Source organism: Anas acuta, chromosome 2, assembly GCF_963932015.1.
Source record: "Anas acuta chromosome 2, bAnaAcu1.1, whole genome shotgun sequence".
Classification (NCBI taxonomy): domain Eukaryota; kingdom Metazoa; phylum Chordata; class Aves; order Anseriformes; family Anatidae; genus Anas; species Anas acuta.
Genome location: NC_088980.1, coordinates 17,964,240 through 18,252,597, shown reverse-complemented (window position 1 = coordinate 18,252,597; position 288,358 = coordinate 17,964,240). Strand labels below are relative to the sequence as shown.

The 288,358-nt window shown below is 40.4% G+C and overlaps 3 protein-coding genes across 12 annotated transcripts; 2 read left to right on the top strand and 1 right to left on the bottom strand.

The window, feature by feature from the left end:
- Positions 1-3,632: 3,632 nt before the first annotated feature.
- Positions 3,633-18,326, bottom strand: ENKUR (enkurin, TRPC channel interacting protein). Its single transcript, XM_068673702.1, has 5 exons — positions 18,095-18,326; positions 14,898-15,043; positions 11,463-11,689; positions 9,186-9,332; positions 3,633-5,182 (listed from the first exon to the last, which is right to left on the bottom strand). The coding sequence occupies exons 1-5, from the start codon at positions 18,160-18,162 to the stop codon at positions 5,009-5,011; spliced, it is 762 nt and encodes a 253-aa protein (XP_068529803.1). The 5' UTR covers positions 18,163-18,326; the 3' UTR covers positions 3,633-5,008.
- THNSL1 (threonine synthase like 1) lies at positions 18,294-24,800 on the top strand. Of its 9 annotated transcripts, none has more exons than XM_068673693.1 (5): positions 18,294-18,316; positions 18,533-18,677; positions 20,116-20,204; positions 21,456-21,535; positions 22,011-24,800. In XM_068673693.1, exons 3-5 carry the CDS (start codon positions 20,117-20,119, stop codon positions 24,276-24,278), a joined length of 2,436 nt encoding a protein of 811 aa, XP_068529794.1. In that variant the 5' UTR covers positions 18,294-18,316; positions 18,533-18,677; position 20,116; the 3' UTR covers positions 24,279-24,800. The 9 variants fall into 9 exon arrangements, with proteins under 9 accessions (XP_068529794.1, XP_068529793.1, XP_068529795.1 ...); XM_068673692.1 differs by lacking the exon at positions 18,294-18,316 and adding an exon at positions 18,364-18,384; XM_068673694.1 differs by lacking the exon at positions 18,294-18,316 and adding an exon at positions 18,389-18,409.
- A 54,848-nt stretch (positions 24,801-79,648) lies between these two features.
- Positions 79,649-274,300, top strand: GPR158 (G protein-coupled receptor 158). 2 transcript variants are annotated; one of them, XM_068673690.1, is made up of 12 exons: positions 80,008-81,018; positions 94,086-94,191; positions 160,211-160,313; positions 167,207-167,424; positions 189,549-189,617; positions 219,307-219,416; positions 250,246-250,484; positions 261,936-262,074; positions 265,611-265,716; positions 267,714-267,860; positions 268,624-269,446; positions 269,573-274,300. In XM_068673690.1, the coding sequence occupies exons 1-12, from the start codon at positions 80,147-80,149 to the stop codon at positions 270,070-270,072; spliced, it is 3,432 nt and encodes a 1,143-aa protein (XP_068529791.1). In that variant the 5' UTR covers positions 80,008-80,146; the 3' UTR covers positions 270,073-274,300. The 2 variants fall into 2 exon arrangements, with proteins under 2 accessions (XP_068529790.1, XP_068529791.1); XM_068673689.1 differs by having other exon boundaries at positions 79,649-81,018; positions 268,624-274,300.
- The last annotated feature ends 14,058 nt before the right edge of the window (positions 274,301-288,358 follow it).

Here is a 288,358-nt window from a genome sequence, read left to right as displayed (position 1 = left end):
ATACATATCCTGTATGTAAAACATGCGGACTCTAATTGCAGCACTTGGGAACCCCAAAAATGCAGAAATGCATTGTTAATGGCTACCAGTGAAAAAGCCAGGTATAAGTAATTTGCCGTTGCATTTCAAATAATTTCTATGACAAAGACGCAACTAAGCCACATTGCTCCAGGGAATAACTTAAGTGCCTTCAGTTTTTCTTCCTAGAACTCCTACTTTCCGATTGCTGAAACAAACGAGATGAGAGTTCTTGGAAAACAGATCCTTTTGGTAAACAATTTGAATCCGTTCCCTTTATTGCGTGGTCTTGATTCATCCCTAGATGATCGTATTTATTGTCATTATAAGCACCTAGGAGCCCTACTATGGACAAATATTCTACTGTGTCAGACACTCTGCAAAGAGAGAAGAAGATTATCCACTCCACAGATAACTTTCAGTCTAAGCAGAAGAGAACAAAAGGCTACAGAGTGCCAGAGGAGTTAAAGGAAACTGCACTGGGCAACACGATAAAACTAATCTCAGTTTACCAGCAGCTCAGCTGTTGTTAAATTCTTGGTAGGCATCACTGGAAAGAAACATTTGAGGAAGGAATTGAAGACAAAGCTACCCTGGTGTTTGTGTGAACTTCTCCATGCTGTAGAGTCAATGTGGAGAAGTAATGGAATAATGATTTAACAACACGGGCTGGTACTGTGATCGAACGAAAGTTTGTCATCACAGGAGCATCCAGATCAGCCTGTGTGAATGTAAACCACTGTTTGGCTATGCTCACTCATCTTACAACCATTTGTTGGAGGTACACTGTAGGAAAAAAATAGGTATATTTTTCATAACTCGGTGAAACAGCAGTCAGGTTTACCTCAGGACCCTTTAAACAGCAAAGAGCACAAACAAGAAACCCAACTCACCTTGTGTTCATCCCATAATGCCACTGCTTAGCCTGAAGGATGAAAACCCTGAATTTACTCACACTCTGTTTACATAACATTACATAACAAAAAAGAGCTGGAGCAAGATCAAGGCAGAAAGAAAAAAACAAAACACAACCTAGGAATTCAGTGGTTGAGTATAAATGACTACCTCTGATACCCACTCGCAGGGAGCAATGACCAGTCCTCGTGACTTTGGTCGGGCTCAATATACCTCTAGTTACGGAGGAGAATGATCGCAATCAGCTGCTGGACTCAGCAGCTGGCTTCCCTGACTATGGGAAATCTCAGGGAACCTTAATAATAGGTTTTGCCATCAGGCTCTCCTGTAATTATATTCTCAATATTATAAGCACCATAAAACCGAGGATGAAAGCATTGACTGGGACTAGTATTTATCTAGACCTCCCATTAATCTGCATATAGGTGAAGTTTTCTTATCTGAACAATGTCTGGCTTCATTAGTGTTGAAATTGCCAGATACGTTGTTTTCCCTGAAACATATGGCAGCGGAAGGACTAGATTTCAGCTTTGTGGCAGACTGATCACAACAGCAGTTTGTGATGCCAAATTTTTTTTTTACAAAAATATACAAAAGGCCAGAATGTGCCCTCCTATAAAAACAAATCAAAATAAAACTCATAGAGACTGAGGAAAATAAAATTATTGAGGAATTTCTCCCATATTATTTCTCCCATAGAATTTCACCCTTACGATTTCACGAGGGGAATAAGGTTACCCCTCTGCTAGGAAGGTTTTGAAGAAGTACCCTCAGACTTAGTGGCTAAGCATGCATGCAGATCCTGAGAAAACAGTGCCTTGAGACCAGCCACATGGAGCCCATCTGCTTCTACCAGCTCTGATGCTTGCTCGAGGCAGCTCTATCAGAGCCGTGCAATCAGGAACTCCCTGTGTTTGTGATGATGCCGTATCTGATTCCTTACTTCCTGAATATAAATGGTTTCATTCTGAAAAACAGCCAGTCAGATATTTATCATAATTTCATGTTGCTATATTTAAAAAATGGATGCACAGTTTGTCATACACAACTTTCAACAGGAAATATTTTCAGTTTGTGGCACCATAACTCTTACTGACCAACGGAGAATTGATACCCTCTTTAGTGTGAGTTTTATGGTGGCTATCCAATATAGTACTGGCTATTTAAAAATACCAGGTTGAAAAGATGACTATTAAACATTATACGTATTTTGATTATGTTCTTTCTCATTATTTAATTGTCAATAATTGACTGGTGAATTTAGAGAATGTTTCAACCAGTAATACTATTTTTGCCTATGAACAGAACTCCCATAACGGTGGCTGGTTTTTCAGAATGAAGTTAAAACTGTATTACAGAAAGGTACAAGTCCCACAGCTTCTGTGATTTAGTTCTGTTTTACTGGTAGCTGATAATAAACAATTCTGCTGAAATTTCACTTTTATATTTGCAAGAATTTATTGAATTTCTGAAGACTAAACCTGTTCTAGTCAGGACTGGTATCATTCTACAGACCATCTGTGAGGGTGAAACACCTAGAAATTATGATCTGGAAAGGCAAAGTGTAGTAAAATAAAATAAAGTAAAATTAAACAAAATAAAATAAATCATCCATTCTAAGTACAGTTGTTTGTAGGAGAGCATTTGATCTATCTTGAGTCTGCTTTAGTTTCCCATCAATTTTTTTTTAATCATGTGCCAACTGTCACAGTCAGTAGAAAGGTTACCATTGGCAGCAGTAAGTTTGAATTACATACTTAACACATTTGCTTAGTTACACAACTTGCCTTCTCAGCAAGTGCTCAGAATATATTGAAAACCTCAGAAAAAACCTCCAGCAGCTTGTGTCACTATAAAAATGCCACACAGTCAAGTTGGGGGAGGTTGGAAGCTCCTGCTGAAGAAAATCTATTGAACTGTAAATAAAATCAAAGTTATAAGAAGCATTTTAATGTTGAAATGTTAAGGAATGTCTGAGATGACATGCTTTCATACACTAGTCTTTTGTTTTATTTTGTTTTTAAAACAAGAAGACAGTGTAGGATGTTTTGTAACTAAAGAACATTATAATTTCCCTTAGTTTATAAATACCACAGTAAAAGTTCTGCTCTCAGGTCTGCACACCGGGTCTCAACCTGAGCTACTTCTAGGGAGTTCCTCAGAATACCATAGCGAGGACCTACAGTTCTGAAGATATAGGTTGGAGAAAGGCTGCCCTGTAAGACTAGTTGAAGAGTTGCTTATGTTATTATTTATTATCTTTTATGAAGGAACAAATCTATCAGAATAATTGAGTTTATTCATGATTTTTCTTTAGTTATAACGACAAGCACACGTTAGTTGACTCACAAACATTACACCTTCAATTACTGGCATTTCTTGACCGTATAAATACAGATTCTGTAAATTTATTTTACCAGAGCTAAAGGGAAAGAACATTATCCTTCCCTGTGTACTTTAAAAGGTTTTCATTTTAATACATTTTTCCATAATCATTAATGTTGATATAGGGTCTCATAGAATACACATCAAAATAAGTGTGGCCTAGTTGCTTGTCCTAACTTTTGGAATACACAATCACCAACTTTGCATTTTCATAAAGTTAGCACTGATGAAAGGGAAGATCCAAATCCAGATCCTCAGCAGAACTCAGCCAAATGGTCTAAAAAAAGATGAGACTGAGGCAGTGGGAATGCATGCTGTTTTCAAGTCAAAAGCTGCCTTTTTATTTTAAGCCACAAAAAACATCCATGTTTGGTTATATTGCATTTCTTAAGAAATCTTCTTGTACTTCATTAGCAGATAATGTGGCATGTTATTAAGTGATTATAGTCAGCGTGGCTTTGTTAAAATATACAGTATGATTTTTTTTGAGTAAACAGTAAAGGAATTTCATATTTTTCGAAACCACAGTTTTCTTTCAGCTTATTTTATACCTTTCAAAAATAGACATTACTGCTTTACTGCAAGTTAGAAACAACAAAATACACATTCCTGCTCACCCCAAGCTTTCTGAGTGCATGTCATAGACAAGTTTAAGATGCACAAGAAATATAACTTAGAACCACTGTGAAGTCTTCAAGGTCCTTTCCGGGCAGATTTATGAAATTAACTAACGCACATGAAAATCTGGCTTTTAATAGTTTATTTAAAATGCTTGACACCATCCTCTTCTGCTGTCAGATATTATGAAGTCACAACAGCTGCTGGTGGAAATAATTGAAATAATACAGAAAAAGCTGTGTTCTGAAGTAAAGGTTAAGCAGTAAGAAAGAAAAGCATATTTTCTTTTTATGGAAATAATTGCTGTACACTATGTCAATATCATTTCTGCCTAGGTCATGACTCACACAGTAATATATTGTTTTCATTCTAACTTTACACATATAAAAGCAATCAAAACACATTTTTGTACTTTAGTTGTAGATTTAATATAGTATTATGGTGTTATTTTTTACATCAGAATACCAAGCTACATGTGGTATCCATATTGCTTGAGTTCCTATATTATTATAGGCTTCTGCTACAAAATTTGTATTTAGTAACAAAAAATGAATACACAAAATGTTATGTAGAAGCCAAGCCATTTAGAAATACAATCGTTCAAGCTTTTAAGTAAAGCACAACAGCTCTTTAATAACTAGACCAGAAGCCATCCCACCCTGAAGTTGTATTTACCAAGCTGTCTTCAGCAGCCAATTATTCCACTTAGTTTTTGCTACGAGGGAAAGAAGTGCTCCAAACATACAAAACAGTATTTCTTATGCTTTTTGTATGATATTTATAGACATTTTAGTAGTTGATAAAAATTACAAAGAAAAATAGATTAATATCATGTTCATATATTTGAAGTCATATTAAACATTCTATTTGAAAAACTTGTGGATTACACAGATGAGAATTAGCTATATGTAACAATTTTTATAAGAAGCTACATCTTTATGTTAGTTGAATATTACCTTCTTCTGAATAGTTGAAACTTTCAATTTCTTTTTTCAGCTTTGTGCTTTTTTTTTTTTTCTTGGAAGGACAGGGGTATAGAAGGAGAAAAGCGGCAATATCTGAAAAACAGTCCTTACTTATTTGCAATGTAGATAACTTTATGCTTCTCAATTACATCTATGTCATGCTCCAGTTGTTTCATCTGTGATTCCAGCTTTGCTTTATGCAACTTCTTGGGTATGGTGTCTATTTCTACCGAAAGACACTGAAATTCATGATGCACTTCCTCCCAGTTCTTTTTCAGCCCCTAGTGCCATCAGAAGAAAAGGAAATACATGAGAAAAATATATTTCATTAAGAATAGTATGCACATTGCATAAGAATAATATGCAAATTGCATTTTTTTTAATTACCTTTGATTGTCACAGCAATGTTAAAACAATAGATAAATATATGAATAGTGTTTAATCATCTTAAATAGTTGGACTAAATCAATTAAATGCTTAAAAGTCAGGGTAGCTGCAACAGAAATAATTTTGATTCATTTTGATATAAGGAATGATCTTCAAAAAACCCTGTGCTTTGGAGAGAAAAAATTAGTCTTTAAGAGGCAATAACCAAGTAATCATCAAACTAGCCAATGAAGGAGGAGCTACAAAAATTAGAAACCGACAAAAGTATGTCAGTGTGACTAAGAGTCAGCTCCACAGCCTACCAGGAACTCAAGGAAGACTCTACACTTCGTTTCCAGTCCTGTGTATCTTCAAGAAAAAAAATGTATAAAGTTAATAAAGAGTGAAGCTTCCTTATGCTATGTAAGAGACTTTCTATGCTGTTAATAATGTACAGGTAGGCAACTTTAAATGATCTATTGTATTTAAATCTAGTATGCTCACTGAGGAACTTCTAGGGTTCATAAAAGCTCCTCCAAAACTCATGTCACTCCAATTACTACTTTTCTCCAAAAAGCAACAGGAATTATTTTACAAACCTCACCACAGAAACCACTTCCCTCATAAACAGCAACCTTGCTGCTGCAGATACCACTGCATCGCACATGGTCCTACTGACCTTAAGAGATCACAAGAATACCAGTGCTTGGAAATCCAGCCCAAACTCAATGGCATTCTCACTCAGTTTGCCTCACCACCAGCTTCTATTCCAGCAACTGAGACCTTCTTCAGACCATGGGCACCTAACTGATCTCACAGTATTTTAACTGTTATGAGCTATTTTAAAGAAATTCTAAATAATTGCATTCCTTCCCTAATCTACATCTACAATAACATACACATGCAACTTCTTTATCATTTGGACTAAGAAATGTAGCTGTCACTGACCCTATCACCAAAAATTTAAACAACTGCCACCTTTCTGGAGTGAGGCTACACAAAGAACTACTAAAGTACCTGCCACATATAAAAACCCAGGACTAAAACCCTGCCTCAAACAGACAAACAAAAAGCAATAATCTGAAACATAATAAAATTTAAAACTTTCCTTTACATCCTCACAATTAGTGCAACACATGCTCTTACTTTCTCTCCTAAAGAGGATGACCAAAATCTGCACATCCTGTATATTGCCTATACCACAGGAGTGTAGGTTACTCAATGCACAAATGTCCTCATGAAAACTCTGTGCGTGTACTTAATAATCACACCTACTATAAGGAATTCATGCAGCAGTCAGCAAGCAATACAATATGGCTCTTGGTGAGAGAACACTTTTCCAAAACAACTTAATTTTTTTGGCTCTCAGTTTTGTTTCCTTAAGGGATATCACAAAATATCTTCAGAAATGAAGAACTGAGGTTAATCTCCCAGGAACTCCATTTTCAGCTCTCCTCTGTGATTCAGCTGATACACTGATTTCATGGCACACTGTGATTTCCAAATTCAGGTCCTTCTTCTCCACTAGTCATCTTTTCTCCCAGACTTGATTATTACCTTTCTGAAGTTCAATTTACAAGAATTATTCTTAATCCTAGCTTTGAATCTGTTGCTTCCGTTTTAGATCTCAAGGACTGCTGTTCCTAAAAACTTGTCTGATTTGGTCCACTGTATGAATGGATTTAACAGGAAAAATGCCCTTTCCCTGCAAATGCCTACTAAGCATAACATACATTTTAATATGAACTAATATTTGACTAATTCAAAGCAGTGTATTTGTTGCACAGAAATTCATATTTTTTTGTATATTCATACCAGGCATTGACTTGGTGTTCCCTACAAAGGTTATTCCAACATTCTTTATGTACAAATGCCTACATAAATTTAAAAACCGTCTCAACACATGAAAGAAGACCAATGTGCAAGGCTGTTTATTTACTGTCTTGTAATGCTACTTGTCTTTTAATCTAAGGCTGTAAAGCATTTATATAAGGCTTCTAGTCTACCAGGCATAAGGTATACTTTACAGATATATCATCATGAAAATAAATACAGCATTTCTGATATTTTGAAAGAAAAGTCATTCATAACTTTTTGAATAATTCTACTTTCTCTACATTAGTAAAAACTGGTTTGGAAATCGTTGAAAACAGTGGGGTTAAAAACACATTAAAACATCCACTCATCACAACTTACTCTATCCCTGTAGAGTGAAGAGATCAAAAGCAGTTCAAGACTCCCTGTGTAAAAATCTCCCTCACAGCTCCTCCAACAGCAATGTAATATGCTGACCACTATTGCTCTGGGCTAGACCACAAACTGAAGATCTAACTCTATATAAGGAATTCGAATACATGCTGGATCAGTGAGAAATATGTACTGCATTTATCAACATTCTCTTTTATTCTCATGAAAAGTTCAACCAAAGTAAGCATAATGGATATGTAGTTCAAAAATGTTGGCACAAATTACTTCCATTTATTTTTGTAGGTTTATAAGGCTTGATTTTGTTCTCAGACATCTATTGCCACATATTCTTTCAAATCAGATAGTGCACATGTGTTCAATAGCAATGTCAATTATTTTAAAAGACCAGATTTCCCATATGTCTACAGCTGAGCACTGGGTAGGAGTCTCATACCCTGAGGACACTAATTCCTCCTGGAGATATATCTGTGTGAGTCATCTGGCCCATGGCTGAGCACATTTTTGAAAACTTTAAACAAAAATACTGATTTAACAAAAATAGTCTCTCCCTTTTTTTAATTAAAAAAAAAAAAAAAAAAAAAAAAAAGATTTCTGCTCACTCTTGTATTTTAATAATAAAGAACATAATTTTAATCAAACAAAATCAGAACTGTGAGCATCTGAACTGACATGCCTTCTTTCACACATATTTTGGCTGCACAGCCAACTTGCTGGACCATCATATTGTCCCATGCCTTCCTCACCGTAACAGTATCTTCATCTTCCCCCTTGCTGTTATATTCCTTATACTGTGGCCAATGTGATACCCTCACTTCTCTACCAGCTAACCTTTGTAAGTTAGACACTGGGTTTTGTCTCTAGTTATTCTGCTGATTATTTTTTTTTTTTGTGGGAATTTAGCATCTTGGAGATGTCAATCCACCTGCTAATTTGCTTCAGATGCCTGCCAAGATCCAAAGACATTAAGGAACAGACTGACAAACAGATACCATAGTAATGTAAGCCTAATTTTCATAGGAAATTTGGCTAAAAGTGGTTATGAGAAATTTCATTTTAAAAATTGGATATAATTTTAAAATGTTTATTTTCTCTTTTTGTCTTCCTTTTTTTTAACTTCTCTATATCTTTTATGGCATTATTTCATTTTAGAAAGACTTCTACAATAAAAACTTTCTGAAAGACAGTATACAAAAGAGCTTGACAAAATAGAATTTTGCAGTCATTGTTCCACATATATATTGCAGTTTAATTCTGTTTGCTGATTTTGCCACATTTAAAAGCATGGCCTTATATTTTACCCAGTGAGGTTACAAGATGAAGACAGAAACTGCCAATAAATGTAGCAATGATGATATACATCAGGAAAAAAAAATCGTGATTTATATTTTCTATGATTCACAAGTAGAGAGTCAGAACTGTCTCCAGACCCATATAGGTTGTTTTCTGCATTTCTTTAAGTTTCACTGAAATTGCAAGTAATTAAAGAGGACATGAATCTAACAGAATTTAAGTACCTGTAAAACAAGACTAAAACTATAGATAGATAGCTCCTTTCAGCTCAATTTGCAACTGTTCTATAGCTCCATCTAGTGAAAAAGTAGGTAACTCGTTTGCCTTGCTTAAAGATCTAATTTTATTATTCATATTGATTTACATTACCACATTAATCTTATATACATGTTACTAATTACACTAAGTCAAAATATGTACCTGTAGAAGATTTTCCCTTTCTTCATCAGATAACTGCTTCATGGCTTTTTTCTTGAGACACTCCAAGACCTGGGTCTCATAATCTTTCTGAGCTTTCTTTGTTTCTTCAGTTCTCTGTGTCACATATTTTGGTGTAATGCCATAATCCTAGAAGTTCAAGAAGAAGCATCTTACATGTGCTTTAAAGAAGCTTTAAAGAAGAAAACTTGCTTTAAAGAAGAAAACAAAGACATATCCGTGACCTATACTTTTACAAAGACAGCTTGAAATGGAATTTTGTTCCACTGAGCATAAGATTTTAAATCACTATGTTTTTAGAAATATGAAATGTAATTCTCTTCATAGTCTGAGAAAGACATATAAAGAATTCCCTTCTTTATTTTTTTTCAAAACTTCATAAGAGAATCCAGAAACCAAAACATGTATTTATTCAAACTGATGCTTGAGTGAGGAGTTTGAAATTTGTTAATGACAGAAAGCTAGTTTACATTTTACGTGGTGCCAAGTCCTACTGTCTGGAATGCACATTCCTTGGATACTTTCTTTGAAACGTCTTCCAGTATCCTGTTTTTTGCTGAAACATTGCATGCCACAAAAGATACTGAACAATGTTAACAAGATAGGAATGACAGACTATCTCATAATGGATATGGCAGATTTGTGTCTCTGGGAGGAACAATAATTTCTGAATATCCCAGATGCACTTGGGGTACAACTCTGTTTTGACTTATCCTTTATTGAATGTAGACTATCTAGCTCTCTCAGAAGGCACAAGAATCTACCTTGTTTCCACCAAATGCTAAATGATTCACAAATCTTTTAGTGTAGGGTAGCACTTTAGGTTAGCCAAACAAAGGTATCACAAGGACTGCCTGTTCACGTTTTTGCATCTGCTGTTATAAGCTATGTCATATGTCATGTCTTTTTTTGCATAACACTCAGTCATGAATGGACTGTTGAGCTTGGAGACAACTGACATTGAAGACATGCCAGTTCTCTCAACTCTTTTTTTCTTTTTAGTGTTTTCTCCCATGGGGTCCTGCTTCCTAGTTCCCTGAGGAAGCTGATGTCTGCTCTCCTGAAGTACAGGGTCTGTACACTATCACCTGTCTCCCTGAGGAAGAGTGGATCTTAAACTACTTAACGGCTTTACAACCAAGTTTACCACTGATTATCACACCACTGACCAGTTCTTCCTGATTTGCAAGTAGCAGAATTAGAAGAGCATGGTCAATAGTTGGCTCATTCACCATCTGTGTTAAGGAGCTGTTGCTGACATGCTCCAGGAACCTTTGCATTGCTTTCATCCCATTGTGTTGGTCTTTCAGCAGATATCAAGGAGGGTGAAGTCTTCTATGAGAACGTCTGCTTGTGATCTGAAGATTCCCTCAGGTTGTTTAAAGACATTCCATCCAGTTCCTCACCTGACTAGATGGTTTGGAACAACCACGCCTGTGATGCTTACTGGCCCTTCCTCTGATTCTGACCCATGAGCTCAACCAGCCTGTTGCCAATTCCATAGAAGAGATCCATAAATTTGAACCACTCCTGCAGCCAACAGGCAACCACTTCTCTTCTTATTCATAAAGAGTTAGCACGCATGCATCCATCCACAAGACTCCAGGCAGAAGAGCTTCCCACTACGTCTCCATTATTCTGATGATGTTAACTCTGAACCTGCACACAGAGCTCTAGCTTCTTCTGTTGCTTTCTCAGATTGTGTACAACTGACACGTGAGGTGAGCCCTCTTCCAAAGAGTTTGATCTGTCCTTCCCACCTTCTCACTCCTACTACCCTGCCCTACGTACTTATCACCCTGACCCCTGTTCCTTGATTGAACTGTAAGCTTTTAATACCACCTCCAGTTAAAAGCTCTTCTAACGAGGTTAGCAAAGATGTTGTCAACAACATCCTCACCCCGCTTTGTCCAGTGGGTCCTATCTCTTTGCCAGCATCTCTGAAAGACTGCTGAGTGAGTAGAAGTTGAAGAAATCGAGTCCAACTCTTTGTGCCCCTATTAGTTACTCCCCGGGTTCCCAGTGCAACACATCTGTTATTGCTTTAGCAGCATCGTTCTGCAAAATTTTTGCTGAGAGCATAGGCAAGTCACAACTCTAGTGCCAGTGATTTCTCCTTGGTGAATTTCAAAGGTCTACCACAAACAGCAGTGGTATTTAAACATCTAATAGAAAACCATAAACATTTCATAGGAGAATGCAAGAATCTAAGAATAGGCATTGATACTTGTATTTTCACTATAATTTCATAAAACTTACCTTTTTCTTAATATATTTTGGAACAAGTCCTGAAGTTTCAAGCAGATATTTGTCTCCTTGTCTTCTATCAACATAAATAGGTTGAGGCTTTTTAGGCAATCCTGTGATAGCAGCAACTGCATTTGTATTTATAAAATTCTTTTTACTCTGAATTCCCATAACTGGGTGATCTGTCCTCCGTGGGACTGATAATGCAGGCAATTTCTTACTATCCTGTTCTTTTTTTCCTGTGAATTAGGCATGTAAACATTCTCAGTGATAACCTTAGAGAGCTTTGCAGTATAATGTTACTACATTTTTGAAGAGAGAAAATTTATGTGCAAAATTACATAAAAACAGAAAGCAACTGTATCTACACTGAGAGGATTGATGGGGAATGTACTATAATGGAAACTAGTATGCTTGTTGGGAATAAGAGAAGTTACATAGCTTAGGAAATACTGTGCTGTTTTGTAGATGAGTTTTCATAGACTATGCCACTCATTACCTCTTAACTGCAGTAGTATGAGACTTATTTAAAATGTAAGTAGAACTACTTCTACCAGAGATGCTCATTATCAAGACCCTGAGAGCACTAGGAGACCCTAACCAGTCCCACCTGGTGCATCCACCCCACAGCCATAGGCCCAGGAGATCCATTTCAGCTCAGCCCTGGGCTGTCAGTCTGTGGCTTAGCTACCTCGCAGGTGTGCCTGCCCTTAGCCCTGCTCCTGAAGAGCTGTGTGGTATCAGAGGGTGGACCTGGCCTGCTACCCCACCTTGCTTAGGCCATTGATAAGACCCATTTTCATCACCACCCTGCTCTGCTTGCACGCCTCTGCTGTGCTGGGTCTGCTGCTGTAGGTGAGATCACTGCCCAGCCGGGGCTGTAGTCACTCTTAATTCCTGGCTCACCTTCCCTTAGGGAGTAGCCCTGTTCTCACTCTTCCATAACACTCATAAACAACTTCTTGCAATGCTTTCTCCAGAGAACACAAGAACCCTTACCTTTTCAGCGTAATCTTTTCTTCAACAGACCAACAGAAGGTCAACAGCCTCCTGAGTTGTCTCACTTCAGGTAAATGATAAAAGACAATTCATTCCCCACCTTATTTCCCAACAGATATAGCCCTAACTTACGGTCGTTATCAGAGGGAACTCAGAAGAATCTACAATAGTTTGACTCACATTGTCTGAGTTCGTGTTCTTCTTTGACAGAAAGCAAGTCTGTAATATCACATGTGACAGCTCGTTCCTGCAACAGCTGGCTTCCTGATACTGGCCCTAAGAACCAGCACTTTTCTGGGGTTTTTACAACCTGGTAGCTTGTCATAATTTAGTACTGCAGGACACAGACTTAAATCTGTTTCTCAATGATGTTATTTTGGAAAACAGCATCTCAGTGAACACCTGCTCACCCTTACCTGCAGAACACTTGCTTTGGGAGCCCCTGCTTCTTCTAGAGCCAGAAACAGAGTTTGCTTAAAATGAATGTCAGGGCCCAGTAATAAAACAAGATTCAGCTGAAGATTAGGAAACATAGTTTTTGTAGGGAATTGCTGAATAATCAAACTCTAAAGGAATGACATTCTCCCAGACTTTAGGGAAAAAAAAATCAATCTTTCAGCTTTGTCCTTGCAACCTACTTTTTAACTAGATGGATCAAACTCAGTCTTCAAGGTGGCACAGCTATCATAAACAAAACACCATAATCCCACATAGATAACTGGATAGGTTCAAAAGTCTCATGCTTTGAAAGAGCTCATTAAGCAATGTAACTTTTCTGACTAAAGTATGAGACTCCATCCAACAAAGGTATAAGAACTTTCTGAGTTAATGATGCAGTTCCTTCTCAAGATCTCTTAGGATCTAATCGTAGTTATGAAATTACTAGTTTGGATGGAAGCTGTGATGTGTCATAGTCATTTTGAGGTTCTGGTACATTGACTCCAAATGCAAACACCCAAGCGCATATTGCTATTATGAAGTTCTGAGTCAGCAAGTTGAAACAGAAATATTGTGAGCTGCTTTTCTGAGAAAAATGGGTCAGAATGCTCAATCTCAAAACATAGCCAGTTCGTAGTAAACATAATTTTACAATAGAAATACTTGAAAGGAACCTTATGGACTGCTGCAAGTTACAGGTGAACTGGTTAGATTTCCTGTGCTCATCTAAAACACTAGTGTAGTAATTTAACTTCTTGAGCTTGGAAACATTAATGCTCAGATGCCATTAGGTATTACATTCCGTAGAGTGAATGCTGTTCAACTTTCCTGAAAAAGTGACGACCTAAGTAGAAACCACTCAGGATGCCTACAGGACCTAAGGGAACAAAGCTTACCTTAAGGTTCTGGTAATCTGTATTGTCTGAGGCATTAAGCCTCCAAGGCCTCCTGCGATAGTCTGTATTTTCAGTGCTAAAGTCATTTGTAAGTACCATGCAAATTTGGGTGCTGACTCACACATTCTCTTAGACAGCATTTTTTAATAGAGTACTTCAAGTTCTTCTGTTTTTTTTTTTTCCTTTTTTTTTTTTTCCTTTTTTTTTTTCCAACCTAAAAACAATTTCAAGCTAAAACTTCCTGATTCAGTTACAAGTTCTGACAGCAATGTACTTACAACTCTAGCAGTACTAAGGAGGTCATTCCACCCTTGCAGAGTTGGCCATGATGCTGAACATAAGAACTGCCAACTCCTCATACCCAGAATTATGGTTTGTGCCTGAAAATAGGATGGTGGAAAACTGGTTCTTTGCAATAAAATATTCCATTTTTTTATTTCTCTAACAAGCAGCTCTGAAAAAAAAAAAAAGTTCTGTGCTCTGAACACTGCCAATTTAATGGTACAAGATTAAGAACCAACAGTGAATACTGAAGAGTAAAAGCTCTATGTTGGTGATAACATCAAGACAGACACACATACCTACTTCATGTCTTCAAGCTCTAGAAACAATTAGTTCTCTTTTAATATGCCTGTTAATATTATATACTTTATTATTAATGATCAGTTGCAGGAAAGAATGACATATGAATCTAAATTACATAATTGTAAATTGAAACATCAGCAGGATAGAATATACCATCAACAAATCTTCAATATTTAAATAGCTGCAGGCAAAAGAGAGATAATTTTTCTTTATATTTCATCCAGCTTTGTACCATGACAGAAAATGCTCACTGTATTTACTAATCACATATGTAATCTCCTTTTTGCTTCTTTTAGTGTTTTACGCAATAAATAAGAGAGAAACATTTTTGTGAAATAGCAAATTAATTTCAGCATCATAGAGGCTATAAATGGAACAATGGAAACCAACCCAGCTTACAAAAATCATTTAAAATTAAATAAATTAAACAAAACAGATCCTCTATAACTATTATTTTCAATATTAATATTAAGAATTCCAATATAATAAAAAATGCATTGCCTTTCACATATTTAAGGTATGCACTTACTCGCTGGTAGCTTGGGTTCCTTTGAATGTTTCTTCAGAAAGTTTTTTGGAGACGGCACCGCAACTTTTGCTGGCCCCATAGTTTTCCACTGAGCTTTACTTTTCTCTATTTCTTGTTTCACAGACGGTCTAAATGTTGATATATACCTTTGATGTTAAACAATAGGCATAAAGAAGTTGAAGGTCAGAAAATTATTAAAAATACCTCTTCAAAGATTATACATTTTTGCATTAGTTCATGCCAGAAGACTGAGCTATTTTGTTTTGTACTCTCCCAAACAAAGGCCATCATCATTCATATAACCTCTATCTTAAAACTATGCTCAGCACCACACTGATAAGTTGTACTTCTGATTCTGAAGCTAGCTTGCTTCTTCCTCCTCCTCTTGTGTCTCCAAGGCCAGTATTATCACAATTTGGCAAACAGTTCCTGTATCATATAAATACTGAACACAGACATTCTGAAGCTCAGCACTGCTTTGAATGTTGCTTACTAAGTCTGACAAAAACATGAATTCTTTATTTTTATTAGGTTATATGTTACACACTTTGGTCTTTGATTTTAAACTACATTTTGAAAAAAATATTAATTTACATGGCTTTTTGTTTTGTTCAAAAATGCATCCTAAATATGTAGCTGTTGTGCATCTACATGAAAATATTAATCATGAGCCTACTTTGTTGGATTTTGTACATTTGAAAATCTGTAGTCTGAGGGAGATGCAAACACCAACGTATCTCATGTTTCAGAACCTGCAGTTGCAGTAGGACCTTGCGTAACAGTAATTAAACATAACAGAGGAAAAAGCTCAGTTGGCTTGAAAAGATACGAGATCTGTATTGATAATGAGAACATTCAATGTTTCACTCTGTGGAATGAAACGGATTTTAGAGGTACATAAAACCTCATGCTTCAGGAAACACTTCAAACATTGTTGAGAGCTGGACAGAATGTCCTTGAACATCACCTTATCTTATTAATGTCCAGCCACTGCATCACTGTCTCAGTGCTCCTGTTGAACCATTTGTTATATGTTATTAAAAGAAACTTGATACACAGCAAACTCTGTAGTTCTTAAATGGCACAGACCTGAACCACGATCCTGAACTATTGTCATCTGTCATGGTTTTGGCATTGACTTAGAAGGCTAACATGAAAATTACAGCAGCTCAGACATGAAAAAACGTATGCACACACTACTGTTTTGGTGTCGTGTTGCATATGGAACTGAATTTACCACTTTAATCAAAAGTTTGTAAACATGCTGCAAAAGAAGCCAAATACTGATCATTAGCTGATCAGCAGTGATTTGCCACCATCTGAAACATTGCTTGCATGGACACTTTCCTGAAGAAGCAGAACTCATGAAGTTAAGGCTACCTCAGTACATTCTAAAATCTAGTCATCTTTAGGAAACATGTCATTTTAACTACATACATAAGATTATATATAGTTCAAGAAATACCCTATAGTTATATGGAAGGATTTTTGTGTGTGTGTGTGAGAAATTCTTGGCAAACAGCCATATTTTTAGGCATGAACCTACCACATTCAGAAACTACTGTCTACCTCACCGTTTGGATATGTATCCACATGTTAGATAAAGGTAGTGACTTTATGATGATTTACTTATTTTGAGAAGTTTGACCTATTAGCATGCACACTGTCTTGAAAAGGGAAAGATAACAAGAAGGTATTGAGCTTATTCCATACTGGCATAAAGTTTAAAGCTGTCTTTTTACAATGCCATTTGAATACAGCTATAGACATCCTCTTTGGACAAAGAGTTGTGACTGTTACATGTTTTGATGACTGACATATGGCCAAAACAGTAACTAAATGGTGTCATACAGCAACAGTAGATGGTTAGAGAGGGCTGCAAGTAAGAAAACATGGTTATGGGGGACTTCAGAATCTTAATCCATTCAGCATTTGATAAGGGGAGAAAAGACAATATATTTATGAAAAGACAGTTAGTTCTTTAAGCCTCCCCTTGGGATATCAGAGTTGGAGAAAATGAAGATGCTTGCCCTGATTTCATGAACAGTACCCAGCCAGGTGAGAATGAAATAGATACGATCTCATTTTTAAAAAGACCCCAGATTTTGTATGCATTAAAAAAAAATGTTCAAGTCATGCTATTAACCAGTTCTGACACTGTTGTTACCAGCTGGGTACATGGCACATTGCAAACATGCCAAAAAGCAGGAGGCGAGGTGACAAAATGGAAATCAGTGAGATGGGAAGGGGATTTAGTCTGACTGTGTACAACCCAAAGAATCCTTTGCCCATATTGAACCTAATGGACTATGGTCATACAGTATCCAAATCCTTGAGTGGAATTGTAGAGGACCTGGTGTGCTGCTTGCCTTCCATAATGTTGTTTCACTGCACTCTGCCCACCAGAGGCATCCTTCATTCACAGGGGAAATCAAAAAGGGCGTACCATGTATTTTTTATATGGCATATCAAAGTTCAGAACTAGAAATCTGGCAAGTCTGAACACTTTTACCTGAAAACCATTCAGATGTTGTGCCTTTGTTCTAACAAATGCCACAGATATTGCTATTCATTTTACAGCTACTGAGTTATAGCCTGGGTTAACATTTCACTGAAAGTGCTACGTCTAATGGTGTTCTTCCATAGAAATAGCATGAACCTGAAAATACAACATGTACATCAAATATGAGCTTTACAAAAACCCTCGGAGGATTAATACTAGGCGGGCAGAAGGCATTTTAATGCTTTTAAGGTAAGGGGTGAGAAGGAAGCGAAAGAAATGATGTCAGAAGATGCACCTGACGCATGAGAATGCAGGTGTGACACAGAAAAAAAATAAAAAAAAGAAAAAGAGCTTTTCAGCTGCTCACTGAAAAATCATTAAAAGCTGAAACAACAAAGATGTCACGCAATTCCTGTGCGTGGGACAGATGGCTTCGCAGCTTCCTTGTCATCAGGCGAGGTGGCACCAAACTGAATCATCAGCGGGCTGCAAACCCCCAGCTGCCAGCTGGTGACTCACCAAGAGGCTCGATAACACCGCAAAAAAATCCATTTTTTTTAAAGTTACCTTCAAAAAACTTCAAATTTTTAAAATTCCCTGCAAAAAACTCACTGTATTGTTATTATTTTTTAATTACCCGCAAAATACAGCGATACAGCGCCTGGCCCGAGCCGAAGCTCTCGACCCCACGTACCTGGGAGGCCTGGCGGGCGGCTCCTGCAGGCGGGGCAGGAGGTTATAGATGCTCTCCGGGGCCGCCATCTTGTGGCGCGGCGTCGCGGCCGCGGTTGCCCGGGAAACGCGTTGCTAGGCGACAGCGCACCGAGGGGGCGGGGCTACGCCATCGCTTCCCCCGCCCTCCCCTCGGCGGGTTGCGCATGCGCGCTTGGCGGAGGTGAAGCTAAGAGCGGCGCGCGTACGCCCGGACTGAGGGCGGGCAGGCGGGGTGCTGAGGGGAGAGCGGGGTGGCCGCGCATGCGCGGTGTGAGCGTGGAGGGGTGGGGGGGCGGTACGTGAGGGGCCTGGCGGCGGGCGGGGGGGGGGTTCGTGAGGGAGGGGGGTGGCGGCTGTGGCGGGGGGTCCTCGTCGCGGCCCGCCGGGGCTGCCTTGTCTTTTTTTTTCTCTTTTCCAGACCTCGCAGCGCCCAGAAGCGGGCGTGGCCCCTCCGTGCCGGCGGACAGGACTCCTAAAGCTGCCGCAGTGCCCTGAGATAATGTTTTGGAAGCCTCCCGTGGGTGGGAGTGCCCCACGGAGCGGGAGCTCCCGTGGGGGTTAAGGTCTGTCCCCAGCACGCGCTTTGTGCCGCCTCAGTGAGCATTTATTGCCGTGATCGGGGGGGTGTGAGCCACCCTGCCACCTCCAGGGGCTCTGAGGGTTTTGTGTGTGGTGACCTATGGGCTTCTTCACCCGTGGGTGGCTTTCCTTGGGGAAACGAGGTGGAGTGTGTGAACGCAGGTGACTTATTTTTAGCATTTTGGTCTGTGGGAGGGTTGAGGTTGTTTACTTTAGGAGTTTTTTACTCTACATAAAAATTCCGAGGAAAGTAAAAGGATATTTTTTCTGTGTTAACATTTTTGAAGCATGGTTATTACTTATCTTGACCTGCCTTGAGGTCTTCAACAGCTGCCAACCACCTCTCCCTTCCTTGGGCTCCGCAGTTTAACCGTACCTCATGTCTCTGCAAACTTTGTGTCCATACCAATAACTATGACAATTTTCACTTGAATTCTTGTCATTGGTTGTGGCTGTTAAAATTTTGGTTATCTGCTAGTGATACATAGATGCCCTCAGCAGTCTGAGTGGAGGGTTGAGGTGTATTGTCAAAACTTCATTGGAGGTATGGGTATAAGCACTGCTTCAATAAAAATAAATAAATAAATAAAGCAACACAAAAACCTGTTGGTAGAAGTAGCTGTAACTAAGGGTGGTTGGTTTGGTGCTGTAAGCCGGTAAACTCTCCTAGACATGAAGTCTGATTCAAGATGTTGATATGTTACAGCATAGCTTTGCCACTGGAATAAGAGTGGTTGCGAGCGTGTTTGCATGTATACTTCATGTGGGTGCAAAATTGGATTAAACTGCAGTAGGTTAAACTTTCTGAGCAGCTGTAGGTTAAACTTTCTGAGCAGCTGAATAAAATTCCCTGCAAATTTCTGCACCAAACTAACTGAGTTGATTTCAAACAGTCCTTTAGGCTGCTTGTAAGTTTATGTAAACATGGCAAGCATGTAACCAGAGAAATCTGTTTCTAGTTCCTTTCTTGTCTACAGCTCTCATGTTGGGTGTTTTAAGTTCCTATGTTGTAGATTGATAAAGCAGTCCAGATGTTACATCCTGCAGCTGTATAGCATGTACTGTACCTGAAAGGGAATCTGTAGTGCATCTAGACACGTAGACAGGTTGCTATGTTTGGCATGATTTGTATGCCCATAGTTCATAAATAAGGTTTGAAGTGATTTCTAGGTTGAAGAAATAAAATCACTAAAATACTGCCTCTAAGTCTTTTTTGAATCCTGAACGTATTTACATCTGGAAGTTTAAATACCTCTTTCTGGCCCTGTAGCTCTGTATGTTTGTACTCACTGTAGTGCATTATGATTACGGTATGGCTTTATAATGATGCTGATTGTCACAACTACTCTTCACAGATTTTTTTCTTCTGCATCTACACGTTCTGTGGCCATCTTTACTCTGATTTACACCTTGTAATTACAGCATGCTTACTGTGTCACAGCGCAGGGTGCAAACACAGAATACAGTGATGTTTCAGGCACTGGTTTGCAAGCTCATCTCTCCATGCAGAAGTGAGTGAGTGGAAAGATTTAGCTGATTGGAAGTGCTTTGACTTTGTAACATAAGCTAATAGATCAGTAAGACTAAAAGACAGATCTAGGAACGTAGAGCAGGGAACATCTGGAAGCAAAGACTTTTTGTGGTTTTCTCTTACAAAACCTGAGCTTCTATCATTTTTGGAGTTGGAGTGACCTGTGTCTCTGGAGTCATTTGATATTGCCCACTGTGATAGGGAACAGCAGGGTTCAAGGACTCTGGTAACTGTAAATGTAGTTTAACCCTGAGTAGGTCTTTGGAAGATGGTAGGTTTCCCACTTTGGTGCTCACCTGCCTTCTGCAACTGTAGGCCTGCTTCTGCTCTGAGCAGTGCTAAAGCACTGTTGGACTGGAGGCCGTCTAGAGAAATGGCTCTGAATGGCTGAAAGATTTGTAAGTTTATAGTGAATTCCTTCATTTGTTCTATTTAGTCTGTCCTGATTAACACAGAAAAACACTTCATCATTAAAAATTATTTTTCTGGACAGAGTAGCTGGTATATAAACAAAAAACAAACAAACAAAATCCACCAACCATTGTGAAGCAAGTAGCTGGGGTGCTTGCAGTTATATTGAGCCTTTAAAATATAGGTACTAGAAATTGCTGATTGCAATTTTAGTTATGTGTTATGGTATCAGGAGGGAATAAAAAGTGCAACTTGAAGCTTAGTCAAGTATTTCTGTCATGCATATTGTAACGGCTATCCACTAATGCAGTCTTAAATAAGTAAAAGCATTGTTTTTACGTATGTTACATTTTAAAAGAATTGATGAATAACCCAAGAGGTGAAATTTTACATCTAAAATGATATTAATTTCCTTAAAGAATGTTCTATGTTGTTTTTCTTTAAACATTTTGTTCATGAACAGTGAAGACATAATAATAACAAATTTGTTTGCCTACCTACACTTGAAAAATGACTCGGGAGCAATTTTCTGTGCAAATGCATGTGGATTTTTTCCCTGAGCCCTCCTCTCCTATTGAGATCTTGAGTCCTTCACCCTTTGGCTCTAAATATCACACACTTACCATGTTCTGCAACTCCAGTTGATACTGGCATTGATTTCTGTAAGCAAACAAAGCAATGTATTGAGAGTGTCTTGCTTAATCTGTGTTGAGGATGCTGCTTTCCTAGTGATTTTTTTTGATAGTAGAGTGTCTTCATGATGTTGTCTGTTTCTCTCTCCAACTTTACACCAAATACACCTGACAAAATTCCATTATAGGATTTCTTGACAATTCACTTGGTCTGTCATCCCATCAGAAGAGAACTGGATGGAATTCTTCCAGCCTTGCTGTTGCCCAAGTGTGTGAGTTTTCATTGCATTTAAGAGGGTATTGCAATTTTTTAATTCCTTTTTTAGAAAGGAAATAAGACATCTTGGAGGTAGGAAAAGGCAGTATTCACAATTTTCTGATTACACAAGAGTAATTAACCTTTGTTATTTGTGAATGTGTACTTCTAAATAAGTCTACTAGCAGAAAAGCTAATTGATTTTGAATTCCTATGAACAATATTATTTGCAGAGAGTATTGTAGTGTTAGGTTTGGATATCTTTATTTAACCTGACAATATGGACTGCTTGAAGGTGGATTTGTCAGTGGAGGTGAGCTGGAGCTACACAGGAGGGGGGAAAGAATGGTCTTATGTACAGCCCTGGCACTGAAAAAATCCTAACTGGATTTGTGTTTTCATTCTTGTTCTGAATTTTATATCCTTTAAGGTTTTTTGTAGATGTTTGCTGAAGGACTAATTGATATATTTTTTTTTCTTTTTGAAGCAATTAAGTGGATTGTCAAGTTGGCTTGAAAAAAGAAAAAAGCAGAAGATGTTTCATGTTAAGTATCAGCCTTTGAGACTGATAGCCCAAAGCAGTCTTTCTGGCATGTGTTTAAAACTGATGTTTTCAAGACCTGTAGCGTTTGCACAGATATGGAAGTCGTGGTTCTCAAGCCATTCTCTTGTTGGAAACAAAAATATTATCCTGATGGGGCCTCCGGGTGCTGGGAAAACAACAGTTGGGAGAATAGTAGGTCAGAAACTGGATTGCCCTGTCATAGATATAGATGATGATGTCCTTGAAACAACCTGGAATATGAGCGTGTCGGAAAAGCTGCAGGATGTTGGTAACAAGCAGTTTTTAGAGGAGGAAGGAAAAGCCCTGTTGAAGTTTTCAGCATCTGGAAGTGTCATTTCCCTTACTGGGTCCAATCCGATGCATGCTGCCAGCATGCAGCATGTGAAGCAAAATGGAATCGTTGTGTATCTGGACGTGCCCACGGCGGTCATTATGAGCAGGCTGAAGTCGATGAAGGTGGATCGCATTGTGGGCCAGGGTCCTGACACTTCTCTCAAGGACATCCTTCAGTTCAGGAAGCAGTTCTACAAAAGGTGGTACGACGTCCGCGTGCTTTGTGGAGGGGATGTGGCAGCAGAGGTCGTGGCAGAAAAGGTACTTGATGCTGTGAAGAGATACCAAAACTCAGAACTGGAAACTTACATTTCAACTAGGTCTAGTAGGTCTGGAAGGAGCACACAAAAAGACACTCACAAGTATTTCAGTGATGTTGTTATTGAGGGCTTAGCCCCCGATGGAGGACTCTTTGTACCTGAGAGAGGACTTCCAAAATTCACTGCTGAAGAGTGGCAAAGCCTGATAGAAGCAACGTATGCTGAAAGAGCCCAGGTGGTACTCGAGAGATGCATACACCCTGCTGATATCCCTGCATCGAAACTGCGAGAAATTATTGGCATTGCTTACGGAGAAAACTTCTCTTGTTCTAAAATCGCCCCAGTTAGGCATTTGACAGGCAATCAGTTTCTCCTGGAGTTATTTCATGGACCAACAGCTTCATTTAAAGATTTTGCCTTACAGATGATGCCGCATATGTTTGCATACTGCATTCCCAGGAGCTGCAATTACTTGGTTCTGGTAGCTACTTCTGGGGACACAGGGAGTGCTGTCCTGGATGGCTTCAGTCGTCTCCATGACATTGACAAACAGAGAATTGCTGTCATGAGTTTTTTTCCTGAGGATGGAGTAAGCCCCATTCAAAAATCACAGATGATTGGCTGTCAGAAGGAAAACGCCTGGTCCATAGGTGTCAAATCTGATTTTGATTTTTGCCAGACTGCTATAAAACAAATCTTCACCAATTCTGATTACACTGGCTTTCTTACAGTAGAATATGGCACAGCTTTAGCAGCAGCAAACTCCATAAACTGGGCACGCCTGCTTCCTCAGATAGTTTATCATGCCTCTGCATACCTTGATCTTGTTCAGCAAGGTATTATCACCTTTGGAAGTCCTGTAGATGTTTGCATTCCTACAGGGAACTTTGGCAACATATTAGCTGCTTTGTATGCTAAAATTATGGGAATCCCTATTAGAAAATGCATTTGTGCTTCCAACCAAAACAATGTTTTGACTGACTTCATACAGACGGGTAGCTATGATTTGAGGGGAAGAAAGTTAGTTCCCACTTCCTCACCAGCAGTAGATATTCTGAAGTCCTCCAATCTCGAGCGGTACTTGCACTTGATTGCCGATGGGGACGGACAACTGGTGACACAACTGTACAGCCAGCTGGAAAATCAGGGCCACTTTCAGCTGCAGAAAGATCTACTCGAAAAGCTTCAGCAGGACTTGGTGGCTGGCTGGTGCTCTGAGGACGACTGCCTCGCTGCCATTCACTCTGTGTACAGCACCACGGGATATATTTTGGATACACACACAGCTGTTGCTAAAGTAGTTGCAGATCGATTGCAAGACAGAACTTGCCCAATTATTATTTCATCTACAGCTCATTATTCGAAGTTTGCACCTGCTATCTTGAGGGCCTTGAGGATTGTGGAAATCAAACAGAACCCATTAAGTCAGCTTCACTTGCTGAGTTCTTACAGCCCTCTGCCTCCAGTCCACTGGGGCCTGTTAGAGACGCTGAAAAAGAATGAGAATGAGCATCACCAGGTCTGTGCTGCTGATCTGAGCGTGCTGATGTCCCAGATAGAGACCTTAATTCAAAATCATTTTATGAAAGCTTTCTGAGCAACCGGTCAGACATCCACTGTGTCAATCGTGTGCTTTAGCCAACTGCATGAATCACAGAATCATAGAATTAAAGTCACCATCCATCTGGCCTGTGTCCAGGCCACAGCGTAACATCTGCAGGGTTACATTCAATTGTCTTCAGCGGTGTTTTTAAGTAATGCATGTGAGGTTTGTAGCAGTGCTGAAGGGTTTTGTATTGAGAGGGCAGAAGCCTGGAGTACTCCTGTGCAGGCCACACGTACTAGAGACAGCAGCTGTGCAGGCTTCCCTTGGCAGTGCTGTCCCCTTCACAAGCCTGGAGCATTCTCCCCTGAAGGCGGAAGGTAATGAAGTCTGACCTTTCTGAAACAAGTAGCTGTCGTTTTGTTGTGGGAATGATGTGATCACTTGCCAGGGGGTGATTGGTTAAACTCTCACTTCGCTTAGGGCACCGGAACATAATATGATAGTGATGATGCTCAAATGTTGCTAATGAGGGTTGATTTCGCTGTGAAGATTAAAGTATACTTGTATTATTAATCCCTGAACCATGCAATTTGACTATATGTTATCTTATATGGTGTTTTTGTGTGTGTGTTGTGTGGCCAACATTTATGCAAAAAGTCGGATTATTTGGGTTTTCAGATAGCGTGGTGGGTTTACCCCTGGCTAAACCCCCACGCTGTGTTTAGCCAGGCAGCTAAACACAACTGCTCTCTCACTCCCCCTCCTTAGATGAGGAGGGGAAGAAGTAAAGGAAAGAACAACTCACAGGTTGAAATAAGGATATTTTAATTAAAGGAAAAAAAATTATTAAGGAAAGATTATTATTAATGAAACAATTTAACTTAAGGGAAAAAAAGGGAAAAGGGAGGGGGAAGGGGAAAAAACAAAACAAATAAAGGCTATGTGGAAGTGCAGAGGAAAGAAATTACTCTCTACTTCCCACAAATGAGTGATGCTTGACCACGTCCTTGAAGCAGGGCCTCAATGCACGTAGCCGGTGTTCGGGAGGAGGACCGATGTTTTCACGAGAGCCCACCCCTCCCCTCTTCTTCCTGTTTCCACCTTCTATTGCCGGGTGTGATATGATGTGGTATGGAATATCCCTTCGGTTGGGTTAGGTCAGCTGCCCTGGTGATGTTTCTCTTCTCACTTTTTTGGCCACCCCCTAGGAGGGTTAGAGAGAGACCTGATGCTGTGCCAGCACTGCTCAGCAACAGACACAACACTGGGGCGATACCACTGCTGTTGCAGCTACAAGTGCAGAGCACAGCACTGTATGGGCTGCTGCATAGAAAGTTAACATCCCATCCAGACCCAGTGCAGATAGTACCCCCCCCCCCCCCAATATTCTCCTCTATAAAATAGAATCCTTCCTTCAATATTAATAATTTTTGAGATGTGACTCTTCCTCCAATGTACTGTGATCTTTCCTAGATCTCTTCTATTTCAATTTTCAACTTCTGAATACTCTTTTAATGTTATTTTTTTTTCTTAGCATTAGCAGCAGTCTCCTTAAATAAGATTCAAACAAGTATTTATTTACATTTGTTTCTTGTACTCTTTTTTTATCTTAGAGGTCATGTAGCTTTCTTATTCTAATTACCTCTGTTACCATATTTTTCTTAGAGTAATTTCATTGGCATTCAATTCATGCAAAGCATGAATTATGTCATGAAGGAAGCTTCTCAGTTCTTGATATCTCATCGAGGAAAAGTGGAGGATGAATTTCAGTATCTGGAAAATGTGATAGCATCAGAGGTATTCATTGATAGCACAGATCTATTTCAGGTTAAACAATCTGTTTTTGCTAATGATGGGCTCTTTATTTATTTATCAGAAAACATAGAGCAGGTTGATTTAGGAGATCATGTGGTTATGGGCAAACTTAATCTGTTAACTGTAGATTATATTTCACAAAGGTTTAAAATACAACTAGATTTCACAGTATGAGAAATGATAAAATGATGTGTTGGCAAGTTTTGAATGTTATCCAGTTACAGGTAAGAAGGTAAGAGCTCTGAGGTGTGAGGATGTACAGCTATGGGAGGCTGTGGCTCCCACCGAGATGCATAAAGGGAGAGGTATTGGCAAGAGAGTTGGTAATTGGTAACGTTTTTGCCTCTGAGAGTCAACATCTCATAGATGTCAAAACTCATTAGCAGCTTTGATCAGTTGCCAAAATACAGAGACAAGATAATGCTAATAGAATCATTCCACCTCCTTCCCTTGTGTGCCTGCTTGTACTTCTTGTCACATTAGAGGTGGAGAAAGCACCATCCAACAGACTACTTGAAAACATTCTCAGTTTATGTGAAGTGTTCCAGCGTAAGCTAAAAGACCCAAGCATGATTCTACGATGTGCATTTGCCCCAGTGAATATGTTCTGTAATAAAGTCACATGTAGCTGATAAAGGTGTGACACAATAGCTCTTCAGATTCTGCCATTCTTGGATGCTTTTTTGAGGATCTTTCTTGTGACTTTCTATGTTCAGACCTTGTTTCTTATTTCTGCAATAACTTTGGAAAATCATTTTTGTAACATAAGAATGACTTTTTTAAAAAAAACAAAAAAACAAAAAAACAACAAACCACAAAACTGTAAGGAAAATGTTGCATAAATATGTTGCCAAAATAAAAGAATTGTGCAGGTAATTAGTGCTCATCCACCTTTCATTTCTGAATGTATCAATTTGATTCTTGTATTAGTCCCAAGTGGAAAAAAAAAGTTCTCTATATGCTCAGTACAAAGCATGAATTCTAAATTGAAAAAAATAAATAAAATTCTTCCTGGAATGGGAATTGGTTTCATCTCGAAACTGGAAATTCTGTAGGACCTGGTTTCATGGGGTTTGGTACCATTTTTCATAGAGCAATTTCTCATGCACAGTTACAGTACATTCTAGAAATACCTACAAAGAAGAGCTTATTTTCGTGGAAAATACCTAAAAGAGAAAAGTTGAGATTTTAAACAAGATTGGGCTAGGAGTCTATGACCTACCTTGAATTAGTTGATTATTAGATAAATCAGGAAGAACTAAACTACATGTCTAACAACAGATTTATTTTGGCGCGACTCAAGCAATTGATATTTCAAAGTTCATGGCTGTAACTCAAGCTTGGTTTGAAGGAAAAAGTGAAATTCCTAGCTAATATTTTCATACCATGCGAACCACTGTAACAGGTGATATGGTTACTTGACTCAAGTAAGTACAGAAATGAGCAGTTGTACTTAAGGGTTTTTAATGTGAAAGTAAGTAAAGATAGTGATTGAGGAGCATGTACGGTCTTAGTACATTTCTCAGAATGTCTAAACTCATTAACAGTACAATACTTGATTAATTGTTTAAAAAAATAAGAATTGGGCTTTGTCATTTGTCATACCTTAAATGAACTATTTTTGTGTGCCACATCTGCTTGTGGATCCTATTAATGGGTGCTATCAAAATACCTCAGTAGTGTCACAATCCCAAATCTACGTGGTATTTGTGACTAGGTGCTGATGCTGTGTTGTGGTAGCTGCAACGTACAGTACTCTCTCTTGCTTTGACCTGCTGGGCCTGGAGGAGTGAGAAAGGAGAAAAAATTTCCTCTGTGCTCACTGCTGTGACTGGCTGTGGGGTATAGGATAGGACAGTAAGGGAAGCAATCTTTGCCCTTTCCCAGCCCAGCTTCTCTAAATGTCATTCAGCAAAATACCGTAGTTCAACAAACATTGTGCAGGTTTTTTTCTCACTGTGTTACAAAAGATTCAAAGGTCATTAACTGTTCAGAGTGAACACAAGTACTGTTTTTTGTCATTTGCAGACATTGTACACCTTGAATTTTGTCACATAAGAAAAAAATGGTGTACTAATGATGCACCAAAGCAAACCTACATTCTAATGGTTAGTAGGATTGTCAGAGGTGTTTGGGCTTGATGTACACAGTTTGCTCCTATTTGCCTAAAGATGGGATTTTGCAGTCTAAATCAATGTCAGCCAGGTTTACAGAGAGTGGGAACATGTATATATACACGTTTTTACTGGCTTTGTTGGCCTGGAGTGATAGCATAGCTTTAGTTAAGCTATTTTCTGTATAAATAAATCTTCGTTGAACACTGATGCCACATGAAAAATCTTAAAGGCAAATGTAACGAGGAACAGTTTGTAACACCTATATTTACACTTTCCATTATAAAAGTATTTATATGGAAAATACTTTGTATTTCTTGCAGACCTACCAGCTGCTCATTACTTGCCTTTATAGAATCACTACAGTTGGAAAAGGCCTCCAAGATCATCTGGTCCAACCATCCCCCTACCACCATCACCCACTAAACCATGTCCCCAAGCACCAGGTCCAAACTTTCCTTAAACACCCCCAGGGATGGTGACTCCACCACCTCCCTGGGCAACCAGTCCCAGTGCCTGGCTGCTCTTTCTGAGCAGAAATGTCTCCTCATTTCCGACCTGAACCTCCCCTGGCACAACTTGAGGCCATTCCCTTGTGAGAAGAGGCCGACCCCCAGCTCCCCACAGCTTCCTTCCAGGGAGCTGTAGAGAACAATGAGGTCTCCACTGAGCCTCCTCTTCTCCAGACCAAACACCCCCAATTCCCTCAGCCACTTTTCACAGGATTTGTGCTCCAGGCCCTTGACCAGCTTTGTAGCCCTTCTCTGGACACGCTCCAGGGCCTCGATGTCCTTGTAGCGAGGGGCCCAAAGCTGAACGCAGCACTCGAGGTGCGGCCTGGTCCCACTCATCATGGTGACAGTGATTTTTGGTGAAATGTCAACAGAGCAGTGAGGCTTGATTTCAGAAGAGAATTCTGTTTTCTTAGTGTGAATTTAAAAAGAATTGCTAGTTATGTTTTTGAGTCGATGGGATATTTTAGCAGATGGAACTCTGAATGTGGAAGAGCCTTGTTTTTCAACACATCAACTGTGCTCTTCGAAGACATCAAGAATGCACATTGTTATTAAGTATATTATGTTTTCATGCCTCAAGTATGTGTGTAGTTGTTTGTTTTTACTGCATTCCTTCTAAATAAACACAGCGGGATCCATGATGTAGCATTTCTTTGCAGATATGGTCTTATCAGTTTGATACAAAGGAAATCCTCTGAGAGAGGTAGTTTTAGAATTTTGTATTCTTAAATCTCAAAAAAAAAAAATAATAGTGTGTTCCTTTATGGATTTACCTGAATGCTAGGTATATGGTAATCGATCTAGTGATTTCCCTCTGCTGAGAGTGGCAGATGTGAGATATTTCACAGCATCCTGGAAGGAAAGTATGTAAAAAAAAACAAAAAAAAAAAAAAACAAAAAAAAAACACACACACATACAAACAAACAAACACACAAAGAACAACAAGAAACATGAAAAAAAAAAAGACACAAAAACAGCAAATGTCTAAACACTTTATTTAGTTTGCACCAAAGATTTAACTGGTGTTGTGTGGAAAGTCTGTCCTCTGCAGAATTTTTATTGAAAATGAAATATATTCCAGTTACATCTTTCTCTTATTCATACTTAGTTCAATGGAGGTGATAAACTGGTTGTCTGGTGACAGTTGGCTTAGAGAGAAGTGCTTTGGTTTACTTGGAGTGTGATTTCAAGGTTCTGCGTATGTAAACCATACTTTTGAATGCCTGAAATACTAATACAACGAGCTTTGAATTTCAGTAAATTAACAGGAACAGATAATTCAAAATGTATGTTAGCACTTTGAGAAAGAAGTAAATGTTACTGTGTTTTTTCATAATACTTAATAAAACGTGTGCAGCATGCTCATCAAAAGCGGGGAGCTGTTGCTTCAGCAAGATCTTTCAGAAGGCAGCAGGCTAAAAGGTATCAGTCACAGTCTTGCTCTCCAGCTTAGGTATTTTAACTGTTGAGGATCTTCAGGTGCATTGGTGGATCTAAACAGTTTTTGCCTTTTATTCCAGAAGACTTTATTCTTTGATGGCTCTTAAAGGTGATCTTCGGATACTTCCATGACTGGTGTAATAAAATGGATGCAAGGTTCGGAACAAGCACAGGGTAGGAGGCTAATGCATAGGAAATACAGTGGTAAGTGATTGACAAAATTAAGAAAGCACCTGATTTACTTGTTTATGTACAATTTAACTAGGTGGAGGAACCACAGTATTTCCCCATGTGCTACAAAAGAAAGCATTTTTTTTTTTTTCATAGAAAGTGTATCACAAGCTTTACAAAATCAGTTACATAGCAGAGACATTTTTGCTCTAATATTTAGATTTTTCATTACTGCTACTTGGAATACCCTTAGATTTTCAAATCTAGAGTCAAATCTTAAATTTTCTTTTATTTTAAATTACTTACTGCTATAGGAACATGTAAATTATTAGCATCCAATTTAAAATTCATCATGACGCTAATTGAGATCTGAAAATGTAATTCTGAAAGGACAGCTGTGACTGCACAGATTTGTTACATGAGTTCACTCAGGTTTTGGTTATTAATCATCAGTTTGTTGAGAACACAAAGGAAGGTTTAACAATGAGTGCTCAAGTCTGTGGATGCCACAAAATTTAAATACCGAGGAGCCACTTAAACAGAGTAGGATGAATTATTTAGTAGGGAGCTGTGAAAAATCTGCATTTTACTGTGGCCTAAAGTAGAACAGTGTCTCTAGGAGCAGAGGCTTGAGGTCATACTTACCAAATAGACCACTGTGTTGTAGGGAATGCTGACTTTGAAGAGTGCCTGGAGGTGGGGTGCATGCTCAGCTGAACTTGAATTGTCAGCATGCCTTGTGGCCAAACGGACCAGTGAGATTTTCAGGTCTAGAAATGGGAATGTTGACAGGGATGTAATGCTGCTGTCTGTATTTCACTTTGATACAACCTTTTCCAAGAATGCTGTGCCTAACTTTTCCAGTAATACTGGAAAATTGGACAGAAAAGAGTTGTAAGAGCAATAAAAAGATTAAAAAGGTAATGTCATGACAGTCTTGGTAAATAGAATCTGCTTAAGTTTAATGAAAGGAAAGTTAGCATAGAAGAAAATTATTGAAGCAAAAGCCTATAAATAAAATAAAGGTCTCTTCAGTCTAGCAGAGGAGAAGTGATCAAGTGATTGTAAATACAGCTAGACACATTGCAAGAAGTAAAGGCAGTTAACAGATTGGTAAAGGTTTCTCTAGTCTGGAAGTACTAGATGGTTTTCTGAACAGATGTGATTTGATAGAGGAGAAATTCAGGCGAGCCAGATCCATGTTATGCAAGAGGTCAAGCTAAATAATCACAGCAGTCCTTTTTGGCTGCCCCAGGAGTAACTTACATGCTAACAGAAGTATGAACAATATTTCACAGAGGCCTGCCTGAGCGTTAAAGATTGCAAACTCATTTCAGTTCTGCTCTACTGTTACCAGTACAAAGAACAAGCTGTGCTCTAAATGGGCTACTGGATATGTTTAGCCTTGTTCTTTCTGCCACTAGAGAATTGCAAATGGTCTACTAATGCACATCCTGACTTGACTCATGGCTATTAGGATATGGCTCATTAGTTTTAAATTTCATTATACAATATGTGTTGTGATGGTTTGTGTAATGCATACTTTCATTATGAAAATTATGTGAACGTAAGTAGTAGGGAATTGCCTATGAAAATGTCAGCTGTATTGAATGTAGCTATTGATTATTTGTTTTTCTCAGCTTTTAAAAATTAGACGTCTCTTAGAGATTATTAGATGCTTTTGGACCCCTTCTTTCTATTGTTTACCTGGCATTTCTCTGTGCTTTAGTGAGCAATTTGTGATCCAACAGCCATTTTCAATTCATTTTCAGCTCACGATAAGATCTATTTAAGACAAATTGAAACATCCAGTGTTTCCTTTTTATAGTTCAACTTGACCTTTTGTATAGCAACCAGAGATGTTCCATAAAGCTTAGCAGAGGTAGTATGTGCAAAAGGGTTCTTTTCTAGAAATGTTTTGAGAAAAATGCTCATATTTTCTTACATTTGAAACTAATCCACTAAATTATATCTAAATAAAGTAGGCATTAAGCGGGCTTTTAAAATTATTTATTTATTTATTTGTTGCTAAATGCATGTGCAATCTGTTTCTGTTTAAAATGCTAATAAATGCATACCATCTCCTAATGAAAGTTGTGCTCCCTGCATAATTAATTAGCATTGTATACAGATGAGGAAGGGAAATCCATATTCACGGACATTTTCATCCAGAATGGTTAGTAAATGAATAGCGTAGATTTTGAAGGGTCATATACGAGTACCTAATTTCTGTATAAACGATATTTAGCAGGTAAAAATTTAGCTAAGTTTACCTGGAGTCGTGGTTATATACAGTTTTAACCACAAGATGGCATTCCTAACAGAAATTTGCTAGACAGTTTTCTGTAGTTTTTGAAGGCTATCAAATTAAAGGCTGTCATAAGCACTTGTGATGTTATACAAGCCTTTTATGTTTTCATTTTTTAGAAAACCTAATTAATAGAAATTTGACTAAAACTCTATTGTAAGAAACCTTCGTGTTCATTGATAAGTGGGATATATAGAATTATACATGTATGATGGTTCCAGGTCAAAGAAACACATTAATTCATAGCATTGTATACTGTTAAAGACTTTTCAACTGTAAATCTTGAATCAATTTTGATTTAATACAAGCAAATAAACTCAATTCTTTAATATTTAAATCAAGAGCACAAGTAATGCCATTATCTTACATGCAAACCCCATTTCTTTGGGCTTTAGAATATGATGTAGGATATGGGGCTTGTATTGAGTTTTGGGATAAGAAAGAGCAGATAACTGTATTCGAAGAAAACCACGGTATAAATACTGTGTCCTGCTGTGCAGGGGAGGATTATTCATAGCTTAATGTTGAAATGACCAACCAATGTATTTTCAAATACTCGTCATTCAGACTTGATAACAGAGCCCACTGGCAGCTCTGCTTTCTTTCAGGCTTTACCTTTTTTAGTTTATTATTATCTTTGCGTGCTAAAAGCCAATACTCTGTTTTTCTTTTTCCTTAAATTAAATGCAAGCATGAACAGAGCAAAATACAACCTACTAAACCAATACAAATACACCAGGGACATGCTTATTATACTTACATTTCTTTTTCTGTGGTTAAAGTCCTCATTTTACCTTGCTTATTTTTGCTGACTCTGTAAGATCAGACGTGAGCTAAGTAATCATTTATATTTCCATTCTAGCTAGTGCCCTAGTTGCTTTGGTTTGGAAAAAAAACATTACCTGAAGTTCATACTTAAACTAGAATCAAATGCAGTTTGGGTAATTTTTTTATCAAGTCTATTTCAAGTCAACAGAGAGAGCTATAATAGACTAAATTTCTTTGTCTTGGTAGTTTTAGATTTGTGGTACAGAAACTTTTGTGGCCTTAGAATATCTTCTCTAATGCTTGTGTACGTTTCTTACTAATCCTTCTGCTCCATGAGCCACTCGCGCTGATGCATCAGCCCCTCTGGTTTTGGTTCCTGTTGTTTACCACAGCTGAGTGGACAGAGAAGTGGCTGCCTCTGTTCCTGACACTAATGACAATCTTCGCCGAGTGAGCGGGTACTGCTTTGACATTCAGCAGCTGTTCTTTTCCTTAACATGCTGTTATACCTGTATCATCTCTCCGAGGTGGCTGTGCAAAACAAAATATGAAATACTGTCTGCTGAATACAATTGTCAGAACAAAAAACAAACGTGTTCTTGTAGTTATCAGGTTGGTAGAAACTACCTACCGGTAGGACATGGCACAAGGACTGCAGAGGCAGACCTTGTGAGTTAATAGTATCTGGAGCTGACTACCAGTAAATTTTTAAGGTCTGAACGTTTCCTACATGCTGCAAATTTTCAAGAAGTATGATGAAATGGAAACGACTATTTCAAGGATGTGGAAAAGGCACTAGGAAGAAACTTATACATAATAATTATGAAATCAATGTTGATAAGAAAGTAAATGATTTGTAATACTGATTTGTTGCCGTTACTTTTCAAGTTAAATTACACACAGAATTTTTTTTTTTTGTAATTTGGCATGGCACTAGGTGAGTAGATGTGGACAGGTTCCCACAGAGAAGAGCAAGAAGCATGTCCTACAGAGGAGGTTTTTAAAAAGGAAAGCCCCAAATACTAAGGAAAGCAACATCCTCTGCTCTCGAAGGCTGATGGTTGGCACGTGGAAAGGACTTATCCTGGAGAACAGTCAGTAAGCAGTACACACAACTTAACAGGCGAAATGAGTTAATCAAGGCAAAAGCACAGTTTAGGGTCCCCAGAAATGCTGTAATGAACAGGATGTGATGGACACAAACAGTGGAAATCAGTGAACTCAGCCAGTGCTCGTGCTGCTTCTGGGACATCTTATGATGTCAGATCAGATGGGTATGTACTCCTGCTCCCAGAAAACGGGAAATAATGAAACCAAACTTGTGCTTTTGCCTGAGGATCTCTCAGTTAGGTGACAGCCACGGAGAGATCATATAACCAAGCCCTTGCATATAATGCTGTCAGAAAAAAATGGCCATAATGGCTGCTGTCAAATAGTAGGACTAATATTTCATAAAGGATCTGCAAATTGCTTTGCTGGTACAAAGCACGTCAGGGGCTAATTTAATGCAGCTTATTGTTTGTGAGAGGTTGATTATGAATGTTTGGATTGCATCTTATATAACTGCTGCTGGATAAGCATTGCTATGAATAAGTGTGAACTGGGAAAGAAAAATGTGATATTGGGAATAGTAACCACAAGCATTATTGCTTCCCGTATGTAACAAACATGCCTAGGGCAAGCAAGCACAATTACCGATAGAAGCTGTGTTTGTTCATGCAAGTGATTTTATTGTTCTGAGTGATTTATCACTCTGGGTTACGTTTTTGATGAAAGATTTCTCTGGAATAATCGTACTGCTAATGAAATCTTCAGTAAGTGACCAGGATTGCCTACTGGAAGGAAGTTGGGTTTATGAAGTTCTTCCATGAGGTTTTTAAGAAGGCAGGGTGCAAAGGGTCATGGTGCAACACGAGTTGCTTTCACAACCTGGTAACATCATGTCTTCCACTCTCTTTTTGACATCCTCAGTGTTGGAAATCTAGAAGTATGTGTTTTTGAAAGTAGTCAGTTACTGTCATATAATCCCAAACTATGCTTTGTGCAAGCACTCACACCATTGTATTTTAGCACTAGTATCAAAGCACTATGTTGGAGTCTCTGAATTTACACTGGGTGCTGAAGATATGACTACTGAAAACAGAAAGGCAACCCTCATGTTCCTTTATGAAAAGCAAAGAGATGTTACATTTTTGAGCTGTTACAACTACTTTTCAAATCTGGATTGCAGGATGTGTGCAGCACCTGAATCGCCAGCACCCCTATTCCTCGGGCCCCTTGATTGCTGGTGGTAAAGCTCCTACTGATTTCTTTATGTTGTGAAAAGAGATGGTTGTAAGCACTGGTCTCTTCCCTCTCTACAGCACCTGAATAGAAAACAGGCACAATTATCTGCTGTATTACACTGGCAGTGGAATTACTTTACTAAAGATGTCATACACGGTCAACCTCTTTTACAAACGCAGAGTGGCAAAACTGAGCCAGAAGATCCTGAGTGCCAAGTGAACTTTCCTGCTCTGCACAGAACCGCTGTGAAAGCTAGATGGAAACTACTTCACAAACTACTAAGATCTCTCTAGTGCCCGGCATCATAAATTGTTACTCATTTCCGCAAGGCACAGCTGACAGCTGACAGCGGGAAATGAAGAAATAAAAACTACATTTTTTTTTTTTTTTATTCCATCCAAAATGAAATTTGCCTTCTGTGAGCACTTAGCTTGTTGTGCCAAGCTTAGGAGGTGAAGAGTGGGTCTGCTACCTCCTGGTGGGGGCTGGTTCTTGGTAATTTTCAGTCGGTTCAGGGGCAGCAGAAGCCACATCTCTAGTGATGAGTTTTTGTTCCTTGTATTAATTGCATGATCTGCTTCACTGATCAAATTGTGTATAAATGGAACAGCCTAAAAGTAATTGTACAGCTGAGAAGCTGACAAGTTATTGTGCCTTATGGCTACTGCAGCCATGTGGTAAGGACCAACAAGGCAAAAATTGGTATCTTTAACCTCCCGTATCCCCTAACTTTCCCCTATGAACTGCCTATCACCTTCATTTGTCATTTTGATCAATTTATGAAAGCAACTTTTTAATGTGGTGGCCTCCAATTTCCCAGAGACAACTGCCCAGTCCATCCCATGTTCCTGATTTCCCTGCTGTTGGTGCTGTATTTCCTTTCCTTCCCCTCTCCATTTTCACATCTGATGTTGGTAGTGATGGTGTGGTTTGTAGGTCTGTTTTTCCAGGGTAGGGAGATGAATATGGAGAAGAAATAAGCAACATAACAGCAATGTTTGGAGTGTCATTCAGACCGTCTTGATAATTTTTTTTTTTGCTTGCAAAGCAGATGTCTGTAACACACTCAGACTCTTCACCGTCGCATATTATCATGAAGCTATTTTAGCATAATCATTTTTAATTTATGTATTTCCTCTCCACAGAATAATTTAAAATTAGTCTTTGTAGAGTAAATTTAGCTCTCTCTTACAACTTAAAGTACCAGAATAGCATTGTTTAAAAAGAAAACAAACACAAATACATGTCTTGCAATAGGAATTTTGTGGTTAATACAATAAAGTTTCTTTCAGGCTGCTTGCTTGGACTGCAAGTCAAGAGTTTTATTTCCCTTCTGTTATCAGGTATCCCTTGAAATGTTCACACCTAAATTCTGAGAACTGCATTGTTGTTAACTCTGCTTTTGATGGCTATCAGCAGGATTTTACCACTTCTGAACAGAAGGAAAGGTGCACGTACGCAACAATTTTCAGCGAAAAGGAAAACCGGAAGACATTACTTTGTCACCGTAACTTGACCCAAGAGCAGAAGAGGCAAATATGTGTGAGTGCGCTGATATTTGATAAGCTGGTATCTTTCTCAGAAAGCTTGAAAGTGGTAATTTTTGCAGCTCTTCCTTTTGTTCAGATTGATTAGGGTATGCTTTATTCTTTTCCTGCTTTCCTCCTCCCCAAATTTATAAGTAAATGACACAAAAGAGAAGTCTGATTTAAAATCAGACTTCAATATATTGAAGGCAAGTAGGTGGGGAAAGCAGCAAAAATCAGATCTAGTGAATAGGAAGAAGATGGACACAGTTCGACCAAGTACTTGTGAATAAAAGCCCAAAATTGGAAGTCTGACCCGTTGAACAATTCATTTAAACAGGGCCATGGTGATAACACAGGCCACCTCCATCTTTAAAATCACACTAAAAAAGTGGACCTACAGTTTTCTTGAGAGACTTGTGTAAATTCCTGCTGTGACTAAGCCAGATACCAGGGAAACAGCTTGCTTATTTATTTATTTATTTATTTATTTATTTATTTATTTATTTATTTATTCCCCACACACACACTTTGGCAATAATTCTAAGATAAAGAAATCTTTGAAAAAAAAATTAAACTCAGAAATTGTTTTTTAATATGGGATGAGCATTGGTACTTTATCAGTCTGTTTAACTGGTGCTGTGTGACTTCTTCCTGATTGTGGATGTTCTCAGGTTGTCTTGTTCAGTTTGTTCTGTGTTTTGAGAGACAGAAAATGTGAGAAAATGAATACGTAGGCACAAAAAAATGAAAGTATACGTGTATAGGTGATACATATTTCAGTATGCACAGAATATCATGTCCATTGTGAATGTCATCATGCGTGATGCATCTCAGAAGCCGTGCCGAAGGAAGCGTGCATCCCCGTGGGCACCAGGCTGCCGCATCTGCGGTCTCAGGTGGGATGAGGCAGTCGGCCCCAGGGACACCACGCTTGATGACAGGGCTCGAAACAGCAGCTGCACAAGTGACGAGAGCATCACTGCACAGGTCTGACACTCCCTGTGGCTCCCCTGCATGCACCGTGCCCGATTGCTTCTCATTTTGGTTACCTCAGCATGTGCAGCACTGCTCTGCTAGGCAGTACAGCTCCCGGTGTTTGCCAGAGCCTCCTCGCTGGATGACAGCTCTTGAAGTCATCCAAACCCTGCCTCTGGCCTCCACAGTGCCCTGCTGCATGGGTAGAAGGGGCTGCAGCTTTGGTTCCTCACCTGCTTGACATCTTATGTGAACACTTGCTACCACCTATTGATTTTTATGCACCTTGACAGACATGTGTTGCTCAGATAAGACAACCTGTGAGGACTTGTGCTGATGTTCTTGGTTGTTTTGACAGCACTGAGATACTTTCCTTAAGGAATATAAAAGCTGTGCTGCTAATAAGAAGCAACAGAAACCACATTGCGTGCTTTTCTCTCTCTCCCCTCCCTTTTCCACATTTTTTCTGCACTTTTCCTCACCTCATTTGCTCCCTCTTGAACTGTCTGAGCGATGCTTCTCCAATCAGCCCCTCATCAAACCGAAGCGCCTCTTGATGCCCTTCACCCCTTGCTCCCACTTCCCATGGCCAAGTAACGTGGATCCTGTCAGCTCACCTGCCCCGGGTGTCCCTTCTCAAACCAGGTGAGTCAGGCCAGGGGGAAGGACATGGGACTAAGAGAGACTGCCTGGATAATTTGGGCTGGACTGGAAGTATAAATTGGTTCCCTCTACTTTCATTTTGATTTTTCATTTTGATTTTTGCTTTTAAATGAAGGTGCAAACACAAAATGGATGGCAATTTAGCTGCTCCCGAGTCAGTTCTGAGGACCCGGTTTAAATTGGGGTTTATCTCTGCTTTTGCTGAGGGCATCCATTCTGGCATGTACTCCAAGTTACATTTTATTCACTAGAAACAATCAGACAAATCCTGCTACGTTTTTATCATAGGATATAATGACACTGTGTGGATTTCAGCTGTAACTTCAGATGCAGGAACAATCCTTGCTGCTTGCCAACTGTTATTCAAAGGAAAACCTTAATGGTTGGAAAAAATAAACGTTCAGGGAGATTAGAGATATGAATTTGTAATTGGAGTGATTAAGAAATTCCTTCAGCGTGTTCTTAACAAAAGAGAGGAATAAACAAGTGATGGAAAACCAACCCAGAGGCAGGCGCAAAAGACAGGAAAGCGATCGTATGCTAGGAAGAAAGGTCATAACTTGTTAATGTAGTGAGCTTGTTTGAGGATATTAATGTTACGGTGTACAAGGGGAGTGCAATAGCTTTTGAGAGCATTTGGCAAAACTTCAGATCAGAGTACAATGTTCGTGATGCAGAGTAATGGAGTAAGTGGAAAGTTGGCTCCTGAGGTACAAAGCAGGAAATAAAAAGTAGGTGTAAAAAGGAGTTGGTATTCCCTCCCCCCCCCCCTTTTTTTTTTTAATCTGGAAAGAAATTAGGCAGTTGTGCTGGAAAGCTCATTATTACAGAGAGATACGACCTCAGCTTGGGCTACAGACTTAGTTCTTGGGTGATTTTCCCTCTGCAGCTGTACAACAACAGCCCACGAATGCCAAGTGCAAGGCATCAGTGCGACATGATGGGGAGAGGTCTCTGAAACCGCAATGTGTGAACTAGACTTAGGCAAAAGACTGGGGAAGACGTCCTGGGAACTGCCCTGCCAGCTCGATTAAATCTCTCAGGAGCCTGGAGAAGTGTGGCTTCGTGCAGAAGACAGAGACAAAGGCTTCCTAGTCCTGCTGTGAGCTCCTTCTCTGCAGCAGCTGCTGCTGCCCGGGCTCCTCTAAGCCACTTGGTTTGTGTTTGGTGTAAGCTGAAGCCAGAGGTTGTTGCACGGTCATACTAGTGTTTATTATTCTGTGTTTGCTGAGTAGGTAGGCAAAAGGCATGTTTTGAAGGAAGGGCCTTGTAGCAGTCTGGCAACTGGAAAACAAATGAGCCTCTTCTGCAGCCCACTGCGTGACACCCTGCTGTCCTTAGCTGCCTCCTCTGAACTTGTATTTGCTAAATTCCCCAGCCATGTCTGGGCTTGGGGAACACATTATGAAGCACAAAGGAGAGCAGGTGGGCCTGCACAGTCCTGTTTGTGCTCAGCCTGGTCCAAGAGATTGGCTTGGGGGGTGGCAGAGATCTGCGGGCGTACACACAATCCATCACCGGTGCTTCTGACGGACGGCGAGGAGCTGCTCCAGCTGCTGCTTGGCTTCAGATGGGCTTTGAAATATAGGCGGGTTGAAGGACATATGAGTTTTTCTTTCATGATAACAAAAATCAGCATTTTGTTCTCCTATCTGAACATTAAAGGCAATTTCCTACAAGCGGTGATAATTCCAGAGCAGTTTCTGCCTTGTGATTGATACATAAATGAGGTGATTATTTTTGGCAATGCTGCTTGATTTTATTATTATAACAGAGAAAATCGCAGCTAATTCTCTGTTTGCTGAGGTTTTTAATGCATCCTCTACACTAAAACACCTTGAGTCACCAGACAAAGGGGAAATAACACATTGCTGTGAGACAAAACCAGCGGTCCCCACTGGAGCAGACCATCCAGAGATCTGCCTCTTGCTCTCAGTAGCAGCCCTTATGCAACAAATAAATAAATAAATAAAATAAAATAAAAATAGCTCACAGGCTATGATGGAAGATGCAGCAGAGATGCACTCTCAGTGTTTGCCAGGCACTTTTAGAGAAAACTGTGAAGATTTACTCCTAATTGATCAAGGCTCTTGCAAACCTGTAAATGCCGAGGCTGACTTGGAAGATGTGGTCCTGGAGAGGCCAGATGCTGCCCATAGTGGCTGTTGCAGCCTCAGAAATAGGGTTGCCCCCCCCCAAAGCATCACCTGCACGGGATCTGGGGTCTCACATGGCAGCTGCACTGAGCGTGGGGCTGAGCCCTGCTCCCCAGCACTGCCCTGTCCCATCCCATCCCCCTTGTCATGGTACTGTGTCCTCTCCCTGTGGTGCACAGTTTTGCCTACACTGCCGAGAGCCCTTGAGCCAGCCTGGGTATTTAGGGAAGAAAATAGCAGAAAACAGGTAATAGATAAGGCAATATTTTATTTTGTAATAAATATTTGGAATACAGTTTCCAAACTTCATTTAAAAGTATATTGCAAGGAGAATCTGAACGTCCCTTGTAAATAATAAAGATGATGTTTTCCATTGGAAATACAATCTGTAGCTTCTTTGAAGTTCGTTTCTTTAAGCATGATACGAATTATTCATTTCTTGCCCATTGCCTGACCACCTGGGTTACTCTGTAGCATCAGCGTCTGCATCTGTACAATGGGAGTAGCACTGTTGTGCATCTTTGGAGAAGAAACTGGGGTTTCAGAGTAAAGGGGTGATTTAAATGCTGGATTTTACTTCACGTGATAGATCTGCAATCTGATTAAAGTGAGTTGTGAGACTACCATGGAACGCAGTGGAGCAATATTGGATTATTGCAAAATGCAGACTAGAAATTAATTACATATTTATTACCTTTAAAATAATTATCTATGACATTCTCTGTTAACCCTTTCATTGTTGTCTCACACAGGCCAAAAGCCAGATACCCAACAAGTGACTCCGCATAAATTTGAACACGGACAGGACATGCTCATCTTTCTTTTCAAAGCAATTAAAATTCTCATTCACTCTTTCCATCTCTCTCATTCTTGCCACGTGTAATGAAGCAGAAAGACAACAAGGGACACGGTCACTGGGGATGCTTGTCAAGTCTGTGACAAGCCGCAGAAGTTCCCTATTAATATCACTTGTGAAAACTTCCACAAAGAAATGCTGTGGTTCCAAGGTCAAGTGTTCAGCTGTGAGGAAATAACCGTGTCATAACTTCCCCGGCCACCTCAGCTCAGTTTCACCATATATAGCCTTTATAATATTTAATTACGTTATCACAGATAATAACCTCTTCAAGGTCTAACCGATACTATCAGAGGAGTTTATCCTCAATATGAACAATTTCAGCCAGAAATGTATCAATTTATGTCTCAAAACTCTAAGAAAATTAAAATAAGGCATTGCATTTATAAACTTGACACCAAGGAGTGATTTATTTTTGTTTATCCTGTGTTTCCCTATGGTTTTACTCTCTACAAAAGCCTCTTTTTTCTCTCTCTCTCTTTTTTTTTTTTCTCTTCTATTTCACCCTGCTTCTTTTGCTTCTGTTTTGTTTTTTGTTTTTTTTTTTTTTTTTTTGCTTTTTTTTTTTTTTGTTCCTTCCCCACTTCAGTGTGTTCTCTGTGGCAGCCGAAAAACTGTGATTTGGGCACACTTCACCAGGAAGACATTTCAGGAGGAAAATCACATTAACCAGGCTATTTTATAGTGGTAAAAACGTTGTAGTGCTATTAAAGCACAGCAGCTGCACAAAACTTCTGGTAATCATAGGTCTGAGTTAAGCCATCTGAGGCCTAGAGGGAAGTCCCCATCCCATTTTGGGAACAATTTCACCACAGAAAATGGCAGTGGCTGCAGAAGTTTCAGCCAGAGAGCTGGAAGATGTACCCTGAGCATACTTATATATATGTAGGCCTGGGTCATCTTCTGAGGACACATCATACAGGGGTTTTTATTAGCACCCACCAAGGAAAGATTTGAGGTAAATTCCTGCTTGCCTTAAGTTTCAAAGGTGAACTCAACTTGGCATGGCAGACCCGTGGTCAGGATAACCCATGGAGGAGAGCAGGGAGTCCTGTCTCTGCTCATCCCCTACGTTTCACTGGAAATGCAGTGACCAAGGTGACCTTCCAGAGAACCCCCAGGCACACCACTTCACCACTTGCTGGCAAGCCAGCAAGCCCCTTATCCAGCTGTGAGGGCTTATCCTTGCCAGCTTGCTAGCAGAGGCCTGCGTGAAAGCCAGTGGAGATGCCTTGCCATGAAACAGCCAGTCCCAGTCCTGTCTACATGGAAAAGCACAAATAAATAACAGAAACAGTCTACATAGCAAAGTTGCACTTGTTTGATTTTTGAGTGGAAAAGCTGAAGGAAGACACTGATGTGGAAAATCATGAGGATTTCTGAATCTTCCCCAGGGAAGAGGAGAAAATCCAATAGTTTAAAAACTCATTCTGGAAAAGATTTACCTTATATTTTCAAAAGCAATGAGGCCTTCTCTGAACAGGTACGAAGATGTCACTATTCACAAGTTTGTGTGGGAAAAAGGAGTTTGTATATCTTTCCTTTCACAGATTTAATTGGTTTCAAGAACTCCGGTTCCTATTTTGAAAAGAGACTTTGAAAGGATGACGGTGTGTGTCCAACATCCAGGGGATGCTGCTGCTGGCTAAGGGCTGCTGCAGACCTACATCTGGAGCCATGTGAGAAGCAGAGAGGTGGCACACTGGGCATCAGACAGAGCCAGGTTTTTCTTTATCTGAATATGAGCACCATGCGTGCCTTGATTGCCACTGTGGTCAATTTGGGGGTTTCTTGCAGGGTACTGGTTTACAAAAGGCTGGTTAGAGATAATGAAAATGATCGCATGAAAACAAGCAGCACCACGGTGGAAAATCAGTCCTTTTAACTAACTGTAGCAGTAACAGATGAAGCAAAGCAGCCCTCTCTGGCTCAGCAGCTTGGCTGAGGAATTACTCTCACTAGGGGGCCGAGTGCACGTTGTGCAGCGCTACAACGCCTCAAAAAAGAGAAAATGCAGATTTTCTGGGGGGCTTGCATGGTGTGGCACAGCTCGGAGCTTGGGAAGTGATGTGCACATTGCTCTTCCAGCCATGTGGTGGTAGAGGAAGGCTTTTATGAGTTTTGCCAGCTGACCATGCTCTACTCTTGTAGCCTAAGTGATGCCGAAGGAGCCCACGAGCTGTCCTGGCCCTGCTGGGGGAACGGAGACCCTCAGGTGCTGCTGCTGCCGGGTGTGATGGGGCTCAGGAGGGAGCATCCAGAGATGAGACGAGCCCTGGGGCATGCTCTTATTCCTGTTTTTCCCAGCTGAAAACCATCCCCAGCAGCCATCTGCCACCACCCAGCTGGGTGCAGTGGCTTTGGGGGAAGCACCTGGCTCCCTTGCCCCAGGCTAATGGTACATTGTGGGTGCTTTGGGGAAGGCAGCTGGGATTCTTGATGCCCCCGGATGCATGAAGAGCACTCTGATTATTTTGCCCTCGCTGCTCATGTTGGTTCATCTGCTGTGTTTTTTGGGGAAAACTTGCCACCCCACGTGGTACTGCTGTACATCTGCCCCATTTGAGAGAGCTGAGGTGCTGGTCTTTCTGAAGGCATCAGAGAATAGGCTTTTAAGTGGATACCACTGGTTACATGAGTTATTTTTTTCCTGAGAATGTGCAATGTGCTATAGATGCTCATAAAAAATTGGGTTAATGCCTTAAAATCAGTTAACATTATTCTCCTCTCCTCTCCTCTCCTCTCCTCTCCTCTCCTCTCCTCTCCTCTCCTCTCCTCTCCTCTCCTCTCCTCTCCTCTCCTCTCCTCTCCTCTCCTCTCCTCTCCTCTCCTCTCCTCTCCTCTCCTCTCCTCTCCTCTCCTCTCCTCTCCTCTCCTCTCCTCTCCTCTCCTCTCCTCTCCTCTCCTCTCCTCTCCTCTCCTCTCCTCTCCTCTCCTCTCCTCTCCTCTCCTCTCCTCTCCTCTCCTCTCCTCTCCTCTCCTCTCCTCTCCTCTCCTCTCCTCTCCTCTCCTCTCCTCTCCTCTCCTCTCCTCTCCTCTCCTCTCCTCTCCTCTCCTCTCCTCTCCTCTCCTCTCCTCTCCTCTCCTCCTTGCTGTTTTTAATCCTACAGAGCTTGTACATACACGCGTTAATATTAGTATGTCAGGATCAAAGACAGAAAGAAAGAAACTCTGCCATGGTCTCTTTTTCAACCTCCCTTCAGGATGCTGCGACCTAGTCTCTACTCTGGAGGGCACAGCTTTTTGGTATCAATGGGGAGGATGCCAGGTGCTTTTTTATAGCATGTGTGAGACTGAAATTGCTCATTAAAATTCCTTCCCACCTTGGTGCCCAGAGTTTGCTGTGGGCTGCACTGAAATTTGAGTGTCTGTGTCAATAGCGTCTGGCTGCTCAGCATCTCCAGCCTGGGAGGGCCCTGTTATCCTTTTTTGACCCTGCCTCTGAATACTTGCAGGACTGTATTGGGATGCTTTCCAAGTTTCAGCATCTTCACTTTATGAATTTAATGGCCTCACCAGTTTTATCTGCTTCAGTTTCTCTCTCTCTCTCTCTCTTTTTTTTTTTTTCATCTCATTTATCTTAGTTACATTTAGTTAATTGAGACTAATGTTTTGTTGAAAAATCTCTCTCCGAGTCCCCAAGCTGAGCTTTTGAAGTGAATAGATTTGGGTAAAAATTTGCAAATGAGCTATTAATATTGCCACAGCAAAGATACTCACTTCACCCATCATTTCCACATCAGCCTGGAGGGGATTCCCTTTTCTGAACTGATAGTCAAGCAGTTGCCAGCATCGCTTTCTTCTTTCCGTACAGCTGGGGCTTTACATCTGTGTATTGGGTTTATGTGGCAAGGTTTTGGTGGTGGGGGGCTGCAGGGGTGGCCTCTGTGAGAAGGATCTAGAAGCTGCCCCTTGTTAGATAAGGGCCAGTTTCAGCTGGCTCCAGTGGGACCTGCTGCTTGCCAAAGCCAAGCCAAAAAGCTCTCTAAGCACCTCTGTGAGAGCAGATTTAAGACAGGGGATAAAAAAAAAAGCAAACAACAACAACCAAACTGCTGCACAACAGCAGCTGGGAGAGAGGAGTGAGCACCAGCCCTGCAGCCCCCAAGGTGAGTGCAGCAGCAGGGCAGGAGGTGCTCCAGGCACGCAGCACAAGTTCTCCTGCAGCCTGTGGAGAGGCCCCTGGTGGAGCAGGCTGTCCCCCTGCAGCCCATGGGTCCCACACGGAGCAGATCTCCATGCTGCAGCACCCCCATGGGTGGAGGAGCCCCCGGTGGAGCAGGTGGCTGTGGCCTGGAGGAGGCTGCGGCCCATGGAGAGCCCCCGCAGGAGCAGACCCCAGGCCGGAGCTGCAGCCCGTGGAGAGGAGCCCACGCAGGAGCAGGGGGTCTGGGGGGAGCTGCCACCCGTGGGGGACCCGTGCTGGAGCAGTTTGCTCCTGGGGGATGGACCCCGTGGGACGGAGCCGTGTGGGAGCAGTGCTTGAGGAGCTGCTGCCTGTGGGCAGCCCCCGCAGGCTGTTTGGGAAGGACGGCATCCCATGGGAGGGACCCCATGGGGAGCAGGGGCAGAGAGGGACCGTGAGAGAGCAGTGGGGACAAAGCGTCAGGGACTGACCGCAGCCCCCATGCCCTGTCCCCCAGTGACACTTGGGGGGAGGAGGGAGAAGCGGGTGGATGAGGGGAAGGTGTTTTCAGTTTGCTTTTTAGTTTCTCACTGTTCGTCTGCTAGTGACAGGTAATAAATTTTATTAATCTCCCTATGCCGAGTCTGTTTTGCCTGTGACAATAATCACTGAGCGATCTCCCTGTCCTTATCTCAACCCTTGAGCCCCTTCCATCACATTTTCTCCTCCTTTTCCTTTGAGGAGAGGGAGTGAGCATGGTTGTGGTGGAGCTCGGCTGCCCAGCTGAGTAAAACCACGACAGTCTGTAAGCCTGGTCTGATCGTGGCCGCTGTTCTGGAGCAATCTTACCTCTGAAAATGAGTTTCTCTTGTATTGGGATTTATCTCAAAAGAGGAGAAAATGTATCTTTTACCTCTGGCTTCTTAATGCCGTTTTATAAATGAATGGATCCTTATTTGGCTCTTCAGTTTGAGTATCACCCGATACAGTTTGGGAAGAGGAGAGAGTAGCTAATCTGTAGCGACTCTGTAGTTAATCTGGAGCTGGAGAAATGCCACTGGCACCAGCTGAAGGTCTTCCTCAGATCTTTAGGGGCCATACCTAGTGCAGCTCCTGCCTGTTTTCATTTCCTGAATCAAGTGTGAGTGCGCAATTAGATAAAAGAAGCAAGACATTTGTACAAAATTGGATCCACACAGAGGGAAGAAAGATGTCAAAATGTTTGCTCTTGCATTTGACTGGGTAACCAATTGGTCCAATCGACAAGAGTTAGGGCTGACGCTGAAAATCTAATCGCCTGAAATTGGAAGAGAACCTGAAGGACACAGCTCCATCTTAAAATAAAAAGTCGTTTTATCTAGGGAGAACCAGGAGACAGACCCCGTCCAGCCAGAGGACATGGCTGTGGGATGTGGTTCCTCATTGAGAGTGGACACCTGGGGCAAGATCCAGCTGGGAAGCAGGGCTGGCAGATGGCCATGCTGCTGTCCTGTGGTGGGCAGCATTTTTGATGCTTGGTGGAGACGGGAACATCACATCTCCTATGAAGAAGGGCTGAGAGAGCTGAGGATGTTCAGTGGGAAGAAGAGAGGAATGGCTTTAAACTAAAAGAAAGGAGATTTAGAGCAGATGTTAGGAGGAAATTCTTCACTCAGAAGGTGGTGAGGCCCTGGCCCAGGCTGCCCAGAGAAGCTGTGGATGCCCCATCCCTGGAGGTGCTCAAGGCCAGGCTGGATGGGGCTTTGGGCAACCTGGGCTGGTGGGAGGTGTCCCTGCCCATGGCAGGGGGTTGGGACTGGGTGGGCTTTAAGGTCCCTTCTGACCCAAACCATTCTGTTATTCTGCGATTCTGTGATGTCCAGATTCCCAGGCTGTGTCTCAGTAGACTGCAGAGCACTCCTTGCTGCCAGCTGGATGCTGTAAATGTGTCTTTAGGCAATGGGATGTCTCATCCGGGAAAAAAAAAGTCTTATGCCTCTGCTTCTAATATCATTCAAGATTAGTTCTGTTCGTGCTGCAGGGTGATATCATCCATGTAACCCCCTTGCTGGTCTCCCCAGGTGACACCTTTGCTCTGCAGAGGGGCTGGGGTTGGTACCAGGCCCCAGGACAGGGGTCCAAGCAGTGTCAGTGGGAGTTCACTGCGCAGAGCAGGCTTCTTTCCTGGCAAGGCACGGGAAGTTATGTGAGCAGCCAGACCGGAGGTGAGGTTTGGTTGCTGTTCCTTGTGCTTATTTCCTCTGCTGGCACACATTAGCTGGCAAACTGTGAGGCATTGCTAATATGTCCAACTCAAAGCATTCTACTTCTGTCATGACTTTTGATCATGGCTGTTTCCTGTAGGATATTCCCAGCCTCAAAAAGAGGGAAACCTCCCTGAATCCTGGCATCTCCAAAAGCAAAAGATTTGCTTTAAGCCAGGAAATTGACTTTGTGTTGCTATAAGGAGGTGTTGAATGAATAGGATGTGATAAGTAGGTTGGTATTGATGTGTATTAGTATGGTATTTACCAAGTAATATTACATTATATTAGGACTAAGGAAGCTCAGGTCACTACTCCCTGGTCTCATCCTCATACTGATGGAACCAGGCAATGCCATGAAATGACACATGAAGGAAAATAATTCTCAATATTTTCAGAATCGTGCTCTGAAATATGTGTACTTTTTGATACCCCAAATTAAATAACTCAGAGGGACAGGGTGTTTTTTTTTTTAGAAATTGATTATGTACCCGGTTCTGAACATAAAGCTCCTAGCAATTCAGATATGGTGAGTATGTACCGCTCTATATTTAGGTATCTGGATGTGAAATCCCTGGCCATGATCTCCAAACCGACTTCATAAAAACACACAGCTCATCCTTGCTTTTATTTATTTATTTATTTAGCTCTGTAGATATATTTTTGCTGATGAAGGAAAACAGCCCTATCTTATAGGAATCTCAGGAATGAAATGGAATTTTTTGAATAGTTGTTTATTATTATTATTGTTATTTAAAGCTCAACAGAGCACTGAAGCTTTTGGCCTCCAGAAATACAATAAAGTGCTTAAACACTGAAACAGTTTTACTCTTTGCTCATGGCTTTGGGCTTTCAACATTGTGTTTGGAGAGGAGCTATTTATGGGCTATCAAACAAGGTGCTGGAAGAAAGGAATTTAAAGCATGTCCTTGGGCACTTCGGAGGAGCTTTGCAGATTGGGAACAAGAACTCGTGTCCACCCTCGTGCCTCCCCATGAGGATGCCAAGGAAGGAAGCCTGCTTTGCCCCTGCCTGCATGCCACCGTGTGTTCGTCCCCTGGCTGCAGTGACATGGGGACATGCAGGGAAAGGGAGCCTCTGCTTCATGTTAAAGATGTCTCACTTCTTCACCTCGGTGCTGTTCTCTAGGGAAAGGAAGAGCTTTACACCATGATTTGAATTGAGATGCTTCCTACAGAGGAGGACGTGAGTGTGCGTTCCACAAGGGAAAAGCCCGATCAAAACAGAACCATGCCGTTATTTCATCATACTGGGGAAATGTGCAGTGATGTTCAAAGCAGGTTAAGGCAGTATTTATATGAACCTTTTCTAAACACAGACTGATTTGTAGATGAGAATGGTGCAGCTGGAAAGGGGCTGTCAGAGCCCTGCACGGCTGCAGGATGAGTGCAGTGAACCGCTGTCACAGCCCGCCCATAGGGAAACACGGGGGAAGAAGGGACCCTGCTGTTGAAAGGATGGCACCAGCCCACAAAACAGCACATGCAGAGGATCTGAAGTGTATTAAATCAGAAAGTTCCTGCACAGAGGAACTGGGTCCTCTGAAGCTGAGGTTGTGCTCTAAGCCCTCTGAGCTATTCACAGAGCAAACTCTTTGCTATTTAGCCAAGGTCGGGAGGCTGGTGGCTGGAGGGGATGGCACGATCTGGGCTGTGTGACAGCAGAGGACAGGACTTAGTGACCCGGCTTTCTCCTCTGGGTCTCTGCTCTTCTCTGCTCTCAAGGAGAGCTTCCCCTTCCACCCCAATAACACATTTCCAAATACTCAGCGTTTCTAAACTTGCTTGTCCTCAACGAGTGTAAATCCTAAGCTGCCTGTTTAATAGACAAAGGCACCATCCTTATCAAAACCAAATAAATCAGGATCTCACTGCAGCACAGCAACATGACTCTCAGACAGTTGGTATTTATGCTGTGTTGTCCTGGTGTTGTGTAGCTCAGTGGGAATTGGTTGCAGCATTAAGATGCTTCTATTGAGGTCAGGCTCTCCTTTGAAGATGCTCCAGGGTGCCTCAGGGGCTTGCTTCCACCTCAAGCTACTTCATGTCCCAGATGATCACTTGGAAAAATGGTGGCTGAGAACAGAAATTGGCTCTCCAGACCCCAAAGTCCTGCTGTGGAGCTGAGGGAGGGGGGGAAAGGGCTCTGCTGAGAGCACTGCGTATGGCACAGGTCACCTACCAAGGCCTACAGCGGGAGCTGACCTTTTGCCTTCTCCTGCCCAGCCAAAGGCTGACCCAAGGAAGGACCATGAATCCAGCACCTGAATCTGAGTTTGTTTTGCCATTCATAGCAGCTTTTCCTTTCTGAGGAGGATCTGAGGAACTAGGAAAAGGCTTTGAGCTCCGGCGGGTTTCCCATGAACCAAGGAGATGTCCTGGGGTTATTCGATGTCCAGAAATCCTGTCAGGCGGAGGAGTTATCTGTGCTGCTTTTTCAAGGGCAGAAGATCAGTGGCTGAAAGAACACATCTCCTGACATTGCAGGGATGACATTTGCTGTATGACATTACACAAATTTAAAATAATTAGGTGTGAGGTCTCTGCTTGGATCGTGTGCTTCCACAGGGCAGCAATTGCTCCCGCTGGGCAGCAGCAGCATCGCCCAGGTCCTCACCGTGCGCTTGCTGCTGACAAAATTCATAAGAGTCTTCCAGATTTCCTGCCTCACACTAATTGAACTAACTGAATTTATCACCTGCCAAACCGAGCAGCGAAATCTAGTTTTTTATCTGTCACGGATCAGATGAGGGTGGAAAAAAAGGCTCATTGCTTTCTCCCCAGGACCGCAGGAGCTCTCTGCGTTTCACCCTCTGACCGCTGACCGACAGGCTGCTCGCTCTGTCTTCATAGTTGTCCAGCGCTGTTCCAGGCGCTGTCTCATCAGTGATCAATCACATCAAGAGGAGGGAGGATGTGGTTTCGAAACCTTGAACGCCCTTCGTTCTCAGGCTGCTTTTCCCTTCTGCCATGCAGCGTGGGCTCTCCAGTTGCCTCCTGGATGAAACGATCTCATTAGGTGATTTCAAAGAGCGGGATGGAGCACAGCCACCTGCTTTCTCAGAAAGGGAGCCTCATCAGCTTTCCCAGAATTGGCAGAGCACATGCAGGAGGGATGTCTGCATCCCTGAAAACCTTACTTTAAAGATGTAGCAGCAAGATTTCTTTGCTTGGACAGGAGTGAAACAGAGCATCCCTTTGCCTCCTGCTCCTTCTCCCTCCTTCCCTGTATTTCCCCTTTTCCTGGGCTTTTTTATCTCTGATATACTTCCAGACTAGGGCCATTCATCCCTTACCAACATGTTTATTGCAGCATTTGTAAGCCCATGTGGATGAATGGGTATAAATCCCAATGGGGAGACTCTGCCTCTGGAGTAACAGGAGCTTTTTGCTTTCTGGTGCACAGTGGTGTAGTTAAGGAAAGTCCTTGATCCTGGGATCCGACTGCTCCTGGGGGAGTTTTACTGATGCAGCTGCAGTGGTTTGCAGGGCCAGGTTGGCACACAGACTCTTGGAGGTTTTGTGTTTCAGTGCTGTCCTCCACCCCTCCTTCTGCTCCATAAAACAAGCACTGCTAGAGCCACAGCTGTACCACGTCCTGTAGGGTGCCTAGTATCTTTTTAATCAACATTGAAGCATATTTGCTTGGCTTACAGAAAAGTTTTTTTCAATGTAGAGGTTGCAAACAGAACCTGTGGGTTTGAAAGCCAGGCTACTTTTCTGCAGCATGCACCCATCGGTAGCAGAGAGGCAGAAGACAGCATTTGGTTTCTCTGATGGTGCAAAGGGCAGATGGAGTCCTCTGCCCCTCTCTTGTGGTATTGACTATGTGGGGCTGGAAAATATCTATATTTTATATTTATATATATGGAAATGTGGCTGGGTAAAACAGGAGAGAGCACACACTTGCAGGAAGAAAATGCCATTTCATGAGTTTGTTATCTCAATACATTTATTTTTTAAACTGCTGTTGGTTTAATCCTTGATACTGCTTTCACTTGGGAGCTGAAGAGTTGCTGGACAGATTATGTAAAGCATGCGGTCTCACAAGACAGCTTTTTCAAACATTCCCAGAGCTATTACATAAACTATCCTTTTCTCACAGCATCCTAAGTTTAGTCTTTGTTGTCTCCTCCTGTGATCTTCAGGACAGTTACTGTTTAATTATTGATACTGACAGCGTGTCAGCAGTTACGTGCTGCTGCAGTTCTGCAGGTAATCTTTGTACACCTATACTCAGGGAGGAAAATATTTGCATGATGATGAGTTGTAAAATGATGTAAAATGCTGTTTCCCTTTGCAGATCTGCTGGGAAGGCTGTGCTGGCTCATTTCTTTTTGTGCCCAGATCATTACAGCCGAGGCCCCGAGCTGCACGTGAGCAGCAGTACCAGCCTGCCTTCCCTTTCAGGAGCTTCCCTTCTTCCAGCTGAGTCCCGCAAGTGGCAGCTTCAGCTTCTGGTGAAAACGTGGTTGAGGTGCCTGGCGAAACAGTCTCACATTAGGGCTCAGCCAGCCTGGTGGTCTTTCTTGCAAGCAGGTTTTGTTGGGTTGGGATTTTACACAGGTGGATGGGTGGGGAACCATTCCCTAAAAGTGTCCCATCGCTGCACACCAGCTCACACATCATAAAAATGGGCTTCCAAACAGAGCCCCAGTGACCTCCACTGGCAGACTGCTTTGGAAACTGGCTGACGACGTTAACTGACTCACTTCGGGCCACCAGCTTTCTCCCAGGACACGTTATTTTCCTCAGTCAGACTCGACTAATGGTAAGCCTTTGAGAATGGCACTTCCAAAAACAAAGGGCCTGCTGAGCGAGCTGTTACTCATCCCTATCCAGGAGGGAAGGGATGGCTGCTCTCACAGCTCCTTCATCTCCGCAGTGCCCTGCTCTCTGGGGACGGGGCTGTGGGGAGGCTGTGCTGAACCCGGCCTCTCCTCTTCCTCTGCCTCTTTCTCTTCAAGGAGAGCCAAGGGCAGGTCTGCATGTTTCTGAAGTGCCAGCTCTCCGCTCTCTCCACTGAAAAAGAATGGTTTTGTTTTTAAAAGCTGTTCATTTTCAAAAAGTAATGACTAATAAGCCCCCCTGCATTTTTCTAATGATGTCTGACACGTTTTATTTTGGCAAATAGCTGGAGCTCGTTGCTTCCCCTGACGGATGATCTGGCTCCGTGTCTGAGAGAGCTGTGAAGCAGGCTCTGGATGCCTGGCAGGAGCTATCCTCACTCTGCGACAGTGTGGTGCTCCCTGCCTGTGGGCATGAAAAATCCCACAGCACATTTTGGAGAATGTCATGATCAGATTTCACCTCTTCCTTTAAGGTTTTAGTACGGTTTCTCATATTCTTTCCAAATCTGTGGTTGCTTTTCTGTGGCAATGAGGACATCTCCTGAGCAGGTGTTGAACAGGGTACACAAATGTACAATCCAGTGCTGGGAAATGGCTCGGGCTGTACCCAGCTGGTGTATCGTGTGTCCTACACGGGAATGTGAGAGCATCACCCATGGCTTCTCTTTGATCCCAACACACTTGCAGAAAGAAGGAAGCAGCCTTGCTCCAAACACCTCTTCACACAAAGTGCAGCGTCATCTTGCATTTCTGTGCAACTGGTAGCTCTCTTCAATCAAAGTTTTGAGCTCGTTCTGTGGTCCATGGGTTCCTCTGCTGGAATTTCCTATTAATTAGCAAAATACCTGCCCTCCCGAAAAACTGGCAGTCATCTGCCTGTCCGGGGTACCTGAATTTCTGCCAAACTGTCCATCTTGTGCCTTCTTTGCATAATACACTCTATTCCCGTGCATGCTTAATACGGCATCATTGTCTGTGAAATGGCATTTGCCTTTTGCCTTGACAGGCGTTTGACAGTATCTCACCACCTTTCCTATTATTTCCCCGTCACAAGCTTTCCCCATAATGAGGCTGAGGATAGGGGCTGCTTTGCACTTATCACAGAGGTTGTCACAAATAAAACTTCTCCCTGGCTTCTTGGAAAGACCCCCCAGCACCGGGTGGTGCGGCTGTCACTGCTGGCTCTCTCCAGGATCGCGGCGCTCCGATGAGCAGCAGAGTCCTGTGGTGCTGCAGGAGGATGCGTCTCTGCAAAGCAAAGGGGTTTCTGCAGGAGGAACGGCTGCTCTGATATTTTCACTCTCTGTACTATTCGTGCAGGTGTTAATGACTCAGTTTTTGTTCCTAAGCTGTGATTTTCTGTGCTTTTTTTGCTAGAGTCCTTATGTGATGAAAGACCGAACCTCCCAAGTTGGTTAAAATTCTTTTTTTTTTTTTTTTTTTTTTTTTTTGAGAGAGAGACATGTATTAGCTTGCTTACCAAATATGTAGTGTTACTTACCAAAAGTAAAAATAACATTATATTTAATATCTGTCTTGCTTTTAAAACAGTCTAGGCAAATTCTCAGTCATGATCTAATTACAATTTCAGCTTCAGAAATTTTCTGTTTCTTCTTCCATCGACAGAATTGACCTTGTAGGGGACATACAGAGAGGATGATGATGTTGACAGGTGCTGAAATTAGCAGCAGCTTCCCAAGAGCATTTCCTACTCATTTGTTTTTCAGCAAAAGAAAACCAGAAACAAAAAGCATTAAAACCTTTTAGAAGCCAGAATATTTACTCCAACCCCATCAACTGTCTCCTAATTCAGAGCACACCACATAGCTTATTGATTGCACTACAGAGCCTGTAATTTTCTTCAGACTACAAAAAGTTGTGAATAACCGATGGCACAAGAAATCTTGCTTGATGATGTACTGCTGGTTGAAGTCAGATGTGAAACGGCTCTCAGCTTCCTGTTGTCACGTGTAAAACATTGCATAAAGCCTAAGGGAAGACGCATGTTTGCTTTTCTCAGAATTTAGGGTTAAGAAGCTGCTGAAACAATACTTTTTAACTCACACTTGTATATAAATTTAGAGAGATTTCCCTTTTTAATGATAGACCAGATACGTGTCGTCTCGGTGACAGATAGCTAAGGCTCCTGGCTGGTACAATAATGTTTGTCAAATAAATGGCAGCGGAAAATGGCTTGCAGTAGTCTCTCTGCCAACAAAATGTGTTTTGCCAGCCCTGTAGGTGGCTGACGGCCGGCCGCTCCGAATGGGGACAGTTATACAATAATAACTCGGCTCTATCACGGGCGATGCTCGTCTATGCAAATGTCTCTGTAATGAATCCAATTAGGTGTCTCTGCATGCAGAAATAAGCTGAACTAGCTGCATCTAATCTGGCTGGCCAGAGGATGGGGGGGCACGGCTGCTGGGGGGCACACAAAGGTCCCCCCAGCTGGTAGAGCCCAGCCTGGATGCCCCCAGAGCTGGCTAAATAATTATCCATTTTTGTATTTTCAAGCATCTGTTTTTCATTTTTGCTAAGGTCAGGTTATCGCTTTCTCTTGGGACAGGTAATCACAAAAAAACCTCTGTCACTCTTTTTGGGTGTTTCCAGCGAATTTCCCGAGTGCAGCAGAGGGCAGATGCTGCTGCGTGCTGAGGCTGCTTGTGCAGCCGTCGTGAATGAAATGTTTCCGCGCTTAATGAAGGAGGGGGTGTCACTTATTAAGTAAATTTTCCTTTGGGGCCTCCTGAATATTCATGACGCGCCGGTTCCTGCTGATCAATGTTTCTGCTGCCTCGATTAATCAGCTGGCCTTGCCAAGAGGTTAAATGGGCTGCAGCGCTGCCAGCAAGCAGCGGGCAGCAGGGGAAGGGGCGCAGGGCGCTTGCCGTGAGACATGGAGAAGAGAAGAGGACCCATCTGCCATGGCTTTGCCTTGTGTAAAAGCCTTTGTGTCACCTAACCTGATAACCACGCAATTGGGGTTTTAGGCCAGGCAGTGAAAAGTGGGTAAAACCCTGCGGGGATCTGAATAAACACAGGTAAACTCCATTTAGCCACACTGACACCGCTGGCCCTGATTCTCAATGAACAGATTGCCTTAAAAGCATGAGGATTTCTGTGTGATATGTTTGTGTTCAGTTTTGTTTGCCTCCCAAGCTGGGGATTCATCTGATTCATTTGCTAAAAGTAACAATGCATTCCTAGGGCATGCCGGAGTGATTTTGCGGCTCTCCTGCACCCATCAGAGGTTCCTGCACTGCCAAGAGGTCCTCTCGATGTACCCAGCACAGGTACAGATCTGATAGCTACCTGTTGGTCCCCCAGTTGGATTTGTTTCCTTCGCACCATCAGGGCAGCTGAGTTTTCCTTGGCCTGGCTGCATGCTTCCAGAGCACAGCATCTCCACCTCTGATGTTTTGTGGCACATCTCTTCCCAGCTTCTGGGTGGTTTAGCTTGTCTCTGCAAATGTGAAAATGGGGATTCATACCTGGCTGCCAGGGACCAGCTGAGGAGGTAAGAAGCCTTATTTCACAGTCTTGAACATCAAATCCCCCCTCCAAGTCTGACCCTGCTGGGCACCATTGGAACTGCTCAACCACGAGGCATGGCTGGCTGGTGCTGGTCTGCCCTACAGGCAGCTCCCCAGGCCCAAACGTCCCTGCCTTACTTCAGCCTGACACTGAATTTGTTCTGCAGGTTTCATTATTTGGTGTGGATGAAAGCAGACATACCACAGCCTGCTGGTCAGCCACGAGGTGCAGTGGGAATCCAGCAGTCAGAGGCCAGAGACCCGTGATCCCCCTTTATATGGTTAAATTGCTTCCCTATGCATCACACCATATTTTCTCCTATCAGCCTTCCTATTCCCACGATGCAATTTTCTAATGGCTTAATTATTTTATCCATATGCTAAACATGTGCTAAGCAGGATCCTGTCATTAGCAGCTGTTGACCTGTAAACCTGAGATGCAAGGAAGAAAGCCCAGGGAGTGCACTCCAAAGAAATGATGCACTCACTGCTGCAGACTGAAAGGAATTTTACCTTTAATCTTGAACACATGATGAAAGGAGTAGAAAAAGGACAAAGTAATACCACTAAGGCAAAAGACTTTCTATAAGGCTTCAGTAGTAAACTTCTGATAACAGACATGAGAGTGGGAATTATAGCTGAAAGCTCTCAATCCTGCCTTAAAGATCACTCTGTGATAAGGCGGCAAGTTCTCCAGCAGGGGAGAAATCTTGCCTGAAGTTACCTGGGCCCTAAGGAAGCTCCCAAGCCATCTGCAGATAGGAATTTTCCCTTGAACATGAGCTCAGATATGGGTTGAGTTTTTCTTTTACTATCATATCTCCAATGACAAATGATCCTTATCTTTTTAAAGCCAGCAGATATACCTCCTTGCTGTTTGCTTTCCAGCTTCTTTCTGTTCATCCAGCAGACAGAACATCATGGTTTATCTCCCACTTCTGACACGCCAGCCTCCAATGCTTTCCTGTTACTTTTGCTGTTACTACTATATCCTATCAGCCTACACTAATATGGTTGAAGTCGGGAGGAGATTTGTGGTAATATTTATTCATCTTCTATCTCTTTTAGTTTAAATTATTTCAAAATGGTGTTCCACAATTTAACGCACCAGATCACACAATAATAGTTAAGATTATTCATGAAGAGTGTACAACAATATGTACAGCTTGTGTATGTCTTCTAATACCTTATGTAGACATTTCCTAGTGTGCATATCCTGCTCAAGACAGCACCACAGTTGTCTTGTCTAGACCTTTGTCAGCTCTTTGAGGGACAACCGTCAGGCATCACGTCTAACAGCTTCCCTGTCACATTCTCAAGCAAATCACTACTTCATTTGTACAGACACATCAATAAGACTTCACAATTTTAGGACTTTGGAGCATCGCTTTTACCTGTCATGTAACCCTTGATCAATGTTAGCTGCTGTTTAAAGTCTTCCCAACAAGGAGTCACTGTCTACCTTTTTCTACCTGGACACCTTCACTGCGGAAGTTCTCCATTCGAGTGGGAGACACATACCCTGGCATCTAGTCCCTAGAAGAACTGGAAAGACAATGGCAAGAAAGGTAGATCAGCCTCCCCAAATGAAGTTTGCAATTTAATATGCAGTTGCTATTGCATACTGAGTGTTTGTAATAGAAGTCTAATTGGAATTCATAAATTGCTTGCAGACAGCTTCCCAAAAGATTACTTATCATCAATCTGCCAGTATAAATGACTGACCAAGGTACATGGAAAGTTGGTGTAAGATATAAAAATCAATCTTATATCCTTTTCATCAGGCTTGGTGACACAATCTGACAATTTTCCACAGAAAATCAATAGCAATAATAGATGTCTCATTAGCGGCCTTCTCAGTGTTGCTGATTTGGCTTCTTTTGTAGGACAAAATGTTGGCTGGAGTATTTTTTCTTTCACAAAGACTTTCAAGGGATCTGGAAATATCAGAAAATAGCTAATTGTCCAAATTACTGTTAGAAGATTTCTTCAAAAAATGTCCAGCCTGCTTTTACAAGGATCCGGGCTAACCTTTCAGGGCCTAGTTCTGTAGCTCAGTGTCTGCTTTCTTGCAGAAATAATTTTCTGTCCAGAATCTGGCATTGCAATTCTCTTGAGCTTTTTCTAGGAAACTGATGATAAAATGAACAAAATTATTTTCCCTCTTCGGTCTATTAAAGATACACTCAGCCCCATCAGCGGAGGCTTCTTACAAACCAGCAAAGAGCAAACCAACCATTTCTTCTTTCCTCCTGGCAGGGCCAGGCGGGGAAGTTTTCAGGCAGGGCTGTGCACTCTCAGCTTTGCCATCATTGATGATCCTCCAAAGGAGGTTTCCTTCCTCTGGCCTGGTGCTGTGGACACTGTCCTGCCACCGACCTTGGTCAGCACCTCCTTTGCCCTGCTGCACAGTGCCTGTCCTTGGATGGTTGAAACATGAAATGTGTAACTGCACTGAGGAGCTTGTTGCTATCAGATTGAAGAAAGATCTTTGAGGAATGGGCTGATGCTGTTCAGCACTGCTCCGCAACAGACAACACACTGGTGTGATACCAGGGCTGTTCTAGCCACAAGTGCAGAGCACAGCACTGTACGGGCTGCTGTGGGGAAAGCCACCTCCATCCCAGCCCGACCCAGTGCAGGTGACTGGCAGACAGAAGTGTCATCTTGCATAGGAGGTGAGAAGAAAACCACCTGAGATTTTTCAGGATCTTCCCACTGCTCTTTCAGCCTCCCCATGGGATAATAACAAAACAGAAATTTCTCTGCTTTAAGAACTTGTCTTAACTAACTTGTACGTGTTGTCTTGGAAGAACAGCAATTGCTGCACTAAGTTAATTTCAAACAGATGCTGGTTCTTTCCATATTACCCACTGTCCAAAGCTGCTTATGAACAACACATTGACAATAACTCTACCTGCATGAAGAGGAAAACACCCATGTGTCCACTAAAGAATCTCCTTGTTTCTCCAGATACAAATCAGAGCCAGTGATGGGGTCCGCAAGTGCTGTTCAGTGAGGGAATCCTCTCCATCAGCTTTTATTTTTCAGAGAGCCCTTGCTGTATTGGTTATGCACACCGTGCTCAGAGCAGTGCACAAGGGCAGTCTCACCCACTGACCCTGAGCTACAGGGCTGCCCAGTGCTGCAAAGGCTCCACAGCTAGAAAGGGCATTATTTGTATTGTATTGTATTGTATTGTATTGTATTGTACTTTATTCTATGGAGCAGGGCATCCATCTCCCGGATTTCTGAAAACTGGATTGCTCACAGGAAAATGGCTTCTCCCACAGTGGAAAAGGCACGTGCTTTTCTTTGTGTACATCTTTTGAGCCACCCTCTGCACAGGCAATGACAATTGTATTTACTGCACTGATCCTTGGACAGTCTCTTCCATGATTTGGTGAGGAATGACAGAGGTATCATGACGAGTTGCTACGCTTGCTTCCGAGCTAGCATTTGCTGCAAGAAATGGAGGCGTTTGCACCTCTAGTGCTTGGCATACTCAGGTATGGTTACATACACATTGTGTTTTGAAGATCACCTCTGAAAACAACAAAAATAAATTAAGGTTGTTTGGAAAAGGCTCCTTTTCACAATTATAACACAGACTTTGACTCAGGTAGTTTAAAGGCTCCCCAGAAGGTTGCATTGGAGCAAGTGCAGCAGTGAGTGGCTCTGCAGGGAGGGACAGTTGGGTCTTTGCAAAGACCAGCCTTGTATCTATCTGAGGTACAGATACAAGAGGTCAGCACCCTGGCCCGACTGCTTGTCAGTGAGCTCAGTGCTGGGAGAGCGAGGACAAAAATGCACAGATTATTGCCAGTTTATTTTAAGACACCCCTGCCTTTCTCAGTGGCTGTGGTCGCTGCAAGGCACACAGCAGGGCCTCAGCCAAGGTCACTCAGCAGAGCATCACGAGAGGGGAGCAGAGCGGGGGCACAGCACCTCCTCACCTCGCTGTCTGATTGCTGCCTTCACAGGGCTGGAGACCTTCTTGACCTACACAAACTGTCTGAATTTCGAATTTCACTGACAAATTGAACATCCCCACCAACAGCACTTCTGAAGCTCCAAGTCCTCAAATCTTTTTTTCTTTTTCTGCTCGATTATGTGTATGCAGCACTGCACCAGGTGGTGGCTGCCCCCTTTTTAGCTCACGTTGGTGCATATCTGGGATGACCGTGATATTTCCAAAGAATATAAGGCTGTTATATTTTTCCTGCTGGGAATCAAGGGCAGAGCTTCAAGCTACTGGTAAAGAAGGGCTCCCTGAGAGGCCACATTCTCTTGTTCCCCAGCAGCCCTCAGAAGAATAAGCCAAAGAGATTTCCAGGGAAGTGAATGCAGTATCACTCCACTTTCCCTCTCCACAGATATTTTTTAAGGGGGTTGTAATCTGCTGAGGATTCTTGGTGTGCATGCTTCTGCAAGGGCAGTGGAGTCAGAGGAGAGAGGAAGACCCAGGAGCAAGTGTGGAGAAGCAGGGCCCCTCTGTGACTGTCCCATGGTGGCATCGGTCTCCTTTTTCCTTAGTAGATGCTATGGGATGCCAGTGGTGGCTGATTTTCCTACCTTGTCCCTAGGAAGCAAAGAGACCAACACACCTTACCTGGAATAGGAAAAAAGGATAAGGCATTGCAATGGAAAACCTGCTGGCCGCAATGTACTCAATAGGAGAAACCAGAGAAGAAAAGTTACTGCAGTTTACACCTTACAGACCAGGCAGTCATTTGTAAGGCATTTTCATATCCTTCAGTGCAAAGGCATGCATATGCGACACCCAGTCAGGAGTATAAATGGCAAAAATTAGGAAAGTAAGACATGTAGGTTCAGTAACACTATTTAAAAACAATAACAGCCCTGCTTTAAGCCTAAAAGTTCCATGGTCAATCCTGCTATTTTATTTCTAAGCATTCTTGAGAGAGAATTTTAAAAGCTCATTGACTAATTCACTGCCTTCTATTTCAGGAGAGCCTTGAGAGGTGCTGCTAATGAAGACAAATGAAGGAAAAGGAACTTGACCCTGGAGTATGAAATTTTGCTCATTAACTCGTGCTTCCAATTGGCTGATTGATATTATTTTGATGTAGATGGGGTAATTAATGACAGGAAGTAATGCAGCAGGATATGAGTTGTGTGGAATGCACTTCAGTCAATCTACCTTTTATTATGTCTTGGTTTATTTATGTGCACTACATTTGTTATGCCACTGCCCAATGCAGTCACCACCTTCATTCGGAATTTCCTTCACTTAATTGTTTTCTTTGTTCTTTTATGCTATTTTGGGATTTTTTTGTTTATGTTTCTGTATGTAATTTCCTAGCCTGTTTTTAGTAATGTGAGGATGCACTTTCATGGCCATAAGGAACGTGAAACATTTAGCATGTGAAACATTTCTTACAATAGAAATTGCCATTGAAACAAGCTATACTTCCTTCCTACTTCACTGGACAGGCTATTGGTATTGCCAGTAAATTACTTGTCACGAATCTCCTCTGTACTCTCACTTACATTATTTCTTTGTCCCAGAAGGAAATGAGCAAAATCTGAAATTTTTTAAACTTTTATTATTATTATTATTTTTTCCCTTAGTGGGATGCAGGGCAAAAGGCTATGCCAGAACTTTTTAAAAGACACATGCTCCTTGGAAGGAAGTTGTCCTATGGTATGAGCCAAAGGATTTTAAAACAGTAAAATACCACTGTGCTTATGATTTAGCTTCTTGATGTGTGAATAATGCATGTCACCAAAGAAAAAGATGATCTAAAAATACTGAGTGATGTGAAATGACCCTTGGAATGATCCTATAAATGTTTATGCATGTGAATAATTTTACACAAGCTTACTAAAGTGATAAGAGAATAAGCCCAAGAAAAGTTATTGACCTGAATGTTTGTGTGAAGGATCAGGCTGTCGTTACGAATATGTTTACCCAGATCTCTTAAAGAAAACTTGCATGATCACGTTCTGTGTGTCTATCAAACTGTCTTTTGCCTCCCGAACCTTTGGATCCTTTGACATAAATGTGGTACTTACACTTGAGGTCATACAATGAAGCTTCTTATATAGTACATGACTTAAAACATAATAACATTTTAATCAAAGAATAATGTTATTTTATGCAAGAAGCAAAGCAGAACATTGAAGAAAGTGCCAAAAATGTGAGCTTACATCTTGGTGCTACGTGTTAGTTGTCTATGTGTACACCTCTAGATCCAGGGAACTGGGACAGTGCATTTGTGAGTGAGGGAGGGGAAAATGACCTCACATGTCCTGTAAGGAAGAGCCTTCAGGTGAACAATTATCAGACAATAGCTGATGCTCTGGAATTTCCTCTGACAACACCAACTTGTTTGCTTGCATGTTCTCACGGGCATTAAAAGAGAAGCTGGGAGGACCAGGTACTCCGGCCAACTGAGAGTGACAGTGTGGTGCTTCAGGAGCGCGTTGCCTTTAGATCACAAAAGTAACTTTTGCCATTCCAGACAGCCCCATCCTGCTCACATCAACCACAAACATCCTCCAGAGGATGAACATACTCTGGGACATAAAAATGAGATCATAACTCCCGAAGACACCTGGTGTTGGCACCAGGGTGTTGGCACAATACAGTGACTGAGTGACTGCTCGTCACTCTCCTGTACCTAGACATGGCATTCACTTGTTGCCTTAGACCACGACGCAGTGCTTCACCCCAGAACTGTCTCCATCCTTCACTTTTTATAAGTTAAAATATGTTAGGAAGAAAAAAGTGTCACTTTAAAATGATTTAATCCATTGGAATATCCTCAGACTGATTCACGTATAGGCTCAGAAATGGATCGTTAAATTATCTCATTCTTTAGCCTGTTTCAAGGAGCTAATAACTCCTTTAAAGTTCATAATATAATACTCTTATAATGAATATTACTCTGTGTGGGCTATTTTTATGAGATAATAACAACCTGAATGGAAAGTTCATCGTGCTGCAAATATATAATGTAGCTAAGAGAAAGAAAGCTCTCACCCTCTCCAGTGAGAACTGCAGAAAGGATGAAGCAGAGAAGTTTTATCATTCAGCATTTACTGAAAACATGTTGACTGTTTGTTTGAAACGAGAGGAATGGCCAGCCAGCTGGCAGCCTTCGGAAAGCCTGCGTGTCTCTTCGGAGCAGATGGTGCAAGCAGAACCTGAACACAAAGACTTCTTGGTTTGTCTTAGGTGCTCAGAAATGTGCTTCAAGGCACAAATGTGGACTGCTCTGTGACCACCACCCCTGCTGTCAGAGAAATAGTTAGAAATAGGCAGAAAGCATTTTAACATGGGGAAGAGACCATTTCGTACAAAGCATTTTTTTAACTGTTGAAATCTGATTCTGTGATCTCTGTGTCCCAACACGAAACCCAATAAAAAAGTCTACCCCTCTGGTAGACTTTGCCGTCTCTTCCAGCTTCTCCTGTTCCCGTCTACCCTCCCAGAGCACACATCTTTCCCGTTCCCCACAATCCCTGTGCCATGATCTGCCATCATTTATTCTCTGTAACTCAAACTCATCCCATCTCCTTTGAATCAGAACTCTCATTTTACTTTTTCTCCTTTTCTTCTCTAACAATCATTTATGAATTAACTTATGCACATTAGAGCTTATATGAAAATAATAAACCTTCTGGGATAATTACTGCTGTAAACTGTGCTGGTCGTAACCCCCTCAAAAGCGCAGACCGATTGCTGAAACTTTATATTGTACTGGAAACAAGAAGCTCCCATGGCCAACTATTGATCTTGTTAGGTAATCAGTCTGGTGGATGTAAAGGCTGCAGTTAAAATTCTGTGGCATTTCTGACTTTTCCTCAGAAATGCTAAAATCATTGTTGATAATTGGCCACTCTCTTTTAAGAGTGGGATTCACTCTCTGCTATTTCTGTAGTAAGAAAATACCTGTAATCAGGCAGACCTCACTGCTCATAACACCCGCAATCCCGGCATAGCAGCCTGATGTTTAACAGGAAAAACACTGATTTCTCCAGGAACTGAAGCCACTGCTCTGCCAGAGGCATAAATGCTTAAAAACTGGACTAGGTAACAGAGCTCCCCCTAATGTTGTTTTGATATCATACATCCCCCAGGCAGCCCAGGCTGGCGAGGGGGGTATGGATGCTCGGGGTGATGTACCTGGATGAGGAGCCTCTGCTACCAGTCCCAAAGGTGCTGGCTTGGCCCACTCTTAATGCTGGGCGCTATATGAGTTTAATGATCCCCGCTGCTGCTAAAAGACCCCTAGGAAAAGCTCTTCATGGCTACCCAGGTTGCTAACTATAAAACAGGAACAAAGCAGAAGCTGTATTTCTAGCCCACCTCTAAGGATTAAAGGCAAATTGCATTCACTGACATGCCTAGAGGTCTTTCACCACCGAAGGTCCCAGGGTTATGGCTCAGGTAGAATTTTTCAGCTGCTCTGTTAGTCTTTGAGGGCAGCTTTATGTAACGTTTCTTTAATCTGCCTCGAGGATCTCAGGCAGGATGGCTGCTTTTGTTATAACCAGAGAGCCCCATGGCAGATCCTGGGTACTATGTGGTAAAAAGAAGCAAAAAGAAGCCTTTTTTTTTTTTTTTTTTCCTTCTGTTTTTCTTCTTCATATTTCCATTTTAAACTTGCTTCCACAAGAAGATAGGAAAAGGTCATTGTTTATGGGTAATAAAATCCACCATCTTACATGTACTCAAGCACCTGTCTCAAATGCTCAGTGAACAGCTTGGAAGTGCACAATCCTTTGACAGATAAAGGTTATTTAATGGAATACCTCTGTTTCCATGCAAAGGTCCAAAGGCTTACAAGAGCCCAAAAGACAGATGTGGCACAGATTCATTTAAGAAATTTGTGTGTCTTGTGGGGTGGCTGAAATTCTGGGTGGCTTTTGAGGCTGGCTGGGTAAATGATGGGAGTTACACTGCCTGTTGGCAAAGCTTGTTCTGAAATACTGTTGCACGGTGAGAAATACTGCAGAGACTTTTTAAGAAAAGCCCAAAAGAAATGACTCGAGGTAGAAGCACCACACTCCAGCCAAATGTCCCTGTTGTGTCCCACTCAGAGGAGGGCTGCTGTGGGGCTCAGTGTAACACCCCCCCGGGACTAAGCACCCTCAGCTGAAGAAAAAGTTCAATAAATTCTGGATGCTCATCTTAGCACTAATGGCTTGAGTAAATATGACAATATGGGACCTACCAAAAGAAGGAGACCAGACAAGTTTCTAAGAGACTTATCTGACTTTTTGTGACTTGAGAGCAAAACCTGAACTGAAGCTGGAGATGAGGGAATCCTGAGTGAAAGAACTGGTGTTGCTTATTCCCTTGGGTTTATCTGTCATGATAAAAATTGTATGTAAGCATTTATAGTTCTTTCAGATTCATTTCTAAACTGGTTTTGCAAAGTAGAAAAGACTGTCTGGTAAGATTTATAATCAATATCAGGGCAAATGTTCACCTTGTGACTTTAACACCCCCTGTGTGTGTTTATGTGTATGTTTGGAGATGAATACCCACCCTGACAAGTCCTACCTACCACTCAGAGCAAGTTCTCACAAGGGGCTATTCAACTTGCTGTGTTGCCCCTTGGAGCACTCTCATCTCCAGCAGTACTGCCAGGATCCATGAAGTTATTGTAAGGGAATTGCAAGCTTATCATTAGCTGCAACCTTTGTCACAGGAAAAGCTTTGACAGGACTCTTAGAAAAAGCTATCTGATGAGAGAAAGGCATCTGATGACAGAAAAAAATCTGTCCAAATGGGAATTTTTTTATGGAGAGGTTTGAACACTGCAGCCTGAGGAAAGATGCAAAAGGTGTGAACAAATCAAAGGGTAAAATAAGTGCTATAAAATCTTGTCTTGCAAACATTACACCAGGGATCCCCGATATTACATTTCCTTAACACTCGCATTTTTCCTCTGCCAGTGCTTTCAATGTGATCTAATGCTGCACATCCTGAAAGGTCACTGGTCATAGGTGGATTTTTATAGTCCTATATTTCAAATGGAAATACACCCTTGAACTTTGTGTGTTTGCCCCTTTATATGTCTTCAGGAGATTCTGGAAATGAAATACTAATGGGTAAATCAAATCCTCTGTTAGCCCAATCCAGAGAAAGAAAGGCTGAAAGTGGATATGTGCAAAATGTAAATGGTACCTGCAAAGTGAATAGTTCTCCATGTCCACTGTGCTGGCACAAGAAAACCAGGTAGACACTGCAAGGGATAGCAAGGTCAAGGGACAGAGATCAGGCTGCTTGGGAAGGGTGTGGAAGCTCACCCATAAAGGGACTGTGAGAAATGATTTAATCCAGGAACACTAAGTATAAATTCAATGTGCATTTGAGTGACAAAAGCGAGAACAGCAGGGCAAGGATTTAGAGAAATAATGATTTTCAAAACTGACACAGAAGTACAGACATGGAAAAAGATGAACTGAGCACCATAGCCTCAGGGCTAGACAAAATTGACTGGCACTAAACCCAAGGATGAATAAGAAATTCTGGGACATAAATCTCTTTCAATGCTATAACTCACCAGGATCTAGAGAACTGTGCACTAATTTTAACATTGTTTGCAATCTGGTATTCTTTGATGTTGAAAGAAAATTTCCTATGAAACAGAACTAGCTAACGGGGCCCTTTTGCCTCTGGGATAAAAAGGAAGGGAGAAGCAGTATAGAAAAGATTAAAAATGATGTGGGGAAAGCTGTGAAAGGCACCAGGAAGCCCAGCTAAAGACCAGACTATGCAAATGCAGACCAGATGTAAAATGAGAAGCGGTGGCATGGAGGATGACAGGTGTTGCACAGAGATGAATAGCTCCTGGGAAGATTAAGAGTGGCCGCTGCTTATAAAAAAGAAAAAAAAAAAAAAAAAAGCATGCAGGGTGCTGGTGAATTCTAAAGATGTGGGAAATGAATATGAAATGACAGGGAAAGGAAGTCAGTGGAGAAGATAACTAAGAGGAAAAGGGAAAAGGAATGAGGGGAAGAAGAAAGAACTATGAGATTTCAAACCTTTACTATCACAAGTTATCTCTTCACAATAAAAAGTGCCATTACCAGAACCATCAGAAGGAAAGAAAAGAAGGGAGGCAGCAAAGATGGAAAAGCACCAGGAATCTGCAAGACTTGAAGGACACAAGAATTTACAAAAGACTTGAAGGGTTCAGATGGCAAGAAATGGAGGATGGTGAGAGGCGGTGGGCTGGCAAGACTGAATGCAGGAAAGGGATCAAAGAAGAAACATCCAAGAGCTGGCTGCAAATGAGAATGCAGGGAGAGAGAGAGAGCCTGCTTAGAGAAGCATGGCTGAGCTCGAAGTGGCTGAACCTATGGGGTGAGAATGAGAAAGACAGGAACAAAGCCAGAAGACAGCTGTGGGCTAAGTCTACATACTGGAAAGTGTCGCAGGGAGGCTGGCTGCTTGCAGCCATAGTGCTAAATGCTTTCAATGCTTTTCACCCCATCAGGGTGACAAAGTCCTGAAAGCCTGTTGGGAATAGTCTCAGGTTGGCATTAATGCCCAGCAGCCTCCCAGGGCCAGCTCTACCTGCGAGGGCTGGGTGCTGCTGCCCAGGATGTGCCCCTGCCCTGCACAGGCGGCCCCAGCAGGACCAAAGCTCCAAGGGCTGGGGATGTTGGATGGGCTCTGAGAGGACACCACCACCTTCCTCATCCTCACTACAAATAAGGTGGCTTCCAGCAGGATATGGCCTGCTAAGCTGCTGAGCAGGGTTGTGAGTTGAAATCCTCTTCAGGTAAATACAGCATCATCACACCGCTGCCAAAACCAAAGGTAATCATTGCAGCTCATGAGAGGATGCAGAACTGAGTGCAAGTGGCGTAAATGTAAAATATAGGCATAATGCATATTCCTGGGGTAGCAGCAATGGAAACAGACCTTGTATTATTCCAGTTTGCTGAATATGGAGCCTGTCTTCTGTTTGCAATGGGAATCTATCACCTCTGATGGCCCAGAGCAAAGTGACAGGCGAACATCTGCAGCGTGGCAAGCACAGCAGAGCTGGCCAGCAGCTACCCACCTTTACGGAGCTCACTGTGTGCAGAAAAAAATAAAAGCATCACAAGGTTGAGTCAGAAAATGTATCCCGTAACTAAACTGACTTAACCCTTGCCTCTCAGCACTGCAATCTTCGTTACATCCAGCAGGCACTGACCTGGGCATAACGGGAGCGCTGGAGGAGCCTCATCCCAGGCTCCTTCCAAGCTGTGTGAGCCACCTGCATGCTCCTCTTCTGCTCACAGAGGGTTGCTGTGACATTGCCACAGCTCAGCAATTGCTTCTCGTGGATTAAAAATGTATGTGGGACAGGGGGGTTGACTACAAGACAAACATGGCAGGGACAGTGCCATGGGTGCAGAGTGCGTGCCTGTATGTGTGTGCACACAGGAACACATGGAGGTGTGATGGAAGAGAGGAAAGCAGGCAACCAGATCAGTATCAGAGGATCAGAGCTATTAAACAGAATATGAAGATAAGGGAAGAAAAGGGACTTTTTTTTTTTTTTTTTTTCAGTGTTGGATTACTTTTGTAGCATGCAATATTTCAAGAGTTACCTGGTGCGTTTGATGCGTGGCACTCCATTAATACCAAAGCTTTGCCATTCATAACAAAGAAATGGGCAGTAGGAGATACACTAAGCCGTGTCTGTGTCACCTTGTATGGTGTCCCCCCCTCCTTTAACAGTGCCTGGGGCTCAGACAGGTCTTGGTGCACCACACGGTGGGACTGCTGCGAAACGAGCTCCCAAAGACTGGACCCTTCTGGCTGAGCCTGGGGGGGATGGCTCTGGGATGCTGAGAGCCTGCAGAGTGCAGTACGATGGGTTTTGTGCAAGTAATGAGAATTTTACCCAACAGGCATCTAAATGACATGCTATTTTTTTTTCATTCAGACTGAGATTGAGCAAGGAAACTCCTGCTGCCTTAAATCATAGAGGTGGTCGGACAGGAGCCAGCTGCAGGCAGCTGATTTTTATTTTTGTGAGAGCCACCACTGTTTGCATACGCTACAACACTCTGCAGGCTCCGAAGACAACCTTTCTCTTCCCATTTTTAGTGTGATGGAGCCCTAAAGCCATCTTGCCTTCATTCTTCAAACATCATTTGTTGTGATTGTTTCTATATGGCCTTTGTGGAGATTAAAATGCCAAAGTTACAGGGTTTTTTTTAGAGTCAGGGAGAAGGCTAGGAAAGCTGATTTTAGCTTTAGGGAAAGAATGAACTCACCAAGTTTTGCAGCTGAGTTTTACAGAGAAACATTTCTTCACAAACTAATTGAGCATATTTAATTAAAAAAAAAATAAACTCCCTTAAGTACAATATTTCTGCCTTAAATAAAACTACAGAAATTCAGATGGAATGGCTGGAAGAGGAAAAAAAAATATCGAGTCTCATTTGCTTTCCCTTACAGCTTCTTGTTGGCTCACTGAGCACATCCACCTTTTCATCAAGATGGTCACTTGAATTTTGTTCTGCTCTGGTTGTTGCAGAGCATCACAGACCCTGCACACCTCAGGAAAAACCTTTCCTCCCTCCTCCTCCCAAAGTGTTAAACTGCCATCTTGTAAGATGAACTAACCTTGCAATTTGGTATTAAAATAAATCGCTCCGAGTCAGTTTTACAGCAGGAACAAAATATAAGAAATGAGTGCTGATACACCCACACAAATACACATGCATGCACGCACTCCCACGAGCAGCCATCCCGAGCGAAGGCTGAATCCCAGCTTCTGTACAAATCTGATCTGTGTTGTGCTCGGTTCGGATTGGAAATCTGTAGGTTTTGTGGAAAATGCCTCAGAACTGTGTGCAGGGCAGTGATAACACATTCACAGAAGGGCAGTATAAATAGCAGATATGACTGGATAAGATGGCTGATAAGTTCTGGCTTATCCACCAGAAGATGCCTCCCCTCCTGCTTGTGGAAAGAAAAAAAAAAGGATTCTTTGCATATTTTCTAACAGATCCTTGAGATTCGTGAAGAAAAAAAGTAAAATGTTCTGAATTGTCCATGTCTAAGGAGCCCAAGTTTCACTTCCCAAGATGATTTATAACAAAAATGAATCAGTGGTGCAGAGGTTGCTTACACTTGCTGAAAAAATTATCCCCAAATAATTGATACCGCAAGCAAAGCTGAAAGTTATGTAACTTGTAGGCACAGCGGGGTAAAACTAGAAGACATTCTCTTGCAAATAATCAAAAAACACATTGACATGAACCGTCCTCAACACATGTAGGGCACTTATATCCACAGTTCCTGTCCAGCAGCATGGGATGGATGCATCTGAGCTGCCTTTGCAATACTGCCCAGCTGTTGCTTCAATCCATGTAATGTGCACCAAGGGCAGACCAGGTGGGGGACTTAGAACTTACAGTGCTGAGAGCTATCCATCATTTCCATGTTCTTTCAACGTGCATTTGCAAAGGACAACATCAGTCCAGTGCAGAACTTGATAGCATGTCTCTGGTCTGCAAAAGACAGTCTGTGAACATCATGTACACAATACCTGGGTTTTATTCACATCAAAACTAATAATTTGTATCATCAGTTTAAAACTGTATGCCACCAAAATATCTTTGAAGCTATAATTTAACATGCAACTCATATTTTTGGTTTTACTTTATTAGTTGAATTACCTTAGAAAAGGAATTGAGATAATGAATGCAAAAAATGAACCACTGACTATAATATTTTTTAGGGAGACAAGCTGCAGAATGAGGTTATGTTGAGTAGAAAAACTGTTATTCTTTTCTATTTCTGTGAAGTAGCTTTTTTATTTTTTTTTTTCCTCATGGGAAATCATTACTTTTTCTGGAGAAGGTAAATTGAAATGTTCCTCTGAAATAGCTTTCCTCTTGAAAATAATGGCTGAATCCTCCCTCCACCTCATCAACATCAGCTTCCAATCTTGTTGGAAACCAGTGATTTGTGGAAGCAGTGGGGACCAAACACTTTCTCCTGAGTGTCATCCTTGCTCGGTTGAGCCATAGACTCAAGTGTCTCCAATTTTACAGAAATTTGCAGAGATTTTCTTCTGCTCTTCGACTGTTGGTCATTTTGATGAGGATTCTAGGGCAACGAAGGATTGACTGCAAAGATTACTTCATCCACAGAGTTTTTTCTGAGTTCAGAGACCAAAAAAACTCCTTTCCCCACAAGACCTCTTCACCATCCCTATGAAGGACGTAGCTCTCTGCATTGTTAATGACTCCAGGGCACAGAGACCAGTGATCCCCATCAGGAAACACAAACACTAGAGCTGAGAACAATGGGCATTACTGGTGACAGTGGAGATCTTAAACTGTATGCATCTGGTCTGCTCTTACCCAGTATCTGCCATAGCATTTCATGCCTCTCTCTTCAGCACCAGGACTCCTGAGGCTGGATCGGCCCTGCTGAGTTCCCCCCCCACCCCCCAGCACTGCTTGGCAATGGCTGTGAAATATTGCTCCTCCGCTGGCTTTGCTTTATGTGCTTGGTGCAACTACTGAAAACTTTGCCCTAGGGTCACCCAGCTGTGTGCTCCCTTGTCCATTAAAGCAGCTTTCATAAAACACAAAGATAGGTGCTTTGGAGCCTTTTATGTAGGACAAGAAGCTGTATATTTTTCTTATGATTATTTTCACTCTACTGCCCTCCAGCATATTACCTTTCTCTTCCAGACTGTAGTCTGGCTGACATTGAGAGCCTCCCTTTTTACAAATGATTTAAAAAAAAAATAATCCTTAAAACTATTTAAAAACTGTTCAGAACTGGGCATTTCCTTGGCTCTCTTTCTTCTTGTTTCTCTGATATCATCAGTATTTCTCTCTCATTCACTGGTAACAGGAGTCAGAGTATCTACCACATCTCACCTCTGGCTTTACTTCACTGTTGAAGGAAGAGAGAGGGTTATCTGTCTCTTAAAAACCAAGAAGAAAAATGAAAAGCAACATCTTAGAGTTTATTTTGAATTCTTTATCAACATAGGAGCGAGGGCCACCTCGGACGTCGAGGTCCATGATCAGAAGCTTCTGCTATTTATTGCTTATTTCAAGTGGACAGCCAGGGAAAGATGCATCAAACAGCATAGCTGTTAAAAGGCTAATACCCACTTAACAGCACAGCATACAGCAACCATTTCCAAACAGAACTTATTTTGAGATTGTGATTTAGCTCCCAATTAATTCAGATGATTCTTCCCTTTGAAGCTTATTTTCATTAGCTGACATCTGCAGATTCTTAGTACAAAATGTAACAGGATGTAGGTTTTTGAAACATTTTAATAGGAATTCTGGATTTTGCCTTCTGCATGTCAGGCGAGTGGGCAAATACTTATCTATATAAATCCATATAATTTCATTGGCTTCAGTAGAGATATGCAAATCTACATCAGATGACAATTTGTTCTATTTTATGTAGCTGAAAGCGAATGCAAGATGATTTTAGTTTTGGAAAGTATTTGAAAAAAGTAATTGGTTGAATAACTGGGAGGTTGAATAACTGAATCCAGACATACAGTCAAATCCCAAGTAGTTACTGTGCCATCATATGGTGAGTCACACCTGTGAAAGTTCAGAAAAGTGCTGTAAATCCTAAGCAGAGAGAAAAGAAGGAATAAAACAGGAGAGAATTTTATCAGCATTTATCCAGTATCCTGGGTTAGGACAGGAGGATAAGACTTTAGCAGGAGAGTGTGGATTCATGACTTATTGCTTGACAAAATTTCCAATAATATCCCAGTTTTGTTGATATATTATTGGAAATGCTATGGATGTTATGCTTGCCGTAAGAGAACAAAGAAACCCACCTTGTCTGTGCTCTTACCCTGTAGGTTAATTCTTCCCAGTTGCTAGTTCTGAAGGATGCTCATGAAGCTGTTAGAAAGCCCTGTATTGACTAAGATGTCCACTGTAATCCATTGGCTCATTACTGAAGGTAAGGTGCTCATGGGAAACTTCGTTCCTCAATATTACATGTTCTACTGAGATCTTATTTTCCCAATACTTATAATTATTTTAAACTTTGCCTTTTGGGTGATTTTTTCCTTTGCCCCATCTCCGTGCAATTAGCTTTTATTAATTTTTTGCCTGCTCTGCCCTGGCTCTGAGCAGCTGCCAGTCTGTTGCTGGGCTGCCTTCCCGAAGCTGTGCTTGAGGCGCTGAATTCAGCTCTGCATTTTGCTGACAGGCTGGGGATTTAGGCTGGCTCTTAGGTGTAGCACTCTGATTCAAACACCACATTCTCCTTTTGGATACAGTGCTGAGCCTTTTGTCATTACTAGGGGTGTTGCACACTTACTGTCCTTATATTAGCACAACATTTGTACTGGAAATGATCTTTGGGGAAGTGGGATTCATCCTGCGAGGGCAGTTCAGGTACCACTGCTGTCATTTATTCAGTTTTCTGCTTTCTGCCTTCATTGCCAAAGACATTTCTGGTTTTCCTTTATTTTAATTTAAAATAAAAATAATTCATGGAGATGGGCTCAGGGATCTGACTGCTATTGGTATGTGTTCTGAGCTGTGATTTTTCTTTCAGCAGTGTAAGCGCATCACTCTGAGTGCAGCAGACTATGAAGGCACCAGCAGCCCTTAGCATACGTGAACGTTTCCCGACATTAAAGTCACTTCTCTAAGGTACAAGCAGAACAGTTGGTGTTTGCAACCTAACTTCAGCACTCCCTTATCTTTTCCCGACTGTGAGCAAGCTGACAAAGTTTTTGAATAGCATTTATTTAAAATGCAGAGTCTGCATCTGCATATTAGATACATCCGCATATCAGATGCAAGTTCTCCATAAACAATTAGGAGTCAAAGACATGGATTTGTTGTCTGCCAGACAATTTGCTCCTAATCTATAAAAAACATTTTCTGTTAGAGATAAGATGTGATCTTTCAAACATACACTATCACTTTGCATTTCAAGTGTTTGGGAGGAAGACTCTAAAGTTGGAAAAAAATCATATTATATGTTTTAAGAAGAGGGGATTACAAAGTGGGGTTCATAGGATAAATATCTCCAAAAGGACTATTAAACTACTTTATAGTCAGCACCTAAAAATAATTAATTGATTGAAATTAGCTAATGTGGGATTGTCAAGAAAAGTCCATACAAAACAAATTAAGTTTCTTCTTTGACTCATAACTGGCCTCAGAAATAGTGATGAAACAGCAGATGTGCTATGCGTCTGCATCAGTAACATTTATTACACATCTAGAATGAGGTTTTCAGAGGTAAGCTACAAAAATATTGTATAGATAGGTCATGAAGTGGGTATTTGCTTCTAAAGCCACTCTCAAAATGTAAGTAACAGTTGTGTACCATGAAACTGGGAGGAGGTTTCAAGTAGGTTCCTGAAGGGATATGATCTCTACACTCTATTAAATAGGTTAATGAACAAAATTAATAATGAAATAAAGAGTCATAAAATTAGCAGATGACTATGAGAAACAACGAGATAGTTGCATTCCAGAGAAGCATTTTGAGGAACAGGTCTGGAATTAAAGTTAATCTTGAAAAATCCACAAGATGGCCTAAAATCAGCAAGATAAAATTCAACAAAGACAAGTGCAAAGCACTACCCAGAGGAAGGAGAGATCAAATCCTTAAACAAAAACAGACAGCGGATAACAAGGAAGCAAAATATTTTGAAAGGTCATGAGGATTATATTGGATTACAAACTCAAATATTGGTCAATACTGTGGTGAAGGTGAAAAAGCAGGCTGACCTCAATGTGGGGGGTATTGACTGAGATTTTTTTGTAGTCTGCAGAAGATGCATAAGGGGCTTTGTCTGGGGCACCAGGACAGATGACAGTTCTAGGAAGTGTAGTCTGTTAGGAAATTTGATTAATTCAGCCCAGAGGAAAGAAAAAAGAGAACAAGTCAAGGTGGTCTTTTCCAGACAGACACATCCAACGGTGACTGTGCTCTAAGAGGAAGAAAGTAAAGGACCAAAGAACCAAAGAAGATTTGGATTAAATAAGGCAATCCACCCACCCTACACTTGGTGCTAAGGTGATGACAACCTGCAACAAGGTAGTGAGGGTGGCTGTGGGGTCTACCTGACTGGAAGTTCTTTGAGAGAAAGGTAGAAAAGCTCCTGCCAGAGATGGACTTGCTGTATGCAATCCTGCTCCAGTGCAGAAAGGCTGTACTGGGAAACCTTGTTGAGACTCCTTCAAGCCCAGTATTTCTAAGGAAATGCCTGGGGGGTTGAGTTTCTCACTGCAAGTGAGCAGTAGTCAACAGGTAAGCTTTTGCTGCTTTTGCCATAAAGTTCTGGATACCAATGCATGTACTCTGCAGTTTGGCTACTCCTCCCTTCCTCCCTTCCTTCTTTCCTTCCTTTTCCCTGCAATATTCAGGTGGTGGTTTTAGTTCATTTGTGAGTGAAAACAAGATAATTAAGGAAACCTGGTTTCCAATACATTACTATCACTCTTGCCATCCACTACAATAAACTCAGCATCACTCCTAGCCCCCCCACACCCTGCACTGTATATTAAAACCACATGGCACGGTGCCCACCACCACCACCACCAGTACCTCCATCTCTGTCCTGTTATTTTGAGCCCCCACCTCCACCCCCTCTACTGTTTCCTGTCTATTGTGCACTGAGGAAGAGCACATGATCCAGCTGTTTTGGGATATATTGATGTTTATTGGCCAATATGAGTGGTCAAAGAGAACCAAAGACCAAAGAGAACATCTACCTGTGGAATTCACTATGCAGCCTTCCCTTGAGTATGAAAATCAATGTGCGTTTCTTTCTTTGATCCAGCTGTGAATTTCACAATGTTTCTAGAAACTTGGGGAAGCTTTCAGACCTTCACACCTCTGTCAAAGAGCTGAAATCTACTAATGGGATCGGAAGTTATTGGCAGACAGAGGGGATTCGACAGACAGACAAAAATCTGACTGCAAGGGCATTATTTCGTTAGTTAAGCAAAAAGTAAGTATACTTTTGTTAAAAAGAATCTATATTTTATGTTTCTGATTGCACAATCAATGATGCTGATAAACATTTTCTTTCTGTTTTGAGAGAGATACAACATTATTCTGGATATTTCAGCAGTTATTGAGCATGGGCTGTATATCACCTCATTAGCTTAGGACAGAAATTAATAAAGTCTTTATTCTGATTTGTTTAAACAATGCAATACTTTCAACACTTCTAGCATTTCTAATAGTTAGATAAACCAAGATCTTGTGTATAGGCCATATTTGGAAAAAGTAGGTTACAGTTACTGTAGTCTATTAAAAACCACTAACATTTTGCACTGCTATTTTTTCTGCACTGTAATTAGATTCAGGTTGAGCTCATGCAATATCTAAATGTAGACTCCTAGCTCGATAGCTAATAGAATCAATCGAGACCCTTCACATACTGGCATTTTGTTTGCAACAGCCATGGTAGTTGTAACAACTCAGACGAGCAGGACAGCGGTCAGATGCCTCTTGATTCCCCACTGGTGGATGGCCTGAGGCAGCTCTGCTGGCAGAACTGAGACAGAAGCACAGCAAACATTTTTCAGGCACAGTAATTGTGTATCTTGGGGACTCCCAGTCAGGTTTTGTGTTGTACTGGTCACAGCCGAAGAGATTTCTAACACTACCAACACATTACAAATGACAGGCCAGAGCCATTACTGTGTTTTAATACTAAAATAAAAATACAATGATCGAAGTTTCCTATATCTCTTCCAATCCTTTCTAACATGTAATTAAGCATGTAAAAAAAAACATGTACAACTTTTTTTTTATTTACATGCAACGTGAAATAAACATGTAAATAAAACATTTGGTCATTTGCTTCATCTAAGAGGATGCTGTCTTTCCATCCTGCCCGTGCCCTGTATCTGGGTAGGCTTTGAGTCCTGCAACACAGTTTTTACAAAGCTGTAAGTAGATGCATGCTTGCAGTGGCTTAAAAACTGTTTGCATCTCATTTTAGATGTGGCTGTACACGAGCTGTTTGGGAGCTGGTCTGAATGGACGTGTGAGGAGGCCCTGGGGGATGAGAAAGGCTCTTTGACCCCTTTCTGATGCAGCACCAGAACAGCCACCCTCACACCCTTGGCATGAAGGCCCTCCACCTCTCATCTTCTCCCCGTGCCTCATGAGCATGGGCAGCACAAACAGCAACCTGGTGGAACACGAAGGCTGAATGTTTCTGCCTCCAGCTGTCCCCAGGAGAGGAGGAAACAGGCAGCAGCTGGAGTTGTGCCCCCATATGTCTCCTTGCAAACCTGTGTGCTGAGAAGAAGAGCTGCTTGGGGGGGGGGTGTTTGTGAAGGAAAAGGGGGTGTGGGAGTGGTGGGTGCTACTGGAGAAGGGTGTTTGGGAGGACTGTGAGGAGATCGGGAAGTACAAGGAACTTAATATGTTAAGTACATTAAAAGGATACTTGATTATCGCTGGCCGTTTAGCAGGTGCAATTTCGGTAGGTATTAATGGTCAGGCTCCAGGAGGGGAAGTGCACTCCCATCAGGCAGCTGACCTTTAGAGCAGCCTGCGGCAGTGAAGAGAATCAGCACAGGCGCACCGATTAAAAAAAAATAAAAATGCTTGTTTATTTATTTGTCACTGATACCTCACCAAGTAAACGACTCCATGTTAGCTTAGCTCAGTCCTGACTGCTGCTCCTTTCAAAAGCCCCGTTTCTCACCTACCCGCAGCAAATGATGCATCTTCAGGTATTTGTTCAGTGCAGACTCCGAGGCACTGACTCCCTGTGCTGTGCTAAACTGTAAATACCACTTTCTGAGCTGCTCAGCACGTGTGGTTTCTAAATAATCTCATAGGCTATTCACTTGAGGGAAAGTTCATTACACGTAAATTATTCTTTAACAGTGACTATCAACTGCAAAAACACGGACCACAAAATTAATTTACTTTTAGCTGTATTAGAATGAGTACAGTTTCAAATAATTCTAAAATAAGATGATGCTTTAAGGAGCAGATATATCTTGTCAGCGGTTTAAAATTAGACCATATATTCTGCATGACTGAAATCTGCTCCTTATAGGATGTGCATGCACATGTGTGTGTGGGAGAGGGGAAAGAAAAGGATCTTTTTACTACTCTTCTCATCTGCACTCTTCAATTCCGAAAGGGAATTTTAGATTAAACCAGAAGGGAATTAATTGTACTTGTGAGGTTTTGTTGCGGACAGTCTCCTCTGAAATTCACCCTTTGCAAACTGCCTCCTGTCATGAACACCTAAGGTAAAAGATGTTAAGCAGGTGAGTAACTTTGCGTCAAAGAAAATGGAAAGTTAAGCAGGGTTTATTATTTATTTATTTTGGTGCTACATCTGTACTACTGATCATGCCAGCCCTACAGCCGATGGTTTATTTGGAAAGGCCTAACCGCACGTTCAATACTTTCGGGTGCTCCCAGGGACTAACTTTTGGGGCAGCAGGAATACAGTGGGGTGATCAGCCAGCTCTGCCTCTGCTCAAAGCCAGCACCCTTCATGTCAGCCCTGAAAACCAGGGGCCTGCGGGATGCATTTTGAAGGCAGAAGCGGGATTTAGCGCTGCGGAGGAGGATGAAGGGCAGTGCCCGAGCAGGGCTGGGTGACACAAGCGGCATCCCCACACGCGGGGACGGGGCAGCACCTGAGGGAGCCCCCTGCTCCCCTCAGCCCCGCCGCTCCCCCCGGGGAGCCGCGGCCGCTCCTCGCCCGGCCGCCAGGCGTCGCCGCCACCCTCCCCGCGGCGGAGCCCCCGCCCCGAGCCGCCCCGAGCCGCCCTCGCCTCCTCCCGGCGGGCGGCTCCGGCTCCTCCGCCTCCGCCCCGAGCCGAGCCGGGCTGGGCCAGCGGGCGGCAGGTGAGGCGAGCTGCCTCGACGCCTCTCCGCTGCGCCTCCTCCTCCTCCTCCTCCTCCTCCTTCTCCTCCTCCTCCCTCCCGCCCCGCGAATGGCTGCCGGCTGACTGGCAGCCGAGGCGGCCACACGGGGCGGCAGCCGCCCGGCGCACACCTATAAGGACCGGCGGGGAGGGAGGGAAGGGGGCTCCCGGCGGTGAGGGGCTGCGTGTGGCGGAGCTCCGCGCTGGTGGTCGGCGGGGAGAAGCCGAGCGCTGCCAGCAGGTTCCGTGCTCCCGGTGAAGCCGGCAGCGAGGGGGCAGTCCCGCAGCGCACCCCGCACGCCTTCCTCCTCCTCCTCCTCCTCCTCCTCCTCCTGGTCTCCGGCAGCGGCGCCCGAAGGATGCGGAGCGGCGGAGCGCGGGCGGCGGCGGGGCGCCGCGGGGGGACCCGCTGCTGCTGCGCCGGGCGCCGCCGCCCCTGCGCGCTGCGCTGGGCAGCGCCTCAGTGAGCGCCGTGGCCGCGGCCGGCCGGGCTCGCTGCTGCTGCTGCTGCAGCTCCCGTCGCCGGAGGAGCCGCGAGCAGCCCCGCTCCGCTCCGAGCCGGCGGCGGGGGCCGCCACAGGTGCCTCGGGGCCGGGGGCTGCTCCCCTCAAGCCCCGGAGCCCTGCGGAGCGCGGCTTGAGTGAGTCCGCCGCCCCTGCGCTGCCCCCCGGGGCCATGGCTCTGCTCCGGCTGCTGCTGCTCCTGCTGCTGGCCCCGCGGGGGCTCGGCGCCGCGGCCAGCCCCGGGCAGGCGGCGCAGGGCCGGGAGCGGGCGGCCAGAGGCAGGCAGGCTGTTTACAACCACATCAAGAGCCGGGAGCCTCCCCCGGCCCCGCGGAGCCGCTCTCCGGAGAGCACCATCTTGGCGCAGCGGCTGGCCGAGGAGGTGCCCCAGGACGTGGCCTCGTTCCTCTACACGGGCGACTCCCGGGAGCTGCGGCGAGCCAACTGCTCCGGCAGGTACGAGCTGGCCAGCCTGGCCGGCAAGTCGCGCTTCACCTCCCACCCGTCCCTACACGGGGCCCTGGACACCCTCACCCACGCCACCAACTTCCTCAACATGATCCTCCAGAGCAATAAGTCGCGGGAGCAGAACTTGCAGGAGGACCTGGAGTGGTACCGAGCCTTGATCAGGAGCCTCCTGGAGGGGGACCCCAACATCTCCAGGGCAGCTATCACCTTCAGCACAGAGCCTTTCTCCTCCACCCCCCAGGTTTTCCTCCAGGCCAGCCGGCACGAGAGCCAGATCCTCCTGCAGGACTTGTCCTCCTCGGCTCACCGCCTGGCGAACGCCTCCATAGAGACAGAGTGGTTCCACAGCCTGAAGCGCAAGTGGAGGCCCCACCTGCACAGGAAGGTCTTGAACGCAGGCCCCAAAACTTTGGAGAACAGCTGGAAGAGGCGCGAGAGCTTCACGGCGGATAAGAACCACATCAGGTGGTCCTCGCCTTACCTGGAGTGCGAGAATGGGAATTACAAACCCGGCTGGTTAGTGACTCTCTCGGCGGCTTTCTATGGACTGCGACCAAACCTTCTCCCCGAATTCAGGTAGGAGGGGGGCTCCTCTGCTTGCTGTCTGTTCAGAAGGGTGTAAGGTGGGCTTCCCCATCCTGCCCCCTCCTCGGGAAGGTTGTGCCGTGCCTCTGCTGTGTGACCTGAGCAGCCCTTCCCCGGCCGGCTGCTCAGTCACACCGCAGTGCAACCTCAGGCCTTCCTGTTGAGCGTCACCTTCATGTGTCTTAGGGAGCTGTTGCTCAGGAGAATTGCTTCTATCTCAGTCTGTAAAGCTGTGTTTTCTTTAACTGCTCTCACTGAAACAGGTGTGTATGTGGGCTATGTGCAGGGCATGTTTCTGGAGGAGAGGAGATAGCAGGAGCTGCCAGTTGCAGGTTATTTCTTTGCAAACGATCTTTACCGAGCTGTTATTTCTTACTCTGCTGCAGAACTAAAAGTAGCTCAACCCCAGCTGTGTTTTTTTTTTAACCAACTGGGAAACAATGTTGTCACCCTGGTAAACTGCAGTTCCTGGTCTTCAGGGCACATCCACTGTGGGGTGCTCAAGCCTGGTCAGTATGTAGGTGATTGTTTGCCACTGCAGGTTTCTCATAGTGCATGTGGTTACAGCCTAAACCAGCAGTTGGGAAGCTTTCTTTAGGGCACTGTTTGTAGGATCCCCACCCCATTGCAAAACTGTATAGATGAGACCTGGCACATGTGAAGAATTGCTTGTTTTCTACTGCTGTTATCTCTAGGAGTTTGCCACTGGGCTGTGACTAGCAGAGAGGAGGATACGGAAGGGCTCTTCTTATACCTTGTTTTAACAGCAAAAAAAAATGTGTTTAAGGAATGAGAGCAACCTGTGGGGTATGAGATGTCCGGTTTTTGCACTGGCACGTTTGTAGTGGGGATCATGTGTAATTCTGCTGGGGAATGCCCACTCAAAGCAGCTTTAGTGAAGCAGCTTTCCTTTTTCAGGAAGTAAGGGAAGAGCACAGAACTTGCTTTGTGCTGTGATTGAGTGGTGGGTGAAGACATCTAACAACACAGTGGAAATGGAAGAGATTTTGTCACACTCGAGTGCACAGACAACTGTGTGTATGAACAGTGGCTTTCTTGGCTTAGTTTGAAATCTGGTGGGATCAAGTAGGTATGAATGCAGTCATGTATTCTCATCTAAAAAAAAAATAAAATATGTTGAATAAAGAGAGGATGATTATGTATGAAATTACCTTTTGCTCTTCACACTTCTGGGGCTGGTAGGCTTAGGGTAGAATGAGCTCATCTGCAGTCTGTTGCTGAATTCCTTCCTCTCAAGACCAAAAGCCAAGAAAAGCTGTACTGCAGAGCTCTCCTGGACCCCAGCAGGGACTCAGACAAGTTCAGGGAACTTATTGTAGTTTGAAATATTTGAACAAACTTAAGGATGCAGGTGAAAGCTAGCGTAGGCAGAGATTCTCTTGTTGGGGACAGAAGTTCATGTAACCTGAAGAACCTTTAGGCTGGAGGTGGGGTTGCAGCCACCAACTAAGTATCAGAGAAATTAGATCTTGATATGAAATCTAACAAAGCTTTGTTACCTTTAGCTGAAAGAAGAGCAGGTCTCTTCAGCAGCAGAGACCAAGCATCAACTTCAGCTCTGTGCCAAGCTCCTATGATGCCAGGAAGTATCTCGGTGGTGTAGGTTTCTGCTGTGGTAGCTCGTGCACAGGACACACCAGGTCCACTTGGCAGTAACCCTGGCCAACCAAGGCTACCAGTAGGGGTCCTCCTGGGCGCAGTACAGAGCACTGCCAGGTTTCTGATCTTACTGGCCTCCATTTACTGTGTGGGATTCACCTCAGTTAAGGAAACAATCATTTGTTGCAACTCGGATATTTTGGAGGGCATCCTATAGGCCCATTTAAGCTTGGAGAACTGAACTTTCACTTAGGAGATGTTGCAATGGGATATTGTAAGTGTTGCATTACTGTGTTACTGCTGTGAGATTGAAGAGTTTGGACAAAAAGTTATTTTGTATCAAACCCAGAGATGTGTTGATAAACACTTCTAAGAAAATCTCAGGATGTTTTTCTGAGACAACTTGTAACTCCATAAGAAAGCAGGTGAAAGTGTGTGTATGTATATATCTTGGCAAAGTTAAATGATGGTTCCAGTGTTTCTAGTTTGAGATATGTTACATGAAAGATGGCCTCTAATATCATGTGAGATATTGAGGAAATAACTCTGCAGCTACACAGAAAATACTAAAACCAAAATAAACTTCTTCCAAGACTTGTGGGACATCTTGGTAGTTACACAATATTTTTAGTACCTGATAGGCGTGCAGCCTCAGAGTGAGTTCTGAAGAGGATAAACGGTCTGAAATACAAGCACGTAAAATAAAAATGCAAGATCTAATACAGCAATTAGTACTAGTGTTCTAATAACTACAAGGTCCCTCATGAAATAAGCCTTATTTCCCCTCACCATCTGTCTGTGAGTGACACAATGGTTTAACTTTAAATTCCTATTTAAGGCCCATATGGTAAAAAGCAGCATGTATTTTAGTCTCCATTTTTTCAAAAACCACATTGGTTCTCTCAACGAAATATCCCTGAACCATCTGTTAGGAACACTTAATGGCTCAGCTTACATGCTCCTTCCATTTAATAGCCTGGTATGGGATCACTGACAGTACTTTAGTGTGTGCCCCTTTAATGCTCCTCTTACAGTTCATGTACTTTCTTCTTTGCTGACATTAGGTTTATGGTGTGCCATGTTAGAGTAACAGAATCATGAACTTGTTTTCTTCACGGAGAGCATCTTTTCAGGCTGTAGAAGGAAAAGCCATTGCCCCTACCTTTTGGTGTATCTTCTGTCCCAGTAACAGATGGGTACACTGCCCAATACAGTAATGGGAAGAGTTTTATGAAGATGAGCCTAATAACTACTACTGGTTTTGTTCAATACGTGCTACTTCTGCAGTACTGTCATCAATGAGGTTCTGCAAATGCAATTGCAAGCAAAGCATCACTTCTATGTGGTGAAGGGTTGGGCCTGCTGTCAAAGGGTGTGACTGTTACAGGCATGGGGCTCTTGCAAACAGCTTGCTATTGGCCTTTAATTTTGTACTCCCCCATATACTTCTCCCTTCACATGAGATGGAAGCCAAACTGTGAAGTGAAGGCCAAGAAGGAGAATGCCTTTTTAGTTCTCTTGACAAGGTTATTGTAGGCCAACTACTGAGATAAGTGAAGAAACCAAAGACACGTTGATTGTGCTGATGAACGTATCGCAAGCTGTCTGAGGCCAGTGGGACCATATCAGTGGTGCTGCCTTTGCACTGCTTCTTAGCAGTGCTTGCTGGTGTCTCATCTGCTTTCCCTGACCTTTGTTCTGCCCAAAAGGAAGGGAGGCGATGCTCCCGTCTGCTTAGCGAATATAGTGCAGGCTCATTTTGAAGCAGGGAGAGGATTCACAGAGACTGGAAGCAATCTTCTGGTGACAATAACCATTCCTTCTTCATTCCAAAGTCTACGCTGATGCAGTTGACAGCTGGAGATCAACATCTAATGTGTCTAATTGCTCTACAGCTCTCGTGCTGCACAGGGTAGAGCATTGGTAGTGTTTGTTGTTAGTCTGTGACCTTCCTCTGCTACTTTCTGTTGCTCAGTGACACTGAGCCACGTTCTGCAGCCCACGAAGATCCAGCTGGACTCTGCAGCCTTGCTGTGGAAGTAGAAGGGTGTGAAAAGCTTCACCTCATGGCTGTGGTCCATTTGCTAAAAGCACTCACTCGGCCTCTAGAGGGGAAATGGGAGGCTCTCATTGCTTCAGCACTCCAGTGGGTGGGTGGGGAGGATTGCTCCTTGACCTGGAAGGAAAGTGTGCAAGTAGTCTCCTACTAGGAGCATGTGAATTTTTTTTCCTTTTTCTAAAAAAAAAATAAAATAATTATTATAAAAAATTAAAAAAAAAAAAATCCACTCTCCTCAGTTATTGAGCCAAATCTCCTGCTCACCAAAGCCCTCTTAATGTAATCAGTTGATGCAGCTTCATCTTAAAGTAGGTAGCTTTCCCTCTTGGCTTTCCACTTCCCCAGCCTGATGGTTGGGATAGCTGCTTCTGATTTCTGATCTAAATTTATTCAGTTAAATATCCATTTGTTCCTGCTCCAGAACTGCCTTCTGGCTGAAATAGCTGTCTGCAGATGTTTACTGCCCTGACCTATTTATAGGCAGCAGCAGGTCCTTCTCCACCTTTGGTTACTGGGCTAAAGAACCCAGCCTTCTCCAGCCTCCTGTCAGGAGCTCTCTGTTGCCATGGTCCCTATTTTCAAGTCCTGTTCCAGCGTTCCTTGAATATGGTTAGTCAGATTCGTGTGCAATGTTTCAGCCTCGTGTGATGACATCAATTACTCCCAAACTCTGATGTATGAGCTGTTGCTCTTGCAGCTCAGAATGTTCTCGTGTGCTGCTCTCATTTTCTTTACTGTTGTCGTGAAGTATGTCAGCATTTTGGGAAGTGGTCATTGCTCACTTTTTTCATCTAGCAGGCCTTCATCCCTTTAGGGTGAAGGAATGGTTCTGCCTCTCCATGTTCCAGTAAGGTCGTGTTTCACCAAATACAGGGCAGCATTTGCAATCAGTTGCCTCAAGGACTGCTGTGAGGATGCAATGGCATAATGGCTGTTCTGGCAGAAAGGAACATACTCAACAAGCTGAGTAAGGCTTTGGTGTTTTGGTTTTTGAACAATGCTGTGTTCTGCAACAGCTGTGGATACATTCGTTCTGAAGTTTGGCTGAATCAACTGTTGTTTCCTAATATTTTTTCTTCCTGACATTTATTCCTTCTCTCTTAATTATTTGAAAGGTATTCCTTGGTGCAAAGATTAATCTTTATTGCACAGTTCAATTCAGCTATTTTTTTTTTCCCTAAAGGCAGTGTAATGTAATGATTTCCACTGTACTATTAAAAATTACTCAAACCACTCTAGGGTTATCCCATAATGGGGTGCTTAGTTAAGGAAATATTACTGAAGGCAAATTCTACCATAAAGGTAGAACTACCTATGACAAGTAATTTCTTAGGGAATATGCTTCTTCTAAATATTTCACAGGTGTTAAATTGGTAAAATACCCACAAAAATAGACTTTAAAAGAGAGTTTTCAGAACTTGAATCATATTTAAAAGAAAAAAAGTTACAAGTTCTGACTTTAACCACCTCTTTTAAAAAAAAGTTTCCCCATTTCTTTTCAATCTAGTCTTAGTACTGAACTCGGAAAACAAAATTCAGTTTAACTTTTTAAGGAGGGATATTAAGTATTGTGGCATAATGTGTTAGCTGTATAATCTTGAAAATACTTTAAAATGGTGAGGCTGACATCTTCTTCTATACCATGTCCTGGCCCATACAACATGATTGAAGGTGTGGGTGGATTTAGAATGGATTTTGAAAATGAAAAGGAATAATTTATTTCCTCGAACTAAAAGTTTTGGATTTATATTCCTGAAAAGAGGTGAGAACAAAGAAATGTCTACTTAACGTGATTTATTGTTGGTTAAAGAACCCCCTCCCCAGTATTTTTTTTTTTAATGTTCTCTATACAGTCAGTGATGTATGTGCCTTTTATGTATTAGGCCATGGCTGAGAATAAACTAAATGATAATGGAAAAAAAAAAAAAAGGAACAAGGAGTAAGGAATTCTTTTTGGAAGCATGCTTTCGATTTCTTCCCTGTTGGAGAAACAGTGGGGTATTTGAAGAAAGAAGCTAAATATGACCAGGACAGGACTGAAACACGTACTGTGTTTGTGACAACACTTATGTAGCATGTGGTAAGTTGGTATAAAAGGAATGAGCTTTTTAGGTCAAACTGCTACTTCCAATCCTCTGTTCCCTACCCCTATCCTCCTTGGGTAAGGCTTCCAGCACAGCAGGCTATCAAAGGTCTTTTGAAGGGAGTGGGCATGTGACAGTTCTCGCTATCGGAGACGCAGTGCCAAGACTGTCACCTCCTATTCTGTCTATTCATGAACCTGAGCTGAGATTGAGAAATGTTCCCAAAGATAAGAACAAAAGTATTGCGCTGTTAGGTCAGATGAGAGGCTTATCTAGTTCTGTCTCCAAAAGCAGCTTCTGGCAGGCACTTAGGAAGCAATATAAGAAGTGTTTGAGTATCTTGGTTATATTCCATTTACAAATAATAAGCAATACAGAAACTTTGCCTTTCAGACTGCATCTGAAAGGGCATTGATAGTAGGTATGGATTAAACTGATATCCATAATTTAAATGTATTTTTAACCCATTTTTGTCTTCTACAATATAATTTAGCTTTGCTTTCCATAATACAATTGAGCTGTTTAAAGAGCAATTACTTTCTATTTTTAAACTTGCTGTGTGTTAAATTTATTTGGACATCCATGATCCTTGTCTTACAAAAACACTTTTCCAGCATTCTGCATTCAACTTCTCTGGGCCAGTCAGATTTAGTTGTGGTGTATGCTGTATATTTTTTATCACCTGCAAAGTTTGTCAGGGTTCGCCTGTTTTTGATCCCTTTTAAACCTGTTGAGCAAAGCAGGGATAACTGTGGTGCCCAGCTTGTTAGCATCCCTACAGGTGAGAGCTGACCTCCTGTCACACTGATGCTCTCCAGAATGGCTGAGCAGTGGGAGCTTCCTTGGCTCTAAAAGAGTGTAGTGATTAAAACATAGTTTGCTTTCTGTAAAGGCTCTGTCATTTGAGTTCTTTTCAGATCATGATTGTCTACTGGCCTTACGGATTTTATTTTGGGCTGCCTTTTTCTGAGATATTTGACAACTTTTTGGTTGTTTTGGTTAGATTTTATGCTTCTAACATTCTGATCCTATAATATTTCTTATTTTTTGTCTTGCTTGAGTTTATGCTCCTCCAGGTTCTTTTTTCTGAACATTGGCTTCCACTTACTTTTCATTTCTAAAATTCCCCTACTACCTTGTAAATCTTTGGTGTCAGAAGTGCAGCTGTAGTTAGGCTGAGGTCATCTCTCCTGTGTAGGATCCTTCTCATTCAGAGCTCTTCTTGTTCCTAACTTCCTCATATCACTGTCTGTTCTCTCCACCTGTCTTGTTGACCCTATGGCTAGTAATGGGAATATTTGAAAAATGTCTGTTTCTTATTGAACAACCTAAACTTGGTTCCAAGACCTTTTTTCATAAGCAGAATCTAATGCAAGTGGTACTGCGCCCTTCCTAAATGAGGTGGTGCCTGGTCACAGAATTTAGACGCTAGCAGTCCTTAAACACAAATCCTCCAGCAAAAATATCACCACCCCTCAAAGCATCTAGGAAATTCTTTAACTAAAATGCAGGGAAGTCCTCAGGCAGCGCTGCGTGCCATAAATCTGAAGGCTGAATTGAATACGAAATAACTCTGCAGACAACAGAGGAGTCAGCTTTAAGTATTCCACCCTTGTAGTACTCTTCCAAATGGCCTACAGGGATTTTCTTTGCAGGTGAATCCTAATTCGTGTGCCCACACTGCTATACCGCACTCTTCAGTTAAATTTATTTTTAGTGAAAGCTGTTTCTTCTGTGAAAGTGGGCTGAAAACCAGCAGTCATGCTATGGCTAAGGAATCAGGCAAGTCTGTCTGTCCTGACAATAAGAAATTAGTCATAACTGGGTGACCAAATCAAAATCATGTTATATGTAATATCACAGTAGGTTTGTATGAATCTGGTGGCTACATTACAGTGCAAAGGTGGTGATAATTCTAGGGACATTGAGGTGACGTGGAATCCCAAATCTGAACTTTCGAAAATAACTTTGAACACACAGAAGCTGTTTATTACCAGTAAGATCTTTACAGCTGAAGGTCACTTGTGAATTTGACAGCAGGATTTTCTTGGATGGCCAAAGACACTTTGAAGTGGACTCAGATGTCAGGTAGCGTGCAACATTTGAAAACTAATGTTCTTGAATAAGCCAGTTTCCAAAATGAGAAGGCACAGAGGCTTCCAACCTGAAAACCTTTGCTATGCTAATTACAGTATGCATTTATCTAGAGGTGTGTGGATTTGCAGATTTGGGACATCAGTACAGAATTCATTTTTCTCATTTCATTGTTTTTTTTTTTTTTTTTTTTTGGTAAGGAAGACTTCTCAAGGATAACTTGTGGGGTGTGAATGAATATGGTACTAAGAACCTAGGAAGGCATTTAGATTTGAGGGATGATGTCTGCTTTGGCATGGAGTAACCATGCCTGATACCTTAATTGTGGCTGGTGAGGGCCATTTGTTTGCCTCTTTAAACCCACCACAGTGATTTTGTTTTCCCCTGGTTTCTAACGCAACACATTATGAGGAAGTTTACGTTCTACTGAGGCATGCAGGATTCATGCTTAGACAGGATTTGTCATCAGTCAGATGAAATATATATGATATTGTTGGTGCTTTTGAAAGGCTTCGTTATAACTTGGAGAGATTTTTCTCCACAACCTTTAATGTTAAAGGATCTGCTACTGTATCTGGTTCTCTTTACATCTAAATTTCAGAAGGCTTCTCTGATTCTTCAATTAATAGGCTTTAATGCCCTTGATGTTTACTGTTTATTACAGAACTGATTATTGTAAGGATCTTATTCATACATTTAGTATCAGATTCTCCTATTTGCTTGCGATGCTTACAGACACAGCATTAAGTGAACAAACCTAGAAGACAAATTTTGAATGCCTGTTTAGCTGAGCTACGATGACCTCTGTGCCAAAAGCTTCCGAAGATCTACAGGACAAAGACATTGTCACCATTTAAATGCAGGCAGGCTGTTCTGTGCAGCTCTGGCTTGAGCTGGATGGGAGAAAGGGAAGATGTTCCATCTGTTTTTTTTTTTTATGGTGAGACAGTACAGGCAAAAAAATCTTCTGTTCTACAGGTTTTACAACACGTTGTTACAATGAAATATTATAACTACTGAAACTATCAAGATAGCTGGTAGGTTGGGAAAATAAGCTTAAATCAATTTCTGGCACAGATTTTAAGGCAAACAGAGTGCCAACAAACAGTGGTACTGGAAATTAAGACAGACATGAAAGCCTCTTAAATCAAACCTCTGACCTGACAAAATCCTTGATGACATACTTCAATGATTATCTGTTATGTACAATTCAACCAATTCTTCATCTGTAGTTGTCCAAAATGTTAAACACAAACTTTAATCTTTAGTTTGTTTTTTTTTGTGTGTGTAAGGGCTGTAAAATTGTGGCGGAAAACAAATATTTATAGTTATAAGGAGATTAACAAAATATACTTACTTGCCAGATGGTCCACAATTACCAGTAATATTGTTATTAACTTATCACAGTGGCTTGAGTTCAGCCAGGCAGCACTGTCAGCGTGGATGAATGTGTTATGCTGACAAACTGAGTTGACTGTCATACAGTTGACGTTTGTCTTGATCACTTCTATTGAGATAGCAGAGCTGCAATTATTTCCAGTTAGTCCAATAAATGTAACACTTACAGGTAGTTGGTCTGTATACATAATAGGAGGATGTGTTCTTCCATATGTTCCATTTTCCGAATGCTGAACCAAAAATAAGTGAAAATGTGGGTGTCTAGCTGGGCTGTGCCAGCTACTGTATTAATCACAGATGAATTTCAGAAATATAACATCATGTACATATCGGTGTACCCTATGCGTAATGTTGGTGGGGTACGAGTCTGAGACGGTGTTTTCAAATGGCAAAGTGTCCCAAATGAATGCAGTATAAGTCTGTACCATCATGATGCCTTTCGTAAATGCCACATGTACGCTTAAACTTCTTTCCTTTGAAAGTGTTATGTATCATCAAGTAGTTGCAAGAGCCTGGTACTACCTTAGCAGAACTGTGACGTTACCATGAGATGAGCATATTGCAGAGGTACAGTGAAAAAGGGTTAAAATGTGCCGTGAGGGAAGACAGTGGAAAGCTGTAGTATTTTTTAACACTCAGGAGAGATCTTCATAGTCCTGCTTCTGGACTGCACTGTTCTTCCTTCCTGTGGATTTTCACCACAAACTCATAAAGCCCTGGGAAAAGGACAAAGCAGAACAGCAGAACTGTATCAGAAGTTCAGGTTGTGCTACAGAACTGCAGACACATGAGGGTTGAAAGGATAGAAATGTCTGTACCGAGGTCTTGAAGACTGGGCTTTGTGGAAAGGCAAGTGTTCTTGTGAGAAGTTTTAACATGAAAATTCAAATGGAAAATGCATTGTTTAAAATGAAAGTACTCTGTAGTGTTTCTGAATAAAGTGTTGTAGAAATAGTTTGAAAATAGGTAATTGCGGCTGTTCAGCCACATAGGCCTGACAAAAAACTGACAAAACTCAAACATGAAATGGAAGTGCACAAGAGGTGGAAGCAGGCTGAGGTAACCCTACTATGGAGACATTGAGCATGGATGCGGTTAGGGAAACCAAAGCACATCTGGGGTTGGTTCTGACAAGAAACACGAAGGGCAACAAGAAACACTTCTGTAAGCACGTTGTTAGCAAACTTAGGGCAGGGGAAAAGGTGGGCCTGCTGCTGAAGTGGATGCTGGGCCTTGGACAGAGAACATGGAAATGGTCAGTGATACCACATAGCAAATTCTATCTCTGTGTGTGTGCTTTATAACTATTCCCCATACCCCAACAGTGATTAGTTTACCCTTCATTTTCATTTTGTCTCTTTCCAGAAGCCTTTGTAGAAGGAAAGGAGAGTTGCCTTTTTGACCAGTTAAAAAACAAATGCATGCAAGGGAAAAGCTTTCCCTGTAAAGGAACTGAAGGCCTACTTTCCTACTTTTCCCTGGCCTACGCATTAGTATTTATGTTCAGAAAAGTCCAGAAAATACCAGAAACCTACCTGGTGGGGTCTGCGTGTGACCTGTTGAGGAGTTAGTTACATCTGCTTACTCTACGTACTCCAGGAACAGCTGAAGCAGGTGTCTTCTCATGAGGTTAAGATAAGCCTGTAACCCACTAACATACACATTTTAGGGAGCATTAGTGTGTACGGTGTGGCAGCTTTTCCCCTGAGGCCAGTGGTTACCGGGAACCATGGAAAAAGCAATTGGGAGGGGAGGAACTGTAGTTTTAGCAGTCCCTGAGGAGGCTGATGTTCAAAACAAGACTGGAAATAGAGCTATGAATTAAAAATATTTTTGTGTATTCCAAAAGCATGGTGTGTGCTATTTCCAGCTGAATTTGCCAGAACCTATGCTTAGATATTTCAAGAGATTTTAAAGTGTGTCCAGTATCAGATTGTGTAGATTTTAGCAGGAGATAGAGGGAAGGGGATGAAGAGCATCTGTACGAGCTTCTTATTTTGGCACATAGGTTTCTAATGCAGTCTTCCTCTGATTCCTTGTGTTTCTCCAATGGCTACCTAGCATGTACGAGGATAAATGTCCAGATATAGCTAGTGTGGACGCTTTGCTCTTGGTCATACTGCTGTTAGATAGGAGGGAGCAGTATTGTCCTGTTTTGAGCAAGCTCACCCTTACCCATGTTCTGATTTTGTTCACAAGCGACCCCTCAAATGCATGGCTCTGTAGCACTATTATTTATTATTACAATTCTTATATATAGTACTTTAGTTAAAAGAGTCAACATGCTTTGAGGTGAGCAAAGTTGACCATGTCCTTGGTCCTTTAAGATCCCTTGGGAAAAGCTTTTGGTGCATCCCAAGGCCTGAGGAGGAGATCTTTGAAAAGTGTGACTATATGTTGAATCTGACAAAGCTCTGAAAGTGAAGAACCATTTGTACAGTGCCTCTGGAAGACCTACAGAATGGTATTTTAAGAAATGTTTTAAAAGCATTTTGGTACCATTGATGTAGTTGTAACTACGGCTTGTATGTTAGGCTATTTGTTTCTGAAATCTGACATCAGCAAATTAAGAGGTAATGTTGCACCACTTCTGTCTTTGGTGAAGGTGAGGATTAGTAGCTGGGAGGGTAGTCCACTGCCTGAAAGGGGGCTGGTGGTTGTTGTGCCATGCAAGGTCACATGGTGGAAATCAAAGCTTTAGTCTGAAGTGGCTGAAACTGTTGACTTATAAGAAGTGGTACCCTAGACTTAGAAAATCAGTAGAGAGCATTTATCAATTGAGTGAGTCTCTTATGACCTACCAAAATTTGCATGCCAACATTTTTGCCAAGTCCAGAGCAGTCACAGCTCCTTTCACAAGCTGATGCTATAAATGTTCCACATCTAAAGTCATCTTGCAGATGATTTTAGAGAAAATAAGGAAATTGTTGGAGGTTTTTTTAGAAATGCGACTCCAAACTTACAGCTTTTGTTTTCTTGTGGTGATTTCTGAGTTTCTTTTTATAAAATGGAGCACTGGGTTTGAAATTGGTTGTTAGCTCTTCATTCATAAAAAATTAAGGGAAACTTTTGATGAAGAAAACACAAATGTTCTTGGTGTCCAACTAAAATAGTTCAGACAGTCATCAAGGACTTGAGTATGGAGGAACCTTTTTTTTTTTTTTGGCTTTGTAGGCATCAGTGGTCTACTCCTGGACTGTGCTGCCCTTCTGTAGTGGCTTGCATCTCTGTGAGAGGAATTAAATTGCTGATATATCAATGTAGTGGAGGGGATGTGCAGAGAGAGGGGTCTGGGTGTGAATTTTTGCACAATGGTTTTGGCAAACATCATTCCCTGGGGTAAAAGGGAGGATGTTGTCACCTGGCATGGCAGTCACGTATGGTTCTGGGTACTCCCTGGCCCCAGTGCTCAGTGTGCCCTCCGGGTTGGTGGGTGAGGCTGCTGAGGTCTGAGACAGAGCAGGTCACTCATTGTGCTTATTTTAGTTCTTTGCTGCATCATAAAATGTGAAGGGTGTTAAATTATTTGAGTGCGTAACTTATTCATACCTGCCACCTTACATCTATTGAGTGCATGAGACTTGCAGCTTTTGTGCCATAATGCAACTCAGTGAGCTCTAACATATGAATATGTCTCTGCGAGCATGGCTTTGGGAGCACAAAACTCCACGTTTCTCTTCTCAGACATATCAAATTCCATATTTAGAGGACAAATGTAGTTCTGCTTGGCAGGTTATAGCATTGTAAAGAAGTTTGCTGTGTTTCTGTAGTCATCGTGTTCAAGGCTGTTTTCTCTTTTTCAGAGGTGTCGTTAAAGTGGACATAAATCTGCAGAAGGTGGATATCGACCAGTGCTCGACTGAGGGGTGGTTCTCGGGAACACACAGATGTCATCTCAACAACTCTGAGGTATGTTTGTAAGGAACCAAGCTAAACCTCAACAGGGAGTCTTTACAATATGAATAACTTTCTGTAGTATAAGTGCTAGCTGTTCTATAGACTCTAAATGTGGTTTAGAAGGACTGGACAGACCTTCCTGTGCAAGGTGTTATGGTATGCATGAGTTTCAGGAATGTCTGCAGTTTAGGAATATTGGCATTAAAGCAGAAGCTAAGTTACTGTGCAGAAATACTAGCTATAGGAACAAAGAATATCTGCAAAATGATTAATGAAGTTCTTGTGAGTCAATCAAAACCCATTATTTTACATTCAAAGTTAAAATAAACTTTAATGTGAGTATCTCTTTTGAGTGGACAGTCTTATAAAATACAGTAAAAGTGGCGAAAATGCTGGTACTGTTTATTCAGAGAAGTTTGGTCTCTTGCAAGAATGATGCAGAATAACAAAATTGGATGCTATAATTCTTTTTTAATAGAAATGCCAACATTTTGACAGAGCTGACTAAATGTTTCCGTTCAACTCCTTCCTGCTTCCCCTTTCTTCTGAAGGCCTGTGTCTGGCTCCGTCTGTCAATGTATCATAGATCATTCAGCTTGCAAATCACATGTACGCAATGAAACTTAAAACTACAATATATTCAGTGATTTTTTTGATTACATATAATGTTGTTTTCAAAGGTGCACATTTGTTATCTGTGAGACTGTTCTTCATGTACTTCTGTACTTTCAGAAAGCACAAAGCACAGGGGAAATTGAAAGCTGAAAGAAATTTGAAAATTGAATGAAATTTGGAGTTGTTTACCAAACTACTCATAAAATGCTGTTTTATCCAAACCAAATATAAATTTAGGAAAAGTTTGTTTTGAGGAATTCATTGGTTAACATTTTTGAGCAAGAAAAACTCAGAATTGCTGTAAACACCTTTTTTGGTATTTTTCACTTAATTTTTTTCTTAAAATATATACAAAATAAGAAATCAACTGTTGTTTGAGAAATAAAAACTAAATGTAAATATTTCTGCAAATGGGTTTTTTCTTTGTCAATTAGTTTTTGCCTTCTAAATTGAAGGGGATGCTTTTCAATGTCTCATGTTTCCTCCCAGAAGAAAATACTGTTCTGAGATCTGATAAACCTTGTTTTTTAGTATATGCTAGTTATCCTGTACATGACTATGTGTTTTGACAAGTGCTCCTCCTTTTCCTAATGTCTTATGAGTAGAAATGTCAGCAGAGGGGTGGGATGGTAAGTTACGTTTCTTCCTGCAGCGAAGAAAAGGGAGGGGGAAAAGAAATCTTATGAGAAGACCAAGAAAAACACATGTAAAAGTACAATGGAAATAATGAAGAAGGATCACAGGCAAGCCTTAATGCACCTTTGGACTGGTTCAAAGCCCACTCTTAGCTGTAATGGGTTCTGAATCATGCTCTGTATTCTTAACATTAAGCAAAACACAATCCGAGTGAAACCACACTGGAGGTAATTTCAAAACTATATATATATTTTTTCCAAATCTAAGTCCTTAACTGTGTGCCCTGCACGCAGAAGAATGTGAAAAGCTACTCCCTCTTGAAATAAGGTGCAAGGCATGGACTACTAAGGCAGGGATGGTGTCTCCAGAAGATATGAGCCAGGGCTGGGTTCTCTGCAGTCTGGGCTTCACTCTCCTGCTGAGAGCATGGTGGGTGTTTCTTACCTGCTGAGGGAGAGAATAACTTTTTTTTTTAAACATTTTACCTAAGATGTACATTACAGACTAGTTCTTCATGCTGGGATATTGGGCTGATGTTACAAAGGATGCTCTATTTTTCATACTGGAAAGATGCATGGTTTTATTTTAGTAAGCTTACTGCATAAATAAAATATATGTTCTGTTCTGCTTCTGCTCTACTTCTACAAAAGAAAAAAGAATGTCCTTGGCTGCTCTGCCAATTTTACTACCTAGACCTTCATGGTGTATCAAAGCCTCTTAGGCATCTAGTGACACCTAGATGTAGATGCTTAAATGTAGGTGTCTTAACCTCAGATTTGAATCCCTCCTTTCTCTACTAAAGCACAGATAAGCAGTGTTACTCATGGGAACAGGAGTTGTTTAATGAGTGATGCAGTAATATGTGAGCTGGGCTAATGTTCACAGCTTATGGTTTTAATAACGTGGGTAAGGAAATGAATGCCACTGCATGAACAGCTTTTCAACTCGTATGTAGAGCAGAAACCTCTCATCTGCCCTTGACATTTATTAGTGTTAAATCAGCAAGGGTCTCATGGCTGAAAGAAGGTAATGCCAACCTCCCCCAGACCAACATGCAGCTTGTCAGCAGGGAGTGCTTTTCCTTATTGCATCTGAAGATGATGAGACTCCTTGCCTAATAACAGTGACATTGCGGATGGGGAGTTGCTAGGAATAATCTGTGGACCATCTCCTTTTCCTCTGTGGTCGCTTTAGGAGGGGTCTTCTGTTTTTTTTTGTTTTTTTTTTATACGAACGAATCCCATATGCTGCTTTTCACACTTTGTTTAAATAAAATCTGCACTGTAGAGTAAGGGTAGGTTACATAGCTGTGCAGTAATGCGTTCCATACAGCGTGTCTTATAAATGCTACTGAAATGATGTTGCCCATCCTTGCTTTCATCTTCTTAGATGAAGATGCAGAAATACCTGCTGATGCTGGAATGCTTTGTCCCAGGTTACAAAGTCAGTCTTAAGGAGAATAAAGAAAGGGGGCACAGATTTAAGCTTGTTAGACCCTGCTTCATCTTTTTTTTTTTTTTTTTGAATGACTCGAGCATTCAGCAGTGCATTATTTTTCCACAGACCCTTTGGTAAGCCTTTGGCTTAGTGAAGTTCCCAGTTGTCTCTGGAAGTCTGGTTACTGCACTGCCCTTACAGGTACCAGTGCCATTAAGTCTAAGGCATAAAGCTCAATATTTTAGAGAAAGACAAGGAAGAATGGATTTCTAACAGCAAAAAAATATAGCAAGTGACAGAGAAGGGAAAGGGGGTGACTGAGGGAATGGAGAAAAGAAAACAGCTCACAAGTTACTAAGAGGCTTCTTTATTTTTTCTTCAGTTTTGTAGTGGCTAATATTTCCCAGATGCTTCAGGTAAATTTTCCTACTTTCTGTGCTGTCCTAAAATGTTTTTCTTCCACACAAAAATGAGTTTAGAGAGGAGGAGGTGCATTACAGCAAATGTAAACATGCTGGGAGCTGAATAAACCAGAGGTCTTTATGTGCTAAGGCTAAAACAACAAGAACAACAAGAACAACAAAAAAAAAGGATGGTTACTAATGTCTAAGAGAAAACAAAGATATTTCTGCTCAAAATACTGCATTGCCTTTATGCACTCTGGCACAGAATCGTTAGAAAATGATCCTAATTTGTGACACTGTGATTTAGCTTTGGGAGGTCTCAAATCTAACCTGATTGTGTGATGGAATAATTGTAGTGCTCTTCCTTGCTTGAAAGAAAAATAGCGTGTGGTTGGGGAATTGAAGATTATTACTACTCAAATAGAGAAAATGCCTAGACATCCTATTTCTCCTTTAATCACTCTCTCTCCTAGGTGTTCCTTAGGACGTGGAAAGTTGACCCTTAAATACCTTGCTTTATCTATGGTGCACTCAAATTGAATTCTAAAAGCAAACTCTGGGAACAGGGGCTGAAAGCTTAGATTCTACCACTTCTAAATTGGCTACCAAGGTCCCTAGTATACAGTCTTTTTTTTTTTTTTTTTCCCTGACTTGCTCTCTTTTGTGCCCATCCCTGACTTCATAGCAGCCTAGATGAACTGGGAGAACAGTCATTGCTTCCTTCAACCTTCAGATGATGAGGCAGGCAGTTAGGTGAGGCTTTGCATGGTGAAGCCAGACTGTAAAAGTGATAAAAGTCTGCTTCATTTATTTTTTTTTTAACCATATCAGCCAAAAAGGAAGGGGACTGTGGCCAGGTGTTATGTTCTTGGCCTGGGGTAAGAAAGGACAACCCATGGTGAAGCACAGAGCTGCACTCTCCTTTCTGCCTTCTTCCGTGGAAAAAATACACAGGTAATTTGCAGTGGGTGAGGTGGGTAATGTGTGCAAGACAAGAAATAATCAAATGAGTTGGGTAGGGAACAAAATATTAAAGATAATTCTGAAATTAACAGGGAAAAAAAAGTTTCCTAATAACAAACAGAATGTGCTTTCATTGTACAGACAAGGTTGGGTATGAGGGTAAGAAAGCATGCATTTTTAGTGTTTTGAAAGATTTAAAGATTTTTCTCTTAATATACAAGGTTATCTCCCCATACGTACCGTCAGCAACTGCTTCTACTTTTGGTAATGACTTTAGAGTCCTTGTTGGGACACTGACGATAAAATCAAGGCAGAGAAATGTTTGAAGAAATCAGCTGGCATAGCACATCGGGCTTGGCCGAACACTTGCAGCCAGCAGCATCAGCCTGTGAAAACTGCAGTGGCTTCCACGCCGTTCCCCCAGCCTTAATGAGACTGCCAACAGCTTGCACTGTGAGGCAGGCTCAGCTGACATCTCTCTGGGTTGCAACAGTATTCCACAAATGACAGCGTGCAAAAATATCTAGAGGGAATGAGGGAGGCAGAGTAAACAAAAAAAGCTTCTCTGCTGTCTGTATATAGCATGTGTATATTTGTGTTCGTAGGAAGATGCACAGGCCTCCTGTGTATTTATTCTGCACAAACACAACCAATGGAGGAAGGCAACAATATGGGAACAATACAGTCAGGTTTTTTTCCTGTTTAGTAGGCAAAAACACTGGTGACCATTGCATTTTACTACAGTGTACACAGTGCTACAGGCAACCAACAAAAAGGGTTGCGAGGGGTGTGTGTGGTTAAAAATACAAGTGTAATGGGAGTTGGGAGAAAGGAAAAACAAAAGTGCTTTCCAGGTTTTCCAAGCAGATGCCTTTGTCAAAGTGGGAAAAGGCCATTTAATGCACATACTCCATGGGAGGGGAAGCCTGACGAGGTTAAAAGTCATAACCCTGTGGGTCATATCCAGTGACATTGATTTTGATTACTACTTGCATGAATTTTCTGTCCATTAGGAAAAATGCAGTCAGAATGAGATGAATTTAAAAACCAAGGTGTGTTGGCAATGCAATCTGACAGTGAGCAGGGTTTACAGGATATAGTTAACTTTTAATTTGGAAGCAATCATCATCCCTGGAGTTACAGATTGCATTCAAGATACACTCTCTACTCTGGTACTTCTCCTGCTGTATGTGAGGTGATATTTCCCCTTCGAAGAAAACAAGATCTTAAGTAGTAGAATATAACTACTAAATATGGCATCAAATCCTGGGCCGAAGGGGAAATCTAAGGTAGGAAGGGAGCAGCTCAGTTTAGTACACAGGTAAAGAAAAAATAGCCAGCGCTTTTTGCTTTCAGAAGCAGAAAGGAGTGTCTGTCCTGTCATAGATAAAGGTTTGTCAGAGCTTTCAGTGATAAACAAGGTGCTATGAAAACCAGCTTTCAGTGTAAAGAGCAACCAGGTTGCTTAGCTACAGTTATCTTTGCCTTTTCAGAAAAAAAAATCTTAAATGACTCTGTTTTGAAGAGTTCCTCTTGGTTTTCTGTGTTATTCTAAAGAAAACCTTTGTAATGTTTCCTTTCATCTTAGCAGTATTAACGAGCATCTAAATTCGTCCAAGTCAGTTCTATTTGCAGTGCTTTTCCTTTCCCCAGATTAAAAAGTGAAACGCTGTAGATGACTGAGTGCTGTCTGACAAAAATTAAAATAGCAGAGATGTAGCTTTTTTTAGTTGATAGGCAATCATTGCATGGCATCAATTACTGGTAGTTCTTTCACATCTGTTGGTACAGCTTTCAGATCTTTCTCTGCTGGACATATCATCATTACGTGGGACAACACTGATTAGCTGAACCAGTCCTTGCAGGATAAGGTGAACTGTTTTAAGAATAAAGTAAAAAGAAGTTACTCTTGCTGGATTTGCAGAACACTGACATGTCCTCACAGAGGTCTAGGCACTGTATGCTTATTTCGTTTCACGTGGATATGGGAATCGAGTGATCCTTACACTTTCATTCTGGAGAAGCAGCAGTAGCTAGCAATTAGGGTCCCTCAGTCTTTGTCTTCAGATTCTTGTTTTCTTACTGCTGTGTGTGTTTTTTTAATTCTTTGAAGTGAAATGATTAAACTTTGTCACGAAAAAAATGGCAAACTCTATAGGAAGGGGCACTTGTATGAGGCTGAGTGGCTCAAGGGATTGGGGATAGGAGTGTTTCCCACCCCCCTTCCCAATTACAGGTTTTATCTCTATTTTTACAGATGTGCATTGAAGAGAATCTGAGAGAGTGTGAAAAAGCTCGTGTAACAGCAGTAGGTGGGGGAGGAATAAGTTTTCCCCTCGTGTTTGGGAAGGAAAGAGGTGATGGCCCAGGTACCTAGTTAGCTGATGGGACATGGACAGAGTGTGCCTGGTAGAAGCAAAGGAGAAGTCGCAGAGGGAGGATGGGCTCAGGAGCTCATCCTTGGAGAGAGACTGACAAACTAATGTCCTGTGGCTGAGGCATGAAACTGCAGGTCAAGGTCAACCCATGGCCACGGAAAACCTTACAGCAGGAGCTTGGGGACTGTAGCCAGGCTGGATTATTCTCCTTTGGGAAACTGGCTGAGTTACCTTTCCTACATGTGAAGTGATGGTAGCTTTGTCAAATCTAGTATAAATGCAGCAGAACTTCATTCATCCAGGATTTTCATTTGTTACCAGCACATTGAGAGGTCTGTACAATATCTGAAAAATCACAGTTGTAGCATGGCTGAGGTTGGAAGGGGCCTGTGAAGATCATCTAATCCAACCCTCTTACCAAGCAGGATCACCTAAGGCACATTGCACAGGATGGTACCCAGGTGGGTTTTGAATATCTGCAGAGAAGGAGACTCCACAACCTTCCTGGGCAGCCTGTGCCAGTGTCCTGTCACCCTCACAGTAAAGCAGTGCCTGTCCCTAAATAATGAGCGTGATTAGGTAAATGAATGCTAATTTGGTGCCAAAGTGTTTGGTCCCTCCTACGTGAGAATGGATGTGTGTATTTCTGAGGACATGCAAGTGCTCCGGTATCTTCTGAGATAACATAAAGACTGTTACCCCCATTTTACAGCTGGGACGCAGGCAAAATATTCTCTCAACTGATAGACATCCTGCCGACTCAAAGTGATGTGTAACTTCTATTTGTGCAAATTCCTCTCTCCAGTTTGGTTTCTGCACAAACTTATGTAGAGTGTGTGAGTTGAAAGGGAGTCATGTTGCTCTCCAGCCAGGGCCCAGTCTGGTTTGTCTTTGGAGAGGGGTATTGGGGTGTGGATGGCACGCATCCACCCCACGCTCCAGATGCCTACAGGATGAGTAAGCATCCTGATGTATTTTTGTAAACCTGTGTCTGAATGAATGTCTCTTACTGATCTTCTATTCTGACAGAATGGTCAAAAATGAACAAACCACCCCAAATCCTCTTAGCTAAACACGGTACTACCACGTTTCTTGTCATTGCAGAGGGTGCCAACTTCATGTGAACTGCACAGACAGTTCCTAAATTGGATACTTAGCTATACTCAGGCCATATAATGCGGAAGGTTTTGTTGTTTGTAAAAATACAAAAATTCTGCTTGTGCAAGTATTCTACAGCTTATTATTTTTATTGAAAAAACATGGGCTTGAGAGAGTAGATAATGCTCTGACTAAACCAATGGAAAAAGATTGTCTCCCTTATCATAACATTTTTATTAAATGTAGCAACTGCTTCTCCTGCTTTTTTTATACTTCATGATACCTGCATAAGAGACGAGTTTAATTTAGCCTTAAGGAGAAAGTTCGTTCCTTTTTTTCCTGTAACTATTCTACTTTTTCTATAAAATTAGATTGAACGCATATTAAAGATCCCAAGATGAAAAACTAAAGAAAGTAGCTGCTGAATTTTCATATTCAAAGCCATAGCAATAGCTTTAATGGAAACTCATATAGCTTTATTTTTTTGAGCACCCTTTGATAGCTTTTATAGCAGTGGATATTAAAATACTTTTGTTGGTGACTTCTGGTAGAAGGTGAATGGTTTCTTTTCTCAATGTCTTTTTGCAAATGCAGAACTGTTTTTTTTTTTTTTTTTTTTTTTGTCTTTGCTTTTGTTTAGCTGCCAGTAATTCATATCATTTATTCTGGTTTGCATTTTCCAGTACCACAGACTGATGGCTATCAGGTCACCCAATCACTGGGCAGCTGCTAATCTAGAAATTTGGCACTGCATTTGCTAAACTACTTTTTTTTTGGTGCCTCCTCATTGCTTTGTCACCTTATCTTGTTTCAGATCATGAATATATTAAGCACTGTCCCTAATATGGGAACGCAGAGTGTTTGATTCTACTCTTTTTATCTTTTTGAATATTTGTTTTCTTTTTTGTTCTGGCTAGTTTATAATCCATTACTGAGCTTCATCTTATTAATGCCTTTCTTTTTCATTCATCTCATGCAAGGGTTTTACTCTTATTTCTTCAGTGAATAAGTAGAAAAAGAAAAATACTTCTCAATATCTTATGCATGTAAACTATTGAAGATAAATACAATATTTACTGTCTTGGATACTTTCTTTACTCAGAAGAGATGGTGAGGAAAAGTAAATTTTACTGTAGAAACAGATGAGACAGTCTTCTATTTGTAATATTGCGTTGTTTTCTGCTTGTAGCAAGATTAGAATTCCTCTGTGGCTAAACTCAGCCCCTAGATTTGCCACAACTGTTGTTCACAGGGAAATCAATTTCTATTTACTTGCATAAAATAGACAGTGGGGTTTGCTTACCAAGTTCTGCTCCGCCAGAGTACAGGATTTGCTTTCCACCCCCCATTCCATCTAATCACTGTTTATTTTTTCATCTTTCAAATATAGTTATCTGGGACAAAGTAATATTCATGGAGTGGTATAACTCTGCGTTCTGATTTAGGTGAAGAGAGTCCTGTAACTTTCATCCAAAACATTTGAAAATAAAGCTAACACGGTTAGTCTGACCTAAGAAGCAAACTGAGCTTTCACTAGAGCTGAGAAATTGAATTAGTGGCGACTTCTTTGAATAGTTTTTGTGTCTGTATATTCATTTACATCTGTCTATGCGTATGTATACGCATCATATGCATGGGCATGCGTGCATGTGTGTGCAGACATATAGGGAATGTGAACAATTATTGTTTGCACTAGATGGTGACTGCTCCGTGATGAGATGTTACAGAGGCTTGGGAGATGCTGCTCCTGGCCTAGCATGTGGCCCCGTGCTCTGGTACAGGCTCTGGGGGCTAAACAGCTGCTATTTTAGCATAGACCTAACATCTTTCTTCCAAGAAAGGAAGTCGGAGGCACTCCAGAACTTGTAAACTTTTACGAGGCATGATAAAACACACTTATATTTTTAAATGTCCAAGACATAGCACAAGCTGGTTTTATGCATGTCATAAATTGTTACCCTGATGTTAATCATTTTCCCACAAAATGGAATTGTATATACCACAGAAAACATAGGAAAATAAGTTTCTAACACCTTGATTTGTAAAGTCCATGTTTTGAGGAATTATATGTGTTTGTAGATGAAATAAAATCTAGTGACTACATATAAGTTGGTGTTCCAGTACTGGCTGAGTGTTATCTGTGGGCTGGGACCCTGTTATATGAGACATTGCACAAACAGAGCAAGTATTTGCCCTGTAGAGCTTATATTCCTGATTTCATATTGTCTAGAGCTCTGCAAAGTGAATACTGCGTTATGTTACCTGAAGGAAGCGTTTCTTGGTGGTTCACCTACACTGACTTCTTCTGTGGATAGCTAGGAGGACGCTTATTTGAAATGTCTAAATAAAATGCTTCAACCATCTCGATACGGATATTTTGGAAGATTTCTTAAACAAAAAATCCTAGATTTTTTTTTTTTCCTCCTGGTACTAGTGAACTTTAATTCTGAAGTTCGCATTTTCTTGCAGGATGGGACTACATAATGATGATTGCTTTCTAAGGGACCACTTTATTGCTACAGTCTATGTAATTATGAAAAGCGATTTTTATGAAACATTACTTAGCCACTTAAAGAAGAATTATTTTTAGAGGTTTAATGCATTTTTCAGTTATGTTTCTTTTCCACAGGTGATTGAGTTGCCTGTAATTATATATCAGTAGATTATTTTAGCTACTTTCTAACATTATTCAACAGAGATGATGCATTATGTCATTTTTGTTACAAGTGTAACCTAAAAATATTTTCTTTGAGTACGTGATTAAGGAGTCCCATCTTGTATCCTTGTCATGCTATTGCACTGCACCAAATTTTAGAGTATTTTCCCTATTTTTCTATATCTTGATTATCACAGTGCTAGATGATGAATGTTGGAATACATGGAATAGATGATGCACTGACTTTGAAATCAACATCTCGTTAAATTTTCCCTAGCTCTTGCTTAAATTTTCAGTATGTATAGATGTGTATTTCAATATAAAATTTTAAAACAAGAAATGACATTTTCTTCATTTATTCATTTTCAATTGCTTTACTCCTCTCTAGGTTGACTACCTAATAAAATACCCAAATCCAAACGCAGTCCAGTCCGTGCTCTCTGGCTTATGGCTGCAGACCAGGAACCTTTCTGGAAGATGTGTGTTAGTCATTCCCGTGCTCCTGGGCTCAGGGCAGAGGTGTTTCGTTTGAAGCAGTGTGGTCTGTGCTATAGAGTTGATCAGATTATATTATCTAATACTCCCCGTTGGCTTGAAATCTATTCTATAAAGTCACAGAAGTGCTGAATCATTTCATCGTGTGTACCTTTGATCTTGTTACTATTTCAATTGCTGAGGGTTTTTGAAGTATAGTAAATTGTCTCCTCCTCTTTGATGTCTCTTGTAAACTAAATTGGCTGAGAGTCTTCCAAACCCAGACAATTATACAACAGTGCAGTGTGATTTTATTTAGTCTAACCCCATTAGTGAGCTTTCTGCTTCAGAGCTGGTTTCTCATCTGCTTCAGCCACTCGTATTTGTGAAGTTTTTACCAGTAACAACTTGACTAATGCACATGAGAAAAACAAAACTTAAAGACCTTAAAACATTTTACTACTTTGTAATGAATTTCAAGTGAAGATGATTGCTTTGAAACTGCTTGTGGCTCAACTCTACAGCAGAGCTGTGAGCAGTCCAGGGGCTGTGCAGGAATGAGGGGTTTGTATTCACGATGATGTGATCCCTCCCTCTCTGCTGCGAGAGGTAGCAGCATCTGGCTCACTGCATCAGCAACAGCTTGTGTCTATTTCTGAACCAGTTCTGTTCACACGTGAAAACTATTCTTAACACATCAGAACAAAAATAGAGGTGTAGTAGAAGATGCTTTGTTTTTCCTTCATGCGTCTTTACCAGATTTGTTAACTCAGTGGACAGTTAACAGCCTAATTCTTGTTAAGCTTGACTCTGCAGTGAAAGCTGGTGAAGGATGTCCAATGTGCCTTTTGACAATTTTCCTTGTGCCTTCTTAAGCTTTCCTGCTACATTTTGATTACAGAATCAATCTTGTGTATATTTGCCACATTGCATCTTGTAGAGAGACACTAACCAACGCTTTGCAGCCTGCGGAAGTCTGCAAGCTTGGTGGGGAGAAGCGCCGGACGGGTCACATTTCCTTCTTCCCTGAAAACAGCCTGTATGAAGGAAAACAAGGAGAGTTTGGATGCTTGCCTGAGACTGCCTGCTTGGCATTTGGAGGGGAAAAGCTACAGACATGAACTGAGTGAACCTTTTTTTAGAATAGATGTAAGAAGTGTGGAGCCTTATAATAAGAGCCTGAGGCAATCTTTATCCAGAAGACAACAGGTTTTTAGAGAAATAGGCTGAAACAAGCAATTTACAGTTCGCAGATTTACCTCAAAATGTGGTAGCTGGAAAGAAGGTAGAAGGAAAAAGACTAATGATATCTGATATGAACCTGAACTTTAACTTTGTACAAGTAGGGTAAAAAGGAGAAAAAAAAACAACAAAGTAGATTGTCTCTTAGACCACTGCTGACACTGATCTCATGAGACTGAACCCAAGAGGCTGTTCTTTGAGTGAAAGATTGCATGCTGGAGGGATGGTGAGCTCTCAAAACACCTGGAGGTATTTCCAATGTAGATTCCAAAATGAATATTTTTCGACATTTCTTCAAAATTGGATTGTTTTTATCTGCCTTCTCACAAAGAATTATAGTGCTTTTCCTCGTCTCTGTCAAAACGCCATTAACTGCTATTTCAGATCTCATAGTCCAGAATTTAGAGGCAGACATAATCTGATCTTCACGGTAAGGGCCTCTGGAGTAGCTTCTTCAGGAGAGAGGGCAAAGTGGGTAGGTTCTGCAATTGGATACGGAATACCGGAGATGCTCTGGTTCTTCCGAGGACAAGTATTAAGAACTTTTTTTTAAAATCGCTTACACAGGGAAAAATGTGTAATGGGTTCTACATAGCAGATATAAAGACTAATATTGACTTTGCAAAAAATATTGATGTTGCAATCAAGTAGACTATACTCAAGTCAAGGAGAAAGGCTGGGATGATAGGGAAAACATGGCACTTACTGGGAAAAGCACTTGGTTTTCCAGTAATTTTTGTAACAAATCAGATTATCAATAGCAAAGCAAGTTTTTAGGGCAGTAATTAATGATGGGATAGATTTAGACCTGTCTGGGCAATTTTGAATGACCAATTTCCTCTTGTTGGTTTGTAGTCATGGATGCTAGATAGGAAGCTTGGAAATGAAGTGCTCCTTATGGCTTTTAAGAAAATAGTTACAACGATTAAAGCTAACAGTTGTTGAACTCCTTTGTCAATCTCTGTCCATGAAAGTCATGCTGTTAAGTTAGCTGTGTAAGGACAGTAATTTTAAAACTGGGTTGTATTTGTTCCTATACGGTCATGTTTGAAGTGATTAAAGTATTTATGCCCTACTTGTCAGTACACAAGTGAGTTCTGACAGAGGAGCCATGAGCTATGGTCATATTGCCAGTACACCTTGCTGAGTGCTGCTGCTTTGTAAAACACAGCTCAGTGTCTTTTAGATCATGATAATAATAAGATCCTTTCTTATTTTTATTTTTTTTTTCTCCTAGAACTTGAAGATTACAACAGTATTCAATTGATTTAAAAAAAATGCTTTGAGGCACAAGAAGTAATGAAGAAAAGAGATCAGCAGGACTCTTAGCTTAAAAAAAAAAACAGGTGTAATGAAAGATAAATAACAGGAGCTTATTACTTGAGGATATAATTATTTGAGAGAGCATGGTGAGGATATTGACTAAACAAATCAGATGGTGGAAAAAAGACTTTTTATTAAATATCATAGGTAAACAGAAAAATGGAGGCCTGTTAAATTAATTGATTTTATTAGTGGTAAGTGAACCATTTTTATTTGGTGGAGTGCTACGTAGGAAGCATAGTAAGTATTAGCAAGTAAGGTAAGTTAAAGTAAGTTACATTAGCAAGTAAGGTAAGTTACTTCTAATATATTTTAGATTCTAAATTCAGACTGCTCTTGTATATAAACTTCTACCAGGCAGTCTTTCTTTAGAAAAATCACTGTTTAATATTAGTTTTAGATTATTCAGAAAGAAGGTAATGCCAAAGCTGTTCTGTTACAAGACTTTTTTTTTTTTTTTAACCTACTAAGAGAGAGAATAATTCAGCTATTAAAGGAGATGAGGGTTCACGTGAAATCTTTAGAAAACACAGAGCAGAAGCTGTTCCCATAAAGACAATAATGAGCACCTAGTGCTCGTTAACCACTTAAAAAGTTGGTTTGTCCACAGCTGATCTAAAGGCTTTCAAGTACACTGGGGCTGACCTCACCTTAACTTCCTACAAGAGCCATGGTAACAGTTTTGACATGCCAGCCTCTTCAGCTGCAGGTCCAAACCCTCTGAGGGACCTGGTAATGACTTCAGGCATGATTTGAAGGACTGCAGAAATTCAGCAGCTGTTAATGTTGATACATTTTTGGATGAAATGAGGACAAAAAAAAACTGACATGGTTGAAGAGTTGTCTTGTTTTACTATATTCTCATTGATGCTTGGCTGTAAAATTCACACTACTACATCATTTATGAATCTCAGGGTTTGTGGCTGAAGATGTTAGAAGCAAGTAATCAACTGTGTAAGTCTAAAAGAATGCAGAGAACTATTTGTAGTACAGAAACTTGACATTATTGCTGAAAGAATGAGATATTTTGTCATGAGGCACTTTGAATTTGAAATTGGAAACTTTTTTACTGTCAAAATCTTAGCACAGAAATAATCTTAAAAGAAAGTCCCCACAAGTGCAGGGAGCTCAGGAAGAAAATATTGAACTAAGTGCTGGTGGAGAGAAAAAACTGTAATTTCAGGGGAAATTCCTCTTGCCAAATAGGGTCTTTCTGTAATAGAAATGCCTTAGTATTCCTGACAGATTTCTACGTAAATCTTATGTTAGTTTATGTGAAAGTGGAGTAATGTTAGTTGAGAAGCTAATCCCTTCTCCTCTGCAGGAATGTCCTAGGAGAATACTCCTACAGAGTAGCCAGAGAGGAAATGTCTTTTGGTTTTGAGGTCAATGTCAGCCTTTCAAGAGTAGCTTAAAAGATTGGGGGGTAAAAAAAGGTAATCTCTTCCTTGTTTTCGTGGTGTTTGCTTTGATCTTTTTTGGTGTATTAAACAAAATTAGCACATTTTCTTTATCTTGGGATGGTGGTGGAAAGTTGAGATGCTTTGTTTCAGCAAGAAAAGCAGTGTCCCACATCTTCCTTAAGCCCTCCACAGCCCAAAAAAGATTTCAAGTCAATCCAAACAAAATACTTTAGGTTCAGACACCAAAGTGAAAAAGCATCTTCAGAAATCTAATTGCAGGTTCTCCAAGACCTGTACCTCTGAAACCTTTGAGCACTGGTGTAAATTTGCACCAAATCCATACGAGTCAGCAGTGGCGTGTGTACATGGAGAGTTTTGGCTACCACATACCATGTCAAGAGCAGCTGGTCCGATGTAGCCTTCAGAGATGTGCAGCTCTGCTCCTCGCTGGGCAGTGCTGCTATGGCTTTGGTGTTAGGACGAAGCTCCTCACTGTACAGCTCTGCCCTACGGGTGCTGAAAAAGTTTCAGACTCAGAGGGAGTTAAAGTACTGTACAAGTTATTATATCTCAGTCCTGTACAAAGGTTGCTAAAGAAATTTGTTGTGGTTATTACTTCTCTTTTTCCCGGAAGAGAAAACTTTGGCGTTTTCTAGTTACATAGATACAATCTGAAATGCACAACTCAGCCTTTAGTTTCAGGATTAAGGCTTTGAAAGTATTTAGAAGCTCCCAGAGGTTTCTAAAATGCTCATCTGGGGAGAAACTACAATATTAAAAGTTGAATAAGGTTGTTTATGGGTAAAAGTATCCCAAATCTGTTAAAATAAACCTCTCTGAAATACCTTTGTTTGTCACTCCACCACTCAAAGTCTTGCCGTTAGAGCAGAAATGGATGTTTGTCTGCCACGTTCTGCCTGTATCCTTGAGTTTCTCCTGTAGCTTCTCCATGCAACTGGCAAAATTTGCAATGCTCTCCTACAGGGGTGCCCCCATTAGCTGGAAGTTTGTTAGTTTTCTCTAGAATACGCTGGCCTTCAGTAGGACATGAGTTGGTGAGGACTTTCTGGAAGAAGGTGGGAAAACCATTACTTTTTACTTTTGCTTTGCCTGAGAAGTCAAAATAGATCTAACTCCATTACGCAAACAAGTGAGGGATACATTATTCATCTTTGTCGCTCCCAGCTCATGCATTTTGTATATGATATATTTCCTTCCATTTAATGAAGGAAAACAAAGCAAACCAAAAAAATAAAATATATATATATAAAAATGAACCATCCCCCCAAAAAAACACCACAAACACAAAACTTAAAAAACTCAATCCTGTATCCTCAGACAGTTTTTTTAATAAAAATGTTCCTGCCAGTGCTGGTTTGTAAGAAGCCAGGTCACGGTGTCCAGTTTACCCAAAGTGAAAAGGCTGGATCTAATTTTAAAACTGGAAACTCCAGAAGAGTACATCAATTTTGATAATTATTTTACTGTTATAGTTGATGATTTTATTTTTATGTAGTTGTGTGCCTGTCTGGGAAGACAAATATTTTTATTGAGATCTAGTTATTTTAAGAAAGAGTGCAACTTAAATACTGTGCAGAAGGAAGCATATCTTGCAGCTTGATTCATGTCTTAATCTTAACCTGGTAGGGGGAAGTATAATATTTGAAGTTAATTAAATGTTAATTGGCAGTTAATAAAGGGTTACCTTTTCTTGCTTGCACTGTTTTTTGCCTGTATTGCATAGAGTCCAAGGAACTGTTTCTGACTGTCAATCATCAGCAAGCCTTGTATATTTGAGCAATTTTGACCTGAAGCATTGCTCTAGTAACTGTCACACGTCAGGCATTTAGTTCTCCCCAAATTCCCAAAACGTGACTCAGTTTTCTGTTCGTTTTTATTATCCCTTTCCTTTGCTGTTTTATATTTGCAGCTACCACCTAATTTCTGTATTCATGATTTTTAACAGATGTTTTCATTTTAACATCCACCCATACAAATTCAACTGGAGATCTCCAAATCTACCATCTCAGCTTGAAATCTCAAGATTAATATGGGCTCTTGCTTCTTTTTAGGAGACAAAATCAGGTTAATGTCTGAGTGGATTAAATCTGACCACATTTGTTCATCATCTAGGTAGATACAAATGGCTGATTTCAGAAATAAGAAAGTAACTCATTGATCCAGTTGAAACTAAGTTACTTGGTCTTTAAGGCATTGGACAGGCACCTTTTGTGTGTTAAAGTTTCAGGTTTAAATGTTATTTTTACCTTGTCCCAAGTATTTGTATGCACTGTGTCTGCAATATTTGTCATTTAATTGGTAGGTAACAATGTCAATAATGAAAGGTAAGCAAACTAGTATTCACACACAGCCTGTGAAAAGACTTCCAGGACTTACCCTGTGTTGCTCACTGTACTAAAATGGCATTTTTATTTGTGACATATTACTATAAATAAATACTGATTTTTTTTTTTATGTTGTGTACTCCCACTGGAAAAAAAAAAAGCAGGTCAGAAAGCATGAATGTAAACACACAAGCGGTTTTTGGAAGTAGGGCTCAGCCCTTAGAGACTGAAAGCTCAATTCTCATGTGATTGATAGGTGCTGAGCATGCCAAAGGTGTTTTTCCTAAGAATATAGCCAAGAAAGCTTTGATAATCTGTTTGAAATAGTCAAATACTGAAACAAATTTCTATCTGACATTTTGAGGTCAAATTGAGGAATTGCACATTCTCAGGGAACTTAATGACAATACCTGTGTTGTCTTCAGTGGCTGTAGGATAGCTAGACCTTAATGGCCTTACTTTAAATATAAAAATAAAAAATAAAATAAAAAAATTAAGAAGAAAGGCTTGAGAGCCTTGTTTCTGTATAACACTGCAAACAACAATGAGGGAAATACATTGAGTGTCTAAAGTAGAAATATTTTTTACCCTTAAATTGAAGGCTCTAATTTTAAAACTGTTCTGAGACCTTGAACCAATATGAGATCAGGAAAGCAGCAGGAACAGTACAGAAGGATTTAAGCCTCTGGTACTGAAGTGCTGCTTAATTTTCAGCAAAAGCTGAAGTCCATTCCTGATTTGAAGCCTGGCTTGGAAGTGACTGATGAAATTAGGTCAGTACCTTGTTAAAGTGGTCCTCAATCAGAGTAGAGTACAGGACTGTTCTCTTTGCATGTTTGGGGTACACTTCTTTGTAGTGAATTTTTTTGCACACCTCTGGAGGAGACTCGTAGTACCAAACAGGGTTGTTTGATAGGGCCATCCCATGTCATTCTTTTCTCTCTAAGGTATTTCCACACTTAAATAAGAGTAGAAGTGACAGAATTTGATCAACAAGACAACTTCAACTTCCTAGCCTGAACAGCAGCAGTAGTGAAGAGAGATAATAGAGTTTGGGACAGATTACTCCAACCTACACTTGTGTAAGGATAAGTGGTCTGACTATGAAAGACAGATGTAAAGAAGGCATTGAGAATCTCAGCCTTTTCCTTATCCTCAGGAGTCATGTTCCCCACTGCATCCAGGAAAGGATTCTCCTTGGCATTCCTCTACCTGTTAATCTATTTCTAAAAACATTTTTTTGTTATCTGTTACCACAGTGCCCAGGTTGAGCTCATGCTGGGGTGATGCCACAACGGGTGTTGCCTGGGGAGATCAAAATGGCATATTGGCATTTGTCTAGGTAACTGAACCCTAGAAGACTCTGGTCTGACAATGAAAGCAGGCCGTTTTGTTTTTCTGGAGACTGATAAAGGCATACAAAGAATACTAATAGTGCTTATATCACCTAGCAAGGCTGGTAAAAGTCCCTAGGCAAAGAAAATGGTGTGTATATGGGGTTTGTTTCATGATGGGGAGGGATAAGAAATGAGGTTTGGGGAAATAAAACAGGTAGGTTGAGCCCTGTGGATCTCATTTGTTGAATGAGAAGAAGAATCTCTTCATTCTCTCTTCTGTTGCAAAAATGATGATTTCCCTACTGAGTAAAAATCACATTTTTTTTTTTTTTTTAACTTGTCAGTTTTGCCACAGCAGTAGAACTGATTATTAGTTTTAATAGACCAGACAGTACTGGAATTTTCTTGTTGATGTGGATCATTGCATAAGTTCCTGAGTGCTAAGGAGAAGTAGGGAAATCTTTTTATTTTCTGCATATCTTATATGTCAGTAGAAGGAGGAAATGATGTGCAAATTTTATTGTAACTATTGTTAGAGGCATGATGAATATAAGATCAATGAAATACAGGACCATTGCATTCTCTGAGAAGGATGATTATTACCCTAGTCCCGTTACATCTCAATTCAATGGATATTGCAAGGTATTAGGGAAAAAAAGTGCTGTTAAATGCAAGAGCCATACAATCTAGGAGTCATTGTTTGACACCTACTCTAAGCATATTCTTAAACATTTATTTTTTATTCAATGAAACATTATTAAAAGCTATTATCAAGCATTTTTCTTTTGTCCTTCCATCTTTAATCTCCATCTCTGCAGTCTGCTAGGACTGTAAATATTTCAAGGTGAAGCAAACACAAATTAAAGACACCAGCTGCATTACTAACTGATAAAATTAAAAATAATGTGGCAGGAGCAAGCATATGGACTGAACAAGAGTCCTTCTGATATTATGTTATTACTTGAAGAGATTACCCCGGAATTTGTTTGTTACATCTTCTGTGAAGCAATTCTGTGTAGTAATTTCCTAAGCAAAGAAACCAAAAGACCAAGACATTGTGCAGCACGGGCTATAGAGTTATCCATGAATTCTTGCACTGAAATTGGTAGACTACAAGACCATGACTTGGAGAGGGAGAGATCCCTTCTTGGTTTTGCGTTTCAAATGGTAAATAATCTGTTTGGCCCCACGATAGGTTTTTCTAGTGAAAATGTCTCTTTTTCCATATTTGCATTTTTCTAGCTTCAAATCATTTTTGTCGTCATATAATATTATACACCAATTCATAGATACCATGTAAACATCATCCTCATCTAACAATTTGCTTTACTACTGGTTAACTTCTTCCACTGTAGGTATTTGGATGGTAATCAAATCAAATTTGCTTCTTTGTGTAAATGTGTTTCAATCTCAAGAACTCAATCCTCTCATTTATCATGAAGAAGCCTTCCTGTAAAGCACATTTTCTGGAATTCAACTCATCTTTATGGATTTTTTCCTGAATTTACTCCAAAGTACCAATCTTCCTTCACAAACTCTATTCACCAGGAATTGGCAGACATCCCAGATTGTGTTTCGCCATTGCTGAATTCAAAGGTGATATAATCTCCCTACCTCACTATTTCGTATTTTGCCTGGTCCTGTATTCAAAGATTATAATTTCTTCAGTCTTCCAGGCAAACAGAATCTTTACCTTTGTTCTTCCTGAACGTTTATGCTTCTGAATTAGATCAAATATTTTGGAAAGAAAAAAAAGGGGTTGGTATCTTTACCCAAACTGTAGCCTGTCATGAAATAGGATGAAATAGGAAATAATTTTAGTATATCTTGTACGTGTTGCTTTTTAGCTTAGCTTTTTTGTTGCCATTGAGAATTTGAAATGTGAAACGCATGCAAGTATTGTATTTCTATATGTAAATGATATGAAAAAAAAAAAAAAAATTGTAGTGAACTATGGTTGCATATCTTTGATGCTTCTGTATTTACACAGGATTCTTCCCTAAGTGTGTTGGTTACTTAAACCAACCATGGTCTTTTAGGTTGGCATCACTGATAGGTTTATTATATCAGCACTTAAAAACATGCCCGTAAAAATAGCAGTTGGTATAACACCAGATGGTTTTATTTAAGGAAGAACACCCTTCAAAGGCAACATTCAACAATATAACAATGCGTAGGTATCAGTTTTCCTTAAAATGTTCCAAATGTATTTACTTCAATTTGAACTGAATGCTGTAATTTTTGATGTGTTGCTCAGCATCACCATGCCAGTGTATAATGTCGGCTGTATTGATGCAAGTCTTGGGTAAATTAACTGAAATCAATGGAGTTGCTGTGATACACTGAAATTTGAAACGTATTTAAATAGCTTGGTCAACCAAGGCTTGGAGGAACCATCGTCTTTTTATAATTCTTGCTATATAATTTCATTTGTCTCTCCAGCATGCTTGTAATTTCTTTTTCAGTTCCAGTAAGGCTTTATGGAAGTATTTGATCTTGGTTGAATTTCTTCAAATGTTTTGGAACCAACCACATGAGATCACAGGCTGTTCCAGAAATTTGTTAATTTAGCTGGCAGAAATAAACTTATTTCCCTTATGAGGTTGTGTCACTTCAGCTTTTAATAACTGGAACTAGTCAGGCCGTTTTCTTTAAATAAAGAGGCAACCAGCACTAAAAGTTAATCTAGCAGGGAAGTATTTGTGCGTATTTCCTAACCTTTGACTAATTCCTGTAGCTGTTTTTGACATTTTGCTTTTATTTGTCTCTATGCTTTCAGAAATTTGGACAGACAAGCCACTGCCTTTTAATTATGGCCTCGTGAATGCCATAATGTGGTATTAATATTGTCTCTTCACGCTTGCAGAATTCCCCTCCTGATATGTTCCAGGATCAACTCAGCAGTCTTAACAATCAAGAGTAACTGGTGGTGAATTTTGATCACTAATTCTTAATCCTAATTAAAAAAAAAAAAAAATCCCAAGCAGAAAAAAAGCAGGTATTTTAAAACAGAAGAAATATCTCCATATTCCTGCAAATTCTGAAGGTTATTCATTGAAGGCTTGAATTGCCTCTAAAGATTAGCTATTAGTATCCATTGTAATTCTTTCATGATGGAAACTGGTTATCATGCGTTATCATGTTCTGTGTCCTTTAAGTAACAGAACTGAATTTTCGAATAGCTACATATTAGTAAGGTCCAGCCCAGTGAATGGTGAATTAAAGAGGTGCTGTACCATAGCAAGGCTTTTTTTTTTGTGTGTTTCTCATGTCTGCTTTGCATCCTGTCTTACGACTCTTTGCTTCTGTGTTTAGAGTGTGGAGAGTAACTCATTAAAACTCCATCAGTCTGAACCATTCGTGGTCATCGGTGAGAATAATTCACAAGGGTAGGAGTGCATCTTTTCCAGTGAAACGTTCAATGTCTTAACCCAATGCGCTCCAAATAAAGTAGTTGGATCTCTGTTACGTTGAAGATGTTGACATGTTTCTGCTGACCGTCTTCTGCCCTGAGAACTTAACTATAAAGTAAAATGCTTCTCACTTTCCTCTGTGATTATAGTTGTATATTATCAAAGAGCTATCTTGGTGAGTCAAAAATAAATCCTGTAATAAACTTGAAGGAAAGACTATACATTTAGGGACAGGTTCTTTGTGCTGATGTGGCTGTTGACCTAGGAGAAGCGCATCTTCCTCTATTAGCACAAAAAAGTAGTTTTGTGATGTTCAAAAATATTCTCAACTTTTTCAGAAATCTAGCTTGGTCTTGTGTTAGCAGATTTCTAATTTTTCCTTTATTTTTCTTGCTTATGTCTGAACAGTTTTGTGAGTTCCTGAAGGGTAGCAGCATCTAGGAGGAATGGCTGTGGCTGTGCTAATGGATTTTGATAGATAAATTTCAAAGCATCAGAAAAGCAAAACATGAACTACTTAGGCTGTCACTAACATAACAGAAGATAGATAATTATGTAGAACAAATGAAAGCCTCTGAATCTTGTGAACTTTTGCTTTCTAGAAGTCTTCCTAGCATTGATCCACTATCTTGAAAACAACAAAACTATTAACTTTGGTTCAAAACTGTGGTTGTGCACAGAACATCTCAAGGGGCTGATCAGAGTTGAATGCTAACTTCATGTGGGTGAATTGTCCCAGATCTCTGCTACTGCTTAGTATATAGTATAGCTTTTGGTGCTGTCTATTGACTGACTGAGGTGTCATATCATATTATCTTTGAAGGGTCCTTAATTTTTTTGGGGGTGTAGTTGTATGTAGTAGATATGCTGCAGCTTTTGTAAACTGTTTAAGAGTACACTGATCAAGTGAGATGAACCTACAGGCCATAAATGTGGTAAAATTAATATAATCTAGGTTATTTCCTTTCTCTGACAGTGAGGATCAGCAGATCCCTTGGGAAGAGCAAAAACCCAGCAAATTTCACTGTTTCTGGTGATCCCTGTCTTGCTGAGTCCAAGTGGGGCTCTGTCTCTCTGTGTTCAATGCCACTGGTAGGCCTGGACTCCAGTGAGATGGTCTTCAAGTGCATTTAGACTTGGACATAACATGCAAATTCCAGCAGTCAACTATGTTTTGTGACAAAAAGTAGTCTTTCTGCCTCCAACTGTGTTACGAGCAATTGTGAATTGTTCCTCCCTGCTCAGCTTCTCCATGGCTTTCAATTTATCGACTTAATCATACCTCTAGTGAAGCATCTCTTTTCCAAGCTGGAGAGTCCCACTGGGTTCAGTTGTGCACACTGCTATACATTTTCCCCTTAATTTCTCTTTAAACTTGGCCAGTGTTGCTTTTGGCATTAGGAAGCTGTCAGGTCCAGTGAGAAGCACAGGTCTGAAAGCACCTGCTGCTTTCTCCATCAGCAGCAGGGCCACAAGGGCCAAAGTATTTCCATTCTTTTCTTGTTTCGACTTGCATGCAAACTTGTGTCCCACCTGAGAAAAGGCTTCCCTGTGCATTGCTTTTCCTATGCTTCACTTGGCTTCCCTGGAGTGTTGGTTTTGTGTTTATGGAGGTATTGTAGAGTTTTGGCTGCAATTAGCAGCAGTTTCCTTGATGTCTGTATTATTATTCAGAGTATACCTCAATATACTTCATTCCACTGTAAGAATATAGCCTATATAGTGTAAAGAAGCAAGACACTTTTTAAAATTGAAGTAGTTATCCCATAGCTCATTTTAATTTTGAAAGTATAATCTGAGCTATAAAATGCTTCCAATTTTATGGTTGGCATCCTTACCTAAGTATTGGACTGTGGACATATGTGAGAACTAAGGCTAAAAGGGTTATAACTTCTTCCCATTGCCCCCTCAAAAGCATTGCCTGGACTGGTACTGGTACCAGTCCCCTACAGCCAGTGGTGTAGTGGCTATGGGCTGAGGAGCCTGCTATGACCCTTACGATGTAGTCCACTGGGGCAGTGTACAGCGGTGAAGGTATCTTTAATGTTTAAAAGGACTTACAGTATAAAGTCTGGTACTTAAGCAGTGCTATTTAAATAGAATTTTCATATAATGGTATTTCTAGTTTAAAGAGAAGTCAGTGAAAGCAGGACTTGGAACACGCACACCTGGTATTGTAAACACCAGCAGAATGCACGAGATGATGTTTAAAAAGCAGAATGTGCGATTTGTCAGCAAGCAGCCTTCCCAAATTCAATCAACGGCAAAAAAAAGTAAACAGTGATCAGAACTAAACCAAATGGGGAAAAAAATAGAAGTGTCTGAAGATTTTCTATTTATGGCTGTCTCATTGTTATTTCTTATTTAAGTGTTGGATTGCATTTTGTATGGGTGGAGCATTGTTGTGGGGTAACTCCAGCAGGCTGCTCAGGATGCCACGTGCTCACTCTCCCTAGGTGGGGTGGGGGAAAGAACCAGAAACGTAAAAGTGCAAGAACTCATGGGTTGAGACAAGGACAGCTCACCTGGTAAAGCACAAGCCGCACACAAGCAGAGCAGAAGCAATCCAGTTGCTGCTCCCACCAGGCAGGTGTCAGCCGCTCCCAGCAGAGCTGGGCCCATTACCCGTAGTGGTTCCTTGGGAAGACAAACACCATCACCCCAAATGTCCCCCCCTTCCTCCCCTTTTCCCCCAGCTGTTACTGTCGAGCATGTCACCGCGTGGTGTGGGACGTCCCTTTGGGCAGCCTGGGGCACCTGTCCCGGCTGTGTCCCCTCCTGGCTCCTGGTGCGCCCCCAGCCCCTCGCTGGCCAGGTAGCATGAGAAACTGGAGAGGCCTTGGCTCTGAGAGAGCACTGCTCGGCAGTAGCTGAACACCCATGTGTGGTCACCACGATTTCCATCAAAAATCCCAAACAGAGCATTGTGTGAGCCTTTATAAAGAAAATAACTCTACCCCAGTCAAAGCCATGACGTACACAGTGTGATGTGGTGAGTAAACTAATAGCCAAGTGAGATGGTTTATGAGAGAAAAAGGAAGAAATCATGAATACTAATAATCAAATAATAATCTATGTTCCTGTTTGTATTAGTGGAAACAATCCATTTAATAAATTTTAAAAATAGATTCAGCATTGAAAATCAACTTGAGAAAGTGCCTAATTTTGATTGAGGGCTGTCTTTAAACCAGTAAGTGTCACAAGACATGACTTTGGGTGCATATATATATGTCTATAACATAGGTGATGAAGTTTTGCATTTTCGGAGAAACAGTTGTTCGAAGAAAGGTTAACTGAAAAGTTTGTTTGGTCCTGCTGACATCCACCCCTGAGTCTGCAGTGCATTGCCTGTTACCAGCTGTGCTGGACAAGAACGGTGCCTTCCGCAGGCTCTCCGGTACCGACGGGTTCTGCTCACGATGTGTTCACGCAGGTGACAGTGTACTGTCTGTCCCCCAGGAATATATGCCATTATATGGCTGTTGATTGCCTGTGGTGGCAAAACTGCTGAAATTTTCCTGTTGTAGGATGGCTGTCTCCTCATTACTTTCAGCTGTTTTCTTTGGGACCAGCTGTATGTTAACTAACTTGCCTAAGTCTGTGCTGACTGACCCTTGCATATCTATGTAATTGCCTGCCATCTTCCTAAGAGAGATGCATATGTAAGGAGCTTTCGGGGGTAATAGGTTGTACATTTGTTTCACTCAAGAATATTCTTCTGACATTTACACAAAAATCTTGTTAAACGGCTGGATGTAAATACACACTGCATAATGCACATACCTCCTATGAATGTGAGCACTTTTATTGATTAACCTGTTCAGTGTATTTGCTGTTGTCTACCATCCCTCCCAAACAAGCTGACAGATCCATAAACAATTCATGTTCCTCACCAGCTGCGATACTTGTGGCAATGACTGGATTTCCTCACAAGAGTCCCAGCAGCCAGAGCCCTGCAATCTCAGCTGCTGCCTGTGGTTACGACATCCATCTTTCACGGTCTGCTGTAGCCTTTGGGATACAGCTATTTTCAGAAGAGCTCCACTTATTCAGGGTGCGAGGAGAGCACCATCCTGTATCAACCTTCTCTTTCAGCACTGGTTTGTTTTTGTATACAAGGAGGTCAAGGCCATCCGACTTTAATTTCATTCTTTCCACCTCAGGTTGTGACTAGGTCCCTGAGATACTTTCTTTGTCCGTAGTAGTGTCATTCTGGGAAGACACCAAATGGAACAAGCAGGTGACAGCAGAAGAAAGGATTCTTTCATGTGTTGAGTAGTTGAGACTGAAATTTCTTAACAGAATGCCATGGAAGCTAACAGTTTTCATATGTTAATACCTATTGCCATACTTTACTGAGTCCTAAACTTACATATTTTTTCCAAGAGATCCTCTTATAAACATTTTTTTGTGCAGACACCTTAGCTGTACAGTGATCTTCTGGAAGCTGAAGAATTATAAAGATCAGTGCTAAAATGGGAAATCTACACAATTTACAGCTCCCAGAGAAATACACAGACACAAAGAAATTGTGTCCAATTGCTGACTGGTTATTATTTTTCTTTCCTGCTAAGTCTACTTTCTATTTGATTATCTCTTGGTTGTGGCTGGCTGATGGCTCCCCGGCTTCTGTCGCAGACAGTTTGTGCTGTCCCTTAAGCTCAGGAGAGCTTTCTGCTGCTGCCTGCCCTGCGGGGCTGCTCTGGCCCTGTGCTACAGGTGACACAAGTACTGTCATGCCACACCAGTTTTACAGGGGAAACAGTTGAGATGACGAACAGTTTGCTTTGTCTGCATTTTTGAGTGTATGGTTTGTAAGAACGAGCCAAACCAGCCTGGTTGTCCTGAGCTAGTAACTCAGCTAACAAGGGAGCCTTGTTAACTTGTCTGCACGAGGCCATGCATGCTGACACTCTGCTTCTGGAGCAGAGCAGTAATGCTGCAAGGTACAGCTTTCCACTGCAAGGTGTGAGCTTGCTTTTGTCTTCCAGCCTCCACGATTTCAGGACCATTAAGCCATGGACTTGATTCAGCAGCAGAATTATTGCTCACTCCCGCAGTACCTCAGCCAGCCCAGGTAGAGTTTAGCTGTCCAGCAGCTGAAGTCAGAGCTCCTGTTTTATGCAATACGCATCCCAATCTGTCATGTCATGCATTTGCTACATTTTTTTATTATAGATTTTACACACCACATGAATATCTATGCATGGTGCAAAAAGGTGCAGAGCCAGCCCCTTTTACTCCATTGTGCTTTGTGTCCACCCAACGTTCACAACGCTGTAGCTGTTTCAAATTCTTATGGTATGCAAGTAATTTGCAGCCTGATTCCATACATAGTTGTTTCCAGTGAAAACCCCAGAAATAGCAAGGTGAATTTAATTGAAAGCCTCCTACTCCTAGCTTTGTCAGTTCTGCCCGCTTACTCAACCCTGTTGGTAGCACTGGTATCATCATTTCTGCTGTTTAACTCATGTACAGGTTTGTGCAATGAGTGAATTCCCTTTCAAGTGTAAAGCAGTTTTGCCTGCTGACGGTTGTGCTTGCAGTTGGTCAGACCCTTGGCTGTAGCATGGACTTAGCAGCCTGTGGAAAGGTGAGGGCTTCTGCATGAAGCAGTCCTTGCAGTAATGCAGAGGTGGTGACAAATCCTTACTCTGGTAAAGAGAAAAGTGGTCTGGTCTCTCCTACAGTGTTGCAGTTGTGTTGTAGTTGAAGAAGGACTTGAGCATGGTTTCTTACGATAGCTTGGATTGAGTTGTAGGACCACAAAATTCTGAATATCCTTCTAGACCAGTGACTGCTAAAGTGAAGGTATTAAAATGAAAAAGTGTCATTTTATTTTATTTTTTTTAAATCTCTGTGTAGGCTCTAAATCACTAGACACTTCGAATTTTGTCTGTCAGAACCAGTGGTATCACTCGAACTTTGCTAAAACTTAGTATTAGTTTTGTTTAGTTAGTATTAGTATTGTTCCTAAAAGTATTTTTTGAAGTTTCTGATCTTTTTTTTTTTTTGTGTCAATTTTGAGAATCCTTTGGACTGTGACAGAAAGCAAGAAAATTTTATTTAATTCAACAGACTTTAATTTGTTCTAGATCAGGCCCAAATAGAGCTGCACATTTATCCCCTCTTGATGCTACTGGAGTGTGTCGCTCAGAGAAGAATTGAGTTTGGTCCTTGAATACTTCCTCTGGTCAAATTTAGCTTTAATGATATATTTTTTTTTTCATTACACTCGTTACTGCAGTGTGAAAAGCCGATGAGGAATACATCTCAGTCTTTTGCAGGGTGCTTTATGATGGTGCTACTGAAGGAGATTAACAGTAATAAAGCATACCAGAAGGGTATAAATAATGCTTGGAAATTCATACATAACCGTGTATTATTTATGTCTTAAAATATTTATTTACTGTGTGAATTGTGAGATGTGACCCCTTAATGCCTGCTTCTAGTCATGCATTTTCTTTTTCTTTTTTAAGGTAAAGGAGAAGGTTAATGCTTCATAACCTTTGAAATGGTCACTAAGCTATTCTGGGATAGTGCAAGGTTCAATTTCTAGCTGCTCTTGAATTATTGGTTGCTATTATTACATCCAAATTGAAATGAGGGGGAAGGAAAGTGAAAAAGGTTACAAAAAATGAAATTATGTGATTCTCTTGTCTGATATTATGCCACTTCCTAGGAATAGAATAAAATGTGTTCTACAGTGTGATAATTGAGAATTGCAGTAAGGGATGTTCCTGTTGGTGATGGCCTGTGGGCTATTAACTAACTTCCTCAGGCTTGAATAATTTTCTGTGAGGATCTGTGGATTTGGAATTCACTGAGTCTTACTCTAGTGTAATTTTTATTCTTTGAATTATTCAAAGGTATAAAAAGAATACAGTAAAGATTACAAAATCATTTACTTTTCCTCTGTCTGAAAATCACCACAAGTTAGCAAAGATAGGAATTAATGTTTTAATGTTGCTGAAAGAAAATATTGGCTTTTTTCTTTTTAATACAATCTAAAACCATTTGCTACTTTACATGAGGGCTGTAGCTTGTGCATACATTAAATATTTCCTGATTTTGGACTTGGATTAAACCACAGCTGAGAAAAGTGTTCTTAACCAAGAATACCAAGAGCTGAAATCAATCAGGAACTGACAGCCTGATGAAATGTGCCACCTACCTTATAATTCTTTCAGATGGAGACTGGTCTGTAAAGGCAAGTATTCATTTGGGAAGTGTTGGGCACATCAAATTAGATATTGTGGCCTTACTGATTGCCACGACTCATTGATGCCAAGGCCATGTAGAGAAGATGCGAATATCTGGTCTGATCACCTGCATAATTCAAAGCACAAAATGTCACTCAGTAATTCCTGCTGTGGAAGACATTCATTTGTCTAGTATGGAAGTAAAAGCTGTCAAGTCTGATAAGCTGTAACTGAACTTGTGTATGTCTTTGAGAGAAACCTGCAATCTGAAATTAAAGCCTAATCAATGAGAAATTCCCTAGTTTCTTTGGAAATCTATTCCACTTTGTTACTTGTGCCTGGGGATCGCTCACGTTCTTCTGTTAGACTGAACAGTGGTGTGATTGGAGCCCATTAAATGTATGCTAATGCCAGCCTTTCTCCATTTGCACCTTCTTCCTTGTGCACCTTTTTCAGACTGCAATTCCCAACTTGATGAAAAATGTGCAAAGTGAGATGAAATGACTCAATTCCAGGACGCAGAAGTCTAGCAGGAAATAAAATCACTGTTGAAGAGACAATGAAAGGAGAGAATTTCAACTGCAGGAAGCACCTAGTCCTGTAATATGGTGAATATTGTAGCGGCTTTGCCAACAGGCAGACGTGCTGCATATCAGCTGAGATAATTAGGGTAGTAGTGCTGAAATCGCTGAAGTTGTTTAAGTTTGATTGAGAACAGAATTTGGCCACTTATGATCCATTTTTAGCATATTACTCATAAAAACCCACAAAGGCTGGTGTAGTTTTCAGAACAGATGTCCTCAACGTTTATTTAAGCAGCCCCATCCAAATGTTCTGACACTTCTGCTTGCCGTGCAGGGTATTTCTTGAAGCTCTATTTGCAAAACTCTTGGATAGGGAGGAAGATGTTAGTTCTTGCCATGAAAGTGGGAATTTAAGACTGCACAACCAACCTATGTTTGAAGTGGGAATTGTGGAAATGGTGTATGATAGGAAGATATGTAGATTATCTCTATTAATTCAGGAAAATTAATGGCCCAAATTAATAACCCAAGCTATTCTATGATTCAGGGAGGCATAGCCAGGCTGGGTGTTGAAAGGTACATCTCTGACTTCTTGGTCTAGTAGGATTCTTCCTTTTCTGCTGTTTGTGGTAATTTGTGCTTTCTCCCCAGTTCTTATCTGCTTACGTGGTAACTCTTTGGGAACAAGCAGTTAAAATTGCTGAATGCTTAACTGAAGGATGCTTTGCAATGGGAAATGCTTTTGGGTGTTTGTTTTTCAAATGTCACCCATCTCTCTCACCCTCAATGTATACATTAAAATCTGATTAGAAATGAATGTTGTGCTGTAACGCCAGCCTGCAATATGGTATGTGGAACCATAGAATGGCTTGGGTTGGAAGGGACCGTAAAGATTACCCAGTTCCAACCCCCTGCCATGGGTGGGGATGCCACCCACTAAATCAAGTTGCTCAGGGCCTCGTCCAGCCTGGCCTTGAGCACCTCTGGGGATGGGGCATCTACAGCTTCTCTGGGCAACCTGTGCCAGTGCCTCACCACTCTCTGAGTGAAGAATTTCCTCCTGACATCTAATCTAAATCTTCCCTTTTACTCTCTACTTTTAATCTTGTAGTTTAAAACCCATTACCCCTTGTCCTATCATTATCTGCACATGTAAAAAGTCGCTTTCCATCTTTTTTAATAAGGCCCCTTTTAGTATTGCAAGACTGCAACGGGGTCTCCCTGGCGCTTTTCTTCTCCAGGCTGAACACCACCCCCAGCTCTCTCAGCCTTTCTTCACAGGAGAAGTGCTCCAGCCCTCTGATCATCCTCGTGGCCTTCCTCAAGACCTACTCTAACAGCTCCATGTTCTTCTTGTGCTGGGGGCCCCACACCTGATTGCAGGACTCAAGTGAGGCCTCACAAGGGCAGAGCAGAGGGGCACAACCACCTCCCTCCCCTGCTGGCCACCCCTCTGTTGATGCAGCCCAGGATGCAGTTGCCCTTCTGGGCTGCAAGCAGCACTGCTGGCTTGTGTTGAGCTTTTTGCCCACCAGAACCCCCAGGTCCTTTTCTGCAGGGCTGCTCTCAATGAGTTCTTCTCCCAGTCTGTGCTCGTGTCTGGGACTGCCCCAACCCAGGTGCAGCACCTTGCACTTGACCTTGTTGAACCTCTTTAGGTTCAAGCAGGCCCACTTCTCAAGCTTGTCCAGGTCCCTTTGGATGGCATCCCCTCCTTCTGCGGGATTACCTGTACCACTCTGCTTGGTTTCATCAGCAAAATTCCTGAGGGTGCACTTGATCCCACTGTCCATGTTATTGATAAAAATACTAAGCAGCATCAGTCCCAATGGTCCCAACCAAACCCCTGAGAGACACCACTCATCACTGACCTCCACCTGGACACAGAGCCACTGACTGCAGCTTTCTGGCTGCAGCCATCCATCCAGTTCAGTGGATACACTGAATGGTCCACCCTTCAAACCTGTATCTGTCCAATCTGGAGATCAGGATGTCATGTGGGACTGTGTTGAAGGCCCTACAGAAGTTCAGGTAGATGATATCTGTTGGTCTTCCGTTGTCGTCTGGTGCAGTCACTCCATCACAGAAAGGCACTGGGCTGGTTGGGAACGACTTGCCCTTGGTGAAGCCATGCTAGCTGTCTCGGATCAGCCACCTACCCTGACAAAATTAAACTCTACAAGTGCTTTCATAGAGATAATTTCTGAATTTGACATGCTGTTGGCTTCCATGTGTTCTTCTAGCTGAGCTGCAGCATTGTGACTAGGATGTTGGGAGGGAAATCTAAGCATGTTGCTTCTTTTTCCAAATGACTTTGCATTGTGCTTCAGCTGTTTGTGTACACATGAAAAAGCAAAAGGATCTACTGCACTTCTGTAGGAAACAATATTTTATAAAGAAGTATGTCTTTGAATTGTCTTTAGGTCAGGACATGTTTAAAGTTATATATATATTTTATGCATACAACTATTGTTCTGTATTCTGAACTCTATTTTTAACCAATGAAAACTGAACAATTAATTTTTATTTCTGATGTAATGTTACAATGGCATAGTATCTTAAGATAGAGACAGTTGTCCCTAACAGTATTAATTTTTGTTCAAACATGATGACAAGCACAAAGCCAGCACTTGTGAAATTAGTTTTCAGAGCAAAACTGTTTGGAAAAGTAAGTAGGGTTATCCTGATCACTGACTGCAAAGGGATCTTTCACATCCTTTTGCTCAGCAACCAGGGATAGGCAGAAGGGATTTAGTTTTATCCTCTTATCAAGGCTATAAATAAGTTCATAATTAAAATATATAGGCTTGGTGAGTTGAAGTTCTGAAGTAATTTAAATGTCAAATAATAGCAATACCTTATTGGTAGACATAACTTGTTATGTCTTCTGATTTGGGCTGTGCCTGGAGTCTCCTGTACGTGATGACAGGGAGCCTTGGCCTTGGTTTCCCTGAGGCTGTGAATTCATAGTGCAATTAACACTGCTATGCAGCAGCGTCCATTTTTGTCATTGATGTAATTCGGGATCTTATCAACTGCCTGCGTAAACAGCCTGTAAAGGTGTGTTTTGGTGCAGGAGATAATGCACATCCTCCCTGTTCTCTCAGCATCTCTGAGTGATCTTCCCCAGAGGGAATGACAAGGGCTGAGGAAAGAGCAAAGGTGCAAGTGCACAGGGAGATGGGGTGGATCACAGGAGTTTGCTCTGGAGATGCTTAAATATGAGGGGGTATTGCCCCGATTTAGGGAAGAGACAGTTTGACTTGGGAAGCCATCCTGCTTTCTTTTTCTTCAACACGACTTCCAGTGCCAGCTGGGAGCAGCTGGATTGTGACCTGCTGCATCCTGCTCCTTTAACGTTTTCTTGGGCTTTTAGCACAGCAGCTAGGAGCCAGGTGAGAAAGGAGAAAGGTTTCCTAGTGCACAAGCTGCCTTGTTTGAGGCTGGTACCTCCAGGCTGCGTTCTGCAGCACAGCCACACCTGCTGCTTGGTTCCTCCTGTGTTCAGGGAAATAGGACTTATTTAGAAACATAAACACAATCGTGTCAGAGGAATTTGTGAGTCTGATCAATTGTTTCTCTTTCTGAAAGCGATCCCCAGAGCACTGACTATAATAGTATATGTCAGGAAAAGTAGCCATGGCCATATCATCACCTACACGCACAGATTAGCAAATCAGGTTGGCTTGGTTTGTGTTTCTGTTTTATGCTTTTTCTCCTAAGCTGCCTCTCCTTGCTGCTTCAAGATAAGTACTCCGAGGTGTGACCTCAATCTGTTTCTAGGAGGTGAGAAAAAAATAGGAAAACCAAGAGAAAGCTGAAGGGCAATATGTCTGTAACAACCGAAGCAGAAAACCTGGAAGGAGCTGGTACTAAAATTTCTGTTTGCCAGCGGGAATTTTGCTGATTCACACCCGCCGCAGGTCTGGCCTGATGGTGCGGGAGAGGAAGAGCCGGGGAGACGGATCAAAAGCTGTGATGGTGAGGAGTGACGAGCAATCCGAGCCTCCTTAACGTGACCTGATTTTCGAGAGAGCTGGCACTTAGCGCGTTCAGTAATCAGGCCTTTTCAGGTGAATCAAGCTGAGACATCCAGAAATCAGAATATGCACGAGAACTGGCCACCATGGAAAGCGTTGCCAAATCTATAAATACATTTGCAGTAATAATAGAAACGCGAGAGGAGAGCATTGCATCTATAGGAAGAGAAACAATTTATCTGCCTTTAAGTCAAGGGAAATTCCGGGCTGTGGCAGACATTTGCTGGCAAAACTTCATGCTGCAGCTTGAAACACTGCTGCCCCCAGCTGTCTGCGTGTCCCTGCTGTCAGAGACCCCCACCCCTGCTATGGGATTATAGACGAGTACATCCATCACCTGCACCACTTCACACTCCAGTTTTAGTGCAAACCCAACTATATCATCTGGTTTTGGGAGGCTGGGTGTGCGCTGAGTTGCTCAGGCATGCCAGAGGCAGAACACGCACCTGGGGCAGCAGCCAAAGCCAGCCCTGCTGCCTGCCAGAGCCTGCAGGCCAAATATTCAAAGCAATCTACAACAGGTGGGTCCTTGGGTGCTTCCTCTCCTTGTGAAGCATCTTAACACCGATGGTCTTTTAAAGAGGCTCTCTTTTTGAACAGCTCTTTTTGTATAATGGTCTGTGCGATAGGTATGCGCTGTGAACTTGTCTTCCGATGGCGATGCAGTCTCAGCCAAACAGCTACGTTATGATGGGGCTAACAAGTGTCTGCTCTTAATTTAACTACTGCAGCTATTGATTTCATCAAGTCACAGTAATTCAGACTGGAAAGAACCTCAGGAGTTCATATGGACCAAGCTCATTTCCGTGCTTCTAGTCTGCCTGAATAAACATATTAGTGTAGACCTTTCTGCTGAGGTTTTAAGTTAAGCTGCATTACTTCAGAATTCCAAGACAAAAATGAGAAGTAAAAATATAAAAAGAATTTCAGGGTAATGAGAAGCAGGTTGAAGAAAAGGTATTTAGAGACAGCCAGCCTGCTCCATGCAATAGTCATCTTTTCAAGGTCGTGGCCAGAGCAGCCACAAGTAGGATGGTCAATTTGAAGAAAGAAAATCAAACTTATAAAGCCAAATGTGGCAGGAAGTGCTGAAACCTGAAGAAAATGATTCTAACACTAGAAGCACTCAAAAGCAGTTACTCAACAGTAGCACAGATCCCATTGCACGACTGCATTTGCAAAAAAAAAAATAAAAAAATTAGAAAAGGAAACTACTAAAAGCTTTGAAGGTGAGATCACGGAACAGACTACCCGGAGAGTTGTTTAAGAGCAAATGGAAGAAAGACAAAAAGGGTAAAAACCATGAGGGAGCAGAGTGCTTTCATCAGTTAGGCACCAAAATGAACTCAACCAGCTGTGAGGTGTGGCTTAGTGTGCCCTCAGCCCTGGCATGTTGCCATCCCTCCTGGCAGCGAGATCCTGCGTATGTGATACTGTTCTGAGGCACCTACATCAGCACCAGGTGGGTAATTAGCTGAAATATGGTGGACCAAGACAATTAACTAGTTGCAGTTTTCCATCTTATCCATCTTTGTAGTTACTGGAGTTTTCTGTGGAATGAAGTTTCTCCCTTCTTTAGCTCTGTGTAAGACACTGAAAGGAAACCCCAACAACCCCTGTAGACAAAGACTGCCTTGCCTTGTGGCTCTCATGGCCTGGACCTCATTTGGTCCATAGAAAGAAATCTGCAGAACTTCTGCCATCACATTTGGCTGCTTGCTAATTTCGGTCTATGCACAATTTCTGATAAACAGAGTTATAATTTATATATAAGTGGATTTATGAGCTCGTTCTGTTTCTTTCAGATGATCCAATGTGATATTTCTGCTACCAGCGAGTGACGCATGATGGATAAATGCCTTATCACATTTACATCCAGAAACTTTGCAGTACATCATTCAATGTGTCATATTTATCCACTCCTGCTGACAGCTTTAATGAACCAGGGATCTTTTAACTTTTATTTTCCTTGTGGTCACTTTTGATTATGTGACCAGAATCATTAGTGAATGGTCAATGAAGTCAGGCAATCAATCACTTCAACAAACAGCCTAGCATGATTTCATTTGCTAGAACAAGAGAGGAATGATGTTATTTATTAAATAGAAGGTCTAATAATGAAAACATGGTGACTCACCATGTGCCTGGTGGTTTTCTTCTGTGCGATGTAATTCCTCCTCTCTCCCCCCACAAAAATCTATCCCAATGGGAAGCTCCTCTCTAAGTCATGTATTTGGAAAAGTAGGACAATTTCAATTCTTCCTCCCAGAAAGGTGCCTTCTCCTCAGGCTTCTGAGTCATCGTGGCTGTGACTCAGATGGCTTGCGTTCATGGAGATGAGTCACTCCAAATTTTCTGGCATTAAGGCGATCCTACTATCTATCAGTGCGTTATCTGCTGTACACTGAGAAAATGTTCTGAGCCACACAGTTGTAAGTATGCATTAGAGATAAGTAATAAAAGAGAGGGAGAATCTTTAAGCAAGTGATGGTTAGTTTGATCTCTCCTTTTGGGGGACGGGGGAAGGTGGAAGAAGAGTGTGATAAAGCATGGATTATTCTGGTGGCATTAGCAGCTGTCATTCATTCGACTGCCAAGTTCCATGGACAACCATTCAGGAGACAATGTTAAAGAGAGCTTTGCCACTGAACTGTGAGAGAGAAGACTGAGAGGCTGAGATAGCTGACGTCTGAAAGTAAGGAGCCTTTCACCTCCTCCAATAGACATAGGAAGGGTGTTAGCAGCTGTGACAAAAAACTGTGAAGCTGGATAGTGATGGCATGATATGTAAAATGCAAGATTAGATGTTCACATTTCTGTGAGCTTTTTTCTTTAAAAAGAGGAGGAAAGTGGTAACAGCAAAAATGGTTGTACTTTTATCGTTTGACTCTAGACAGGCACTCTGAGAAGGCCCCTTGGAGGACTAGGCAGGTTGGCTTTCTGAATTTTCCCCCATTTTGCTTTTTATTCACTTCCTCCTTTTCTTTAAAGCAGGGGAATGGCACCTAGACATAAAACCAGCAGAGAAAGAACAATGTGTGTCTGTCTTCTTGGATTGTTATCCAAGAGGAAATGTGTGGAAGGACTTCAACACCCAGCAGAAAAAACTGTTGTAAAACTGAGGTATCTCAGGTGGCTGAGCTCTGAAGCCAAAATCCAGGAGCACAGAAGTTGCAGCAGAAAGAGCACTGGGTTAGGAGGTGGATTTAGATTCAATTCCCTGCTTGGCTGCCAACCCATTGTAGGACCTCTGACAAATCACCTAAGGTGGCAGAGAGGTTCCTCTACACGCTGCTGAGACCCCCTTCATTATAGAAAACCATATGTGCCTTTTTTTTTTTTTTTTTTTTTTTTCTCCTGTGGAACACACCATGCCTCAGACTTTTAATTTAAAACACAGCTGGAGGAAGAGCTGCTGCTGGTAACCTTACTTTGTAATGGCTCAGTAATTAAAGCTTCTGCCCGGGATGAAGGAGACCAGATTCCAATATTCTTCTTTCTGAGTGAATGTAGATCTGCACAAATCAGAAGAGTTATATGCCACCAGGATAACACTGTTCTTAGCTGGGACGCTTGTCTCTGTCCTTGTTGACTTGATGGCACTGCATAACCAAGGGTTCAGGATGGATTGGACAGGAGAAAAGGGCTGGAGGAAGCACTGGCCTGCGCTCAGCTGGTCAGGGATGCTACGAGATGGGCAGGAGCGCTGCCTTTCTCTTGCTGCTCCCAGCACTGTTTCCATATTGTGTACAGGGCTGCAGTCACATGCGAGTTTGTCTTGTACAACAAATCCTTAATTTTGTCAGATAATGCCTCAGATACCTGGCTGAGGAGTGCTCCCACCTCCTCCTGTCCTTCAGCTCCATTCACGCATGCTGGGTTGAGTGTCTCGTGGGTAATTCTCTTTCTTGGGATTGATTTTTTTGCACCTTGTTGAGGTTTCCCATTTTTCCACACCCAGTGCAAGTGCTCTAACCCCCAAACTATTCTGTAAGTTGTGGAAAGGGGCTGATGCTCAGCTAGCACACTGCAGCAGCCGCACTCTGCTGGGAGCTGGCTTCTGGCAGTATTGGGGTGCCTGCACACAGGAGGGGAAAGTCCTGGGCTTCTGCATCTTCTTGGGTAGCAGCAGCTCAGTGAGTGTAGAAGCCTGGCTAAGTCTTGTCCAGGGACACCTGTCAACAGGCTTAGAGCCTTTGGTGTTACGTGACTCTGCGTTTTTTGCAGGGCATTGTTGAGTGGGTGGGTTTTATCAAGTCTAGCAACGGAAGAGGTGCTAAGGCTGTATTATCTTTACTTTAGAGTTGTTTTTTTTTTTTTTTTTTTTTTTTTTTTAGAAGATAGCAGGGGTGACATAGACAAAGACTTCTGCTTGGTGATGTTTTTGCAGAAAAAGATGACCATTTAGAGTATTTAAACAAAAATACATAATTTTAATTGATGTTACAGAATTAACAAAATTGAGCAGGACAAAACTGATCAGCTTCTTTCTTCTTGCTTTAGCACAGTCTTGTGTGGGAAGGAGCCTGATAACTTTGTGAAAGATAATTTGCAAGAATTCAAATTATTCCGATTAAAGTTTAATTGTTGCAACATGCATTACTGTAATTATTAGAGCTGTTTAACATCCCTTTCCTCCAAACACATGCTGCGTTTGAGTCAGTTAAAGCCTCAAACCAGTTGGCAGTGTCCCTTTAAAACTGCTTCACTGCTTTCGTTAATCTAAGTGGCACAATAGTCAGTGCCACGAAGAAGCTTAAGACATGCATATTTTATGAGTATTTCAGAGAAGCACCACACAAAAGCAGGAGGAGGCTATATCTAAGTATTACTGCTTCACCTATTGCGACCTTCTCAAGGATTTTTTTAGATAAAAGAGAAGCTGAAGCTTAACTGCAGAGCTGGGGTCAGAGATCATAGGAAGGGGCAGGAAAATGACAATGCAGGGTGTCTGAGGACACTTGCTTCTTGTCACCTTGGTTTGTGCCATCTGATCATCAAATTCTTTGCTCAGAGCTTTATTCTAAGGTTGTTGGAGTCGTTCAGAGCGTACTAACCCCCAACATTTGTTTCTGATTCTGGGGCTAAATTATGTAAGATGTTCATTGGGTGGTTCTTATTTTTGTTAATTCTGAATGCTGTGAATTTCATAGGATTCCTAAGACATAATATCCTTTCCTTTGTTTCCATAACCTCAGTGAAAACAGCTTTTCCCTTTAATGGGAATGAAGGGAGGTGTTTGCTACAATGAAATGCAGTTGTTGCCTGTTTAAAAATAAAACAGCACAGTTGGCATCCTTTTAATGTTTCCAGTCCTAGAATATTTACAGGTTAATTCAACTATAAAACACCATTGGGAATACTAGTTTAGATGTGGCATTATGCAAGTAAAATTAAGGGTGCAACACACCTTATGTTTGCTAGTTGATGCAGAGATATGTGGAGTATTTTTATTGCATACAAATACATAGAAAGAACTGCTGCAGGTACCATCCATCGACAAAGAAGGCAGCCAGGGACAGAGGTGACCTCCACGCATGATGCAGATGGAGCACGCAGGATGTTTTGGGACCAGGTGGGTGTGCAGTGAAGCTGGCAGAGCTTGCTCCGGCTGCTGGAGCCGAGCAGCGTGGTGATCCTGCCTCTGGCCGTGAGGCAGGAGCTCAGCTGGGTGAACAGCCGCCTCGGTGAGTCTGCAAGGCGGTGTGTGAGATGCACAGGATGATTCCAGCCTGTGAATAGGTGCAGGTTGCTGAGCGCTCTGACTCTGGGATTTATTTCAGCTTTCTCATGCAGCAGCCTTACAGGACTATTTGCACCGAGTTTTAGAGGTACTGTTAAGGCAGCTCTCACTGGAGTTAGTCTCCATTATTTACTCACAGGCTCTATGTCCGTGCCATCTTTTCGCCTTCCTGTTCCCATATGGCTAGCCGTGGAAGCGCTGATTGTACCATGTGTGCTTATTGGCCGCCTTCAGCTGACTTCCCTACCCAACAGCAAAAACACGCCATGCCAATGTCAAATGCTGGGTGCTTGCTTCTTTCTTCTTCTTGCTGCTTCTTTCCTTCCCTTGATTTTGGTTAAACTGAAGTTCACTGTGCCCAGGGGTGAGCAGATCTGTACTTCTTGGAAAATGCTTTTTTTGCTTGCTGTCTTGATAGGATCATGAAGCCGTGTTCCTTTTTTTGCAAACTGTCTGAGCAGCACACCTTCCTCCTGGCAGCTGCTGAGCTGTCCCAGTGCGTGGTTGGGCTCGACCTCTGTAGAAAAGCTCACATACTTGCTTCTCTTCCTAAGTACATTATGTGCCGCGTTGACCTCTGGCACCTATGTGCAGCTGGAGTGCCTGACTTCCTGCACAGGGTATTTTGGTTTGGGCTTTGTGCTAAGACAGTACATAGTCTTGGATCATCTCTCAGGCAGGGTGAGCTCATGTTGATTTGGAGAAAGGGCAGGGTGAGGTCATGTCTACCAGATTGACTGCACATCCCTTTGCAGCGTGGGCAGGGATAGAAACAGATAACGTAGTTACCTGAACCACGAAATCCTCCCGGGAGTCTTCTAAAGCTCTGCCTCATTTTCAGCGCACTGCTCAGCTGCTGCAACAGCTGAAGCCAGGGTTGTACAGGCAGCAGGCAGTGTCAGGTTGGAGCCCGGTTGTCCCATGTGAAATCAAGCCAGTGTCCTGAATGAAGAAGAGGCAGCAGCCTTGGATCATACCATTATAGGCAGTAACCTGTTGTTCTCTTGTTTATCTCAGTGCTTGCTGAGCAACCCTATGTTCCTACCTTGCTTCCCGTGTCAGACAAAGCAATGCTGTAAATGTCTCAGATATATGAATTTCAGGGCTTTGGGGTGGAAGTAGAGACATTTAAAGACAGGATTTTTTTTTTTTTTCTAACAGTCAAATATCATTTTTAATGTTGTGAGAAACAGGCATACTGCTTTAATGAAAGATCAACATTTGTGCTTGAGATTGTGAAAACTTCATAGTCAAGCTAAGATTTAGTGTAGGGACTCTGAGGCAAAGTTATTAGGCAGGGCTATTCATCTTGTTTATGATATTTTTCTTCAAACTGACAATAATCTATAACTAGGTAGTGATAGCAGAAAAAAGAAATGCTGACATTTCTATGATAACAGCGGTGCAATTGCAGATGTGACATCCCTTGAAGAGAAGAAAGCAGTAAATGAAAAAAAAAAAAAGCAGGTTGCTTTGTTTTTCAATAATACTTGTGGCAGACGTATGGAAACGTTACTGTTTTGATATATTTGTTTATAAAGTGTGTTGTTGTGACTGTATGAGAACATGAGCCCTCTCCAGTGAGGATGGTAGGGATGCGTGCCATGTCTCCCTTTGGCTTTAGAAGCCCTTGGGCAGGTGCTAGTGGAGGCAGACAGCTGCCAAGGGCTGTGGTTTGGCTGCTGATGGTCAGACCTGTGTTAACTCGTGCTCTGAGCAGGGGTGGCTCACCCTGTCCTTTGTTCCAAGAGGCCTGAATTTGTCCCTTCAAGCACTTGGTGAAAGCTTGGTGGAGGTAGTCAGGAGAGATCTTTGCAGGTAGCACACACAGAAGACTGCTGACAAGGAAAATTTGTCCTCATCCCTGCCAAAAGATAAAGCAGCAGCTTTGAAATCTTCCTCTGAAAGCCTCAGCTAAGCCAGCAGCCCCAGTTTGCACCGTGGTACCCATTGTGCTGCCCCAGCCCCACAGCTCTGCTCTTGGGTCATCTCCCTTCCTTCTGTTTGGCACTGCCTAGGGAAAGGCATGCTGCTGACCAAATGGATAGAGGCACTGTATGTAAATTTCTGTAAGATCTGACAATAAATGATTAGAATTGAATGTTAGAAATGTAAATGACCCCGACTTGGACATGTCTGGGGAAAATTGGAAGATACGGAGGATTATGTTGATGAGGTGCTGGGGAAGGGAAAGGTTCAGGCTTGAAGTTTTTAATGCAGTTTATTACTTCCATTTGAATTTTCATTTGGTTTGACACATATATGTTAACAAGGATAGAGGAGCTAAAAAGAAGGAAATATAGGACAAAAATCTTTTCTGGCGGTGAGGGGAATTCACGGGAGTTCAGAGGGTTAAGTGTTGGAGATGAGGTGTCAGGAGAGGAAGCTTACAGGGGTTTCAGAGGAGCTTGTTGTTAGGTGTCTTAGAGTAGTCTCTGACTCATGACTACTGGCTTTCAAATGTCAGCCCAGTCAGCCCAGAAAGTCTTTCGCTGAGTTCGAAGATAAATGAAAAGAAGGTCAGGTGGTTTAGCTGGAAATGGTGCCAGAGTGTGATTTGAAACGAAACAATCAGTCACATCAGTTTAGAGACAAGTATATGTGTAATATTTACAGTACGTGGCTGGATAAGATGGTAGAGGAAGGATCTGGTGTGGGGTATTTAGAAACACAGCTATTGCCATGGACACACAAGGAGAGTCTGTGTCTGGAGCCATACAGGCCGCTCTCTGGGCCTGCAGTGCCACCAGGAGCGCCTCAGGGTGCTGCTGATTGGGAATGGTCCCTGTACATGGTCCCTGGCATGGTGTCAGTCAGTCTTGGTGAGCTGAATTGGAGAAGTCAGACAGCCAAGGGAAAGCCAAGATGGGAATGAGGCCACAGTTCACTGTCCCCAGCTTTACCAGGAGCAACCTTTCTGAGGTGCCCCTAGGGAGGAGCTGGGGCTGAGCAGCAGGGCTCCAGCAGCCACCGTACGGTACCGCAGCGGGGCTGATGCCATCCCCTGGATTGTTGCTCTTTCCCATCAGCCAGAGACTGCAGCAGAGCTGGTCTGAGCTTGCAGCAGATGGTTTGCTTATGGTTTATGTTATGGTTTTTGTTTGTTTGTTTGTTTTTTGAAATACAACCTAATAAGAGTATATTTCGTTTGGATGGACACATGTCTTTTCCAAGGGAAGTGTTAGCAAAGATTCAAAGTTTGGGAATGGATTTTACTTAGTCTACAAGTGGGGGTGCAGAGAAAACTGAAAACTTGTCCTTCTATAGTCTTATGCTTAATGCTATTCTAGTAGTACTCCTTTGTTCCGTTCCGTTCCGTTCCATTCCATTCCATTCCATTCCATTCCATTCCATTCCATTCCATCCTGAAGGACACAACAGTGGATAGAGTGAGGGAATGGTCTTAAACTAAAAGAGGATAGATTTAGATTAAACATTAGGAGGAAATTCGTCACTGTAAGGGTAGTGAGGCACTGGCTCAGGTTGCCCAGAGAAGCTGTGGATGCCCCATCCCTGGAGGTGTTCAAGGCCAGGTTGGATGTGGCCTTGGCCAAGCTGATCTAGTGGGTTGCATCCCTGCCTATGGCACTGGGGTTGGAGTAAGGTGATCTTTAAGATCCTTTCCAGCCTAAGCCATTCTATGATTATATGACCTGGATCTCTCACTACAGGTTCTGCTTATCCGAATTACTGCAAACCAAGGTCATTTTGCTGTTCTCTAGAGAGAAAGTCAGGTTTGCATGCTTTGGGATTGGCTACTCACTGGGAAGCAATGTCATTGCCTGGCTTCACTGTGCTGAACACTTGCATATTTTTACCAGGGAAACCTAACAAAAAGTCTTTTCCATTTATTATTTATTAATGTTGGTGGAGTTGTAAACACTGACCTCTTTTCATCTGAGGTCTTTGCTGTCAAATACAGAATGGTTTAAGTATGTAATGCCATTCTTGACAGCCTAATCATACCGTTGGCAGAATTAGGTGTGCTCTGCCTGTGAGTGAGCTGCCTTCAGTGGCACAAGCTGTTGAACTGGCAGAGCAGCCTCTGGAAACTTTTTAAGAGAGGTAGCCTTGCTGAAGCTGCCACAAACTGTTCAAATTGCAGGAGGTGAACCTTGGTGTCATTATAATGCACAGAACAGATGATACAGGATTTCACTTTTATGTTGAATAACAAAATGGGTAACAGTTTCTAATAGGAATGAATAGCAGGTTATGACAGAAATGATCTTGGAGGAGATTGAAATTATTCCCATATGATCTTGGAAAGACTAGTGGTAATATACGAACATGCAATTAGTCTTGGGAGGGAAGGAAAAAAGAAAAAACACTGCTCAAGTAATCTTAGCCTCATGGTGTAAGGGAATGATGAGATGAGGAAGCAGTAACTGACAAGCAACAGATGCTCTGCCACCAAGTTATCTACTAAAACAAAACAGAAACTGTGATTATAATGCTATGGACTGTATTTCTTCAGAAATATATGCATATTTTTACAGAATAGTGTCTTCATGTTGATATTTATTTAAAACTTGGTTCAAAAACCATGTAAGGCAGGAGGAATTTTTACACTGACTTTGATATATTTTGGCTTAATTCTGTATTGCAAAATTTGGCATTTTTTTTGTTTTCTGATATTTCATGTATGCTAGTTAGAACTGAGAAAGCTGAAAAATTACCAGGTAAGCTTCTGCCTCTTCTGTGTCAGGTTTTATGTAACTAGAATTTGACTTTTCAGCCATGTTTTTTCAGAGATGCTCACAAAATATTTTGGTGAATTATTCTCGGTTTATTGTAGCTTTTCTCTTCAATGTAATATTCCAAATGCAAGCCATCTCCTTTGGCTTCCTGAGAAAACATTTAGCCCCTGATATGTTCTGTAACCTTATTTATATTACGAATGGCTAGCTGTGAGGTATTCTCATTTCTGAATTCAGGTTTCTTTGTTTTTACCATTATTTCTATTGGTAATCTTCTTGGCTGATTATATATCAAACAAAGCCAACCTGTAAAACCAGAAAAAATGAATGTAATAAGTAATTTGGATAAGGGAAGAGTCATTGAAACTTTTTTATCATTCCAGAGTATTCAGTGAAACATATGATGAAAAGATACCATAGTCAGTGGTTTAAAACAATTCTTATGACTAAAGATCATGGATATATGGAATGACAGCTGTTTATTCTGGTAGATAGTTGAAGAAAGCGTGGTTTCTTGTGTATGAAAGCAATACAATAATCCTAATACAAACACTTCATTAGTTTCTAGATAAGTGAGTTTTTGAACTGAACAACTGCAGATGAAGAAGGAATATAAAATTTAAAGCTTTCTAAGTAAGATTATGTGGAGAGAAATATCAATGTTGCATGCATTCAGTCTGCAGCCGCTGAGAAATGGAATGAAAAATCATGTAATTCCCAGACAAAACTCTTCCTTAATTTAGCTGAAAGTGTAAATACATATCTGCTAATTAAAAATCTTATTAGAGTGTTAGAATTTCCCAATGCACCAAAAAGTAAATCTTAAATTCAAACAAAGGGCTAAGCACATATGCAAATGTGTACGCATATCTTCACTGGAAAGAGTAGCTGCACACAAATCAAAGACGTTTTTATCAGTAACAATAATGACAAAAACGAATAGCAGTTATTTATTCACCTCAAACTTGATTTTTTTTTTTTAATGCAAAAATGATCTTAGTGAATTGACAGTTCAATTCCTGCATTTTCTTGCTATTTATACATTTGTGTTCTGACAACTCCTTTTTAGAGGAGGCATCTAATTATTATTAAAACTCTGTAGACTTACTAAGAGGAAAAAGAAAATAAATGTTGCCTGTGTCCTAGACTTTTACTCCTGTATCTCCTGGAAATCTTTTCAAACTGTTGTTCCAATGCTTACAAGACAGCCAAGGGAAGACAGCAAAGACTTGTTCCTGGTATGTGGGGAAACAATCTAGGTTCCTCGTTATGTGCTTGCTTTTAAATATAACAATTTTAGAATCTAAATGAGATTAGAAAGTACATTTTTTTCATAAGCAGTTCTCTGTATTTTGTCCTCATATTAGTATCCATGGTGTTACAACTGCAGCCGTGATTAAGGCTGGGGACAGTCTGATTAATGATGTCTGTCTCAACAAGGTCCAGCCGCCCCCCAGCTGAGAGAAAATTTCCAGTGATTCACAGATTGAAATGAAGCAGACTCAGGCTGCGCAGCTTGCTATCAAGGTCACAAACGTGGCAGATGATGGATCAAATGCTCCAGTGTTTTCTGGCTCTGCTCAGGCCATTGGTGCTCACTGGATTGTTTTAGCAGCTTTGGACCTTAGATTTTGGGACAGATTCTCACGTCTTGCAGCTGAGCATCCTCTGTGGTTGGGAAAAGCCCATAAAAAAATAGTGATGGAGGTCACAAATATGCCTCTCACATTTTGTGAAAGGAGCAGAGGCAGGAGAAAGCGCACCATGGGAAGAAAGATGTGGGGTGACTTCATCTGTTTTATACCAGAGAAAGCACATGAGCTTAGATGTTAAATGTACCCACCACACAAAATGATTTTATGAAACATGAGCTATACCTATAAAGAAACCAGACATCCTTCATTGTACAGTCTGCAGATTTCTTTTAATTATTATTTTGATGGTAACAAAGGCATTCCAGAGTAGCAAAGAGAGACTGAAAAATGTTAAATGCTCTTGTCTCCCACCCTTTATATAACCCAAGGTCTGAAAGCAAGGATTTTGTTTTGTCAATACTATAAAGCTCTATGCAGTCCGGGGAGATATTTTTGAGAAGACTAATTTCTAACAGAATTCAGGGGACAAAACCTTGCGCCAACCCACAGACTTGCTGAATTCTTGACTAGTAGCCACAAAGAGTACCTGTGCGGGTTGCTTTGATGTGCTTCTGTTCCTCTGTGGCCTTTTAGCTTCTTGCCGTTCTGATAGGGCACAAACGGATGGTGAAGTGTTACACAAAGCAACATTTCACTTGTCAGCTGCACCCCTGCTGTTGATGCTTCTCTCTAGGGAGCCATTGAGTTAAATGGTGCAGAGTCAGCTGGCTGGGTTTTTCTTCTCTCCTATTCAGTGGCTTCACCTCATTACCTCCCAGGTGAAACTGGAGCTGTCTGCATCAGCAGCCTGGTTCTGATTTCAAAGAATGAGTTAGGATTTATGACTATTGACCGCAGAAGGCCAGAGCATTGAAGCACTAGCCTATTTTAAATCTATTTTACCCAGTTCTTTTGCAGGTGCTGCTGCTAGAATTAATTGTTGGCCTTTTTTGGTCAGTTTTGTTCTCAAATACTGCAGTAGAAAGTTGAAAAAAACATCGGAGAGGAGAGCAACACCACAGAGGAAATGTATTATAATCTTCTCTGGGACTCCTGAGAAATGGCACAGTAATCCTGGATGTAACGTTAGAACAGTGCTTGCAGTTCTTCATTTATCAATTCTAAAAGTGCATAGCTAAATATAGAGGTATGCAGAACATAAAAATGCATTAATAAAAGAAAGGGAAATCATAATGGTTTGTTTGCTTCTCTGCTTTAACAGCTCAGACGATGCAGCCTGAAAGTTTATAATTGTCATTGTCAGATACGTCTGAAAACTCATCTTACCTATTATTCTAAAGCAGTTATTTAAAAGATGTAAATCCTTTCATTTCTATGGAGATGAGCAGTGACAAATAATTACAAGTGTAAGCTAGGATCAAGTATATCTGCAAATAAAGCCTGTACTCTCGCAGGACATCTGCAGCTAAATAGTGCCTGAATCCTGGCTGCTCAGTGAGAGGTTCCTTGGCATTCGTTTCCTAACAGGCTAATCCCACAGTGACAAAGCTTAGGAAGGGGAAATCTGTTTTCTTCCTTCCCCCTCAGCATTGAGTGTAACTTATTTAATACAGAGGCAACAGCTGCAGCAAAAATGCCAAGCCCGGCTAGTTCAGTTACTCAGATATTCAGCACAGAAACTGAGGAAGTCGGACCACATGGAACAATTTCACATGTAAGGAAACTGCAGACAAAGAGTGGGTGAAGTGGCAGGATTTGAGAACGTTATTTTACTAAACGTGGCTTCATCCTCCGGCATGTTGATGCTATTTGCGGTGCTGCTTCTCACAGGCACCAGGTGGGAGAAGCACTTTGCGCAGCGCCCCTGGGAGCTGTTCATGTAACGGTGCTCCACCAGTCTGCGAGCTGCATTGCCAGGCAGCTCAGAGGTTACCAGCTTTCCATTACCAACTGCTCTGAAGACACAAAAGTTGCTGAAAATTATGGTAACAGAAATCATTAGAGAGGAAGTGTCTTTAGAAGCTGACAGAAGGTGTACACAGTTTTAGGGAGCTGGATCATCCTTCTCCAGCTGATGTAAAGGTGTGTTCTGGGTTGGTGTCCTTCTGGATTACACAACTTTCTCTGAAACAACAGTTAGCTCACATATACCTGCTTGATGACTTTGTAGTTCCTGAGTATTTCATGTGTCTTGTGTTACTAGCAACAACAGTGTAATTGGACTTGTCCTCTATTCATTAATCCAAAGAGAAAACAGATTTAATTTTAGGCATATTAAGCTGACCTAACAAAGGAAAGGAGAAGGAGCGAAACGCAAGAAGCAAAAAAAGACATGGAAAGAAAGATAAAGGAAAAAAAAAAACAACACAGCAGAAATGTTCCTGCAGGCATAGCTGAGTGCTGTGAAGGTGTCTCGTAAAGGCAAGGGCTCTGGAAGACAGACGGGAAGGAGCCAGCTGCAGCTGGGAAGTGCTGGCTGAGTGCGTCTGAGAGCCCAGCAGCCACATCACCCATCTGCATGCACAGGGCTGGTCTCGCCCTCGCTGGCCTCTTCGGGCTGTAAGATCCTTGGGCAGGGATCATGTGCCTGCCATCCGGTGCTCTCATGAGTGCTATAAAATATTAGAGTGCTCTGATGAAACATGTGAAAGCCTAGAGGGCACCTTGAACAGGAGAGATGTGTGGAGGAAAAAAAAAAAAAAAAAAAGGTAAGCTTGGTGTTTGGGTGTGAGAAAATGGAAAGTCAGTTATACACCTGCCTCTGCCCCTGACAGTCACCCCACCAATGTCACATAATGGATCACATAAGTGGACTGCTGCTGGGAGCCATGGGAGTGTGAATGGATTGGCAGCCCGGTAGTTAAAGGGTGCTGCTTTTTCCAAGGCTCCTTCAGAGACCTGAGCTAAACTGCTCAGAGATCAGTATCTCTGCTGGCGATGCTGCTGCGCTGTTCTGGCAGAGACGGAGAGAAACCACTCTCAGAAATGATGCTGAGTGCTAGAGCATCCTCTGGGGATTTGGGATGCAAGCTCAGGTCCTTTCCTTGTGAGGGAAGGTTCATCCCAGGTTCAGGTCAGGAAAAACAAGGAAAGGAGCAGAACCTGTGATGCCCACTGAATCTCAAGAGGTGTAGGGACTCCTTGCATTTCAGTGTTAAGTGGGAGACTACCATTTCTGCAGTCACTGTTGAATGCATATTTTAATCGTATGGAATTTAAGCTCTCCCTCTCCTCACCAATATTTTTCATTAGGTTGAATTCAGGTATTTAAATAGTTTAAATATGACCTGAACGATTTTTATTTTGCAAATAACAGTTGCAAAGTATTTGCTTGGCCCTATCCATGGTAGTGGTAGAGTTCTCCTTTAAACTTGTATTGTCTCAATACAGCAGTACCCAATTTTACACATGAGGCCCTAGATCTGTGCTCTTCAGCTGGACGAACCCAAGAGTTGGTGATGAACCGAATACACAACCTAAGTCTGTTAGGGGAGCAGGCTGTGTTGCTGCTAAGGGAATTAGGACAACTTCACTTCAGTGGGATGTGAAGGGAATTTTTTGTGACAATGACCAAATAAATCTTCCGTGGTGTGTGGGTGTTTAAAGAACGGAGTGAATCCCAGAGAGAAGCCGGTCAGCAGTGGCAGAAAATTGCTCTCGCCGGAGCGTAGTGGCAGATTTTGAGGCCAGCGTTGTGTGTGAAGCCCCTTTGTGAGACAGGGCAGGTGGGAAAGGTCCTCAGGTTGATCTGTAGCTTAAGATCCAAGGCAAAGTGAAAGAAAAAAGCATGTATATGCTTTTGGTCCTTTCCCTGTTGGTGAAGGAGGGCCCTGATCCCTGGTCAGCAGGGGCAGGAGGGCAGGCACCTGAAGCCCCCACCCAGCAGGATGTTGCCTGCGCCTTCAAACTGAGTGTTTTCATCCTGCTCCTGTTGAAATAAGTAGTGCCCACATCTCCCAGGCATGCTTTATAACCTGGATTTTGTCTGTTTAAAAGTGGGGACAACATGAGGCCGCAGCCCTGGCCGCTGGGAGGGACCGATGCTTTCAGGCCACTTACTACCTGCTCGTGATCCATATTAAATAGGGCAGAAAGAAAAATTGTGCTGTGCTAGGTATTTTTTGGCAAAAAATTGTGATTTGCTAATGGCCTCTCCTCAGTTGGATGCTGTGCAACTACATTCTTGAAATTAATATTTAATCAAATGCTAATAGCACTTTGTGCAGAGTTCAGATGTGCTGGTGAGGCTGTGCTGCATCCAGAGCTTTGCTCTGCTGTTCTGCTTCCAGAGCACTTGTGTCTGTATTTTAAAATGATACACCAACAGATGTCTTTGGTTTTAACTTTGCAGTCAGTGTAGAGGAAATATAGCACAGGTAAATGTGACTACAAGTTGTTTCACCGTATGAAATTTTACAGTGCTGACAGCAAAATAAGGCCTACTGTGGCCATGGTTCCTTCAAAAGGCTGGACAGTGTATTTAGGAAAATATGATTAATGGAACGGGACTGTCACTTTCTGTTTTATATTTTACCCACAAAATTGAAGGTTCATAAAAATTATAGTAAGTTTTTCTCATTCTTTTCTTTCCTCTATGACCAGTAGGTCTTTTAACTCTGCAGCCAGGCATGTGGCTTAATCTCGTATATTCTTGAGACTAAAACTTTTGCCTGCGTTGCCAGATAGAAAACCTTACTGCCAAGCCACCATTAAAATTCTCAGTGAAATTAAATTGAAGGCTACATGTGTACAATTAAGAATAATAATGGGGAAAATCAATCTTCCTGGTGAAGTGAGTGTTGACATATGAGATATTTCCTTTCAGGTTTGAATGAAAATGCTCGTAATGTTTTTCTTCGGTTGTCATTCAACCCAACATTAATTACATTGCAGGGTTTCCCCAATGACATGTTTGTTGAGCCGTATGTAAGTGACAGGATGATTATGTCTAAATGATTTGTAAATGTGTTGGCTTTGAGGGCTCAAATATTTGTGTAAATGAGTCTTCAAAAAGCTGAGGAGTGCTTGTTGCCACAGATAACAGGATAACAGCTTTTTTAATGCACCTTATTTTAGGGCTCTGTTTTGATTATCTTGCTCGTTTTGGTAGTTTCTTACTTCAACACAACTACCATGAACGTCGGTGGGATGGTTTCAGAGTAAGAAGCAAGCCCATATAAAGAAGACAACAGAATCTCATATGCAAAGAAGCAATTTCAATTTTAGCTTTAAGACATAAAAAGCTATGATGCATCCTCTGAGAGAAAACAGTGAGAAAACAACCCCGATGTTAAGAGTCTTAATGTGGGGAGTCTTACCTCTGTGGAAGAGGTAATGTGTTTGGAAAATGGATTTAATATAATTCCTACAAAGTTATTTTAAAGGACAAGATTTCATAATAAGCATCTTGGTTGAAGTCTGCATGACTGTAATAGGGACAGCATTCTAATGATTTTCCTTTCTAAGGAGCCACTGACACATTCAGTTACTCGGCAATGAGCCTGAGTGCCAGGATGATGGCCTGAAAACATACAGCAACCTATCCCCAATTTTTCTATAAATTAAGAAATGTCTTAGACCAGGAAGAAAAGTGGAATGAAGGAGTATGTGAAGCAAGGCAGAGAAGAGAGAGCTTTAACTGGCACCTTTTGAAGTTGCACAGGTAAAGAAATCCCCTGAAGAAGTGTGGCAGGGATTGCCATGAGGCTTCCCGTTGGTGTGGAGAGATCGATGAAGGAGCAAGGAGCTCGGAGGCACAGCAAATGATGCAGCAACCTGCAAGAAGAAGGGGGAAAGGGCAAACAGCCTGTACTTTGACAGACGGCATTTCCAATCCACTGGGCAATTAGTGGGAAAGATAAGGAATTAAAAAGTATGGTGGGTTTACAAGATAATGGGAGAGGATGCGGTCTGCAAAGAGATTTGGATGTTTATTGAGACAGTGACGTTCTCACAGCTCAGATATGGGTTACTGCTGTGTAAAAATTGGCAGACTAATTTACTGAAAGCAGAAAAATATCTCTGGGCTGTCAGAAGTTTTGCCATAAAACTGCTTTCTTGACATAGGAGCTTTTTGCAACCTAATAGCTGTGTTGGTTGTTTAAAGAAGATGTGGACTGGTTAGGGCATAGCTCACTGCCGTGTTCTGTAATCTCAAGTGGTGCTACAAACATATTCCAAATGATCTTCAGTTTTCTTGGAAAGATCTTATCTTTGTTAGTCCTGCCAGTGAAGTTCAGGCTGTGTACCTAATCTCTCTGACACCAAGTGTGATGGATAGAGTATCAAGCAAAAATAATTAAAGTCTGAACAATTAGGCAACTCTTTTCCTCCCTCAGAGACCCCAGAGGCCACTTTACTGACTTCGGGCATAGCTCAGGGATTTTTTTACCTGCTAACACTGAAATCCAGCAGTTTCTGTGGTAACACTTGACAATTGGTTGCCATCCCAAGGCAAGTTTTCTCTAAAATGCAGGGAGAGAGGTTTGCTGAAGCTGTGGGTAAAGAAAAACAGAGAATTAGAGTATTAAACATTTAGGAAAGAATTCACTGCTAAAGCTGGAATTTGATGAGGACCTGGGGAATCATGTGGCTAAATGAATGTTATTTGCTAATTGGCAATAACAGCAGAAGCTGAATCAGAGTAGTGTAAAAATGGCCCTACCGTATGGTCCTTCTCAATTCTGCTGTTCTCCTGTCTCATGGATGGCCCTTGAGGCTACATGGGTCTTTGCTCTTCAGGTTTCATAACTTCTTATCAGTCTCAAAAATGGATTTAAAGAAAATGAGTATAAATTAAAGCATAGAAGCAGGTTGAAGCAGAGTGGATTTGATTCTAGCACCATTAACAGGTAATATCAATGAGGTGACAGGAAGCACTCGAGTCACTGAAATTGTGTTTATTTAAAAGAAAGGCCAATGAGAACTGAATTGGATCCTTCTCGTTCTGTCTTGCAAGTGTCTGTTACAATGAACTTCATGTGACAGAGACCACATACATCCTTTGTTCTGTGTGGCTCTGAGCACGTTACTGTGATTCTGAAAATAAGCACTAATAATTTCCTGAAGAATTGTCCTTTTGGATGCACCACTGTGTATTTTCAGCTGCTTTTGACATGATGCCACTAAAAGCTGGTTTGCCTTTCAAATGTGATTCTTCAGCTGTAGTTAGAGGTTCAGCAGCGTAATTGCCTGTGAGGATAAATGGCTTTGTCTGAAAGATTCAGAGATTACAAGGTTGGGGAAGTATGAGGGAGAAAGATATTGGATGGGGTCCTTGGGATCTACTGAAATTCCTCTACTGCACCACATTGAGAGAACTAAAACAAGAAGATCTTAGACCAACCTCAGCATGGCTGGGCCCTCCAGAGGGCTGCCATGGGCCCATTTCCACCTTCTTGCTCCCAGATTTTGTTGATATGTTGAATTGTGTCTATGTTTTCTTGGAATCTTGATTGGTATAATTCTACACTGTGCTCTTACAACTAGAGTTATCTCATTTACAAGCCATCTTTTAATCCAAATCCTAATTTAAATAAAAACTGGAAATAATCCATTAGACTAACTGAGCAAGTCAACAATGACTTTCATAAAAAGTTTTAAAATCGGCAATTTGTAACCAGAGGTATTGAATCAAAACATGTAGAATATACAGATTAAGATGTGATTCTGTGATGACATGTTGTATTGCAAAGTGACTGCTGTAGTACATTTTAGCATGAAAATGTGATGAAAATCATTTTTTTTTTTTTTAAATAAAAAAAGGGCATTATTAATGAGTAAATTTGATAACCTTTTTAAAGCACTACACATTCTTTGTAGCTAAAACAAAGAGACATCCTAGGTTTTCAGGATGCTACTAGTTCCTGTGAATACTTGGGTAAAGTTTTGTAAGGAGCTAAATAATGCAGGTGAAAGTGTATTTGTGTTAAATCATCTGTCTTGTGGCTGTGGAAACTATAATGAGAAAAAGGTTTATCAGTGCACTATATAAATGAGTGTCATTCCTCTTTCTCACATGTGAAAGCTGAAGCTGAATGAATGGGCACTTGAACTGACTTTGCTGCTGGTGGAAGGATGCATTCTTTTGATGGGGATATTTCATTGCCCACTCGCTTCTTTACATTTGGTCCCTGCACAGGGAACTTTTCCTTCACAAAATGGCTAATTGTTGTAACAAAAGCCTGTAAAAGTTCACTGGGGAAATGAAGTTGTGCATTTACAGTAGATTCTAATTTGAAAGTTAGCCAAATGCTGAGCGCATCCAGAAACGTTTCCCAAATTTACTTTAGTCTGAATATAATTAACTTCAGTGTCTTTAATTTGCTCTGCCAGTACCAGCACCACTGCCAATATTAACAGGATTTTTTTACAGGTCAGGGCAATTATAAGCACCATACCACTCTCAAATGAGCTAATAAGGAGAGCAAAGAGTTATAGCAAAAGGTAAATAGGATTTAGTTTGTCAGGTAACCTTCTCAGTGGTCACAGCAATACGGTAATAGTATCTATATTACAGTCAGCAAGTTATTACTTGTTAGAGCAGGATCCTTTATTTTATTTATTTAATTATTTTTTTTCTCTGTTTTCCCTTTGGGTAAGATACCGACTAAATATCCTGGTGTTTACACTGGTTCACCAAGACATTTCTTATGATGCAAAGCTGTATAAAATACCTAATCTTGACCTTCTTTGATGATACGCAAGTTGGATCAAAACAGGAAGCCTTCCTCTCCCCCAGAAGAAGTCCATAGATAAGAAAAATATTTATCTTTTGTAAGACAAGCAGAAATGAAGTTTGTAGATAAGCAAAGGAAACATTTTCTTGGTAAGAGAAATGTAAGGAATTGTTAGTAGGTAAGTTGCATTGACAGTCTGCTGAAGTATTTGTCCTGGAGCGGCCATGCAGATGCCTGTGAATTTCCGAGCATTTCAAACCATTTCAAATTCAAAGAATCTCCAAACCTGACCTGGGAGCCTACAGAGTCTGCAGGTCAACAGCATTCTCATTTACCAGGGCTCTGGTCATAAAAAGTGCTTGGCTTTTTCACCTTTCTGACCTTTTTGAGGGCTTTCGAAACATTGCTTCTGGGCTTTAGGCTTTTCAGTACATTTCCTACAGCTAACTCCTTGGAAGGCTGATGTGAGTGCGAGTAGAATTTCACCTTAAGCTTCTGCTGTAGTCTATTTGTACAGCTTTCTAATTCTATATTAGTGAATACAATCCTATAACATGGTAACTATATCCCAAAACTTGTAGATACAGAATCCAGAAACTTCCTGAAAACTATAAAGCAATGACAGTACTTGGGAGAGTTTGTCTTGGACTCAAGAAAGCTCAGTAGAAGTTCTCATCCTCAAACTTGGCTAGTTTATAATTCACTTACTGTACAGAAATGCTTTCATACAATTTACCTTCAGGAGTTTGTTTGTTTGTTTGTTTTAATGAAGTCAGTGGTCGAGATGGAGTTTTAGGAGTCCCAGAGCAGAAATTTGGAAGACCCAATCTGTGCTGTTAGATTAGGAAAAGTACTGGTTGATGTATTTGAAGAGACTGCCTTGGCTACTAAATAGGCTGGTGCCTAGATTTCTCTTGCTTCTTGAGTGTTGTGAATGAAGCTTCTCTGCTGGGAGTGAGCTGAATGGAGAGCCCTTGTTCCTGGGGGAGATGTGAGAGACTTTTCTGGGGAGGTGAGTCACAAGTCTCACTTCCTTGGTGACGTGGTGCTTTGCAACAGAACAAGGGTAGAAAGGACAGAGAGGGGACCGTGATAACACGAAATGTAAAGCCACGTGTGCTATAATGTCATCATTCTTCTGGAATTGTTTGCCTAGAAAAAAAGTACGCACATTATTTATTTTTAATATGAAAGAAAATCTGATTCCACTAGCTGCAGACTAGTGAAATTATTAACCAAACGTTTATTTCTTAATCTGAAGGTTGTTTCTTTTTCCATTGTCACCTTTATAATATCCATGTGTTACCAACTAAAATATGTGAATTTGGGACTGAGCCTGATTCTGCCTTCATCTGTCCTGGTTTTAACTTCCCTGGTCTCAGGGAGTTTATCCACTCAAGAGAATTGATGACTGTGCTGCAGACTCTTCAAGTGATTTCAAAATGAGACTGAAAAAGTGAGATGATGCAGAGCAAGGGTGGGCTTTTGTGTGTGCAAGTGTGTGTCCCATTAAGGCTGGCAGGCCTTTGGTGCTATTTCTGTAGTGGCTTTCAGTAAAAGGGGCTTGCTTTGCAGATGAAGAATAAACTTGACATTTAGTTGAGTCTGAGGCAAACTCTTCCAAGCATCTTATCGTCTGCTGAGGTTTATACATCTACGGTATGCTGCTACCAGATGCTGTTTCACCATTTCTGGGAGCTCTGAGAACAAGCGTTACGCTTCCATAATTAATAATAGAAAACAATTTCCTTTTTAATTTTAACGATGTCAGAAGAGATCCAGTCCATCATGCTTTGTGAACCAGCTTCTGGCAGCTGCTGAATAATAGAGGGAAAACTCCAGCTTGTGTCCTCTCCAGCGGATATACCGTGTTACTTGTTATTCATGAGTCCCTGTTTTCATTCAGATTCATTAAATAGAATGGGTGGGTGATACATGCCTCTTACTGCCTAGAGGCTACTTTGATTCATGTGTTTCAGCGTTACCTTGCTGCCACTTGCAAGTACTTGAGAAAGAAGTAATTACAATGCAGATAAACTTGCTGAATTTTCTGACGTTCTTAATGATCCCTGGGAAATTGGCTTCCAAATTTGCACTCGCATGCTTTTTCAAATAGCGTTATTCATAGTAACCCTGCCAGGAGTGAAAAGGAATGTGAAGTTGCAGAGTTCCTGGTTCCAGAGATTGTTTGATGCTTTGCTTCGGTTTCATGCTGCAAGCTGGAATCTAGGATGGAATAGGATAGGATAGGATGGAATAGGATAGCACGGAATAGGATAGGGTCGGTTAGAATAGAATAGTTCTGTTGGAAGGGACCTACAAAAATCATTGAGTCCAACTGCCTGACCACCTCATGGCTAACCAAGAGTTAAAGCACGTTACTGAGGGCATTATCCAAATGCCTCTTGAACACTGACAGGCTTAGGACGAGAGATCTTGCAGAAGGATCTTGGAGCACCGGGTCATCAGCAACGGTGTGAAGTTCAACCACAGCAAATGCCAGGTTCTGCACCTCACATGGAGCAATGCCAGACCCAGGCACAGACTGGGCAGTGAGTAGGAGCAGCTCAGCAGAAGGACTTGGGGGTGCTGGTTGGCAGCAGGCTCAGCACGAGCCAGCAGTGTGCCTTGGCAGTCAGGAGGGCAAGCCCCATTTTGGGGTACAGTTAAGACAGCATGGCCAGCCTGACAAAAGAGGTGATTCTCCTGTTGTATTTAGCACTGATATGGCCTCACCTTGAATTTTGTATCTGGTTCTGGTCTCCACAATAACAAAAGGATGTTAAGGTATTTGAGAGTGTCCAGAGGAGGGCAACAAAACTGGTAAAAGGGCTGGAAGGGGTCCTGTGAGGACAGGCTGAGGACACCTGGCTTGTCTCTTCCGGAGAAGAGGAGGCATCTCTCTCCTATCCCTGTGGTGTTGCCATCTGCCATTGGGTTAACTCATTTCAGAACTGGTGAAGCCACCAGCCAGTCTGGGACCTTGACTCAAAAATGGTGCATCACTGAACTGGGGGAAAGCGGAGTAGTGAAACGGTTAGAGCTATATGTATTTCATCCTTCCAGCTTATTTTTGAATTCATCTTGTATTTTGGCATGTGTATTGCTGTACATCTCGGAGGACTGACTAAATGTGGACATTTCTATTGTAAAGATTAGTTAATACTGAAGATTTTTGCAAAAGAAAGCTGCCCTGCTTGGAGGTCTCTGCGGAGGGGGCTGCTACCAAGATTTTATGACACCGTGGCATGCTCATGTGTCTGGGCTGCTCCTTAGAGGCCCCTGGCATAGCACTGACACAGGGCCCCAGCAAGGCTAGCCTGTGGTGTTAGTTATCAACTTTTGCTTCTGTTTGTTACCGAAAGGTATGACTGCAAGTCCTTCTCAGGTGTTTTTTAAACCCTTTAAGCTTGCCTAGTGTTAAAGAAAAGGCTGAGTGAGCCAGGTAAAGCTGGCAAATACCGGGTGCTGGATTTTCATTGTGACAGTGGGGCACGCAGCACCTCTGCAGGACTTGTGCTTTGTAATGAGCGCTCACTCAGCATCAATTCTTCAATGATGCTGCACTAACCTGGGGAGATCAAAGTGGAGCAGGTGCTGTTGAGTGCTGAGAGTTCAAGAGGAAGTTTTTCTGACAGCAGTAATGAAGTGTTGCTACTGACTTGTGATGGGACTTCAACAGCAGTCTGTCAGCCCATGGTATGCATGGCTCTTGGGCAAGAAGAGGAATGATGACTTTGTCATGAAATCGTTTCCTTTAGTATGCGAAACCGTGAAGGAAGCCTGGTGGTGAGATTGAAAGTAGTCAAGAAGAATTTGTAGTTATCTAAGCTCAGGTCACAGGTTAAATTGCTCTTAACTTCAGTTCTGAGAGACATCCCAATATTGAGGATGTAAAACCTGGCTGTAACATTGGAAAATATTGTTTGACAAGTAAAAATATTCAAATCCTGATACTATCCTGTAAGCAAAATTAACTATCTTGGTGAGGTGACTCATTGTCAAACTATAGAGGCAATAGAGGCAGAACCTAGCTGGGAGTTTTCTTCTACCAGTGGCCACCAAGCAAACAGAAAGACTGTAGCAGACAGTGGCAGACTGTTTTGTGAAAAATAATGCTGTGTCTTCATTTATCAGTCAGTGAGGTGGCTGTTTTCCTTCAACTGCTGTGTAATGTGGCACTAATATAAAGGAAAGAATAATGCAAATTTGAGCAAAGATATTAAAATTCGGATCCTTTCCAAAGCCACCTTCTTGGTCAGGTTGCACAAAGAACACCGAAGTAGAATTTCAGGAAGAAGTGATCTTGTGATGAGAGGAGCATCCTTTATCAACTCCACATAGCTGGACTCATCTCAAAACTCCTGGCAGTCTTGAGCGGTAAAACCCTCTGGAAAAAGGAGCCAGCTTCTTAGTTACCTAAAGATGGACAGAATGCCAAAGAAGTGGTGCATCAGGTTATTGTAGCCTGCTTTTCTAATGCATTTTCTGCTGTTAATTGATGTCTAGGGGCACCAGTGGCAGCCAAACCTTTTCCTGTGCCTGTGGCATTGGTAAGGACATTCTCTAGTGTTTCATAAAACATGTCCTCTTGATGTAGCTCTTCCCTTAGAAGGGACAAGGGTAAGTTAGCTCTTCTCTACCAGGATGTCACTCTACTGAAGCTTGTGGGAACTGAGGAAGTCTCTCCCCCCTACCACGCTGCTTGCAGTCGGCCAGTAGGTTCAATAAATTATTGTGGATGGGGAAAACACACACAACTGTTCCACACCTTGCCAGTATGATCACATATGTCTTGCTAGTGTGTAGAAGCAGCCTAAAAATAATGTTTAGAGTCAAGAAACGATTGCTATAGTGGTTGCAGGGAATTGCAATAGAAGGGACAGATGTAGCAGCTGGCTGGAAAGTGTTGGATCAGTAACGTTGTCCATGTTAACTTATTAAAACACTGTGTACTATTTTCCACCATTTTATTCCTCTGTCTGAATTAAGCACCTAAATTAATGATTTATTGTAGCAGCTATTTAGTAGCTTTTGGATGAACTGTAAGAAATGTTTCTCCTTTCCAAAAAGCAGGGCCAGCAGGCTGTCCACACTGGTGGAATTTTAAGAGATGAACTCTTAAAAAAAAAAAAAAAAGAATTGAGCAGTCTACAAGATGTTCAGACGAACATCTTGTAGATGGACATGTTCAGTCCTGTGAGTTGATCAGTACAATTCCAGTGGACCCTCTATTACTCTTTCCTATTCTGATTGAGCTTTCTTTGCTAAAACTGCCCAATTCTCATGGTGGGTTACTAGCCTGGATGGACTACTCTAGTGCTTCTTATCAGCCTTTATAAAAGAATATGAATGGCTGTTCTTAAAATTGTAAAGAAATATTTTTAACGAGGCTTTGAATGTGCAAAATGGATTTCATAATGAAAGTCATTTTTATTGTTGTAGAGGTAATAGAAGGGGAGATTTTGCAAAATAGTGCTAGTTTGTTAATAATTTAGGAAAACATGAATAGGTGAGAGACAGCTCTGGTCCACCCTGCATGGGAATCAGAAGCAGGTCCAGCTGCTCCTCCACCAAAGGGTTTTGGAAATGCCTCACATTCTTGCAGAATTTGGCAAGCTCTCTTACTCCCCGGTGTTACTGTGTGGCCCGTCTCCCAAGCAAACTTTTGTGATGTTTCCTGCCAAGTCACAGATGAATGCAAAAGCAGTTGGCAGGATGAGATGTCCAGAGGCGAAGGACCTGTGTGTATTTTGGTGTATTCCTTGACAGCTTCTGGAAGGTCTTCTGCAGATGATGTTTGGCATTTCCAGTAGTGCTTATGTATAAAATATGAAATTATCCTAACAATGGGAAAAAAGTCTGGGAAGAGATTCAGTATTAAGATAATTCTCTTTAATGCAGGTAAGACCATAAGGAAGCAAATTAGACTTTTCTCTTAGTTCTGTTTAACCCATGCTACCAGTAAAAATGCCTTAATTTATCCGCAATATGAATGAAACCTGGCCCTGAGAAAATGTCTCCAAGGTAATCAGGCTGCATTATTTAATGGCTATACAATTATCAGTCCCTATGGTGTCTGTTAACAGGTTCCCTTGTAATTGCAGGTTAGTTTTCTAGGAGAGGAAAAAATGGTAATTTTATTGTATAGCGTATCCATCAGAAGCAAAGTTTGATATGTTTGATATAAATGATATTCAGGTTACCAATGGCAATTACAATCTGTTACATAAAGAGATATTTTTCCCCCTAAAAGTAGCCTGACTGTTGCCTGCGCAGTTGTTTTCAGCACTAATGAAAAATCCGCCTTAAACACTGTCATTGCTTCAGAGCCTTTGAGTGTATAAACTACACATCTTCTGAAAATGGCTGTAATTGTGCATTTGTGATCTGGACTGTGGAAAGCATCATTTGCAGGCTGAGGTTGGGTTCCCCATATGTATGACGAATGCTGCAGATGAGTTTTCTGATGCTTAGCCCCCTCCCCCTGCAGGTAACCTGCTTTCAAGCACTGCTGTGCTCACCGTTTTCCCTTCTCACCCTCTTCTAAGCAAGTACCATGATTTGTAATATCATCTATATTATAAAATATATTTCTCTTTGCAAAATGTGCCATTTCTACCATTTCCACTAGCACCTTTCGTTACATTTGGCCAGTTATTTGCTGTTAGCATTGGCATCTTGGGAGTAATGGTCAGAGCCCAAATAGGGCCATTCCTTAGGGCGGGGGTTCTTGTAGGTAGTAGCCAAAGTGTCCTAATAAAAAAAGGTAACATGAGTAGCTTCTTCCATTTTATGACTGTTTTGACACATAGCTAAGATTAACACAAAAATCAGGCATTATAGCTTTAATGGTCACATGTAGATTATAATTATTTATATGAACGAGCTGAGACTCCTCATTATCACTGCTCACTCTGGTCCCATGGCTGAACAAAATCAGAATAATGAGAAATTGCATTAAAATGCAGAGTGGAGTTTTTAGCAAAGCTTCATGCCATTGGTTACTCACCTGAGAGAGATATTTTCCTGACTCCTAACTTTGTTTTAAGCTGAATCAGATCAGCTGTTGCTGTGCTTTGTCTGACTCGGGATGTAACAATTCAGTGTCATTGAGGAGAAAAAGTTATGGGAGCCTACCAGGTAACCCTGGTATATAGGTTACGGAGTGCCCAGCCCTGCCATTCCCTTTTGAAGCGAAATGGTGTATCTGAAGAGAAAAACCTTGTGAATAGCGTTGTTAGCAGGCTGAAGCCTTAGCTGCCTGGAGGCAAGCTGCCAGCTCCCAGGTGTGTGCACAAGGCCCTGGGGTGCAAGGATGCTGTGCGCTTCAGAGGAGGCTGCAAACACATTTCAAAACGCAACCCTGCTCTTGGCAGATAAATGAAGTGAGAGAATGTAATAGGTAAAGCCTTTTCAATGACAAAACTGTCATTGACTTCAGCAGATGGATTTTTACTCTTTTATCTTCTTTCATTTATTTTCCTGCATGAGCGTGCCTGACACATGGCAAACAGGATGGGAAAGGAGCTCCTGGGGTCTCGTGGGACACCCCTCTGCTTCAGCAGCTCTTATATGCCAGACCCAAATTGACCTCTACATACAGAGTATTTTCTAGAATTTACACGTGCTGCCACAAACCACAGTGATGAAATGTGTTTATGTGTGCTGTTTCTGTTAAATTTTATCCATCATGTATTTACTCTTACTCCAACCTTTGAACAAGGAGTTGACTTTACCCAAGGCAGACATCCTCATCACTCTGTGCATGCAGAAAAAGCTGCTCATGTGCTTTGAAAAATTTGAAGCACCCAAGCCAAGGCTGGCTCTATTTTTAGTCTTCTTTTAATTTTTAATTTTTGTAATTCTAAAATGACTGGTTTTATCCTTCAGGTTGAGAATGTCACAGACTACATTTGTTTGGTGGTTCATATAAGTTTCTAAATTAGATATAGCACATGATGCCACACACTTTCTTTTAAGCTATTTTTTTTTTTTTTTTTTTTTTTTGCTGTCATTTCCACTTCTATTTTCTTGCATGGATGTGATGTCTGCTTTGTGCATCTGCTGAATACTTTGTCACTTGATTTCTGTCCAGTCAGATTGGATGAATGGCTTTGCCTCTTTTATGCCAGAAGATTTGGCTTAGACTTCCAAAGCAATTGCACGGTTTATGCTAAGAATCAATTTTCTTTCCAAACAAATATATTCTTTATCATGCTAGATTTCTCCAACTTTGTCATTTACAACAATCAGCAGAAAAATTAAACCAATACAACCTCTTTCTGCTGGCTTAGATGGTGCATCTGTGTTGATTCAGGACCCACTTATATTTATTTATAAAATAATTTCAAGGTACATAATCAATATCTTACTCTTTGAGCTGACTATAATTTAAAAGCATAGTATGTTAAACTTAGGAATCATTTTCTTATACAAATATTATAAAGCTGAAAAGAAAATCTTGCGAACCTGGGAACAGACAGCTGGAATAGACAACTGTAACTCTTTTTTTTTTTAGCAAAGGTTATGAAGCTGCTGTAAATTGTAACCAAGCAATCTATAAGAACTAATGGCTGGAAGTTAAAGCAATGCGAGTGCCAATTATGGGAGGATGTCCTGAAAGGAGTATCAGGGGAAAGCTCACTGTAGCTATCCTACATGAGTCCAGAGAAGGGCAATGAAGCTGGTGAGGGGCCTGGAGAACAAGTCCTACGAGGAGCGGCTGAAGGAGCTGGGCTTGTTCAGCCTGGAGAAGAGGAGGCTCAGGGGCGACCTTATCACACTCTACAGATACCTTAAAGGAGGCTGTAGCGAGGTGGGGGTTGGCCTGTTCTCCCATGTGCTTGGTGACAGGACGAGGGGGAATGGGCTAAAGTCGCATCAGGGGAGGTTTAGGTTGGATATTAGGAAGAACTTCTTTACCAAAAGGGTTGTTAGACATTGGAATGGGCTGCCCAGGGAAGTGGTGGAGTCACCATCCCTAAAGTGTTTAAAAGATGTTTAGATGTAGAGCTTAGGGATATGGTTTAGTGGGGACTGTTTGTGTTAGGTCAGAGGTAGGACTTGGTGATCTTGGAGGTCTCTTCCAACCTAGACGATTCTGTGATTCTACATCTTTAACTGTTTGCCTAGGCACTTGATGTTGTGTGCAGAAGAGACGGAATTAAATTAGGCACAATTTTTAAAAGCTGATGACCACTGATGAGCAAACAGTACTCAGAAATACGGTGGTTTTAGTCCCACAGCTTTGCTTTCTCATTCATGATAAAATCTGAAACCAGGTCAGCTTTATTCTTCCCTTTTTTGCTTATGCAGAGGTAGGTATTTTTCAGGCTTGCTTTTTTCCACTGCTAAGTTCTATATGGATCAAATCTTGTGTGACCTAGCAGCAGATTAATCTTACTGGCACCATCTACAAAGTCTGTTGCGAGCTGCTCAGTCCCCATGCTCCTGGTGACCAGCACCCAGGAGCAACACAGGAGCTGTCTGAAATGCAGTCCTATTCCCAGTTACATTAAATAATCTTGCTGTTCTGTCAAGGTGGAGCCGGCTGGGCTGTATGTGCTGCAGAACCTTAGGAAGACCATGATCTCCGTCACATTTGCCCCTGCTGGTTGATACAGGAGTAACTTGTAAAATATTTTCAAGAAGAGAGGAATTTCTTCATTCTAGGAATAGTTCCTATTTATTTGGCCACATGGTATTTTGCGTTCTTCGTGCTTCACTGCTGAAATTTCTTTAAAAAAAAAAAAAGAAAAAAAAAAAAAAAAGAGAGAAAAAAGATTTTAAATAGTTCTCTTTCCATGAAATGTTGGTAATCTCTGAGCACGCTGCAATTTCACAGTTTGAAACTGTATCTGCTTTCTGGAGGGATCCAGGCTTGCTTTCCCTCCTCCTTTCCTTTCTCCAGACTGATCCTTTTTATACCTTTGCATGGGATTTTATGGACTGCAAGAAATAGAATTTGAGTGATGGTTCTTATGTCGTACATTACAGCTGCCAAAGACAAGAAACACGGGTAATATCTTACACCAAAGGAAGACAGCGGTGTTTGAAATCCTCTGTTCATTTTTAGGTTGTTGGCTGGTCAGAAACAATAAAAGGTTATGAACTTCTGTTGGTGTGATTACTGGATGTGTGTGATCGGTAACACATTTATTTTAATGCAGAGCAGATTCACGAGGCTGTGCCACATTTTTATATGAAGAATTTCTGCAGTGAGAGCAGATTATTGATGTGGTCCTATGGGTGCTGTGGTATTTGAAGGATTCAGTTGAAGCTAGCTCTTTTCTTCCTTGGCTTCCAAAAGCAAATGTGTTATCTTTAGCAGCATGTGCATTCATCTTACAAAGAAAAAAGCCAGAAAACCACAACAGAATTTTCCCTTGAAATATGTTTCTGAAGCACGATGACTGAAAGGGGCTGGAGATGATGGAATTTGCACATTCTTTTCCTTCTTTAGCAGCTTTTTTGTTCATGGCTGAAGAGGTTTTGCTGTCATTGGACTTACACATTCATCTCACTTTGAGGTCTCCTGTCCTCCACCTTGTCAACAGTCACATTCCTGCGGAAGATGAAGTGAGAAGAAAAATTATTTGCGCCTTCTCTTTTTTTTTTTTTTTTCTCTCTTTCCTCCTCTCAAGTTTACGTAAAGGCTGAATGAATTTTCAGTTTTCTTGCATGCTGGTTTCCTTCTTATTGTTGCTTTCCAGTAGCACCTGCTGGCCTGCACTGAGGTGCTGAGCTTGGCACTGCACACACACACAAATGAGAAAAGACTGCTCTGCCCACCTGAGGGCATGAGAAGCAAAGTGGTTTTCCTAGTATCAGGAGGGATTATGTCACAAAACTGAAATTTGAGATGAATGCTGGAGTTTTTATTAAATGTCAGTGTGGACTGTCCTCTCATGGTTTGCATTTGATTTTTAAAACCTGTGTCTTATTTACTTAGCCCTGTCCCCTGCATCTTCCTCCCAGCCACAGGCAGGCAGAGATTTACACTTATTCTGAAGCCACGGACAGCAGCAAACAAGCATACAGCAGCATACACTTAAGGAATTGAGAGGGCAGAGGATATTTTAGTTAAATCACTCTGTTGCCCACTGAGGAAATATGATTGTCTAGTTCTTATTCACAGAGGCATATCGTTACGGTACCTGTATTGGTACAGTATCTATATACTAATACCTATGCTGACGGGAAAGGCATTTAGGATGGCAGTCTAATTTGATGTGGTAAAGTGAAATAAACATTACTGGGAAAATTAATTTACCAGTGTTTCTGCCTTCACATTGCCAAACTATATCTTTCCTCTGTGCTGGCCACAGCCTATTTCTTGTACAGAAGTGGTCTGACAGTAGATGTTCTATCACCATCATAAATTTGTTGTAGTGGTCTTTATGTTGGACTTAAGCAACATGTGGTAGAAGTGGGATCTGGGGCGTGGGCTCAGGTTCAGGGCCATGCTCAAGATGCGGTGTGGACGGAGCCTGGCAACTGGGGACACCTCGCAGGGACAAATCTCAAATTTTCCAGTTGGCTGGTTTGTCATGGGACAGGTTTGTTTGTAACTGTACTGTTCAATAGTAATGAAAAAAAAAAAAAAAAAAAAAACACAAACAAAACCAACAAGTTGGAGTGAAATATGGCTATGGGAAGAGTCCCTGAGAAAATAAATATTGTCAGACTGGAAGGGGTGCTTGCTCATTCTTAGAAGCCTGCTCACAGGATCTTGTAATGTTTTACTTATGCTTCAATGTATATCTCAGTATATGGTTGTATAGTCATCTGCATTACTTTTCTTTTTTTTTCCTTTCTCACAGTGCATGCCAATTAAAGGCCTTGGATTTGTGCTTGGAGCCTACAAATGTATTTGCAAGACTGGATTCTATCATCCCAACATCTTTTCAGTGAACAGCTTTCAGAGTAAGTGTCTTTGCTTGAGTCTTAGGAAAAGAAAAAGAAAGAAAGAAAGGAAACAGAGATCATTAATAATGCAGAGCTCCTTTTTATCCTAGTCAGGGTTATACAGTGAAATCCCAGTGGTTTGCAACTCTCAGATTATGTAATGATTTAAGGAGTTCTGTCCCTTTGGTTTGCCATTTGTGATACACTTGAGGATCCTGTAAAAAATATCCACTTTAAGAACACTTGATTTGTAAATAAATTTAAAAATATGAAAAGAAGTCTTGCTATAGGGAAATAAAGACTTCTGACATCTGTGTTCAAGCACAAGTATTGAGGAATTTAATCTAATAATTGTCTCTGTTGTTAGTTCAAACTGGAATGTCCTAGCCTCTGGCTTTGTGTGTGCTTTATTGTTTTAATTTTAATTGATTTTCAAAGGAGAATCCAAAGGAGCATGTCAAAGCTCTCATTCTTACAAACAGGCTAATAGAGGTGGATGAGGTCTGAGTCTGGTTGGCAGTATGCTATGGATGACATATAGCCTACGCTTTGCAAGAAAGCATGCTGTGTGGTACTTACAGAGAGTTAAAGGAAGTAGGGAAACAGAATTCAGTTGATATACAGCAAGAAAAATACAAGAACGAACATCTCCAAAGGTGGTGTCTGTTACTTTTATCATATGACCAACGTGTGATCTCTGTGCAGACTTTGCTAGTGAATCCCATCCCCAGCTCCTTGGCCCCATGGTACAGTGTACCTGAGAACTGGGTTAAATACACTGTTTGGTGTTAACTCCAGATCTGGAAATAAAGCTTCTAAATTCCTTCCCAGATTAGTTACTCACAAGCTCTGCTTCCCTATGTTAAAAGTGACGGGGTTTCTGGGCGAAAGGCGGGTAGCGCTTTTAATAGATATTCCTGTTTGTTTGATAACGGATATTCCCTGTTAATTTGCAGCCCCAAGTTCCAGAGATTTATTCATTTAACGTGTGTCATGGGATGGCCCATTTTTATTGATTTGGTCTGTTTCGGGTATAGATTGGCCAAAGCATCTCACCCCTAACTTGGCCTATGTTATATCTCCTGTAAATATATGTAAGCATAAATAGCACAGTGTTTGTTTAAAAACTTACATGGTAAGTGTTTGTTTCCCTTCCCTTTTCATGTTGTGGAGTGTTGTAGAAGGCAGCCTTGTGATAGTGCTTTTTCTCTGGGCTCTCTATGAATCTTTTAATAGAAAAAGGATGATGCTTGGTTGCTCCTGCAGTGCAGTGAGTTATGATGGAGTTGGGATTTAACTCTTTGAATGAGCATATGGAAAAACAAACAAACAACAACAACAACAAAACATTCATAGTTTTTTATCATACCAAATGACATAGACCACAGAAAAACAATGTGGCTAGAGACATTAACAACAGTGATCATCAGGGACAAGATACATTTTTATCTTATAACAGCTGTCTAAAGTGCAGATGTGTGGCAGATATTAGTCATCTAGGTTTACACTGTAGTCAGTAGGGAGAGCATGGCTCCCCTGGAGGGTAATCCCGCTGCTTTGGAAACTTGTCTTTAGATGAGAGAAGTAACTCTTTAGGCAAACAGTCTTTTTTTCTTTTTTTTTTCTCTCCGTGTACGACAGAAGGAGGAGCCTACATGACTAACTTATATTGGATGTTTTGCTTCTAAATAGCTAAAATACAGTGAAATTTTCCCATGAAAGAGTTTGTATATACTGATATTTAAGGGGGTGGAATTAAATGATCTGTGGCCTCTCCGATCTGGCCATGTGTTACTGTGAGCTAACATAAGCGTGAGGTTAGAAAAAGTCATTAATAAAGAACTGCTTTTAATTCATCTAGATGCAGCTCAATTTGCCAGCCTCTAGAGATGACTTCAAAATGTGCTAGTGGGAGACTGGAAGTGACTGAAATAATTGAAGAAAAAACACTGGTTCAAAGGAGCTTAGCCCTGTCACCCAACTGCATTCTGTAAAAACAAAACTAGAAAAGACAACAAGGTTAAAATGGCTGTAGTGTGTATTTGAAGGTTCAATACGATACTAATACATGGATTCTAGACATGATTCCTGCAAGTTTTGACAGAAACTGTCTGACCTGATGATCTCTTTGTGGAGATAGGTTGGTGAGGTGTGATGAAAAGAGAGAGGAAACTGTATAGAAATGTTAATGGCTTAGAAAGTATTCCTAGAGAAAAAAAATCAAGAGGCAGAAAAAGATTTGCAGGTCTCAAGATAAGATCTAAGTAGGTAGATAAGTTAAAAATGACCAGTTTTGTACTTATGTTGATTGGAAATTTGAATTCAGGGTTGTATCTTGAAATGATGGTAATTCTTAATGATATTTGGATTCTGCACCACAGCAAAGTAAGTTTATTGCATATTAATCGCACATTGAGCCTGAAGTAACAATGTTTTAAGCATGGGCAAGGTTTTGCTTTAGGTCCAGATGAACGTTCAAGTTGAGACTGAAAGATAGCTTTATAAATGGCTTTGCAGGGATGTTTGAGTCTCTACGCAGTTTGCTCAGTGGGCAGGCTTAAAAGATTGCTTATCTACCTCCTCTGCAAAGTCAGCTGGAGACCTAATGCTGAGATGCAATGTTGCATAAACAATGTCCTCAGTAGGAAAGTTTCTGTTTTTCTGACTTAGAGCAGTCCAGTGTGGCTGCTCGCAGGGAGGTTGTGCAGCTTGTGTTGCAGATTCTAGATGGGACAGGGAAATTTGGGCCATTCTCATACCGATGGGGAAGCCAGGAAGGTGAGCTGTCCCAAGGCTGGGTTTGTTCTTCAGAACTGACAGTGCCAAAACATGTAAAATAATTCTTTTTTTGCTGAATTGTTTAACGTGGACTCTTGGTACTAACAGAGCACAGTCGTTGACATATATTTCCAGTGTCTCTTTTGATCAGCTTTCAAGATTGAACTTTGCAGAAGTAATGAATATACAAATTATGACCACGCAAAATTGCCAGGCCACAGTCACATAGGATTTGTGACTCAAGTAATCTCAGCAGAAACTGATTTTAGAAAAAGACCTATTTCAGGTATGCAAGTTGCTTTAACTTGCAAGTGCTTGAATACCTGGTTATGCACTTCCTAATAGTTCGCTTTTAGGAAGCACTGTGAACTTATGTTCTTTGCCTCACAGGTTAATCAGATATGCATTAGAAAATCCTTAATAAAACAGCTGTCATTTGTTCAACCTAAAATTGCATTCTTTAACAATACATTGACAATGAATTGCAGAGATTCCCCTCAGCTCTTGCTGTTTGGATGTGGAACCTGCCCTGTGCAAAAAGGTACTGGTACACCTCTTGTGTCTGGATATGAGACTGGAATGTCTCTGCCAGTGCAATGACCCCAAGTCCCAGGAGGGATTTCCAGTTCAACTAGAACTTATCTTCTTTAAGCCTGCCCCTTATCTCTGATTCTTCAACAGGACTTACTTGTGCACATCTTTGTGTGTATGGAATCTCTTGCTGACTTCAGGGATACATTTCCAGGGTGAGGATTATGACCATGGCTTGCTGCAACTTTGAGATGCTACCAGATCCAGTTCCACTCACACATGCTGCTTAAGTTACTGCAGCATCACTCTAACGTCGTTCCTAATCCATATTATTAGAAAACAGCAGCAGAATCTTTCTTTTGTCCTGCTCACTGCTCAGCATGCTCCGTGCTCTTTGTGCTTATCGATCTGACAGAAAAGGAAGACTGGGATAGAAGAGAGAAGAACTAGGAAAAATATAGTACTCAGGCATTGTTTTTATTACATTTCATATTAGTTTGTGCCCCTATTCCTGTTTTCCCACCGATTATTTCTTTTCTCTGTCCATTTTATGCTTTTCTTTTTTTGTTACTGCATTATTAGTATTTTTTTTTTTTCTCAGGGGAGGTACTTGTATATATCTTCCTCATCCTCAGGTCTTACAGTGGCACAAAGTCTTTCAGCGTTCAATGCAGTCTCACTTATGTCAGCGCTAAAACTACTGCTGCCTTACAGGGAGAAGAATTGGCTTATGTCTGTCTATTGTACCAGTGTTCAAAATATTTGGCCATCTTTTAGGGAGGAAAAAGTGATTTTCTTCACTGGAGGAGGCCTAAAAGAGCAGCTGAAACAGGGGTAGGCACAGCACGGTGCAGTCTTGGCCTGGCAGTGCTGTATGAGGCAGTCACATCACGCTTAGCTTGGGCTGTCTATGGCTTGAGGTGATGTTATATTGACTTTGGTGAAGGGATGGTGCCAGACATAAAAGGCAGAGTGGTTCGACTATGCAATGTCTGACAGTGCCTTGGGACAGAGAACTAGGGCAGGGGTGTGGGTGGACTTGGACTCCCTCTCCAAACAAGCTCCCAGTCGGTGGTTAATACAATGGTCGGTCATTTGCCAAGAGCTTCTTTTAGAGGGTCTGAAAAGTATTTTCTTTTTAGTAAGGAGAAATAAAAAGTGGAGATTGTAAATAATTTCTTATCACATTGTATAAAATTTCAAGTAGATCATTTTTTTTTTTTTTAAAATCTTTCTTATATAAGCCATAATGAAGAATCATTGAAGAGTCAAAAGACGTTCACCAGATAATCAGTCATAGCTGGCAGCGCAGGAGATGCATATTGATGATCTTCCTTCATACACTGCAGAAATCATTACACCAGAAATACCTAAGCAAAGGTTTGCTGTTGCATTATGAAGTCATAGCCTTGGGATATTTACTATAACATGCAGCTGTTTGTCAGCAATTATCCCCATAGTACATGCTGAGCATTCACATGAATAAACTTCTGTGCAGAAAGAATAAGCTTCTGTGAATAAACTTCTGATAAGAAAATACTTGATAAAATAGATTTGAATGTATTTGCAGCACCTTTCAGGGTTGAACAATATCAAGTTTTGGACCATGCAACATTTTCAAGACATATGTGACTTAAGTAATCTCCTAACTTTAGTTTTTAACTTACATTTTTTTCAGTGTTTAAATTTTTACCCTGATAATATTTTATTTTAGATAGTTACCACAATAACAGTTTACCAAAGAGTGGTGCATATGTGACTTAGAAATGTGAGGTTTTAAGAGATTAAATAATCTTCTAGGAAATGGACTAATTGACAGGTGACTCCTTATGGAAATGACAGAGGAACAGGTGGTGGTGGAAAAGCAGGTTTATATGAGCACAAATGGAAATGAAGCTGAAAACTCAAGCAGTAGATAGTGCATTCTTGATTTGGCTACTGAGATGGGATGTACAAGACAGTCGCTTCTGTCTTTGACAGAGGACAGTGTGGCTCTGTTTCTGTATATGTTAACTGAGAAAATAAAGATGTAACGTTAGATGCAGAGAAGATGGGCTCTGGCAAAGCTTTTGAAGTGATAATGGGTAGAGGTCCATGGGTGTTCAGTCTGACAAAAAGTTTTAGTCCAAGGATGTCTTCAAGATCAATGTTTCTTAGAGGTTCTCCACTTTCATAGGATGCCCAAGCATAGTTATTTTCCAACATTTCCGTTCTTACCTCCCATAATCTGGGTCAAAAAGACACTACATCTATTCTTACCGTCTCTTGGTGTATGAGGAAATCTGGCATGAGTCAGCACTTCTCTGCTATATTCAGGTTTCCAACATCTTTGTTTAGAATAAAGCCCCAAAGAGAAATCCACAATTTTCATGAAAAATGCAGCCTGTTCTCACCATGGGATGTGAGAGAGAATCACCTTTCACTGAAGGTGAGGAGTAGAGGGCTGCTGGAACAGCACACCAAATGTTTATTTATTTGCATGTATGAATGGTTTGTCCCTTTCCTAGATTTTGCCCATCAACAGACATGTTCCTGCACATTCATGCATACATTTGAGAAAGGAAGAAGTAATTATCCTTGTAGATAACCTTCTGTTTCTAATGTTTCAACCTAAAAGTCTGAAGAAGTTTCATACACCAACATGCATATGTGCAACATTACCAAATTACACTGTCTCTTGAATTTAGACCAGATAATGCAAGATTTACAACTTTCCTTGCTTAATAACTTTACGCAAATTCAGCTTGCCTTTTTATTTACTTAACATTATTCTGTTTTTCCCCCTTTTCTTTCAATCTTTTCTTCCATTAGTTGACTGTAGGGTAAGCAGTCTTGCAGGGGGTTACATGCAAATGTTCATGGATCAGGAAAAGCAGAAAATGCTCCTGTATGCTCTCTTGGTGGGTTCACTTTGGTGGGCCAAATGTCATCTCAAGGACAGTTGATTTTCGTTGACAAGATATTAACATGCCAATGGGATTTTGAGGTTCTCTAGTGTGTTTATGTGAACTGTAGAAAAATATACTTAATGTAAATGTGCTGGTTTGGATTTGAGCACAGAATAGTGCGATTGTGCAACTGTTTGCTGAACAAAGAAGGTGGTTTTATTTATATATATATATGTATATTTGTCTTTGAAGCTAATTATTTTGCTAGATAGCATCTTTATGAAATTGAGGAACTGCCTTAAATAAGACCAGAGCTTGTACAGTGAACATTAAGTAGTTAATGGATCTACTCTTCATATGTCTGTGTAAAATTGTTTCCTTATTCCTAAATCTTTGATATAATTTTCCCCCATTGAGAAGTCTCCTTAAAATAATTTCCTCTGCAGATTTAGCCCTTCTTAAATACAACGGGAATGTATTTAGCATTTAATAAGCTCACTTTCCCTCATGTCTAAATTGGTCTGCATTTTCTGAATGTGATAAAAGAGAGTGAAATGACAAAAGCAGCCCTGGCAAACTATTTCATCCTTCAATGAAAGAGTAGAATGGGGAAGGAAAAGGAGTCAGCAGAGAACTGTTTTGCTTCTGTAGGTAAGAGCTGTGCATACTGTACAATTAAAGTTGTCCCTCCCTTGCCCCACTTGGTACTTTCAGGAAAGGATACAGATAATCGCTTTTCTGGAGGTGACTTGTCGGAGGAAGTCTACACCTGCCTGCCCTGCAGGGAAGGATGTTCGTACTGTACTGATGATACTCCCTGCTATGCACAGGAGGACAAGTATTTACGGCTTGCTATCATCTCATTCCAAACGCTCTGTATGCTGCTGGACTTCATAAGCATGCTGGTAGTCTACCATTTCCGCAAGGCAAAGGTAAGCAGTCTTGTTTTACTTTAATCTTCCTTCTCACTGAGTAGTAGAGACTCATTTATGTTACGTGTATAGCTTCTCATCTGGAGAACACTCAACTTCTCAAGTAAGGAGCACAACTCTTTTGTAGAGGATTGGATTTCCATACAGGTATGCTTTCCTGTAGGCATGGAGGTACCTAAATTGTTTGTGTAATTAAACAACAACAAAAAAAAGCTGAGCAAGTTGTCTCCCAGTGAAGTCTGCTTACATTTATAGATGGTCTGTAAAAATCAAGGAAACCTATTGTGTTCAAAGTCATTTTGGAAAATGAGGCCAATAATGGAGGTACCTAAGAAGATATGTGGGTATTTATACACTCTAGATCTTGAAAATCTCTGGCTGTTTTACCACTGCTAGGAGGGATGTTTGGTTTCAATATATTTGAGACACTAGCTGGATAATAAACTTTCTGCTTTTACCTCATTCAAAATATATTTACATGTAATATCTCATGCAATTTTGCAATTTCACTGTTGGCTCAGTAAATCAGTAAATACAGAATATTCTATGAAACTTCCAATTTACTAAAAAAAAAAAAAAAAAAAGGATGTAAGCTGGCACATATTCACTACCTACATTTGGAAGACGTAGGTGTGCACACAATATGCTACATTGTTGAAATTAATAGCTTCATCCATTTTCCATAACTAGATAAGCATTTCCATTTTGGTTTTTGGAACACTTGATCCCACAATCTCCCTAATTCTACACTGTCTGTATTACAAATGTGTGGCTCATTTTGAAAGACTTTAATATCCTGGCAGGAAATCACAGAATGAACAGTAACATTATTATTTTTTTTTCCCTGTTTCTGACAGAGTCTTTGCATTTAATGAAATTGCATCAAATGATTCAAATTACAGATTTAATTGTATTTATAAAGTTTTTCATTATGAAAAGTATTTTGTAGGCATCTGTTTAGTTGCCTAATGTTAACTTAGCAGAAGAACTTAATTTCAATTCTGAGAGGTTTTAGTCCTCAGGGTAATGTTGCTTGATTTTAATGGTTGTGTAAAATAGATCATGATGAAAGAAGTGTTCCTCATGAGTAAAACTTTTCTCTCTAGTTCTGCAAAGTGAGCAGAGTAGCTTACTTCATGTCCAGCTCTTGCAAGTTTCCCCTGATTTTTTTCTCAATAAAGTATTGATGGTTTTATAAGAAATTTCTATACTTGTTCATAAATAGTTTGAGGTCAGATATGAATGAAATTACAGAAACAAACTTGCAATTGAACACATACATGTGTTTTGATACCATATTCACTACTGTTAAAAAAAAAAATATATATATATATATATATATATATATATTTATTAAACATACTAGAGAAATCTTGAATTTCACAAAACCTGCTAGTTATGCCAGGTACCTTTTTACTTTGTGACAGTCAGCCACTCCTTCAAAGTAAGCTATGAGTAAAGAACCAGATAGGATCTGAACGTTTAATACCAAGGCAAACCAAGAAGCATATACACACCTTTCCTTGTTTCTAAAGAACTTTCCAATCTTTATATAGAAAAATCATAAATCTATTCTTTTCCAGATTACCTGTTACCTTGAGAGATTTATTACGACATCTGAACATGAGAACCAGACATAAAACCGAACTTGTTTTTCCTTTTTTCCCAGAAAGAAAAAAGATGTCTTTGAGATATAGCATGGATTCAGTTATAATTTAGCTACCTTAGAAGAAAGTTTGACTTTGCTCTAAATGCGTATTTCACAAGGAAAACACAAAGGAAAGAGAGACAAAAAAGTCACATGGAGATTAACAATCCTTTCCTTTATGATCAATGTTTTCAAGAAACAGAAACTGAAAAATAGGTGTTCCATTGCTTTTCATGGCAGTCAGCTGAGTTTCTTTCCTGCATTCCTTTTATGTTCAATATCTTGTTGGTACAGCATGATTTTAAAAAGAAAAAGATCTTGTATGATTAACATGAAATGAGAAGCTTTACGAAGGGCAAACATAGTGAGAACAATGAGTATTTGCATAAGAAAACTGCTGGTTACATTCGATAATGACAGAAAATTGGAGTGAATGAAGAAAACCAGTAACTGTCTACTCTCCACTAAGGGGGAAAAGTCATGGAAATTAAAGAGCACCTATTAAAGTATTCAAAATACCGGGATTTTGAGAATTTCCAACTGTTAGTGGAACAAACCTCAATTGGATTAGTATATCCATATGTGATTAAACTTCACTGTGTTAAACTGCTCATATCTGTTGTGCTGGGTGGGTGTCAGAGAAGAACATTTTTGGGGTTCCCTCCCACATATGGCATTAAAATATTCAAATAGTTAGAAAAAGTAATTTTTAATATAGCTTTTTAACAGAAAGAAGTATTTACTGCTATGGTATTAAGAAATAGTCTTCAAAGTCTTTACAACTGCAAAATAGAGTGATCAGAATATAAAAATACTGATTCAACACCCCAGTGTTGAAAAGAATGAGGTGTGGATATGTGGCATTTTGTTGTAGTAGTTGACTAGTAATACATGTTCATTAAAATGGGAAACTGGGTGGGGTTAGGTTACCACTCTGGTAGAAATGTGCATAAGAGAACACTACTCAGTGCTTGTACTTTTTGGATGTTCCTGATAAATATTAATTTCAAAAAGCCAAGGTCTTGAAAAATTTGTCTGGCAACAAAAAGTGTCTTGGGAAAAAACATCCCTGGCACCCAGCCTGCTACTTTGTGAGTTGCAGGAGTTGAGACAAAGAACAGTAAAGGTCCAAAAGGACTCTTCAAATTGCAATGGAGGTGTCAAGATTGGTCTCCAAAAGCGTGCAGATCAGAAGTATTTTAGAAAAGAAAAATCTGAACTATTCAGATCACAGTGGTTATACATATTAAGACCAAGATATGATACTCATAGTGGAAGCTACTGGAAATCACTCATCTACTTGGTTTCATCAACAGTGTGGAATATATGCTAGGTCTAAGCCAGTTACTAAATGGTTGACTGTCGGTAATAGATCTACTGCTCCATTCCCAGAGGAGATCATAGCAGTGGGAAGAGAGATGTTTTCAACAATTACTTTCAAAGAGTTATTGACAGAATGTGAAGGTACAATTTTGTTTCTGACATGATCTTTATTACTAACCTAGGGTGTAATAATAATGATCTACAGGGAAACCTGGTAAATATCAATAACAGTGGTTTCATGGCTGAAGGATCTTGACAAAATGAATGGGTATAAATCAGCAAAGCCAGATGACAATCTTCTAAAAGTCAGCTAGTTCTGAAAGAACTTGAGAGGCTTCTTAAGGATCCTCTAAAGAGTCCTCTTTAGACTTCCAAAAGAACTCTTCTAACAAGTTGCTGAATTATTTACTGTGGAGTAAGCCACTGCTTATATTAATAGCAGTAGAGGAGGAATGGAAGATAGGAAATGTGACATCTGCATTTATAGAGACTGCTGGTAATGATGACAAGAGCTAAAGATCAGTAGGTCCAGGTCTATGAATTACACTAAGTAATTCATAGAAATTTTAATAAAGAACAGAACTACTAGGTCTGTGAATAAGTGAGAGAAGTAGACTTTTGTGAGAATATGATGTCCCTACAGATGTATTTATATCTCTGTGAAGGTGGATTATTCCGTATGGATGAGGGTATTTTTTCCAAGAACAACCAACAAAAGCTCTTAAAAATGATGATCTCAAGGAGCTAGGTGAGCTATGCTTCTTGTAGGTAATTGAGAGATGACAGAGTAAGACGGTGTAGCAAATATGGTATAAAATCATATAAGGCAGGGAAATGGTGACATGGAAACAAATATTACTAGTGTTCCTCTTAATCTATAACTAAGAGGAATTCAACAGATCTCCCAAGCAGTAAAACAAATAAATAAACTGCATGTTATGAACAATTTTTAGTTGCTTTATGTCCCTCATTGGCACAAAACAATAAGGATCCCAAAGTGTAAATCAATTCAAAAAGAGTTTATCAGGAATCATGAAGGTTCTCTCCATTGTCTCAGTTATTTAGTCACAGTGCTTTTAATGAAACATCTGGTTCTGGAAGTACATACTATTTATTGTTGGAAGTGAGGAGGATAGACCACGAAGGATGACTCTCTGCTGTTCTCCATATTAAACCATGCCCTGAGATAAGACACTGGAGTCGAATTAGAAAGCCATACTTTTGCCAAAGAATCATCAAGTTAGACTTCATTTCTGATCTTGAAAGCATTGTAGTTACTCATCTAGACTTGCATAGTTGCTTTTGATAGATGGCAAAACCAATATCAGAGGGATGAATCAAAATTCAAGTCAGTTGTCCAAGATGCAGTTACAGAAAGCTATCGCTGATGGCACTGACCAAAATTTTGCATTGCCAACCTATATACGAAACTGAAAATTAGTGACTTGAAGCAGTAGTCAGCACTGGCAAACAGTACAAAATGGAACTACGGGAAGATACTGTGAGAAAGCTCAGATCGATGCTGAGGAATTCATTTGAGGCTTTGTCAAACACAGGTGAAAGTGACGCAGCAGCTCTGAGATTAGCTCAGCAGCACTGTTAATAAACTGCAAGAGTCATAACTGGAGAAAATCACTGGCAGAAAATGTGGCCCTTTGCAGAGAAAAGAAAGCAGAGAAGGAGAACTGGAAAGCAGAGAAGTGGCAAGAAACAAACAAACAAACAAACAAAAAAACAAGGGAGGAATGCACAGAAGGAGTAGCAGAAGCTAAGCCACTAATGAAAAGATTTGTAGGGAAAGACAGAGAAAGATGAGAAATATAAGAGAGAGAGCAGATGCTGCTGCTATAGTGGGAAAAGACAAAGCATTTCAGCAGGGGAGTAAATGAAGGAAGTTTGCCAAACAAAGCCAAAAAGGAAAAAAAATAATTAACAGCTAATACAGAAGGGAAAGCAGATGTGTAGATCACTTGAAAGAAATCTCTAACTATTCTAGACAACCACAATGCCAAACGGTAATGAAAGCTGGAAAGCCTGACTGTGACATTAACACGAGCTACAAGAGGCTGAAAAACTCCCAGGAGATGAAAATTGATCAAATCCCATCAGAAATGCTGACAGCACCTGACAGCACCAGTTTGATGGCATTGAAGGATTTCTGCAGTGGAGCCCAGGAAAAGGAGATTTTTCCTCAACAGTGGGAACATTGGAGTGTTATTAGAGGGCCCCAACAGGATGATCTTGCTGAATACTGCAACTGGGGAGACATCCAGGCTTCTGCAGTGTGATACTAAGGAAGATGAAGCGACAGTGGATGCAAAACACGGAACAGGCTTAAACTGAGGCTTGCAATTGGAAAGGAGCATATCAACTAATAGGCTCCTCTTTTTTCTTTGCTTTTCAAAAGGCTTTGACAGACTGTCTGAAAGGATCTTGCAGAACATCTTTCAGCCCCATGGAATAAGATCTGTATGGCTGTGTACAGAGATGCAAAATGTTCTCTTAAGTCTTAACAACTGAAAAACAAATCAGCTCAAGGTGAACAGTAGCAAATATTGTTGTGTGCTATGCCATTATTATTGATTGGATAAATTATGAGGCTAACCAACAGAAGTAGCTGGATAGGCAAGGACAGAAATCACTGATGTTAAAGCAAATATTCTCAAAACTGAGAAGCTAAACAGTGATTTTAGAAGAAAAATTATCAACAAAGTAGGAGAGAATTCATCTGTGTGAGGAGTGTTATGTGAACCAATGGAGAGCTCAAACCAGAGAGCAACCAACTGCAGTGTTGACTAAATGCAATGTGAGGGCAGCGGAGCAAGACACCATCAGGAAGAAACAGAAAGCTTAAGAAAATTTTCTAATTCAAAGTTAACATATGATTTAAAGGACTAAAGATCTACCAAAATCTTAAAACAAGCAGCCTCGTAAACAAGTTCTTCCAAAAGTACTGGGCTGTGGAAAGACATCACCTACAAAGAAGCTGAAGAGTTCATCAATTATCAGACTGCCATCAAAAGGATCAGAAAGAAGAGCTGAAAATAACTGACCTTTGCATAGTGGCATACTAGTGCAAACATGGAGCTATCAGGTAGAATACTAGTGCTGTGAGGAGTCATAAATGCTCTTACAAATGGTAAGAACTCTGCTGGCAAAGAGAACAGAGATGCTGATCTCAGCCCTCGAGTGGAAGAGGCGAGCTGCTACTTCTGCCCCAGGGATCAAGGAGAGATGAGAACATGACACCAGCCTTTGCTCACACTGACAGCAACCACAACACTTGGAAAATATTGTTTTCAGCTCTTAAAAGTAACATTAAAAGTGCTTAGATTAAAATATTCAAAACAGTGGTTCAGAAGGGTGTTGTCATATGGCATTAACAAGGATTAAGAAGTGCAGTAGATCCCATTGAAATGAATGGCTTTGCCCCATTCAAAACCATATATGCTCCCAAATAGAAGAAATTTATAACTAAACCTCCTTTTATTGTGTTATATTTTATTTCCCATTTATGAATACTGTTGGAAAAAACAAACAAACACACAAATGCATAAGAGAAGAAAAAATATATATGAAACACCAATCAAATTAAAGCTTGCAGTTAACAAGACCACTTGGCTAATCATCAACAAGTATAAATCATTTTCACTGTCGTAAATAACATCAACTGACTGTTTTTATATTGTTTTTACTCTTTGTTGAATATAGATTTCCAGTGACTGGGGTTCAAGATGACTAGATATTTTATGGCACCAGTTTCCTATTTATTCTCTCTAGTGTAAATGCATTTCAATGTTCTGCTAAATATGATTTCCAAACCATGAAGATTGGCCTTAAACAATGACATTTTAAACACTGCATAAAACTCCACATAGATGGAAAGACAACATGCAAATGAATGCTGTAGTTCTTCTTTTTAATACTAAGAAATCAAGAATTTCTTTTCATCCTTACTGCAACCATGATAGGATGCAATAATTCAGATGAGATAATCACAAGCTATTGATGTGTGATACATCTTTAAATATTAAAGCTTGCTGGCTTTGCAAACATACCTTTTCTCTAATGTAAATCAGCCAGTCCTTTCTCTCTCTCTCTCTCTCTTTTTTTTTTTTTTTTTTTTTTTTTTTTTTTTTAACACTACAGCAGCATCTTGATGTGCTTGTGCCTGGATGCCTTTAATCTTTGGTGCACATTCTGCTTTTTTCTCCCTAGACACCAATTGCTGGCATTTCAGCTGAAGTAGAAACTTGATAGAGGGAAAAGATCTTGTGCAGATGGAGCAGCTGCCTTTACATGCTGTGCTGGTGGGCATACCCAACAGTTCACTCAGCACATACATATTCTGTGCAGCGCTTTATGCACCTTTTCTTCATTATATCCTTGGGTGAGAACCTAGTTTCTTGTGATTTCTTGGGGAAGTTTATTGGAGTCTTGAGGTATGAAGCTTTAAATACGTTGATGATGTTTTCAAAACAGATGTTACTTTTAGTGGAATTCTCATTTCCTCCATTCATAAAACAGAACTCATAAGATGTCCTTTCCTATTTTTCTGCATAGTTAAGATATGCCTTTAGGGATGCTGTACCTTTATTAATTCTCACATAAATAATTGCAGAATGCCATATTGAAAAGATAAGTGCATGGGCTGTTAGGCTCTGTTAGCAGTTGAAAATCAGAAATGACATGCTGGCTGCTGTGGTTCCCAAAGACAGCGAACGATGGCTGCAGCAGTGTTATTGCCGTTCATTTGCAGGGTGTTGTGGCATTCACTTCATAAGCCCACAGGTTTCACATCTGAGTGTATTTCCATTTATTATAATAAATGGTTTAGGGGAATTGGGTACTTGCAAACAGAAAAATAAATCTATTTCCACCTTAGACATTGTAGGCCCCAGGACAAACTGATGTGTGAAGAAAATAAAGATATAAATATATAAAAAGAGTATCTAATGGATACTCTTTTAATGGAATGAGCAGGGCAATAGGAGGCACAAATAGGCTATGCTCACTAGACAGGGCCTACCCTAACAGATAAGGTAGGTCTTAAACGAGACTTTTCATCAATACTCAGCAGTAGCTGTAAGGATCCAAAATTCACAATCTTCTCTCTGTATCTTTATATGAAGCCAGATTTTGTCTCTGCAATGTTGAATTAGCACATTTTCTCAGTGGCCATCCAGAAAACATGCAAGATTGTAGGGCAGTATGTTGCCTTCAAAGTGACATGAATCAGCAGTGGACTAGGACACATTTGCTCCAAGTTGGTTTTCAGACTGATTCATGGCATGTACTTTCTTAGCCTCAATGTCTCGCTATTCAAAACTTTGCAGTTCAGAATCATTGTCACCTTCTATTCCTTCTGTGTTCCATAAAACTCTACAGCATAGAGACCCAATGTTCTAGTCAGTGGAGCAGATAACAGCGTATTTCTAATACAGGGTCCTGGCTAGGAAGATAGCTGTCACCAGGGAGAGACAAGGCTGTAGTAGCCTTGAATGCATATATAAGTTTAACTGTATAATAATCCAATCTTCCTTTTAAAATAAATGTTTTTTTTTTTTTTTAAAAAAAGATGATTGAATCCATGAATCTCAGCATATGTTTCCCAACAATGAGAACTAGTACAGCATAAAATATTTTTTCCAAAGCAGTTTTGGAGCTAGAAATTAAACTAAACTGAGCAAATTGCTAAGCTTTTTGTTCATCTGTTAATGTTGGTCTTTGGTTCTTGAAGACTCTCTCATATATATGCTCCTTTCAGGGAAGCTGAGTAAACTAGATGGCCATTCACACAATGATAAGCTTTTACCACCAATTCTTTGATGCAGTAACTTCAGGACAGTTGCATTTACCTGCAGTTTCATTTGGATTTGTGAATGGACACTTACAGGTTTATTGGGAGGGGACTTCCTGTCATGTCAGCAGAATAACAGTGGCATTATTTATTTATCCTGCTATTTGTCTTGGAGTTGTATGCTGCTGTGAACCTTCCTTGTACAATCAATAGCAATAGCTAAGTCCCTGGTGGGTTGCACGATGTCCTTGGCATGCTTCCCTCTCCAAGAGCAGACTTCCATCTGAACTAGGCCATTCTTTTTATTATAACCACCTTAGTGTAAGCTAAGAAGAACTGTTCAAAGTAAAAGCCCATCTTGTAATGCAGGGACTTTTCAACCAACAAGTCTTGAAATTTTAGCATCGACAATCATAGATGTTTGTCTACGGAAGAAGTTTTTGTACAGGGTTCCCTGAGCTGACATATCTTTGGCTAATAGACAGGGCACAGATATGGAGACTGTAATTGACTGTAGCCTCTTCAGATCATTCAGACTAAAACATATGCCTGTTCTTCATTCTTTTCATCATTTCTTTGGGTGAAAGTTGAAGGTTCGTAGATCACAAGCAGCAGCATTATACCGTCAGCTTCTCTTTAGGACTTTGTGCTGCAAACAGTCAGATTGCTTTCTGCCTTCTCTGTCCCAGACATGCCTCCCTCCCTCTGAGGTAAAATCTTGACATTTTCCTCTGACAACTTCTCATCAATATCAGTAGACCTGAAAAGAAACCTTCATCTCCTCCAGGTTCCCTCAAAGACATCCCAGCTACTGCTTTCTTAGTTATGGTAGGAATCTGCTTGTTATCTAACATCTTGTTGGACTCAGCTCACTTTGCCTCCAGCTCTGTCAGAGTCTCACTGAACTCTTTCTGAGTTCCCTTTTATTACATGCCTTCTGCCAATCCTTGCCTTATCTTGCTACCTTGTGCCTTGACTACTGCAATGCTTTCTTCTGGCTTTGGCAGGTGCAGTCATGGCCTGTTTGTATCTGTTCAACATGGTGCTGCAAACAATTCCCTATCCTGCCACTTTGTGCTGTCCTTATTGCTTCTCTCTGTTGGCAGCGTACATAAGCTATATCTTCTTGTTTTCAAGATCCCTCATAAGCTTTTCCCTCTCTACTCATGCCATTTATTTAATACAAAAGTGTCAACGGCAGCCTCCATCATCATCTTGTTATGTTTTTCAAATACACCCCTTGTTCCCTTCATGCATTCCTCATATGTAGTAGGGGCTTTGTGAGAGCCTCCCCTGCTCTCCATATTATGTTTTCAGATTCAGCAACTTACAAAGTGTGTGATACTGATAGTCTGGGAGTGCTGGTGGCTTGTTAGAATAAGTGATATTGCCTTGTTGTTCCCTTGGTCTTCCCATCTGCCCTTATCCATCTGTTTTCCTTTAGCTTAAACTCTCACTTCTTGGAGCAAGGGCAGTCTTCCTTACTTTCTCCTTGCGCAGGGTCCACAGTAACTTAAGGATGACCTGGGGCTGGGTCTTTCCACCATACAGTGGTAGGAGGAATAATTATATGTAGCAAGATTTCCTTCAAAGGCAAGTGTGCTTTTATTTTCAGTGAAACATATAACCCATAATTAATTTTTTTTTAATACAAGATCATTTGGTGTGATAAATTCTGAGGAGATGAACAATCTCACCATTTTGGGGGTCAGCATTTCTCAGATAAATTATTACTTTGGAGCAGTTTAGCCATTTGGCTCTCATAAAGGAAAAGTGAATAAAATAAACCGGAGTTGGATTTAAAACCTTCAGAATGATGAGGTTTTGTTTGATTTGAAATTAGTGTAATGATCATCATCTATAGTTCATTTGCCTTCTTAGTCATGTGAATAATGATTTTTTTTTTCTCTTTATCAAGTTTTTTCTACCCTTCTCTTCTTACATCATGCCCAGTTTGTTTCCTCTGAGATATCATGGGTCTTGAGCTTTGCAATCAGGTTGTTTTTTTCTCCTGTAATACACCATAAACTATTTCTTTCCACATGATTGAGCTACAATTTATACAGACTGTTTTAGTGAGCTGTGGCATTGTCTTCAGTAATAGGCAATGCCATGTTGAATGAGAAAGCTGAAATCCAATTCAGGTGTTCCAAAGCTATTTGTAAACTGGACCAGGACAACACGCAAAATGAGCCTTGTACTTGCTAGTGAAATGTGTTGTTTGTTTTCTTTTTTTAATCCACCAGGTTTTTTATATCTATTCTGGTTGATCTCCTGCTGGTTAAACAACTATTGATATTAAAAGTGTACTTTATTCTTGAAGAACGTAATGCTTTTTTGTTTTCCTTTCTTTCCATTCTGCATTAATTGAAGGCACACCTAGTGAAGCAAGCTCTTTAGGCAATCTGGAATTTTGATAATCATCATCTTACATATTCAACCTTTAAATTAACCATAAGGATGTGAATAGATTGAAACTGAACTTGGACACTGTTTTACCTCCTTATTGATATTCCTTCACCCTCACATTCATTACAATTTGGTGAGAGCCAGCTATCTTGATCTAAGCTGAAGGAATTCCTGGTCTTATAACAAAGATGTCCCTGGGACATTAACTAGTTTTACTGTGAGGGTTCTTCACTAATAATACTTTTTCAAGTGTCTGTATTGTAGGTGGCATAGTGCAACTTCTATGCAGCAGGATTTGTACTTCAAAATGTAGAACAACTTATCTTCATGATATATCATAACAGCTTTCATTACTTCTATAATAGAAAAGATCAAGGGCCACATGAATTGAAAAATAAAGCATTTGGGGATTTCTCGGCTGCCTGACATCATGTGCACTTTTAATGAAATTGGTTTATGATTGATGGCTGCTTGACCTTTGCTTTTCCTGTTTTGTTTTTTTCCTCCAAGTAAAAAGTAAATTTAATGATTACGTTTTATTTGGGCTTAGCTATAACTAGTAATAGAAAAAAATGACCTTTTTGTAAGTATTTTTTAAAGAGGAATAAAAAAGCCATGAGGATTATATTTATTTGGTTTAGGAATATTGCAGAAATCTGCAAATGCCAGAAGATTTTGACAACGTGCCAGTATAGCTTAAATGGAAACATGGAACTGTAAGCCTATCTTTGGAACATTGGCCTTTGCTGTGAAATTTACTGTATTTGCAATCCATATTCTATTAGAAGGCTATTATTCAAAGAGAACAATTATCATTAAAAGTATTTGTCAGTGTGATAAGAGGTTGAACAGGGCATAGAATTTCATATTGAATATTTTGCAAAGAAATTTTCAAAGAGACACAACCATTTCCACTTTGAAGTGAAAAGCATTTCGTGCAAAAGAGTTGCTTGACTTTTGTAAGGCAACCTACATTAATGAAATGAGATCTTGAAAATTCCCTTTTTGCTGGGTAGCAGTCCTACTCAGTCCTTGAATTTATTATAGAGAAGATAAAAAACAATGATTTACTTCTCTGCTTATTTCATGGCAGCGCTCTTCTAATTTTTTAACTCCTTACAAGTCTGTGCACTTGGGGAAAGCCTTTTAGATACTTTTTTTTTTTTTTGACATTTTTAAACTAGAATTATTCTTTCTGCTGTAGCGGGCTGTGATTTGTCCTGGGATGAGGAAGACCATCAACCCTCAAAATGTTTGCCTCATGTGGACAGATCTGTCCTGTGCTAGGACAGTTCCCTTGTGCCAGGGAGCTATGGTATCTTTTCCTGTTTAACCAATGCTTTTAGAAGGCATCTGGATCAGGAAGAAAGTGGCTTTACGAAACATTATTTTTTTTCTTTTTCTTTTCTTTTCTTTTCTTTTCTTTTCTTTTCTTTTCTTTTCTTTTCTTTTCTTTTCTTTTCTTTTCTTTTCTTTTCTTTTCTTTTCTTTTCTTTTCTTTTCTTTTCTTTTCTTTTCTTTTCTTTTCTTTTCTTTTCTTTTCTTTTCTTTTCTTTTCTTTTCTTTTCTTTTCTTTTCTTTTCTTTTCTTTTCTTTTTTTTGAGTGGAATTGTTTTCCAGACAGTGCCATTCTGGTATGTGTAACAGAGGCTTTGGAGGTCTCTTTCCACTTGCTTTTGTGTCCATTCCTTTGTATCCACAATGAAACGTGTTACCACTCTTCTGATTTTCTTCATGTCACAGGCTTTCTGCAGACTGGCAGGCACTGCTTTTGTCTCTAACAAAGGAGCCAAACATGTTGCTTGCTCTAGTGCAGCCTCAGGGACTGAAAGAAGAATCTCTGTTTTCTATTTATTAGAGGTAAATTTCAAGTGAAATGGCAGTTCTGAAAATTAGTTCTTCACTTTTTCCACACACCTTCTTCACTGAAAAAGATAAAAATGTGTTTGTACTTGGAAAAAGTTATATAGGATGAGAGGAGAGGAAAAAGGTTCAATGGGCTCTAGAAAAAAAAGTGGATAGAAATCAAAGCAAAAATACATTTATGAATGAAAAAAAAAAAAAAAAAAAAAACCAATATGCTGGGAAGGTGTTTTTTAGTAAGAAAATGAACTGGCAATAAACCATTTCAACCAGTTCCACTTCAGATCAAATATTTTGAGCTTGACAAAATCTCCTCTCACTTCAGTCATTTGGCAGAAGTAAAGAAACACCAATAGCAGGAAACAAGAATTTGAACAAGAAGGGCTTTGAAAAGAGTAGGAGAGCAATTCAGAATCATGATCCAACAGCTTCTCATCACATCTACTGTGTCCTCACATGTACATTATCTATAGTTCAGTTATGGGACCTACCAGATGTGCAACATAAGGGACATGTGAGAGTATTCCTCCTGGAAGCACCAAAGAGTGACCACACTGCTGACACACATACCTTTAGCTAAGGTTTTTGTTTCACTTGTTCTGAGGTAGTTTTGCTTAGTGATTTATCTAGTCTCTTCAAATGCATCAGCTTAGCATAACAGAGCAAACCTCTGTCTGTTCTCTGTTTCCTAGCTTCTGGGCCATTCTGCCATGCATCAATATGTGCTTGCCAGCAGCTGTATGTTGAGTGGTAGGTACCCTTTACAGTTTAAGAAGTATGAGTATGTTGTATGCAAAGTTGAGACCAAAGAGGAAATCTGTCCTTCACTTTTTTTTTTTTTTTTTTTTTTCTAATGATTTTCATTAGGCCTTGTTTATCTGGAAGTCAAGATTGCATCCTGGTGGTAAGCCACCTTTGCCAAAGGAAATTTTCTTTTAATCACAGCCCCACTCAGTCATTTGTTATATTATAAAAATGGCAGAACTATTTAATAAAAGAGAAAAAAAAATCTAATTATGCCAAGTCATCCCCTTACTATGTTTCCATGGTACCATGCTACATATAATCCACTGTGACATGTGGCTGTGGAGAAATCTGCAGGCTTCCTGGACTGACACCAGAAATCTACAGTTTTGTTAATTCATTAATATAGAGTGTACCAGATACAGAATTACTTCAATTTTATTTTGGCTTTTAATTGTTTTTCATTTTTCTCCTTTCTGAAAATGCTTTGACACTCATATCACTGACTTTGTGTGAAAATATTCAGAAATTCAAAATTAATTAAGGCTGCTGTATTTCCTGGATTGCTTAGGACCACAGAGAATTGTAATGCAGCATCTTCTGTGCTTGTTTATACATCATTTTAGCTTTTGGTTTTGTTATACTTGATGCAACTTGGATGGCTACACTTTTTTTTTTTTAATTGCTCTTGTGCAGTTAATTGTCAAGCATTTATTTATGACCCACTACCAGTACTGAAAAGGCATGTAGGACTTGAGTTTCCTAATGTGATTTGCTACAGAAATTGTGTTACTTCCTGAGACCTGAGGATAGAAAATTATTATTTATCTTAAAGACTACTGACGTGGTCAACATAGAATGGATGGACCAAAGAGCAAGCAAATCCAAAAGCATTTTTTTTCAGCTCTGGTCAAGAGCTCTACTAAGGCATATTGGTAAGGGGGAAACAAAAAGGAAGACTGGGGATACCTGGCCTGTGCTACCTAGGAGCTCCCCACCTTCTCATTAGTTTCATAATCTGCAGTAAAGCTCTAAATTAACAGTGGGACTGCCACTAGCATGTACAGAACTGATGAAGAGTTCCTTCCTACCTTAGAGAAAGGCTCAGGAGCAAACCAAAAAGTGCAGTAACACCGAAATACCACTTTTGAAGTGTTGTGACATGAATGTGATCTGGCTTTACGTGCTGTTCTCTAATGATATGTGAGTTACACTATGTGCTTACTCCTCAGCTTTTGTGGTCGCTGCTTCAGTTTTCCTCCAGAAGCTGCCCTCTTCTTCTGGTCAGTTTCTTTATGAATTAGATGAAGATAATACTTAGAATAGAGAACGAAACATTGTTTTTATTGCTTCAAACACATGCAGTTCCAGCTCCTTCAGATCCAAAACTGGAAGCAGTAATTGGATAGAAAAACTGGCTGAAACCCAGTCTTGGAATGAGATTGGTGAGGAAGGTCAATGCATCGCCTTGATACCATCATCTTAACAAAGGCATCTGTTCATATGGTTTATCTCTAAGTCTTTATTTTATTCTGATCTTTTCATTAATCAAATGTCCCAAGAAGCAGTCTGGCTGAAAAACAGCAGGAAGTTGAAGAGGACTATGAGCCAATGCTGAGCTCTCACCACAATTAAGGAAAACCATATACTGGACAACAGGGGCATACTCAGTTAAGCGAAGGAAGGCTGTTATGCCTCTTTGTTCAGTGGTAGTGGGGCTTCTCTTGGGATACTGAGTCCAGTTTTGTGCTCTGTGGTTCAAGAAATGTGGGGAAACTGGAGAGAGCCCAGAGGATGACAGTAGTCATCCTGTGAGTGCTAGAGCATATAACCTACTGGAAAAGCCTGTGGAAGCTAAGCTTGAATAGGATGGCAAAGAGGATGCTAAGGAGCAATCTAGTAGCAGCCTACTTGAAGGGTGTTTATAAAGACAAATCCAAACTCTCCTTAGTAGTGTCAAGAGATGTAACAAGGGACAACAATCACAAATTATGGCTTGGGAACTTGAGGCTGAGCATTAGGAAAAACTTTCTCACTAGGAAAAAAGTGCCAGACCACGGTCAGCTACTCATCAGTTACCTAGCTCCATTCTTGGAGGTTTTGAAGGCTTTGAAAGACAAAGCTATGGCTGACTCAATTGCTGTTGGCAGTAGTCCTGCCTGAACCAGGAGATGGGACTGGATAACCTGTAGAAGCTCCTTCCAACAAACATTTATATGAGTCACTAATTCTTTGAGACTAGTTAGGTTTCATTATGCTCATTATGGATTATTCTAATGTTTATTGATTAGATGAAAAGCATCTAATTGGATTAGTTCTGTGAGTTACTCTGTATTAAAGATAGCTGTTAGGATGCTTCTGTCTCAGCTGGACTGCAGTCCTCATTGCTTCACAGAACAACAAAAAACTATGATAAATGTTTGCTTTCTGTAATAGCATTTTTGTTTGTTTCTATTAATGAGAAAAGATATATGAGAAAGTTAAAAAATAGCTATATTTCTCTAATAAACAGTGAGTGAGGCTTTCTATAAAAGAATTGCTCCAGAGAGACAGCAATGTTTGCTTCGCAGCAGAAGTAATGAGCCAGTCTTTACTTCCGTGCCTTCCTAATTTATAATATCTGTATGTGCTGAGATTTCAGTACTGAAACCAGAGTTTTAGTAAGGATGTCTCTGACTGTCTCTGTGTTTGGACCACCCCCACACCCAGGGGCAAGGTCTCCTTTCTCAGCGGGCTGCCTTGGACCCCAGCATCCTGACTTTGCTTTCCTCATCCATGCCCCGAGGCTCTGTCTCCTCTCCATCACTGCATCTTGCTAAAGTAGCCGAAATAATCTGCTATGGGGTGACCTTGACCCACTATTATGTCTTGGCTTCCAAGGGGAAGCCTGCAAAGGCAATTTCACTGTAGCTGCTACTGGACGTGTTTATAGAATAAACATGCTACATCAGATGTTGTGACATCCATCATGTGGCATGACCGTAGCCCCTATATCTGGGTTGCAGATCTGCAGTCAAATCCTGAGTCTCACATGGAGGTGATAACTAACCTCTGAGCTGTTAATGACCTGGAGTATATCTGGACTTTGTGAATATTTGTAACTTCTTACTTGAAATCACCAACAGCCATGTGACTTTGAGCAGTCACCGAAGTGCAAATGGCCAGTGGCATCTCACAACTGCTAGTAGCTGCAACCCAGCTGAGAGGAGAAACTGTGAACAATTCGAGTTTTATCCTTTTTGAGTTGGAGTGCTGGTCTGTTTTCTGCAGCGCTTGTATAACACAAGGGTATGTCCTCAGCTTTGAGTCCTGTTCCACTGCCTAAGTCACCCATGAACTCAGTTTTTCCATAAATGCCTCTTGAAGTATTTAACATGCAGATGCAAAATGTTTTACCATCCTATTACGGTGTTTTTTTTCTGTGTAGATTTAACATGACATACTCAGTGATTCAGAAGTTATCAAGCCCACCCACCGACTGGGGGCCTTTATGTCCTATGTCCTCGCACTATTTTGTTGTTTGCTATCATCTACCTAAAGCTATCTTCATTTTTCTAGCTGGTCCTTTTGATAGCTTCCTCTGAAACAGCTGATTGCAATTCTCCTGAATTTCTCTTATGGCTGACAACTTGCACTGGATTTGCTGGAATTGTCTTAGTGGGCGTTTTGTTCATTGCAGAATTTAAGGATTGTAACTTCTTCCAGAGAAGCTCAAGACGAATAAGATGGTAGAGACCAGTACATAACCTGGTCTCCATCTTTAGTGTAATACATGCCATAATATTTCAGTTGCTTCCTTCTGGTTTGATTCCAGAATTTCCGGATGGAGGCTGGATTTAAGCCAATTTCTAGTTCAAGCATTATTTTTCCTCCTTCAGCTTAAAGCAATAATTACTTTTAATGAAGATTTCAAAACAACAACAACAACAACAAAAGAACAAAACAAACAAACAAAAAAAACCACAAAACTAAACAATGTGGAAAAAGTATGAAAGAGGTAAGGTAAGTATAAAAGTTAGTACGAAGCTAGAAGCAAAATAAATTGCATTGTCACTTAGGTGCCTGCAATGTGTAACCATTAAGTGAGACAGGGAAAACCAGAAAGGACAGATTTACTGACACAAATAACTAAACACAGAAATGAAATCATTGAAGGGGAAGTGAGCAAACAGACAAAACAGCAAATAAACAGACCTTACACAAGCTGAACAGCCAGAGAAATAAATAATCAACAAACAAAAACCCAAATAAATGTCCAGGCAGCTGATAAGGAAAAGAGAAATAAATTGACATGATGTTACATGCAAATGGAAGAAGATTCCCCTGGGCTTTATCTTAAAATGCCCTGATTTCTGTGAAGGAGGATTTTAATTGTACAGACAGCATTGGTGGAGAGCAAAAGGCAGAGGCTGTATATTGCCATTTGCTTCCATTCTTTCATTTACTTTCTTAAAAGAGTAAAGATTTTTGTCCTGACATATGTGGACACATTCACTGCTTTGTGCATTTGAGAGTCCTAAGGAATCAAATATTTGTGGTGCTGCCTACAGGTACACATACTGCCTTAGGTGCTTGTATTTGTGAAGTCTGCGTAGTGGCAAATTCAACTCTTGGTGGAAAAATGGTGCTCCAAGGCTGATAGAAATGCTATCTATCTAACATAAGATACCTTCTATCTCATGTATTAAGTAAAAAACCTTTTATTTTGGTTTTCACTCTTTTAGCTATTCCCTATTGTTAAAGCTTTGGTACTGGCTGAAGGCTTCTTGCACCTTATTGGGCTGTAGTAGTGTCACTGGAGGAAAAAATGAGTCAAATTAAATATAAATATTTCAAATAAATATACTTGTCTTTTATAAACCGAAAGCTTCCATGTTACCTTTTTCTTGTTAAAATATACACTTTTCTTTACAATAAAGAAAATTTAAAAAATGGAATTTCAAACTTGTTTGGGAGAGTTCTCATGCTTCCATTTCCTTCCCAATTTTTTATTTTCTCTACACTGCAAAAACAGAATTTTGCTGGTGCTGTTTCTTATTTGAACATTTATGTTTTTCATCATCAATAGGGATGCCATTCATCTCTGTCAGAATATCTACTCCAATTTCTGAAGAATCTTCTTACAAGAAGCTGTGAATGTAGGGTTAAAACCTCTATTTTCTAAGTCCCAAAGACTGAGATAAAGGCACAGTCATGACCTGGATTCAAGTTCATTTTGAATTTCAGTGTTGTTGTGGAATTCATATTTCTTTTAGGTCAGAGAAGTACATGGTCAGAACTCATAGATAATGGTTGCTACAGGAACACAGGTGAGAAGGAAATTATATAGGAGTTTATTGTTTTGGGAGAAGTGCTGTAAATGTGGCAGTTCTGTGCCCCTGCAGGTTACCTTATCATCTTGCCATCCAGAAGAAAGCTTGATAAGAAAAGGCTGATCAGGGTGCAAAAGACTTATTTATAAAAGGATGTTCATACAGAAGCTGTTTGAAGAACAATTTTTAAAGAACGTTTTCATCTTTTCTATATGATACCCATTTCACCTACTTTCTTGGTCATTCTGCCATATAGAGATGCATAGTATAAAATGAAAAAAAAGCTTCTTCAGGGTTTGAGGGTTGGCTGATAGTGGGAAACAAGAATTCAATGGTTGTGGTCAAGTCCCCTCTGCATTAATTCCCAGTGAGTAAAGTGGTGTTGTCTTAGAAAGATGTTGTGAAGAAAAACTTTATCAAAATGTGCAGAGTCAGGACTACATAAGGAATCTTCTGGTCCTAGATACTACTTGTTTTTACTTATGATGTAATGATTGGAACTTTACATGACAAAGTGGGAAATGGTATTGGAGGCAGATTTTAACCTTTTCTAATCTTTCTAATCCTTTCTTCCTTGTGTACTTCACAAAAGTTTTACGCCTTGCTCAGGCTAAAGTTGTGTGTTCATTAGAAATGTGAACTAAGTCGTACTGTCATTTATAGTTTGTAAAATATATGCAGTTTCTGTTCTACATGTCAAAGCAGTGTGCACAATCCATTAACTTCAAACATGAAAGCTATGAAAAAATTGAGAGTTTAGTCACTTCTTAATTAAAATAACGTGACAGTATTCTATTTAATGGCTTAATAACAGGCACCTAAACATTTACTTCTAGCTTTTTGGTGTCATATTGGACCAGAACAAAAGTGTCTGCAGAAAGCAGTCTTGAAATGTTGGCTAGAGGTATTGATTTTTATAGTGCCATTTGAATAAGTTGAATGTATATCTGAATACATAAATAAGAATACATAAGCAATTTTAATACAGCAACCATAAAAGATAATATCATCCATTTGTTTTTTGTTTATAGTTTTGGGACACTCATAAAAAAATAAACGTATTGCGAATACAGAATCAATGCGTTTTGTTTTGGACATTTTTTGTCTGTTGATACATATGCTTTGTCTCTTTGTCTCTGGAGCATCATTGCAGATGAAATGAGGCAGGGCTGTTTTGTGAAGAAATGCAGTGTGGTCGTGTGGGACCATCTTTACCTTGGTGGACTAGTGGGTGAGCTTCCCCCTCTATCCAAATGACAGAAATAAATTACATAAAGTGCTAACTCAATTGAATTTTGTATGTCCCTGATAGATTGGATTGCGTGAGCCTAAAGAACCTTACAGTGACATTTCAGTTACCCGTTTTCTAGCTCTTTGTATTTGGGATTAAGCTTACACTTTACCCAACATCAAAATGTATTAACTGAGAGAGAGAAAGAAAACACACTTTAATTTGGGTTTTTGAAACAAATATCTTGCATTGCAGGAGACCAGTGATGAAAATGTAAATATGAGCTCTGCTTGTGGGTCAATTTTCAAGTTTCTGCAATTGCTTTGACAGGCATTGCATTCTATTTGGAAGTAGAGTTATGGTAGTTTAGCTGTTGGTGGAGCTCTGTTTTGTTTTGCTTTGCTTTTTAGGAAACTTTTTGTGGAAGCATGTACGTTATAGGAAAATTTTGCTAGAAATATGTATGTTTCAAGTTCAGGGTGTAATTTTAGAGTGAGTTAGCAGAATAGTTTTGTGATCCTTAATATGTCTTACTAAGTCTCTTACTAAGTCTCTTACTAAGAAAGTCTAAGTTTAAGAACTAAAGCTGCACTACAGAAAGCTTAAGAGACATTAGGAAGAACTTTCTAAAAGTGGAGATTAGGAATAGGAAAGCACACATGTACTTTTCTTTCTGGCAAAAAAAAAGATCATCAACAAAAATCCACCAGTTTTTGCAAGTTGAAACTAGACTCCTGGGCACCAAAAATTTGTCTGTAAATCTACTCACATAGGGCTCTTTTTTAATGTTTGGTTTACTAATGAAAGATAAACTTCTCCCATCTAAACCCATTAGAGATAGTACCACAGACCATTGATTCCAGTCCATGAGAGGATGTTAGGATGGGAAATGGTTGAAATTGCATGAAATGCATGATTTTTCAAAAGATTTTTGGCAAAGCCTCTTTTGATGTCTTATCTGACTGCATTGCTTGCCGTCAGGATGGCACTGCCTACATCCAGAATAGTGAATGAAAGACCCTCTCAGAGGAAGGAGGTAGCTAAAGAAATGGAAAGCAGTGTTGATCTTTTGTCTTTAAGATAAGGTGCAGATGCACTATACATAAATCATCAAACTTACTGGAATAATCTTTATATTAAGGAAAAGAATTGATTTTTTTACTTTAAAATGGAAGCAAACTATGATGGAGGCTGCATTAGAATTGGTAAGGAAATGGCACAATATTTTACAATCTTGACAAGTTAATGTCTAAATCAACGTCTTTGTACAAAATTTCAAGGAAAATAAAGGTGCTTTCAATCTAAGAGTACATTCTGTATTCAGTAAAATTGTAGATTATTTATACATACAGTGGAAGCCAAGTCATCAATATTAAATAGGCAGGTCAAAATGTTCAAAGGGCTTCTTGAAATTTAAATAGTACAGAACAAATTCTGCAGTTAAATTCATATCTGTAATTTCCATGATCTGTAATTCCTCACAATTGAGAGCCATTTTAGCAGTTTGAAAATGTATCCAGGTAATGTGTTGAATAATATTTAACATAGGAATGAGTGATTTTTGAAATTGGATTTTGTAAAACACAGCTATTGTAATGGGCTGGTGAATTAAAGAATGTGGAGCGTGACAACATGATAGACAGCTTAATACTGTGCTAATAAGCATTACTGTGGAAGCATTATACTGGTGGAAGTGAAGGTGCCTTTTGCAAAGAACTCAGAATCTAAACTGCACACAGAGAATTTTCTAATATTTTGCATTGTCTTTTTTTCTTCTGTTTGTTTGTTTCCTAGAGTATCAGGGCTTCAGGGCTGGTGCTGTTGGAAACCATTCTTTTTGGATCACTTCTTCTGTACTTTCCAGTAAGTCAAAATGATTTTTTTTTTTTTGGAAGATTATATCGTTGCCAACATTTAAAAACATTGCATGAGTCACATTGGTAACAAATGTGGTTATCAAAAGTAGTTATGTAATGATTGTCTAATGTGTTTAATAAAATGTGCTATGTTCTGTAAATATTCTTAAGAACACTTGGATGTTTTACTGTATTTGAAGAAATTCTCCATCTTCGGTTAAAGAACATTTATTTATTTATTGGTGTTCTGCGCTAAACTGAGTTTTAGCCTTGAAAGAAGATACCTCTCTGCTCTGCCAGGGGAAAAATGTACAGAGTATGTAAAAGGAAGACACTGATTATACCGTATATTTCTTGGGAATGCAGTACAAGGGAAGGTGATTATTTTAGTGTATTATTGCTGGTATATATTTCAGTAAGTGTTTCTGAGGCCTCATGACATCTGCAATACCAGGTATTTGGGAAAATGCGATGTTATTATCCATTTAAATGGGGAAAAAAGGTGATTTCACATTCACATGAGGAATGTATCACAAAACTCCATGAAATATATATACTTTATTTTTTCAAAAATCCCCCACTGAACTCATAAACCCAAGATAAAGCCCAGATAAACCAAGGCATCAAAGAGTAAATCAAGTGAAGTGAGTAGAAAGTGTGCAAATTGGGGGACAGAGGCAAAGATGTAGTTGTGGATTGATTTAAAATATGTTTATGTTCTCTTTTCCTCAGTAGTAAGAATCTTCTGTGCTTTTGCAGACAGTTACTGAGTGACTACTGGAAAACAAAACTCCTTAGTGGTTTTGGAACAGATAGCGCACAAACTGTAGCAGAATGAAGTGTGAAGAATGCTATAATAAACACAAATCCTGGTGGAATTTTTATGCATTATTTTGTGAATTGTGTTGGCCTTTCAAGTTCTAAAGTAAAGTGTGTGCGTTTCTTGGATGGTTTTATGTGTCTTTTCATCCTTGACTTTGCAGATGTCAGGAAGAAAGAAGTTTTGTTTTTTCCATATTGTACAAATGCTTTTTACTACTTGCATTGCCTCTCCCCTGGGTTTCCAGAGCTGCCTTCATGTTCTTTTCCAGTGAGAAGAACAGGAAGGCCATGCACTGCTCCATCAACTGGTATAGATATGGTGTAAATCGTGTAAGGAAATTCATACCATAAAGCATAATATAGGGGATTTGCTTTCCATGGCTGTCCCCTCTTGCTTTCCCAGAGAGCCATGGAGCCACGTCTTTCCAAGGCAGAGGCTCTGTCAGAACCAGTTGGTGTTTGTACCACACTGGCTCCAAGTTTTGCTCACCTGACTGGTTCTTCAGCATCTATCCCAGTTCTTGTCTTGATCCTCTAATTATTGTCTTCCAGAAAGGATAAATGCCATACAATCATAGAATCACAGAATATCCTGAGTTGGAAGGGACCCTTAAGGATCATCAAGTCCAACTCTTGACACCGCACAGGTCTACCCAAAAGTTCAGACCATGTGACTAAGTGCACAGTCCAATCTCTTCTTAAATTCAGACAGGCTCGGTGCAGTGACCACTTCCCTGGGGAGCCTGTTCCAGTGTGCAACCACTCTCTCTGTGAAGAACCCCCTCCTGATGTCAAGCCTAAATTTCCCCTGCCTCAGCTTAACCCCGTTCCCGCGGGTCCTGTCGCTGGTGTTAATGGAGAAAAGGTCTCCTGCCTCTTGACACCCCCTTACGAGGAAGTTGTAGACTGCGATGAGGTCTCCCCTCAGCCTCCTCTTCTCCAGGCTGAACAGGCCCAGTGCCCTCAGCCGCTCCTCATACGTCTTCCCCTCTAGGCCCTTCACCATCTTCGTCGCCCTCCTCTGGACACTCTCCAGCAGTTTAATGTCCTTCCTGTACTGTGGTGCCCAGAACTGCACACAGTACTCGAGGTGAGGCCGCACCAGCACAGAGTAGAGCGTCTCTGGTGTCATGTCCTCTGGTGGCTGGCTGTCCTCAGGCTTTAGGAGCTCAGTATCAGAGAAGCTTAGATAATAGCAATGGAGTTTACTGGCACCAGCTGACTTGAAGAAGAAGGAACCTGTTAGATGCAAGAGATGGTCATCCGTAACCTTTAAATGCAGAGGGAAAAGAAAGACAGTGGAGCTCGGAGGGGGCATTAGAAGACCAAAGCTTCCCCACTGTTTTTCACTGATGTTTAAACGTTTCCTCCTTTTTTTTTTTTTTTTTTTCATTGACATTAACAATGTTAAATGTATGACAAGTGACAAATGACAAATTGACATTGTCTGAGGAAAAACGTTCTGCTGAAAAGTCTTGATGAGCCTGTATCCCAGGTGGGAGATAAATACTTGACTGGACCTCGTCCGTCTCTGTGCATCTCATATGATATTAAACTGCCCACTGAGAACACGCTCTGTTAGAAACTAAAATGCAAAGGGTACAACTTGACTTCTCTGTTAGCAGGTTTATGCTCCCACACTCTTTGTTAGGGCTCTCTTTTTTTCATACATAGGTAATTACTCATCAGGTTATCACTCCCACAGGCTGAAAGAAAAGGGAAAGTAATTTTATCATTTCTATTTTAAAGGTCTAAGGAGAGGGACTTAGTGTGGTAATGGAGGTCATATTAATGTTCAGACAGAGAAATTAACCAATTCCACCAGCTGCAAGAATATGGTTTTGTAAAAAAGAAAACTGAGGCTAATGAAGAAATACCAGGATTGCAATATCCCTGTCCCTCTATTCCAAGGAAGATTTCATCACTTTCTGATCCATGGCAAGAAAATTGAACAATAAATGTGTGAAGTGTGAGAGCACACATAAAACATAGCCAGAGAGGTCCATTATATCATCTTTAAGAAATAAAAGACTGCATTTCTGCAAGGTATGAATTATGGGGTGTGGGTCCTTGAAATGGGAACTCTTGACATTTTGCTGTACGTGAATAGCATCTAAACATGCTCACCTGCATCTTGTTTGGAAAAAGGAGCACAAAGCAGAGCAAAATGGAGTGGGAAAGAAAACCTGAGCTCTGAACTAAGAGTCTTGTTTGCACTAGCTGACATTCACACAAATGTTCATTCAATGAGTGCAGTTTATGGATTATGATATTTGTTATGTCACATACATGCAGAGCAGGTCTTAATTTTTCTGGGTCACGTGCATTGTTTATTTACCTCTTCTCATTGTTTGGTGTTTTTATCTGTTTCTGAGAATAATTGGGAATATTCTGTTACTCTGTGATGTTAAAAATGTAGTAACATGCACACAGAGGTAGAGTTGATTTACCTATGTGAATTGGTCTTCATTTTATGAGAGGAATACATTAGAGGTTTAGGAGTAATTAATGTAAGACCCAGGCACAGACTGGGCAATGAGTGGCCAGGGAGCAGCTCAGCAGAAGGACCTGTGGATGCTGGCTGGCAGCAGGCTCAGTATAAGCCAACAGCATGCCCTGGCAGTCAGGAGGGCAAACCCCATTTTGGGGTGCAGTATGGCCAGCCTGTCAGAAGTGGTGATTCTCCTACTGTGTTTAGCGCTGGTGTGGCCTCACCTTGAATATTGTGTGGAGGAACAGCACAAAACTGTGCCAGTTGAGGGTCAGATCAGATATAAAGTAAAATTCTTTACCATGAGGATGGTCAAACACTGAAAGAGGCTTCCTAGTGAGGTGGTTGGTACCCCAAGCCTAACAGTGTTCAAGAGGCATTTGTATAATGCCCTCATTATCATTCTTCAACTTTTGTTTAGCCATGAAGTGATCAGGCAGTTGGACTTGATCATCTTTGTAGGTTCCTTCCAACTGTTCTGTTCTGTTCTGTTCTATGCTATGCTATGCTAATATAAATCTCTCCTTTGATACATCCTAAATAAGCATGTTCAAATATGTTTTTCACAGCTGACATGAGATGCAAGTTAAAATATGACATGAAGTTCACCAATTTGGGCCAGACACCACTGCAGCATGGTGTTTCTGTTTAACATAATGTTTTTTTTTCTTTTTGTTCCATCTCCTCTTCTATTGTGACTTGGAAGGTAAAACTGAAAAGCTCAACTTTCATGCTCAAATAAGTGCAGAATTAAAAAGCTTGTGTTAGTGCGTATACAATGTAAAGAGAAAAAATGACAGAATTTCAATTCTAAATAACTCAAATCTCTGTTCATTTAAGGATTCAATGCAAAATCACATTCTCATTTAAAAATGAAAATTTCCACTTAGATTTTCTCCACACTGCTTAAGTCTTCTGTATCTTTATTCTCCACTTCCCTGTGCTTTCCTAGTTTTGTCTTTTTCTTTATCCATTCACCCAGTCTGTCTTAGATTGCTTTGAGAGTCTTCAGCATACCAATTTTACTGTGTCCAGAAGAGCTTTATTGCATCTCTGCCTTTCCCCACCCTCCAATTAAATGGAAACCAAAACCTGTTTTGTTTTATCGCTTAATTTCGTTCACTAATTGTTACTGTTTACATGTCTACATGCTGTAATCTATTCATAGTATAGAGTCATTAATTGAAAAATAGTATCACCAGCCAGCTGCCTTTGGTGAGAAAAACAGCTGTTATAATGCCCTTAGAACCAAACAGGGAGTGCAAATGATGGTCTCCACCAAAATTTATTATTCAAATTCTGCTATATTGATAACAACACACTGATCTTTCCTGAATTACAAAGAGGCAGAGGAGCTTTGTCTATTACAAATGCATGGTTGCTGGGCAGCTGTCATTTCCGAGGCTCTAATTTCTTACATTTTCTGTAGTTCTCACAGGATCATCTCTGACTTTCCTTTAATTAGTCTTTCCAATTATTGATAGACCTCCTCCAAATGAATGCTGTGCTCTCTAATCGATTTTCATTATATGTCTTTGTTCCTAGATTTTGAAGAGGGGGCCAAAACCTGAATGTCTTTTTCAATAGTCTCTTAACTTCTATACTTGGCATCTGAAGGGAGGTTTCTCATTACTTTTCTTTTCCAGAAATACCATGATGAAGCTTTTAGACCTTTCCTAACTCCAATCTTGATAATAATTTTAATAGGTTGCATAAATATTGTAAATATTACAATATTTTAATAGATCAGCCTGTTAATTTCATTAGGGATGAGATATCAGCTGATTTTAGATAACTGTAATGGACACAGTTTGGAAAACAGGAGATTCTGGTTAGATACCAGGAAATACTTTTTCACTACGTGAAAGTACTGGAACAGAATGCCCATATTACATGTACTTGTGGAATATCCATCCTTGGAAGCATTAAGATGACTGGACACAGCCCTGAGCTAATTAGACCTGCTTTGAGCAGTGATTTGGACTAGATGACTTAGAATCATAGAATCATTAAGGTTGGAAGAGACCTCCAAGATCATCTGGACCAACCCTAATACCTACTACCCTACTATCAATATCACCCATTAAAAACCATGTCCCTTAGCACCACGTCCAACCTTTCCTTGGACACCCCCAGGGACAGTGACTCCACCACCTCCTCGGGCAACCCATTCCAATGCCTGACTGCTCTTTCTGAGAAGAAATGTCTCCTAATTTCCAAACTAAACCTCCCCTGGTGCAACTTGGTGCAACTTAGAGGCCATTCCCTCTAGTCTTATTACTAGTTATCTGTGAGAAGAGGCCAACCCTCAGCTCACCACACTTTCCTTTCAGGTAGTTGTAGAGAGCAATGAGGTCTCCCCTGAGCCTTCTCTTCCCCAGACTAAACAACCCTCAGCTGCTCCTCACAGGACATGTGTTTCAGGCCCTTCACCAGCTTCGTAGCCCTTCTGCAGGTTCCTGGCAACCTAAATTATTCTAGTATTCTTTGTTGCTAATGTGTGTATCCACAGCTGATAAAAGTTATCCTGTGCTCACCAAGTAGTTGGTGATGAGAAACTGGGCCTTTTACATCTCACTTTAGACTTTAGCTTGAGGATTAGGTGAATCGTGGTCTTAGCTCCATTGACTATAAAGGAAGCCTAGGGCTGCTCTATTCCAATAATGTAATGTTTACAATATTTATCAAATGTTTTGAATGGTGAAGAATTCTACCCAGGCAACTGTGGGTTATCTGATAGTGTACTTAAAATGAAACACTAGAATGCATTCCAAAATCCATGCAATATTATGATATCATTCCTACAGCCAGTGATAAAAGTTAGTGGGTACCATGATGAAAAGAGGCAGGGAATATCTTCTCCATGTTCTTGATATAACAGAAGAGAGGCACTGGGTTTAAAATCTAGCAAGTGAAAGTTATGTTAGACGGTGAGGGGGTGACTTTATAATAGTGAGGTCATTAGGCCATAAGATGGATTAGTTGAAGGGGCTGTAGTGCATCTTTTTGAAGACCACTGGATTTTTTCCTTCAGACTTCTCTTCTTTTGGCTCAAAAATCCAAATTCTTTGTCTTTCCTGCTGTCTGTTGTATTTCCAAACCTCTAATTATAGCAAAGCAGCATTGGTTTCTGTTTAGGGAAACAGATGCTGAGCTACAGTGCACTGACACTCATGAAGCAGGTGAGTAGTGAAGCCTGGAATAGACTCTTTACACTCAGATATCTTGATGCATGTAGTAGGTATTAGGATCTGTTTCGGTGACTGTGTTACTCCCTCTTTCACACTCGAGTTAGACTGACCTACCCTTTAGTGTTATGAGATTGAATAGAAAGTGGGAAGTATTGTAACATCGATGTGGGTGTGGGCTTTTTTCCCCTCAAATCATCTGTATGCACATTAGCACAGGAGAAGTGAGCCATGAATGTTGTGGGGTCTAGTCTGCAGTATTCTGTTAGTCATAGCCCTGAGCAGAGCAACAAGGTCACTGGAGAGCTCAGTTTTTGATATTAATGTATGTGAAAATGGGTTAATGTGTAATGCTTTTATGCATTTGTCCCTCAAGTATGCCTAGAAGTGATCCATTACAAGAGCTCAGTGACTGTTTATTTATTCTTTACATGTTGTTCACTGAGGCCAACTGAAAGATGTTGCCTTTTTCACATTCAGCTCTGCTCATGCTGATGAATTGGGGTGAATCTCAGGCTTTCAGCTCTCTCTCATACCTCAGGTGTTTTAGCTTTTCAGTATATAGCTACCTCTTTACTCATAAAATAGTTTTTAAAGCTCTTACAATCAACATGCATAATTTTCTTTGTTGTTTCACAGTTGCTAAATAATAGTATTTGTGCCACTTAAGTCTAAGGGCACAGCATAGCTCTCTGCTCTGGGATGATCACCACAAATTTTGCTAGTACTCTAGAAAGGGTCTTCCTGTTTTACTTGGATCACAGTAGGTTAAAAGTCCAGCCAACGTAAAAGGTGGATTTAAAATATCATGTTGTGAGGATTGTATATGTAAATTGTCTTGTTTGGGCAGAGGAGTGAGGGAACCAGGTGGAGGTTTATGCAATAGTTTTTTCCTGTAATTGTCAGACGAACATACTTTTTGGAGTTAACATGTAACCAATAAAGCAACAGCTTTTTTTGAGAGAGACAGCTTGATTTGAATGCAAAAGCCCAAATGGAGCTCATGCAGCTTCCACATTACAAGCTTTTGCTTCAAATTACAGAAGACCCATAGGCGCTAAGAAAAGATGTGTTCTTGCCCTGAACCTCACTAAGGCAAATGTTTATGACTCTTTCTACTAACTGGAAGCAGGCACTGAAAAATTTTTGCATTTTGAATAACTGTTTTTTGAAATATCACAAAAACAAAATGCAGAAGGAAATAGTTCTTTGTAGTTCTGTTGTCACTAGTCTACATAGATAACCTAAAAAAATCTGGTACCTACTCTCAGGGATATAACTAGAAGCTGTTTAATATATATTTATCCACATCTAGAACTGTGATTAGCCACAGCTATATGTGTCATGATTGGTATCTCCATGTAGATAACAAATGTTTGGTGTATTGGAAATTCAGCTGAGCTATGACATCATGGAAGTAGAAATCATAGGAAATACACAGGTGGAACTCAGCAAGGAGTCTGTTCTGTGTGTTTGTGCTTGTCTGTGTGCTGTGTTCATAGGGTACCTTAGGCTGCAAGGGACCTCAGGAGGGCTGTAGTACAATGTACTGCTCAAAGCAGGTCAGCAATAAGGCCGGCTGTTAGAAAAGGTTTCTAAGGACTTTATCCAAATAGGTCTTAAAAACATAGATAGAGATCATCCATCCAGGCAGCGTGCAGGCTTATTGAAAAGTGATGTGGTTGTAACCTTTGAATTATGGTGTAAAATATGTGACACGGTTGGAACATTGAGTGGGTTTTGTAAATGGCAGGCTGTAGATAGGTCAGTGATGGCAAAGGTAGAAGTGTTGCCATTCTTTCATGCCTTGGATTCCCATGCTCATACTTGTGGCACTGGCTGTGATACCAAGACAAAACCCAGTCTCTTCTTCCTGTGAATCCAAAGGTGCAGTACAGGATTACAAGAGGGCAACGTTATTTTTACAACTCTCGAAAGCTTCTTTGAGAACTGAGTTTGAAGGACACATTTGTCAGAATCTAGTTTCACTGAATAGTCAAGTGTGTCTGCAGAGGCTTGAGAGCCAGAGAGAAAGAGGCAGTAGTTGGTGACCTGAACCAATTGCTGCATTGGATTTTCTTCAGTCTTTTTATTTTAAGTGACTTTCTTGCACTGCTGGATTCTTGGACTTCAGTGTTTCAGTCTTGTCAGCCCTTCATTCATTGACATCAATGTTGTGGTCAGAGCGGTAAGGCCTTTCCCTTTACTTGTAATGCCACCGTCACTCACATGAATACAGTGACTTGCATATGTAAGAATTTGTAGGTAAAGACCCAAAGTTAATGTCCACATTACTTGTCACTTGTCTTGTTGCTTCAAATTCGTATAAAAACAGACCGCAATTGTGAAAAACAATGCACAGTATTTCAGCAGGGCTTTTTAACTGGTATTAACTGTATAACCATGTGCACATGTTAAAAATCTGCTGCATTTGAAAAGTAAAAGTTGTGGTGAGATGATTTATGATCATAGAATGTGTTGATACAGAAATGATCAAAGAGTAAAATGTGGGTAAATTCGTATAGAGGAAAACAATACTGGGAATGTTCATAGTATGTGCCTTACCGTTGCCTAGAACCATGCTATAATAAACCCATTGTCTTTGCTCTGCTCTCCAAAGTGAATCCATTAGAGGCTTGGCTAGCACTTGGGTGGCAGACCACACTGCCATAGGCAAGCGAAAGAAATACCAAAGAATATCTCGTAGATTAAAAAAAAAAGAAAAGTATTATTGAAGGATCATGCATATTATTTTATACAACACTTCAACGCTTGTTGAATCTCAGTAGAGTATAGGCTAGAAATGATAGGAACCATTTTTTCTCAGGCAAACAGTTTAATGATCACACTGATGACTGGGCAAGTGGCAGGCGAACTGAGTCAGTATGCACAATGTTTATTTAGAAAACGCTTAAATTTTACTGTAGTGATTTAAGCATATGAAAAATCAATACATGAATAAAGGTTCTCATGAATTAATTCGTATATTAGTTCAAAATATAAATGTGACAACATTTACATAAAAGGTGATGAAAAGTAATATACTACATTTTTATTAAACTGCAAAACTAAAGTCAAGAGTTTTTGATATTATAGATATGCCAGGAATGAATTGTGCCAGAAAGGAAAATATTAAAAGCTGTAATCAACATTTGACGTATTCTCAGTAGGACACAGTCTTGATGTCAGTGATTTACCTTCGCTAATTAGTTTAGCACCTGAGAGACCTTGTGTTGGTGGGAGATAAATTTCAGTCATTCTTCTTCACTTCCCCAAGTGTCTTTCAGTGAAAGCCAGGGGCATGTTTGTATTTTTCCACCAAATGTCTTTTCTCATTGTTTATACATGCTTTCATGCCTAAGACCAAAGGAGCAACAGCTGTGGTCAATGAAAGTCCTGTACAAGTCAGCTCTTGTCTGCTTACCTAGTTCAGAGCTGTTGTGATCTGCATTAACAAGAATCTGGAGGAAAATGAAAGCAGAAGCATTTCATGCCTAAGGTAGACTTTGCTTAGATAATCTGATACTACCTAACTGAATCTTACATGAAATTGAGTGCAATTATAAACCTGTGCTGCCAGTGAAAAGCGTGCTGTGATAATCCACCATGCCTTGGAACATGAGGTTGAGATATAGAAGGTAAGGCACAGATGGGTGTGATATGTACAACTGAGTGCTAAAACACTGTATTTTACATATCAAGTTCCAGGTTGCTTGACAGAAACCTCTGAGTCAAGACAGAGGAAAAGGGAAAGAATCTCCACCTCAAAACCTGTTACTGTGCATATTACAGTAGCAGACGTGCATTTTTTCTCACTGGGTTTTTCTCCTCAGTCCCTCTTCTTCAACATGTGAATGTATTACGAACTTCCTAACCATCTACTTTAAGTAATGATTAAAGTGATGATTTCAGGATGATAAATGGTTAATGATTACAAGAGTTGAGAAAGTCAATGCATTACAAAAAAGAAAGAGAAAAGTTGATGTTTTTAGAAGAAATTCTTAAGAAGGGAGATTTTATCCATCAACGATGAGACTGCTCTCATTCAAGTCATTCTGCATGCCGTGAATACAGACAATGCAGATAGTGATATAATGTGTGCTTTTTTTTTAATACCAACTGCTAAACATTGTTAAGCAATTTCCAGTATACAGGCAAAATGATATGATAATTAGTGAAATCTTTACATGGGAAAAATCTTACAGAATTATGATGGTGTTAGTGGAAAGTTTTCATTTCAGCGTAGCACTGTAATTAAACTTCTAAACTCTGGGACAAGAGATCTGTGGGATTTAAATCAGTGCCCCTGAACCACTTATCATCTGATGTAAATAAGAAATTAGCTTTTTAAAAGCTTAAATAACATAAATGCTTAAAAGAGCACAGAAAGATTTGCAACATAAAATAGAAGGTGCATTATAAAATGATCCAAACCCATCAGCAAGTACTTGTGTATAAGATATGCTGTATTTCCACTAGCTATTAAAAAAAAAAAAAAAAAAAAAAGGAGAGTTAGGGTTCAAGAGGTAAAAAGTTCACCATGTAACTGAATTTGATTTCTGAAAATGACACATTGAATAGAGAAGCCCCTGGGTCTAAAGCTACACCACACCAAGAAGGGAGAGGTTAGCTTTGTGTTCATAGAAATGGCAGTAGTACTGAGGATGGAATAGAAAGTGTTCGCAAGAATAAGGTATTTGCAAGAAACAACCTTTTGCTATGTGATGCAACCCTTCTGATTCATTGCGTAGCACTGTATATTAGGACCACATAGAAAAAGCAATAGTATTTTCCACAAAAGTTATTTTATACAAACTATTTCATTTTGAGATCCTCTGCATCTGTGGGACTAAGCATAGGTCTACAAATATATGCAAGTTTTGAGGAAGCTGTTACGGAATATCATGTCCTTCACAGCCAATATAGAGCATCCACATAGTGTTCTTTCTTTGAAATCTGAATCTGAAGTAGACTTCTTGTAATGGCATGATACAGTACACTAAGTTTTGCATGTTCTTGAGGAAGAAAAAAAGGAGCAAAGAGAGAAATGTGTAAATTCAATCAAAGCTCAATTGGAAATAAATGGGAGGATTTCAAAACCAAAATATTTAAAGCAATTCCAAGAACACAGAAAATAAGAGGATGAAATGAGACCTTCTTTCATCGCTCACAAAATTGCAAGTGGAAGAAAATAACATTTTTACACGGTTCTCTCACAGTGTCTCATTTATTGAGTTTATATTAAATTATTTAGATCATCCACAAGTTTCATTATTCTTTGATGTTAATCTTTATATAGGCCAGGGTGCTAAAACTCTTAGCTTTATTGCATATTGTTTGGTAAGCTAAAGCAATATAATAAAGAGAAGAAGGAAAGGATAATAATGAGAAAACAGAATAGAGAACTTTCAGAGTTAAAACACGATTGAAAGTCTAGCATAGCAACAGGAAAATTAATAAAAAATTGAGTAACTAAATAGTATAGAAATGAAAGCAAGATGGAAATGACATCTTGTACCTTGATATAGTGCTGATTTTTCTTTCACTGTCACAATAACACATTATAGAAGGTATCTGTAAACCTAAACACTGTACATTATGTGTTTGTTCTTTGCTTGTGTAGATACAGTTATTTCTCCCTGCTCCTTGCAAGCTTTCTTCTCCTTTTCTGAACCACCACTTACATAATTCTAAAAGGTATTTTTTAATATAATTTCTTTGTGCTTCCACTGTATTGACATGTGGTTTCTCATCTCATGTTTAAATTATGAACTCCTTGGTCTAGGGTTGTTTGACTTAGCTGTGCTTTGCAAAGCAGGGTCCTGATCAATGAATAAGAGTAACATGACAAATGGCTGTTACTAATAATAACAATGAAAGTGTTTAAAAATATTTTATTAAAGGTGTGAGGAAGGACATGTTTGATGGTAAATTTCTTATCTTCCCAAAGGTCTGGTAATATGCAATTATTTTTCTATCGCTAGAGAAGTTAGGTATACTTTTGGAAAGATCTGAGAATATTTGTTTTAGGTTTGGGAAGATTAAACCATAAAAATACTAACAAAAAATGTCAGATTCCAGTCCCACAAGGACTATATTTCAGGTATACTCTACTAAGTTCTATCTAGTTCATCATGAGAAGTTAGGTGGTGAACAAAGCAGTGAGGAATGCTGGAGTAAGAAGGAAATCCACCACTCTCACTAGAGAGCCTTAACCTGCAGTTAAACTTAACAGTAAAGCATAAGTCTTGAAGTTAAAGTAATTCCTCAAATGTCTTATCTCCCTTGGTGATAAAGGACTACCAGTTACTTGTCTTTTTTCCTTTTTTGTATTGCAGACAGTAGAAAGTCCTCGCTTTGTATGTTCAGTGTGAGATTGGCTTGTGGATAGCCAAAAAATTAAAAATATGCCTGTGGAAATGCAAAACATAGCCATAATGTCCATACACATTAATTCTGACCTTTCTGGGTGCATTAGATGGGTGCACATGTGCAGATCCACTGTGAAGGCAGCTTGTGCAGGACGTACTGAAATCCCTGTGCGTTGTGGTGGAATAAAGTTATGGTAGGAATCTGTCACAAGAAACTGTAGCCTCTGCTACTATGGTAGTAGAAGCGTTTTTGAAGAAAGGGACATCTTCAGTTCTTGGTTTGGCTTTTTTTTTTTTTTTTTTATGAGAGCATATTTTTACTTCTTTTCCTGGGTGATCAAGACTTCTTTGGCCATTTTCACTGAAAGAAATTAATGCTGTTATCTGTATATTCAGCAGGTACATTTTGTATAGTATATGCTGGTATGCATACAGGCTTCAATGACATTCATGAAAAAGGACGTTTTGTTGTCGTATGCGAGTCCTTTACACTTTTCCTTCAAGTATTGAATCTTGTTCAGAATTTTGATCTTCCTTCCAAATTTGGGATTTTTCTGTAAGAAAATTGTTAAAATAACCACTAGTTTTAAATTAGCTTGTAGCTTTGATCTTCAGATCTCTTCATGACCGTTCAAGTGTGCAAGTTGTCAGATTAATCAGAGTCCAAAATAATTTTATATATTACAGTAGTACATTATTACATCTGCTAATGTTGTTTATTTTGTTAACTAGCCTAATCCTTCTCAAATATAACATGTATTGGGGTACAGATCAAGTATTCTTAATGTTCAGTTCACTATCTAAAACTTCTAATCCAAAATCACCAGCATGCTGAATCATTGAAATGCTGTTTTGAAACTCTTTGGCAGAGTTTCCTGGCCCATGCAGTCAGCTGATCCTTTTTTTCTCTCTTTATTGATGGCATTGCCTTGAAACCTATAAAGAGCTAATCTGCAAAAATCTGTGTGCTGGGTTATTTAGTTAGCTATTTATATCCATATTTATTAAACTTGTATCTACTTTCCAAGCCTCGAGGCATATTTACATCTTTGAAATCATAATCCAAATAAGTTACTGCCATTGTAGCAGGCAATCTATATTCAAGTACCATTGTAGCAGGCACTCTATATTCAAGTAATCACCAGTCATTGCTACAAAAGAGAAGGCAAAATGCTGCCATAACAAGTTTTTTTAAACCCTAAGTGTATCAACCATTAATTCAACATTTGCACTGTTATGCACATATGCTCCATTTTATGAAGGCACAGGGATTTTGGAAGATAGCTGAATCAGAAAGTACCATAAATGCCTACAGTATAAATCTTAAATTAGTAGATTTAGTAACATATATTCATTTGCTTATTATGTTGGTAACATAAAGGTATCTGCCAATTTCAGATGTCACCAAGAATATTAAAAAAGTCTAAATTAGATTTTTAGCTGTTCTTTTTGTGACTTTTCTGGAACCAAAAGACACGGAACACTACCAGGTTTACAGGCAAAGAGACCTGATCTGTTTTGACCCCAACCCTGATCTGACTTTCTGTTATTGCTGTTGATTGTAGAAATAGCACAAAAATAACGAGCTCTTCTTTTCTTGGGCATGATACCTTCTCTGTTTAGGGTAAGTGCCATCAATATATACTGCATTTGGAAAAGATACCTCCAGTATACTAGGCTTTCCTCAAGTGTCTAGTAATGCTGCTAACCTGATAATGTCAAAAGCTTTTTCATATCAAATAATGTTATCATTTCTGTTTTGACTCTCCAGTGTATATAGCAGACATCAGAGGTGATCAAGAACTTGTAGACTTGAAATTAATTTCATAGGAGGCAACTAATCAGATTTTTATACCATAATTAGAATATATTATTGTTTACATTATGACAAAACCCCCGACACTGTTCAGATGAAACAAACAAGCGAGTTGATGGAGGATGAATTACTGAGAAGACAGTAAATTTGGGAAAAGTCATTCTGTGTTATTTTCAACAGATGAAAAGAAAAGAAATGTGGAACCTTGAGCTAAATTCAAGTAAGGTTTAGTTTTAACTGATTGAGAAGTAGGTTAGAAAACAGGAGAAAAGAAAGTTGTAACTGGTCTGTGTAAGTCTAAGAGACCATGACACACTTTCTTGAGATTTTGTGGCCACCTAAGCAAATTCAAATAAGGTTTTTTGTTTGTTTGTTTGTTTGTTTGTTTCCTCCATGTATGTCTTTCCTATAGTAGATTGAATACTGTACTGTAACACAGGGCAGTCTGCTAAGTTCGTTTCCTTAGACAGTCTGAAGTAATGCATTTTTCTCAGACATGTCACAAACAATCCTGTCAAATTTTGCCTGAATGAGTTTGTTTTAAATCATAAATAGTTGTGATATATATATAGTGAGTGTTCAAGAACCTTGAAGAAAAGGGAGGTCATGGCCTTCTGAGTACTGTCAGCACCTCCTGTAAATGCAGGTCTGTAGATGTCTGTTCTGGCCAGTCTGAGGTATAGGGTATTATATTACATATGTGGGTATTTTATCTCCTTTCTGACTATCTTTCTAACTATCTATTTTACCAGCCTGGCTCGTGTTTAATACTAATACCAATACCAATACCAATACCAATACTAATACTAATACTAATACTAATACTAATACTAATAAAAATGCAGAGGACTGCCTAGCAACAAAACACAGCAGAATATGTCCGTTATGGTAGAGGGAAGACCTTTTCTTTGATAAATTGTTGGACTGTTTGGAGGACTCCCCCTGTGCTCAGAAAGGAGTGAAACATTTGAAGAAATTCTCTTTCTGCTGTTTTATGTTAATCTGCTAATGAGCACATTTTGTGGACTGTGCAAGTGAGATGTGTCAGGACTGCAAATAAGAGCTGGAAGAGTGCTATTTCTCAGCTTTATTGTACAGCCACAACAAAAAGTGAGAACCTGGCAGGTACTGGTTTTAGCTATTTTGTACAGTGTTTCAGAAAGGAGGAGACCAAGAAGGTTGAATGGTTGAGCCGTCTGCATGGACTGCTTTCCTAATACAGCTTCAACTTTTAACAGGGAAAGTCTTTTCAGGACTCAACTTCCGATGGCGTTAGGCCTTGCAACTCCAGGTTGCAGCACCTAATTTTTGTGCCTTGAGGTCTGTGGGGCCTGTGTACTCCTGATGGTAAAGAGGTGTGTGCTCAGAGCCAGAGACACTGAAGCCAGCACGCCTGCTTTGGAGCTAGTTAACTCAAGCTGTTGGACACGCTGAAGAAAGATTTGCGGTTTGTGACCTGCCTCTCAGACAAGGCCTAGATTTTGTGAAGATACCTTCTTTCAGAAAGGCATGCAGATCTGAGCCCTGTCTTTGGGTGAACCATGCAAACCTTGCCCTTTTTTTGCTAAGTATGGGTGCTAAAATACAACCTATAGTATATAGTTTTTTTTACCTAATATCCCACTTGTCAGTATTTTCATTCTTGATGTGACACTCAAGTTAAGTTCCCCCCACTGTTTCAGGAGATACCAACTTCTACCATCTTGCCAAAAGTTTTAGCACTAGGGTTTTAAGATGTTCAAGCATGAGAAGCATTTCAGCCTCTTATGCTGCTATTGCTTCTTTTCCACTTCTTCACTAAGCAGTAGAGGGTACAGGTATAAGCACAACATAAATATTAATATTACAGTGTAGTAGGGAAGGTATTTTACCTATTGGCAAGGTTACTTAGATGGAGGAAGGAGAGACCTGGTTTCTAATACCTGCTCCAATGAATGTTTAAGTAATGCCCAAGCATTATTGATCGCCAATGCACAAGAGCAATCACAAAATAAATGAGGAACTGAGTAAAAGTTCAGAACAACTGGTACATAACCCTGGAGTACCAAACAAGAAGAGTTATCACTGGAACAGCATAGCTTGAACGTGGTTATTTTACAAATTGACAGCCTTAACTCTCAAGCACTTTCCTAGATACCTCCTAAATAATGAAAAATGGCTCCTCTGAGTTACTTTGTCTTACCCACAATATATTTATCTACAGTTATTTTACATCTTTGAAATAAAAAGCTATTTTAATCAAAAAACCCTAAACCATATGCAAAGAGAAAGCACATTTCAGGAAAATCTTCAGGTGCTAGTACTGCTCTGGGTTTTTCAGTTCAAATCTGTAGGGCCTGAAAAGGCTTTATATCATGTGAGAGAGAGGATTTAAGTTTTTAATGACAACTGAAAAAGACATTAAAGATCAAAGATAGGCCCATGAAATGCAACCTTACATCTCAAACATTTTTGTGGTTTATCTGTTTCTGAAAAAAGAAATTGCCTATGTCAGAGAATAAAGAATTCATCAATATGTTTACTTGTACATTTGCCAATACAGTTTTATGGAAAACCAGAATGCATGCAAAGGTTAGCAGATACGATGTTTGGGAGATGAGATGTGCCTATTATCCCTTAGGAATTTTACGGTTATTGATTTTTCAGGTGATGAGCAGCAATAGAAATTGTTGAGGTGTAATGAAACTTTGTTTTCCAGAGGAGGAGAATTTATCACCTTTATTTTCCCCCAGTCACTTATTTCAAATTTTGCAACTCCCTTTTCATCTCACTCCCATCTTTCCTACACAATTATAGTTCAAACTTCTCACCAACTACTTGGTGACCTCCGCAGACTCCTTAAAGGTTTTCAAGTCCACACACAATTTCCTGAAGATATGCTCTGGGATCCATCTCTCCTACTTTCCACTTAAACACAGCATTTCCTAGGGGAAGATTTCTGTCTGATTTGTTGTTCTCTTTAGTTGGTTGCCACCTACGTGTACTGAAGCTTTTGAAGACTGCTCTTTCAGAGTTGAGTGTGCTTTTCTTGTACTATTGAAGAAATTTTCCTCCTGAGATCTGTAAATAATCCTTCTTAGGCTTCTCTGAGTTTATCCAGGTATGTTGCTGGTAGATACATGTAGCTTCTGCTGCTACACTAGGGAGCTTCTTGACAGATTGTATTCAGCATGGTTCGTCTGAGATCATTGCTTCTCATTTTAAGATTTTTGCATTTTTCGTCTCTAATGGAACAAACACCTGTCCATTCACAGCAAAGCTCTAAGTATCAAAGTCTAGTATCTGTGTTACCTTCATTACCATCTTATTTTTGTGTTTCTGCATTCCTTATTAACTTAAAATCTACAAAACATATGTTGTGTTTTAAGCCCATTTATTTCATCAGTTGAATTCTTGTAAAGGTCTTTGCTTCCCTTGAGACCCACAGTTTAAAACAGTAGTAACTGTTAAACCAAGCTAGATAAAACAAACGAACTAAAATGGCTAACATCTATAAATCTTTTTTTTTTTTTTTTTTTTTTTTTTTTTTTTTTTGTGTGTGTGTGTGTATGTTCCTTGTTCTAGTGTTGTGAATAATACCTATTACCTAGTTATTACCTGATGAGCTAACACATTATTTCTCTATCTTATTGACTGAAGCTGCTTGTTAGATTCGGGTTAGAATCTCGTACAGTTTAGCTGTTTCTCTGTTGGGAATGTAGTGATATATAATTACTCAGACAAGTAGGTGATTAATTTTATATGTAGAAAAACAGAAGTGCATAAAATGGAAAAAAGAGAAGTAAACATTTATACATGTAGAACTTGCATCAAAAAAGATTTAATGCTTTATTTACAATTATCCTCTCATAAGCAAATACATAACCATACACACAGAATCAAATTCTGGACCACCACAATATCATTATACATATCTACAATCTATAGGATCTCAAAGTTTTGTGAAAGCATCGATTTTTTTGCCGTCCAAATATTTGCTTCTATACTGCTTTTATTAAGAATATTTTCCTCCTCAGAAACTCCATGACAAGTGGAAAAGTAGAACTCAGGTCTCCTGAGACTTACTTGTTCACCTTAACACAAGGACTTACAAGGCTGGTGGGTCAGACTTCTCCAGTTAAGGGTTAAGTGTGCTGCTTAAACTACATGAAAGCTAGGAAATCCTATCCTTAAAAGAGTAAATGTTATTTATAAGTTGATCCGGCAGTATCTTGCATATGGATGGCAAGGAGTGTAAGGCGCCAGCTATCTCTGTATTCAAGTTGATATGCCAAGAGCTGAAAGAAATTAAATAGCTTTTCTAAATAGTCTAAAACTCCCAGCACTTCTTAGGTAGCAAGAGCAATGGTCAGGTGTGTGCTAGATGCTTTACAAACAATAACTTTGCTATGACAGAATTTCTTTCTAGTACGTTTTCAATGGCTTACTGACAATGAAAGTAGGAAGACAGGAATTGTGCTCTAGTCTTCATTTGCCTGCACTCTGTAGCCTAAATGCATTAAGGAGGTGAGAAGCTTGTTTCCTTGAAAATGCTCTGTCTATAGCGCTTCCAGTGAAACTCAGCTGCACTCTAATCATAGAGATGATTGTTTTTCTTTTCTTTCTACACTTTAAAACCAGAATGGCAGTAATACATCACAGAATGTAAACTCTGTGGAAAAAAAAAAAAAAGCTAATGAAAGTTTGGAGCAGAGTTGTCTTGGGTACATATGAGAAGAAAGGTCTGCTCCATCACTGAGTTCAGTCCCCAACTCTTTCAGACCACCATGGTATTAATCCCAATAATATATTTATCATGTTGGCTTCTCCTTTATTAGGCCCCCATTGAACTGCTACTTTGCAGCATCCCTGAGCCATCCATGGGTATGTGGTTGCTTACTATGGATGGTTTCGTTTCCAGAGAAGAGGACCGATAGCAAATGTGCCTACGCTCTGTGCAGAAGAGGGCTGGTTCTGCAGGCTGCTCTGCACCAGTGCTGCAGGGAGGAGTGGAGCTTCTTTAGAGAGTCTGATATTTTGAATCAATTAGAAATTTAATTTTCTAAATTTCTTTTCATTTCTCTATCATAATAATTTTTCAGTATCTGCTCAACACAACATAAATATTTGTCTGGATTTATTCAAAACAAAAATTTTCCTTTTGGCTAGAGCTAAAGAGCCTGAGTGCTCTGGCCCTCTTAGCAAAGCCATTTGTCTGCAATTTTTTTGAAAGGCAACAATGTTCATATCATTATGATATGAGAAAAGAATGTCAATGGGAAGCGAAAATGTGTTTCCTTTCTATTTCTATTGTTTCTGTTATGGTGTGAATTTTGAGTTTGCAGCTGTGGCTGGTTTCTTCTGGACTTTGTTAATTCCACAGAATTTTAATGACATGATTTTTTTTTTGAAAAGGTTAATGTAGATTTAAGACCAGTGCTATCATAGATCATGTCATCTGAGCTGCTATATGTCACTCGTTTTCACGATTTACCCAGTTAACTTCTCTACTGAAGCCAATAGCTGCAGTTTATCTGACACAGATTTCCCAGACAGGTGTCCACTCTTGATTTGGGAACATAAAGAGGAGGAATGTTCCCGCTGCTTCCTCTGGTGGTTTGTTACGCTGTGGCCTTTGGCTTGTCCCCGCTGCTGTTCTCGCTACAGATACATAAGCTGAAAATGAAAAGTCGATAGTTCCAGCAGTGATGTCTGCAGTAAACTAATCAGCGCTGGCTGGCTGGAGATGTCCGGCTGGTATTTTGTGGAGAGAGGTTTTCTAAATTAATGTCAAAATAAATACCAACAAAAACTTCACTGCAGAAGGTAACAGCCAGTCCTGTGTCCTCCTCTTTGCTGCGGTTTAACAGGATGTTTCAAAGACCTGCTCTGCCCCCATTATCTTTTCCAAGTCACCATCTTAAAACTTTGTGTCAGTAAAATTTCTGCCTGGACTCGTGAACCTGCCTAAGGTGTAATTCAGAGATAGCACGCAGCCAGGAAGGGGGAGTTCCTGAAGAACTAAAACCATCCAGAAGTGTCCTCTCACAAACTCAGTCTTAAATGCTGCACTGACCTGTTAGATTAATATTAGAACCACTCTTGTAGGAGATAAGGTATTTGGGAACTCTAAATAGCTGCATGCTTAATTTTTCCCAAGTAGAAGTCACTACTTGAAAATGCTCACATAAAACTCTTCTCCTTAGATTTGTAGAGATTTCAGCCCTATTGTAATGAAATGCAAAATCTGTGCAGGTCTGTTTTATGACCTGTGTCTTGCATTAAGTATACTTGGCAAGTTACTCTGAATAATTGTCTGGTATGTCTTAAGATAGCGGCAGCTCCTGAAAGATTTATTTTAATGTAGGCTACTTTACTATTATGTTTTTAAAAGGTTCCTTTTTCTTAAAATCACAGAGATTCAATTCTTAGAGTGAATTGGTAGATTTTCCTTGTTTTCAATAAAATATTGTATTGCATGGTGCATTTTTTAATTCATAAAATGAGACTTGTATACTCTTAACCCTGTTGTTAATGCGTGTCAAGTATTTGGCAGATGACTATGCTGAATAGATGGCTTTTTCATTTGAGACGTTTCATCTCCTTAAGATGTTTCTCTTTCTGCTTCTCAGGTCACCAGACCTTTGGTAAGAAAAGATTAGAGCAGTGTATACAATAAGAACATTTTCTATTGTTTTCATATATGAAGTAAGTAAACTAGGGCATTCAATTTACTGTTGTCATGTACCCGAGTTGCATGTCACAGTGAAAAAAATGCATATGAAGAGATAAAAGAAATCATCGGATTGCAGAAGTTATCTGGTGGAGGGAACATCTAGTTTAGTTAGATGATAGTTTGACTTTGCAACTTCCTTTGATTTTTTTAAATTTTGTATTGCCGTGAACAATTTTTGAAACATGCCTGTGCATACATACCTGTTGCCTATATAAAGCATTGTGGTTAAATTACTTCTATTTACTTTGAATTATATTTTTGAATGTAATGCAAACCCATAAAAATAGAATTATTGAGTGGCTAAGAAGTTCAGCTTCTCTACACTTCACATGTGCTTCTTTTCTCATCCTTAGTATGAATGTGGCTGGAGCCCCTGCTCCTGCCTGCTTATCACTTCTTGTGGAAGTGTCCCACCTGGTTATTTTATTTATTTATTTATTTATTGGTGTTGCTGCTAACAGTGTGTCAAATAATCTGCACTCAAAACCTGACAATTTGACCAAGAAACCTACATTTTCACAGATATTGCAATATTTAACTGGAAAGGAATCCAAGGCCTTTGGGCATTAGTCTTAGGAAGATGAAACATCAAATAAAAAAGAGTGCAGAGCTTCTATGTGATCCACACTGCTCTTAACACTTTAAACTCCTCTTTTGAAGGCAGGGAGCCAGATACTTTTCAAGTAGTTGCCTTTCAGTGAGGTCATAAGCTCCCACCTCCCTGGCTAGCTCCTAAATACCTACAGAATCAGCTCAATTATATTTACTGTACTATACGTTAATTTTGTGCTTCAAGGCTGTGTGTGTAACCTACATATGTAAGATTTTTATTATTTTTTTCTCCAGTGCACATTTAGCTAGATGGATTCTGGAGGGCTTTACGTTTTCAGACAAAATAATTGTTTCTCATATTAAAAATCTTCATTTAAATAGATTTAAAACTTTCTCTGGTTATACATTGATTATGTGTTCAGCCAAGTCCACATCTGGCCAGCTCAGTCTCTGAGCTGTAGACAACTCTCAAACCTTCAGGGAATGACTTCTGAGGCTGTTTGTGTTGCTGTTAGGATACCTGTATTAAAGAATGCATTGTGATACTATGCATTCAGGTTAGATATAGATATTTCCAGACCTGGTAGGATCTGTGACATTCCACTGTTTCTTCTCAAATTGGAGGAAAGATATGGCAGCACATGAAGTTCACATGGCCATCCATTTTCTTCAAAATAACTTACTCAGAGGTGTCATGTCCAGGGTTAGCTGAGATTTGGCTTACAAACAGCGGGGAAAAAGAAGGAAAATAATTGAAGATAAATTTCAATAAAAAGACATTCTGTGTATACAGTCTTGTGTCAAATCAGAATTATCTTGAAGGTTCTGTTTACTTAATCACCAAATAAATCTCTCAGGAAGCAGAATGAGCTTCACTGTAAAAAATAAGTTCCATAAAGAGCCTTAGAGATCTGCTGTTACTGCCTGATGAGGATGAATTTGAAGTATGATAAAAATTAGTTATAGCAAAGCATTCTGATGACTCAAGTTCTAGAAGTCTGTCTTTGCATCTTACACTGGTGCTGGTAGTTATATACATGTACTTACACTACATCATGGTCTTCCAAATGACTATACAGGCAAGATTTGTCTTTGCTGAAATGTAGCTCGAGGTTTCATATGTTTTAAGACAGGAAATGGGAAAAAACAGCCACAGCTGAAAGTGTCCTGAAAGGATTTCAGTAGACTGTTTCAAGCTGGGCCGTGTGGGTGGCTAGGAAGAACTTGTCTTCTTTTATGAAAACCAAAACATCTTACACGGCCATAAGGATTTTGGTTTTGATGTGCATATTATCTGAAATGCATTGCCCCCAGTAGCAGAGTGTCTCCAACACTTTGTACTGAGGAATTGATTCCATTCCAATTCAGAGGCAAGAAGAAAACCTACTGAGTAGTAATTGTGGTTTCCTGCAGCAGCCATGTGCTTTATAGAGACATTGAGCTAATGATCTGGCACAACTCTGTTCTCAAATTGTAGATTTGCAAGGATAACAGGGTTTTATGGTACTGTGTGTCCATAGGTCTAGTGGAGTAAAATATTATGGCTTAAAAAGTACATGTGGTTTAAGAAAAATGGGATAGAGATGGAAGGAAGTGCACTTATTTAATTAGCCTAAGAAAATAGTCAGCTGTTATCCTACCCCTAAAACGTTTTGTGTAGTTGCACCGGAAATATTTGTTGGTAGTCCAGGACTGGATAATGAGTTGTGCATTCACTAATATTTAAGCAGATGCTCTGAGCTGTGAATCATGTTTTGAATAGTGGTATGTGATGCCCATAGTGTACATAGGCTCATGAATGCCTTCATTCATGCCCATCTGTGAAGATGGCAACTTGCCTGCATACAAGTGGATGGGTCCCTTTTCTAGAAAGCATAGTGCCAGACTGTTATGAGTTTGGATGGCAAGCTTATCTAATATTGCAAACAGTGTCTCTGGTGCAGGAAATCCCTTCTCACTATTAGCACGGAAGCATTAATAGGCGACTTGATATAGTAGGTTATCCCAAAGTTTATTTTATGTTGAAAGAAACTATTCAAAGATGGCAGAAGAAAAAAGAATGCCAATCTCAAAGACACGGCAGGATACTGAGAGGACGAGCTGCGTGTCAAAGGCAAGTGTGGGAGCCGGAAAGAGCTCTTGGAGTGTCTGGTGGCTTGTTTTGCTGCAGAACTGCCTAGAGACAGGCCAGGCAAGGGCAGATGGTGCTGGGCAGTGGAACAGATCGGATAGATCTCTTCACAGTTTCTCCTAGATGCTTGTTAATGGAATTAGCCCAAAAGGCATTATCTTAAATGGCTGTGTCACATCCTGCTTTGAACTGGGCAGACTACTTTCAGGGAAAAAGAAAAAAAAGTTAAATAAAAATAGGTAATCTTCCTGTAAGGGTTTTTGTAAAGGTTAACTTGACACAGGAGAAATTTGGTTATTTGAAAATAAGAAAAAAAATATTTTTGCATCATTTTTTTCTAAAGTAGGTGACCTTCACCTCAGATCCATAACTAGATGATGCTCTAGTTTATGTTCTAAGCTCTGTATCTCATTTCCATGTAACTAACATGGATAACTCATCTCCATGTATCTAATGTATCTAACACGGCAAAAATAAGAATAGTTGAAAGGTGAACTAGCCTCTCTCTTTGGAGTTTCTGAGTTAAGGTCCTACTCAAAATTTTTAATATTTAGGTTTAGGCTTCATAGCACTGTCACTTCCTAATATTTTTAAAATTATTTGTTCTATGACTTCTGATCTGTTGAGTTATTATGGTATTGCACATTCTTTCTCAACAGGAATGATAGAAATTTGATGACTGCAAAGGAAAATGAGTTTTTGATCTATCCATGATGTTTTTATGGCTTAAGAACTGAAGGAAAATGCAATTTATCTACAATAATCTCAGCCCTCCTAGTATAGGCTTTTAATTGACATATAATGAAGCAAATTTTCTAAAATAAATGCTGAAGTACCTTTCTAGTCAGTGGAGATGTGTATTTGAAGCCTTTAGGTCAAGATTCTGTCCAAGAAACTGAAGTTCTGAATTTCTTCAAGGCTCTCAAGGGTACCAGGTTTATCCATGGGTTATCTAGGGGACTTTTGCATTTTGATTTGCTAGTCACCTATAATTTTGGCAGAAAATCTATGCCTGATTCCCAGTCAGTGCTCCTTGTGGAGCTGTACAGTATTAAAATATTTTCACCTGGATCTGGCACCCCAGGTGAAAGGAAAGTTAGTCTTCTCACAATGTGCACAGTAATGGTAATCTGAAAAACAAAAGAAATATTGTTCACTGTTACCATTTCAAAGGTCTTCTAAGGTGTTTTTTTTTTTTTTTTTTTTTTCATTTCTTTTAGCAAATCTTTCTAAATGCTGTTTTTCATTCAAGAAACAATGACATTGAAGCTATAAAACTCATGTATTTGTTCCTTTTTCATAAGGACCGTGTCTAGTGTGCTTTTGAAGATTAAATTGTTCAGTGTAGGTTCTCTTTGCACTGCTATTTTTTATCTGTCCTGATAACAAAAAGTTACCACAGTGGGTAAGGATCCTGTATTGACTTTAGGCATTGTTTTTAGACAGTCCATGTATCTGTTCATCATGCCAGCCGAATGACTGGGCTGGCTGAGTGCTGTGTCAGCAAGCTAAGGCTCTCTTCCATGTCTCTCTCTCTCCATCTTTAAGTGCTCTCGACTCTTGCCTGGTGACCTTAGAAAGTCTTTTCATCTCTGACTTCAGAAGTGGTAGTATGACTACTGACGATGTTAGTAGTATGATGATGTTTTGGCAAGGGTAATAAAAGCTCAAAACATGTTGAGGTTAAAAGCAAAAACCTGAATCCATTTGTCCAAATGGCAAACATGAGCCACATGACTTTATGAAGTCTCATTCACAGCTGCAGTATCTAGTATATGAACAGGCACTGTCTGATTTCTCTTCTGGTTTCTGAAATTTTTTTCCTCAAATCCTTGTTCTTTAATGAACAGAAACTGGTGTCTAGTATTTAAATAGATTTCAGGAGCTGGTGAAACAAAGAATATCACATTTTCTTACGGATCTTAAATAGGTTTTGTGGCATCCATCAGCAAATCTCAGCACTTTTGGTGAGATTTTTGCTGCCAGCATGGTCTGATGCATTATAAAAGCAAAAAGTGAAATGAATTACTGTTAGATTTTTGGTAGGCAGAGTAGTTTTTTAGAACTGCAAAGGGATTCCCTCTGCTGTTGACAGCAGCCTGGGCAAGTGGTTGAATCTTATGCTTATCCTATATCTCTCGTTGGAGCTAAGCAGGCCATTGCTGCATATTGTTTGTCATGGTAAGGAAGGCATGTCTTTGGGAAGAACACAAGGAAATGGGTGTTTTGGTAATCAGAAGGTAGAAAAGGCTGTAATGAAATGAACCAAGGCTTCCCTGTGTTATGTTTCTTTTTTTGTTTGTTCGCTTAAGCAAGAAGGAGCAATGGATGGAGTACAGCAGCCAGACATTTCACCAGACATATATTCTTTACAAGAATGTGATCCCACTTGAATCAAAAGCTTGAGCATGGCTTTTGGTGTACTGAGCATTCAGGACAGTGCTGTTGTAGCCCTTTGGCTCTGATCCTTTAAAGATTATCCAATTTAATATTGTGCCACCAAAATTTACTGTGATTGTAAGAGACTTAATGCTGACAAAAGCTTAGAGACAGTAGTCAGCTGAACATCCCAATTAGCTCTGATGGAAATGGGGCTGACATTTTCCTAGAATAACTTTCTGGAAAGCCTAAGCAAGCAAAAATGTTAAATGCAGTAATTCTTGCTGTTCAAAGCCTTGATTCATACCAGACCACGTGTAGCTTACAGTAGAGTACGTAGAAATGGATGTTGGCAGCTTGGGAGAGCACTGTGACTGTTGTCCATCATACAAACATAGGAAGAGAGTTTCAAAAGACCCAAAAGGGAGTCAGGCTTGGGCTGAATCTTTGTCAACTTCTACAACGTGTTTGACCACTGGACAAAGGAGTACTTCAAATATGTCTACATTGAAATTGGGAAATGAGAACAGTTTTCACCAACAGAATCCTGCCTCTGCAGCCTTCCTAGCTGGCTGCCACATGCCAGCTCCCACCGTGATGCATTTGAAGTGCTTCTTTCTTGGTTGAGAGCTAGCCAAATGCCTCAGCTGCTCATACAAATGGTTCAGTGCAAATCAATGAGGTTTTCTAGACACAAGCAGTTAATATTTCAACAAGCAACTGCAGCTAAAATTGCTGTGTCAGTTTTCATGGCAGAGAGAGCTGTTGCCCTTGTTCAGAAAATTGTGTGCCTGGAAAGTTTTCAGACCTTCCCATTTCAATCATCTGAAAATTTCTGCTTTCAGATCCGCTTTGAAATGTTCAGAGTCCCTGCATGTCTGTCTTTTTTTGGCATTGTTTTTCTAGTTTGGAAGAATCAAAGATGAAACAGGATGGTTTCTACCCCCTTTGCAAACCTCAGGAGGCAGGTTAATGCTTCAGACCTGGCTCTGGTTATATTGGAATAAGAGGTCATTACTAAAATTCAAGACTTTCTGAGTAACTTCTTGCTGGATGCTCTGTTTACACAAGCATGTCCATGGGTGCATGGATGTAATTTGTTTTTCCATCTGATCTTCCAAGAGGCGGGCCTTTTGCTGCATGCAGAATTCATCAGATTCCCAGAAAATGCCTACCTTGAAACACGTTCAGTCCTACAGCAGTGAAAAAAAGCAGATGAAATTTTCCAACCTGGTTTGATTCAACAAGCAATTTTATTTATTTATTTTTTTTTAAAGAAATAGCTTGATTCTGCTGCAAAAACCCACCATCCATCCAACAAACAAACACTGCAGTGAAGCACAGCAGCTTCCCCTAGCTCGCTCTGTCTCAGCTCACATCTGCCATTTTTGCCCCCGCTCTCCTAACTGTGTCTGTGTCACCCAGAGGACCTAGTGCTGGGCTTTTGGCCAATATCCTGGGCTTGAATCCCCACATAGAAAAGCATTTACTTAGGCAAATAATATCATGTGGCAGCCGGTAGTCACAATACTACCTCTACTGCCAGAATGTAGTGACTCTAAATGAGGCTGTGGCAGATGGCCGAAAATGTTTCAGCGCTTTCTTTCTCTAGACCAGGATTATGCAATTAATTTGTACTACAGTCCATGGTGGTGTTTTACAGGTTCTGATCAGGCAGGTGGGATGCATCGTCTCTAGCTTTGCTGGACCAAGCAGGGTCTGCAGGTGGGGAAAGGCAACAAATCCCTGGGACAGCGGGCTCCTGGTGATGCCAAGAGAGTGGGAAGGAATATGGGATCATCCCCACAAGCGACAACATCTGTTAAAGGCAGCAGAAATGTACTCCTGGTTCACACTGTGTCCAAGTCCTCAATCCGAGCAGCCCTGCTTTAGATCAGGGTGGCATTTTACTTGATAATGATGGCATAGGACACCTGCAGAATTGGTGTTACGTTCCTGTTTATTGAGTGTTGGCCTCATGTGTGGTACATGGTAGATGCAGAGAAAGGCCTTTCTGTCTCCAGTGTTGCCTCCTTCATGTTTACAAGCAGTTCTAGAGCAGTCTAGGTCACATCCAGATGCTACAGTTTGCATACATGTGATGCTCAAGCACCAAGGCTGAGAATTCAGCCTAAGAGTGTGACAGATCTTTTTACCCATCTCTTGGGTTATTAAATTGAAAGCTTTTCTTGTAACATTAAAATGAGCTGGGGGGGGAGGGGAGGGTGGAGAATGGAGAACAGGCAGCATCATGTGTGCATAAGTGTAAGTTAAAAGCACAGCTGAAAGATGGAAGATCTGCTAGCTGGAAGATGGCCAGGGCAGCATTGAAAGGAGAATTTCAATGGGTTGTCTGGGAGGAATCCTAGACAGGTAGGCCACAGCCTGGGTTATACATTACTTCCTTGATAGTGAGATGGGAAACAAACAAACAAAAAACCACACACACACACACAAAAATAATAGTGAAATACAGAAAGCAGCAATGAATTTGGAAGAAAGAAGGTGTGGCTGGAGTACTGAGGAGCATCCAGTGGGAAGCAGAGGGATGTGAAACAGAACTCAGTCAGTAGGACCTTCCTGTTGCTGCAGTTGGAGAAATCTATAAGTGAACAAAAATGTTATTCCTGTTCAGAAAGTGTTGATGTATAGACAGATTTGGTATGGCTCAGTGAAAACATATGGGGAAGAAGAGGAAAAAGTCAAATATGACATTGAGATATTGGGGTTTCAGACAGGGAGAGGCTAGTGCAGTCGTTTTTGACAGAAAGTGGTTGAGAGAGAAAAAAAGAGCAGCTCACTTTTTGCTAGGTTTATTAGAAGGAGGAACTTTGAAGTGTAACCTAGTAAATACAGTCCATCAAACCAGAATTAGGCCAGCTGCCTATTACTGGAATAGCTCAAGGAAAACGTCCTTGTCTGTTCTCTTATCTTCTCCGGGTACATGTTTTCACTCAGTTAAGAAAAGTCAGAGGAATTGCATTTAAAAGTGTTGTCACTTCACAGTCTGTCACAGGGCTTTTGCCAGCTCCCTTCAAAAGGAGCTGGTGCCTAGAACCGTGCCAGCTGGTTGATCTGATCATCTTGTCACTTTACTAGAAAATCTAAATATACAGCAGGACGAACTGAAATATGTCTGCTGTCCTGTTTTGCAACTATTCTGCATTTGATTGAAGATCTAGTTTCGCGTTAAAGAGGTACTGAAGCTCTCTCTATCTTTCTGTTCTATAGGTTGTCATTTTGTATTTTGAGCCAAGTGTATTTCGCTGTGTTCTCCTAAGATGGGTTCGTCTTCTGGGCTTTGCCACTGTTTATGGAACTGTGACGCTCAAGCTACACAGGTATTTCACATGTTATTAATTTCCATCTCTGTGGGAGTATGTGCAATCTGTGTGGGTACTTAGATTGAAGAGCTGCAAATATTACCATAAACAAGTGCCATTTCTGATTTTTGAGCCACTGTGTATTTCTCCACACTATTCCTGCTGCAATTGCATGCTCCTAATCCCAGTAGAGAGCTGTGAATGCAGACAGAGATAACGATGGCTGCTCAATGGGGCTGAGTGTGAGAGGTGTAGAGCTGGAGCTGCAGGATTTGATGAAGAATATGTACATCAACTGTAAAATTGTGCAAGAGCCACCTTTCAAAGAAGGTGAATGTATTCTCCTTGAATGTAGGATGACGTAAAATGTCTAAGCTTTCCATTTAAAGTGTTCATAGAGATACTCTATGTTTCTAAGTGTTTAAATACAGTGTTGGAGGGTGAAATAGAATACGTTATGGTGAATATACATACTCTGATTTCTTACGGCTCATAAGTCAAGGGCTGCTTTCTTCAGGCAATCACAGCTGACAGGCTGCACACTCACGAACATTGGTGCCTGCCAGAAAAAATGTGTGGGAAATTCTGGGTTACACTGGGGGAGGTTCCAATGGGTTGGCAATGCATTCAAATGCGATTCAGACATTAAGATTCAGAGTTCCAGCTTAAAATCCCACTTCTGCAGTCCATTTAAAAAGTGAAGCCTTTGCTGGATAAAATCCTAATGCTTTTCCCTCTTTAATTTTCCATGAAAAAAAAACTACTGATGCATTCCTCAAGTATTTTTGTAGAAGTAAAGAGAAGTACAATATGCATCTATTGGTACTTAAACACCTTGGATGAAGTAAGCTTGCTCATCTTTTTATCGTAGTTTCATAACAGTGTTGGCATGTTAGATAAGTAAGGTTCAATATTATGCTCATAACTGAAAGAGGACTAAGAATATCTTGCTCATGGTGCTCAAATGACTTGTCACATTTTAGGTGGAAACCCCTGCTAACCTGTTGGACTTCTTGCATTTGTGTTCCTGGTTACAAGTGTACGCTTTGGCTGGTAAACCCTGACTATATAACACTATGTCTGGCCACGTCTTCTCATTGAAATTCATCCAGAAAATCCCACACACTCATGGTATTTTCCAGGATGAACAATTTCTGATGCAAAAAAGAGTAACTAGAACACTATAGAAAAGATAGGACAGAACTGGTGATTTGCTTGGATGATTCATTATCTATAGCTCACATACAGACAGAAACAGTCTTAAGCCCATGGGAGACTCCTATCATAACTGCAGTTCTGCTAACCTAGCAGGCTGTTTCTATTATTTTACATAGTGTGCGGAAGCAATGTGCTAACAGGGTAGTTGATCTTCTGCTTATATAAAGAGAGAAAAAACTGGAAAATTTAGCAGAAAATTTTGCACTTGTGGTTTGTTCATTCTTTGGTGTTACTTGGCACCTGTGCTGACAGGCTCAGTAAATGGGACAATGACTGAATAAGAAACCAAGAATGAACTACATCCTCATCCTTGATCAGTGCCGTACAATGAAGGGTAACAGCAGACTAGACTGTATTGAGGGAGACCAGTCAGTAGACTGAGGAAAGTGATTATTCCCCTTTACTTGGCCATATCCACAATTCTGGGTCCAATTTTGGTCTCACCCAAGGCATCAGTGAACTTGAGTGAGTTCAGTGAAGGACCATCATGGTCAGGACTTGGTGCACTTGCTGTGCAAGGAGAGGCTGAAGGAACAGGGCATGTTCAGCCTGGAGAAGAGATGACTTAGGAGGGGCATAACAGTAGCTAGCTAACAGCTACAAGGAGTTTACTGAGAAAACGGAGCCATGCTCTTTACAGTGATGTATGTTGGGACAACAAAAGACATTGACAAATTGAAATGGGAGCTTTCAACTTTATACAGTATTATCCTCAGGCTCAACTTTATCCAAGGAAAATGTTTTCACCATTAGGGTAATTAAGCAGCAGAATTAGTTGCCAGTGAGGCTGTGAACATCCATACTTGGGGATTTTAAGGCCCAGTTTGATAAAGCACCGAGTAAAAAGCACTGGTTTGAATTCAGTGTTAACCTTGCTTTTAGCACTGAATGACCTCATGGGACCATTTCCAATCTGATTGATTCTACATTTCTATATGAAACATGAAAAGAAAATAAATATTTCATGTATACATGAAAATAAAATAAATATTTCATGTACTAATCTAGAATTACTTTCTCTAAGAATCTTAGTTTTCCACTAAGGTTTCATGATCATTCTTTTCCTTTCTTCTTTATTTCCTTTTCATTCTTTACATTCATGATACTTTATTTTAGTACTAAATATATCACTCAGGGAGTGTGCCTTGCAAAAGACTGAGTCAAGTTAGATATGTTTTATTGTATATATTCACAACAATTATGCTAATTAAGAACAATATGATGCTAGTAGAAATTTAGGAGAAATTTTTGGCACATCTAATTTAATCCACAGTCACCACAGGGCTGAAGAATTGCTTGTTATAGACACCACAAATACTCGTGACAAGCACTGATTCCCTCCTGCAGATAGCCTGTGTCTTGCCTGGGGGAAGAATTGGATGCTAGCAAGGAACTGGTGATTTTTCTAAGTTTAATGGAAATAGCAGTGTTGCGTATAAGCAGCTATTAATGATAACTAGAAAGTCTAAAGCTGTATTTCTCAGCAAATGAGGTGCTTTGAATAGCACTGGAGCATGAAGGTTAGTTATCCAGAGCTAGGTAGGAGGCATTGGAAACTCTTGCTTTGTGGCTTTCTTTTCCCTTGGCTCCCCACTTCCCAAGGAGGACTTTGAGGTTTTATTAGGCTCAGAAAACAGGGAAAAATCAGGAAAGTAGCCAAGATCAGATACTTAAGGAAGAGCAAAAGAACAAGGAAGTCATGTACTGATTCATTCTTTGAACACCCATCACAGTCAATTTCTAAAGCGCCTCATCTTAAATTGCCTCTTTCTTATTCATTGTGCATTTTTAAAATAATGAGATGATGTTTATGGGGGTGGGAGGGTGGGGGTAAGCAAATTAGGTTAATTTAAGAAATCTAACTGTAGAGCAATGAACAGAAGACTCAGTACTTTCCTCAGTAATGAATTCCTCAAAGTAATTCTCAAGAAATAATGATGTTTCAAATTTAACCTTTTAGGCTTAAAAGAGCTGCTGATTTTGTATCTTTCAGTATATTGCTCTGACTGAAGACTCTTTGTATCCTTTTTCAGGCCCTATATTTTATAAACAGGTTATCTTCTTATTTTTAATATTTTGTGAGCTTCTGCCAGTTTGGGTTCAGGATTAATACAGAATTAAGGATTCTGTATTAAAGCATAAGAATGGAAGAAAGCTATAGATAAATACATACAATAGATGTATATATATGTGTGTGTGTATGTATGTGTTTGTCTTTACACCTAGGACAGCTTTTAGACATTTTAGGAGAGTGATGAGTTAGAGACTCTCCTTCCTTTAGGCTATCAGTTCCAAGTCTAAGAATGGGATCTCCAGTTCACAGCAGCTTCCTTTTCTTATATTGCTAAGAGAAAAAGAGGAGAGTGAGGAACTGAGGAGAGTAAGAAGGTGTGGAGAAGGTGTTGTTCCAGGTAGAGAAAACAAGATGATGACACAGAGCAGCTTTTTTATTAGTTGGGATGGGGGCATTAGTGAGGGGATAGGAAGATGTGACTCTGTGAGGCAATTCTGCACTTTGTCTAAAAGCTGTGCTACGTTGCTGTGCCTTGCTGTCTGGTACAGTGTGACACTTCTAAGGCATCTGAGCAAGCGGTGGCCCTTCCTACAGATCTTTGCAGGTGATAACGGAAGGAGAGGGAAGAGTGTGAGCGGTGGGCTCACCATGTGTCATGGTTCAGTATTTTACAGGAGAGGAAACTCATACTAGCAGAGAAACCAGGAAAGATGTCAGGCTGCTTTTTTTGAAGCTCTTGGGAGGAGGTGTGTGTTGATTGTGAGAACAGGAAAGAAGGGGAGGAGGACATAGCGAAACCTGCTCTTGTAGCTAGGTGAGAGAAGGAACATACAGATCCCATCTAGAAGAGGCTGGTGGGAATATGGGGCAGAAAGGTACAGACGGTGCTGTGGCAGTTGGAGCCTGTAGGCAAGAAAAGGGATGGTTTAATCAGTCTACAGAGCTGGTTGCACTTCAGGGGCTTTCCATAACCATTCTGACCATTTCTATATATTTCTTCATTGGAAGACTACATGTTAACAGCTGAGAAGTTTGATCTCTGTTCTATTTGTGCATCTCTGTTTGTTTTGTGAATCCAATTCATGTGATTTTATTATAAAATGCTTGGGGGCAGCTATCCCCATTTATTATATTCCCATTAAATCATAGCATCAGCCTAAAAAGTCAAGTGACTTGTCACTCTGAACTCCATTTTAAAGACCAACCACCCTGAGACAAACTTACTGTGAACACGATGGGTTTATGTTCCATGGTTCTTTGTGCTGAAACTTGCTATAAATCTCCCCCAGTCCCTGGAAGGAGAATTTGTCTGCCTCTCTTTCCAAGTGATTTGTGGAACCGTCAGTAAATGAGTGATTTACTGCTTCATCCTCCCTATAGTGGACAGCCTGCAGCCTGGGCTAGATTTGACCCAAGACTCATAAACTTTGGAGAACTCCTGTCTTGAGTGAGATGGCTTTTTATAGGAATCAGGTTTGGATTAAACAGGTAAAAACTCTTGTTAATTTTGTGCAGTTATGTAGCAGAGGAGTAATCTCAGTTTCCTCATTAACTTTACCTCCTAATAAGGCAAATGAAGTTCAGTGACACCATCTTTCTGTATCTTCCATGCATCCTCATGGAAGGTTTGATGTGCAGTTTGCCTGGTCTCTGTCTGCGTTGTCGTAAGCAGAAGTGAAGGAGTATGTGGTCAGACATGAAGCCACCATCAGTCACTCTTGAAAAGAAGCAGTAAGTGCAGCGTCTGGCACACATTTCTGTGCAGATCCCTGGAGAGAGGCAGATGAAGACTTGAAGATGTTTTTTTCTGGAGAAGGGAGAGACGCTTGGTCTGAAGCTTTGGCTGAACAGGGTTGTGTGAGCACTGCTTATTATCATTCCTGCGTCAGGGAAAAGGGCAGCTGGACTTTTGAAAATAAACATCCTGCACTGAGAAGATACTTATTTTGTACTGCCAGTTTCTCTTCTAAAGGGAAAATTAACTCAAGAAGCTTCCAAAATTTGCCAGTGGTTGGCAGAGGGACTCACAGCCGTGCAGCTTTTGCTGTGGGCTGCTGGAGCTCCATCCCTCTCCAGCCCTCTCGCAGACATCCCTCTTCTGTCTCTCCTCTTCAATTTGTGTTCATGTAAGAGCTCCATAATGCTGCTTTGAATATCAGAGCCAGCAGCACTAATGAATCTATCAGGATTAAAAAAGGGCCTTCCTGCATTAGTATCACCTCACTCTGAGCTTCATTTCCTGGTAGTGATGACTTGGATGAGAGGGAGGCACCTAGTTTTGGCTAAAAGGGAGACGTGACGGAAAAGGAGAGGAATTGGGTACTTTTGTATTCTTATTATGACTTTAATTTAATTAAGAAAAAGTAAATCAGTGAGACCAATACATCTATGTCCTCTTCCAGTGTTTTTTTTTCTTCCCCCACATGTAGCAGTTTGATGCCATATGCATTACCTATCTTTAAAAATGCATTACCTCTCTTTAAAAAAGAAGTAAAGCAGTGCATGGAAAACGTATGTGGATTTCTATGTCACTTGAATTATTTGTAGCTCAAGTCAGTGGTATTTCTTTTATAAGAAAAGAGGTAGTTCTAGTCCTATGGAAAGATGTCTTGGGTATAGGGCAGAAAAAATTGATGTTGCTTGAGGTTGTTGGTGTATATGAGGGGAACTTCCAGAGCAGCACCCCGTTAACTGCTGCATCCAATGCCAAAGGAACAGGGATTTGTTTTATCTCTCAGTTCTGTTTTGAAACCCATTGGCCAAATTCAGCCAAAGATAGCAGAGAATAAGAGGTTATACACATGAAATCCTACCAAGCTTTGTGAAAAATGCTATTGGGACAGAAAACAGGTCTTCTGAGTGGTCCCACAGGGCAGGAGGCTGAAAGGCACACCACCAGCAGATACCTCTGGCTGCTGTGCCCCAGCAGTCAGCACCCCCATGCTGCCTGGCTGTTAGGGGAAATAAGAGAGAAATGGGGGCTTTGAGGACTGGGGACAGAGCGAAAGGCTGGGTGCTACCATTTGGCAAGGAAGAAAGGGAGTTGGACTTGCTGCAGAAAATCTCTGCACACACAGTAAAAAAGGAACTAAATTTCACTAATTAAACTGGTCATGGAAAAATCTGTTTTCTTGTTACCATGTTTTAACCTAATTCGTTCACTTCCTGAGTATAATTAATTTCTCCTGCCTCCTGTAAATCTGCCTGTTAGCTATTTATTTTATGTTATAAATAAAAAACGGGGCTTAAGAGTTAAGTAATTCCATATCGCGTTCCTGTATGATGCACTTTCAAGATGAAATTCTTCTTTTGGTAGTTCTTCTAGATTAAATAACAGAGCCATATTCTGTTTTGTTGTGGCTCTTTTTCCCAATAAAATCTGCATTATTAAAATCCTATTTAGATGTTTTGTATCCCTGCCTTTTTCAAGCAATAACTAGCCTTAACTAGACAGCGTAATGGTTGTTTCATATTTCTGGTTAAAATATCTACTTTATATGTATAAACTAATAAAATGTAGCACAACTGTTATAAGCACACTTGGAGCACAATTAATCTTGACGGAGCACAGCACAGAAATGGGACTAATAAACATTGTCTTTGAGCACAAATATCAACAACATTTAAAATACATAAGATTATTAGACAACTATAATCCTGAAAATATTATTTGTCCATATTCCTATTAATATTTAATTTATATAAAAAATGTAGATACAGCTGTATGGCTATACAGTTCCATGGGCTGCTTTTTTTAATCACCTAAGGTAATGCACATTCTGCTGTATCTTAGTAGACCAAGAGAAGATGAATAAAAAAGATGTCATTTTGATATTAAATTATCTTGCTATCACGATTAGGAATAAAATAGTGTTTGGGAAGGCCCTCTGCAGTGATCCACAGGTGTAATGAGACCCTTCAGATCTCTTTCATTTTGATGGCATGCAATAGCCCCATGGCAGAGAGCAGGAGAAAGGACTGGTTTTGCACATCAGATTGCATGATGACAGGAGGGCTTCAAAGCTGGAGCTGGAACACAGCATCTCTGAGACCACTTCCTTCCTTCCTTCCTTCCTCCCTCCCTCCCTCCCTCCCTCCCTTTTTTCTTCCCTTTCTTCCTTTTCTTTTTCTCTTTCATCTCTCTTTCCATGGGGAAGACAGAATTGGTTGATAAAACAAGGTACCTGCTGCCCAGCTGTCTGCTGGGTGGGATTATGGCATGACAGAGAAGCCAGGCATCATTCCGCATTACGTGAGTTACAGGATATTTGTGGAGGAGTGTGAAGAGGGAGTTAAGTATATGAGTCACACTCCACACACAGGGCTTTGTCACAGCTAAGAAGAAGGAGGGATTTGCAGATCACATATGTTGATTGTCAGTGAAAAATCATGACTGCATGGGAGTGCTTCTAGTGGGCTCGTGTCTTATCAGGCAGTAAGCCTGATACTATTCAGCATTTTCAATAGCAATGAAGAACCAAACACAAAATGATTACTCATAAAATTTGTGGATAACTCAAAGCTTGGTGAAACGGTAAATTTTGTTTGAGAAGGGATAGTAATGAAAAACAGTATTTATTGCTTGATACCTTGAGCCTAGTCAAAGAGATACACTTGAATGCAGTCGAAAGAAATTATGGCTGGGGACTAGTTAAAGAAACCAAATTCAGTTTCAAAAGTTATCAGTAGGGAATTCATTTTGCTGTAGGAGGTGACATCTTTGAGATTAATACAATTGCCTTACGCCCTCTTCCTGAGATGCATTTTTTAAGGGAGGTATGCAGTAGATGGATATGATTCAGTAAGCATCTGAGGGCTACTGAAAGTGTTTGATACTGTAAAACCTAATCTGTTGTTTAGATAAGCAAAAAGACCGAGAGAAGACTTCTTGTGTGGTGTATAAACAAGCAGGAAGAAAAAAAGCAGACATGAAAGACTCTTTAATCTGTTGGGCAGAGGCTTAGTAGGATCTGGTAGCTGGAAGCCAAAGGCAGAGAAATTCGAATAAGTAATCTGGCACGGATTCTTCTCAGCGAGGGTGCTTAGCCATTGAAAAACGTAACAAGAAACATGGGAAGTTTTCTGTATTGCTTTCAGATCAAGAATGAATCCTGTTTATATAGAAAAAAATGCAATGACCTTTTTACACAATGGATATAATTTTATATATATAAAATTATATATAATTATTTATATAATTTTACACAAAGTGTATAATTTAGGATTTAGTCCCATACTTGACCTTTTTTTTTCTTTTTTCTTTTTTTTCTACATATATGCAATAGAAATTATAGCATCCATATTAGTATGGATCAGTTTAGATGTTTAGTACTGGGATAACTGGTGCCTGAACTAAATATTCTTAGATATGAGCTGCTCTTTTCTGGATTATCTTGAAGACTAAAATTTACCATTATGTGCTTGAAAAAACGAGTCTTCATCTGACCAGTAGTAACAAACCATTGGTAACAAAGAACACCATGTTGCCATTCATGGATGTAATCACTAGATCAATTGATTTACGCCATGGCAGCTGACTGTGAATGATCTGTTAGCATGACCTAATTGCCAAGCTGAAAGAATAGAAGTGACTTGAGTGATCCGGTTTTACTTTGCAACTGGGGATAATTAAGCAAGTATATAAAATTAATGGCTATTCAGCTGATGGATGGGAAATCATTTAACTATGGTAAGTTAACCTCTTTGGGAAATGTGACCACTCTTTAACACACACAGGATAAAGTTTGTCAGCACTGTACTGCTGGTCTGTACATTGGTGAGTTACCACAGAGCTGTCATGTATGGGTTAGCCTCATACACACTTCTCTGAAACAGAGGCAAGTTTGTCTAAGAACTTCAGATGCAATAATGAGATCCATGATCTGAACTGGGAAGGTCAAGACAACTCTGTCTTGGCTGCCCAGAGAAGCTGTGGATGTCCCATCCCTGGAGGTGTTCAAGGCCAGGCTGGATGGGGCTTTGGGCAACCTGGTCTGGTGGGAGGTGTCCCTGCCTGTGGCAGGGGGTTGGGACTGGATGGGCTTTAAGGTCCCTCCCAGCCCAAACCATTCTGTAACTCTTTGATTCTATATGTTCAGGAATGCATAGACAGTAGGTCCCGAAGAAAGCTTCATTATTTATTAACTCAGCTGAAAGTATCAAGCTATTCATTTCAGAGTTAATCTGTAATATTTTTAATTAAGACTTACCACAAAATGTTTGTATCAAAAAAATAAAGCCCTTACTATTGGAGATTATTACAGTCCAGTGGACCGGCAGGTTTTACATGGCTTAATGCCACATAAAACCACTGACACATGGAGTCAGCTGAGTTTTGGATTTTCTTGATTTGAGTTCTGCCCCTTTATGTGCACAACGTGAGCCCGTGTACGTAATTGCAATTAGCTCTATATGGTTCAAGCTGCAGCCTCTATGTCTAGCCAACTCTAAAAATAGTAGCAGTTAATAATCAGTGTAAAGTTTTGAATGCCTATTTCTTATGTATGAATTAAATCAGTTTGCAGTGGTGAGCTACTCAGGGGGCCCTGGGTCTCTTCCCAGCCATCATCGCTGCTGTGCTCTGGAAGATAACAGCAGTGCAGTCGTTCTGGTTGAGCCATATTCTGGTCTTGGCCCCTGCAACAGCAACATCTGTTACTTTTCTGAGACCTTCTTGAGCCAAACAATCCCTCTCTCCCTTACTGAGATTTTAAGGAGATGTCACCTGTTCTTCCTGGATATTCCTAAGGCAGGTTAAAACTTGGTGTGAGCGCAGGGCTGCTGGTGGTGAAGCCCCTACTGTTTGCAGCCTTTGCCTCCTACTGTCTGTTTGCAGAGTTGTTATTAAGTGGCAGCTAATTTGTGACTACAGATCTTGCTAGGCTTTTTGTTTCTCCTTGCCTATCATTTTATACATCCATTAGGCCCATCTGACTTTGGCATCAACTTTCAGCAGTGCAGGTGTGCTTGTTTTCAGTTTTCTATTGTACACAACATCAGATGGTGGCCAGGGATGCATGGGTCCTGCCTTGTTGCTCTACGTGGTCCAGGGTCTTTTCTCTTTTGTGTTTTTCAACATTACTTTGACATAATTTTCTACTGTTCAATTACGAATAAAGCAAAATGCATTAAATAACCGAAATCATCCTTCAGTTCAAGCTACATGAATTCATGACCTATGATAAGGGCCAGTGCCTGAAGGTACCACGACTGTTTCACCAGGGCTATTAAAAAACAAGCTGATATGTGTGTAAGTGTGGAATTTTTTGGTATTATTGTCTCACTGAAATAAGGCTAAAAAGGTATCAGCTATTTTTGCCAGATATTGTGAAGAAATCTGTGTCCCCTTTTTTGCAAGAGATCTTCTGTCCTTTTGCTTGACTTATCTTTGCAGCCTTGGAGTATGTGACAAGCTTTTAGAACTTCTTTTCCATGCCACTGTTCATATTTGTTTCGTGAAGTTGTGTATTGAACTTTGTATTTCATAGCAGCTTTTATTAAACCGTGTGGTTTTCAGCTCTCCTATGATTTCTTTCAGTCCCTAAATGACCACCATATATTTCTTCTGACATATTTCTCTGGTACCTCAGAAATCGTTCTCTTGTTTGCTTTGAACACAACTCCATATAGTGCTGAGAGCCTTAAAACTGATAAAAGGGCTGGAATTACACTGTCCCATCCATCCCTTAGTAACAGCCTTAATTATTTTATGCAGGATCTTTCCTCATCAATAGTCTGCCTTCTATCTTAGACTGGACAGACTTTTTTTTTCTTTTAAATCGGATTAACATAATCCAGCTCTGGACTTTGTTTTCCTGCACTTTTCCAAATGCTTTGGAGAATATGGCTGCAGTGACCAAATCTCTTCCAAGTTTTTATTCAATTTGCAAATCACACTTTGCGAGTTGAGAAAATTGCCTAGATATTGCTCTGAGAACCTTGTAGGTGGTGACTGTCAAACTCTTTTTAGAAATAGCAATTGATGGCTTCTGCTGAGTATCAACACTGTCCTCTGATGAATAAAAACCTATTACACCCATGAAAAAGAGACATTGGCCATTTTACTATTTGAATGTATTAAAATTCAGGGTTTTTGCAGGGACATACATTGTGTAATGTTCAGTTTTGTCTGTGACTCAATCTTTTGTAAGAAAACTTTGTCAGAGCCTTCTCCTCGGAAACAGTGGCTCATGCTCCATTCATTTGGTATGCTTTCTATGATGATTCCTCAGGGAATGAAAAAGCTTTTACATTTTTTCACATTCTTTATTGAGATTTGCACTCACATCAGGATCACTGACATGGGCAAGAGACGAGCTACAAAATCTTTGTTCACCATTCTGTCTCTTTTCATATCCTTTTCTTATTTGCAGGGTGGGAAACATGGTGGTGACAGCCACTGTCTATTTATGTCCTCTTTGAACTTTGCTCTTGGGCTTGCTCTTTCTCTTACCTGTCATTCTGATACTCATTTATTTGTTGCCCAGAACCCTTGCTCTCATCAAAGACACAGAGAGCCTCAGAAAACTGTTCTTTAGTTTTCCTGTACCAAAATTACGCTTACCTAGTTTAATGGTCTTTGTGCTAACAAACCACTCTTATGTTTTGGACTAAAAATGTGGGCATGGTGGGATTGCTCTCCCAGAGCTGGCAGACTTGAGCCTTTTTTCAAATACAAGACAATGTCTCATCTAGTGCCACTAGGTACAATGTTGTGTTGATCGTAGGTACTCTGTGACCTCCAGATGCCTTTTTGTCTCACAGTTTTTTCATAGTGTTTTATATTTTGTACATGATGAACCACTACCTATCTCAAGATCTGTTTAGGTGATTTATTTGCTAGACAAATCTTAGTGGCTTTTCAAAGGGCTAATTCTGGGATCCCAGTGATTCCCGTCAGGTGCCAGCCACAACCAGATCTATTAACCAACTAGTGCACCTGAAATGACAAGACCAATTATTCACTATGGATATCAAAATCTCTCTTATTCCTGCCTCCTTTTGGGTGTCTGTTTAAAATATCAGTGTTTCTCTGTTAGGAAAAAAAGTCCCATATTTTAAAATTTCAGTGTAACAATTTTATAGCTGGCTTATTACTGCCTGCTGCTTGCTCCTCAGTGCTCCAGGCTGCATTTGCCATTTGTCTGGGTGCAAAGAGTTTGCCACTTCCAACTCCAGGAACCATGGAATGGCTAAACTACTTAGAATCATAGATTCACTCAGGTTGGAAAAGACCTTTGAGATCATCTAGTTCAACCTTTAGCCAAAAGGTTGAAGTCCACCACTAAACCATGCTACCAAGTTCTACAGAAACCATACAGAACCCAAATCTGCTTTATTTAGAGGTTACAATCTAACCAGCATCACACATCATCATCACTGGCACAAATGCCAGTTCCAGGCACTTTCTGCTAGATCTTCCTAAGGTGCATTTTCCCACAAGCACTTTCATAAAAGGACTTGCTTAGGAGCTAAAATTTCTTAGGAGCTAAAACCCCAGCAATTGTATAAACTTTGGAACAACCAAACCCATACCCTTTTAGACTCCATCTGTGAGTTTTTTTATAAGAAAGAAGGTAGAGCTTATAAACCAAGTCAGTGAACTTGGTAGTTGTTTTCCACACTTTGTCACTGAAAGCACAGTGATTATATTAAAGCCACTGACAGAGATCATCCTGCAAACCCAAATACTACTATTTATTCCAAATCCCAAAAGTGTTCCTTGTGTGGGTTCCTAACATCCATAATGATTATAGGAAGGTCACAATTAGCATAACTGAGTGACCTAAAGGGTACTAAAAATCAAAATTAGGAAGACAGATTTTGTACCTATCTTCTCAGAAAGCAAGGAGCCTTTGAGCTTATCTGTTTTCTAGCTTGTTGCAGCCTGCATGCAGCTCAAGCACAGTCGGATGTAGGAAGAACTGGCAGCCTGCCCTGCCCTGGAAAGCCTCAGGTCTGTCATCATGCATCTGCATTACCACGCAAAGTCACAATCATCAATGTCATTTACAAGACTTGTCAGAAGGAATACAGAAACCAAATGATGCATCCCAAGACTATTTTAAGTAAAAACACATTTTCTCTTCCCTTTTGTCTCTTCAGTTAGACTGTGCTGATTTCTTTTATCTCCTTCATGGTATATGAAGAAGAACATTGAAGCTGTTTTCTATATTCCGGAGTCCAAATCTGTTTCTTTTGTGATTAGCTCTCGTTCCATGCTTGTCACCAAGTCTGAATTTGGGTCAATATCTGACTATTAGTTGGCAAGAAATCTTTTTAATTTTCCCCCTATTTTTCTCCTCCCCCTATTTTTTTTTTTTTTTTTGGTGGTGTTGGGGATGGATTATTTAGTTGTGCAGAAAAGTCACAGCCATGGCATTTCTTAGCACTCTTTGATATCCCACTGTTTGTAGTATTTCTGTTTAAACAACTTCTCCTTAAAAATAATCACAATTATCCACACTTTTCTAATATGTATGTGACCTCAGAGTGGAGCTGGGACTCTTTCTGCTTGCTTCATCTTCACAGTTTTTACTGAGCTTTCAGCTTACTGTGTTTCCTATTAATTTTCATTGCTTTATGAGGTTAGATTACGTGGGTCTACAAGGATGATCTTTTACATTGGATTTTGGGTGAGAATCTCAATGTTTTTCATCAATCTGATAGCAATAACACTTCCCTCTTTCTTCTTGAATTTTTATTTATTTATTTAGATAGCTCAACTCTATCTTTTGCAACACTGTCAGAACAGAAAAAAATATTTTATTTTAGATTATCTTAAAATAGACACATTATTCTAGTTTGGCTTTGAACCTTTGACAAGTAAGACTTTGACCATAATTTAAATGGTCTGTGACATTACGTAACACCTTTCATGACTGTGTTAGGACACGGATATACCAAGCCTTTGTTTTCACATTGAGGACAAGGTAGACTGACTTGCCAATGTTTATATACAGAGAATTCCACGTAGGCAGTTACAATACAGGCCCAGTGTTAGTGTCCACAACAGCTACCGTCAGATAGCTTTCCACTGATCCACGCAAAACTGGAGTGATTTAATGTTTAATTAAAGTTCATTTCCATGGTATCTGAGTATCAGAAAAATTGAGTGAAATACACTGAGAGTTTTAACTTTGTTTGTCTTCAGTATGACAAGTGTGCTAGCAAAAATTCATAACGCTGAGTGCTTTAAACAGCACTCTGAAATTTGTATTTCAGCATATGTATAAAAATGATCTACTACTCAGGGGTGCTGAGTGCCTCACATTTCTCAGTGAAAGCAATAGCAGAGAGAAGTTGTAGGAGAAAATGTTTTCATCAAAAGCAAGCCAATACAAGGACAAATGTCTCCAAGCAGTTTCTGACCCAAACCCTGAGTATTACCTTCGGCTCATTTCCATCGTGCTGCAGAGGTCAACTGCCAGGTTAAGTTAATGAACAGGAAGAATAGACTGCTGTGCTGCAAAAATAAGAGAAACAGCCTCCAGGTCATCTCCCTGTACCTGTTGGCGTTCACTAGTTTATGATCAAGTATGCTTCTGTCACTTTTTTCTTTATCTTATGGTGAACATGAGGCAAACCTTTACAGAATTCAGCTTGTCAGTTGATGATATTTCCTCCTGTGCTTCTGAGAGGAAGCATAGAAGATGAGAGTTACTGTTTCTTACAGTTCACTTTTTGAACTTGAACATTTCATTTCTGAATGACAAATAAACAAAATGTATCATTACTTACTTATTCATATTTATTGAAGTTGTATGTTGCATTGATATATATTTACCCTTGCAGGGGAGTGTGAGTTTTGCTTTGCTTCTTTAGAATGGATGACGGTATTGTTCAATAATAAATTTTGAAAATAAAACTAAAAAGGTGTACTTTAAGGGGCCCTAGAGATCAGAATTTATGATACTTTGTGGAATATTCAGTCAAAGCTCTGAAGTTCATAGAACAAATTACACAAAAAAGCTTCTAATCCTAATATATTCAAGCATGCTAAATCTTAAGGTCTGAGTAAAAAGCTCATTGCAGAAAGCTTGCTAAGAAAATATTACTGACTGCTGAGTTTCTTCCATCCATCTATGCAAATATATATATTAACTACACAAAGTTTACAGAATCACAGAACAGTTGAGGTTGGTAAGGACCTCTGGAGGTCTTCTACTCCAACCATTCTGCTCAGAACAGGCTCAGCTAGAGCAGGTTGCTCAGGGGCATGTACGGTCAGGTTTTGAAAATTTTCAAGGATGGAGACTCCACAACTCTCTTGGCAACTTAGTGTTTGACCGCATGCACAGAAAGTAAGCTTTTTTTTGTGTCTAAATTGAATTTATGGGGGCTACAAGAAAGCTGGAGCAGGACTCTTTATCAGGGATTGTAGTGATAGGACAAGGGGTAACAGCTTTAAACTGAAAGTGGATAGATTTAGATGAGATTTTAGATTTGTATTACTATAAAGGCAGTGTCATAGGCTGCCCAGAGAATCTGTGGATGCCCCATACCTGGAAGTGTTCAAGGCCAGGTTGGATGGGGCTTTGAGCAACCTGGTCTGGTGGGAGGTGTCCCTGCCCATGGCAGGGGGGGGTTGGAACTAGATGGTCTTTAAGATCCCTCCCCAGACCATTCTGTGATTCTATGAATGTCCTGTTTGTATTTCAGTTTGTGCTCATTGCCTTGTCCTGTCACAGGGCACCACTAAGAAGAGCCTGGTTCCATCTTGTCTAATCCCTCCCATCAGGCATTTATGCGCTTTGATAAGATCCTCCTGAGCCAGGATGAACAGTCCCATATGCTCAAGTCCTTTAATCATCTTACCAGCTCTTTGTTGGACTCAGATCCAGTATGTCCATGTCTCTCCTGTACTGGGAGCTCATGGCTGGTCACTCTAGATGTGACAACAGTGCCGAGTAGAGGGATAGGACCACCTCCCTCAAATTGCTGGTCATACTCTGCCCAAGGAGGCTGCTAGCCTTCTTTTCATTGAGGGCACACTGCTGGCTTATGGTCAGTTGGGCATCTGCCAATATCCCCAGGTCTTCTTCTGCAAAGCGACATTCCAGCAAGTCAGAATGTACTGCTGCTTGGGGTTATTCCTTCCCAGGTGCAAGACCTGGCATTTCTCTTTGTTGAAGCTTGAGATTTCTGTTTGCTCATTTGTCCAGCCTGTTGTGTTTGCCCCCCCCCCCCCCCCCCCCCTAAATGGCAGCACAACCATTTGGTCTCTCGGCCACTCTTCCCAGCTTTGTGTCAACTACAAACTTGCTGATGGTGTTCTCTGCTCTATTGTCCAGGTTGTTAAGGAAAAGGTTACAGTGCTGGACATGGTATTGACTCCTGGGGTACACCAGTAGTGACTAGCCTCTACCTGGACTTCTTGATACTAATCACAACCCTTTCAGCTTGGCAATTGAACTCACTATTTAGCCTGTATTTCACAGAATCACAGAATCACAGAATTTCTAGGTTGGAAGAGACCTCAAGATCATCAAGTCCAACCTCTGACCTAACACTAACAGTCCCCACTAAACCATATCCCTAAGCTCTACATCTAAATGTCTTTTAAAGACTTCCAGGGATGGTGACTCCACCACCTCCCTGGGCAGCCTGTTCCAGTGTCTAACAACCCTTTCAGTAAAGAAGTTCTTCCTAAGATCCAACCTAAAACTCCCCTGGCGCAACTTAAGCCCATTCCCCCTCATCCTGTCACCGGGCACGCGGGAGAACAGGCCAACCCCCACCTCTCTTTTAATCAGCTTGTCTATGAAGATGCTACAGAAAGCCTTCTTGAATCAAGATAAGCAGCATCCGCTGTTCTATCCTCGTCCAGCAAGATAGCCATCTCCTTGCAGAAGGCTATCAGGTTGAGCAGGCACAATTTCATCTACCTAAGGCTGTGCAAACTGCTCCCAATCACCTTCTGTTCCTTCGTGTGTATGGAAATGGTGTCCAGTAGGATCTTTTTTTCTATCATCTTCCCAGGGATAAGGTTAGGTTGACCAGTCTGTATTCCCAAGGATCTTCCTCCTTGCCTTTCTTGAAGGACAGAGTAACACTTGTTTGTTTGTTTGTTTGTTTTTCCAGTCCTTAGCAACCTTCCCCAGTCACCACAACCTTTTAAAGTATTGGGAGTGGCCTCACAATGATGTCAGTGACATTTTATCATGTTACATGCATGGACATCAGTAAGTCTAGTTCAATTAAATGTACCCTAACCTGATTCCTCTCCACCAAGGTTAAATCTTTCTTACTATGGGTTTTCCCAGTGGTCTTGGGCACCCAGGATTCCTCAAGGCAAGTCCTACTAGTAAAAACTGAGGCGAAAAAGGGTTGAGTATTGCAATCCTTTCCATGTCACCACCAGATCCCTGCCCTGTTGAACAGTGGTCCTGCATTTTCCCTAGTCTTTTTGCTGCTGATACACCTGTACAAGTCTTTCTTGTTTCCCTTCATGTCCCTTACCAGATTCAACTACAGATGGGTTTTGGCTTCCCTAATCCTATTGCTACGTGCTCAAGCGGTGTCTTTGTATTCTGCTTGGGTAATCTGGGTCGTTCTTCCACTTCTCTTACACTTCCTTTTTCTGACTTTAGTCAGGAGCTCCTTATTCATCCATGCAGGCCTCTTGCCACCTTTGCTTGATTTCCTGCACCTATGATACCTTTCTTGCACATTTGATACCTTCCTGAGCTTGGAGGAGCTTGAAATTTTGTCCTCTTCTCTCAAGATCCTGAACATCACCACTCATGGTCACTTCAGCAAAGATTGTCCCTGACCTTCATGGCCCCAGCAGTTCTTCCTTGTGTGTATGAGGTCCAGCAGAGTGCCTCCCTTCCTTGGCTCCTCTGTCACCTGTGTCAAGAAGTTATCATCAGTGTGTTCCAGAGACATCCTAGATTGGCTATGCCCTCTTATGTTGCCCTTCGAGCAGGTTGCTGAAGACCCCATGAAGACCAGGACCTGCAAACATAAGGCTTCTGCCAGTTGTCTGAAGAAGGCCTCATCTACTTCTTCCTGATCAGGCAGTCTGTAGCAGATACCCACTAAAGTGTCACCCACATTGGTGTTCCTGACCCATAAGCTCTGTTCTCACTCATCAGCAGTCGTTTTTAAGGACACCATTAACAATGGCTAATTCAGGAAGCAGTTCTAGCTGTTGAGGCACACTCCTAGCAGTATGGTATTATACAGGGCTGGGAAGGCACCAAGTGAGGTTGTTGAGTGTGGGGGGTCACCCACAGCATGTATTTCCCAATACATGCAATATATTTAATTGTTTTCACAAATTTTAAATCCAGAGAGATATTCAAAAGCTAGTTTACAAGAAGCTGTAGCTTCCTCAGAAGTGCTCATGATTGACCTAATTAACATTTTTTTCTGATTGCCACACATATTTACACATACTGAGAGTAAACATAGTTGAACGAGCACTTACCTGGCAATAGAATGTGGAAGTTTATGAAATTTTATTCAGATACTGCTGACACTTTACAGTGATTCTGGACTACAATTCTTTGAACTTCCTTTAATTAGATGTTGTATTTTACATGAACCTGTTGTGGTTTAAACCCAACAGGCAGCTCAGCACCATGCAACTTCTTGCTGGCTCTGCCCAGGTGGGTTAGGGGAGAAAATCAAAATCATAAAAGTGCAAGAACTCACGGGTTGAGACAAAGACAGCTCACCTGGTAAAGTAAAAGCCACGCACGAGCAGAGCAGAAGAAGGAATCCAGTCACTGCTTCCCACTGGCAGGCAGGTGTCAGCCACTCCCAGCAGAGCTGGGCCCGTCACTCGTAGCGGTTCCTTGGGAAGACAAACTCCGTCACCCTGAACATCCCCCCCTTCCTCCTCCTTTCCCCCAGCTGTTACAGCCAAGCATGCTGCCGTGTGGTGTGAGACATCCCTTTGGGCAGCCTGGGTCACCTCTCCTGACTGTGTCCCCTCCCAGCTGGCAGGGCAGCAGCTAAACACACCCGGGTGCATGATTACCAGTATTTTGTTAAAAAAATCCAAAACAGAGCATCATATGAGTCTCTATGAAGAAAATTAACCCTATCCTGGCCAAAACTAAAACAGAAACATTGGAAAAAGAACATCCATAGTGTAATTTATCTCCTCCAAAGTGTGAATATAACCGATCTGTTTAAATAACAATAGTGGCAGTCAGTAGCATGCTGGATTCATACAGAAATAACATATGGAAAAGCACAGGGACATTCTGCACTGTTGTGTGCAGTGCTGCTTGCACAAGCCAAGCTGAGGCTAATCAGAGCAGAAGATTCCATCCCTCTTCAACAGTTTATCAGATGTCTATTTTATACAGCTGGGGCTTTTTAGTTGCTGTTTTTTTTTTTTAGTTATTTGTTCCTTTATTTTACTATTATAAACAGAAGAGATGCATTCTTCTCATTCTTCTGTATTTGACTTTGGACAGATTTTCTTTTTTGCTTTAGCTAAGAAACTGCTGTGCACATGCTGATGTTCATTTCTTACACAGTCATCGCTCTACTTGTTCTTCTACCAGTAGGAGTTTTTCAAATACTGGAGTGTGAATGAGGCTGGGTCTAAAAAATTCTATTTTGGTCTGTTTGCCTGTACTGTAGAATTTCCTTTTTTTCTAATGTTCTTAGCAAATGCTAAAAGGGAAGCATGAATAAGTTGGGCAATATGGCAGGGAATTTATGTGAGTAGCAGCTTGGCTACCAGCTAATGTCTGTTTGTCCCCTGCATCATCAGCATTCAGAAGAAAAGAGTGGTTTTGAAATAATTAAGGCTTGGAACCTTATTTCATTGTTGTTTTTGAGACTGGAGAATTTACTAATATAAAATAAGAAGACTACCAATGGAGGGGAGGGCCGCAGGTAGTACTGCAACATTTAAAGCCAAATATCTACACCTCAATATAGGGAGATTTATATCTGATGTTGTTCCTGCATCTTAAATATCTCCTGTAATCCTGGGAATTGCACAGGAAGCTGCTGCAGGAGCCTTTGGCATTTAACTCACATGTTGGGCTTTTTATTCTATATGAGGTCACTGCTCCTCCATGCCAGCAACTGGGCTCTTCCTCTCCCTGCTGTGGGAGATGCTTAATAAAGACAAGAAACTCAAAATCATCTGGACAAGGTCCTGAGTAACCTGCTGTAGTGGATGCAGCCTCAGTCATGAAGGTTGGATTAGACAATTTCTTAACCTCTCCCTTCACACCTCAGCTATTCTGGCATCCTGTGAATTAATCGACCAGAGCAAAAATAACTCCCCAGAGGCCTGATGGGCTTTTGTGCTCTTGCCAGTATTTTCATTCTCTTCAGTGTAATCTACTTGCAGAGGACTGTTTTTAATAATAACAATATTTTATCACATGGAAATTTCATCCAAAGAAGTTAGCATTGTTTATGGTCTCAGTTTCCATTGGTGATGACTCTGCTGTATCTCATGACAGGTGGAGATGTTCCCGATTTAATCTGTTGTAAGAATGGTTTGAATCTTATCATTTGCAGACAAGCTGAAGAATAAACTTTCCTTTCAAATACACATGAAGGTCTTAGCCGTGATACCTGCATGCACAGACCACAAGATAAATTTAATATTTATTCCACAAGTGGAAGGAGAACATAATGCTGATAAAGAGCTTCATTTTCAATAGAGTTGATATAAAACACTGCTGCCTGTCAATCATATTATAAAATGGTTAACATTGATTTTATTAAAGTGAGCACAAAACCCTCAACAAATATTTTCTAAGTATTACAGATGTGTTTCTTTTGACAGTTTTCGACCAACTCTCTCCTCAGGCTTTTCTATACCACATCCTATTAATCTCTGTCAGCTTCACACCATATAATAATCCTGCTATTTGGATTTGAGTAGGAAATTGTGTCCAGTGGGTGTGATTACTCATTCTTATGCCTCAAGGTATCTAGTAAAATATAGTAGGACAGGCTCTTTTTGTTACATCTGGGTTGTTTAACTGCCTGCCATCGTTGTGAATGTATGTAAATGAGAGCAGAGCACAGAGGCTGGGCCTTTTATTGTACTGTCAGGTCTCCTTCTCAGTGTCCGCGTTGTGGGTTAAAGGAAATGCTCTTTTGGGTTGTTCTTGTTCGTGGTTATTTAACTGAGAGATGATATGTAGGAACTTTGCATGATTAGCTTACATAGGAAAAGAGTTTTCCAGATATTAACTGTATTAATTTGTGAGAAAAGCATAAATCTTGGAAGTTGTACTCATGTAGAGCTCATTAATGTCAGCTGGAAATCAGGAACTTTTCTTCTTTAGAAAACCAGGTTTCCATATCTACATATGACTAGTGATGAAGCAATAAAACTGGGAGGATGTCATGATGAAAAATGTCAACATTTTTACGGCTTTGGTTGTATATGTAAAGGCGCACATGCTCCTGGCCATCTGACATGGAAGCAGCTCTGTGAGCCTCTCTCAGCCAGTTCAAAGTAACTTTCAGCCCTGAAACATTTTGAGAGAATGAAAGAGAAAGGAGAAAGAGAAAGGAGAAAACTATGCTGCAAAAGATAATAGGGGGCATAAAAAATGGTGATGCATATACAGATAGGAGAAGTTCCTGTCGTTTCAGCTGCTGCTGTTTGCTTCCTGCATCTTTAATAATGGATTGTCATTTTTAAGTGGTGCTTATTAACGTAATTTCAGAAACAAAAAGGAAACAAGTGCTTGCAAGTCATGTGAGGAGATAGTTTGGTGTGAAACAATGCTCTGCAGAGTGCTTTAGTGAGCACTCCACAGCCACAGCACCTCTCCTGGTCTCTTTCTTCCCACTGAAACTTTTTTGAAGGCAACATACTTAAAACCAAATGTGTTGATGCCAAATCCAGGCAAAGCAAACTTGATCCTTTGTTTTGCTGTTGCCAGCTTTTTATCTTAGAGAACCAGTTTATTTTGAAAAATATTTCTCTTGAATGTCCTCCAACAATGCAGTTAAACCAACAGCCAGCTACAGCTTCGAGTCCATGCACCTTCTCTACAGGAACCTCCTCCAAAAAGGCAAAGGAAAGACTCAGAAAATTAAGGTTCTCTCTGACCAGCTGAGGTGACTGATTTTTTAAATGGAAAAAATAAAAAAATAAAAATTGAGACAAATAGATGAATAAGACTGTAAAGAGCAGTATTTATACCTAATTCTTCACTTGTGTACTGTGTCCTTGCAGGGAGGTCTAGATTTGATCTAACCTAGTGAGTTTTGAAGTTGCATTGTGCTCTCCACAGTCTTCATCGGTTCTTGGTAATTTTGTTTTCAGGCTCCCAGGTCTACTCCATCTCTCTGCTGTCACCCCCTGCTGCCTCTCAGGTCTCTTCCTGAGCTTGCTCAGCAGTTCACTGACAGACAGAGCAATATAATTTCCATCAGAGAAGTCTACTAACCTCAACATTTCCTAAATAATTGTATGTTTATTGTCTTACATGTAAAACTAACACCAGATATGACATACAGCATGAAGATCCTCAGGAAATTTGCACCAGCTTGAGAAGCTGTCTACGGAGAAAATAATTCAGCTCCTAAGGGGAAATTAATTTTCATCTCCCCCCACAAGAAGAGTTTTCAGAGAAGTCATTAGATCACTGATGACAAACCCAAACTCAGACTCTCTTCTGAAATCTTGGCAGTCGACTAGTTTGTTCCTTTACAGCAGGGATGGGAAACCTTCTCATTGCTGGGGCTGGGGATGCTTCAAACACCTCTACTGGTCTGCACATTAATGGGTTCCCAGTGATGGTAGCCAGTAACTGCCCCAGTCCATGTGAAATGGAGAGAGAGCCACATCTGGGCTTCAGGCTATGGGATCTCAGATCCTGCAGTGGAAAATTCGTAACAGAATCAAATGATATTATTGCAAAAGCACTATTAAAAGTTTTTAATGTTGTTAAAGTAGCTAGTAAGATGGAGGAGATCACATAAAAGGAAATTTGATTTTCTGGTGCTTTAGTATGGGAACTTGCTATGAACTTAGAGATAAAAACTAAATAAATTAATGAGGTCTTTTTATTGGAAACCTTTTTCAATCCACAGTGTAGCGCACATGAACTAATAGTTTCAAGAAAGAGAGTTAGTAGCCACATGTTCAATGGGATACAAAGGGGAAAACAATGAAGCCTCCATCTATCAACAGTAAGATATTTCATTTATGAAATTATGGTTATGTTGTTTTCTTCAGTTGCTGACTACTGTTTAGTGCATTGCTCAAAAAGTAAAGTATATAGTGGTCTGTAATTATGCTATTAATATATAGTCCAGTCTTCAGAATAAAGCACTGCTAGGAGAGTGAACTGTAATTCACTCAAATTCACTAGATTTTTTTCACTGTTTTTTGATCCAGGAAGAAGCCATGCATTCTTCTTATATATTACTTCAATGAAATAATCAAATAAGTTAAATTTATAAGAGTGGTGTAACATGTAGTGTATATCTTGATTGTTAAACTGTCCAGTCCAGTTGAAGATCTCATAAGTACTGTTTTTCTTAAAGCAGCAATTCTTCAAATTGTGCAAATGGATCACCGGATCTATTGACATTAGCTTAAAAGGAAGGAGGTATTTTGCTTTTGTGACCACATTAGAAATGTTGAAAAAGTACTGTCTTTTTTAATTTGGGTTTATCATTCTCTAATCAGAAGTGTAGTGCTTGCCAGTGAACTGAGAAGGAGCAGAAAGGAAAGAAGGTCTTTCTGGATCAAGCCATGTAACCACCCCCAAATTTATTTTGGTCTGGATTTGGGTTTTATCCATGGCAAGACTTTTGCTATCTGTAGTGTGCCTATCTAAGAAATAAAATGCAAGCTTTGACATAGGGTTTTGTTCAGCTACCTTATTGTTGGTCACTAGAAAATGCCTCTGACATTCAGAGAGGTTGCTGAAATCGTCCATGAGTGTTTTCAGCAGGAGTGAATGCCTGTGTGGAGCAGCACTAACAAGGAAGGGGATTTGTGCCATCCCCACTGCTTTTACTCATCAGCCTTTGTTAAAGCAAACATTGTCAGCCTGGAGCGGGAGGGGCGTTGGCTTTGTAAGTTCAACTCCACAACACCCTGTGAAGCAAATTTTGTAATGATCATCTTGAAAATGTGCTTGACCTGTTGTAGGAGAGGATTACTGGCAGGCAGTGCTTGAATGTGTTTTCGCAGCATAAGCTTCCTGATAAATAGTGACTTTGAGATCTTTTCTGCTGCCTATTCTGAAAGTCTTTGATAGGAGTAAAGAACTGAATGGCTTTAGATTTACAAAAAGTTAATAAGCACTTGATGATTTTTAAGAAGCAAATAATTAGCTTAGCCAAAGCTTGTATAGCCTGAAGGATTTATGATCTTCAGACTAAAGTCCTAGCGGCAGGAGTCTTAACGATATATGAATTAAGGTTTCTGCCACAGAATCACCTCAAATTTGAATGAAGACGAGCTCAACGGGGTTGGTTTGCTTATGGAGAAAAATGTCTGAGGAGCTGACCTCATTTTTAACAAGTGAGGGATGTAATTATTTAAACCTGTCTACCAGGAGGAAATTATTGAAACGGTTTATTAACCATTCAGTAGCAGATTCAGGAAGAGGCGGTGTTATCCCTATCCCAACATCCTGGATTTTCAGCATTTTAGGAATCTCACACAGGGTTCTGTGGTCATGAGCTCTTGATTTTGGTGCCCTGAATGTAACTGTGTGACATTACCTTAAACATGAGTAACTGGCAAACAGGAGACATGCCACTGCTAGTTGTCTGGGGTCAGAGAGATGGGCCCTTATAGCATATGTAGTCACTGTCACAGTGCTCTGTAGGAGCTTTGCATGGTCAGGACTTGACAGCAGAGGGTCAGATGCTTCCCTGGCACTCCACAGTTCTGCTAATCTCAGCAGGATTCCTGGGGGCATTAGTGCATTAAGTGGTTTATTAGAAGAGATAATTAGCACAAAGCAGCTGAGGATTTTGTAAATAAGGAGACTTGGTCTGCATCACTGAAGCCTGGTTACGTGACACGGCAAGTCCCCAGCTGAGCCTTCTTACTTCTCAGCTCCCTGGTGCTTGGCGCATCCACCAGGATGGGCAAGTCCAGCTAAGGAATTACCATGGCTGATCAGACCTACCTGCATGGTAATATGAACAAAAGCACTTCCAAAAACAACACACACACACACAGTTGCAGCACCTCCTGGCAAGGGGGCCAGCAGCCAAGCAGAACGGATGCGTGCAGCAGGGCAGTGAGCTGGGGAGCGAGGGGGCACAGGGGAACGGCAAGCGCCAGCTGATCTGTCAAAGGACTCCAGCTACATTCCCTGGTATCAGCCTCAGACAGACAAAACTTTTTGATCTATGTTCTGCCAGGAAACTGAGCTTTCCTCAGGTGGGAATTTAGACTTGCAGGTGAAAGAAGAAAATATAGCATATGTATAGCACAAAAAGTGTTAGAATCTGGGGTACATTTAAAGAAACCGCAAATAATTCAGTTAGCTCATTCCAGGCTTACCCACATACTGATAGACAAAAGCTACTTCAACTCAATACATTTTCATCAAAACAAGTCATATTTTTAGACTCTTTCTGTATTATTAAATATACATAATACTGAGAGTCCAGTGGTGCTCATATGGGAATGAGTGAGTGGTTCTGATTGCAGCGGGGAACTACTGGGCTGCTTTTTCCTCCTCATACCCTGAGCCTTCCCTTGAACTGCCTGTGATTTCCCTCCCATAATTTATGACCTTCCTCAGTCTGGTCAAACTCTTGGAAATTATGGCAGCACGGTTTATCTCCTATATATTGATCCAGCACTGGGACTTTCATCAAAGCACTGGCGAATGACCTTTATAACATTTCAGTGGCACATTATATATTTAGTTCAGTCTTCCTCCATGTGGTATATGACTATTTTTAAAGGCACAGTGCAATACATATAGTATTAAAAATAATCTAGGAAAGTACTATATTGAGCAGGTTAGCATTATGTCATGAGCTATGGGTCTTTGCTTTGCTTACTAATGGTAGTTTTTAGCAGGCACTGAAATAAAATACATTTTTAATGCATCTTCACAGTTCTTCACAGCTTTGTTTTCTAGCCATATATTTGAACTATTTTATTACATTGGTTTTCTGTAATAGGAAATTACATTAAAACTCTGTGGAAAGTGTCAAGGAAACTATACTTTGAAAACTGCAGTTTTGAAGGTGACTAGAATTTGTTAAGGAAAAAATATCACTGTTTCCCTGATCACTCAGAATGCAAGATTATTCAATCAGTAATTAGACATTAGGAAGAAGTTCTTTACTGTGAGGGTGGTGAGGCCCTGGCCCAGGCTGCCCAGAGAAGCTGTGGATGCCCCATCCCTGGAGGTGTTCAAGGCCAGGCTGGATGGGGCTTTGGGCAACCTGGTCTGGTGGGAGGTGTCCCTGCTCATGGCAGGGGGGTTGGAACTGGGTGGGCTTTAAGGTCCCTTCCAACCCAACCCATTCTGTGATTCTGTGATTCTGTGTGTATGACACAGTCTCACTATACCATTGTCATACTGTTGACACAGCGCAGCTCTCAGCCCAGGTTGCTCAGGTTTAAGATGGCCAGATTCAATAAAGCAAAAAATCACCCTGATTTCATTGAGTTTATTCCATGCTGGACTTCCTGCCTATATTGCTAAGGCCTTGAGAAATTACTTGGGAATTAGACAAGACTGATTTGGAGAGTTTGAGCTGAGGTGTGTTTGAAAAAGCTGTTTATTTGGATCTCTTAGCAAGATTTTATCCTTTATAGCCAAGAGACAGTGACTTGTGGTATGAGTGCATCTAAATACAAACTGTGAGGTCTTGGGCCTTCAGTGTTGATGTTCTTCCTTCAGTCATCTTCCCTGATGTGGAAAAAAAACACCACACTCAGTATTTGTGTGGGTGTATGTATGTGTCAAGTGCAAGGTGTGAGCTTTCTTTGTATTGGCATGGTGCCGTACATGGGCCATAGGTTCCTCTTCTCTGTTCTCAGTGGGATCACATCAGTTTGCAAGCTCTAGTAACTAGTCTCCTGTTCACTGTTACTCCAGAAGAAGCAGATAAGACGTAATCCCTCTCCCATAGGAAGTCAATATACTGCATAAGAGCTCTTGACCCTTAATCTTTCTGATGTAGCTTTCATATCACAATAAAAATCATCAGTCTGGAACAGAACAGTTTGACAGGATGACTCAGTAAAGCCACAAAATGACAGATACTAGAAATAAAAAGCAAACAAACCGTGCCAGGTCACTGCTGTCAAAGCAGGACCCTTCACCTGTTGTTCCTCCCACTTATGGAGTCAGCTCATGGTTTGAGGACCATGCTCTCTGTTCACAGAGTGAATTATTGATATGACCTGAAAATTCAGTATGATCTTATTTATTTTCTAAGATTATACATTACATCTCAGGACATACTTTTTACAGCAGCAGCCACATGCTTTTGTCTGCAGTCCCTATGCTGGCGATCCCAGCCGGATCTGTGAACCAGGGTGCTCTGTCCTTCCATTTCTGATCACTTCTCCTCCTGTCTGCTGGGCTGCCTATTCCTCTCTGCTCTCAGTATTTGCAATCAAGCCCTCACCTTGTCCAGCTATATAGAGCCACGCCAAAAAAAAAAAAAAACAAAAACCAAAAAACAAAAAGCCCAAGGCCTCAGATCACAGAGCTTAATTCTCCCCAGATGACTTGGTGGTGCAGGCAGCAGAGTTGGGGGATACCTTCAGTAGTTTCCAGACAGTTCATTCAGCCTGAACTGTCTTCTTACTCTGTTAAAAGGATGGCTATTACAAAATGGCTTTAATGTTGTCTGTACTGTCTGTAGGTCAAAGCTTTGCTTAAAGGCAGCTTTTAATGTCTTCCAGCAAAGTAGATAGAGCACATCACAGTGTGATGTCTGATCTGCCTGTAAACAGAGCTGACGACATTTCACTGAAAATGATGATTGGTTTATTCAACAGCAGTGCATGAAAGTGCATCGCGTGTGCTGAACAGTTTTATCTGGAAATAGAGCTAGAAGATGCTGAGGAGGATGCTTATATTTCCTCTTTTGCCTTAGATCAGAGGCAATACCTCTCAGTGTCCAAAGCTTATCACAACCAGGAGTTTTGGGGATAGACAGTACAGGAAGAGGAGTTTTTTTTTTCAGTTGGCATTGCTTTACTTGATACCCATGATTAAACATCAATTTGTTCAGGAATTTGAATCCATGGCTACATACATATTCATAAATTAAGTGGCATCCGAAAACGTTCCTGGGTGCTGGAACTCCATCATCTGGGCATATTTAATTTCTTAATATAGATGTAGCCCAGAAACTCTATATCTTACCTCCCTGTGAGAAATCTCTCTCATTTGCTCAATAACTTTTTCAACCCAATATATAGATACAGTGTGGAAAAGGAGGACTGAGTATTGTCTACCAAGAACTCAGGGCAAAGATTTGAACCACCTTTCTGATGGAAAGCACCAGTCATCAGACAACACACAGTTCCCAGGCAATTTGGTCTCATATCACAGCAGTTAAACTTCTGGGGTTAACTTAGATAGTATATGAGTCAGAGGTACAGGAAGGAGAAAGGTGCTTCAGCCTGGTGAGCAGGGATGTTTTCAGGAGGGGAACCTCCTGGGTACATGCCTCTGCTTTAATACAGGCTCAGTAACACGTAGGGGAGACTGAGGATGTGTCTGCCAGTGATGAGGTGGTGAGCAATGTGGGTTTGGATTCATATTGCCACAGGAAGACAAGGGAATTGCAACACTGGACCTCATGTTCTGGTTGAGCACTTTCACACCTCAGCCGTTGGAAGGGAGATTTTCAACATTGCAAGTCTAACACAGCTTTTCTGATAGCTCTTCAGAAATATATATATATATTTTACATAAATTAGAGGTTAGGTTACATGTAGGCCTATATTTTGAAGAATTAAATGGTGGTGGTGATGGATGCCTGTTTTTGTGAAAAAGATGAGGGAAAAAAAGAAATGCAAATTGGAGGGTTTTTTGACTGCTCTACTGCAGCACGTTATTTGTTTCACTCTACTTAGATCAATAAGTAGACAGGCCACCCCACTCCCCATGAAAGCTGTTTCACAGTCAGCAGCTAATGAGCTAGTACTGGAAAAAAATTAATGAGCCGAGGCTTGTTATGTCCAGAAAAGGTTCACAGTTCAGTAGAATCACCAAGAATTGCCTTTGGAGAGCCAAAATACAAAGGAAATAGGAGTTTATTGCTATTCTCAGATAGTTTGTATGATTTCTCTAATTCTTAAAGCTTCGTAAACGTGTGGTAAGGTTTTTCTCAAATGGCAGACAATAGCAGTGAAAAGATGATTCTGATTTCATCACAAAAAGAGTATCTCCTTCCTTCCTTCCAAGAGGCTAAGTATTGATCGTCATTCACAACATGGAGGAGGAAAACTTTGCTTATTGAATTTTAGTGTTCTAAAAAATGAGGATTTACTGGCATTGCCTGGAACAACGGTGCTGTGGCTGATAAAGGCAGAAGGAAATTGTCTGCCTCGCCTCTGTGGAATTTTCTGCCTGTCCTCCCCAAAGTCTTTGGGAACCTGCTTCAGATATAAAACACTTAGCATCTGGGAAGGGAGAGGAGAACATCAATCAGATGTGGAAGGATCAAAACCTGTGACTCCCTGTGGAGTGACTGTTGGGAGGGAAACAGCTGAATAATGTTGAACATATTCAGATCTCTGGCTTCACCTAACGCACACTGTGAAGGCTGTGTTTGTAGTCAAATGCTGATTCATTTTATGGATGTGGAAAAGACTTTGTGCTTTTGCCTTAAAAGACATTGCATTATTGTTTGTCTGAGCGGCAGAGCTGGTTGCTTCTGCTTCCTTTTAGACAAAAATAACCATAAATATTAAACTGGAGTGTGATTTTTTTGCTGAAAGTGCAGGCCTGGCCATAAAATGATTTGGGATCTGGCTGAGGAGCTTGGTACACTGCAAATATTTGAGGGTTTTTAAAAACTCAACTTTATTAAAAAATTATTTTTTTCTAAACCTCAGTGATAATTAATCCCATGTGGATATCAAGAGTATTCAGTGGTCATGCTCATGCTCAGGAATCTAGAACTGGAGTGGCTTTGAGGACAAAATCACTTTGAAAGTGCCTTCCACAGTTACCTCTACGAGGAACAGGATGTTGTCTTGTAAGCATCAAGAGTCTATGAGAAGAATATCAAATAGGGGAATTATATGATTTGGGATGAGCAGACAGACAGCATCACAACAAAATAAAATCTCACACATGGTTGCTGTTTTATGGATATGACCTTCCCTTTTCCAAAGACAGAAGTCTTCCACTGGGAGCTGGAAGGTAGAAAATAGCCTGACAACACAGCATGTGAATGCATGTCTCTAGCATAAGTATAGCTAATATTTTCTATTAGTGCTCTGTAGCACTCTCTGGGCAGCAATCAGTTCCATTTAAATATGATGAATATGAAAGTAATAATGTTTCAAATTTTACTCTTCTATATACTGTCAAGAGAGAGAATGTTGATATATTTTTTTTAATTGTCTGATAGTGAAATAAAATGAAAATCTAATTCCTGCAACACAGTTAGTTCTCTTTTCAATTCTGCCATGTCTGAATTTTTCAGGGTTTTAAAGGTATTCCTGTCCCGAACTGCTCAGCGTATTCCATACATGACAGGTGGGCGAGTGATGAGGATGCTGGCTGTAATTCTCCTGGTAGTCTTTTGGTTCCTCGTTGGCTGGACTTCTGCAATAACCCAAAATTTGGAGAGAAACATTCCACTCATTGGCCAAGGACAAACATCTGACCACCTGATCTTCAATATGTGCCTCTTAGACCGCTGGGATTACATGATGGCTGTTGGTATGTTCATTTTCTAGCTTATCCTCTAATGTCTAAACTAAGGTTTAGTTGCTTTTTCTTTACATTTTCCTTCTTTTAGAATATCTTAAAGCTTTATCAGGATGCATAACATCACTTGAAAAACATTGAGGAGAATGAAATATTGGCATAGGTGTTTTTTAAATGGTCTGAGAAGTATAATTAAAATATACTGAGAATTTTATGACTTTCAAAGGTTTGTAACTTGGATTGTAGTAACAAAGTGGTGCTCAAGAGCTGTCATATTTGAAGGCAGAATGTATCTAGCTATTCTACACTATTACACATGAGAAATTTTGGCAGAAATAACAAAGGCTTTGTGCTTCTGCACCACAGAACTGGACAGAGCTGTCACGTGGAGAGGAGAAGAACTTGCTAGAGCACTCTTTCATAACTGCACAGAAATTAGTATCAAAGTAACAGGAATAGGAAATGCCCATCAAACTTCCCAACTTAACATGTTTGTTAGAAGTGCTGTCAGTGCTTGGGGTAGGCAAGAGCTAAAAAATGCCACCCTGCAGAAATCCATCATACAAGGAGAAAAATAACACACCTTTGTTTCCTTTATTTTAAAAGTGGTTTCCCCATGCCAACGTTCACTTTTATGGTGTAACATACCCTTTCCTGGTGGCTGGACAACTTCAGAGCATCTGCGCTTAGAGCCCTCGTTTCCAGTACTACATAGGTGTGCCACCCACCATCTCAAATATGTCAATGTTTTGAAATATGAAGTGAAAACTTACCTTTCTGCCCTTTCCTTGCCTCCCCATGGATATCCCCACTGACAGAGCTCTGCTGCTGAGGATGAGGGAAAGGCAATGAAGGCAATGTGGTGTTCTCCTTGTGAAAGTGAAGGCAAGATGGGTAGAAGCAGCCTGTGTGTATTTGGGCTATTTTCTCTGAGTTCTGTACAGAAGGCCAGTGCATAGTAACACACAACCATTTTAAAGGACAAACCACTGCTTCCAGCTTCCCCAAGGACTTTCCATGGGTCTAAGCTGCTCTGTCTCCTCTCTCATCCCTGTGCTCTGCTCTTCCCTCCTTCATGTAAGATCTCTCAGGCTACTTCATTTGGGAATGTACTCATGGGTAAACCACACAGAGATGAGTATAAATGAGTACATCTTGAAATGTGTCTCAATCTGGATCCTTTTGTAGGTGTATGCTGATAAAATATAGCTATGTTTTGCTGTAATGCAACAGTATAATCACCAGAGATGTTGTAAAATTAATAACAGAAGAGAATTAAATGTAGAACATGATGTCATCTGCACTGAGCCATTTTGGATGAAAATTTTACTGCATTTCACAGCCAGTAATGCAGTGTAGTATTATTAAAACTTTGATACTGGTGGTTGTTGCATAATGGCAAACAAATCTTTTTATTCTCTTGATCTTACAGCTGTGCTAGTAAACTGAATAAAAACTCAGATCTTAATGGCTGAGTATTACCAATAGTCCCCTATTGTAAGAAATGATGTAAATTACTGTATGCCTAGCGTTGGAAAGAACAAAGACTGTTTTTGAAGACTTACTTACACCTAGAGGGGTTTTTAAAGTGTTTTTCTTTTTTCTTTTTCTTTTTTTTTTTCCAAAATATACTCAGGGGTAGTAGAGGCAAAACTGTTTCTCAAGCCTGAACAAAATTGGACAGAGCTTTTTTTGTTCTGGCATTTTGCCTTTTCACCCAAACTACCTTATAAGCAGAGTTACATTTGTGCAAGTCTTCAGTAAACTGTGGAGTCACATGAGTGCTGCCAGGATTTGTACAGCTACAGGTCTGTACTGACGTGTGTGTGCCTCTACACATATCTGTGCATGTGCACTTTCAGGTGTATTTCAGGTTTATTGTTAACAGCAGTCTGAAAAGCTTACAGACAGTAGGATCTACTTCCAAAAACAGGTACTTATATCAAAGAGATGTCGGGAGAAATACATGTAATGCAAAACCCCTTTTATTTCTGCAATTGACTGGGAGCAGCCTAGGAGAAGATTCTATGTTACAAATTAATTGATAGATAATGATATTTCATTTAAAATACCAAAATAAAAATGCCAGATGTTAATTTATGAAAGGCTTGTAATCTCATTTAATTTAGCCAGGCACAAGATTTTATACAAAACTATTGCATATTTTGGAGTATATTCCAAATACCGGTTCCAATACCTCACTGTTTCATTCTGCTGTCAATGTCTCACTGAAATGTGGAGAGGGAATTTTCAAGGTCACAGATTAGTGAAGTGAGAATTAACAAGGCTCTGTTAAAAAGTCATAATGAGATGAAGCCTTTATGCTACCAGAGATTATTGGAGTTAGGATTTATGGAGCATTTTCCATACTAATCACACTACTTAGGCTCCATCTCGAGAGACTTTTATGGCAGTGAATGTTTTATATTTACATTTCCATTAAGTTTGAGAGGATGCTCTCTTTGAGTGAAGTAAGGACTTAGACATAAAGCTTGTCACCATTTCTAACATCGCCCTCTGTGCTTTGTGCTATGCCGATGAGAGAAATTGGCATTCAGTAAATGCTTATTTTATCTATGTAATGTAATGTAAATCAGTATGCATTTTCCTCGAGGTTGGATGCTTGTGGGTATTTTATTTGTCACTTGCCTAGATTCTTTTATTTCCTTTGTATTTGTTTGTGCATCACTTTAGAGGTTGTGGCATCTGTCTCATTGACAAGCCATGGCAGCGTGGATCACAACCTCAGATTTTAGAGAAGGACCTGAGGGCCTGAAAAAGCTCATCCACAAAGTCTTTCTGTTATGGCCTGGGTATATTCTACACCTCTACCTGCCACAGCCTGATTTCTGACGCCAAATTAGAGAAAAGCAGCTGAAAAACTTGTGGTATGTAATTTGTGGCAGTGTCACAAATCAAACTATTACTCTTTCTCCTGAGGAAAAATACATATAAACAAAACAAATATCAGCACAGTACTTAAAAAAAAAAAATTCCTACAATCTGGAAGAACTGCAAAATAAGTTTAACGTGCAAAGCCCCTGGCAAGAGGGAAAGCTAGGCAGAGAGGTAAACATGCATGCACAAACACCAGTAAAAAACAGAGGTGGTCTTGGCAGGTGAACGATCCTGACTTCATTAGAGCCAGGGTATTACCTAATGCAGATTGCATTTAAACTGTAGTTTTTAAAAATTCCCACATACATCCTGTGTGCTTTTTTTCAATGTTTTACTTAAACAAGAAGTAAAAGGCAGGTATTAACCAAATGCAGTCAGGTATTTTTCCCTGGCACTTGTGTGATTCCCAGCTGGCAGGAGCTGTTCTCCTCTGGCTCAGCTGCTGCACCAGCACACTAATTGGGAGCTCAGGATTTGGGTCCTCATTATAAGGAGAGTTTCAAACACAAGGCTCTGTCATGATTACTGAATGCCCTCAGCCAGGAAAAGGAACAAAGTAAGCATTTCAGTCTGTGTTCCCAAGAGTTCCCTCCTCCTCTTCATTTAATAATATTTAACCTATATAATCTTTGCATCTAAAGACGGGATGAATTGCCAGGACGGGCTCTGACAGATTGGGAATTAAGACCATCCATACGGTTCCGAGTTAGAGCATTGTAATACAGCCTTACAAAGCCCTTTATTAAATTTTCTACAGGCTTTCTGCTGTATTCAGCAAATGAGTGATTATTATTTCTTTTTGTTATCCCCATTAGAAGTGGCCCTATGCCATATTTAGGGTACATTGTTCAGAGTATGCAATGAATGAAGAATTGTTAATTTCCAAATGGGTGTTCTTAAGCCATGTTCTCCTTAACATCAATGTACAGAGTTTAATGCCAAAATTGTCAAGAGCATCTATCCCTTTTGGGTGCTGTCTAGAGACATCTAGGGACTGATTTTTCCAAGTAGTGTTTATAGCCTCCTCTGTGTGGAAAGCCTAGCCAGGAAGAACTTGCTGGAATTCAGCACCAGCAAAGATCTGGCTTCAGTTCTCGTGTTAGATACTCAGAAGGTGCGTTGTTTAAATACATCGTTTGTTTGTTTGTATTTTTTTAACAATTAGCAGCCATCATTCTTCAGTTCCCCTTTCTCAAAAGTAGCTGGAACTCATGGCTGGAGCAGTTTGGGTTGCATTGCCACCTGCTCTAACACTGCTTTTTCTTTGTACCTGCTACATCACAGATGAAAGCCAACAGCCTTTGTTTGTGCACCATTTCTACAACATGTTTCTGCTAAGGAAACCATGTACAGGTTCTCTTAACCACATTTAAGATTCTTCAGAACCACCTGCAGGAGGATACGGCTTTGGGAGAGGCTGGGAGATGCCCTGACTTCGTCTTGTCTTTGCAGCATTCTTGTTTGTACTTTAAAGTCTTTCCAGACCTTCAAGTATTTTGAATCCTGTTGGCATTTGATCGCAACCTCTTTAAGTTGTGAGAGAAGAGGTCCCACACTCAGCTTGCTTTCAGCTGCTGGTGGTAAATCTTTCTGATTCTAATTCTCCCTCTTCCACCCACACAAAAGTGAAGAGGATGACAGGCCCAGAAGAGTGGTCAGCTGGCTTTAATAACAGCAACTGTGGAAGGACTGAGGAAAGGCAGCACCTCTGGGTAGAGGAGGGAATAAAACGGAGTGTAAAGGATAAGAGAGGGAACATGCAGAAACGAGAGGAGTTCCTGGAAACTGTAGGCCATAAGTTTCATGTGGGGAGACTCCTATGGAAGGGGCACATGGATATATATCACACTCAGGTCACTGGATATGTCTCCAATGTCTCCATTGCCAGGAAAAGGCATCTCTAGGTCACCCTCAAACCATGGGGACCATGCAGAGCCACAGACAATCCAACCTCTGGTAGAGAAAAAATGTCAGGATTTGACACCAATTCTTACTCCACACAGAAGTCTCTTTATTGCTGTGCCTGGCTAATTGAAATAATCCTGAGGTATGCTGAGAGAGACGGATAATTTATAACTTGCTTTGAATAATTCAGCACTGAAGACTTATGCATGTAACCAGAGTTTGCTGAAATATAGGAAAATCCTTTCAGCCTAAGAAAAAAGCTTCTACTATGACATGGCACAGCTCTCCAGGTGGGAGATTGAATTCAGTGAAGCAGAAAGAGACTGCACTGGCTGGAAATGGAGAGCAATCTAGGACATGATTTTTCTGTTTAACAGTGGAGCTCTCTCAGCTCCGGAAGGCACTCAGAGTGAGGAAATGGATGGAAGAGCTGTGCTTCCAGATCTACAGAGCAGTTTGTTTCAGTACAGGGCATTTAAAATGTATACATTAGTTTGATGAGATGAAATGGGATGGAGAAGAAGATGAGTTGTAGCCTGCCTGTGCTGTGGATTTAGTGAGAGTTAGAGTTTGTATCCAAAATCTGAAAAAAAAATGGTACAGCTGTAGAACAATACTGTTTTGTAAAGTTCAGGATGCCAAATGGATTTGGTCAAGGTCATAGCCATAAAAGGCTCTCCCTTCTTAAATACATGTAATAAAAGCCTGCAAAATATTTCACCATCTCTGGAGAGCAGCGTCGTGTTGTCCTGTGGTAGTGCTTCTTAAGCAAAATCAGCATGGTCAGACATGGAACATCATACAAAGCCATGAAAACTGGCTTCAAACCTTCAGGGCTGTCTTCTTCTTGCAGGCAGCCTTTGGACAACAGAGTGCAAGTGAGCATGGGGATGGGGATGGTGGCTCAAGGGAGCTCCTTGCAGCAACTCTAGGCCATGGCCGTGTCCACCTTGGGGCTGGCCTGAAGAGTCACAAGAGAAGAACGTTGCTGTCAGGCAAGGAGGGCTGAGCATCAACCAGGACAGCCTAAAATAACTCTTTCCTTCCAGACCAGGGTGGGAAGGAAACTCACAGTTTAGGATTTAAGATGTTCACAAATCCGGGTAAATTTATTTCCACTGCCATTCTTCAGTGACAAGGTGGCATTATCCCCATTCTGCACAACCAGCACTGAGGCGCAATGAGATTAGGGTTGTGTGGTCCATTTAATCTGGGTGTCCATTTTGCAATGCTTTTGGCTCAGTTACAGAGCTTAGTCAAATCTGTACAGAACATGTTATATATGGTCTCACTGGCTGCAAATACAGCCGTGTGCTCACTTCTGCTGCCATTGCAGCAAAAATGTCGAAGCTGGCCCCCAGCTAGCAAGAAAAACATGCTCTGTGATCATCTCTCTGAAGCATGGCTTGAGTGGGACTTTTAACTCTGAAGTACTGAGGTACAAAGTTAAAATTCAGTTCTCCTGAACAGGTTACACGTGCAAAAGAGGGCAAATAAAGACTACATATTTTTATGTTAGTGCTGTCCAAGTTTTAGAGAGGACAAAGGTGGAGAGGTAAAGATGGACTACTTTCCTAAGGCCTCTAAGAAGAGTTAGTGTCCCAGTTTAAAAATCAGGAGTTTAACATTTCTTGACTTTTCAGGTTTTCTTATGTGATTTTTGCTTGTCTGAATCTGTTTTTTCTTACCACGCTTGATGTCATGCCCTTACTACCTTTCTCCCTTTGCCATCTGCAGGTGTTTTTCTGTTGCCCATTCAAGTGTAATGAAGGTCTTAACTTTTCCAAATCCTAAAGGACAGGAACAGCGCTCTGATCATGGCTTTCAGTTCCCCATATCTCACTCCACTGTCCCATACAGTCAGCTGAAGTACAGACATCTGCAGAGTACGCAGTGAATGAGGACAGAGAATTCACATATGCTGGGGCTGGGCGGGCAGGAGTGGGGCAGCCTGCATCGTATGCAAGAAGATGTCGCAGAGGCTCTGGCACAGGCTGCCCAGAGAAGCTGCGGGTGCCCCATGCCTGGAGGTGTTCAAGGCCAGGCTGGATGGGGCTTTGAGCGTGGGGCGTTGGGACTGGGTGATCTTTAAGGTCCCTTCCAATCCAAACGATTCCATAGTTCTGTGATTCAGTGACTGTCTCTGGACAGAGCTGTGCTTTGTACTGGCTTTAAATATGAAAGAATAATTGACAGCGCAGACAACTGAATGTTTACCAAAACCTAGTACATATATTATGGCAGATCTTCAGGTAATTTAAGTCAATAAAACCAACTGTGAGCGTGTCCTTCTTTACAGAGCAGAAACATATCACATACTGTGAACGTATCATTGTCCCTCATTATCAAAAGGTGTGGAATATGAACAGTGACCCAAAGAAATCCCAGGTGAGCAGACATAGTGCACTGTTAGTAGTAATAGGCCAGCTGTATCCAGCATCATTTGGTGTGTTGGGTAACAGAGCTAAGTGCTCCAAAATGCTCCATTTTTTTTTAAATATGATGGACATTGCAAACAAAAGGAATGATCTTTATTTTTTATATATAAATATAAATAAGTAGGTTAATTAGATAGTGCAAAGACCAGATAAAATATTCTAAGGATAAGAAATGGATAGCTAGCAAGAGATATATTTAAAGATTAATTAATCCCTGCACATGGCATATTGAGGCCATATTATGTTTTCATCTCACCTTCCATTCATATGTGCATCTACTTGTGTCTTTAATTATTCCTTTTCTTAGTCTCTTATCTCTTACAGATTTGCAAGTGAAATCTGAAATGCCTGGTTTGGACAGTTACAAAATAGCTACTCTGAGTATTTTAAAAGCTTGATTTTTATTTTTATTTTTTTTTTATTTTTACTTCACATTTCCTGGCCAGATAGTGGTTGACAGCTGTCTCTCCAAGGAATTTCCATCATTTTTCAAAGTAAGAAAAGGAGATATTTTTTGTTCTTCTGCTTCATAAGTAAAAATGGAATATTTTTTAGGCCTTTTGATAAATCATATTTAAAGGAACAAGATTATGCATTTTGAGCTTTGAGTTTGGTCTTGGTGGGCTTGCATTATGCTAATGTAGTCCTTTAGTTGTCAAGAAGTCACTTTTCTCACACCAGGCCTGTGTTGAAAAATTGTTCAGCAAGCCAGATTTTAATCATAAAAGATACTTGGTGCAAGAGAGTCATTAGTGTGCCCCAAACAAAACTAGTAGGACTTCAGAGATGAGTGGTGCTTAAGAATCTTGCTCTTACCTATTTAACTGTCTGCCTATCCTGTCTACCAATTTAAAGTTAGCTACACCTGTGTTTGTCATAAGTATACTAAATATATAACTAACTTATTTGATGTTGAGAAACCAGAAAGACCAACTGGAAAATAATACAGCAAAAATTTATAACATCTTCAGTTTCTCATTACAACATGCACTAGTAGTCTGTAGCTAATTATATGAATTCAATTTTCCCCCTCAAGCACAACTTCTGCACAATGCATTTAAGCTGTGTAATTAGTGGTTTTGATAATTAATTGTTTTTCAAGCAAGATTTTTTTTGTTATTGCTAATGAAATTATTGTATCATTGGGCTTAGCAACTATAGGAACTCTGTTATTTTACCTTGTGTTTCAAAAGCTATTTCCTATCTGTGTTACCAGATGTCACACTAATTATTATCTGCAGACAGGAATGCCAGTTCTGCTCTAAATGTAAAGCATTATGCATTAAACAGTGCAAAGCATTATGCATTAAAGCATTATGCATTAAACAGTGCAAACTACTGTTATGGTCCAGTATGCTAATGCTTTGAAATCCCCTCTTGTTTTAGGAACTCCTTGTGACTGATTCTGAAAGTGAAAACAGGGAAATTTGCAATCAGATCTGGGAATCATTCACTCCTACTTAATGCAGTTCACTGACTGTAATTCATCTTGCTACCTGGGTCTGACTTACTCACTTTCATTTGTGTTCTCAGAAATATTGATTATACATTTTTTTTTCAGTCTGCATACAAAAAAATTATAATTCTTGTACATCTTTAAGGTTACTGCAGTGTTGATGTGGTGTGTTTTTTTTTTCTTTCTTTTTTATTGGTAAAAATAAGCAAAATTTGGCCTATGCTGTTTATTTGAAGTAGGAATACTTTTAGCACATGTATTTTCATGCCATTAAAAGCCCAGCTTTTTCAAACTCTCAACCTGTATTAGCAATGGTAACTAATCATTTCTAACAATAAGAGACATGGGGCTCTTCTCACTTCAGTTGTAGAAGAGAAAGAAAAATGAACTGTGTTTTGGGGTAGTATGCCTCTTACTTCATAATTAGCTCTTATATTATCTATGCAACTCTATTGATAATTTATTTATTCATTTATTTATTTATACTGTGGAGCACTCTGGAGGAAAGGCAAAATGAGAGGTAATGGGATACGTGGCATGTTCTGTGATGCCTACTGAAATTAGGGATCCGTAGACCATAGGACAGTACAATACAGTGATTTGGCTTTAGCAACCTAATCCTGTGAATGCATTCTTTTCTTTTCAATTTCTTCTGAAATCAATACAGAGCAATTAGAGCAAGGAATGTCATTACTTTGAAGAGCAATACCTCTCAGTGCCACAATTCTGCATATGCGAGACAAGTGTACCTCGAGAAAACAAAACTGCTAACATTTGTAAAGGAGCCTTTAATCTCTTTTCATTGAAGCAAAATCTGTATTCCACTTGCTCAGAGAGGACTTCAGGAGCAAGATGGCTTTGTAGGTGATTTCTGCATAGGTGTTTTTAAGGAGCTAGAGTAATAGACTCCACTGGTAACATATCTAACTACATATATGATATTAGAAGCTTGAAATGCTGTAACACTATGATAATGTATGTACTTTGCAGCAGTTACATGCTGTTATAAGTAGAAGCAACCAGAGGACCTGATCTCATAAGATATACAGTGCAGATATTTTACTTCAATCTTTTGATAATGGGGGTTCACAAATATTTGGACATTTATCCAAACCAGACCAATAATGATTTGCTGATCACTACCATGGGGTGATATCACTGATCTCCTGCTCTGGTTACAGTATAATAAAATGTATTTGCAAAAAGAAGTGTGAGGAAGAAATGATTTTTGATTATACTACACCTGACTGTATTTTTACTGTAAAGATAATGTGTTTCTTTACATACAATCAGTGGCAATTTAAGATCTAGTAACAAAGTATGGAATTTCCAAAGACAACAAAAAGCTGAATAAGGAACTTTTCTTTAGTGCAGGCAGCTGATTGAATTCATTTCAGAGCTGAGGAGCTAGGGTAGGCTTCAGCTTACCTACCAGGACATCTAAAGTCTAGATACTTAGGGTAATCATTGGAGTGCTTTCAATTTTAAGGAGAGACGTGGCACCTCCTGCCATGTTAGGATGTGATGGTTTGCATTGCAGAGCTGGCTTGTTCATAGGCAGCAGGAGGATCACTGACCAAGCTGGACACCTGACTACTCGGTAGCTGAGTATAGGTGAGTTCAATCCCATCCCTCCCATTCTTCTTTTTCCTCTCGAGTATATGTACAAACATGCTCTCAAGAGAACTGAATGTAGGTGATGGTCACTAACAAAATACAGCAGTCACTGGATTAGATGCAAAAGTTCACCAAGCCTAAAGCAGTGTATGAGTAACAACAGGACCACAGTCAATTTCTGAAGCTGTCGTGCAGCAGTGCCATTATTGCAGGGGTCTGATAGGGAATTGCACCTTGCTGGGCAGACGTAACCACTTCCAGCCATCATCAGCCCAGAGTACAAGGCAAGAGGTAAAGGTGCCAGCTGTACTCATAGCTATGTGGCAGAGCTGAGGTTTTTATTTTTTGCAAGGGGAGGTTTTTCGAGATGAATATGAAATTATTTCATTCATATCAAAAGTAAATTGAATGATGTCACAGCAGACTGTCTACTGGAAATGAAGCCAGAGGACTAGTGGGTGCAGATGAATGAGCTCTAACAGGATAGTTTGAACAGATCCTGACCCTTTACTCCTCCATTCTTCCTTTACTCATATTTCTCCTAACAGAGAGAAACGCGTCATTTCATATAATTGCATTAAACCCTCAGAAATGACTCATAATATTATGGGCACCAGCAGGATTAACTGTCGTGAACAGTGGAAATTTTTTCATCCAAAATATGTTGTTTAATCTAAGTTACAAACCTTTGAAATGAAACTATTCACTTAGAAACTTGTAGTCTTGTAGTAGCACCAGTAGCTGCCTCCATAGCAAGAACTAAAGCTACAGATAAACATATTTTGTTATTTTAAATAACATCAAGTTGCTATAGTCCCAATTTGAAAAATGAGCAAGAAATTATTAGACATTGTCTCAAGCGAGAAATTATTAGACATTGTCTTAATGATTGTATATTGAAAAACTGAAACACCATGAATGCAAAGGTTCCTGATCTGGAAAAAAGAGGTGTTTAAAATTAAAACCAGATGCATGATGCACAGTAACAATATCTGAAAGTGTTTGCTTCTGTGTGTGCACATATAAATTTACAACTGTGTACTGTCTTTATCTGCTCATATATACAGAAGATACTATAGTGCTTCAAATTTCCTTCCTTTTTCATCTATAAAACTAATTGCAAATTATTTCTTTTTGTTCTTCTCACAGCTGAATTTTTATTCCTCTTGTGGGGTGTTTATCTCTGCTATGCAGTGCGGACAGTCCCATCAGCATTTCATGAGCCACGTTATATGGCTGTTGCAGTTCACAATGAGCTCATTATCTCTGCTATATTCCATACAATTAGGCAAGTGATCTGTAGATCTAGTAATTAACTATTTATCTTTCAGGTTTCTTATGGTGCAACTTAAAATGGGTAAATGGGATAGGATGAATAATGGAAGGTCTCTTAAATATTTAATTCTGCAAATTAAGTAACTACTAAACTTAAAACTGTTCCCACAGGATTCAAGAAAATGTACAGTCAACTTGTAAATCATATATTTAGTGTGTTGTTTTTTTTTTCAGTATTGCTAGCTAATATGATCTTGGATGAAAGTAGATGCAATAAATTAGATATATGTATATATCACTATATGTGATAAATTAAAGGTAGCAGAAATACTGTCTGTCTTGAATCATTTACACTCTGCTCATTGGTTTGTATCCCTAGAAAAGCAGCAGGTAAGGATGTTGGCTTATATGAACTTGTCCTGGTGTGTAACAGATTGGCAAAGTGCAGCTGTATGTTGAGATAATTGCACTGGTTTGTGCATGCAGCATAGTGGTTTATATGCTGACATAAAAAGTCATTACGCTGCAGCAATAATATAAGGCATGTGTTTCTTATAAAACTCCTAATGAGCTCTATGTTTCATACTTGTAAATCATTAGAATAGTAACAGATAAATAACAATCTTTGCCAGAGCTACATGATAATTACCATATATGCTTTGCTGCAGAGTACTTTGCAATAAGGAATTGGTCCTAGAAAATTCAGAATAGCAAGATAGCATGAATTTCATCTCATGCTCTAAGAGATTCTTAGGACTTTCTTATGGCATTCGTACACCTTTCTTTGCCTCCTGACAGACCCTATCCTATATCTACTCAGATATTTTTTTAACAGCACTCCACTGACAGTCTTCAAATACTCTTCTTACTCTTCTCAGTTTCTTGGTCTGTCTTGGAGCTCATGTTTCTCTCTGCTTTCTTGATGTTTTCTTCCATGTTTCTGCAACTTTTTATTTCCTTAACCTTCTCCTAGCCCCTTATCTCCTAGCCCCTTATGTATGTATCATCCACATACATTCAAAATCTTCTTTACTCCTTAACACAAACATCTAAAAAAAAAAAAACACAATTTTTAAAATTTGTATTTGGTTGAAGTATCTTTCAATTTCTGATAGAGCAGATGTAAAATTTGCTTGCAGTACTTTTGAATTGGCTATAACCAATATAGTAGCCCTTCAGTCAAACTTTTCCCCCATTAATTGATATCCCTAAACTATACTTTGGTCAATGGTAGAAGATACAGTTTAGTGCATTAGTAGAGGTGTGCTAAGAAGTTTCTTTTAGCAATAGGACAGGATGAAAGAAACCTTGGATTGAAGGGAAGGGGAAAGGGGAAAATGCAACATTTTCATTCCCTTCAGCCATGAGGATTTTACTTGAAAGCATTAGGAATTGGAGAAAAAGGAGGGATTGAGCTCTCTTTTATAGACTTGGTCCTATTGCATTTCTGATCAGGCCAGTGATTTGTTTGTTTTCAGTAATAGATTTCCAGACTTTATTCATTTTTCCAAGATGTTCCTACAGTATCTGAAGTTAACCAAAATACATGTAAATACATGATCCCTCCTGAGATTATGTCCATATCTTTACACACAAGTCCCAACCTGGTCTCAAGTTCACTTTTCCGTATGTGAGTTTGTTGTGTGTGTGTTTGTGTTTTTTTTTTCTTCTGTCTTCCCTGCCAAGCTCTGCATGTAACTGAAAGAGCTGTAATGTTAGACTTATATCTGAGTTGTCATGAAATTGAAAGTGCCACAATCTTGAAGGACACTTACTATTATGTGGCAGCAGTCCAGTCTGAAAAACCCTGAAGCTCATAGTAGACTGATATGAGCACTAAATAAAACCTCAAACTGTTTATGTTTGTTCTTCTTTAAAAGTGTGATTCCCATTTCAGAAACAGAGGATTCTTGATTGTTTTCAGATCAGCATATTATTAAATTCCTGCCTTGCTCTTTCTTGAGAAAATTGAGAAAGAACATTTCTCACAATGTTCTTCTCGAAAGTACTATTGAGAAGAACAAAATGTATATGGGAAAATCTCATTTGAATAGAAACTCTATCTCCATAGAGATCAGATACAGGGCTCAGATAGTAATTTGCATGTGTCACTAGCCCCTCTTATTGTCCCTTCTTTCTCTTTTTCCATGCTTGTTCTTCCGCCATCCACCTTAGCCCTTCTCTGTCCTTGTGTTTTCCCAAGTAAACAACACACCCCTCATTACTTTGTCATTTCTGTTGGTTCCAGTACTCGATCTGGTACTTCTGGCTTCATTACCTAGGTAATCACAAGCCCTTACATTGCTACCCCTGACCTTGCAAGTTCTGCTCCCCCCAAAGACCCCAAAGCTCCCTTCAATTACCTCTGCAGTTTGGCTGTCTTTCCCCTTTAACTGCCTGTCCAATCGTGCCATTCCTCATGGCACAATCTGTAACTTTTGTTAGCTTTTTGCTCTGTCATTTGTTATATCCAGCAGTCTCTCATGTCATCTCCAATAGCTCTCAAGATGTGTTCAGGTAGCTAAACCACAGGCCTGAGCCTCGTCGTCTGCCTGCACACCTTAACAGCAACAGGTCTGTCAGAAAGAAGAATTTATAACATTTTATTGTGCTCACGAAGCACTGCATTTACAAAGTAATAAACATGAAATGATAAATACATTATTATGGCATATAAGGCAGTGTTTCATGCCAGACTATTTCTGTTAACAAAAGCTTCTGCAAAATATGCTTCTGTGGGCTTGGGTAAGTTGCAAATCTCATTTCGATCTGAATGATTTATGTAGACCTGCAAATTACAAGCCAGTGGTGAATCCATTCATCCATTGCATTGCGTACAGTTGATATCTTTGGGAGCTCAGTAAAGCAGATAAGCCAAGCATGCTTCAGTTAACTTTAACTGCAGTGTTTGTCCTGCCACTCTTTTAGAAAGCTCAGCAAGGGATTGCTTCATGTAGGACATTCAGCCACTCATTTCCTAGGGTTTGTGGGGCTCTTAGACCCTGAGTGGTCCTACAGTCAAGACCATTTCTCTTCTCCCCACTAAAATGCATTTCAGTTAGTTATCTCTTTGAGGGCTTATCAGCCACACTCTGTAGCTGTGATCTCTGGACATCTTGTATTTACAAAGCGCACTGCAAATTTTCATAGTACACGTGCTTACCTAACCTAAAATCATCAGTTCAGATCCTTAATGTAAACTGCCATAACTCAATTCACGCTAAAGAAACTGACGATTTACACCATCCAAAAAAAAAACACCAGCTAAATAGAGGGGAAAACATGAGACTGAGAAATGTCCTCAAAGGTCTGTTGTTTCTTTTTATACTTTGTTCCATCTTGTGTTTTATTTTATTTTTTCTGATTCATTTTGAAATCGTGGTATGTAGGTAAAGCATGTGCATGTAATGTTTGGTCTGTATGAAGCTGTACAGAACAAAAATAGTTGTGTTTGGCATTTCAGTGAAAAGAATCCTAAAGAACGTTAAAAATGTTAAATCTGATGCACTGGAGAAAAGGCAGTGAATTGCAACACAATTCTATTTTCAGATTCATTCTTGCTTCGAGACTTCAGTCTGACTGGATGCTGATGCTGTTCTTTGCACACACACACTTGACTGTGACTGTCACTGTCGGCCTACTTCTGATCCCTAAGGTATTTGGTTCTCCTGCCTTTTTTCTTTTGCCAAGACCAAGGAACATAAATGTCTTGCAGAAGTAATTCTATATAAAATTAGCAAGCAACTGGTAGAAAAAGAAAATGTAAAATTTGGCTGTAATGCCTAAAACCATGTTTTTTTCTTTAAAAACTCTTACACATTTTGAAAAATTCCTTATTTATAATTTCAAAATTCTAGAGATTTAAAAGACTTTTAATTTTAATTTAAATTAAACAAAAAAATGATTTGATTCATATGAGAAGTAAAGGATATTGCCTGAAAATGCTTACTTCATGTACTTTGGTGACTGTGCTGTTGTGCTATTGGTGATCAGACAAAGAGTTTGGCCAAGGGGATAAAAAGACTAGGGTGGACTGTTAAATAAATGTGGCATAAGGAGCTCAGACTAGCCATGAGAAGAAGTGGTTGGGACTTCAACCAGGCAGTTGTTACTGGCTAGAAAAGGAAAATTCTGTGCAAGTCAGAGTCTGGGACATCCATGTCCTGCATACTCAGGAGAGACTTGGCCCATGATGCGGAGCCAGGAGCAGAGCAGGGTGAGAAGATGAATGTGTGCCGGACATGAGAAGATGCAGGATGGCAGGGTGCAGGGAGGAGAACAGAATGAGCTTTGAGCACTGCGGCTCAGCTCCCAGCAGGCTCCAAGAATGAAATGACAATATGTTAGTCTCACCAGGGTAGGGAAACCCCAGGTAGCTCCACCTGTCCCTAGCACCAGTCTGAATCATTTGGATGTAGCTTTCTTCTTATGCAATACCACAGCAAACACATGATTTTATAATTGCTTTTGGAATGACCAATAGCATCAATCAAAAAGTCAAGAGTCAAAGAGAACAATGAAGGTGATAGTTGCATATGAAGGAAAAATGCTAAGCAGTTCAAGTTAATGCAATTTTCAGTTTAGTGAAGCTGCTATTCCTATCTTTTGCCTTTCTGTCAGAACAGAATATGCTGATAAACTCTCAAATATATGTATATTAAACAGCCATAAGCAAGGGACACACTTATGCCTTAATACTGAATATCCTTGTTACTTTTTTAATGACTCAGCTAGTCGTTAGCAATAGTTTTATTTTTTATCCATATGCTTTATTACATGTCTTCAGAGATACCTTTCTAGACTAGCCTAGAGAATTTGTTAACCTTTCTGAAACTGACTCATAACTAAGGATATTCATTTTAATTGTTAGCTTATTTTCTGTGTAACACTATACAGACTTTTCTTCCAGCACCCCGAAGAACTGAAGGAGTTAGAAGATTCACAAGGTTTAGTTCCATTCATAAAGTCCCAAGGCCAGATGACTACATAGGCAATAGTAACCACAGATGAATGAATCCATATGAATAAAAAAAAGGTTGCACAACCTCTCCCTGCAATGCTTGATCTGGGCATTTGCTAAAACTTACAAGAGAAAAATCATCTTATTATCTTTTTTTTTTTTTTTTTTTTTTTTCAAAATTTCCCCTCCTTTTTCTTTTTTTTTGTTGTTGCTGTTGTTGTTGTTGGCCACCTTATCTCTTCTTTTCCAGGGTCAGGATCTAAAATGGGAGAACTGCTTTCTGCAGGATTATTCAGCTGCATGGAATATAAAATACAGTCTTATGATTTTAGCAGCCTAATTGCTAATTCTCACTGAAAGACTGTTCCCATATATTTGTCATGCTCGCTTAATGTAAATGCACTGTAAAGAGGCTCAAATAAGCATCAAAATGAGTACAAAGGTGTTGTGTTTTTTCTAACACAGATCTCTAAACCTTTGAAGTTAACTCACCATGAATATAAGCTTCTTCCATACAATGCTGATATTCTATAGGACACTACTTAAACCAGTAGAACTTATGGGTAGTATTTTGAGTTTAGAAAACCATATGAATATGAAATCTGTTGTGATTGACTATGTCATGAAAACTGTTGATGTAAGTTTTTGCAGTGCACTGATGGCAACATCTTTGTTATGAATGCTTATTGCAGTTTTCACATTCAAGCAATAACCCAAGAGATGATATAGCTACAGAAGCTTATGAAGATGAGCTCGATATGGGTCGATCTGGATCCTATCTGAACAGCAGTATCAATTCAGCATGGAGTGAGCATAGTTTGGATCCTGAAGATATTCGGGTATATATAACTCACTTAAATATCATTTATTTCAATAACACTTTTTCCTGTCAGTAAACTCTGAATCACCTCTGTGTAACTTTTTTTGCAGATACCAGATGAAACAGGTCAGCTTAGGTCTCTCAATGATTCTGGTAATCAGGTCATGTAAAATGTCACAGAAACAATTCACTAGTGTGAAGAGAAGATGCATTACTAGTTGTAGTGAAAGTCATGCTGGAGGCTGAGGACAAATAAGCATCCACAGCAAGAGTTGTTTATCAGTTTACATGGACTCTTCGAATTACCTGGAAGCACAAACAGCATTTGGTGTCACTGTGATTAGTTGTTTGTACATAATATATACATAACTATATAACATATAATTTTAACAAACATAGGAAATAGAAACAAAACTACGTTATTCCTGTGTTAAATGATAAAAGGGCAATTCTGCCTGGAACTTTTCTTACAATCCCAGAATACCTACTATCTGTAGGGGTCAGCAGGAAAGCTTGTACAGGGTATTGTAGGAATGTAACTAATTGTGCATGCTGTATGATGCACAACTATGCAAGGTAACCGGTTTGTGCACCAGGGTTGAACTTAATTTTAAGGTAGAAGATCATGAAATTTGAGTTCATGGAGAAATGGCATATTCAAGAATTAGAAAAGAGGGTGAAATGAGTTTAATGCCATTTTTAGAGCAATATGTACTGCATTCACTGGGCTGCTTGTTTGACTGTGTTCACTCTACGTACTATTTTTGCTATTTACTTTACAGGATGAGTTGAAGAAACTATATGCCCAGCTTGAAATCTATAAAAGGAAGAAGATGATTGCTAATAACCCACATCTTCAGAAAAAAAGGTGCTCTAAGAAGGGCCTGGGTCGCTCGATAATGAGGCGTATTACGGAAATCCCAGAGACAGTCACCAGGCAGTGCTCCAGGGACGAGAAGGACCTGCTGGAGCATAGTGCTGTGAAGAACACGTCTACACTGAAGAAAAACCCACAGGATTCCACCAGTTCTGTAAAGCCAAAAGAAGAGACTATCAAAAACAGAGTCTTTTCATTAAAAAAGTCCCACAGCACTTACGATCATGTTAGGGATCAAACAGGAGAACCTAACAGCTTAACTACAGAAAGCACAGACGTTATAGCTGCTGAGAATTCACTTCTGGATTCCTTGACTGGTAATGATGTAACCAAAAAAGCTCCTGAAAAGGTTGAAGCAGTGTCCACTGAATCGGTTCCTTTGGTGTGCAAATCAGTAAGTGCACATAATTTAAGTGCAGATAAGAAGCCTCTGCATCCAAGAACGTCCGTGTTACAAAAATCCCTCAGTGTTATTGCTAGTGCCAAGGAAAAGACTCTGGGACTAACGGGTAAAACGCAAAGTCTAGAAGAGAGCACTAAATCTCATAAATCTCAGCAGAAGGGTAAGGAGGCCAGCAGAAAGCACTCTGCCTCTGATAAAGGGGAGCATAAGGATTCTCATCGGAAGAACTCTACCCACTCTGAGGAAGCAAAGAAAACACATAAGTCTGGAATTATGAAACAGCAAAGGGTTGCTCAAACACCCACAAATCCAGACACAGGCCCAGGTAAGTCTCTGCACAAGGACACTTTCGACATAGGAGAAGTTTGTCCTTGGGAGATATATGACCAAACTCCTGGTCCTGTGCCTTCTGACTCTAAGGTTCAAAAACATGTGTCTATTGCTTCCTCAGAGCCAGAGAAAAATCACCCTTCCCAGCCAAAGGGGAAATCTCACCATAAGCAGAAGACACCTGAGGGGTATCAACAGTCAAATCAACAGAGCTCAGAGAAGGTGGAGGCAGCCACTCGGGAGGCACAAGAGCAGCAGGTTTTTGAAAATGAGAAAAAACAGTCAAATTCCAAGCCTCAGGTCTCACCTGGGCTGAAGTGTGAGAACTTTAATAGATATGCACCGAATATTTGTGCTGGGGAGCATGATGAGCTACCCCCGAAAGCAGTGGAAAACATCAATAAATTGGTGGAACAGAAAAAAAATGCCTCTTCTGAGGGAAATGTGCTTTCATCTGACTCCCGTAAGCCAAGTAGTTACTTACAGCAACCTTCAGCATCTCGAGCTGAAGTCTGCCCTTGGGAGTATGATACACCAGATTTACCAAATGCAGAAAGAAGTGTAGCTTTATCGAACACCTCTGCTATAAGTGCAAATAAAACAGCAACACCTCGAAAATAAGAGGCTTTTGGACTGAGGAGAGTAGCAACATTGAGAAGAAAGACAACAGGAAAGACAGAGGGGACTTAGGCCAAAAGGATCTGAAAATTCCTAAGGAGCATCACTTTAATTAAAGGAATCAGCACAACAGAAAAGTAGGAATTAATCAAAGCAAATTATTATTATTATTATTTATTTGTTGAGTGCCAACAATGTGATTAGCGGTGCCCAGAATGTGTTCCCAACTCCAAGGATTGTACTGTGTCAATGAAAGTAACCTGCCTTTGTGAAATCACTTCTCCTTTAAAAGGAAAAAAAAAAAAAGGTGGTAAAAAACGCACACTAGGTCTTAACAGAATTATTTCTGAATGCCACAACTGGCTTTAACTCGCCCTTGGGACTTTAGAGATCCAACAGAAGTAGGGCACAGAAAATGTCCTGATGGCAAAAAGGGGTATCAATGAGCAGCTGTTAAAATGACGACTTTTCACTTTGCATATTTTAATCTTGATAGCACTGCTAACTCAATGCATCCCAAAAATACATTTTATATAATGATTGCTCTCATTTTCTTATTACTGTGTGTTTAAGTACATTGTTGTGTCTCATATTAAAGCATTCCAGATTGTATAATTTTTGCAAATAACTTTGATATTATGTGACACAACAACACATTTATGCAATCTGCAGATATTTTCTTCTTATTGTAATTTAAAATACCTGCTATAGACTTTTTGTTTATATATAGAATTACAGTAATCTTCCACTGGCTGTGGAAGCTGTAACTCTCATTGGGAAATTCCTTTGGGCTTTGGGGATTTTTTTTTTCCTTTCCTGTGATTTATATAGTGAACTTTTTGTTTTATTCTCTGTTACTTAAATTTATAGTTTGATACTGTATTATTCAGGGGTTTTATACACAGCAAGTTATTTGTTATGCACTTCCCTGTTAATGCTCATAGACTTTGTTAATAGTGGAAATCCAGTCGTCTTAGCTGCATATTCTGGTAAGTCTTAGGACAACTTATCTGTTGTTTGTTAGAAATTGGAAAATATAATCTAAGAAACCAGAATACCAATTTTAAACATCCATAATGATGGTCTTGTTCAGTATTTCATACTGAGGATGTATTTCTAAATGAGACAAGCAAGAATGACAACAAATAATACCCCAGAAATGATGACCTGCTTTTACTAAAACCAGACAACCCTGGGAAATATATTAGCTAGCTCATATGGAACAACAGTTTACTGTTTATCTCTGTTGGCAAACCTCCAGAAACTGGCCTTTGGAGATACACAAGTGAGGAGAGAGAATCTGAAATATTTCTCTTCCCCTATATATGCAATTGTAATATACAGCAGGAATTAAAATGATGGCATCTCTCTCCCACTCTCCAAAAGTTTAGATTTTATTTATTTATTTTTAATTTATACATACATTTACAGTAAAAGTTAGTATTTAATACAGTACTAATTTTCAGTAATAGCTACAGTCCTCATCCTGCATACGAGCTTAATTCAAAGGTGGCCCATTTACAACTATGAGTCTTAGTGCAGAAACACTCATGATATACCACCAGGGCCTAAGAGGTATCATAGAGAATCTGTGCATCACTAATAATAAAAACTAGGTTCCACCCTCGCCCATCTGAATGTAGTACCAGTGAAGTGCTATTCACTAGAATTGGCTGTACATACAGTACTCCAAAATAAAGACAGCTCAGTCCTAAAGAACTTGTGCAATTTGAGAGAAGTGATGGGATTCAATGAAAGAACACGAAATGAGGATGACTGAATAGAATGTGTTGTTTAATATATATATAATATATATATATAATAGATATTTATATATGTTTAATATATATATATAACATGTCATATCTAATACACACATGCACATACACGTATGTAGTATAAACTGATTTTTGTGGCATCATAGAAAAAGTGGCTTAAGATAAAATACAACAATTGGAGGGACTTAGACAAGCTGGACATGAGGAGGATATTTTTGTCCTTTGGAAAGAACAGAAGAATACAGGCCCATCTACGCTGACAGAACAAGATAGACCTGATCTTCCTACTGCCTCTGCTAAGCCCAAAGCTGGGACATGGAGATGCCTAAGCCAGTTGGAAAAGAGTCAGCTCAGGTCCCAGTGCTGTCTGAACACATTGGCCTCATTCGTAAATTCTACCAAGAGTAAGAGCTTGTTAGCTCCAGATGGTAGTGGCCAAACTGCCCCAAACACCCTGGTGAGCCTGGATGGTGCTCGATTCCACCATGGGGACATGCTGACTTAGGTCTTTGCTATCCTGGGCTGGTCTGACTCCCCTACTCCTCTTTTGTAGGATGTAGTCATGGCCTTGGAGACCTGGTCTCTACCTTCAAGACACATCTGACCAGGACCCTTACTTTGGTCATCTGTGCACCCACTTTGCCCAAACAGTGCCAGTGGTGATCCATGTACAGCCCAAATCCAGCTTGCTATTTAGTTTGGAAAAGAGCTGGGGTTAGAGCCCGTGTGCCCAAATTTCCCCTCCCCAATCCCAGACACTCACAAAATTTGGCAGTAACTTTTCCATCAGCTTCAGTGGGATTTGATCAGAGGGAAAGTAACTCTTAACTGCCCTGTGTGGGAAGAAGTCCATCCTGGGAACACAGCTTTCTGGAAGTCCTGCGGGGGCACGTTGACCCTTTCCGGAGAGATACACAATTAAACCTGCTGAATATGGTGATCACCTTGTGCCTCTCCTACCCCTGGAAGAAGGTCGTGCAGCACATTCAGGAGGTGGTTGGTATGACTGGGGAAGGAGGGCAGCTTACGGCAGGTAGCCCTTACTCACAAAGGCACTGAGGTTAGACGTGGGCATCTGTAGGTGTGTCATTAAAAGAGATTTTTGTACATCCTCACTGCCTCTTAGAGAAGACATTCACAAGGAGCAGGCACCAGCCCCGGTGCCCTCCCTTGTCCTCATCTCCCTTCTTTACCTCGAGGACACACTGCTGCTTGGTGGATGCTGCAGCATCCACCAGGAATGAGGGCATCCATGTCAGCAACCCAGCACCACTGTCCCTTGCTGCACTGGCAGGATCCAGCCCTCCATGCATGACCGTATCTGTGCCACTGTTCTGTATCTACAGTTCCTTACTCATTTATTTTTTTATTTCTTTTTTAAAGATATCCTCACTAGAAACACAGAAACAAAGTCCATTCCTTAGCTGGTGTACATCAGCCCAGCTGCACTGGCAGCAGAAGAATGAAGGCTGGTTGACCAGGGAAAGCACTGGCTTGTGTACTCTTGTTTGGTTTTGTTTTCTTTCATCCTGACCCTTTCCCTCACTTCTTAAAAAGTGTCTGTTATGGTTCTTTAGGCTTGTTGTAGTCACATATCCTAAGACTGATACAATTGGAGAACTTTCCTTGAGAAAGCAACAAAGCTTTCCCCAGTTTATTTAGCAATGGATATTTGGGCTACAGATTCAATTGGTACTTTAGATTATTTTGCACTTAAGAAAGAGGGGCCAAACTTCACTCAACTATTATATTTCACTATGATGCTGCTAGAAACATTGCTTAATGAAGACATACTAAGTTAGACATAAATAATGTTCTGTATTTCATAGATTTTTCTCCACCAGCATATATTGGCTAGATTGCTTAGTTGTCTTTTTCTGGAGTTTCATTGTCATTATTCAGCCAAGAGAAGTGCAACTCTAGAATTAAGATGTTTTCTAGCAGATCTGTTAAGAGAAAAGATAATAAACACTAAGGTCACAAACATTTGCTAGGTTGTCCTTTTAAATGCATGTGCAAGCTGCATTTCTCCTTTATTTCTAAGCCATGGTTTATAAATAATTAGATTTATACCAATCTTATTAGACTTGTATAATTTATGCAAGATTATATGCTTTAAAATATAAATCAGTACACACCTATCATCAGCTTTGGTGGCATCATAGACCTGAAACTGGACAATACTTTTATATTTGCTCTCCTTAGGCTTTTGCATGCATATGACAACAGGCAGGCCTGAGAAAACACTGCCTTTTGACTTTTAACATTTTAGCTACTCCAAGTTGTAGAGTATATAAAGCTGTAAGTCTCTTCACTTTATAACGTGGTTCTTATAACAATGTTATCTGGCAACCAACAGCATCCACCATGAACTACTTGATAGATTTATGTTGTAATGTGTTGCAGCATGTAAATAATGTAACTTCTCTGCAATAAAGCACATTTATATGAAATCTGTCTACAGCCTTTTGTGTTGTGATTTTTCTGAAGTCATTACTGATCTAAATTAAACAAACTAAGCATCAAACCTGTAAAGCAATCAAAAATAAGTTTTACAGGTATATGATTTGATCACAACATCAGCATTTTCAGGATTTTCCTTATGTTTTCTTGTCATCAACAGCTGGACTAGCTGCACACTGTGTTCAGGATTTCAGGTTATAGAAATAGCATGACCAACAGCTCTCTTTTCTCAGTCACTACAATTTAGAGACCAAAATTGTAGGATTTGCACTACATTCTTCTGAAAGTAATTACAATTAAAACATTAGAAAATATTAGGAAATAAATAGATGGCTGCCTATGATGTCATTTTAAAAGCCTATAGGTCACCTGTACAGCAGATGTGCATGTCTGGATTCCTCATCTAATTTAGAAAACATGTAGAAAAGGTAATAAAAATGATCAGAGACAGAGAATGGCTCATGTGAAAGGAGTGACCAGATCAACTGCAGCTTGTTTAACTTGGAAGAGAGATGACAGAGCATGATGATACTTACATAAAATAACAAATGATCTGAAGGTGATTAGAAAACTGGTATTTGCTGGTTTTCATCCTGCAGGAATTACAGAACACCCAGGGTGGCCATCAGCATTTTAAAACAAATGAAGTTTTCTTCCACATATGCCATAATTAAATTGCGGAGCTCATTTTCACAGATTGCTGTGGATACCAGGAGTTCAAAAAGCATTAGGCAGGTCATAGAAGAGAGATTTATCAAGATGCCTGAAAACAGTGGATGAAAACTCTTAATTTGCAGTTTGCTTAAAGAATTGTCTTTACATAATCACCCTGGTTTCTTTCCATAATCAGCTACTACTGGATATGGGGCTAAGTGAGCCTTTCATCCAGCACAGCCTTTGTATATTCTTGTGCCTGTATAAATAGTTAGGCTTAATTAGTTTATTTTCAGTTGTCATACCATTTTTATTATTGTCCCATTATTCATGTAGGAGTTCCAGTAGTTTCTTGCACAGGCACATATTCACTTATAACTTTCAGAGTGCCTCCTGAGTTGAAACACTGCAGTTTCTGTAATCATCCTGAGTCATGATATCGAGGAGTGATGGGGCCATGACCATGAGTGGGAGAGAAGGGGAAGGGAATTATGTATATTCACTAAGTGAACTGTGCACAATTCCGGGTAGCAGGAAAATATAGCCCAGACATTTTACTCTGAACTATTTCATAGAGTTAATCTCAAACCTAAGGCTTTCAGACATGGTGTTATAACTAGCTGGGTCTTCTGAGCTCCACTTCTGACACTTGCATGGCTTTTAAGGAGTAAGGGAAGGCCAATCCAGTTCTGGGCTCCACAACACAAGAGATGGACCTACTGGAAAGAGTCCAATGTGGGGCCACCAAAATGATCTCTTGTGAGGAGAGGCTGAGAAAGATGGGTCTGTTCAGCCTGGAGAAGAGGAGGCTCAGAGGGGAATCTCACCAATGTCTCTAAATACCTGAAAGGAGGTATTTATCCAAAGAGGATGGAGCCAGGTACTGTCCAGTGGTTCCCAATGCCAGGATAGGAGACAATGGGCACAAACTGGAACACAAGAGATTCCGTCTAAACTTCAGGAAGCACTTTACTGTCCGAGTCACTGAGCACTGGCCCACAGTTTTTCTCCCTCAGCAGAGTAGCCTCATCATAGTGGCTATGTGAAGAACAAAATTATTTTGACCAGAACTGGCTGGAGAGAACAGGGTTAGCTATGTACATTAAGTGAGTGCTTGAACTCTTGCATAACTGAAAGAGAGTCTTCCACCAAATATGTATATATATATACTAGAATATGGAGGAACCATCAAAGAATTTTTAATATTTTTTTCTTTCTATTATAACTCTTCAAAATGGCATTTGATTTGGTTTAGGATTATATGGTGGCATATCTGCCTGCAAAGAAATTACTTCAAGCTGAACACTTTTTTTTTTTTTTTCCCTTAATAAAATAGTATTTCTGATAGATTGGAGCTAATTTTTTTCAGTTCTAAAAGAGCTAATTTCATCAACTCAGAAATTAGCTTTAACAGTGCTAGAAATTTAATAAAAGATATTAGGTAATAATTGATTGTTTCAGTTGGTTTGGCAGGCCTTCGTCATGTTGCAATATTCAATCCTCTGGTTTTTTAATATTTGGAAAATTGAACTTTCTCCATTTATGCAGGTGATTTTTTTTCCATTTATGTTAGCTCTTTTAAGTCACTGAAAGCATACAAACAAATCAAACACTGAACATTTTGCCTTCAAATTACTGCATTTTAGATTTCTAGATATCTGAGTTGGGCCTAATTTTTCATTGTGTTCAAGCATGGAAAAGAGTACATTGCACCCAAAATAGCTATATATTTTTGAAGTATGCATTTATGATCTTCTGCATAATATGGATATACATATTGTACACACAAGTGTGCCAACATGAATATACAATCCATTTAAATACTTTCAACGACTATTCATAATGTACAAAAATAACCTGTTTATCTACATGTTGATTTACACTGCAGAAAAACTGTAGTGTGATTCATTCTTTTCCATTAGAAACAAATCAACACATTTCTATTTGCAAAATGAAATGAAGCGTAAGGTTTGCATATGATAAATTACATCCAAATCAGTTTATAAATCTCTGTGGAAACAACAGGGAGCATGGGGTGCTGGTACCACCTCTTCTGGCTGCCACTCTCCTTTTTCCATTCTTTTTTTCTCTCTCTCTTTTTTTTTTTTTTAATTTTCCATTCATTTGAGTGAGAACAAAGGGCCTCTCCTGATATTTTTATTTCTTTTTTTTTTTTTTTTTACTGTTCATGGGGGCAAAAAATATACAGAATCATTACACTTTTGTAGCTGCAAAAGAAAAGATTTTCCAATAGATGGGCCTTAGAATTAAATAAAAGAAAGGATTGCTAAGCTTGGTGAATGGGAGTCTTGGGATGAAATTCAGCCCATTGGGTGTCTTTCAGATCTGTCAGCTTAAAATGTGTGATAAATAATGTGTTTGCTTCTTGGCTGTTGGAGAGATGTTGGACACCTCGCCAATCTCACCATGGCATGGGCTATCCTGTCCACATGTGCATCCTCTTGCTTTCCTGCCTGTTGTTGACTTGCTTCTGCTTCTGATGGGGAATCATAGAGTATATTTTAAAACCTGCATTTTTAAAAATCTTCTTGGCAAACACCCATAATGGTGTTGGCTTTCTGTCATGTCTTTTCCCCTGCTGTTTCACACAGGTTGACAAGAGCCATGAAGAAGACATGGGTTTGTGTGCTGTGGACATGCAGGGGGACAAGTGGGGCAGTCCCTCTTTTGGAGGCCACCTGGATCTCTTTGGAGTTGAATGCTATTAGCTGTGCTACTTGATAGGGAATTTAGGCTGGCTACATGCTACAGATGAGAAACAGGCTGATGCAACACACTTCAGTGTTAAAAATAGCGTTGTATAGTGATGTCTATATTGCATGAAAAAATTTTGAAGCTACAGGGTGGTAAGGACCATGACATTCCAAATGATCTTGGTGACTTTATCAAGGGAAAATCACAGCGGCACTGAAGAAGACACCTGTCCAACTCTTCCCACATTGCATTTTGTGAGGTACTTGGCAACTGCTCATTATTTGTATAAGCTAGAAAAAATTCCTAGTGCTCCTTTGTAACCAATGTATTTTATTTCTACTTGCTGCAATGTTTTTATTTTAAAAATATATCAGTTTCTCTTTGCTGGTGGCAGTTTTGTTATCTCTATGATTTTTTTTTCAATTATTTTACAGGAATTTGCTACAAAGTTTTGATTTGCATCTCAGCTGCTCAGTTGCAAGACCAGCATTACCATCATAAGTTGGTTTGTGGTTGAAATCAGAAGGCAATAGTTTCACAGGTTGTGAAATTTTCATTCAATAATAGTAGAAAATTTTAAAAGACAACTTTGAAAAATGTATTCTGCAATTATATATTCTGTTTGAATGACCATTGTTGCCATAAGTAAGAATAATGCTATGTTCCTTACTAAGTGGTACAATATGTATGTTTTGTTTTGTTTTGTTTTGTTTTGTTTTCCAGGATTTATAATTAATTATAGATTGCCATTGTGCACAGCATGGTCTTTCTATTCAATTCTTTGTTGTCTACATTACAATTGGAATTCCCAGTTGAATAACAATATAACAAAAATACAGTTCTTAGCATTCTTAGGTAGATTGTGGCTTGTTGTTGTTGTTGTTGTATTGTGTTGTTTTTTCTTTTTTCTTTCTTAATTTATCATCTCATCAATGAATAAGAAATAGGTTTACACACAAACTAAACTATTACTCTCTTTGGTGTTCTGCGCAATGAGAATTTTGTTGTTACTTTTTCATCAAAAATGATTATTTTTAGTATTAAGGAGCTCAGAGAAAACTACATTTCTGATTGATCAAATATTGCCTTGTACATTCTGCCTATTTAAATTGTTAGCCCAGCTGAAACAAGTACACATCTTGTAGTTCTTAGAATCAGAATATCCCAAGTTGGAAGGGACCCACACAGATCATCAATTCTAACTCCTGGGTCCCCAAAGTACCACCCAAAAATCAGACCATGTGTCTGAGAACATTGATCAATTGTTCTTGCCCCAAACTCAAGTTTACTTATGCCATTAAATAGTTGCATTTGACCTTTGGGGGAGGGATTTCAATCGAAGATGGAGAACCCACAGCCTGCTTATGGTTGTGTTTAGATTAAGGCACAGTTTTATGCTGTTAACCTGCTCCTGCTTTTACCTCACAGTAAATTGTCTTTCCATAGAAGTAAATTATTTGGATATTGTTTCATCAAAAGTGTGTGCATGTTTAGAGCATTAAGCAGGAGATTATAAAAGGAAATACACTGAAACAAAACAAACAGTGCAGTTTTGGAGGTTATTCATGCACATTTTGTACTTTCCTCTGCTTGTTTCTTTTCTCCTCTAATGGGAAATACATTTTCTAGCATGGATTAATAAGAGTCAAGAGAAGACTTGGAGGAAAACAGGTACTATTTCACTGATTGAGATGCAAACTATTAATTGGTTAATGATTAGAACTGAAATCAATGATTTTCAAAGCCACTAAAAAAGAGAATTTGGTCTCCAGTCCTTTATGAATTCAGCACTTCTCTGAAAACTCCACTCTCAAAGAGTTAAGCTAATGGTTTGAAGGTGTGACAGATCTTTACAAATAACAAGACCAAATCTGCAAAATCAGCAGAGTCTGTGCCCTCATGTCCCCTGCAGAAACCAGCCCATGCTAAGTCAGGTAGATCCTTGACATGGGAAGCTTTTTTGAGCAGCATGTGGGACCACATGAACTATATCCAGAATTAATGCATTTAGGACTGCCAGGAATGCGATGTTAAAACCAAACAGGTGAGGTAACATGTTTGACAACACAGACATCTTTTCACCTAGATTTGAATAGGGAGGCCACAGACTCATTTAAATTAACCCACTGAACGAGTTGGCCTGTGTTAAGTCAGGATCTGGATCATGTTCACATCAGGAAAACAGAAATATGCTGTCAGCAATCCCCTGAATACAAAATTCTTCGGGAACAAAGAAACATTCATTGCTGCAAGAGCTGCCACTGGCTCTTTCACATCCCTGCTTTCCTTGGGGGTTCCCATCAGGTGCCTTCAGCTCTTTGCCACCCTGTAGATAGTACAAAAGGTTCAACTTTTTGTTAGAAATGTCACAGTGGCTTATGCTTGGTTTTACTTTCTTTTCAGCTAGAGGCCAGAGCATTGTGCTGCAAACTAAAGCTCTTTCCAGATTTTTCTCTGGGCTGTTCAGCTCCCTTTGATCCCCTGGGGTTACTTTCCCAAGCTGAAACCCTGGCCTGACAGCAGCACTCTTCTAAACTTCTCCAAACACCCTACATTATTTTAACATCGCATACCACTCTATGGACTAGAGCCATCTTGTCAAAATACATCCCCACCACCCCCAAATCCAGAGAACTCACCTTATTTTCTGCCTAGTTGTAAGTTTCATGTGTAGACTTAGGAGTTTTTGCATAGGTGCTGCTCCCTGTGCCCTAATTTTCCATCATCAGTGTGGGGTTGACATGGCTACTTGTGAAGGGTGGTATAAAAGAAGATAAAGCCAAACATCTTTCGGTCTTCAGATACTGTTGCTGGCACTAGCAAACACAAGCATGATACTGCTCCTCACTTTTTATACTACAGTGGATTTATGCATTGTCTAATGGCAGTCAAGTGGGTACAGATTCCCAAAGGATTATAAAGTACATGATTATCACTTTGCAAGTTATGGACACTTGGTGAAGGGAAGCTGCTTTGTACTATGTGAAATTTCCTCTTGGCTCTTTTGTATTATAATCTGCAGTTCTTAGTGGAACAGATAAAACTAAACAAATCAGAAGTTGAAATGTCCTGACCTTTTCCTGCATTAAAGTTTTTATGGTCTCTGAGCTGTTCAAACGTGGGAAATGAATACTTACTGGTTTTTATCACTGGCATCAGGAGTCCTCCAGAATTTCCCTTGCACACCTTTGCAGCTTGCTGCTGCCATAGCAGCATTCCTGTGTACACATGAAGAATGAATTAAAAATCCTCCTTCCTTCTCCAAATACTATCCAAATGTCACAGGGACGGTCTTGGGTATTTGTGTCTCTGGTACGTCTGGTACAGTTTTGTGTGTCTGTTTAATTTCAGCAGATCTTCATCTCTGTTTAATTCCACGGAGCCAGGTAAATTCAAAGAAATAATATCAAAGTCTCTTCCTCTTTGCATCCTTAACTTTGTAAACAGAGCTGAATATGCTCAGAAGAGAGGCGATTTGTGGCACAATGTAGAAATCGATGTTATGAAAAAGCCAGTTTATTTGTATCTAATGTCACTGTCACATTCCTCATGCAAAGTCAACCCAGATCTTAAGGAAACCTTTAAGTACTTTTCCTGATCCTCCTTTCTAGCATTCTCTATTGATCTCCTTCAAAGATTACATTTCCCCCCTCCCTCTTACAAAGAGAAATCAAAATGAGCTCGTTCACTATCTATCATAGTGACATGACACAATACCCTCTGTGCAGGTGTGTCCTGGACTCACCTCTTTATAACCCTTGGCTGCAGTTTTCATTATAAGCCCTTTTGCATGCCCAATGTCCAGTTCTTGCTCTGCCTGTAGTGTTAATAAAGGAATCACACTAAGGACTTTACTGCCATTCTGTTGTACCTTTTGGATACTCTTTATCCTTCTAGTGTCATGGGTTCTGAATGAAATGCTCCCTTATTATTACTACAGATAATAAAAGGAGGAGGACTCCTTTTACCATGCTGTTGTTTACCCCACTGCTGCATGGTGTGCATTGTTCATGCACTCTGTTTCCTCCAGCCCTCTCTGATGAGAAAGACTTCTGTGCCTTGATGATCCTAACCAGATCAGCTTTCTGCATAAGATACTACTTCCCCACAAATACTTTCCAGTTTAACTCCTCACACTGTGGGGGCTGTAGCAAACTTTTTACCCCATTTGTATATTTTCCTTGAGCAGGATTTTTTTTTGACTGGGTATTTCCTCCTGTATGCAGGCCATTGCTTGTAAGTGGGGTTGCAGTGCACAGTCTCCTGATGGAGGATTCCCAAGCTCCATTAGTCTCTGTGGGAGACGCTGCATCTGAAGAGAATGTATTGCAGTGCTTCAGGATTGCCAGGCAGGGATTCTGCCCATGTTGCTGGCAAAGCGTATCAACAACTTGGTCTTCCAGCTGCCTCCTCCTGGTTCCCAGTGGCAGATGCTCTGTGGGACTGCTCTGGATGGATCTCACTATGTGGAAATCCATGTATGGGTGAGTCTTCTCTATGGCCAAAGGAGATTTATTCAGGCTAGTCATTAAAGCCCATAGCCTAGTTCATTCCACACTGAAGATAATGCCTACCCGAGGTGGTTTAAAAGGCACCCTGAAGTTGCTATCTTCCCACTGAACATACAGGGAGATGAGGATGACTGGCTCAGTTTTCGAAGTATCCAAGCTGTCTCATCCTAGGTGAGATGTGGTATCCCACATACGATGTGACTCAGCCTGCATTGTACACATTGGCACTGGCCATGCCTTAGTTGCCTTTCCAGCCTCCCAGCTTTTCATCTGGCAAGAATCATTCAAATACCTAATCTTACAGCACGGATGACTGTCTGAGTAAGGCACAGCAGACACAGGCCAGACAAAAAGCTACAATTTTACACTTAGTATTCACTGCTATTCAGTATAGAGTGGTAATGTATACAGGGATAATGTACTCCTTATCATTTAAAAAGAGCAGATCTGTTTTATCTCCTCCAGGAGCCAAGGCAGGAGTGGGGATTTCATTAAGGTGCAGTGTCTCCATTTGGTTAGTGATCATTATATTTACTGCAGAGTTTGTATTGTTGCATGAATGCTCTCATTTGGACCCTTGCACCCAGCAAATGAAAACCAGCTCACCACTGGAAGTTCAACAAGCCCCTGACAAGTCCAAGCAATGATTATTCAATGCATTCTTTTTTTTTTTTTCTGCAGCAGGGAAATTCTCTTCTTCCTACAGTAAGAGATCTCTAAAGGACTAAAATGTAATTACAGTTCCACCTAGAGCTTGGTCAAGCTCCATCTGTTTCTCTGAGATGAACATTACAGCTCCGAACTGTGCCAGGAGCTGGTATGTAGGAGTCTGCCCAAGTTATCAACCTGTTGTCTGCTCCTTTCGTGAGTGTCGTTCTGTTATTTATTGGCACTCTCGTACAAAGCCCAATGAAGCCACAGGGAGTTTTTGCACTGACTTAAGTAGGTTTAAATCAGGCCCCAAAATAAAAATTCTCTCTTTAGAAGGCAGGATGTAACAGAACGGTGAGGAACTATGAGTGGCTTAATCATTACATTTACTCAGCTTTATGACTAATGCCTGTGTCAGTTAACAAGTTTTATTAACAATATAGTGACCTTGAAAACTCTGTACATCTGACTAACTCATTCTACTTTATGAGTAAGTGCTCTATATATTGAGCAAGGATGTAATTGAAAAGATGTCATATGAAGTGACTTGATGCTTAAAATGATTTAAATATTATATGGATTGTAATTTCACTTGAAACTGATACAGTTTTTAAATATTGAAAGAATACCTTAAATTACTGAAATTAAGGGTGGCAGTGTAGTATCAGCATCAGGTAAAATATATGTGTAAAGTGAAGTGAATATGAGGTTATTAATCATAGGTATTAAGTGCTAGATAGTACAGAAGTATTCCAGCACTGGAAACTATTAAATGTGGATATGATGAATTTAGGGTCCATAATTTGCCAAGTTTGGAAATCTGTATGACAATGAAAATGGGTGTCCTTGAAATGTATTGATCATAACGCTAACGTTGTGGCAGGTCATATTTTACACGAAGGGAGGCTTAAAATGTGCTCCGTGCACAAGCAAGTGCAGAGAGCTGGACAATAACCTTGTAGTTATGAGGTGTGTCCCTGAGTTGCCACATCAATGGTGAGGGTGCAAATGGTACATCGCACCCCAACCCACTCAGAAATCTACACACCCCTTCTTTCTGCCCCCAAAATGTCACTTAGCACTGAGCTAAATCAGCACATCTACTTAGCCATTTAAGTTCTTTCTCTTCCTCAAAAACTGTTATATGCCATCGCACAGGTGTGATGTATGCAGCGTGATCACACCTCCCGAGATACATAGCTGGCCTGCCTGCTGTTGAAGCCAAACTTTTACACCACTCAGCTAAATACCATACTCTTTCTTTGAGAAATGAATATCCATACATTTCTCCGTGCATGTTGCATTCTTCCCTGAATTATAACTGTGTAGACCATAGCCTCCATCAGTGAGGCAATGATGTGCAATAATGCATTATGGTTGAGCACCATGACTCCACGTCCCCCTTGATGGCATCCTTGACCCAACAAACAGACACCAGGACTCAAGCACATGTGAGACCTGACCTTTCGCATGTTTCTTAGTTCCAAAATAAATGTGAAGGATGCTGCTTCTGTGTCATTTCCCTCATCCAGGAACAATTGTAATGTCACAGCACTTCCCAACCATGACACAACTCTACAGACTGGGGTGTGCCCCTTCACCTCAGTGCTCAGCTGTGACTGCCCAGTCTCCTCTCATCTCTTCTGGAGATCTAGCACAGGGGCACTGGGGCCACGTCCTGATGAATGGGTTGAGCCCAGGTGAAATTGTACCTGTTCTGTAGAACACATAGAGGAGATATCACAATGGTTCACCAAGATGACTGTCCTTCACACCACGTTTTAGCCAAATCCATGTCCAGGAATTAAGAAGAACCCCAATTCCCTGGTGCTGCTGTGGTTGGTGGGGGGAAAAAAGAAAATGTGTGAGAGAGAACTCCACTATGAGAGGTGTGTGGGAGGGATGAAGGAGTGAATCAAGAAAACCTGGGAAGTAACAGCAACTTTGTTTGATAAGACTACTCAAAATAGTATTCATGTGACTAAGCCAACATCTCTATCTGCTAGTCCCCTTAGGCTCCCTTTATAAACAGAGATGGAGTCTGGGACACAATTCGTCTCCTGCTAACCCCAGTATCTGAGACATCAAATGAATCACACACCCCAAAGTACTAATTTCTCTTGAATATGGAGGGAGTCAAGGTGACTAGCTCAGACATTGATGTTGACCTTGTGGATGTCTAAAATATAACTCAGATGAGAGCCATCACTCTTGTCTTTACTGAGGAAGCCATTTTTTCTTCCCACAGTAGTGTTAAGCAAGATTAGTACTTAACTATGAGTAACCCGTGTATGTGAGGTTTGTCGATAACTATAATTGTTAAGCTTTCATTTAACTTCCATGTCTCTCTACATCCATATATATCCATAACTTCTATGTATGCATTTAAATACACACATAGACACAAAATCACAACCATACTCAACTATCCCTGATTTTTCACCATAGTATGCTGACATATAAAAGCAGTTATTATTTTAAAAACACAAACAAAAGCTTTAAAAGAAGGATAAATGAGCTGCATGTTAACTCTATTGTTATACAGATGTTTTCTATGACCATAGTAGTTGCAAATCTATTAGGATATACCTTCACTCCAGCAACATTCATACAATGCTGAAGATTTTAATTGATCGCGTAAGGTGACTGCCAGTCCATGTACATTGAATGGATGCCACACTGGAGAAATGTGACTCAGAATAAAGTGCCATCAGGAGGCTTTCTGTGCTCTATCTGCTAAAGTGAGTCATTATGGAGTGAACTGCCTCTCTTTGCAGGCAGACCTTTAGACAAGAGACTATGAAACATCAAGAAGCTCTGAAACATCATCCTTGTTCTAGAAATCCTTTCATACAAAAAGAAGCCAGTCTACTCCATTCTGTCCTGACATGAGATGCTAATCCAAACCTTCTCGGCTTATTGCGTTTTACTATCTGGAAATACTTTCCCCAGAGTAGAGAAATGCTCTAGTGGTGTCAATATTCCCATTCAAAGAGAGGTTTCAGATGTGCAATGTTCTTCTGCCTTCTGTACCTGAGTGCTATGGATGCCTATGCTACTGCAGCTGTAGTCTATATTGAAGCTGGCAATATCCTACATTTGCAAGATTAAATTTCACACAGTTAAATTTCATCATATATGGCAGCAACCTACAGATAGCTAAAATGTTGAAGTTACAAGAAAACCTGTAGCAACTTATGCATTCAGTTTCCATTTTAAATCTAAAAGAAATGTGAGCCTTTTTGCAAGTGAGGAAATGCACAGAGAAAATACCTTAGAAACCTCAGCTCTGCCCCGCTAGCAACAGCAATCCAACTTCCTTCCTCCTGGCAGAGCTTCTCCAAGACATATGTTCTTTGAGCTGACACATAGTGTGTTGCTATTAGGGGAGGACTAAGGGAAGCTGGAAAATTAAAATTCTGTTCCATGGGGAGTGTCACTGCTTGCTTATGTGGTTCTTTTCAAGTTTAATTAAAAAATCGAGGATGAGTGACTGCAGCCTGGAGATCATGACCACGTTGGTGCACTGTGGAGAGGCATCTTTGTTTGTCCAGGTGTATGTTAGGACTTAGGAAGCTCTTGCTATGGAAAGATACGCCAGTACATTGACATGAAAAGTTTCACCAGGCTGTCATCTTCTGGCAGCAGTATAAAAAGCTTAATGGGAAAAAAGAAGTCTTAACCAGCTCCATTGAGGGCATCTGATACTGTCCTGCCTCGATAAGTGTCCTCTGTTGCTTAGTTTTGGCCTTTGATACTTTCAGAAAGATTTTTAAAAGCTTCCTGTAGATACTGCTGCTAGCTCCTGCTAGGCCAGAATGCTGCATGGCATCACTTCTCTTTCCCAAAGTTAATGCTGAGGAAATTAACCGTAGGATGGAAAAGTGGCCTCAAGCTATGTCTAAGACCCATTGTTTGCTAGGAAGGGAGTTGGAGGATCAGCTTCATTTATGGTTTGCACTTCTGTGGTTGAATCAGAGAGAAACGCATTTCTTCCCTCTCCCCCTCCTCCTACACCCTTAAATAATAATTCAGGAAAATATCTGAAATAGCTCTTTGATAGAAATGTGTATCTTTAGTTTCCTTATTTAAATGCAGGGACTTTATTAGGTAGAAAAAGTCAGCTTTAATTTATACCAATTTATATGAATTAAATAGCTGCAAAGAGGATCATAAAAACATGAAGCCTGAAGGCTCAAACATCAGAAGGCAATTAAAGCTCGAGGCTTTGCATGTACTGGGAGGAAGAGCAGCTACACAAAAATATCTTTGAGGAGGATACTTCCATGGCAGAGGAGCAGCTAACTCCTACGTGCAGCAACACATACACACAGCCTACTTTTTGTCAGCAATGTATCCAGGGGTCCCTAGGGGTCCTGCCTGAATACTGTCACTCTGCATTCACAGCTTCAGGCTCAAGAAAATCCACTGCAGGGTATGCTTAATCCTTCAGAGGAGCCTGGAAAACCCAGAAACCTAGTCTGTTACACTTTTTTGTTTGAGAAATATTCATATGGATACCTGCCCCATTGCTCATCTTCCCCTCCTCTGTCAGCAGAACTGGTCTCTGGGAAATAAGGGTCTAGGCAATCCTCACAATTTTTCTTTCACACAGAAGTGAATACGTGATACGTAAGTGAATATATAAGCTGGGTGAATATTCAGGCCATTTCAGGTTACGAAACTGTATTGTCCCAGTCCTTTCCCACACAGCTGAGGCATTGCTGGCATTGGCTACTGAATTTCTAGGGTCTGTAAAATGTCTGTAAAAACACTGCTAGAAACAAATAAACAAATAAACAAAACCACTTCACATTCAATATCTAAGTATTCCTTGACCTCATGACCAAAATTACATAAAAAAACACCAACATCCCCAACACCAAGGGCCCTATCATTTAGAAAAAGAAGATGTTTTAAGCAGAGTTCTCCATTTGAGGTTCAATTTTTCCATGAGAAGCTTTCTTCTCCTTGATTATTTCTCTGCCTTCACTTGTGTTTGTAATCCTTCTCATTTGCTGACAACATCATTAATATTATGCACTAGATATGTAATGAAGTGAGTAATAAGGGGTAAACTGCTCTAGTTCACAATAGGAAGCCAGACGAGTTCTGGGATACGGAATACGGATTAGCCTGAAGAAAGGAGCTCTGAATATGAGCCCAGAACCTCACAGCGAGATACGTGGATGTATATGGCATACAGCTGTCTCTCACCAATTTATTTATTCTTGCTCTGAGTTGCCAATAATGCCACTCCACTGGGAGGCTGTGAATGCATCGTGTGGGCACAGACCGGGAAATAACAAAATTGGGCCCAGCATGTTTCCATCCAAAGATCTGGAAAATTTTGATCATTCTTTAGGCAAGAAGGAGCGATACTGAAATCCTTTCCTTTGTACCAAAAATAAATCAGAAGCACAGATACGAGTCGCAGCCTGCCACCAGCTTGGTCCTCCTGGGGGCTGTGGCTGAGACTCTCGCTGTTGCAGCTGTACCTACCTGCTTCAGGCCGCA

Bases quoted from the DNA above. Each gene is read 5' to 3' on its own strand.
- ENKUR (XM_068673702.1), bottom strand. From the start codon at position 18,162: ATGGCGGCCCCGGAGAGCATCTATAACCTCCTGCCCCGCCTGCAGGAG. The intron at 11,690-14,897 runs GTAAGTGCATAC...CCTAATTCACAG, and splicing joins GGAACCCAAGCTACCAGCGA to GAAAAAAAGAACAGGATAGT. The intron at 5,183-9,185 runs GTACATATTTTG...TGATGGCACTAG, and splicing joins AAAGGGAAAATCTTCTACAG to GGGCTGAAAAAGAACTGGGA.
- GPR158 (XM_068673689.1), top strand. From the start codon at position 80,147: ATGGCTCTGCTCCGGCTGCTGCTGCTCCTGCTGCTGGCCCCGCGGGGG. The intron at 94,192-160,210 runs GTATGTTTGTAA...CCTTTCTCACAG, and splicing joins GTCATCTCAACAACTCTGAG to TGCATGCCAATTAAAGGCCT. The intron at 250,485-261,935 runs GTATGTTCATTT...TTCTTCTCACAG, and splicing joins GGATTACATGATGGCTGTTG to CTGAATTTTTATTCCTCTTG.
- THNSL1 (XM_068673693.1), top strand. From the start codon at position 20,117: ATGCTTACTGTGTCACAGCGCAGGGTGCAAACACAGAATACAGTGATG. The intron at 20,205-21,455 runs GTGAGTGAGTGG...ATTCCATTATAG, and splicing joins GCTCATCTCTCCATGCAGAA to GATTTCTTGACAATTCACTT. The intron at 21,536-22,010 runs GTGTGTGAGTTT...TTCTTTTTGAAG, and splicing joins CCAGCCTTGCTGTTGCCCAA to CAATTAAGTGGATTGTCAAG.